The sequence below is a fragment of the Euprymna scolopes genome, chromosome 43 (genome assembly GCF_053919585.1).
Source record: "Euprymna scolopes isolate OS-2025 chromosome 43, ASM5391958v1, whole genome shotgun sequence".
Taxonomy (NCBI): domain Eukaryota; kingdom Metazoa; phylum Mollusca; class Cephalopoda; order Sepiida; family Sepiolidae; genus Euprymna; species Euprymna scolopes.
In genome coordinates, this window is record NC_136524.1 from 21,775,625 (window position 1) to 22,043,903 (window position 268,279).

Below are 268,279 nucleotides of genomic sequence, written 5' to 3' on the forward strand. Positions count from 1 at the left end.
TTATATGTTTTTCTCTTTCCTTCTAACTTTAAAACAATTTGATGACAAGTTGTGAAAAATAATAAGCTCAATCAAACGAGAAACAACTGTTTATAATTAATAAACAAATAAATATTTCGTGTGAAATGAGCATTGAATCATGAAATGTGGAGGTTGAATTAAATTATCATGAGAACCATGACAAAGCTGTTAAGAGTCAGCAGGTGCAATAAAGATATATTGATTACATATGAATCAGCAGTGTTCAACTTTTTTGACCAACTCAATTCTGTTGTTAGCATTAGTTTTCCTGAATCTTTCTAGAATCAGATACTTCCACGAAATGTGCTCCGATGAACGTATACTATCACTGCCACTCTAGATGCATCCCTTTGCTTATTTTATAAGTGCTCCAATGAACTTTAATGTCCTCATTCGACTAACAGCAAAATCACACTCCTTCATTTGAAGAGTATCCTAAATGCGGGAAGATTTTCTACTTTGATAGCTTTTTTCCTTGGACCATTTGACTTTGGAATTTCTTTCTATGCTCTCTTTCTCCCACCTTATCAGAAACAGAAAGTTTAATCTAATGTGAACAAACATCTTGTTGTCTAATAAGATTCTTTTAGAATTAGCTAAAAAGCTATATGTATACAAAACACTAGTGACTGTAGGTATAAACGAATAATTATTATTTAATTATAATTATCAAGCTCCTTAAAGAAAGGATTGACACTATATGTGGAATCTAAGGCAATAACTAACTAAAGCAATCAACTAGGGTCTATGCAACGTTCATGATTTCCGCTCACGCGGACACTCTAAGACTGTCAAATGTACTCGCCCAAATTCGCCGTTTAATAGCTCTTAATTCCCTTTATTCCTGTGGCAATTGTTTGGTAGCTCTGAGGTAGAGGCCCAGCAAATGGAGCAAAAGGTGACTTTATGGCTGCGTTTGAATCTCATGACTGGCAGGAATTGTTACCCTACACTGATGATTGCATAAGCATGAAACACTAGTGTCTGCAGGTATAAATGAATAATTATTTTTTACTTATATATATATATATATATATATATATATATATATATATATATATATATATATATATACTAGCAGTTCTGCCCGGCTTTGCTCGGGCCCTATGTACTGTTCATAACTTTATGTGCATATATATATATATATACATATATATATATATATATATATATATATATATATATATATATACATATATATATATATATATATATATATATATATATATATATTAAAAAGTTTGGCACATGTCCAGGTAACCTACATCTAAAATTTCAAGTGTTGAGACCCAAAATTGACGGAGGAGATTGATAAAGTCTGCAAAGGTCAACTCTTTCAACTTTGACCTCTTGGCAAACAATTTTTGGATCAACAACTGATTAAAAAGCTTGCTGCACTGTACTGTACACTCTTTAACCCTTATCTTCAAGTGGCCTCTGGGCCTTGATAAGTGGTGATTCCTTTGGGAAAAAAGACGTGCAGCAAGCTTTTTAATCAGTTGTTGAGCAAAATATTTTTGCCAAGAGGTCAAAGTTGAAAGAGTTGACCTTTTCAGACTTTACCAAACTCCTCTGTCAATTTTGGGTCTCAACACTTGAAATTTTAGATGTAGGTTACCTGGACAGGAGTCAAACTTTTGAATATATATATATTTATACATATGCACATAAAGTTATAAACAGTACATAGGGCCCGAGCAAAGCCGGGCTGAATTTCTCCCTTTATGTAAAATATCAAATGTTTAAACCTAAAATTAGCTGAATAGTTTGCTAGAGACCGCAACGGTTAAATCTTTTGAACTTTGACCTCTTGGCAGCCAAATTTTCGACCAAAAACCTATTAAAAAGCTTGCTTTATATCTGAATACACTTAATGTAAAATTTCAAATGTTTAAAACTAAAAATTGGCTAAGAGTTCAATTTTTTAAACTTTGACCCCAATTTTGACCTCTTAACATTTATTTTTTTTGGGCTCAAATCAAATTATAAGGTTTGATCCATGTCCAAGTAACCTACATTTAAAATTTCAAGTGTTTAGATCCAAAATTGGCGGAGGATTTTGGGAGAGTTTTCAAAGGTCAAATAGTTGAACTTTGATCCCTTGACAGCCAAATTTCTGGCCAAAAACCAATTAAAAAGATTTTCCAAATCTTAATATCCCTTATGTCAAATCTCGAGTCTCTAGACAGAAAATTGACAGAGTTATGGAAACGTGTACACACACACATTTTCACTTTTATATATATACTAGCAGTTCAGCATAACTTTGCTCGGGCCCTATGTACTGTTCATAACTTGCTCTACATGTGAATACACTTTATGTAAGATTTCAAATGTTTACACCAAAATTTGTAATGAGTAATTTCGTAGAGACTGCAGAGGTCAATTTTTTAAACTTTGACCTCAATTTTAACCCTTGAACCTTTATAATTTTGGTTTCAAATCCAAATAAAAAGTTTTACCTATGTCCAAGTTACCTACATCTAAAATTTCAAGTCTTTAGACCGGAAATTGGCGGAAGAATTTGGTAGAATCTGCAAAGGTCAACTCTTTTAACTTTGACCTTTCAGCAGCCAAATTTTAGCCCCAAAACTGATTAAAATGCTTGCCGCATGTCTGAATACCCGTTAAATTTCAAATGTTTAGGCCCAAAATTGGCTGAGTAGTTTGCTAGAAACTGCAAGAGTCAAATCTTTAACCCCTTAACATTTATTGTTTTGGGCTCAAATCAAATTATAAAGTCTGATCCATGTCCAAGTAACCTACATTTAAAATTTCAAGTGTTTAGATCCAAAATTGGTGGACGAGTTTGGTAGAATTCTCAAAGGTCAAATAGTTGAACTTTGATCCCTTGACAGCTAAATTTCTGGCCGCAAACTGATTAAAAAGATTTTCCAAGTCTTAATATTCCTTATGTCAAATCCCGAGTCTCTAAACCGAAAATTGACAGAGTTATTTAGTAGGCAAATGTACACAGACACACACACACACACACACACACACACACTTTTTCACTTTTATATATATACTAGCATTTCAGCCCGGCGTTGCCCGGGTGTTTGGAGGTGTATGTTGAGCAAAAATAAATAAATAAATAAATAATAAAAAAAGCGGTGAATTTTTTTAACTTTGACCCCTATTATGAGCCATAACATTTATTATTTTGGGATCAAATCAAGTTATTAAGATTTTCCCACATCTCAGTACCCTGTATATCAAATTTCGAGTTTGTAAACTGAAAATTGACAGAGTTAATGCGTAGGAAAATGTACACAGACACACACACACACACACAGAGACACATTCACTTTTATATATATAATAGATAATAGGCTAGCATTTTAGCCCGGCGTTGCCTGAGGTGTTTGGAGATGTATGTTGAGCAAAAAAACAAAACAAAAAGGCGGTCAATTTTTTAACTTTGACCCCTATTATGACCCTAAACATTTATTGTTTGGGGCTCAAATCAAGTTATTAAGTTAGATCCATGTCCAAGGAACCTATATCTAAAATTTCAAGTGTTTAGACCCACAATTGTTGGAGGAGTTTGGTAGAGTTCTCAAAGTTCAAATCGTTGATGTTTGACCCCTTACCAGCCAAATTTCTGGCCGAAAACTGATCACATCGATTTTCCCAAATCTCAGTACCTACCCTGTATGTCAAATTTCGAGTCTGCAGACTTAAAATCGATAGAGTTATCGCGTAGGGAAATGCACACACACACACACACACACACACACACACACACACACACACACACACACACACACACACACAGACATGTTCACTTTTATAGATATATAGATATATACTAGCAGTTCTGCCCGGCTTTGCTCGGGCCTTATGTACTCTTCATAAGGTTATGTGCATATATATATATATTAAAAAGTGTGAATATGTAAAGTAATACCTTCCTGTATAATAGTCTTCCTTAACTACCATAGAGAAAAGACAGACAGATATTTTCACTTTTGTATATATATATATATATATATATATATATATATATATATATAGATAGATAGATAGATAGATAGATAGATTGGAGACAATAATGATTTAAAAAGTATTAAAAAAAAAGACCCATGCACCACTAGTGAGAATCAAAACCAAAACGTTCAGCTCACGATTTATTTTGCCTCTACCGTCAATGACTGGGCTATGAAAACATGTTTACTGCAAGGCTAAAAATTAAAACATGAACCAATAGCTACTACGTTATGCATTTGTAATGCCGGCGTTCGACCTTCGCCTGACAAATTTCATTTTTTTAATTTTCACACTTTTGCACCGATTTTTCCGGGCTAAAACCTAAATATAAAGTTTTGCATGGATTCAAATATCTTATATATGAAGTTTCATGTTTGTAGACCAAAAACTCTAGGAGGAGTTTGGTAGGCAAAATTTGTCAAACAAAAATATATACGTATACATAAATATATATGGAAACAATTTTATGTTTACTATAAACTTTTTACACAAATATTATGCAAGTATAAATCATGTAGAATATATGCATTAATATAATTGTACGCAATAGTTAACTAAAGATGATCATCCCATAAGAAAACCGAAGCAACTAATAGGGAATTAATTAAAATGAATGTTTAAAAGAATATGCAAATTAGCTAGATCTTCTACTAGTGAATGCAATTCCACGACTCATACAGAAGAAAATTGTATTTTCTTTTTAAATAAATAGACAAGAGCGTTGAGTTCGGTTGTCTTTTCTGTTTGCTGCTGTCCAAAGACCGGCTGCCGGTCCCTGTTGGGCGGGTGAGCCTTGTTTTTATTTTTCTGCCTCCCCACGAGGCCATTAACTGTCTTGTTTTCAAATTATTTCAGGTTGTCTCTTTTCCCGACTCGACCGGTCTGCGTCTGAGGTGGTTGTTCGAAGTCATATCCAACGGAAGCTTCAGCCAGGCCAACCGGAAGAAGACGCAGAGGAGGAGGGTAGCTGATCCGGGCTCCAGTGCAGACATGCCTAGCCCGGGGTCCGGTTCCCAGAGACACCGGGTTAGGCCTTGGAAAAATTCTACCGCCACGTGGTCCGGGTTCTGCCCCCCCTGCCTAACCCGGGTTCTGGCGTTCGTGTCCCCGACACGCCCACCGGTTCAGGCCCAGTAGACAGACCACTAGGATGGATTAGTGTTGACCCCCGCACAAAACTCGGTGTTGTCCCCCGCACCGCTAATCTAGGGGAATCGTTTGCGTTAGGCAGCGACTCTCACGTAACTAGTCGTACTGCTGTTCCCGGCAGTAATAGTAGTAGCAGTAGATTTAGGCCAGCTGAAAGAGGTGTTCCGACTCGGTGGAATCACCAGAGGAAGAGGGCTTTAACTGTCAGCCCTCCCGCCCATAGGAGAATGGACCCCCTAGGGTCGGGAATTAAACCAGCAACCTCTGGAGATATCTCAATATTGAGGAACACCGAGTCGGAGCAGACGTTTTCGAACGGATTGCCGGACGACAGGGAAGAGGCTATTAATATGTTAACGCTTCTAGATGAACAGTTGAACGCTGCGAGGCAAGCCGACTTAGAATTTAGTAGCAGCGACAGTAGCGCAGATGAATGCAACACGCGGCGACCGCTGCTACGACAAGCGAGAAAGTCGCGTCAACGAGAAAGAAAGGGGGCTGCTCAGACTGAAAACAAGAATGGGACAGCTGGTACCACAGCCACAAAAGAACCGGCACTGACCCCTAAACCGTCGTCCCCAAAGGAGAAACCAGGAGAGTGGTCGACGTTGCCAGGGAGTTCACAAACAATAGACTCGTCCGGCTCTATTATTCCCCCGGGACAGAAATCACCGCCGTTAACAGTGTTACCGACGATAATATCAACACCGCAGACGGCCGCGGCGGCAGTGGTCAAAGAATGGGGCCCCCAGTCGCAACTAACTCCCGGGGATTATCGCCGGTTATTCGATACAAAATACAAGGATTTGACCGACGGTAATGTTATTAGAGTAGAACCGAAAACTATGGAAGAACTTTCGAAGAGAATAATATCGTTAGTCTCCATAGACACAAAGAAACGAGCGTTAACCGGTGTGCCGAAAGACGACATGGCGAAAATTCTGGGGGAATTAAATATCCCCGCAACCTATATCTGCCGTAGAAGCTATGCAGTGTGGGATTTACTACTGCCCAAAGAAGAAGACGCCGTCAATATGTTCAAATCGGAACACATGTGGCGACATATTCGACTTAAGCCGGAATATTTAAGTAAGACGCGGACGAACGTGTCTATTTTGGGAGTCCCCTGTATTCTCGGCCCTGAGCAATTAGGGGCCTTTATGAGTCAATATGGGGACGTAGAGTCCGTCATTCCTGTCCGTGGTCCCCGTGACCTTATGGTAGGGGACTACAACCTAAAAATGCGTGTTGACAAGGAAGGATTACAAAACATCCCCCCCATGCTCAGGTGCGACATATGGTCGATGAGCATTATAGTAGAAGGTCGCAGGCCCCACTGTTGGAATTGTCAACAGCAGGGCCATATGGCACGGGAATGTCCGAAAAGAAACCCGCAGACAGTAGTAGTAGTAGCAAAACCGGCGGCAGTGGTACCAGCAGCCCCTGAGAAGCTAACCGGAGGGGGCAAAGAAGCAACAACGTCGGACGGCTGGACTACAGTGGTAAAGAAGAATGGCAGAACCACCAAGACCCCCTCCACAAGGGAGCAGCCCCCTGAGGTACAAGGTCGGCCGGTTCCCACAGTGTCGTCAACGGTCTCTTCCACCAACGTTACCACTAAAGAAGTTGTTAGCGGCCAGAAAAGAATGCATCTGGTCTCCTCGTCTGACTCAGAAGGGGAGCACGATAAGGAAATGGCTACTGTGTTAGAGTACCAAGTGCCGAAAAAGGAAACTAAAAAGAAGGCGAGAAAAAACAAGGAGGCAGGGTCCCGTTCCCCGTCCCCTATGAATGTAGAGAAGACTGTCTCTACGGTGCAGCCACCCAAAACCCCTACCCTAACCCCATCGGCTGAACCAAAATCCCCATCCCTTTTTGATACCCCCCCCAACCGGTGCCCGCTCGTTGTCCCGGGAGAAGCCGGCGACAAAAACCAACAGCGGTAGAAGAGCCGCCTCTGTATCTCCTGTAAGGAATGAAAAGACGAAAAAGCTCCCCTACCTTCCTGGAGACCGGATTTGCGAAGTAGACCCCCTTCACGCTGACACGTATATAACGCAGCGCCATAGGGGTCTGATTAAGCCGCTTAGAGAAATGAAAATAATCGACGGGAAAAGTGTTACCAACCCTAAAAACTTCCCAGACGCCCCCCTAGTCATGACCTTTGTGCGCCACACAAAAACTGGACGCACGAAGGCCATGTGGAATATGATCGACGACGCCAGGGGGGCGATTCCAGATTTAAAGTTGGTGGAAGAGAGGCATGACTCCCTCAATCAGCTGGCGCCGAGATGTGAAGGTAGGGTTCCTATTTACGTCCACCCTTGTTTGTATAGGGCCCTTAAATTAACGTTTCCCCTGGATGTCGGAGGTATTGCGCGAGACGGACGAGTAACATCCGAGTTGCTTTCGGGCAACCTCGCCCAGTCCTGCGGCACCCTTTCTAGCAAAGACTTTAGGTCGGTGGTTGCGGATATCTAGACACAATGGCCACGTCCTTGAGCTTGTGTAGTTTGAACGTTAGGGGCATGAGGTGCCGAAGCAAAGCCGCTAGGGTACTGAGGGACCTCATGTCGATGAATATAGATGTGGTTGCGTTACAGGAGACTCACTACGATTGCGTTGACGATCATCGGGTGCTGGAGGGGCATTATGATGTCTTTTCAACATACGGTGATAGTCAAAGTAGGGGGGTTTCTTTGTTAGTTAGGCGCACCCTTTCTGCAATGGTTAGCGTTGTTCATGCGGATACTGATAGTAGACTGATCGTGGCCGATGTTGCCGTGGCAAATAGAGCGTTTCGAGTCGTCGTGGTGTATGCGCCCAATTGCGTACGGGAGCGGGTTTCCTTTTTCCGGCGGTTGGAGGTGTTTCTCGGGGGTTCGGAACGGTTAATACTAGTGGGTGATTGGAATGCCATCCTTGACCCCAGGGCAGATAAGGTGGGCGGGACTAGCGGGACGGATGGGTGTGAAACCAGTCTGTCGGACCTGATGGCTAGATGCGATCTGGTAGACAGGTATCGGGTGGATCACCCGGGGCGGGAGACGTGGACGTGGCTCTCTAGCAGGCCTTCCGCTTCAAGTACTTACTTGGATCGGTTGTTAGTTAGAAGAGGCAACATAAAATACATATCTTGTCCCATGTTCCACTGGTTAGGCCATTCTGACCACAAACTACTTGTGGCCAGGTTAGACTTAGATAGCAACCCCAAGTTAGCTGGGTACTGGAAGTTAAATACCTCCCTACTGGAGATAGGTGACTTTCGGGAAAGGCTAACTAAACACATACAGAAGGGACTAGTGGGGGCGGTTACCGGGAGTAAGTGATGGGTAAACGCCAAATCTAGAATTAGAGACTTCTCTGTCAAATATGGCCAACGCCTCGCGCTAGATAGGGCCAAGGCAGAGAAGCGTCTAGAGGATAGACTATCCCGGGCTGTGGCTGGGGGGGATTCCTTAGAAATAGGGTTAGCTAAGGCGGACCTGAGTCGTTTGACTAGCGAGCGATATCAGGAACAGGTAGTTAGGGCTAGAATTAAAAAGATGCCCAACGAAGCTGTGAATGTTGACAAAGCCGAACGAGTCTATTCGCTCGGGCGCAAATCGGATAACTACATTTGTAAAATTCAGAGCCCGGAAGGGGACTCCTTAGTGTCGGCTCGGGGGATTTGCGAGCGGTTTCGAGTGCACTTTGAAGATCTCTTTGCGCAGCTGTCCAGGCTCCGCGTCCAGGAGTTTGGCAACTATTTGGCTGGCTCGCCCCGCCTGGAGGCGGCCCGAGCGGCTGGTTGCGATGGTCGGGTTACAGAGTGTGAGGTCATAGCTGCTATGAAGCAGGTCGCCTATAACAGATCACCAGGACTGGATGGACTACCCTACGAACTTTACTTGAGGATGTCGCACATGTTTGTTCCGATTCTGACGGGTGTGTTTAACCACTGGTTTGACATGGGATCTATCCCGAGTCAGGTTACCAAAGGAGTGGTCACACTTCTGAAGAAGAACGACACACATGTTGGGGGGATAGATGATTTTAGGCCAATCACGTTGCTGAATACGGATTTAAAAATCCTGGCCCGAGTGCTGGCGAATCGTTTGCAGATTGTTATCGCTGACGTGGTCGAACCGGATCAGAATTACGCTGTGAAGGGAAGATCAATTCAAAATAATTTGCATTTGATACGTACAGTCATAGAAAATTTAGAAGACGACACTGAAGCCGCGCTGATTAATTTGGATCAGTCCAAGGCGTTTGATAGGGTGGATCATCGTTTCCTGATGGCTGTTTTAGAGACCGCCGGATTTGGATCCGGCTTCTGCAGATGGATTTCCATTTTGTACGCTCGGCCGACGGCAGTTGTGCAGGTCAACGGGGTGCGGTCGGCGCCGTTCGCGGTTTCTCGGTCGGTGCGACAGGGGTGTCCGTTGTCGCCCTTGCTGTATGTCCTCGCGCTGGAACCATTCCTTAGGAAAGTGAGGACCAGGGTGGCTGGACCGGCCCTGCGCGGAATTGCTCTTCCTGGCAGTGCGCGAGCCAGGGTTTCCGCGTTTGCCGATGATGTCACCGTATTTGTTTCGAGCGTCGTTGATATTATTACGGTGATTAAGGCTCTCAAGCGTTATGAACAAGTTACAGGGGCCGTAGTCAATCTCAGCAAATCCGTTGGCCTGAGGTTGGCCGCTTGGCGGGGCTCGAATGCTTTGCCTGGCGCATTTGTCTGGACGGATGGCCCGGTCCATATTCTGGGTGTTTGGTTTGGACCCGGTCTATGTCTAGATAAGAACTGGTCGGAAGTACAGAGCAAGGTCGAAGCGTCTGTGAGGGTTTGGCTTCGAAGGGGATTGTCCCTTAAAGGTAGGGCGGAAGCATGCGCCACTTATGTGTTTCCGCTGATCTTTTACCGATTGGCTGTACTTCCTCTGCCTGCGGTCTGCATGGCGGCCTTAATGCGTGCGCTCTTCTTACTGTTGTGGAATGAGCGACGGCCGCTTGTCCGTAGACAGGTCTGCACTCAACGTCTTGAAGATGGGGGCCTGGGGATGCCAGACCTGGCTAGCCACAAAAATGCCGAAAGGTTGGCGTTCCTGGGTAGAACTCTGATTGAGGAGTCTGACTGGGGTCCCACGGTCGGTGCAGCTTTTCCCGACCTTATCCCCAATCATTTAATTGAATGCCAAAGAAGGCCGAGAGGGCAATCAAGATTCTTCAACGAATGCCGAAATGCGCTTAGAGCGATGCCAGGGTCCTTGGACCTTGCACAGCCTAGAAGGGCATTATATCGGGGATTAGTGGTGGGGACCGCTTCGGACCCGCTTGGGGAGCGGCTGCAGCTGTCGGAGGGGGAGGTTCGCTCTCTGTGGAATTGGGCGCCAGGCCGGGGATACCTTAACAATTCCGAATTTTCCCTGACCTGGCGATTGGTTAGAAACGCTCTACCCTTCAATGACATATTGTTTAGAATTGGTATGGTATTTAGTCCCTTTTGTCCACAGTGCGACAAAGATAGCTTAGAAACCGTAGAACATGCTTTTTATACTTGTTCCAAGCTCCGTGAATTCTGGGAGTATGTCAGTGAGGTCACGGCTCGCATCGTCCCCGATCAGGTGACGATCCTGGATTTAGCATCCGTTGTCTACAACGCAGATCCCTTGTGGCCTAGGGAGGAACGAATGGTGTTCCTAGCGACCTTGGCCATAGCTAGACTGGTAGTGTGGGTTTCACGCATAGAGATAGGGTGTGGGGGGGAGCCGTCTTCTCATCGGGATCTGATTTTGTATTTTAAACACCAACTTAAAATCAAAATCAGATGCGATAGAAGGAGGTTATCTCGCTCACAGTTTAGTAGGAGGTGGATTCACACCGCTAGTTTATGTGCGTTTGTACGAAACAGGCTTGAGTACGTGTTCCCTGCCTAGGCATGGCACACGCCGACCGTAAAAGCAACCCCCAGACCAGATCAAGATAATCCCGTAGTGGATCAGTCCCTTAGCTAGTTGGTATAAATGAGTTCCATGTCCCCAATTTTTATTTTTAGGTGTTAGGATACCTCCAAAGAAGCCCAGTCCTGATTAATTTATTTTAGTCCAAACCCGTCCCGATGTTATTTTTCTTGGAGGTCACCGAATATCCCTCCCCCCCCTTTATTTTGTCTGGAGCTGTGCCCACTCCCTCTTAGGAAGTGCTCCCTTGTTTTCGGCCGATACCGGAAAACAGGAAGCATTTCAAAATTAAATAGGTAAGGGTGGGTCAGTACTAACACATTCACCGTTTAACGTTTTATTTGGTTCATTTATTTTTTATTACTGTTATTTTTCTTTATTTTGGGGTGTTTTTAAGGCTCTCATTTTCCCCGCCCATCATCCGCATATATCATACACATCACAATTTCATCCGCATATATCATACACATCACAATTTCCATTTTGTCATTATTTCATTGTAAATATAAAGTCATTATATATTTTATTGTTAAAAAAAAAAAAAAAAAAAAAAAAAATTGTACATATTGTCATCTGGGGCTTTAAGTAGATCCAACTCCTAGAGTGAATGCGGTATTGTGGTGATTGCAACTAGTGATAGGGAATAGACAAGTGGACGACCCCCGACACCCATCTTCCCCCCCACACCCTTTCTGGCCTCATGCCACATTTAAAAAGAATTAGTTGCCTGTTTTATATAATTTTAACCCTAAAATTCTGTAAAATTTGTGATTTTTCTTCTTAAATAAATATTTAAATAAATAGAAAAGAGGTTTTTAATATGAATATCAATACACACAAAAGAAAAACGAATTTATAGGAGTATATATATATATTTTCAGAACGTGAGAGATTATATATAACTTAGACTTCCGGTTCGTTGGCTGGCATAGCTCTTGTGGGCTGCAGTATTCTTTGGGCTGTGGAAATAATTATATATAATCTCTCACGTTCTGAAAATTCTATAACAAAAAATGGCTCATTAGGTTAGCTCTGCTGGATGGTGTCGTCCTTCCGAGTTCAAAAATTCCTACTTATGAGACATCGGCTTGGGGTTCAGCTGGTTGGATGATCATGTCCCTTGTCGAGATGATGTAGCTTGATTTCGTTGTGGTTTGCTTGATCTGTGTTGATTAATAGAATGTCTTGTGTGCGGGGCGTTTGCTCAGTTGGTAGAGTGCTTGGCTCGCATGCAGGAGGCTCGGGTTTCAAATTCCAGGCGCGGATATGTCTGACTGATGAGCCCGAATGAGGGCGAAACTCGAGTCTTAGACTTCCAGTTCATTGGCTGGCATGGCTCTTGTCGGCTGCAGCGTTCTTTAGGCTGTGGAAATAATTATATATATAATGACAAGAGCCATTGCCAGCTAACGAACCGGAAGTCTAAGACTCGAGTCTTAGACTTCCGGTTCATATATATATATATATATATATATAAAATGAAAATTACAATTGAAATTACCAAAATGATCCAAGATGGTAAAATTAAAGTAAATTATAAATATTAAAGAATTAATATTTATAAAATTATCTCAGCCAGATATAAAAGCTCGATAATACCAAATAAGAAATAGAGCTTATAATATGAGCAAATTTATTTTATTTTATATTTTATATTTAACTTTATCATTTTTTTTTTTTTCTCTCTCCTTTCTCTTCCCAGATTTTTTTATTTATAGTTATGTCTCGGAAGTAGAGTGAAAAGCACATCTTATTTTTCTTTTATTAATATTATTTTTTCCTTGTACACATTTTTGTGAATTATTCCATGGATTTCTGCCTTTGGATTATTATGGACCATCTTCTTCCAATTACGGGATTTCCTTGGATTTTACTTGTACAAGTGGAAATTCTTTTAACTTTCTTGAAGTTATATATTTGGATTTTACTTGTATAAATGGAAATTCTTTTAACTTTCTTGAAGTTTTACATTTGGATTTTACCGTCACTGGATTTTTTATCTTCCACCAGACTATCCATTCATGTGTAATCACCTTTTTCTTTACCATATTCCCTCTGCTTAACTTATTTTGTTTTCAAGTAAGATCTTTGACTTATTTATTGTTTCATCAAATACTTCTGCATGCAAAATCCGATCCCACATTTTGCTAATTCCTACCCTCTGATGAGAAGGAGAGTATTTCTTCGAAACTCCGCGGATTAAGGACTATCCATTTATCTAGTGTTTCCTTTTCAGATTAAATATGTTTTTAACTCATTTCAAAGTGTTTTTTAACATATTTCATTAACTGTTTGCTCATATATATATATATATATATATATATATATATATATATATATATATACAGAGAGAGAGAGAGAGAGAGAGAGAGAGAGAGAGAGAGAAAGAGAGAGAGAGTAAGTTATGAAAATATATATGGCAATTAAGCTACACAGAATATTCCGCATTTCATTCTTGTGAAAATTCGTCAGGCTTATGCTTTCTTTAAGATTACTTTTTGAGAATTCGTCAAGCTTATACCTGACGAATTCTCATGAGAATGAAACGAGGAATATTCTGTGTAGCTTAATGACCATATGTATTCTCATAACTTACTACCTAGCTCTAGCTCTACCTATGTATTTGTATTGAGCACTGCTGAAGTAAATACTGAAAAATTTACACATAAAATTATATCTTCATATATTAATTTATGTGATTAGATGAAGTAATCATATATATATATATATATATATATATATATATATATATGAAAAGATAAAGAGATAAGGATAGAGGTTACATAATAGAAACTATTACATTATCATGTTAATAAGGTTAAAAACGGTTAAAATCATATATCTTGTTCCTCTTAATCGGGTAGAGCTTATTTCTATTTACATAGGTTTGTCTTTTTGTTGAAAACTTACCTTTTCAGGTAAATTTTATCTTTATGACTATATAACATTATATCTACATTATAAATTCCAAATATTTAGTTTTTTACCAAACAGTTCTTTCAACATATCAAAAATTCGGTACATTTTTTACACTTTTTTTTTTGTATGGAGAAACAATCAATTATTATTATATCAATATCGAATCTTTTCATGCGTAGAAAACAGAAATTTTTGTTTAGAAAGAAAAAACATGATAATACAATATATATATATGAGGGGTGTGCAATAAGTAATGCCCCTGACCCACTTCCCATAGCAGTAGACCAACGAAACTTGGCACTGTTATTAGTCTTTCTCTATATAGGAACCACCAAGAGTTATGCATTTCTCCCATCGTTTGATGCAGCTCTGCGTTTTTGTAGAACACCCCAGGTTGGTCCTCCAACCATGTCGTGACTTCAGAAATCAAGGCTGCATCATCTGGGAAACGCTTTCCTTTCAAAAACAACTTCATGGCTGGGAAGAGGTGAAAGTCAGAGGGTGCAAGGTCAGGAGAGTAGGGAGGATGGGGAAGAATTTCATAACCACACGCCCCGTGCTTTTGATCTGGTGACATGCGAGTTGTGGACCGGAGCGTTGTCCTGCAGGAGGAGGGTACCTTTGCTAATCTTGCCCCACCTCTTGATTTTGATAGCTCCCCTTAATTTCCTCAAAAGTGAAGTATAATAGGCTCCTATAATTGTGGTACACTTTGCCAGGAAATCTGTCATCACTACTCCATCCTGGTCCCAGAAGACTGTGAGCATGACCTTGCCAATGGAGGACTGCACCCTTGCCTTCTTTGGAGGTGGTGAGTCCAAGTGCTTCCATTGCATTGGCTGGGCTTTGGTCTCTGGATCATAGTGATGGACCCAGGTTTCCTCCTGTGTAATCAGTCTTTTGAAAAACTTTGACTCATCTTCTTGGCACATCAAATTCATCCTCGAGCACTCAACGCGTTCTCGCTTCTGGAATGGTGTGAGCAACCTGGGAATCCATCTGGCAGACACTTTATGCATATGCAAATGGTCATGAATGATAATTTCCACAGACCCTGTACTAATCTTGACATCTTGGGCTATTTGGCGAATAGTAATGTGCCGATCTTCCAAAATGGCAGCCTCAACTTGATGGACAGATGCCTCATTAAATGCAGAAAGGGGGGGGGGCGACCAGGTCTGGGAGCTGTTTCCACAGACTTCCGGCCATGTTTGAATTCATGATGCCAGTGCGTTTTACAAGGTCATATGATGGGGCATTATCACCATAAGTTACTTTCATTTCATGAAAAGTCTCCTTTTGTATGCATCCTTTTAAATACAAAAACCGGATCACTGTTCGACAATCAACAGGCTCCATTTCACACCTGACTCAGTTCAAACACCTGTAAAATAGAAACCACAATTAGTTCAGAGCTGTAATTTGCCACATAACCCGTAGAGATATAAATCATTGCACATGCAAAATTTCAGGTAGATCAGACAACTGGAAGTGGGTCAGGGGCATTACTTATTGCACGCCCCTTGCATATATATATTTATTATTTATGATATTTATTTATGCATCAACTAGTTTTTGCTAAAAATAACACAGCTATTACGAAATTATATATAATCTCCTAAACTAATGAATGGATTATTATTAATTTTGAAATATATATATTCTAAGCAACGTAGTGAGCAACAAAGGCACATTTATTTTTTTAGCTTTAACATTTAGAGGGTGCATTATATAAGTTTAGTTATGTGTTTGTGAGTGTATATATATATATATATATGTATGTTGCAGAGGGGTAAAAGACGTGAACATGCCAATCAACTGTACAACTAATAAAGTAAACACAAGGTAAAGAGGTAAAAGCAATAACAAGGAAGGATAACAAACAGATGATCGGTTAAAGACGATGTGTATCATGTTTTATTTTTAAAATGGTAAAATATATGACAATGGATTCAGGATCAGCCGTGAGGTTGAGATTTTTTGGTCCTTGAGGTAGGAACTGGTACCCAGATATGAGTGTGTAATGGAACAGGTAGCTGGACGTCAGTGGGCACTGGTATGGATGGCTGATATCAGTAGGTGCTAGTACAAGTAGCTGGACATCAGTGAGCACTGGAGCAGGTAGCCGGATGTCAGTGTTCACTAGCACGGGCAGCTGGACATCAGTGGGTGCTGGTATGGGCAGCTGGACATGTGCCATGGGTCCTATATGGCGCAGTAGTTAGAGCACTTGGGAAAATTCAATTGTAAAAATAATATTCTCCTGAAAGTTGAGGGTTTAATTCTCAATGTGAGCGAATAAAAAATATAAATGCGAATTACTTAGGACTTCTATCCGGTCATGGCTGACTGAACAAGAGCATACTACCTCTGTAAAGTAAATAAAAGGTTCCGTCCTAAATTCCGTTGAGATTCCAGAGTTCAGCAAGCTACACCTGAAGAATGTCAGAAGTTACATCGCCCGAAATGTGAAAATGACGCTAAAGATGAGAACAGTAGTCGGTTGAATCCAAATAATATGAATAACTAATCCTCATCTCAAAAAATCAGAAACATGAAGGAAAATTATGTTCTCAAGATGTAAATAACTTTAATGGAATATTCAAATATTTATGTATCTCATATATAGATCAAGTGTTAGTCCAGGAAGAGGGCCTTTGATTTCTGAAAACTTTGACTGAAGTAAGATGAAATACATAAACAGCAGGTAAAATTTCTTCCATTTCAATATCTTAACATCAAGAATTTCTCGAATTAACTTTCATTTCAAACTGCAAATCCTGCCTATCTGTTCATTTCTTTACCACAATAGGACACAGTGTTTACTTCTTTGTTTGTTCTTTAATTTTTACAATAAAAAAAAACAATTATTAATGTTACTGTTTTATTGATTCTAATAATATGTATGCTTAATCTTTTCTCTCAAACTTTAACCAAATCTTTTTAGATTGGGGCAATTTTTATTTTTGTTCCAATTCATTTTTTTTTTCTAAGAATATACAAATTAAAAAATACAAATACAAATGCAAGCCTACCTAAATCTGCAAGGTTTCTTTTTTTTTTTAAAAAACAAACTACGAAGAAGTACGATTAAAGAATGTTTACATATTTCTTGAAAAAAGTAAAATTTTTCAGAGAGAGAAGATAGACTTTCACTAACGATTCAGAGTTACATAACATGAATTATTACTGCAATTGTAGACATCCATACCAAACAAATATGGATAAAGGCAGCCAGTTTGCTTACATTATGAACAAAGTATTTTCATAACTTACGATTCTTTTTAGGATTATTAAAAAACTCTAACAAACAGAAAAATTTGTCTTTTTCAGTATATCAACACTGTAGCGACTCGCTACAAACATTAAATGATTGTACAAGCAACATTTTACTTCCGCATACATCTGTGGTTTACACACACGGAATTTTCGCGATCGTAAAAACTTGTAGCAGCTGACAGCCTTTACTAACAAGCAGAGCTACATCTCACAACTTTGAGATTTGAAATTCATTTCCGCCTGTCTTGTCCAATCACAAGCCAGCTCTCTATCATGTGACAGAGTATATAAAAAGCAAAACCTGAAACCATTAACTCTCTATCTAGCTGATCTGCCCAACAGCAAATATCGCTGGGGGGGGGGGGGGGCTTTGGCCCCCAGGCCTAACGTGAGTACAAAACAAACTTCTAGTTCTAACTACTATTTGTTTCCACGTGTGGTACCCTAAAGCGAACATTCTTTATCACGCTAAATACAACTCATTATCAATACAACTCATACTCGCCCATGTCAACACCCTGGGGACTTTACCTCTTCTTTCTCTTTTGTTCTGACGATTACCTGGCTGTAAACACAGCAAGCATGAACACGGAACTATCGTCTCCTTCAGCCGCTGGCAATGTGTCAATTTTATTTTTAAATACATGGAACACTTTTCTCTCTATCAACAAACTCTTCACGAAACCTATCAGACTAAATACAAATACATATATAGAGTCCTAGCGACCATACAAGAAGTTACAAACATTAACTTTATTGCCAAAATACTCCTTTCGTGAACATTTTAGCTTTATCACTTTCATAACTCTCGTGCTAAACCAGCACATGACGCACACATAAAAATACATCAACACAATAACATCATTCGCCTTTCTTATATTGTTAAAAAAAAATCATATTGAATTTTTAAAATTTGCCTTTGTCTTAATCCCATTTCTGACAACCTTCTATTTTTATATTTTTGTTGGGGATTGGGAAACGTTTATCTATGCTCACAACACGACTGTGATACAAGGCATCGGTGAATGTCGACCAAGCTCCTCACAACACTTTTATATTCATCTTTTAAATCACCCCTAAAACTGACATTTTAGTTCCATTTATTAGATTTTCTAATACCTATATGTGTATAACACTATTTTCAAGGATCCGGACAGAAATGATAAAGTATGTTTTTGTTGAGATATCACGGAGAAAAATTAATTTCTCAATGAAGTAAAATAAGCATTTCAATGCCACAGTGTCTGGATTGAAATACTCAAAAATATCGTAGGCAGCAATGTGACTTATATCAAGAGCAGGCCTCCCACACGAAGACTTGATAAATAGATTTTCTTTAGAATAAGGAAAATAAAGAAAAAGGGGAAAAAGATTCAGAAGAGAAAGGAGAAAAAGAGGGTTGGCTCTGCATTTCAAGAATTCAAACTTTGGGCTTGAAGGTGGGTTCGTAGATCATGAAGAAGGTTCAATCTTCAGGTGTCACTAAGATATTTTTTATAGGCTTGTCAATATTAGTGAAAAAAATGCTTTACAAAACAGAGGATGGATACCCATGCATATTTTTTTTTAAACACAAAGCAAGGGGGGGGGAGGCAACTCTAAGAAAAAAAGCGTTTTTGTTTTTGTGAAGTTACCTCCCTTGGCGGGGCATATGTCTCATGTTTTCTTTATCTGTGATTAGGGGCATCCAAATGCAGTTTAGTTCTATGCTGGGATGACTAATGATGTTATTATTTTCTATCATATGTACTGTCTCTTTGAGTTTTCTAATCTGCCATCTTTCTTCTGTATCCAGTATTCTTGTAATGCAGAGCCAACCCTCTTTTCCTTAGCAGAGAAAAAGAAGCATGTTTTCAACACCTGAAGAAGGTCGCAGGTTGCAGCAACCAAAACGCTGTGCTAATAACATCCAAAATGAAAATAATAGTCCGATTAGTCAACATAACGCAAGCAACTTATTTTTTGTTACAAAATTTCCTTCCATCCGTAAACAGCCACAAAAAAATAAGAACTAACAAAACCATTTCAATGATTTCTTGTTACACTGGGGGCGGGGTGGGGGTGGGGGTGGGTCACTTTCATATAAAAATTTAATGGAGTCTGAGCACACTCCCCCAAAACAGTTACTGTTAACTCAACACTTTTAATTGAATGGTTTCTCAATTTCCAAAGGGTAAATTGAAGTTTTATTTTAAGCTAGTATGATGAGGTGGGGAAGAAAAACATATATCGTAAAGCATTAAATATAGTTTTCGCATTTTATTGTAAACATTTTATTTTGTTTTATTTTGCTAAGAAATTCCTTTTTGCAAATATTTTTTTAATAGTTATGTTTCTTTTATATTCCACCGGGTCTGGCTAGTTTATATGAAATATATACACACATGAATAGATACATATATAAATACATACATTATATAATTTTATTTTGTGATATTAATCCTGACATTGCATAATTTTAAACTTAAATTGTTAACATTTTTCCTGGAATAGTGTGAAAACTCTTGACAGCCGACTTCATATGCCCGTTTCTCAACTGCATTTTGAAATTTTCTGCTTTTCTATATTTTTTTTGCTCATATGCTTTTTCACCTGATGATTCGACAAAGAATTGAAAACGTTTGTGATACATATGGAACTTATATTAATCCTTTAAAAAAAAAAAAAGAAAGATTTCTGGTTTTTGCACAAAAGGATTAGAAGTAGCATTAGAAAAAAAAAATATTCAGGAAAAACAGAAAACAGTTGACATGTTTTTAAAACAAATCAATGTATTTGTGTAGAAATTGAAAAAAAATGCTGAGTCATTTTACCGGAAATGACGCCATTTCTCTTTAGCTAAGCTGGCTATTTATATCAGTCTACTATTTTTTATTCGATTATCAAACCTTCATTTTTAGGCAGAGGTGGGGAGGGAATAGTGTCCGTTTTGTTGTCACGAGGCAATTCTCCCAAGCATTACCACCACTTTTTTTTGTTTAGTATTAGTTAAAATATGATATCTGTCCTTTGCGTATGGGGAGGGGAAATCATTTCCGGAAATGACGCCATTTCTCTTTAAATCATAGTGATAGCGGGGGGGGGGGCACAATTATGTTGCTTTGTGCTCTGGAGGCCTATAGGGTTTACCAAACTTTTTAGGGGGAGGATAAGTAGTGTTTGTTTTGTTGTAATAAGGCAATTCTCCCAAGCATTATCTCCCCCTATTTTGATTTAATTCATACTACATTCATGACAAAATATCAAAACTTTATGAGGGGAAATGAGTTCGCTAGAATGCCGAGAACAGATACTACACTTTGATTTTAGTCAAAAAGTCAAATAGATCCCTCCCATGCATTATCACCATTTTTGTTTACTATTAGTTAACATTAAGTATCCGTTTCTCAATCTAATTTCTTGATTAGTGTACAGTAAAACAAGTGTTCCTAATCATTAACTGCACTTTGAAACATTTATTTGTTGAGTAGTATGACTTTTAAATAAGGTGCTTCTACAGTATAGTGCTAACATAAAAAATACTAATAATTGATAAAACAATATATTTTTTAATATTTTTAGTCGCGTGCAAACGACTCAATAAGTCACTCCGTCGGTCCGTCAGCTGGAAGGATGGACCGGTTTGGATACTAGGCATGTGGTTTGGACTGGGTCGCCAGCTTGACAAAAATTGGTTGTAGGTACGGTCAAAGGTGGAGGCTGCAGTCAATTCGTGGCTTCCTAGGAAACTTTCCTTAAAGGGTAGAGCTGAGGCGTGCACCACTTACATCTTTCCTCTCATCATTTACCGACTGGCCATACTTCCTCTGCCTGCACAACACCTAACAGCTCTCATCAAAACTCTTATCCTCGCTTCTTTGGGACAGAGGAAGACACTGGGTGAGCAGACAGGTCTGTATTCAACGTCCGTGTGAGGGAGACTTGGGAATGCTGGACTTGAAGTGTCATCAAGATGCTGAAAGACTGGCCTTCCTGAGCCACTATATGCAAGATGACCAATCATGGCACCTCGTGGTTACTGCCTTCTTCCCCGATCTTGTTCTTGACCCTTCTATCGAGAGCCGTCGCAGGCCGCGGGGAAAATCTGCCTACATGAAAGAGTGCCGAGCCACGTTAAAACGACTACCAAGGTCCAGTGACCTTGTGACTGCTACCCGTAGAGAACTCCACAGCGATCTAGTGAAGGGGGTCGCTGACGACCTGCTATGTGCACATTTAGGTTGGCAGCAGAGTGAGATCTGCTCCGCATGGAGCTGGGTGCCAGGTTCGAGTCATCTGAACAATTTGGAGTTCTCTCTGACCTGGCGATTGGCCCGAAATGCACTTCCACTCAACAACATACAATGCAGTTCCGGGTTTTTGGAGTCACCTGATTGTCCCCATTGTGGGACAACGGCCGTAGAAACTACGGATCACGCTTTCTTCGATTGCCGCAAACTCCGCCGCTACTGGTCGTATGTCAGCGAGGTGACGACTCACATCGATCCTGAGCATCCTCGCCCAATTACCATATCCAATGTCGTGGACAACGTGAGGCCGTCGTGGGACCGGGAAAGACAAATGGTCTAGGTTACAATCCTGGCTGTGGCGAGAATGCTGATTTGGACGTCGCGTCTCAAGGTTACCGGGGGGGGGGGGTTGTCTTTTTCTGATCAGGATCTGATCGCTTTCTTTAAACACCAACTACGGGTGAAGATCTGATGTGATAGAAGAAGGCTGCATCGTGCGGCATTTAACAGAAGATGGATACATGTAGCAAGTCTGTGTGTACGAAGAGGAGCCAAATTTGAATACGTGTTTCCCGCTTAGGTGTGGGACGCGCAGTTCCGTAAAGTAAAATTAAACAAGTAGCCTCTCAGCTAGCTGAGTGCGTGTTCCATTCCTCCCCGATTAGGAAGCCTCCAAGATCCCCATCCCCTCTTACTTGCAATTTTTGTTTTAACCCCTTCCTCTAAATTTCACCCATTTTGGAGAGAAAGAAATACAAACTAACCCCCATGCCTTACCCACAAAATTTTCTTTTCTCCATTCACCCCCATCTAGAGGGCATCCCCACTTAGAGACTGACCCGCAGAAGCGAGGTTCCTTTTACAAACCTAGTCGAACGGGCAATCTATCAACTAGACGGGGTTGGGAGGGCCCTACTAATCACCTTTTGTTTTTCTTCCCCCGCCCTCGACACAAATGAATTATTGTACCATTTTTATTGTTATCATTTTTGTTTTTACACGTCAATAAAAAAGAGTTTTAAAAATTGGGATTTAAGTAGGACGTCCCCCAGTATGAAAGGGTGAATGCGGTGTTATGGTGAAAGAAGATACTAGCTGGGAGAAACTTTTTATTTTGTTTAGTTCTGGAGTGACAAGAATGGCCAACAACCCCCACAATCCCCCCTTTTGAGTTGGCCATGTGCCTAAGTTTTTTGTTCATTGTTGATTTTCACTGTATTTTTAACATGAATAAAGGATTTAATATCTCAAAGTGTAGTATCTGTTCTTACTACATGCTGTAATTGTGATATAAAGTGGGGGATCACTTTTCTGTATTAATTTAATGTAAAATGATTACCCACTTTACAACCAGTCAGTCTCAAAGCCATTCAAGTCATTAAGCATTCAATTCATCCTTAAGTTCATTAAAGTCATTCTGAGTCATTTACTTTTTATTTAAGTCATTTCAGCCCATTTTTCGGTCATTTTAGTTTATCTTTAAGAATTTCATGTCAATCCTACATTCACACATTCATTCATTACACGAGAGCACGCGACTAATGGCTATCGGCCTTGTTTTAGTTCCATTTTCACCCCCAACAAGGCACAGTACCACTTTGATGTAGAGGACTGCTATCAGGGATATAAGTTGCAGAAATACTATGTGGGGAGATGAGCAGCAAGATGTCACATTACACTTGAACTTCTGCATGTCAGTACAATTGGGAAAGCAGAGTCCTGGAAGGGAGTTCCAAAGTTTAGCAGTTCTGGGGAAGAAACTATTAGAGTAGAAAGCTCTCCTACATTTAGGGATCTCTACTGTGTAGGGGTGGGATTTAGCAGCTTGTCGGATTTGTTGGAGGTATTTATGTCAAGGAGGTACAAGGGCTTGTAGTTCATCAGTATTCACCATTAAAATACTTATAGAACAGGCAGAGGGATGCAACATTTCGTCGATGGGACAAAGGTTGAAGCTTAGATGACAGTTCAGGACTTATCAGGCTGGTGACTCTTTTGAACCCTGTCCAGGAGCAAGAGACTAGTAGCAGATGCACCAGCCCAAATGTAACAATACTCCATACATGGGTGATTGGTAGCCTTATAGAGGTACAGGATACTTTCAGGTGTAAGTAGCTTTCTAGCACAGTAGAGAGAGCCCACCTTCACAGTGGCCTGGGCAATGTTCTCAATGTATCTGTTCCAACTCATGTTCCCTGTGAACATTAGGCTGAGGAGTTTAAAAGTCTTTTCAGGTAATGTGTCTTTGGCCATTGCTATTGGTGGTAGAGAAGGTTTCTTGTAATTATTGCAGAAAACAAGCTTAGTCTTGGCAGTATTGAATGTGACCATCCATTTATGTTCCCATTCCACTACAGATTGGAGGTTTTTCTCTAGTGTTTCTGCCATTTCCTTAGACATTTATATCATATTGTTTAGATGTACGATTATTGAGGACAACCTGGATTCTTCTCTTAAGGATTTAATAATGATAAGTATTTGTCCAGTGATACCATATGATCTGATTTTCCAAGAAAACCATTGTGTCACACCCTGTCAAAAGCCTTAGATATATTTAGGGCTACCGCTCTACCCTCCCCTTTGTCTAGTGAATGGTATATACATTCAGTGTTTACAGTTAGGATATGTGCTGTGGAACAGGTTTGCCTAAATTCATATTATTGGTCAGTTAGAAGCAGCTGTAAGATGATGGACTAGAGCTTGGTTAATTATAGACTCAAATATTTTGACAAAAAGTGGGAGGAAGCTAATGGGTCGGGGCCAGTTCTGTCGCCAGAATTCTTGAAAGCTGGTATCACAGAAACAATTTTCCAGCAGTCAGGAAAGCAAGATTCGTTAAGGCATCTTCAGTGGAGCACTTTTTTTTTTCTCTCTCTCTAATCGCACAGCCGGGATGAGATTGGGTCCACATGCTTTTGAGGTGTCAAGGTATTTTATGATATCATACACCTGAGAAGGGGTGATTTTCAGATCATCTACTGTGGAGTCTACCTGCAAAGGAAAGTCAGGGAGAGAGTGATTTGAGGCAAACTGACTGGCAAGCATGTTAGCCTTCTTGGTTGCCGTGCAAACAACCTCATGATCGATAGTGGGGGAATTGTTGGTTGCTATTATTTACTACACTGTTGTAGATTTTCCAAAAATCCCAATTCCAGTACTTAGATGCATTTCTGGTGGTTCTAGTATAATCTCTCTTAGCTGTCACTATTTCTCTCTTACAATTACTTATGTCAATTAAATCTGTGGTACATATACTGCCTTTGAGCAATGGCAGCTGCACAAGTAGAAGGAAACCATCGGGGAGATGGAACTTGCTATAGAACTTCCACATGGAACCATGTGCTTCAATTGCCATTTTGAACCATTCAGCGGTAAGAGAAAAGATATTTCCCCATGAGACATCTCTGATGAGATCTGTGGTGGCTTTCCAGTCAGCCTCATTGTTTTCAGCAATGTGTCTTTAGTTTTAGGTCGAGAATTTATTATCTCAGCATGATCAGCATTCTCGGCTCTAGGTCTCTTCAGATGTTCTTTCATCGGCCTCTTTTCCTCTTCCCCTGAGGGTTCCAGGTCAGGGCCTGGAATGTGATTTGATCATACATTCTATAGTGGGGGGAAGTAGTGTCTGTTTTGGTGTCACTAATCTCCCAAGCATTAATTACTTATATATATTTTAAGAGAGGGGGTATATGGAGTCAGTCCCCAAAATGGCTGAAACAGTTTACAATCTCCAATTTATTTTGTATATATTTTTAAGAGAGTGGGGGGAGAAGTATATGGAGTCAGTCCCCTAAATGACTAGAGCAGTTTAGGAATTTATTTCATATTTTGTAAAAGAACAGTAAGGTATATGAAGTCAGTCCTGGAAATGGCTGAAGCAGTTTACGATCTCAAAATTACCTTATTCCATATATATTTTATGAGAGGAGCCGTATGGAGTCAGTCTCGGAAATGTCTAAAGAAGTTTACAATCTGAAAATTACTTTAATACATAATTTAAGAGGGGTGTATATAGAATCAGTCCCGGAAACAGCTGAAGCAGTTTACGATCTCAAAATTACATTATTTCATATATATTTTTAAGAGAGGGGTATATGGACTCAGTCCCAGAAATTCCCGAAGCTGATGACGGTCTGAAAATTACTTCATTACATATTTTTAAGAGAGGGGAGGGAAATAGCTGAAGCAGTTCACGATCTTAAAATTACTTTATATTGTATATAATTTTAAGACCTTTTATTCTTTTCTTTTCATATTATTGTGAAAGCGGGTGGAGGGAACAGAATTATCTTTATTCAAGAAAATCATTGTTTTGTTCTATTTGGAATACATTTGAAAACGGTAGCTCCAGCATATGAATTACCTTTTTGTAGCACAGTAAAAGAAATGAGAGGAATGGGCAAAGCAAAAGATAAAAAATGTTTGCGGATAAAATAAAATCAGTATAAAAAAAAAAAATTAAAAAAAAAATAAATAAAAAAAGAGAGAGAAACAGACGACTTGAGAGACAGAAATTTTAATATTAAGATATTACATATAATTTCACTCCTGTATAAATTTATAAGACTCCAAGCAATGCTTGGTACCCATGCTAGTCTATTATATAAAGGGAACCTATCTTTGCATTTTTTTGTGTGTGTGTTTGTCTGCTAAAACCTTTTCTCATTACACATGGTACATGCACTCAACTCAGCATTTTTAGAAAGACCAATCTATCAGACAAATTATGTAAAAATTGGTCAATTTTTTCATAGAAAAAAAAGTTTTCTATTAAGCCGGGAAGGGTCACATAAAATTGTTTCTTTCCAAATGATTAAACAGCTGCGCATGCATCAACCAATGTCCTCTGAATTTGTTTAACTACAAGAATTTTCAACGTGGTTTCATTATCAGTGCTGTAACCAAGTGGTTATCTCATAAGCATAATTTCGGCGGCTAATTATATTAAAACAAAAAACAATTTCCTTATTTCAATTTTATAAGAGGTTTAAATCAACTGAGGGTTAAAGTTTTATTTGAAAGAAAAAAAATCCAATCCAATTATGATTCTTTAATCACCCCCCCACTTTTTTTTTTAAATAGTTTAAAACTTCTTTAACTCATAAGACAATTTTGGATACTAAAACCAACACAAAAAATAAAAAGTTAATGATATATTTTTACAATTTTTTATGAAACTAAGTTTATAACATTAACCACACATGCGCGAATCCTTGATAACTTTTTTCGTTTGAAATAACTATAATTTGCGATTTTGTAGCATCTACGTAACTGTGGCAATATTGTCAAAAGGGTTTGGTTACTAACTTCAGTTATGTGAGTTTGTTCCCGGCATGCTTCATTATTATTATTTTTTTTCTTTTTAAACAAAATTTTGCTTTCGGTCTCATTTCTGACTAATGGCACCTTTTTTTCTTTTTTGATCTGAGAAGTTATTTGCAAAGACATGTGTAAAAAGGTGTATGTGCATTATTATAATAAAAATAAAACAAAAAACATTTAATTTTTAAATCAATTTATTAACATTAGATTCAATCAACATAAAAAAAATATAACAGCCAGAGTAGACACTTATGTAAAAATAAAATAGCCAATTTACAAGTGAACGCCTGGGAAGCTTTGGCAAAATCCAAAAGGAAATAGATTCGAAATGTTCTAAATGGTAATCAGGAGCTGCTAGAAAATTTGAGAGATGAGGAGAGAGGGAAAGAGGTTAAAAAAAAAAAAAAATACCAGCAGAAGAAAGCTGGTAGCTATGAATACATAATGCATGCATGTGTGTATACACACATCTCTGCATTAATCATGTATGTTTGTGTGTATATATACACACACAAACATACAATTAATGTAGGAATTACTTTAGTAAAGTCATCATTTACAAGAACACACACAAACTGGAAATGGAGATGTTTTTGTAATTCTGTATACTTTGTGTAATTATATATATTTAGAGCTGTTGTGTGTTCTTGTAAATAATGACTTTACTAAAATTATTCCTACATTGATCATGTATGGTATTTGTATGTGGTGATCATTTATGTATATCCCAGAAATTTACTCAAGAAAGAAAGATATGGAGGTGGGAAACGGATGGATGTTTTCTATCACAAAATAGAAATAAAAAAAAAAAAAAAAAGCTCTCTCACACACATAGATCAGAAAAATTGTTACACCTTAAAGAGTAACAACTAACAAAAATAAAAAGAAAAGTACAAGAATCTCATACAGAATTGTAAGAAAAATATTTCAAAATCATTTCCTTCGTTGAAATCGTTTACGCTGTAGTCATCTTACAAGTGATTTTTCAATTTTTACAAAAAAAAAGAAGCTTATGTACAGATTCATAAATGATGTGTTATCAATTTGCATACTCATCTTTATTTATAGGCACAAATATTTGAATACTTCATGAAATGGCTTCAATAGGAAATGTAAAGTCTCCAATTAGATTTGAATATCTGACAACATTGCATAGATGAAGTCTCACTTAAGAAAACAAAAACAAATTACTTTTGAATTGTTCTTCTTGATGTTTATGGGTGAAGAAACGGATTAAACAACAAAAAAGTTCTTTGCAGAAATGTCATCAATTGTCTCCAAGGAGAAATTCCTATGAACAAATCTCTTCACATAATTCCTGTCTGTAGCATTGTATCAAAGCTTGGAAATCTTGCATCATGTAGTCCTCAGGCATTTCAAGGTTGCATATATGTGATGCAAGGATACTGTAAAAATGAAAGCAACAAAGGATATTCAGGTTTAGAAATTTTTCAACCACAGAAAAAACAACTTATTTCTATTTGCACCATTTTTCTCATATTGATTATTATATTCAGAATGTTTTGCTTCACAGACATTATTTAACAGTTAATAGCATTGTTATTTGAATAGTTGGTTACTTTTGTTTTATTGCATAGCAAACATTTGGGTTATGCAAGACCAAATTAAGTCATTTTGGAAAAAAGTTTTTATGCCCAAGTTCTTTATATCTTCAGGTACTTATTCATAGTGTTTGATTTGATCGTTTTGTAGAATAAAATTATTTTTTTACTTTGCAGAACATAATTGAGTTTTACAAAAAAGGAAAAACATCAATGTTTGTTGCAAGAAGTCAGTATCTTCAGACAGCCTGATCTGGTAATAAAAAATGCCTTAACAGGTTTCACCATTTCAGGTCAAAGTGTACCGGGGAACAATGGTAACTAGGGAGCCACTCCACATTCTTTAGTTCCCACCACTGGATGTCTTAAGGTCATACCCTGGACCCTAGTGAATTATATCAAAGTTGAGGGTTCAATCCTTACTCCAGAATAACAAATTAAATCTTGCCCAATCATAACTGAGCGAACAATAACAAAGGTTCAGTGTTACATATCAGGGGCCCTGCATCAATAGTAGTTAGCTAGTGTGAATTTTGACATGGGTCACATTGCTGTGTGTCCTGAAATGCACTCAAACAGGTGATGTGAAGTTAAGGCAGGGGCAAAGGTCAAACGATGACGGATGATGTCACATTTTCAAGCAAGAGAAACGTGTTTTCAGCCAGTTTCTCCAGGGAGCCATACAAACTGGCATGGCCAAATTATGTATTAAAAAAACAAAACAAACTAATAATCCCAGCAAAGGTTACTGATGTCTGTCCGTCACTCATGTTACTTAGTCTCTCAGGTCCATCCTCTCCACTAAAATCTTGAAGAAACTCAGAAAACATCTTGTGTCTTTCTTACATGAGAAGTTTTGTCTTAGTTAAATAGATAGAGACAATCATGACCACACATGAAACGCAGCAATGCAGAGAATAAAAAGTATGTATAAACACATGTATATAAAGACATTTTGCTTGATTGAACCATTGTTGAAAGCATCACATTAGTTCCAGATTTTCTCTGCATTACAAAATTCAAAGATGCATCTGAAGAAGGTTGGGTGTTACATTAACTAAAACGTTGCAAATATAACAATCAAAATGAGAGAAGTTGTTCAAATATCATTTATATAACAGAAATCTAATTTAGAAAAAGAAAAAAAAAAGAGACATTGAATAATACTTTAAATTACTTTAAATTATTTAATTTTGAGAATTATAAAAAACAAACTTTTTTATATGCAAAATAGCAATTCTCCACAAATAGAATAGGAAATTTCAAACTAGGATTTGTGTTTTGTATTTTTGTTTTAAAATTTTTTAGATATTCTGTCAAAATTTAAATAGTTTTTTTTTTATATTACAAATAGTTATTTTTTTATATTACAAATAGTTATTTTTTTATATTACAAATAGTTATTTTTTTATATTACAAATAGTTATTTTTTTATATTACAAATAGTTATTTTTTTATATTACAAATAGTTATTTTTTTATATTACAAATAGTTATTTTTTTATATTACAAATAGTTATTTTTTTATATTACAAATAGTTATTTTTTATTTTTCCTTTTCAAAAACATTCCTTGCTCTCATAACTGAATTCTTTTATACAAATGTTATTTAGTTTGTTTTTAAATATTTTTCTTCTAAAAATCTAGTAAATCAGATGAAATCATGGTTCTCGGATCACTGCTAGAACAGGAAATGGTAGATGCCGACATAGATATAAGCAGGAAATGGGATGATACAGAGATCAAAATGTGGTTGACAAAATAATTGTCAAGTCAAAAGGTCTATGGGGAAAATATTCACTTAAATTTAAACTAATGAACCACCTTTTTTAAAATGTTATTTTACATTTTATGAAAGGAACAAGCCTCAATCAGAATACAATAGCAGAGAAGAAACATATGTAAATAAATTTTTATATTTTAATAAAAAATGTAGCATTTCTATATTTTTTCAAGAGAACTAACCAAGCTACAAAATGAAAACTTACCATCAGACCAAAAGTTTTTTATAATACAAAATTTTCCAATAGCTCGAAAATTTTGGTTTTAGTAGTGCTTTGAAGGTCTCCTTAATTTTATTTACTAATTTCAGTAGCACTCTAGAGCCCTCCTGACTTTATTTTTTTATTTTTTTTTTACACTGTTTATTTATGGTACTCGTTTTATTCATTACACTAGTCAACAAATTTGTTTGCTTTTTTTTTTCCAGCTGATTTAGGATTGACCTCATGCACTGAATCCAAAAATCACATTGATTTTGATTGATCAGGTCAAGTTTTTAAGCTATGGCCATATATCATTTTCTACATTTTTGTTGACATGTACATGTGTGGAACATTTTAAAGTTGTTGGAGGCAAAACATCATGGTGTGTAATTGTTTTGATTACTTTCATGACAAGATGTAAGCAGGTCCAGCGATTCTGGGTGATTATCTCAAAAAGGGATGAGTTTCAAGTCAGAACTTCAAAATCTTCCAAAAGTTGGTGCTCAGCATGCACAAAATATTATTTATTATAAGTATTTAGTATGACTGGCCTGTGTGGGAGGAATTGGTGCCTTGCAAAGAAAGGAATGTTACTGCACATCAAGCTCAGACTAAGCAGTTCACCAAGGCTCTAGACAAGTATAGTGACTGCTTCAATTGTGCCAGGATTCTCCAGGATTAACCACGGAGAAGTTTAAAGATGGCATTTTTGATGGTCCTCAGATCCAGCAGCTCATGAGAGATCCAGAGTTCAAAAACTCAATGAATGAAGTGGAGCTGGAAGCATGGAAGGCATTTGTTCTGGGAGGAATTCTTGGCAACAGGTACATGCAATAATGCAGGAGGTCACTTGGAACGTGGTTGATGTTGAATCCAAATGTACTCAAGACTTAATAAAATTATATAACATTAGCTATATTTAGAGCATTATGCTGAATTGAACAATGCTTAATGTCTTAGAATATATATGAGAGAGTAGGAAAATAGAGATACAAAGAAATAGAAGAAAAGAGGAGGAGAAGGATTTAATTGTTGGTGCTTTTCTTTTATTTTTTACGTTTTAAATCAGATTTTAATAATTTTTTTTATTTTTATTTTTTATTTTTTTATTACAAATAACGACTTCACCCAAGTAGAATATTGAAAAGAAAAATAATTTAAACTTGGTTACAGACATGCAAAAGTATATTCATTATTTTAAATTCAATTAAAAAATTATAATATAAAAAAGCATTTCTTGCAAAATTTACCTTGGATTTATTTTATGTTATGTACGTTTTGCTGCACTTTAAAAAAATTTTTAGTTGAAAATTAATTATATCCTATAGTAGAACCCCGCAATACGGTGGCCCTAGGATACGTTTTTTTCATGTTACAATGTAGAATACAATTTTCTTTTTTCCAGTCCCCGGTTACAGTATTCGCCCCGCCATACGGTGTTATTGTTACTAATTTTTTGATGCCGTATCCCTGGGGTTTTGCTGTATTTTATTAATTGCTAAATAAGACATTTTGTTTAAAGTGCAACAAAATGTACATAACATAAAATAAATCCACTTTTTTAGATTTAATTTTGAATTTTTATACCTTACTTTAAGTTTATGAAAATGCACTTTGAAAAATTAATTTCAAATTAAATCCAGTATCTTAATACAGTAAAGTTTATAAAAAAACATTTAACCATTTTCACGCCTTGCAAGAAATGTTTTTTTTTTAATCTGTAAAAATAGAGTATTTAGCATCAGACATTGTCAACTCTATGTGAGCACTCTTCATATGAAATGGAATTGTCTTTAACAAAGAGGAAACAGTTTCATAGAGTAAGAAACAACACTAGGAATAGATTTGCCATTGTCTTTTCTGTGATAAAGCCCATACCTTCCCCTTTCCCCATAATAGAATCTGTTGGAATTACTTTTCTTTGAAAACCTGACCCGATTTTCCACTGAGGCCATTAAGTAATGATGTATGAATTTAAATTATGAAAAATTCAAGAAAATATAATTTGTTTCTTTAAATTAATTTTTTAGTATAACATGTTATTATCAAACAAAAAACTATTACACCCTGGAGTTTTTTCTTTCTAAACTGACCTTTAAATTAAGTCTAAGGCGGTGGTCAAGATGTTGGGATCAAGTCCTAAATTAAGCTTCACCTTATTTTATAGAGGTAAAGCTTTAAATGATTTTAAAGTGTGGGCGGGAGGGCATTTTTGATAACATGGATTTTAGTGCTGGGTACAAAAGAAAGCATTCCTCATTTATTCCTGAACAATGATATTTCTGCTAAAGTATAAAATTAACATTCAAAAAATTAATATAAAAATAAAAAAAATCATCTACCTTGTTATTTCAGAGTTGTCATTTTGGGCTTTCAGCATTAGAAGAGTTCTTAAAATATTAGCAGTCTTCTTGGACATTTCACTTTGACATAGCCTAGGAAAAAAATTAAAGTTTTATTAAATCAAAAATAATTTCAAGCCTAAGACAAATTTTTTTTTTTTTCATTTTCAGATTGAACAGAAACGTGAAGATAAAAAATCTGAGCCTAGTTTTATTCAGCTCAAAATATATTAGATTTAATATTTAACTTTAAACTGTAGATAGCATTAACAATATTTCTAAATATATTTTGGGCATAACTGAAAAGAATTTGCAATGTAAAAATGCTGTTAAACGTTTAGTAATGTGCATCTGTAGTAGAGCACGATGATTGATCATTCAGTTCATCTATCACATTCAACACCTGAAAAGCAGCATCTGAAAGGCTAAAAACGTCCTTTTCCTAAATAACCCCAGTTTCAACTAACAGTCCAAATTAAGAAAAAAGCACAAAGTATACAAGCAAAACATATGGGGCTGTATAACGACAATGGCAGGAAATCATTTTGAGAGGAAGGAAACAAATGGCAGCTAACTTACTTACCTCCTTCAGGAATTGTTCACGGGGGGGGGGGGGGAGAGAATGGTCAAAGTGAGAAAAGGAAGACAAGACAGATATAAAACAAGAAAAGAGGAAGAAAATGAAGAGCAATAAAACCAAAAATAAAGTGTGAAGCTGATGCAAAAAAAAAAAAAGAGGTAAGGCTCTAAGCAATTTGGCAGAAATTATCTAAGCAATTTGGCAGAAATTAATCTTCTCATGAAAAACAAGGACAGAATTCTGCTACAAAGTGGAGAACTTACATCTTTGCTATAAGAAGTTCTGTTCATTGGGTTGTCACAATTATACTTTAAAAAATCACTAACTTAAATACTGACCTGAAATTGGTTTCTTTTACTTCCAGTTGAATTATAAACAAAATAAACTTGCATATTCTTGCCAGCACAGATTTAAAAAAGAAAAAAAAAATTGCTTTGTAAACTTTAGAGATTTATATTATAGAAGTTACAAACTTATTACCCAAAACCAAAGTATCGAAATAATTAGATGCTGTGCAGATTTATTTACAAACATAAAATATTTAAAACAAGCCGCTTGCGTAGTCCCCCTCTTGTGCTGCATGTGAGATGATGTCACAAAAAAATAGTGAAGAAATGATGAATGGGAGAAGAGTGAAGGGCCAACGTTGCCTTCACATTTTTGCCAAGTTTACGATAAATCTAATGGATGAAGCACAAGTTATGGGGTAAAAAGTGTCATTTTTTGCAATTTTGCGACATTTGTGACCCCTTTTGAGCCCCTAGGAATGCCGAATCCCAGTGAAAATGAACAAATGTTGCAGTTTCATGCCTTAAAACATGTATATTTGAATTGAACACCATGGAAAACCACTATATAGACATACATAAAGTTCTAAAGTAATATTAAGAGCTCCAAAAAGGCATGTTTTTTTAGCCCTAAAAGTCCCAGAGGGATGTGAACCAGAATTTTGCCAGAGTCACCCATACTGAATTAATATTAAGAATAATGGCCTCCACATTTTGGCCAAGTTTCAGGAAAATCTAATGTATGAATCAAACGCTATAGGGCAAAAAGTGTCATTTTTTACCATTTTGGAGCATTTTTGACTTCTTTTGAGCCCCTGGGGACGTTGAATCCCAGTGTAAATGAATAACGGTGCAGTTTCAGGCCTTAACACATGTATATTTAAGTTGACCACCATGAAAAACCACTAAAGAGTCAGATATATCAAGTTTTTGTTGAGAAATATGAAAAAAGAGCCACAAAAAGAGGCATTTTTAGCACTGAAAGTTCCTGGGGATGCAAACCAGAATTTTGCGAGGGTTACCCATACTGGATTTATATTAAGAACAATGGGCTCCACATTTTGGCCAAGTAATAAAAAAAAAAAAAAAAAAAAAAAAAAAAAAATCTAATCGATGGGTCAAATGTCATGGAGCAAAATGTAATTTTTGGCCATTTTTGGGACATTTCTTTCTGACCTCTTGAGCTCCAGGGGGCGCAATGGGAATTTTTGTTAAAAAAAAAAAAAAAAAAAAAAAAAAAAAAAAATTTCACTGTGCACATCTATTTAATGAAATAGAATTTGTGGCAAAATTTCAGGAAAAACTAATGGATGGTTATCTGGCAATAGTCCGGACTAACGGACACATGTACACCACTGAAAACATCGGTCCTTCTCCAATAAATCGGGGGGACCAAAAACTACTGTAATGAGTTATATCCCTTTTCTTTTTTCAGACTGTTTTCAAAACGGCAAGAAAATCTCATGTTAATCATAAAGGATATTTTTATAAAACAAAATTCAATTAATTTACATGATTTTTGGAATACAATATTCTTTCGATCATGACTACATACATGCTAGATTTTTTTTTTTTTTTTTTAATATAGGAATTCTGGATAAGAAGTTTTGGTACTCTTACAGTTTGATCAAGACATTAAAAAAATGCAAATATCGAAAAAAGCTATATTGTATGTATCTGTTATGGAATGAAGTTCTTCAAAAAAAAAATTTCATTTAATTTCACTTAGTTTTTTTTTTTTTTTTTTTTTTTTTACAGCGAAAAACAATTTATGATACCGAGCAAAAGGTTTGATTTTTAGGAAGAAAAGCCAGTAATAAAGATTGAGGGGGGAGGGGAGTCTTGGCACTTTAGATTGAGTTATCTCCCCGTTTTTTTTTTTTTCAATATTTTCATTTTGTCTTGATTAAACTGTACAAGTACCGAAGTTTTATTTACAAAATGAATAAAACTAAGATCTTTTTATATTACACAAGATGTATAAATAACAAGGCCGATAGCCATTGAACGAATGCGTGAATGTAGGATTGACATGAAATTCTTAAAAATAAACTAAAATGACCGAAAAATGGGCTGAAATGACTTAAATAAATAAAAAGTAAATGACTTAGAATGACTTTAATGAACTTAAGGATGAATTGAATGACCTTAAGAATGACTTGAATGCTTAAAAAATAACTGGAATCCTTCAAAAACAACTTGAATGGCTTTGAGACTGACTGGTTGTAAAGTGGGTGATCATTTTACATTAAATTAATACAGAAAAGTGATCCCCCACTTTATATCACAATAAGTACAGCATGTAGTAAGAACAGATACTATACTTTGATCTTGACCAAAAGGCCAAGAAAAGCTTAAAAAGCTAAGAACAGCATCTATTAACAACAGACCTTTGATCTTAACCAAAAAGGCCAAGCATAAAAGTGTTACGGACGGATGGACAGACCGACCGACGGAGTGACTTATAGAGTCACTTGCACGCGAGTAAAAATTTTAGTGCAGTTAAGAAAGATAGAAGGAAGGAAGAGAGGAACCAAAAGAGGAGGGATAAGGACGATTGATGCTATAGATGCTGGAATTTATTTATTGGACATTCTATCCTTTTATTTAAACTTTGAGCAGAAAATAAATGAAACGTTTTCTTGCACAATTACCCATATTCACTAATTAGAATTAACAGATATATATATATATATATATATATATATATATATATATATATATATTAGACACTTAAATGTTTAATATCTGAATGGTCTTTTATGATTATCATTATTTTTTAATTTTAAATAATTTATTTATCCTTTTTGTCATGAGTAGCCTTGTAACAATGATTGTGCTTATATGTAGGCTTGGCATATTTTATTTTAGGCTTGTTTATTAATTAATTGTTATCGATTTATTTGTTTTTTTTTAATATTTCTGAATGGGGGGGGGGTCATGTAGTGTAAACCTTATGTTTATAGTGAGAGTGTTTCTGTAATCTGTTTAGTGGTGGTGTCAGTTATGATTATGTAGGTTTTTTTTAGCTGTCAATCTAGTCATTATCTAATTTTGGTTTTATTAACTCATTTAATTTTATTTATATATTTTTATTTAGCATTTAAGTCTATTATTATTTGAATAAATTGTCATTTGATTTATTATTTAAATGTCATTTAGATATTTTCTTAATGGGAAGTGTAATCGAGCATATTGTGTTTATTAGTGGCTGGCTTGATTTGATTAGGTATTTCAGCTTAAATTTAAGATTCTCTTTTTTTTTTATTAGTTTATTTTTTGGAGGGGGGTCTTGTAGTAAGGCCATATAGCCTTCTAAACGTATTTATATACGTAATTCTTATTTTCAATATATATGCAATGCTTTAAATGCAGGTTACAATTTTCATTAATTCAATTTGCTCAGCTAACGCAATACCCTGCTGCCGACTTTTTTTTTTTTTTTTTTTTTTTTTTAAATATCAAGACCCACGGACTAACACTTGCTTGCAGAATTACACCATGCTGACTAGGAGAAAAAAAAATAAACAAAACTCTTGACAAGGATGTACAGCATTGAAATATATCTGATTTGATTTAAGCAAATAAATTTGTTTTGCCTTCTAAACATATTCATTTATATATGTAATTCTTGTTTTAAATTAAATGTTTATTGACCAATTAGGATTCAAAACCTCACAAAAATTCAATATGAATAGAAAAAATTCAGATCTAACCAGTTTGTACTAGATCGACTTCTGCACACTAAACAAACAGATCATAAATGGTATTTGATTTTTTTCAATTTTTAGATAAATATTTCCCTAATATTAAAAAAAAATATTTACTATAAAAGATAAGAGAAGGGGGCATATATATATATATACATACATACATACATACATACACATATATATATATATATATATATATATATTACACAGACACACACTTTATTTACAAAACAGTTTCATAACCAAATGAAACATTATGTCTCTATTTGTCGAAACAATGTTTTTCTGGTTTAGTATGCTTTTAACATACCAAATTCTTGTTTGCAATTTTTTTTTTTTTTTTTTTTTTTTTTTTTTTAAATCAAAAAAAATTATTTCATAAATTTCTGAAGTCTGTTTTTAATGTCAGCTGCTGCCAAAAAGGGGTACTCTGGATTCAGGCAAAAATAAAAATTGCGTTTATTAAAATGTTTTTGTACACATACACGGATTATCTGCGATTGTAAAAAAAAACAAAAAAAAAACAACATTTCCCTCCCTGTTTTTTGTTTTTCTTTCTTAAAATACATTTTTCACTATATTAAAAATCCAAAAAATAAACACCTCAGGTTTATCATTTTATTTACAGCATGTGAAAGTCAACCCAGAAGAAACCGTGTAGACCCAAATTTGACATTTTCATATCAGAGTTGTTCCGATTGCATAAAAAAAAAAAAAAAAAAAAAAAATACATAAGATACCTTTTTCAAAACATCTCTTTGGCTAGAAAAAAAGTAGCATTATTCTGATATTCTACATCTTTCCTGTCCTCAATCAATGAAGGAGAAATTACTCTAGACTGAGGTAATTCTTATTTTACATGAAAAACTGACCTTGTATCTAATGCTGCCCCGTTAGGGAGGCAAGTCAATAGAGACTCCCAAATTTATACAAAAAATGTGTAAACCATCTCTGCACAACATCCACTTATTTCAATGTCTTTAAAAATTTCTTTTCAGTTTATACATTTTGTTTAAAATGTACAAAAATTACAGGTCCACCCTCCTTTTGTCAGGGGACCAAAAATCTTTTTGCTAAACCTTTTTTAAAAATATCTGCTATGGCAATAATATGTTGTTTATGAAAGTAAAAAGAAACCGGTTATTTCTAGTTTAGGGATACCTCAAGTATAATTGATCTATTAAAAAATAATTTTCATGACTGAACAGATCAAATGGCTGCATTCATTTTTGTTGGCACTAGGATATACTACTATAAGGAGGTTTCTTGATTCAGGAAAATACCAAATGCAACATTCAGAATTGTAAGATTTCATACAAAAAAGATAATTTACCTATCTTTGGGATTACGGGAAGGAAGATGGGCTATTTTGGAAGATAGATTTGTGACTTCTGGCCATAACTTTTCAAGCTGTGAAATCGTGGCTTCTTGCTAAAAAAAAAAACAAAACAAAAAAACTGCTTTTAAATTCAAGAAATTTAATAGCAATTAAGAATTTTGTTTGATATAGTATCAATAATTAAAAAATTTATATTTACCGTTACTTATTTTTGAAGAGAAACTAAAAAAAAAAAAAATGTACAAACCTTTTTAATTTCCTGTAATGTTCTGCATAAGTTTATGTAGTTTAGATACACGGCACCTCCTGTTGACCAATCTAAGATTGTACTGTTTCTTTCAGTTGGAGTCAGTTCTAGCAAGTATTTTTCCAAATAACTATGATTATCTGAGAAGAAAGAATATTTTGAAATAATTTAATAATATAGACAGAAAGGATTTGTTTTGAAGAGAATTACTTTAGGAGAGAGAGAGAGAGACTAACATTATCTTACTTAATTTAAGTCTTTAATTCACTGAGGGACACACTTATCAAAATTTCCCACATTGTACAACCCATGGGAGACTCACATTGGTGGCCCCTGTTGTACAGATTCAAAAACCTTTATTTTCTTTTAGCTCGAAAAAAAAGGTCAGTTGTCATCTTGATCATACCTGTTTTGCCCAACTTATTTAACTTCGCTTTGACCTTACATGTTAGCCTTGACTCAACCTTGGCAATGATTCTATTTTTGCAGATTTGGGTCAGGACATGCACTAAGTGTGACTCCTGTCAAAATTCATATTATCTAACTTAATATTGATATAAGGTCTTTAATATATAACAATAATCTACCTTTGAATTCTAGATTTGGGGGGAAAAAAAAACAAAAAAAAAAAAACTAATTTCTTTTTATTTGAACACAAAATTGATTGTTTGACATCCAAACTTTTAGATCAAATATCTGCACACACACACAACCTTAATTACAAAAAATACCAAAACCTATTAATAATTACCATTAATGATTGCATCTGCAGCCAAAGAGCGAAGAATAACTTTGTGCGCTTTGTTCCAATTGTGCGATTTGAGTAAATGCCAAGCTTCTTCGGCTGGCATAACCAGATAACCAGCTTTGATTGCCTACAAACGACAAAAGTTTGTTTTTTTTAGATAACATTTTGGTGTCAATATATAAGAAAGGGTGGATCAGATCCATGAAAATGAGAAATGCATAAAAAATTTTTTTTTTTAAATTAATGCATTTTGGAAAACATTAAGCAAATTATAATGTAATATATAGGAAAATAGAAATTTTGCAATTTGCTTAAAATTTTAATGTAAGCCGGAAAAAAAAAAAAAAAAAAAAAAATACCTGGAAGATTTTTTAGTTTCTGTCATTAACTCCTTAATCCAAGCCAGAATGCAGCCTTCAGATCAAATACACATTGTGAGCAGAAGAGCAGACTAACCAGTAGAACATTTTTGGCACCTCAGGTCTTGCTTGAAGGGCAAATTTATTCAGACTCTTATATAGAGATTACAACAGCAAAGAAGCAGAGTATTGGAGTAATGCCAACTACTTTGAATAGTGACGACTTCATTATGAAGCTCCCAAATTGGGCCCTTACCACGAAATGTAGTTTAGGTTGATTTTTATTGATCCCCACACCAATTGGATTAGTTGGGGTTTCATATATGAGAGTAGATTTGATTATGAGATGCAGCCATAATTTTTTAAAGTAAAAAAAAACAGTCAATATGCAGGAGTCTTCAGATAGATGTCGGTTTAAAATCTCTGGTGATCTCTAGAGGAAAGTTAGAGAAATCTTAAAAATATATCCCTGTTTTCTTTTAAAATTGCAGTCATTCTATTGTATTAAAACAATTTTTTATAATATTTTTGTCTACATGTACAAATTTATTTACAAATTTAAGAGTAACATCAAAAATATACAAAATTAAATCTAATTTATTGATTTTAAGTGGGATCCAACAGAACATTGTTATGATTTTTATTGCTTTAAAAGAAAAAAAATACAAATCACAATCCAACATTTCTCGATTTTGTATTCGATGTGTAAAAAAAAACAAAAAACACCAAAAAAAAAAAAAACTTACTTTTGCATGATGTACCCATTTTGGTGGAATGCATAAACGGTTTTGAATAAAGTGTTCACATGCAAGATAATCTTCATTGGTGGAAATACAAATGTGTCGACCAAGACAATCTTTTATAGCAGCTTCTCGTCTGAAATTGAAATAAAATATAATTGTAAATTTTTTTTTATAGTTTTTGTAAAAATGTGTGCAGACTTGAGAAAAAAAAAAAAAAAAAAAAAAAATTATATATATATACACGCACAAAAACATACATGAAAGAAATGTCTTCTATCTTCTTTATTCCAACTGAAAGGATCAGAGAGGATTGATTGCAAATTGCATTACTATTAGTAGTAAACTTATGCATTCATGATCTGAAGGTTTTATCTCTCCGTTGCAGATATTGAGAGTGTGAAACTACGAAAGCCACCTGTCATGGATATGCATCAAAATCAAAAATACGTTTTTTGAATTCCTGACAAAAAAGTGCATTGAAAATGGTGATTGTGTAGAAAAAAAAAAAATGTAGTGCTCAGTGGACTCCTGTTGCTATGCATTATATTGTTTCCTCTCGCTTTTGTTTTATTCTACACTCGTCACAATCCCCACATTACAACAAGCAAAGAATCACTGAGGTACTGGAAACCTGTTATACAATATATGCTACAGTGCATTCAACAACAGCTGAACTACCAACTTGACATTTTGTGTCGAACACTAAACATTTACAAAATCTATTATATAAAAGGAACTGTGTGTGTTCCCTATGGACTCTGAAATGAGCTAGGCCAATTTTTATAAAATTTCACACAAAGATACTTTATATATCTGGCAGTGTTCTCAGATTGGTTTTGTATCGGAATGTCTTTGATAAGTATCGATAATCAAAAAAAAATCCAATGGAAAAATTAACAGGTGATTTTGACCACAGTTAACACCTTACACAGCCTAACATCACAAGTACATTTGAGAAGTTTTATTACCACACAATCAGAAAAACCCAGCATATAAAATCAACAGTAGGTTCTTTGATAGGACAACAGTGCTTTCAAAATTGAACCACGATACTTGACTTCTGCATTTTAAAATTTAATTTAAGCCATTATATATCAAAAAATAATTTTATAAAATCAACAGGTTCTGTAATATGCAATGCAGACTACAATGTATTGTGGACTAAGTCACTGCGGGGAGGCATATGAAGCTTCTTCCCAGTGCACCACGATGGGTCTCCAATTAGAGCAATCAATCAATTTGACTGAAAAACGGGCGATATCACAGATTCTGATGACAAAAATATGAGTGTGAAACATTTGTTAATCATCATTCAACCCCTGGCAACATTGGGTCTCCCTGCTAGTTGATAGTTCCAATTTTGATGAATAAAACATTTAATTTTTTGAATAACTTGTACATCTTGTTAATTATTCACATCTAAAATGATGTTAATTCTTTGGAGATGCCCTTTATAGCGATGTGAATGGCTAATAGCAAACCAAAAGAAAATATGAAATCGAGATGACCAAAACTTTGAGGTAACTACTATCTCCGTTCTGTCCCATATCACCGCAAGGTTTCTTTGTTTTCTAAATATGTAGATGTAGGGATTGCCTAGTTATGGTGGATGGTGCATGATTTATGTATTTTCACTTTACTTAAGTCTCAGAAATCCAGGGGGAGGGACATTCCTGGTGTTAACACTTGATCTTTATAAGAGATAGATATCAGGGTGCTTCATCAAAATGCTACGTAACTTCTTAGATATTAATTAAGTGAAGAACAATTATTTTCCTCTCACCAATTGACCAGTTAACTATGTTTTATAGGTTTTAGTAGTTTTTCTTAGTCTTACCAAATTTCAGGACAATTCATCATTTTGTGGAGCATCCAGCTAAGTTCTGTTATTTGAGGTAACATCACTAAGAGCTGTACCATCCCTCATATAAACTAGTGTGTAACGATACTGAGGGGATTTAATTTGAGCTTCGAATACTATGTTATTTTGATTATTTGATCAGGGTTCATTTGCAGGACGAAGTATCATCATACCAGGTTATCCTAGCAAATTCCCATGAAGAGAAACCCAAAAAATACTGAAGGATAGTGTCTAGTACGCATTCAAATTCGGTCTTCAAATTATGTCACTCATAATTTTCTCAGGTAGAGTCGAGATTTTTTTTTTTTTTCACAAATACCTCTGGATAAGGCAAAATGATGTATGGAGATGTCAGCAGTGATCAGAGTACAGTCTAAGAAGAGCAGGCAGTGTATTTTGCTAATTTTATCTAAGTTATTTGGATCAACTTCAGAGGATTCAAACATTATTGCACGTCACCTATTGCTTGGTATTGGTGAATTTCATTTAAAGGAAAATAATTTTCACACTTTGTTAGAAAAATAAATGGATTACCAACCTTTTTGCATCTTCAATATGAGCCAGGACAAAAATGGCCCAATGCCATAATCCAAGTGATTCAAGTTGTGCAGCAAAACTGATATGAATGCATTCTTTCTGATAGAGAGACAAATGCTGATAGCCAAGACTTTTGAGAACTTGAGATAAATGCCAACTGACAAAAAAAAAAAAAAATAAATAAAAATAAATAAATAAAAAGTAATTTAGTTAAAAAAAAAGAAAAAAAAAGAAAAGAAATTCAACACGTATACACACACACACACACATATATATATACACATACATACATACGAGAGAGAGAGAGAGAGAGAGAGAGAGAGAGAGAGAGAGAGACTGACAAACAGAAAAGGGACAACAGATGGACAGGGAGGGAGAGTTAGAGGGCATGGAAGGAATATGAGAAAAAGATGGTAGATGAATGGAGCGTTAAAGTGATGATGTCAGGTAGGTTGTGTTGAGAGTTCAGATGAGAGAGGAGACATACATACCTAAGTCTATAATCAAGATGATTGACTGTAGATGTTGTGGGAGACAAAGTCTGTTCGAGACTGTAAGCATTATTTGCATACAACTTCAGAAGATGGTAACATGTGTCATAAATTTTGGAAGGTTCTTCAAGATCATCAGGCTGTTCATTTTCTAAATATCCTGGGACGGGAGGTTTTGCATATTTACCATGGAAATTGTTTCCATTTTGGGCATCGTCATATTTCTGAACTGCTTCGATAATTAGAGATGTTGGTTCACATTGATACCTTAAAATTGAAAATAAATTTGGAATCATCAATTCATATTAATATTTTGTTAATGAAAAAAATTCAAAATGAAAAAATATTAGAAACAAAAAAGCAAAGTGCAAGCCAATTAAAAAGTCAATGCTCAATTTATGTATTTTTGTATGCACATTTTAATTATGGAATCAAATTTAACACATTAATTTGCAACAATACAATTACAATTAATTTACAACACATTAATAACACGTTAAATCAACTCGAGAAATTCAACAAAACAGATTAAAAGGTACAATTATTTCTGGGACAAGTTTTTATTGATATAAAGTTGTCTCCAGTACAAATTTCAGACCAGCAGAATTAGGTCGAACAAAACACAAAAACTCAGTATTATTCTGCATTAAATGAATTATATTTAGAGAAAAAGTGGGACTGGAGTGTGGGGGATATTACAGTTTGTATCTTCTGTAATAATAAAAAAAAATATTTAAAAAAAAAATAACAAAAAATTCATAGCAATAACATATGAAAGATTGTAAAAAGTAATAAAAGCAAAGGAAAAAAAAAATAAAAATAAATAAACACACACACGACAGAAAAAAAGACACCAAGATAAATATTTTCCTAAGATTAATACATGCTTATTTATATTTACAGATAAGAATAGTGCTGAAATAACTTCGAGTATCTCATTAAAATTGCATTTAACAACATTGAAGCATGCCACAATCCTAACGAACACCAGATCTATCAGAATTTCTGCGGGGAGAAATTGTAGGTCAATGCAAAATAGCATGAAATCTTTCCATTGTTAATAGAATATTCATACAACTCACACGAGATTACAAAGAGTGCACAAAACCTCATTCAGGTCGACCAGAGCCCTCTAATAGAACCTTATGTCTCCTAAAAAGAACTATTGAAGAGGATCCTTGGTACAAAGCCTCTGCAATGCAAGCTGGTGTCACTCTCAGAACATCAGGTATCTTCACAAGCTGGGCTACTATGGCAGAGCTATGAGAAGGAAACCTCTTTGTCCTGTCAATATCAAGTGCAGAAAAGATTGTACTCGTGAGATGGAGAGACCGATGACCTTTTGGACCAATGTAATTTTTTCTGATGAGTCACAATTTGTATTATTTCCTGTCAGTGGAAGGGTATAGGTATTAAGGCTCCCTCAACAAGAGTTTAACTTTAAAAGACTGCAGCCAAAACCGAAACATGGGGTGTGTGTGGGGGGGGTTCTCAATTATATTATGGGATGCAATTTAGAGTAATGGTTGCTCAGAAAAGGAAACATCAATTCTGCTAAATATGAATCTCTATAACATGAAGGACCCCTACTACCAATATTCTCAAATGATAAAATGAACCAAGTTAACTCCCTATTCATGGAAGATTGAGCTCTGTCACTCTGTTAAGGTGACACAACATTGGTTGAACCAAAATGGGATTAATAAACTTCTATGGCCAAGTCAGTCCCTGGATATGAACCCAATTGAAAACCTCTGGGGTATATTAGATGGGAGCCTTTGCAAAATGAAAAGAAAGCCTTCTTCTAAGCCTGAACTTTTAGAATCATTGTGTTGGGCATGGCAAAAAATTCTTAAAGATGATATTACGATCAATACGATGCCTAAAAGGGTCCTAGCATTAAAAACAGCAAAAGGAATGTCAACTAAATATTAGTTATTAAATTTGTGACCATTTATTTTTGATTTTGTTCTATAAATGATATGTTTATTGAAATACATTATTTCTATGGGTGTCGATTCTTTTTTGTTATGTCTGTGTGCATGCATATATATATATATATATATATATATATATATATATATATATATATATATATATAAGATTGTACATGGATAACCAAGCAATATCGAAATGTGTTCAGTGGGGAAAAAGAGCTGTCAAATCAAAACGAAGAAATAGCATCTTTAATGAGGTTAACTTTTCAGCTGCCATTTTTTTTTGTTAAAACTTTTGGAAATTTTTATTTTTTGATTGCAAAATTCACTTTAAAACTCTGATGAGTTAACATCTAAAATGTTGATAGATTCATACAGGTTCTTCCTAATGTTTATATAATTTTATTCATAAAACCTCTATTAGTTAATGCTATCAATATGCTTAAACTTGTATGTGTGTATACATATGACAACTTAGAAATATACAAAAGAATGACATTAAGCATACAAGTTAAATCAAGTTAATGTGAAAGTTTTAGTTAATAAATGGTAATTTGAGAGACAAACTCTTCAATTTATCTACACAAATTAAAAGGAAAAATCATTTTCATGGCTTTATACCTAAGAATGATTTTCATTTTTATTATCACTTGTTACTACTTTCACACATTTAAAAATTTTGAAATACTTGAAGTTAGCCGGTATTTTAAAGAGATCAATTGGGAAACAATTGTTTTTAGTTTATTAACCACTAACAATGCAACACAGATAAACAGGTAGTTTGAAAAAGCATTACAAAACAATAGATATGTTACAAGGAATATTTCTTTCAGTAAAAATATACATTTTCTTTGCTACTTTAATTGTATGATTATATTTATACATTTTTTTTAAATAAGCATATTTCAGAACAGTTATTTTTTACAGGATTTCAAAGATTTTTTTATATAGAATTTAAAATGTTTATTCTATTACATTTTTGATTTAAATAAATATTCGATTAATTGTAAATATAAAAAGAATATCTAAGGTATGTAGAAACAAAAAATATGTGATAGTTACAATTTTTATTAATATAGTGATTAAATGAAATGATTATAGAGATAACGTTTTATCTTTTTTTAAAGTGTAAGTATTAATTTCATAGTAAAATGATACAAATATAAATCAGTTGTTCTCATAAGAAAACAAATTACAGCTATGAAGTAAATTAACTGTTGGGGAGTTGTATACAAAACATTAAAAAATATATCTTCAGCAGAGTGAGTGTTATTATAATAATTACCAAAGATGAAGTCCAAGTGCTCTTCTCCAATTCATATCTTCACAGACATTTATGGTTTGTTTACCAACTTTAAGAACCATCTTTCCTGCCAATAAGCTAAGAATTTTTAAACGTTCGGGTGCTATAAATTCACCAACCTGGGGGGAAAAACAAAGACAAAAAAACATTTAGGATTTTATACGAACTGAAAACTTGCTTCAAAACTTAAATAACTTAGAAAATTAGTTATATAAAAAGATATCACTTAATAAATTTACTTCACGATAAAATAATCATATTTTATATATATATATATATATATATGAATATGAGAAATATGGATATATCAGCAACAACTCTTTAGGACTTTTCAAAATGAAATATCAAAATATTTAGTGAAACATTTTCTAATGATAATTTATAAAAATAAAATTTTTAAACAATATTTGCCTGACAAACATTTACGACCTATAATTGACACGGATTTAACACACAAAACTCAATGTCTGTATGTATAATGTTTGTGCATTTTCTGTAGAAAAAGGGGTTATGTAGATACATAAAATCCTAAAGTATATTCCCATGTAAAATTTGTGGAAGACAATGGAAGTGTTCCAGAATCTCTAAGTGCACTTACAAAGACGTGAGCTCTCACCTCTTTAAAACTTCAAATATATTTTAATTTTACAAAATTTAAATCATATGTATAAAATCTTAAGACAATCAAAGAGGTTCTGAATTTCTGAATGCCCTTCTAGTCTTAAGAACCTATATGGATCTCTAAACCTTTAAATATATTCCATTTTGAGATATATATAATTCTCTGAAAAAAAGTTCTCAAATTTTTATGTGCTTGTAAGTGGCCTATAAAGATAGAAACCTTAAAACTTCAAATATGTATATAAGATTTTTCTTGAGTCCCATTTTTAAAAGTTGACTGAAATGTTTCGTTTAGTTAGAAAAGTATTAGATTAAAAGCATTTAGTGAATGGTTTCAATTCTACCTCTAGATTTAAAAAAAAATAAATAAATAAATAAAATATGAAATCAAAGAATTGTTTTTTTTAACATTTTATATAATGTAAATGAATTTTGGTATATTTAGAACAAACACCTATCTTTATATACCTAAATCTATCTATCTAACACATGTGTTGTGTATGTGCGTGTCACAAGGAGCTGGTACTCACATTTAAAAGCCTTTCTGCACTTGCGGCGAGATGAGCATAGTTTGAAACTCATTAAAATCATGAAGACTTCAGAACATGCTCTAAAATCATATTCGATTAGCTCAGATGTTTATAAAATCCCAACCATGTCAAAGCAATCAAGGTTTACAGGTGAACAAGGTAGGTGAACAAGGTCAGATTTAGTTAGCCAACATCAACATTTGTAAAACTTAATGACAATACTTCAATCTCTTTGTCTTTTAATACTCTTTTTTATTTTTATCATCACAAGAGATTCATTAAGTTGGAACTCAAATCCAAGTTGGCAGTAGTCACAAAATGTTTTAAAAGTGGAACTCATCAAGGTCTGTCTCATGCTAGCTCAACTCATGTTCTTAAAATGCTTCTTCAAATGGTGAAGTAAAAAAATATTTTATATAAAAATGCTTTGTTTGCATATTTTATACAGAATACATTTTCCCAGCCAAAATAGATAATTCTCAGGAGAGAATTAATGACAAAAAAAAAAAAAAAAAAAAAAAAAAAAAAAAAAACTACCATGACACTGAGAACTCTGCAATACTCATCAAGCAGAAGTTTTCTTGATTTAAAGGGGCCTATGCATTTTATTTTCCAATCGAGGAGCTAATGTGCTATACCAGGATGCAACAGCCCTTCCAAAGAAGTTCCCACAGTGCAGGCAAACCAAGTTACTCTCTTCGTAAATGATAGAGTTGCATATCTCTACTTATATATATAAAACATACTTTGTGTGTAGGAGAGTTAATTCCCTATGGACTATGAAACGACACAGATGCTTTTTGTATGTATTTTATGTGTATGGGTGGGTTCTTAAGTTTTGTATCAGAATACCTACCATAAGTATCGAAAATTGAAAAAATCCAATTAAAGAAGGAACAATCCGATTTTGACCAAAGTTAACAGCCTTATATAGCCTAACATCAGAAGTACATTTGAGAAGTTTTATCACTGCACAAGTAGAATGGCTCGGCATATAAAATCAACAGTAGGTTCTTTGTTAAGACAAGGGCGTGTTCGAAATGAATGTTTTTATTTAGAGCACAACTGACTCATGATACTTGACTCTTGCATTTTCAACTAATTCAAGCCATTATATAAAAATTTTATAAAATCAACAGTAGGTTCTTTACAGTGCAATGTAAACTACAATATATTGTAGACTAAGTCACTGTGGGGAGGTATGTCAAACTTCCTCCAGATACATCGCAGTGGGTCTCTAACTAGTGCAGGCAATCAATCAATTCGAAATCAATTGATTTCACGGATTTTGATGACAAAAATATGGGAGTGTGAAAAATTTGTTAATCATCATTCAATCCTGGACAATGTCGGGTCTCCCTGCTTGTTTATATATCTGTTCTTAAAAATGAAAACATACTAATGTACTTCAAATATAAATGTACTCATGTGTACAATTTACATGTGAACATAATAGAAAAAGTTCTGCATCTAAAGCCACCCCCTTAACAGAGTTAATATCACTTTTCGAAAGTGTTGCACAATAAAATTTATCTATTTATAAGCATTAGTTCAAAAGTATTAATATATATCTAAATAGCTGAGTAAGATATACAGCTATCTCACACTAACACAAGCAAAGCCAGATAATCCTGCTAGTATATACATATTATGGACCACTCTTAGCCATAATTGACATAATGACAACTTCAGATGAACAACAATGATGCCTCAACTTAAAAATTGTCTCGGTTAGGTCCTAGATTATACACTGGAACTTAGCGCTGAAGGGCCCTTTTTGTGACAGTGTCACACAGACACTCACAGCACAACTGGCATACACAAGATATCAAAGTTTATATTTTTTCTTGGAAGTTTGTGTTGCTTTTGTGAACCAGCATACACTCTTGGTTGTCAAGACAACACAGCCAGATCAAGATGAACCACAGCCCAAACATGTGACTATCAGAGATCAGCATATGATTTTACATACACACACATTTATATAACAGATTTAGTAAGTTCCAGTTATGAGCTGAAGTAAAACTATAGACACCAACAAATACATTTGCAGATTTCTGAATTTTTCATGAATTAAAATTTTGTTATCCACAATCAATTCAGAGCAGTACATGTATACATACACTAATGTACAATATTCAAACAGGTTACGGGCTTGAGACTTATTTCTACTTGTCAAAGTTAAAATTTAAACAAAGATAACATACACATGAAGCAATACCATTTTCTATGATATCAAGGTGGGGAAAAATTAATTAACATGGAATGCTATTAACAACCAAAAGTACACCCATTTTATTTGAATATGAAACTGCAAAGAGAATAACATGCTTTATAATAATCTTTATGTTGACAAGATTTGCAGTTGTGACAGGATATCAGCACCATTTTAAGGCACAGAAACAGTTGCCATCACCTACATGGCAGTAAGTGAGGACAGCATATCACACGTAATATCAGATTATTACTGTATAAATGACAAAACCCAGTTTGAACATCAGCCATATGTAACTTGATAAACTAAGAGAAGTTAGTTCTTATTCTTAATTTTCAGATCAAAGAATTTTTGCCTTTCTTTCTCTTACGGATGAATTTCTGATCATTTGTGAATTTATTAATCACGTTAAAATTACAAAGTTTCAAATTTTACATCAGATTTATTTTATTTGTAACCCAGGCCTGATTTTATTATCATTATTGTTAACTGGATCCCTACTACCTGTTATTTGGATTTATCATTTCAAGAATTACTGTCAGTGTTGAGATATACATACTATGAGCGGGCATTCTAAAAGTAATACCTCCTTTTTTTTTATTCCACATGATTGCAAATTTCATTGTTATGATGACTGAACTTGTGTATTCATGAACAGAAAGTTTCATCTCTGTTGCAGATATTCACGGTATGAGATTCTAAGAAAACAACCTGTCACGGACGAATGACAAGTAGAAATGAGTCCCTGAATTCCTGGCAAAAGTGGTGACTATATAGAAAAAATAATTCTGGAGCACAAAAGGTTGCTCGTTTTAATGGTACCACTCCAGTTTTTGTAGCACTTACATTTTGAGTAAAAAAAAAAAAAAAAAAAAAAAAAAAATAGGTTTTACTTTTGAAACAACCCTCATAGCAATACCTTGTTTTAATTTCTTCACATTGGATATTTTGATTTTGCATAAAATTATCTTCTCTTCCATAAGCATAAAATTCTATTAAAAATAAATAAAAGCTACTTACACCATACTTATTGAAATTGTCCAGCTGTTGTTCAATATGTTGTTTACAGAATTTGTTAACACCTCCTGCTTGGGCAAGTAACAGCGCTAAATAATCGTCATCCGCTTTCTGTGCGGCAGCACAAGCTTCTGGAACTTGCCGTCCACTTAGGTAACTCATTATATTCTTCAAATGACCATTTACCTGAAAAGAAAAAGACAAATTAATGTTATATGAATTCATGAATAATCTGGTTATAAAAATGGTTTTATAAAAGCATAAATCTAACACAAAAAAAGTATTCAATTGTTTAGTTAATTATAATCATTAAAAAATAATTTTCTCCCTATTTCAATTAGTTTTCTTATAAAAACTTGCAGATACAATTATCTAGGCCCACATTTTATGCATATTTTTGGAAAATATATATTTCTTTCATTTGCTTTTTGAATTATTTTTTTTGTTACCATCTGGACTTATGAAGGATAAGTACTTTTTTCTTCTTTTTTTTTTTAAATCTTCATTCTTATTCCATATTACTCCTAGTGCTTGTGCATGAATACAATACCCCCCCCCCCCCAATCCTTGCAGCAATATACATATGTACATTGCTGTAAGGATGCCCTTTCATAGTTATGTGCAAACCTTACAATGTTTATACTGGTTTCATGTAGGAGAAATTTGGATTAAAAAAAAAATTGAAAAATCCTGCATTGTGTTATCTGGTTTCTTAAAAGATTTTAAAATTTCTTATACCGATGCTTCTACTACAGTAAAATTGATCTCAATATTAAGTTTTTTTTTTATTACTTATTTACAGAACACTACAATTAATATAGCTAAGTTACAGATATTGATTGAAATTACTCGTGTTCAGATTATATGCGAGACATACTCACATTGCATTATATTTTAAAGCGCACCATTTCAGTAAAAAGAAAAAGCTTTAAATAAAAGTGACAAAGTACATCAGAATTTGGCTAATGTAATTCTATTATTTAGACTGATAAATACATATTTATAAATGGAGAATCACATTTTTGAAAACATTTATTTATATAAATTTAAACGAGAACATTTGAAAACCTGAAAATGTTATGAAATGATAAAATCATTTTTTTAATTTACTTTTTTTGTTGCACGATACAAGACGTTTTTTTCTCTTTGGGAGGCGTTGACCTCTTAACATTAAGAAAATAAAAAAGCAAACTACATCGGACTATCCTTTCCTTGATAAAGCTTTGATATTGGCAAAAATTTGGAATTTACCATTAAAAAAAAGAAAAAAAAAAGTAAATAAAAATGATAAAATCATTTCATAAAATTTTCAGGTTTCAAATGTTCTCATTTAAATATATCTATTTATGTATCATTAATTCATTATAACAGAAGATTCATAATTTTATTTTTCTTAATCTCTTCATAATAAATGTCAGCTACAAATTATTAAAGATAAGTCTTCAAAAGTAAACAGAATAATGCCAAGATCTCGCCACCTACACAAAACTTTTTTGATGTAAACATACCAAATCTTCTCATACTGGACTTAAACATGAATTCAAAGTTATCACACATTTAAAAAAATCTTAAACTAGATGAGGTCAAAGCAATAATTTAGAGACATTTTGGAGCACTTCATGATTTTTTTTTTTTTTTTCTGGAAGCTGCATTTTACCCTAGACATTTATAATTAATTTTCAACGGATTCATCTTGGATTTTTATTGTTTTGGATTTTAGTCTTTCTCACTGGATTTTTACCCCCCCCCCCCCCGTTTCTTACTTTCTTAATCTCATTGAATCCCTATAAACCGTCTGTTAAATAACTTTTTCATGCAAATATGATTAATTTCATGTTTTTTTCCTTTAATGCATTAACCTGCAAAATTTATTGTATATTTTGCAAACTTCTTGGATAAGAATTGCATTCTTCAAAACTCCATGGATTAAGGTTTTTTTATTTGTACTTGTCGAATAATTAAAAATTTGTATACTTTCCTTACAAGTTTTTTTTTTTTTTTTTAAATTTGAATGAATTTTCATTAAGATTTTTATTTTATATATAACTTTGAAATTCTTACTTCCTACACCAATATACAGGAATTTAAAAGTAATTGCTGCACAATTCCCTATGGATATGGGGACTTAATTCATAACAGACCCTTACATCTGTGGCAATAGAGGGTTTAGATGTGGTGAAGGGAGTTAAAAAAGGTGCCTAAATAATCAAATAAAATTTAAAAAAAAGAAATTATATACAAAAGAATCCAAAACAAACTAACCTGATAAGAGTTCTTTTCAATTTCGGAGTTGATTGCATTAGCTTCTGTTTCAGATATCCAACGAGAGATGGCTTCTCGTCTCATCTGATGATACTCATAACTTGTTTTGTCATTTGCTGAAGCAAGTACAAAAATTTATGGTTAAACAAAAAAAAAAAAAAAAAACAAGCTTTTTTGTTAAAAACATGGTTACATTATTGATTACATTTACAACCCAGCAAAATTAAACAAAAATAAAATTACTATAAAAATCGATAAAAGAAATTTGAATACAAGATAGAGATTAGACAAAAAAAATTTAAAATAAACAAACCTTGACTATGAAGCTCAATAGGATTTCCCCAAAGGGCCACACAAATATCCCAACATGTCCGCATATGATGAACTTGTTCATAATCTGGTAAGGAAACTGAAACAAAACAAAAGATGAAAACAAATCAAATGAAGTATAAGAAAAATGTTCTAAAATAATTTAAGTTAAACATAAAATACTTTGCAAACATCTGGAGCAACTTACTCATATTTTCTACATCCTGTTCTGCCATGGCAGCATATATGTTCAAAGATTTTGTTCCAGTCGCTGGAGAGAAATAAGGACAATCATTTTCTATAGTACTATAGGAATGGTCAAGTTGGTTTTCCAACATCCATTTGTGTTGATTCTACAAAAGTAAAAAAAAAAAAATTAAAAAAAGAAAAATCATTAAAGAATTTTAGAATTATTTTATTTTATTTTTTTCAAGACAAAATATTTGATGAGAAATATACTTACAATGACAGCAGGATTTTTACTTGTCAAAAAATGAGATACATTTAATTTTTCCAAGTTTACTTTCCAGTCTGTATTAGAAACTTTTTTTTCATTTCTAGTCAGAATGGAAAATTTTTCTAGAGTAGGATCTGAAAAATAAAATAAATTTCAAGTTATAAAAATTAATTTCAATAGATTATTTCTTTTTGATGTAATAAATTCAAATAAGATTAAAAGCATGTGAATATTTTTTTTTTTGTAATAAAAAACAAAAACAAAAAGAAAACCCCTAAAAATATCAAAATTGTCTATTCATAAACAAAAAAAGAAAATGTTTGGATGGATGCATGGGGAGGTCATGGGGAAGCTTCATGCAGAACGTTTTGGGCAAGAATAGCCTGGTGACTCCCATCCCTCTCCAGAACACATACAGCACCTGGTATTACAAAACAATCACGCATTTAACACACTCAACATCACTTAACTTTAGTGATCTAACAAGAACCAGCATGTCAATGTGATTATGCGGTATATAAAAAAATGTTTACATCTTTAAAAAGTACGTTTGCTCATACAGTTCTTAAATAGAGTTTGTGCAGGTTTTCAATGTCCATTTTCAAGGCCTTCTCCAGATAAAATTTGAGTTTTCAAAAAAATGATATAAATCAAAAAAATTGACAACAGGAAAAGTCATTTTCATTTATATCTTTATTTCATAAAGTAGCTTTAAAAGGTCAGTTATTTACATGCAGTTCTCTCACGCACAACAAAACTGATCAACTATTTACAGCTTTCGTTCATTTTATGTTTAAGGCCAGCCATGTGAGATTTAAAAGCACTTTCACCCATTTTGCTCAAAACAAATGTCTTTTTACATACACAACAATATGCCCGTCAACAATCAAATTTACATTCCTGCCCCACTTACATTTGGCCAACCAAGCGTGATTAAATGTTATTTTTACCCCATTGTAGATTAACCTATGCTCTGTTCATTTTATCTTTAAACTTTTAATTTCTAATATTCTGGATACAAAAGTTATGTCCCTTTATCACAAACCTATCCAATGTTATATGGAAAACATCAGATGGTTTTATGATAAAGGGACATAACTCTTATATCCACAATAATACAATGCAAGTTCGGAACATGTATTTTGAGTTTTACTTTCAATATTTTAAAAAATATTTCAATGGTATTTTTATAAATTTAACAGTATTCATTTTGATTATATTTTTAATATTTCAGCACAAACTTTTACTGGACATAATACGATTTTTTTCATATTTTTCAAGATAGAAATAAGACCTTTTTAAAACAAAAGCCAAAATTCAAGAATTTTTCAAGCCTGTGTGATCCCTGTTAAAAAAGATTTTTTTCTGGAATACATCATGATGTACTAAAATATTTGAAAGCTGGAACAATTCACATAAAATAACTGGGTACTTGTACAGTTTAATCAAGACATTAAAAAATGAAAATATTAAAAAATTATATTGTACGTACTCGTTATGGAATAAAGTTTTCATACAAACAAAATCATTTAATTTGATCAAGCAGATCTTTTTTTAGAGAGGGAAATTAAATTTTAATGAGATTGATCAGGTAATGTCCATCTTGTTTTTCTTTTTTTTTTTGCTAAAAAAGGAGGGAGTACCAGGGGAGATAACTCCAGTCATTGCTTAATTTGTCAAAATTTGACAAGATCATTTTGAAACACGGGCAGAAAAAAAATACCTAGATAAATATTTTAGTTTTTTTCACTGATTTTACAGAGTTTGTATGTCCTTTTTACTCTTTTTTCATTTTACTCTTTCGTTTAAAAGGCACCCTCTCATCATGTCCGTAAATAGGTAAATTGCAACAATATGATAAATCTCATTAAAAATTTGGTTTTCCTCTGTAGAAAAAAAAAAAAAAAAAAAAAAACTTGATCAAATTAAGTGATATTTTTTTTGAGAACTTCGTTCCATAATGGGTACGTACAATATAACTTTTCAATATTTTTATTTTTTAATGTCTTGATTAAACTGTATAAGTACCAATGACTGATGTTTCAATAAGAAAATCTCTCCAATTTTGAATAAACAATTGTGATTGAAGAGACCTTTTAAATTTTTTTTTCTGCACATTGTAATTAGAGTTCCAGTCCTGGCCACACTATCAAGTTTCTTAGGTAGACAAAATTTTCCCTTTTCCAGTAATTGTAACAGATTACTATGCATAAAAATGAGAACATCATTTTCTTACAGGCTTGCGTACAATATAGAAACTCATTAGAAAGCCTAGGCATGCAAAGCTATCACACTCACCATTTCCAGCAAGCACTGCAGCATGTTTTCAAGTAAGAATGCATACACTTAGTCACCATCTTACAAATATTATAATTTACCCTCCTTGCCTCACTTTCAGATATTTAATCCATGTAATCCCACATAAGTAGTAGAAAATATATTCCCCTTTTTTACTCCTCCCATGGAACCCGAAATCATTGAGTCTTTTTTTTCATAGCCATACATAGCTACATGTCACCGGTGAATTATTTCCCTTCTTAAATACATTCATTTTGTAACATGTTACAGATTACTAAAAATTTGAAATAACATTTTTTTCTGTGTTTTTGGTTTTAAATATTAGAGAGAATTCTGGACAAGAATAGATTTTTTTTTCGGTCACTAGAAAGATCAAGCAAAGCAAACAAAGCTTGCAGCTCAATAAGCTGATTCAACCCAGCTAAATAAATCTTATCAATATCGTCAGATAGTTGTTCATAATATCAGCAGGTCATCTTGTAGATTGTGAAGTAATGGTCACGTTTTATTCTAGCTAGTTTTTTATTTTTTCAAAAAGACATTCTCAAAATATCAAAGACACTTCCCATCTCCGTTGAATTAAACAGTAAGTTCATATTTACTACAATACAGATGTGATCAATTTTGAAAAATAAAGATACACAAAGATTTATCTGCATATATAAAAGTGACCTTGTCTGTCAGAAATGGTCTACCAAACTACTGTCAATATTTGGCATAAAGATTTGAAACATGATATATAGGGAATTTGAACATATAGTACAAATTCGATTTGGTTTTTAGCCGGTAAAAATACCTGCTAAGTTGTCAAAATTGATATAATTGAAACTTGACAAATGTAAGTTGACTTAAAGTGATTCTCTATGCATGTACAAAAATACATGCAGATGTTAATGTTGGTTAATTTTTAGGATTTTGATATCCATCTGTTAGTGGATCTTATAGTAATGAATAACACTGGAGTGCTAGCTGGTTTCAATTGTAGCTGATAGCAATAAATTCATTTTTTTAGAAAAACTTGAAATCACTACTATATATTAAGTACAATACAATAATCGATAATAATACTGGCTCTATAATAATAATAATAAATATTAAATCTGCATAAATTAAAGTATCATATTTAAGCATGTTTTATGACTGGGCAATGCTGAACAGTCCACTAGTAAAATCAATAAAACCATTTGTTTTTGTTCATATGTCACATCACTTCAATACCTGGAAAATTATGACAGTTTTCTTATACACTTACATCTTTTTTTGTTTTTTGTTTTTTTTTTACATTATGAAACATGCAGGCTGATCTATTCTTGTTCATGGAACAAATTTATGGAGAATGAGTTAATTTTCTCAATACAATTTACAAGAAGAAGGTCATAAAAATGTGAAAGAAATGTAAATGTTACTTTCACAAGATATAACTTACTTGTTGCATTCCCAACAGACATTCCACTGTGTACAAAAGTCCAGTTAGGTCCCCATCCCACACGGAATGAGTGACCCATGAAAAATGAGGCATCAACAAGAGACTTTACTTTGTACATACAAGAGTCTTTTATGTTTGGGATCGGCCTTTTAATACGCATCCCAACAACTTTAGGGTATGTATTTTTAGGCTGCACTCTTAAAATTTGTATCACATCTGAATGGGGTCTTTTAAGTTTATCTGTAACAAAAGAACATAAAAATACAAAATTAGAACATTGAAAAAATACTTGGCAAACTAAATTTTTTCATTTTGGTATTCTTCTGCTTAGTTGCCTTAAATAATATATAACTTTCCAAACTTTTTTATACAGATATCTAAAATTGTCGCAGATTCTCAAAAATTTTGTATGTATACTATGCTATAGTATTAGCAATACACATGAAAAAATTGAAATAGCTTGAAATATTTCAATATTGGTATGCATAGAAAGAGCTTGATGAGCTAAGAAAGAATCTTTTTAAATTTTTAAAATCTGATTAAAATTAAGGAAGTTATGGCTATTTTTGTGCCTCACACATTTGGATATTTTTCCCTCTTTAAGACCATATGCGTTTCGTCACATTTTTTACACTACTTTTTCAGTAAAAATGTCATATCTTTGTTAAAGCACAAGACTAAGAAATGAAATTTACCATATAAGTGTATTTTTGTACAAGGAATCAGAATATGCAACTGAAAATCTCCCAAAGTTTATGGTTTCAAAATAATCTGCAGTAAATGTGCATAAATATGCAGCAATTCCTTAAAAATGCCATGTATCCATAAACAGAAAAGAAGTTGGAGAACTCAAAGTTGAATTGTAATGTGCTTTATGTGCAAAAAACTTAAATCTAAACATAAGACCATTTAAAAATGAATATATTGCAATATTTCTTTGGTATTATTGTACACCTTCTGTTTAACCCCACTCAACTCCTTCTGACCACCCCTCCAAAATGGGATTCTACCTTTTTAGGAAATTATGTATAAAATGCCATGAAAAACTTTGATGAAAGATAAACAAATTATTTTAGAATTGAATGTAAAATAATTTCCTATTACAGGTCATTCTAGCATTTTAGGGCAGTTAACTTTTTTTTTCTATGGGAAAATATGCATGCTTTTTTTTTTTTTTTAAAGATGATTATGTGTAGTTTTAAGAGGGTTTCTATGCAATGAGAATATGGGGAGGGTTGCCATTCGGACTTTGAATTAATTGTAGGGCTAAGGAAAATTATGTGTGAACATACTGAAAACTTGACAGAGACAAAGCTAACAAAAACAATATTAGAGGGGGGAGCGGTTAGTTTCACAAAAATTTAATGTAAAATAATTCACCATTTCCTGGCCATTCTAGCATTGTTAACCAATTTATTTTTATGTGTATTTTTCTTTAAGGAAGGATCTATTTTTTGTTGGTTTGTTTTAGATGCTTGTATGTGGCTTACAGAGGTATTTTGTTGGGGGGGGGGGCTTGCCACTCGAACTTAGTGTTAGGGTTAAAGAGTGTTTTAGGAGGAGACTTGCCACACATAATTTGGATTAGAGGTGAAGTTAAGAGAGCTTTTTTTCAAAGAGAGCGTTCAAAAATTTGTTGATTTCTATTTTCAAAGTTGAAGGTGTTAATTCCATAGGCCGTTTATACTATGCTGGAGCAGGTTGTAAAAATATCTTTCGCTTAATAAGTAGAAAAAAAAAAAAAAATAACGAAATAAAAAGCTTCCTAATTGTAGTTTGATGTGTTTTCTAACTGCTTTTAAAATTTCAAGAATATTGATATAGATTTTGAGGGTTTGTATTACTATACACAGATTTGAAAAAGTTGTCAAAAAAACAAATATATAACAAATAAATGTTATCAAAAGCAAGTTACTTTTCTACCTAACTGGATAATTTTTTAGTGTTTTTATTTAATGTAACATGTTTATTCAGCTTGAAAACAGTGTTTACCGATGTTTTGGAAAATTTAAAATGGCGCCCGACTCTCTTGAAACGGTAAGTTTGGGGAAAAGAGTTAAAACCGTGACATAGGCTGACATATATTCGGTGAGTTTTTAAAAGTATTTTGTATAGTTTTTTTTTATTTTTAACTCCTTTTCTCAAACTTACCGTGTCAAAGAGAGTCGGGCGCCATTTTTAATTTTCCAATACATCGGTAAACACTGTACGTTTTTCGAGCTGAATAAACATGTTACATTAAATAAAAACACTAGAAAATTATCCAGTTAGGTAGAAAAGTAACTTATCTTGCCTTTGATAAAATTTATTTGTTATATATTTGTTTTTTGACAACTTTTTCGAATATGTATAAACGAGATTTTGATACTTATTTTGATTTTGAAAAAAAACATTTGTGGCTGTTCGCAGTAAAACATTGTTTTAATTCGTTGTTCAAAACTAATTTAAAGAATGAAAGTGCATGCAAGCTATATATTTACAAAAGTTTATTTTGTTTTTTTTAACCATGTTTTTAAATTTGACGAGCAATGTGAGAAATTGCAACAGATTCATAATGCCAAATTGGTTGGGATTGTTGTTATTATACATTCTGAAAACCGAATAGTTCTAAACTAATGTTATTCTGATAACAAAATAGCTTTCATTAAACATATAAGAACATTTATATTCATATTTTCATGTTTTTCTTAATTCGTTCTTGAATAAAAATTAAAGAACGCGTGTTGTTTATACACTGTGCTATCGCTGATTCTACAGGCTGGAGCTGCTGCTGCTTCTAGTAATACTAACTTCATTTGACCAAATTCGAGAAATAGAAACAATTTTTTTTTCGGGTAGGTCCTTTTAAATTATCAATTACCGCAGTCCTACTCAACATAAAATAATACTTTTAATTGATAAAGATAGTAAAAAGATTGATTTACTTACTACTGGATGTCTGAAGAATTTTTTTTTCAAAATGTTCGATACTCGTCATATTAAAGTCTTATTTTTAACACGACAAAAAAAGAAAGGGTCAAAAATATTTCGGACACTTGACAGTATTAAGATTAACACCTCTTCTGATTTGTTCCCAAATTTCATGATGAAATTCTTCATACAATCACGGTATGGACCTTTAGAAAACAGGGGGGGGGGGGTCATTACAAAACCTTACCGAAAACGCCATTTTATGACGTTCACATTTTTATCACTTTATTTGCTTAAAACATATAATGTACATTCATATTTATTAATTCATTTGAAAGTATATTCATTTCCGAACAAGACAGTAGTAATTTGAAGACTTGAAGTGCTTTGGTTTAAAAAATATGGCTATTTTAATAGAACTACCTTGAAATCTGTGATTATCCAAAGCGTTTTTTTCGTCTGTGTGTATTACTAATAGTATACATATGTACTATGTTTAGTATCCTATACATTTTATAAAATGACTGACCAATTTTTATGATTACAGGTTCAAATGAACTACAGCAAGAATTGGAATACACCTTACTAAAGCCCGATTGCCAGCTGGCGAATTTCAATCTAGACGTGAGGACACTGTAGAAGAATGATATGCAGTAAAATTCTATTTTAAACTTGGAAAAAATGCCACAAACATATGCCATGCTTCAAACTGTTTTTGCGCCATCTTGCTTGAATCAAGCATCAGTTTTTGAATAGCATCAGAGATTCAAAGAAAGCTGGGAGTCTGTGAGGGATGATGAGGTGTGGGAATAGTAAGGAAGTCAGAACACAGTTAATTGGCCAAATAAAGAATTGCACAGTTTGATGTCAGTGTGAGAACTGTACACACAATTATTCGAAGAACTGAAGATGTAAAATATTCTCAGTGGAAGCATGTTAGCTCTCCCAGACCCAAGAAGGCCAAATAGAGTAAATCTACCAAGAAACCAAGCTTTTTTTTGACAGCACAGGCACGATCTACATGCACTGGTTTCCTACTGGATAAACACTCAACAAGGAATATCATGAGTTTTAAGGGAGTTCAGGAAGAGATTTCATCGGAAGAGGCAAGCACTTTTCATATCAAGTCACTTTCATTTCCATCAGGACAATGCACCAGTCCATAACTCCATTCTTGTCACAGACTATTTAACCGAAATTGGCCATCAAGACAGTTCCTCACCCTCCCTATAGTCCAGACCTTGCTCTATGTGACTTTTGGTTATTACCTAAGCTCAAGGAAAACCTAAGAGGCTGTCGTTATGAGACAATTGAGGAGATGAAAGAGGCTTTGATGAGAGTCATTGATACACTCCCACAAGAGGACTTTCAGAAGTTGTTGGAATGGCACAACAAGAGCATTGCAGTCGGAGGAGATTACTTTGAAGGGGACTAGAATTTCATGTGTGTACTATCAATAAATGCCCATACGAATAGTTTGGAAATTTGATTGCAGGCACCTCGTATCTTGGAGAAATTCGGGACTAATTTCAAACTTACCACCGTAATTTAATAATCACACGGTTAGTTAATTGAATGACAAAGAGGAAAAGTTTTATAATGAATTTACATTTTTATCTGAATTTATAGTTAGGATTAAAATGTATCCATTGACCTCAGTCTGAGGAAGAATAACTCCTAAATGTAGTCATTTTAAAAATATTTGTTCTCATTCTTTTGAAGAATTAGATTTTCTCTGTATTAAAAAAAAACAAAAGTTTAATTTTATCTTATTGTTCAGTGTATTTAGTATGAAATAAAAATCTGATAGGTTTTATCCTTCCTTTATTTATATATATATATATATATATATATATATATATATATGAGAGAGAGAGAGAGAAGGGGGAAACAGAGGCAGAAAGAGATAGAGACACACACAAAGAGAAAGCAAGACAAAACAGATATTGTTGAGAAAATGCTGTACCAAATGTAGTTTCTGTTGTTAGTCGACAATGCTTGACAGATTTTCCAGGTGTTGACAGTGATGTCCGAGTGGATTTATTTAAAAGTTGAAGCATGTGACTACCTTCATTTCGTTTCATTTCCATTCTTTTTTCAAGATCCGTCTCCATTAACTCATCTACATTTATAGAAAAGAAAAATATTAAAAAACTGAAAATCATCTAACCAGCTTCAATACTTAAATTTACTCATTAAAAGTCAAATTTTATTTATTTTTTTTTTTTTTTTTACTCTGGTGTATGAATAACAAGATTTTAAAAAGCATAATATACCTAGCTAATAAAACCATTCGTCCTGATAAGGAAAAAATGAACCCGCAACAAAAACCTGAATTGCAACTGTTTAATAATACTTTAAATTGAATTCATGAGCAATATTGTGTAAAATAATATGGCAAGAAAATAATAAACAATAAAAAAGTGATGTTGGTTTTATTTGTCCTTTAAATAATTTTTGAAACGTGTAAGCAACAATAGTGTTCAGATACATAAAAAAATGGAATTAACTTAATAAAAGAGTATTCACACAACAACTTAAAAGTAAGCCTTTCAAAATATTGTATTTTAACACTATTCAATTTATAAGCAAGACTATTTTCTACAATATTTCTTTCACCTCAAACAAGCATAAAAGATAGTATTGTATTTACATAACGGAGAGTTTGAATTATCTACCAAACACTTTCATTGAGTGTCTTGGGACTTTTTGTACAAGGGTTTGTCAGAACAGCCTAACATGAAGATAATTAACTGTACAAGTTCACATCTCAAATAGACTCCATCATGCACATAAATTAAAAAGTAAACCTTTCCAAATGTTTTATTTTAAAATGTATTTTTAGATCAGTTTACTATGCAAGTTTGATGTAAAATAATGCTATTGAATTTTCCATAGGATACATATAGGATATTTTTGGTAAAGAAAAAAAAATAAAAGGAAATTGGAGTATTAGATGAATCCAAAAGTATTTTATTTATTAAATATTATTACTCACAGAAACTATACACTCATTTAATGTGACAATAGAAATTAATTTGCATTACTTTTTCCTTATTTGTAATGAGTCTGACACAGAGAATTATTTAAGGCTCTTAATCCACAATATGGTGTAAAAATGACTAGATTTATTTCCTTAGCCCACCTTTTAGTTCTTCCTAGTTATTATAGTAAAATTCAAAAATCAAGATATTGTATTTCAAGTGAAACCAATGGCATCTACTGAATGTCACAGTAATAAAAATATTAAAAAGTTACAAAACACACTTAATGAAAACAATTAGTGTTGTAGACCGGTGCTAGGGGTCCCAAATGAAAGAAACCACAAGTAGTGCAAAGTGTATAAATATAATACGTATTTATCATAAAGAATACAGGAGCCACTAAAGTGGTAAGAGAGGAATGTATTCGCAGCATGCGGTTAAACTTGGTATGAATGTCTCCATTTAGTTTTTGAAACCAGTGGTATTCATAGGATTGGTTGATTCCACTTAGTATTCAAATAGGGGTGATTTGTACCCCACAACAATTAGCTAAAATTAAGTTCCACTAAATTGACCAAAAGTTTTCAGTTTTCAGAAAATATTTACCTACTTTTGTTACAACTTTTTTTTTTTTTTTTTGCAGAACTCTATTTTCGCTATTTGTTTTCAAAATCTATTTTTATTAATAATTTTCTATCTTGTTACAGGAAAGGGCTGTCCCCTTATGTAAGTAAGAAGACATACTAGATAAGTGAGAATGATATTAGGATTACGGTTAGAATCGAACCTTGTAGGCAAGTGTTAAAGATAATGGAATGTTAGAAATTAAGTCTATTGTTACTTCTATTAGAAATAGTTAAATATTGTTGATGTCGGAAAAAGAGTCGATTGTCTATTCTTTTAGAAATCTGGTTATTAAATATGTCAGTTAAATGAAGGCAGAATGCGAGTTAAAATATATTGTTTAAAAATAGGTTAGAATTAGAATTGAGGATTCTTTTGTTTGCCAAAAGTGTGTTTCGACAAACATATGTCAAGCTACGTGAAAATTAATCACATTTGAAAACACAGTTCTGACTTCATAAACAAATGGGATTTCTCAATAGGAATCTGAGCGTTTGGAGTTAGAAGTCAGTTGATCAGACAGAGTTGAAAGTCAACAGTTGATGAGAGATAGATAAATAAAAATGATATTAGGATAAGGTTAGAATCGAACCCTATAGGCAAGTGTTAAAGATAATAGAGATTGGAATGTTAGAAATTATATTGTTTAAAATAGGTTAGAATTGAGGATTCTTTTGTTTGCCAAAAGTGTGTTTGGACAAACATATGTAAAGCCACATGAAAATTAGTCCTGTTTGAAAAGCACACTTCTGACATCATAAACAAAGGAGATTTCTCAATATAGGATTCTGTGGGTTCGGAGTTAGAAGTCAGTTGTCAGTCAGGAATTGATGGGCTAGAGTTGATGAGTTAGAGTCAGTTGGAGAGGAGAGCCCCTTGAAGTTAAGGGTTGAAAATAGACCATGTAAATCAAAGTTTGAATTCCTGACAGCACCGATCAGCTGATTGAAGAATAAAGAAACCAACTATGTAACTGTTTGTCTCGTGTCGTCATTCCTTACAACAAAATAGTAAATGCGTTTTATCATCAAAGTGAAGTATCGCCACCCTTCTATATGTGTATAAGAACTGTTGCATCATATTATGCAGTCAGTATTATTAATATGAAATCTCCAAGAATTGTCACAGTTGTCATGATGTAATATATATAAATGTTTTCCCATCAGAATTGTCATCAGTTATATACGTCCAATATGAGTCCCTGTTAATGTACTACACAACATTGTTTTTCATAATTTTTGGATATGTTCATTACTGTGACATGACAATTCAATAGATACGTTTCATTTGAAATTCAATATTTCATTTTTCAAATTTTGTGACAATAATAAAGCAGAACCCACTTTTCTAAACAGAGATCACATTTTTTTGGTGGGATTTCTGCTCTGAAGTTTTTGTGCCAGAATAATGTTGTGCTATGTTTGTATTTTTTCTAATTACATGTGTGTAAACCCAATGTTTCTAAGCGCCTGCTGTCACTCTGGCCTATACTTATTTTTAGTGTGTTAGCATACTATATTTGTAGGTATTTTCTGTGTAAATTAAAAATTTAATAGCAGATTCACGGAAAAATTACCCTCTTTACATATGTCACAATCGTAATAGAAATAGAAACGATTTGGTTTAATCCATCATTCGACAAAAATGTAAAAGCAAATGAAGAAAACATTTCTTAAACAAATAAGCACTTTCCAAAATTGAGCAACACAACATTTAACAGAAACACTCAAAGTTATAGTTGCATAGAAAAATATACTACAAATAAAAAGCACACATGACTGTATTACATCAGAGCAATCCATATACATTTATAAAATAAAATCTAAGTGAAATTTAAAATAGAAAATACCTACAATATACCAAGACACTGTAACATACATCAGAGTGAAAAAGGATAGTTGAAAACAGAGATGTTGCACAAACACTCATTTATTAACAAATATATATCCAGCTAAGTGCCAGAAATATGACACCCTTATAAAAAAAAAAAAAAAACACTAAATTCTGCTTAGAAGAAAAAACATCAATTAGATTCCCATTAAATTTGACTGGAAAAAAAAAAAAAAAGCAGGGGGGGGGGAGGTTCATTTGTATCTCTCAGAGAAAGACCACAAATAAAGAAATATGTTCATATGAAGGTCTATAATAAAACAATCAAGTTGCTTAAATGTTTGTGGTCTATTTTATTTCCAGAAAATGCTGAGTGCTTCTGCTTATATACAGTAGACAAAATTTGTGGAAATTTCAAGAGTTTTACCTGATTCTGCTGCGAAGAATGAAGCTTTCATCATTTGCATATTACTGCTGTTCACTTCCAACCCAACAGCCAGGCTATGAGAAAGTGATTCTGAACCAAGATCAGTTTTATTTTGTGAAACTAGAAAAAAAAAAAAATTTAAAAAAAAGTCATGATTTTTTTTCGGTGTTATAAAATATTTTAAATTAATTTGCATTACTATTAACTTGTATAAAAAGGTTGTTTGATTGATTGATTGGTTTTACGGCATATCAACCTATGTGGTCATTTAATGCCGGAGTCCTTTTTTTTTTTTTTTTTTTTTTAACTTTTTTTATTGGGAGGGGGGGGGGAATGACTTTTTCAGCCTTTCCTCCCTTTTTTTATAAAATTGAACTAAGAGATTAAATGTTGTATTTATACATGGATGTGTATATTTGGATGACTTTAAATTTCCTTAAATTTTCTTATATAAATTTACTTTCCTTAGGTATGCTAGAATATTTGCTGAGTTGATCTTTTCAAAAAGGTCTTCCATATTGCTTTCTGTATAATATAATTTTCTAGTTGGGGCAAGGTCATCACACCCAACTAGGATATGTTTTACTGTGAGTGTCTCCTGGCATGGGATGCACTCTGGCGCAGATTCTCCATTTAGTATATAAGAATGAGTAAAGTTGGTGTGCCCTATGCGCAGCCGAGTCAGTATCACATCTTCTCGACGTGATCTCTTGATGTCCGGACATCGTTCCTTAAGTTCAGGTTTGATTGAGTATAATTTGTTGCCCTCTTGCTGACTCCACCGCAGTTGCCATTTTTCCTGTATGTATGCTTTTATCTGGGGTCTAAGATCAGTATGTGGAATCTTAAAATTGTCAGTTGGAAGGTGAGAAGATCTTTTTGCAGCTGTATCTGCCCTGTCATTGCCTTTGATCCCCACATGGCTGGGGATCCAGACAAGAATAATGTTTTTAGTAGTTGAAAGGATATTGATTTTTTCTATTAATTTTGTTGTTAGTGGATTTTCTTGTTTTTGATTTTGTATAGATAATAGGACTGATAGAGAATCTGTGAGAATGATGAAGTTTTTGGTGGTTTCCTCTGAAATTATGTTGAGTGCTAGATCGATAGCTATAGTCTCTGCAGTGAATACAGATGCTTCATTTTGAAGATTTCTCTTCATTGTGGTTTTATGGTACGTTGCTGCACATCCAGTGTGATTGTTGCTTTTAGACCCGTCTGTGTAGATAAAGGTGTAGTCTGAATATTGTAATTTTAAATGTTGAAGTTCGTCGTGGTATTCAATAGGGGTTGTGGTAGATTTGGACTTTTTGTTTAGGTTGAGTTTTATTTCAACTTGTTTCATGGTCCATGGGGGTGTTTTAGGCAGTATGAAGTTGTGAATGCGGGAGATTGGAATTTTCGATTCTTCAATGCTTTCCTTCATTCGGAGCCCGAACGTTTTGATAGTTTTTCTTCTCATGTTAAAGAGTTCTTCATATTTAGGATAGAAGGTACATTGGTATGCAAGGTTGTTTGGGCAAGACTTCAGTTTCAGTAAATATTGAAGGGCTAACTTTTCTCGCCTTAGATCTAGTGGGGGTTCGTGTGCTTCCGTGTATAGACTGTTCACGGGGGAGGTTCTGTATGCTCCTAGGGCCAATCTTAGGCCAGTATGGTGAATAGGGTCTAGGCTTTTTATATATGATGTTCGGGTTGATCCATATATGAAACAACCGTAGTCTAGCTTTGAGCGGACTAGTGCTCTGTAAAGTTTAAGGAGTGTTTCCCTGTCTGCACCCCAATCGGTATGTGCTACCACTCTCAAAAGATTTACAGCTTTGTTACATTTTTTTTTCAGATAGTTTATGTGTGGGATGAATGTTAACTTTTTGTCAAATAAAATCCCTAAGAATTTGTACTGGTCAGTAACTGGTATGGGCATTCCTTCCATGGTTAGGACAGGATCATTATGCATGTTCTTTAGTTTGCAGAAATGCATGCATTTCGTTTTTCTTTTGGAGAATCTAAATCCATTCTCTTCCGTCCATCTCATTACTTTGTTTAAGCACAATTGAAGCTTCCTTTCTATTATAGATATATATCTAGATCTACAGCATATTAGGAAGTCATCCACATATAGGGAGCAATCTACCCCAGGGTTAAGATTTTTTACAATGTTGTTAATTCGGATACTGAACAGGGTCACTGACAGTATACTCCCTTGAGGTACTCCATTCTCTTGTTCTTTCAAGTCCAAGAGAGCTGTGCCAACCTTTATTCTGAACCGTCTATTTTTTAAAAAATTTTCAATAAAAATTGGCATTCTGCCTTTTAGTCCAAGCGCCTTCAGATCCCTTGTAACACCGTACTTCCACACAGTATCGTAGGCTTTTTCCATGTCAAAAAACACTGCTGTTAAATGTTCTTTCCTTACAAAGGCTTCTCTGATGAAGGTTTCAAGTCTGACTATGTGGTCTATTGAACTTCGGTTTTTCCTGAATCCTGTTTGAAATTCTGTAATAAGATTCTCTGTTTCCAGAAACCAGATTAGTCTTTTGTTTATAATCCTTTCCATGGTCTTACAAATGCAGCTTGTTAGAGCTATTGGCCTGAAATTCAATGGATCTGAGACGTTACTTGATTGGGATTGGATGTTTGAGTTTTCAGATTTGGGGATTGGTATTATTGTGGCCTCTTTCCAGGTCTCGGGTACGTTTCCACTGGACCATATAATATTGAAAATTTCAAGTAGGTATTTCATTGAGGCTTCTGGAAGTTTTTTGAGGATTTCATATGGAATTTCATCGGGCCCTGTAGCTGTGTCATGGGATTTGGTTAGCGATTCTTTTAATTCAGGCAAGGTAAGAGGTTGGTTGTATTTTTCAGTATTTTGTGATTTAAATAGAATTTTCTTTTTCTCTTCCTTTTCTCTAATCTTTTTGAATTTCTCTGTTTGTCTGTCACATGATGAAATTTTTGATAAATTATCTGCCAGGTTATTGGAAATGTCTTTTTGATCGGTGTATATTTTGTTGCCTTTAGAGATGTGGGATATTGGTGTACTACTACACTTTCCTTCTATATTCCTCATCATGTTCCAAACTGTTTTCGCCTTGGTATTCACATTAATTTTGGATATATAATTTCTCCAGGTTGTTCTTTTGGATTCCTTTATGATTCGTCTGGCTTTTGCTCTGTTGTTTTTGAAGAAATCCAGATTTTCGCTTGTTGGATACTTTTCGAATTTTCTCAAGGCAGCTCGTCGAGCTCTGATGGCTTTTCTGCATTCTTTTGTGAACCAAGGTTTGTTGTGATTGTTGGTTTTGGTTATTTTCGGTATGGTATTATTTGCTATGTTTGTGAGTGTTTTAATGAAGTAGTTCAAATGGTCATCTTCATCATTCTTTTCGATAATTAATTGGTTTTTGCACTGTTCCTGGAAGTCTTCCCAATCCGCTTTATGTAGGTTCCATTTGGGTGTTTTTTGTTCAGTGCTAGTACTTAGACTTTCCAGAATGATTGGGAAATGATCACTCCCACAGGTGTCATTGTGTACTTTCCAGTCATAGTCCATATATATGGAAGGATCACATAAGGTAAGGTCAATGGCGGTGAAAGTACCTGTTGCTGGGTACATATAGGTGTAGTTTTGATTATTAAGGAGGCATAGATTATTTTTATTTATTATGTTTTCTATTTCTTTTCCTTTTTTATTTGTTTCTTTACTTCCCCATATTACATTGTGACTGTTGAGATCTCCTAGTAGAAAAAAGGGTTTAGGGAGTTATTTTATTAATTGAGTTATCTCAGTTTCGTTGATTGTATCTTTTGGAGGGATGTATATTGAGCAAAGTGTTATAGTTCTATGTAGAGTCACTGAAACTGCAATTGCTTGCAAGTTTGTGTTTATATTTATTTGTCTTTGAGGGACTTCATTCTTCACAAGTATTGATGTGCCTCCAGAAGCTCTGTCCGTATCTTTATTTATGTAGTTGTAAGATGTGTAGTGTTTTATGTTGATGGTATTATTTTCTTTCAGAAAGGTCTCCTGTAGACAGACAAGTGCTGGGTTCATATTTGTTATTAATAATGTGAGTTCATTTTGGTTTGCTTTTATCCCTCTGATATTCCATTGTAATATTTTGTTCATCATTTGGAATTGTGTTTAACTTCCATCGTCTCCAATCCCTCAAATCTATTTTCTGTCGGAGTCCCTGTTCGAGATATAGATCGGGATCTTTCTTTTCCTGTTTTTGTTTGTTTTTTTTTGTCTGGGGGGATTTTTGATTCTTTTCTGGCTTGTGATGTGTTTGATGGTTGTTCGGTTGTTTTTGTAGAAATGGTTTGTGGTTTTGTTTCTTTTTGTGGTTCAGTAGTGTCTTTACTTAATATTATCCTTGGATTGGTTGCAGACATTGCACTATTCATTTTCCTCATTTCTTCTAATAGTTCTTTCATTTCCTTTATTAGTTTGCTTAGGACATCAATTTTCTTGTCAGTTGTATCCGTTACATGTATATGACCATTTTGATTGTTGATTGGATTAGTTTTTTTTGTTGCATCTGCATATGTTTTAGTTTCGATGATTTTCCTGGCCTCTGGGTAGGATATATTCTTTATATGTTTTAGTTTGGTCACTTCTTTTTCTCTTTTCCATATTTCGCAATATCTAGAGCCAGCGCCATGGTTTCCCAGGCAGTTGGCACACTTGAAATCTTTTCTGCAGTCAATGTGTGGGCCACTTTCTCCACATCTTCCACACACTGGTAATCGTGTGCACCGATCTTGATGGTGTCCAAACTTCTGGCACTTGAAGCATTGGAGGGGGTTTGGAATATAAATTTCTACATTTATTTTCATATATCCGACTTTCACTTCTTTGGGTATGGTGAGGGAATCGAAAGTTAGTATATATGTATTGGTATCGATTTTCTCACCGTTTTTTTTTTAATTTGAACTCTGCGAACATCTAACACATTCTGTTTCTGTAAGTTTGTCCGGATTATCTCCAAGGGACAAAGTGCAAGTTCGTGGCTTTTCACTACTCCTTTGCAGGTATTTAGGGTTGGATGTCTGTAGCATTTGACTTTGATGTTTTCAAATAATTTTAGTTTCAATATTTCTTTAGTTTGTTCTTCGTTATGGGTTTCTATTAGTAGGCTGCCGTTAAATTGTTTTTTAATAGACTTTGGTTTTAGAGTTTGAAGATTTTTTTCAATTTTAAAAGGTGATAGTTTGCTCAAAGGAGTTTCCTCCATTGATTCTATTACTACGAATGTTGAGTTCCTTGGTTTTATCGTCTCTTCGTCAGAGCTACTGATGTCAGAGACATCAGAGTGGGTTCTCTTTGAGTGGTTGGGTGGTTTTTGGGAGGAATAAGCCATATATTTTGTTTTCTTTTTTCGTCATCTTTGTTCCCCACCCACCTCGGAGTCCTATTTGGGAAGAGCCTGGGGGGAAACCCATTCGTCCAGCCTCTACAGGGATACAATGATGATATAACCGACTTTGGTGGTATCATAATGATTATCTGTTCTCTCTTGATATTGCTATGGGATCTGTAGCAATCCTGAGGGGTTTACAGCCTCGTCATCGATATTCACACCTAATCGATTGACCCTCAGCCACCGCTTTCCATCATATATTAGGGAGTAGGGTTATTTGTGGGAGAGGGGGGATGTGTTGTATTAGTAGTGGGTTTTTGGAATGGGCAATATATGGTGGGGCTTGGCGTGACTGGCCGATTGGTCGGATCGGGCCTCTCCGACCGCCCGTCTAATCGAAGTAAGGGCCAAAGTAATGTGTTGCGGTGCCTAAACTTCTATGTATCCTGGTTTAGGTTCGCTCAATCACCAGGATCACGTCCTAAGACTTTACGGGTAGCAACCCACGGCTAACTGGTTGCCCCATTGAGGGATTTTTACCCTCTGCAGGGGGACAGTCGGTTTGTTCTCATGCCCTACCGACAGGGCAAAAAAATAAATAAATAAATAGATAATTTAATAGAATATATTTGTTTTCTTTTTCTTTCTTTTTTTGTTGTTTCTTTTCCTTTTTAAAATCTGTTTCTATTTAACCCATAGTTGGGACCCTAACAGGTACTACCACTCCGGGTCAGGGTGGACCTGGGAGCAATGGCAATTAAGAGGTGGCTCCACACTCCCCAAGCCCGTAAGCTGGACCTCACCATCGGATGTAGTTTAAGGTCATATCCAGGACCGGGAGTAAGGTAGGAAAAAATAAAATAAAAAGGGGGGGGGGGATAGGCTGTTGTTTTTGTTTTTGGTTTTGCAGAACATAATTAAGTTTTACAAAAAAGATCAGAAAACAAAAAAAACGTCAATGTAGGTGCATTTTGTCTCCGGAAGCCACAGGGCAGCCTGATCTGGTAGCACCAGTGTATAAAAAGGAGTTTGATTTATGGTTTTAAAAATTGTGAATTCAAAAAACATTCCAATTGTCAGAGACTTAAAATCTTAGTGCATTTCCATAAAAATTAAGTCAAATTTTAAAATTACAAAAATTTATGGAAATGCACTAAGATGTTAAGTTTCTGGCAATTGGAATATGACAATTATGATGTTGTGATTGCATTAAGCTACAGCAACACAAAGCACTCATTTTGATGTTTAGGTCAGAAATGAACCTTATTTTTGATTTATAACACTGCAGTAATAATCAAATTTAAGTTTTGATTATATATATTTATATATATATATTGCACAAACATATAAAAAGAGAAAGTAATATATATATAAACTATTTATGTAAATTATATAGCAACATTCTCATGACCATGCCTCTGCTAATTAGACAATTCTTTGCACAGTTACTGGTAAATTCCCAAAAATAAACAAGTAGATACCATAACAGATAAGATAAATAGCTAAAATATGAAATAGATAAAATAAAGAAAATAAAAATTGATAAAATGAAGATAAAATATGAAATAAATAGATTAATAAAATAAGAAAAAAAAAGAAATAAAAACTTAACTAAAAGAAAATTAATAAAACATTATATATCAATATATACATAAAAATACAAGATCACCCAGACAAAATCTTAATAGAAAGATCAAAATATTTCTTGCTTAGCACTGTTTCCATGACAACACATAGGTGAGTTTAATTATCAACTGTTGCCCATCATTACTTCCTGGCACAATTTAAAATATTGATTTTTTTCCATTTGCAAAAATTGAACCAAATAAATAAATTAAACGCACAAAATAAGAGTGAAATGACAATAATGATTATAAATAAGAAAATATTATGATTAGAAATTAAGCTTTAAAAAAAAAGTCTAATTTTCTACTTGATAGCTCGACTAATCCCACTTTCGTTTTTTTTTTTTTTTTTTTTTTTACAACATTTTCGTTTAACATACTTTCTGAAAAAGATATATTCTCAAAATATTAAGACTTCCACCACCCTGGTTATTTCAAACCTGGGCCGCAGTGAATAGAAGCATCGAGTCTCTACAGTTCCAGGAATGTATTGTTCGAAGATAGTGGTTTCAATCCTATCCAAAGCAGGCCAGAGGGTTAATTGGCGAAAAAACGTGGTGAGGGACTGTATTCTTATTCCGCCACAGTTTATCACCTGAAGAATGCTAGAGGATGAGTTGGCCGAAATGTGATGAAACAACTATAAAGAGGATAACAGTCCACAAATAAATATGTAAATTACTCATGACAAAAGATTCCAATAAAAAATATATAAGAAATAACCTATTCATCAGATTAAATGCTTCAAAATTATTTCTTTGTTTGAAGGGGAGGGTCATCAAGTAATTTTTTTTCTTTTCAACTATTAATAAAAGTGGCAAACTTTATTTCAATAACTATTTGATTAATAGTAAAAAAAAAAAAAAAAAAAAAAAATTGTGTAGATAACAGATTAATCCTTTTTGCAAATAAAGATATTAACTGAATCAAACATCTTTGTTCCTTGTCTCCTCAGGAACATACAAATATATAAGGCCAGCTTATAATGCGAAAAAGTGCACTGCATTAGAAGATTTATAAAAAAAATTGCTCCTGTCTAGAAGGATTTCTTCGGATCAAAAATTAATTTTTTGTTCATGATTTCAGGCTTTTATGCTGTTTTAGTTTTAAAATTAGACACTGAATGGCAGAAACCAATTAAGTTATATGAAAATATGTTGTCTACATAAATATACTGATAAGTTTGAAATATAAAAATAATATAAATTAAAAGCTTTTACAACAGAGGTTGGCAATCTCTGGCCTGCAGATCAGATCCAATCCTTGGTTTACTTTTGCTTAATCAGTTCAGATTTTTGGTGAAATAGGTAATTTTACTTTTTTTTTTTTTTAAATTCTTGTAAAATAAGAGATATCATATTTTTAATACTTGTTTTCTTGAGACACACAGAAAATTTATTTACATATTTAATAACATTCGTCTTCCATTAACATGTTTGACCCTCCTAGTGTAACCAGCATAACTTCACGCTCTAAAAGGTTGCCAACACCCGCTTTACAATGCAAAATTTAAAAAAAATTTTATTGTTAAATATAAACTTAAAACATGATATTCTGATTATCTTGGAAGAAAAAAAATCGTATTATGAAACTTTTACGCTCAAGTAAAACAATGTTTTCATTATGCATTGTAAGATTATTTTAATATATGTAAAATGAAAAACATTCTGTACTATAATAAAGAGCAATTTGTATTTATTTGTAATTCATCTCATCAAATATCTGGCCCGTGAAGGGGGTGGTGTGTAAATCTATTTACAGAGGGAGGGGGGGGGGGTTAGATCAAAACAACCTTGTTTAAAAAAAAAAAAAAAAGTTGGCCAGGTGTTGGGGGTCTAAAAGCAAAAAAAAAAAAAAAAAAAAATTTTAGTAGAAAGGTAGGCTTGAACCCTGAACCTTTGACGCGGAGGTGGAAAGGAAATGGGGAAAAAACCTGCGACTTTACCATCTTGACCACTGGAATAGATGAATTGTTAAGTGTGTTAAGTTGCCGTTTATAAAGCGAAATTAACAGGTGCGAGAACGTCAAGTCGCGTGATGTTTGACCTAGTTTTGCGCTGGAAGCCAGTTTCTGTTTTCCCCCGCTACGCAGCGATAAAAAAAAAAAAATCTCGAAAATAGCTTGTAAAAGTCGGGTAAATTAAAGATAGCTGCGACCAGATTTCCTTAGATATTATTATTTAGACAGCATATAAAAAGTTTTAAGGAGCGAGCCAACCGAGAATCATGGCCAAAAAAGCCTTTTGTAGACATACACAAAAAGTGAACACGCATACATACATTTTCACATAAATATATATATATATATATATGAGATGAAATCCCGTACTATAATAAAAAGCCAATGGCGGGCATTTTTCAAAAATAATTTCTACATGAGAATTTAATTGGCAGGCATAATTCTATGATTCTTATAAACATACCATTAAAAACTTCAGTATAGTCTTGAGAGAAAATATCCGGCATTTCAGCATCATCTTCTGTTGTCAATTCATCCCTTGATTGGATAATTTCAGAGGAAGGTTTTAAGTTTTCATCACCATTTGTCATTTCCGATTGTTTTGAGTCAGAACTATGCTCATTGCCAACTTCCTTACTGTGTGAACCAGTGGAATTGGCTGTAGGAAGTTTTTGTTTCTGTTGAATAATAGAAAGGAAGAGATTTAATAGAAATTTAAAACAAATTTTAATAAGCTTTTATAAGTCTGAGAAACTTGATTGATAAAATAATGACAAATTTCAGTTCAAAGATGCATTGTTTGAAAGAGATAAAAATTAAAAACAAAAAAAGATCTTTAGTGTTTAGAAATCTTTATTTTATTTATTTGGTGCTTGTGTAGTATAATTCAATTTTAAATGCATTTTAAGTAAAACATTCATGTACTTGTGTGTCATGTTGAAATTAGTAAACATTCCAAATTTTACGAAAAATGATTGCTTAGATCAGCTAGAACTTTTTTTTTTTTTTTTTTTTTTTTTTAAATACAAAAAACATTAGTGATCTGCCATTTTTTTTTATTTTTAAATTGTAGATTTAAATTGAAAGCAAGGGAGAATTACTTAGTTACAATCAGACTAAATACCTCCACTGGATGTTAAGAAAAAATGAACAATTATGTATAATTCGATAAATTTTATTTTTACTCTTAATTATTTTTCTTTCAATCATTTTTTAGAATTTTTACATGACACAGGTACATAAGTGTTTTTACTTAAAATGCATTTACTTGAAATTGAATTATAATGCACAAGCACCAAAAAAGTGATAATAGCCCCCCTCCCTCCATCCCATTAACCAAATAAATTGTTTATTCATTTTTAATTTAAATTCCCAGTTATCCTCATTCAAGCTATTTAAAATTACAGACCTGGGCAGAAAGATTTTGTTGCTGTAGAAGTTTAAATTTTTTTTCATTAGCAATAATTTCTTCATCATCAGAGTCATCTTGCATTCCGTATTTGGAAAAGTGTTTCACCTATAGAAAAAAATCCAAAAAAACAATATATATAAAAAATGGTAACGTTAAAGAAATTTATTATATAAGTCCAATTCCTTCATTATTATACTTGAAAAATAAAACTAGTGAAACGAGTTATGTCCCCTGTGATTATTTGAATAAATGTGAACAACCATGAATCATAGTTTTTGTGAAAAAGTGCAAGGCAATTTGGAAAGGATTTTTCAGTTCTCGTCAGGAGAGTAAAACAGGGTTTTCATGGAATTATGTAAATAAGAATCTCTACTTAATAATTTTGGGATAAAACAAATTTTAGAATTTTAGCCCTGTGAAGCATATTAAGGACAAATTAGGAGTTTTCACAATAACTATATTTGTTTTTTTTTCCCGTTCATTCATCATAAATTTATAGAAAATTTTGTGAAAAACTAATGAGAAAATCAGAATAACAACAAAAACATACCTGCCCCCTCATATATATAAATTGACATCAATTGAAGGAACATTATCATACTAGACTTTTTAGCTAATTAGAAACGGGGAAAGTCATATTCCGTTATAAATATAAATGCTTTATGCCAAATTGATGGCGGAATATGGTAAAATTGTGTTATTTTTTGCATTTCATACTAATCCCTGTGAATCAAATGGATACCATAGTTCTCGGCACATTATCATAAAGGTTCATATAAAATTTCAGCCAGATTGGCCCAATAGTTTCAAAGAAAAAATAGAATGGAAAAACAGAAATTAAGAGAAATATAATATTTAAGTCAATGCACATTCACTTTATTTTCAGTTATTACAGTGCAGATAGCTACTTCAACTGGAAACGAATAAATTCACTAGATGACCAAGAGCTGCTCTTTAAATTAATGAATTAAAAATACTAAATTGTATTAAATTTTTCTTCAAAAGATAACACATAAAAATAGAAATAATAGTTACTTCAAACACCCATGATCCTGTTTCTGGACGGTAATCTAAGAAAGTGCCACCAATTCTTGCAGTTGTACTCTCCAGTTTCTCTTCATATTTCATCATATGGAGCCTTTCAGCACTCTAAAAAGATACCAAGAAAAATATTTAAAATACAAATATAAAAATTAACAAAAATAAAAAAATATACCAAAAGTAATATTTAAAGTTATAAATTCCTAAAAAAAAATTTGAATTTCTTTGAATGTCACATTTTATATTTTACTAAATGAAGACCTATTGTTTGGTGTAGATCTAGAGAAAACTCTAGAAAAATATATGCTTAGAATATTTAAATTTGTGAAATTTCAGCAATATTCAACCAAATTTGAATAAAGTATGCATTTCATTCAAAATGTAACTCATGCAATCTAAAAATTCAAGCTGTCTCCTTTTGTTGTCAGTTTTTTGTTTCATTTTTAATCAATTACAAAAATAATCAGTGCATAAAAACACTTTAAAATAATACCATTTAAATAATTATTTTATTCACTTTCCATGGTTTTAAAATGATTTTAAAAATGGACACACATAAGATATAGCTTGTTTAGGCAATTTACAGAGGAAATTTTGTTGACCTCCATTCGAAAAAAGTTATCAGCTTTTAATTAAAAACTGACTTGAGATTATATGAGACTACTAGAATTCATTTATTGGACATTGTGGTAAGAATGAGCAATTCACCAATTTTTATGAATTAAAAAAAGTATTTTAGTTTACTTTAATGGTGGATTTGTACCTAAACATTTGGGTATATTTGACACCAGAACAATTCCGGGTAAATCAGCTATAAAATTATTTATATACTTACTTTTATTGGACTTCTGCTGGTTTTATCAATTGGCCAAACACAATCTAATGTAATTTCAGCCTTCTTGTTTAAACCAAGGCCAACATCTGGCTTTTTAGAGTCGTCAGGATAAACGATCACTTCTTTTTTACGGAAATGAACTGAAAATATATAAATTATAATATAAAAAAATCTTTATAATCTAAAATAAACATCCCTATCTGCCAAAGCTGGGCAGAATTATATAAAAAATTTAATATAGGTAAACTCAGTTCCTCAAAAAGGGGGCACTCTGGATTATCCACACAAAAATTGTCTCCAGTTTAGAAAGATTACTTTTATTGATCAAGGACTAAAAAAAAAATTTTAAATAAAATTAACACTTAATTTTCATAAACCGAACTGCCATAAAAAGTGAAAGACAAAAGGAATAAAAAATTAGGAAAAGAAAAAGATAATGGGGAAAGAAAAAGTGAAAGAAAATCCATTTAAATAAAAAATAAAATAAGTGGGGCTCTAACACTTTGGTAGAAAGAAAAAAAAATAAAAAAAATAAACAATTCTATTAAAATGTAAAAAATTATAATTTGGTTAAATAATTTAATGACAAAAAAAAAAAAAAAAAAAAAAAAAAAAAAATGAAAGGAAAGAGACTTGTGAGACCACAAGATAGAGCTAATTTTATCAAATATTGAATAGTTGTTCTAAAGTTATACCAAATCATTCCAACTCTAAAAAAATCTATTTGAAATATTTTTAAAGTCTTTGTGAATCAATAAAATTCCTTTAGTATTAGATTTATGTAGATACACACACAAAAAAAAAAAAAAAAAAAGAAAAAAAAAAGTATAGCTAGACTGTCTACCTGACGTTACCCTAGGGCATGGATAACAAAATAGAAGAGTAGAAAAGTGTGCAACATCTTTGTTTTAACACCCTTAACTCCAACTCCCCTCTTCCTGGCAACTTGTTCAATATGATATAAAGTCAAAGGAAAAAATTTTATCCCATCTTTCCCACCCATACACTAATTTGGTCCTTGGTGTCACCAAGAGAATAAATATTAGAGTATTTTTGGTGCTTGTGCATTATAGGTGCATATTTAAGAGAAAAGTATTTTAAGTAAAAATACTAATATGTACTTGGGTACGTGTTAAAATAGAGTTGACTGATTGATCTTTTAAATGTGTGGTTTTAAGCAACAACAGTACTTGTCATGTCGAACTAGTAAAATGTCTAAAAATTATGAAAATTCATGGAGTAGAACAGTTACTATTGTGTTTTTAGTAAAAAGAAAAAAAAAAAAAAGAAAAGAAAAAAAGTCTATCGCTATAGACAACAACTATCAGAAGCCATTACAGTGTTCACCTCTAAGAAAAACACAATTTTCCACCAAAATTACTTTTAACTATAAATAATTTCCTACTCGAATTTTTGGATGTATTACTATTTTTGACATTAAGTATTGTTTTTCTTAAAACCACATGTTTTAAAAAAATTGATCTGTTGACTATCTCAACAAGTACCTGTATTTGTGTGTCATGTTGAAATTAGTTAAAATTTCAAAACTCATGAAAAAATAAAAAAAAATAAAATAAAATAAATAAATAAAAAATAATTACAAGTAAAAAATCATTATCAATTCGCCATTTTCTAATTTAAAAATCCTTGGAAATAAGGAAGATAAGTCTGTCACTTATTTGTAATTTTTCTACTTATTTTGGATTTTTACTAATTTCAATAGAACATGTAAATACTTAATGTTTTTACTTAATGCATTATTTTGATTCTTTTATAAGCCTACTTATAATGCACACACACACACCATATTTTTTACCATAACCAGCTCAGAGTTATACTGAATCTGTTGATTTAAAATTTGTAAGTGTAGATTTTAATTTTCAGCTGGATCGACACATGATTTTCATGTCTATGCCAAAATTAAACATGTCCAATAATTGTGTAAAATTCTAATGTGATTAAACTTTGAAAATGTCAATTTGCAAGTAATTTCTAGAATTAAAGTTAACAAGCCACAGTAGAATGTTACAGTTCATTTGTGCTGTTAAACTGCATTTCATAAAGGGAACATTATAAAAGAACCAATACCATTATTTAAAAAACTATTTAAATATACATCAAGGTTGTTTTGGTCAAGATCAAAGTGTAGTATCTGTTCTCCAAATGCTGCACTTCATTTCTTGTTCTCTTTCGGTGGAGGATCAGTCCTTCACGACTGAGACAATTTTTTATTTTTGTACCTTTTCTCCACATTAAAAAACGACCCTAGTGTCTAACTCTGTCCCGTGGGGAGGCATAGTAAATAGGTACATCAAGGTTGATATCAATAAATCTGTTCTCATCACAAAAGCTTTTTATGCTTCAGTGGCAATATGCCTTGTTTTGAGGGGAACATTGAAAATTCTTTTTAATAAATTAAAAAAAAAAAATAAATAAAAAAAAAAAAAAAAAAAATATAAACTTACCAATTTCATCAAAATTTATGCCAGCAATATTGGTAGTACCTGGAAAAAATACACTTCCATATCCTTCACGGCCAATTGTAAAGTCGTTTATAAAGCAGTTACCATTTTCATCAACAAGATCTGCAAGTTCATCCAAACTAGGTAGGGTATAGTAGCCAGGCCGTGTTAATACAATGTTGGCTGGATGAGGAGTTTCTGCTACAGGAGGTCCCTGTAATATTTAGCAATAGTTTAATTTCTTTCAAAAACTTGAACAGAAAGTGTATTTAGTAGTGAAAATGGACAAAATGTAATCTTTACAGTGATAAAAAATGTAGAGAAATTTACAAAAATACCTTTCATCAAAAATATTGCTAGAGATAAATTTATTACACCATTAGATAAATTCCTCAAAGTTTTGTTTGCCCCTTATCAATAGGTAAGCAAGTAATACAGCAGCTGAAAACATGTCCTGGATTTAGTTTATTCACTCAAAGCACAATAAAACAGAACAAAGAATAGAAGAATATATTAATAGTAATGTAATTATTCAGTTTATTCACTTTCATTGAAACTGTTACACATCGAGAAGATCTGAATGAAGGATATTTTCTTACACAAAAGTTTGTGAAACTGCTTTTGGGATTGTGTGATGACCTTATGACCGACTATGTGATATTGGCTGTGTTACTTGTGAGGGAGTTATTTTTAGAACTTGTGCATAGAAACAAGTTTGATAGACATTGCACAAATTATTTTTTAAAATTACGAATAGCCACAAATAAAATCTGGTTGGTCGGCTTATTTGAAATCAACAAGAAGATGCAACGAAGTGCTTACAGAGTTGAGAAAAAGATCAGTACCAGTCAGTCTTTGCTAGGAACAAGTGGATTGGATTTTACTTCAGGTGACATTCGTCAATTGCATAAAATAAAATGCAGATTTTTTTCCTAATCGTCTTAGCAATACTTTAAACCAATTATTTGAATAAGAAAATGGATGGCATAAAGCCATCATTTTTTTAATAAATCAACTGGAGAAAGAAAACCATTTTTCTATTTGTTTTGAGACATTAAAAACAGTTATATTATAACAAAAATGAAGATTCTTTTCGTGTTAAATAAAAAAAAAAACATGAATAGCATAAGGCTATCATTTTTTCATTGATCATCCTAGAAGCAAGGAAGTACGATATGTATATCTGTACACACAAGGAATGATTAGTAGATTTGTTTTGTGCTTTCTTCATTCTAAGACTGAGGAAAGATTATAGGAGTAATATTTTATTCTTGTATATAAAAAAGGAAAAAGAAAAAAAAAAAAAAGAAAGTTTCTCCCTTAAAAGTTTAATATACGTTATTTGTTTGGAGTAACTTGCTTTCTTGCTAATTCTAATGTTTTCAATTCGGAATTTCCGATAAATTCTTGGTTATTATTCAGTTAATAAATAAATAAAGGATGCATGTGGCCATTTTAACTGTTATATCCCTGGGAATTCTGCTTGGCACACTGTCCTTCCACTAAAAATGGTGTTGGTCTTATTTCCATTTTTCTTCACTGCCTTATTCTAAAAATAAAAACATTTTTCCATGTCATCTTTCCATTGCCTCTGATACATGCTTTGTTTTGTTTTTAACCCGCCGAACATATTCGGTTAATAGCATTTTTGGATTACACAAAGAATATAAGAAAACGAACCTATACAGTTTGTTTAAGTGGGGCTGAATCTACCATTGATTTTCACTTGATAAGGGCAGGGGGTTGTGTGTGGCGCACCTTTGCTGGTGAACAACCTGCAACCTCACTCTTCATTTTTATTTGTTCCTTTACTGTTACTACTTATTGGTAAGTATCAAACCACACTAATATTTCATAATTGAATGCAAAAGCTTGCAAACACATTTTATATTGTTGGAATTCAGTTTTACTCCTTTTTAATAAGATATAAAAAATGAAATTGTATTTTATTAAAATAATTCTTTCAATAAAAATTTTTTTTTTGGTATTTTTACACTATCAGAACAAAATTTTGTAGCTGATAAATGGAGATTTCAGATAACAAAAACAATGGTTTCTACTAATTTTTTTTTTGTCAATTCTAATAAATTACAATGTTAGCCTCCAAATCATGAAGTTGAAATTACCTGAATATTACTGAATTATTAAAAAAACAAAAACTTTAATCATGTTAGCAGATGAAAAATTTCGGCCATCTTGTTTAAATTGAAATGGAAAATTACCTCCCTTTTACACTCTTCTGAGTAAATACACTCATTTTCAAATTCTATTTTCTTTAATAAATAATTTTCTACCTTGTTGACCTTCGTAATTTTTGGAAATAATCATCTTAAAAATACAAGGAATACATAGATACCATTGTTTTCATGTGAAATTCAGTTTTACAATTTCCGAAAAGTGCCTAAATTTCAAATACAAATCAAGCATTTTTGTATTGTTTTATTTTATTCCAAAAACCAAATTTTCTAAAATTGATTTTTGTCCAGAATTTCCCTATATTAAAAAATAAATCTGTATGATATCTACACCTATGATGAAATGAAAATATATTTAAAAAGAAAGTCACATAAAAGTAAAACTACTTTAAGATTTAAGATTGGCTGAAAAGTGACTCACCTACCATTGAAAAATATCAAGGAACCAAGGGAGATAATTCAAACGTGCGAGATTTTAATGCCCAATAATCACTTTAAAATGTTCTTTATTATTTTATCAAATGTTTTAAAATTTCAAGTAACAAAGATTTATCTAGCAAATTTATCTTGTGCGATTTTAAAAATTGGACCTAATTAATATTTAAGCTGCTGATATGAAACTGATTCTAACAAGTCAATTTACATTGTTTATGATAATGTATTATTCTTTATAGTTTATTAAAAAAAATATGTAATCCCACTTGGACAACTGATATATAAACACTTCAATTATGATTAAAAAATCAGAATCCATAAGTTAAGTACAGTTAATTCATATTGAATGTTAGGCATGCACTAATATATATATATATATATATATATATACACATATATATATATATATATATATATATATATGGAGTAATATGGATTCAATACAACAGCCCAGCTGAGAAGCACAACTGGAGGCCCATTTACAATTGCTTTTGTATCAGGTATGAATAAGAATGTTGTATATATTTTAAAATATAATCAATGTGATTTCCTTAAAATACCAGGAAAATTTTTTTTTTTTTAAAATCAAAGATTAGTATAGAACACCATGGCACAAGCCGTATATATATATATATATATATATATATATATATATATATATATATATGGCATAATATGGCTTCGATACTACAGACTAGCTGAGAAGCATGGCTGGATGCTCATTATTGACAATTGTTTGATTTTCTATCAGGTACGAGTCAGAATGTCATTTTATGTATTTTTCCTTAAAAAAATTCCCAGAAAAAAAAAAAGTTTGTTAATAGGTCTCCAGTTGTGTTTGACCATGAAGTGGTCTTTAGTATAGAATCGCCATGGTACAAACTCTGTACATATATAATGATATGGAATCAATATCAATAAAATTTTGTACCAATTCAAAGGCTGATGTTTTAGATTAAAAAATGTTACGTTCAGTACGCAACATTACGGAATCATGAAACTTTTTTCAATGTCAATATAGCTAAAGAGTTAAAATTTGTTACAAAAATGTTATTTTTGTCCTCCCTTTGTATTAAAAAACAGAAGTAAAGGAAAATCTATTATTTATTTATTTTTATTTTTTTTTTTATTCAATTTTCACCCCAAACAAGGCACAGTGCCACTTTGAAGCAGGGGGCTACTATTAGGGAATTAATTAGCGGGGTCATTATGAAGGGAGAAGAGTAGAAAGATGTTTGTTAACATTACACTTGAACTTCTGCATATCATTGCAGTTGGGAAAGCAGAATCCCGGAAGGGAGTTCCAAAGACCCGCAGTTCTGGGGAAGAAACTATTGGAGTAAAAGGCTTTCTTGCACCTAGGGATCTCCACTGAAAAGGGATGAGACTTAGTAGCTTGTCGGGTTTGTCGGGGGTAGTTACGTCGGGGAGGTACAAGTGTTTGCAGTTCGTCAGAGCATTCACCATTAAAGTATTTGTAGAACAGGCAGAGGGATGCAACATCTCGTCGATGGGACAGAGGTTGAAGCCTAGATGACAGTTCAGGACCTATCAGGTTGGCGACTCTTTTTTGAACCCTGTCCAGGAGCGAGAGACAAGCAGCAGATGCACCAGCCCAGATGTGACAACAGTACTCCATACATGGGCGAATGGTTGCCTTATAGAGGTATAGGATACTGGCAGGCGTAAGTAGTTTTCTAGCACGGTAGAGGGAGCCAACCTTCCTTGCAGCAGCCTTGGCAATGCTCTCAATGTATCTATTCCAGTTCATATTCCCTGTAAACGTTAGGCCGAGGAGTTTAAAAGAAGTACTCTCAGGCAATGTGTTCTTGGCCATTGCTATTGGTGGTAGAGAAGGTTTCTTGTAGTTATTGAAGGAAACAAGCTTAGTCTTAGCAGCATTGAATGAGACCAACCATTTTTGTCCCCATTCCACTACGGATTGGAGGTCATCCTCTAGTGTTTCTGCCATTTTCTTGGATATGTGTTCATTTGTTTTCCCCTCATATCTGTTATAGAGAGTGGTGTCATCGGCAAATATACCCATCTCCGAAACAATATTATCAGGGAGGTTGTTTATGAATATCAGGAACACTAGAGGTCCCAGGATAGACCCCTGAGGCACTCCCGCATTTATGTCATATTGTTTGGATGTACGTCCGTCGAGGACAACTTTGATTTTTCTATTACTTAAGAAGGATTTAATTACGTTATGAATTCTTCCAGTGATTCCATATGATCTAATTTTCCTTAGAAGACCATCGTGCCATACCCTGTCAAAAGCCTTAGATATATCAAGGGCCACCGCTCTACCCTCCCCTGTTTTATCCAATGAACGGTATATACGTTCAGAAACTACAGTTAAGATATCTGCTGTTGAACGGGCTTGCCTGAATCCATATTGTTTGTCAGTCAGGAGTTTAGCAGCTGTTAGGTGCTGGACTAGGACTTGATTAACTAAGGACTCAAATATTTTGGCGAAAAGCGGGAGGAGGCTAATGGGGCAATAATTTAGTGGGTCAGTTCTTTCACCAGAATTCTTGAAGACTGGTACCACAGAGGCGGTTTTCCAGCAGTCGGGAAAACAAGATTCGTTAAGGCATTTATTGTAAAGTTTGGACAGAACTGGAGCAACCTCGGCAGAGCATTTTTTTAATAGCACAGCCGGGATGAGATCTGGTCCACATGCTTTAGAGATGTCTAGGTTTTTTATAATAGCATGTACCTGAGAAGGGGTGATTTTCAAATCGTCAAGTGTGGCGTCTGTTCGCAGAGGAAAATCAGGGAGGGAGTGGTGTACCGAGTTCAGTGTGGAGTTTGAGGCAAACCGACTGGCAAGCAGATTAGCCTTGTCAGTTGCCGTGCAAGCAACCTCATGATTGTTTGTTAGTGGGGGAATAATTGACTGTCCATTATTAACTACGCTGTTGTAGATTTTCCAAAAATCCCGGGTTCCTAATTTCTGTGCTTCGATGCGCTTTCTGGTGGTTTCAGAGTAATCTGACTTAGCTGTGTCTATCACTCTCTTACAATTATTTCTAGCTTCTATAAACTTCTGTTTATTTGAGCTGGACTTATGTCGGTTGAATCTGCGGAACGCATGCTGCCTTTGACAAATGGCAGCTGCACAAGCAGAAGTAAACCATTGGGGGGAGTGGGGCTTGCTATAGTATTTCCGTGCGGGAACATGTGCTTCAATAGCAGTTTTGAACCATTCAGTTGTCTCATTTGCACACTGTTCCGCTGGAAGAGTAAAGATATTTTGCCATGGGGCATCTCTGATGAGCTCCCTGATGGCTTCCCAATCAGCCTTTTTGTAATACCTCGTTGTTTTGAGTAGTGGGTCTTCAGTTTTAGGGCGAGAATTTAGGCTGATTTCTACCATTATCACAGCGTGATCAGCATTCCCGAGTGGGCTATGGGCATTTGTTGTACAGTCATTAGGAACCGTTGTCAGAAAGAGATCTAGAAGTGAGGCATGTTGATCTTGCTGGTCTGGGAAACGTGTCAGAAATGTAACCATCTGAGATAGGGAATGAGATATAGAGAAGCTATATGTGGCGCTACCAGCTATGTCTGTGTGATTTGAGAATCCTAGCCAGTTACTATGGTGGACATTGAAGTCACCAAATACATGTATTTGTGTGCTAGTATCAAGGGAGAGTGCTATATCTATGCTGTCTGAGACTTTGTTTATTAGGGTACAGTCTTGGTTTGAGGGAGAGCGGTAGAGAAAATATAAGTAGCTAATATTGTGTTGCATATTTAGTCTGAAGCACATAAAGGCCTGGCCCTCTGATTCTAGTTTTATTTCTCTAGTTAGGGGGAGGGTGTTTCGAATATAGACTCCAAGTCCATGCATATGTCTGTCCGAGTCCTTACGGTAGAGTGGGAGATAACCAGGCATGTTAAAGTGGTTAGAGGGAATGGAGGAGTGAAGGTTAGTTTCACTTAATGCTAAGATATCCGGGGTGTTTACAATATATATATATATATACCCATGTTTACAATATATATATATATATATACCCATGTTTATATATATATATACCCATGATGAAATATAAAAATCACGTAAACTGATCAAGTAGTTTTATTTTTAATATAATTTTTAGGTGATTAATGGAAATTTGTAGGCATTGCAACATAATTCAAGCTTGAGAGATCTGAGTTATCTCCCTGCATATTTTTAATAGATAGTTCTCAAAATGGCGGACAAGACATCAACTCTTATCATAAAATTTAATTTTCTTAATTAAAAATAGAACGATTTATGTGAATTTTGGAATATGATACTTTATTTCATCACAGGTATGTACATAATAAATTTTTCTTTTTTCATAAAGGGTGAATTCTCCACAACCATCAAAGATTAAACATTTACTTTTGTAAATGTAGATAAAACAAAGAGTTGACGTGTGAAAGCAAATTCAAAAATACATGTTTTAAAACAAAACCTAGATTACGTAGCATGTATTTTTGAATTTGCTTTCACACGTCAACTCTTTGATGAATCCAACAATTTTAGTAAAAGTTCTGCATATTTAAAAATATTTATACATGCGGTTTCAAAATTAATTTCATGCAGTTATTTTAAAATATTAACTTATTTAGTTTATACTTTGTAGTGAACTCACAGTCACACACATACAACCTAAGACCCAGACCTCAGTTCAAGCCATATGGATTATACAAAAATGGATTTGCAAGTATATAAATTTGGTTTTTAAAATACACTTACTTCCGATTCTCCATCAGGCTTCTGTGAGGTATCTTGAGTTTCATCAGTAGAGCAGCCTACAGTTCTTGAAGGCATTTTCATACTCTTTACCCTGAGAAAATTGAAAATGAAATTTTAAAATGAATTAATGCAATAGAAATAAAATCCGAATTAAGAATGTACGCTGGAACAATGAAAAACATTTACTTACGGAGTTGTACAGTCATTGAATAATTCTACAAAATTCTGCTGCTCATCTTTTCCATTGTTTATCCTATAAAGACAATAATTCACCTTAGTTAACATTAAAATACATTCTGAAATCAATTTAAACAAATTAAAAATACTTGAAACTATGTTTATTAAAACCCAATAACCTCCAATTATTAAAATTACATATGAAACCAGGGTACTTGTACAGTTTAATGATGACATCAAAAATGAATATATATATATATATATATATATATATATATATATATAAAATGTATGTTATGGAATGAAGTTTTCAAAAAAATTCACTTCATTTGATCAAATAGTTTTTTTTACAGCGGAAAAAAAAAAAAAAAAAAAAGAAAGAAAAAGCGGACTAAAGCAGCCATGTTTGAATTTTTAGACCACAGAGAGATAACTCAGTTACCCACTCCCCATGTTAAATAATTGCTTCTCTTCCTTCTGTATTCAAACATGGTTACTCTCGGCTCACTGTCATAAAGAAAAAAAACCTTACTTGATTAAATTAAGTAAAAAATGGTTTTTGGAGAACTTCATTCCATAACGGATATGTACAATATAACTTTTTTTCAATATTTTCATTTTTTTTAAATTAATTGATTAAACTGTACAAGTACCGAAACCAGTAATGAAAGTAAAAATTTTTAAAAATGATAAAATCACTTAAGGAATTAAGCAGGAAGTTTATAGAAAACATGTCAACACTAACATACACGGCTGACAGCAGTCGATAACAAGCTAAACTTTGTTCCTATAACAAGAACGCCTGTTCATGAAACAACTCGTTCGCATAGTCTGCAACACGGCTACTAGGCTCTCCAAACTTTGTTTACATCCAAGTATTCCATGGCTCATGCAAATTTTGCTCGTTTTGGGAAACCCACAGTTCAATATACAAGAAAGCAAAATTTCATCTGACAAGGACAACTATAAGCGATAGTAAAAGTAATAGGTAATTCAGGTTACCTATTACTTTTACTACATGCCCTATTATTTCATTGACAGCTGAATAAAAGATGAATATACTACAGTTCACTTCATGTGAATGCTAAATATTCAGAAAACTTTATTACTTACGCAAACGTCTCACTGCATGATGGACTTTGGAAGCTACTGAAAAATAGAAAATAAAAAAAGCTTTATTTTTACTAGTAAAAAATTTACATGAAATAAAAGATACTTTTATTCTATTCATTAATAACACTGAAAAGTTTAAAAAAAAAAAAATTCCAAATAACATAACTGAAAAGTTAAAACTTTCTCAAGTGTAAATTAACCCTTTATGACCTGAATTATGTTGTAGATGATTTAAAAAAAAAAAATTATAATTTTAGATGGTGGCATACTGAATGTAAGCAATGGACAGTTGCAAACTGATGGTATCTGGCATCTACCCAGATACTGAATTAATATGTACAATGCATGTTTGAATCAATTCCCACTTTATTTATGCCGTTATATTCATTTATGACTAAACGAATTAGTTCAACCAGGTCATTAAGGGTTATAGCCAATATTCATGTACACTAAAGCCATGGGAAGTTCTTTACTCATAGAAGTTTTTACTAACATAGCACAATTTAAAAAATTTGTCTCATATAAAAGGTATCATAAATACCATCTATCTTACTGACAAAGTTTCTGTTAATAAAACAAAATGTTAGTCTACTAATGTTTTTCATGCGATTGTCATATTTTATCCATGAATGCATACACTCGTGAGCAAAAAAATGGGCCAAACAAATTTTATACATTTTATTGCACTAAACGCTATATTGAACAAAGAACAATTGAACAAGGAAACTTAAACAAAACTAATAACACAGAACAAGACATTTACTTTAATAAATGCTTATGACGGAATCGCATTCCCTTTTGATTTCTTTAAAAGATCAATCCTTTTAGACATGCTCTCAACCAAAGTGGAACACTGAAGAGGAGATGCTATTCCATTTGCTTTGCACAGCTTCCCACAGTTTGTCATTGTTTAAAAAGTTATTCCAGCCAATGCACCAAATATTCTCGATTGGATTTAAAATCTGGGCTTTGAACTGCCCAAAATATCACATCAATTGAATTATCAGAAAACCATTTTTTGTGACTTTAGCAGTGTGTGCAGGGGCATTATTATGTTGAAAAATAATTTCTAGGATATTCCCAACTTCTGGATACTTAGTAATAGTCCTGTTTCTAATATTGGAATATATTCTTTTGCATTGATTGACTTCTCACATCTAAAAAGTTCCCCAACTTTTGCTGCAGTAAAAGTTCCCCATACAATTGTCCCTCCATTCCCGTGTTTAACTGTCGATTTTATGCAACTTGGCGAAAATCTTTCTCCAGTTCTTTGATTGCACCGTTCGGGAGCATCACTAACAAGACAAACTCATGATTCATCTAACCAGAAAACATTCCTGAACCAGTCTGTATCTTTCTTGCCATAACACGAGAAAAATCTCTTATCATTGATGTTCTTAGATAAAAATGGCTTCTTTGCACACCTTTTAGAAGAAAATCCCATTTTTTTCATTCATCTATATATTGTATATTTAGAAAGAATTTCCAGCCAGTTTTGAATTCTTTGCTATGGTTAACATGTCTTTCGATCCTTTAAAACAGTTAATTTAAACCTGTGGTCGTCTTTCAAAGTGGATGTTCTAGGGCAACCAGATTTCCCTTTTACCAAGTGTTTGACTTTAAACCTTTGACCAATTCGCTTCACTATAGAAAGATGTTTTCACATTTTCTTTTCTTAAAATATCAAAAATCTGCTTGTAAGTCATTCTGGACTGCCTTAATCCTGCAATTCGGTTTTTTATATCCATGTGGTCCTAGTATTTTTAGGATTAAGTTTTTTCACTTATTATTATATGCTATAATAATAATGATCTACAAAATAGAAATTTTCAGTTAAAATTAACAAAAATTCATGGAAAAATATTGAAAAATCGATTTCTTCCTTCTTTCACTCTTGGCCAATTTTTTTTTTTTTTTGCTCATGAGTATATAAGCACACAAACATGCACATAGTAACTGCAAACTCTTATTTAAGCATTGCCATTGATCAACTATTTGCCACTGTATATTATGGAAATACAGCAAGTTCTTGAAACTTTCAAGCAATGTCTGAACAAAGATTTTTTAAAAGTTGAGACTTTGCATAGAACTAATTCTTAGTTAAGTGATTGCCAAACTAAACCAAACAAAAGAGCAAGTTTACACAGTGATAAGCAACAATTGCCACAGATTTTAGAGTTTTCCTTTGACCTTAAAATGGAAGCTGAAAAGAATATCTAACCTGGCAGCTTTACTGCATCCTAATCATTCAACTCAACACACAAAATTCAAATCTAAGATTCAATGTTTTAAAAACAAAACTTCATTACAAGAATATATAAAAAATATATAGAATGCAAATTACCCATCATTATTGTTGTTATTATTGTTGACCATAGGACCTTTATCATCTGGCACTTTTGAGGTTGATCCAGTGTTTTTGATGACAAGTTTTTTAATATTTTTCTTTGGAATAAAATCATTACTATTGAATCCAAAGTCATCTTCATCGTCTAAGCCATCAAACATCTGTGTCTGCAGAATACAAAATTAAAAATAATTGAATCCAAATAACTTTGTATAATTTGAAAAATAAAAAAGTTAAAGCCAACTAATCATATAAGTCATTTGAAATTTATTTTACTTTCAAGATACGTGTCCTACAACTATACATTAAAATTTGTTTTTTTAAACAAATTTTTGTTGATTGGTATGAAGTCATTTCAATAAATATTCAACCCAATTATACTTTTATTTCAACTCTACACTGGCGATTAATGCTCTTAATTCACCACGTGGCTATATCATATCACAAGGACCAAATAAATTTGTTTTGGTTAGCCAGTTAAGAGTAAAGTTCAAATAAAAAATAAGACTATAAAAATGAGTATATGCATTTAAACTTTATCAAAATAATTTTGCAATATTTGCTGAGAATTCAGAGTAAATAAATTGCTTTTTATACACACAAAAAAAAAAAAAAAAAAAAAAAACTAACCTTTTTTCCAGATATTAATGGCAGCAGGGATTTTGGTTTGACTTTTGTCATTGGTCTGGCGCTTACTTTATATTGAAGAACAGCCTTTTGTGCAATGGGATTAGTTGGTTTCAAAATATCTTCTGTCTTTACTTTGCTCTAAAAAAGGACAAAGAAATAATTTATATTTTCATTAATCTTCCTATTTTATTTCTTTTTCAATCTTAAGTTTTACTCCAATGATTAAAAATAAAAAAGCATGATCACAGCTTACATATAAAAAAAAGAAAAATAGAATTAATACCAAACTTTCGATAAACACTAAAGTGTGAAAATTTAAATACTTGCAAATTTTTATTAAAACTATTTGAAGGTTATTTTCAAAATGTATATAATTTATAATCATAACTTTTTGATGTACTGAGTAAAATTTAATTACGGTATTTTCAATATCCAATTTGGTAGGATTTCCATTTTCAAGGGGGGGGGGATTGGAAGGTATTCATTTCAGAATCATTAAAAAAATAACTTTTTATTGATAAAAAGCAAAAACCATAAAAGCTAGAATGCAAGTAGATTGGTTGGTCAATGACATATCAATCATTATGGTTGTATTTAGTACCGGATCCAGTAATTTTAGAAAAAGTTACTATACTTCAAATTCTTTATAACTTAAAATATTTATTCATATTTGGTTTGATTGTGTTGAAGAAAATTATTTTTGACTTTGAAAAACTCAATCATGCAAAGGGGAAAAAAAAAAAAAAAAAAAATATTTTGAATTTTTGATCAGGAATCCAGTATCTCTAGACAGATCGGCCTGATAGCACCAAATACTTTAACAAATATTCCAACCTCAAGCCAAAGTGGACTTTAGAACAATGGTGTCTAATGGGCAAATCCATATTCATAACAGTCCCCAAATGAAACTTCACCACTGGATGCTTAAAAGGTCATATCCAGAACGCCAAGCAAGTAAATCAAGTAATTAACAAATCAAATTGTTTAACTTACATCAGTTAAATTCATAAACAAAGAAGAATCACCATATGGATTGTGAGTCAGTAATTTCAAGTGTTGCTGAATGTTAGCAAAATCAGATGTGGCTCCAGACAATGACATTGTATTACTGGAAGAAAAAAAATAAATAAAAAAGTAAATAAATAAAAGTAAAAATTTAAAAACCCAGTAAATTGGAAAATTATGAAAATAAATTTATGAAGAATAAAAAATAAATATCACCTTCCAAGTGTAGAAGTATTGCCACCAAGATTAAACATATTGTTGGCACCAGTTCCAAGGTTTGGTCCAAAAGCTGTAAAACAGGAACATAGGGACTTGAAATAAAAATGATTTAAAAAGTACACTAAAACAAAAAATTACAAACATTGTACCATAACAAATTGGATATTTATAAAATAGTAATTAACAATATAAAAAAAGATTTATTAAATAATAAAACCCATGCAATTCAACATGTGTAACATTTTCTTAAAAACAAAAATTGATATTTTATCCAAAATTTAATATAGATATTAAAATACAAAACTTAAGATATCAAATTAAAAAAAAAAAAAAAAAAAAAAAAAAAATTATGATGTATGTACTCGTGACAGAATGAAAATGTCATTCCAAAAATCACAAATTGATTGAGTAATTTTATTTTAAACCACGAAAATAAAATTTTCTGCATCAGTGAGGAGGGACTGTCTCGTGTGGCCTGTCACAATAATTCAAACTTATGAGATCAGCCTGGTAATACCTGCAATTTCCTATAAATCACTTAAAATTGTTTAATTTTCTTCATAAAAATAAAACTACTTGATTTTATTTTTATTTATTTTTTTCAAACCATGGAAGGACTTAGCACTATTTTAAACTATATCACCACAAGAATGGTCCTAAAATCTCTTTTCAATTGATATTTATTCCTTGATTGTCCACTTTTCCTACCTAGTAAAATTGCCCTTTTTCTGAGCAATAAATATGCTAATTTTTAAAATTTTTTTCTCAAGTATGGTTTTGACATTTTATGTGTTTATTGCATAGTATTTTATACTACAAAGTACTTCAAAATGAAATTTTGAGTGAATATTTGAAAACGGCTTTTTATCATAAAATTCTATGAAAAATTAATTTGTTTAAATTAAGCTGATATTTTCAGTACTTATTAATTGAATAAACAAAATTTGTATAAAAGCTCAGTACAAATGGGAAACTAATCTGAAATATTTTATAGAATTTGCATATTTTAAATATTTTTACAATTTTTGTTGTTGAACAGGGTAAAATATCGCCCAATTAGGTTAATTTTATGTTCAAACGATAATAGCCAGCATTAAAATAAATGAATTTATTTTCTTAATTCTTATTTAAGCATTTCTCATTTGGACACGCATAATTATAAAACTGGACCTTGTTTGCATCTTCTTTGACATTCAGGCAATTCCATCTTTTAAAAGAGGGATGACAGATGAATTATATATGCTTATGGGCGTGGTTTAGAGGATAAGGAATAAGGATAGAGAGTTGTATGTTTTTGCCTTCAATTCTAGCTGATGGCACCAAAGTCATATATATATATATATATATATATTTTTAGTTTTGATCTCACTACAATATATTAGGATCAATATAATAACTGATAGAGAATTGTCTCTAATAATAAATATGTAATCTGCAGGAATTATGCTAATATATTTAAGCATATCTTATGACCGGGCAAAACCAGACGGCTTGCTTGTGTGTGTTACTGAGTGAGAGAGTGATAAAATCACTTTTTATAAATGAATGTATCAAAATACAAAACCTGAGCCGAGATATATTTATTACATAATCATTGTATCAGTTTTCAAATGGATTTGTAAAGATACAAATGTGTACAAGTCTTTCTATTCAAATTATTACCACCCCCTACACTTTGGTAGAATTTAATGAAAATATTTTTCAATATTGAAAAAGGTTTTTTTTTTTTTCTAAAACATTTCTCAAGCACTCCAAGATATAAAATGTATAGAAATTAAATTTTTGGTTGACATTTGAAAATTCATACTCAAACTTTACCATTATTGAAAATGTCAGACAATTTTCATAATTATTTTTGCAGTGCTTAACAAAAAAAAAAAAAAAAAAAAAAAATCCTTTGTTAGCTTTTGGCATAAGAGATTAAGTGCTTTGGAATAATCACAGATTTCAGTGGGCTTCTGCTAAAATAGTCATATTTTACAAACCAAAGCACTTTAAGTCTTCAAAATACCACCGTTTTATTCGGAAGGGAATATACTTTTAAACGAATTAATAAATAACATACATTAAAAACTCTAAAAGATATAAAGTGATTAAAATGTGAACATGATAAAACAGCGTTTTCAGTAAAATTTTCTAACAACCCCACCTGATTTGTAAATGCTCATACATGCTTGTATTAAGAATCTTTTCATGAAATTTGGAAACAATTCAGAAGAGAGATTACTTTTAATAGTTCCGGGTGTCTGGAACACATTTGACTACTCGTTTTTTTGTTGTGCTAAAAGATTTCAATATGACAAGTATTGAAAATTTTGAAAAAAAAATTTCTCTGGACACTTGCTGTTGAATAAAACAAATCTTTTTACTGTTTTTATTCGTTAAAAGAATAATTGTATGTGGGTTTTATTTTGTGGTAATAGCAATTTAAAAACATATCTGGAAAAAAAAAAAAAGTTTTGATTTTGAATGTACACTGTAGTATTAGTAGTAGCATCATCAGCAACAAAAGCAGCAGCGATAACATGGCCGTTGTAAATGGATGTTTTTTGTTTTGTTTTTCCCAGATCGAATTCTTTTTTAAATTGAAAATCTGATAAAAATTTTATTACATGTTTAGTTAGAGCTATTTATTTTGTTATCAACCATATAAATATTTTTAAAAATTTGACAATTCGTCAAATTTTTTTTAAATGTTGTGCTGTTTGCTTTGAATAACCGAAAATGATTTTTTTTTGTTCACATGTACGAGTGGTACAACCCCTCTATATTTTTTTAATTTTAGTCTTTTTTTTTTTTTTTTTTTTTTTTATAATGTTTTCAGCAGGTTATTATTGAATGCAAACTAATCTACCTGATTATAAAGAAAAAAAAAATGCAAAAATCGATATATTTGTAGGAGGTGCTCAGTTAAGAAATGAAAATGGTAGAAAAAGACATGAAATGTAATTAAAAAATCAAAATCAAATTAATTCAAAACTTGAGAACAATGTCAGCTTTAGCTAAGTTTTTTTGTTTTTTTTTCAAATATTTAAATAGGTGGGACAAAAATACTCAATACTATTCCAAACATTACATTTTCTGTTAAAGTGACATCACTTGTTTTAAATAACATTTATTTTTGTCTGCTTGCCGTAATTCTTGTAAAGTTTCACAATGGGTGTCAAACGCCCTAAAAAAAAAAAAAAAAAAAAAAAAAAAAAAAAAAAAAAAAAAAAACACTCCCATAATCCTAACTCTAGTCTTAACAAGGACGCTAAGTCCATGTGGCAGAGCTCCTCACTAAAGAAAATTAGTAAGCTTAAAAAAAAAAAAAAAAAAAAACTTTCCTTAAAAACTTTCCTTAAAGAAAAGTGCACATAACACATGATTTATTTCCCATAAAAAAATAAATTGGTCAACTGTCCTAGAATGGTCTTGAAATGGTGAATTATTTTACATTAAATTTATGTGAAATCAACCCTCACTCTAGTTTTGTTTCTATCAAGTTTTCAGGATGTTCACATAATTTCCTTTAGCCCTATCATTAACTTTAAATCAGAGTAGCACCCTCCCACCTTCTCATAATTGCACAAAGACCCTCTTAAAACCACACATAAGCACCTTTTCGAAAAGACGCCAAGGATTTATCTACCATAGAAAAATAGTTAACTGCCCTAAAATGCTGGAATGGTTCAAAATGGGAAATTATTTTAAATTCTAAAATAATTTTTGTTTATCTTTCATTGAAGTTTTTCAAGGTGGTCACACAATCTATAATATAAAAGCGAAAATGTGTGTTAGTGTGTGTATATTTTTTGTATGTCCAACAAAGGCTTTTTTTCAGAGGCGGCGAGGGGGGGGGGCACAACTTTTTATATACTGCCTAGATTATAATATCTTTGATTTATGAAAGGAGGTCACTTTTGTTTAAGTGGCTTTTTACATGCTTTTTCTTCTTCTCCACGTGTTTCTTTGGCTTTTTGAAGGCAATCAGCTTTGATCACTGTGGGGAATACCCCTTCATATCTGACATCTGCTATTCATAAGGACACTGCTAGAGTTCCCCCCTCTTGGGGGAGCTTATTTCTTCCACCACAGCGAAAAGAACCGGCTTCCAGCCAAACTGAAGTGCGTGATTTCATTTCTCCTGTGTGAACTCATCTCACTTTCAGCATGTCAACTTTTTAATCTTTAAATTAGAACATTTCACTTCCTGCCCTGTCGTGGCTGAGCAGTAAGATGTCAGTTTTTTTTTTTTCACTTTCTTTTCTAACTTCCTGTCAAGGCTTTGGGTTCGAGCCTACCTGCCTACTACAACTATTTTTTTTCCTCAGCACACCTACAAATACCCGGGCACCCACACTAGTTGTCTTTAATGGTAGAAGCAAATTTTGGAGAGGTAGTCAGATGGGGAGGGGTAACAATAATACCAAAGAAATATTGCAATATATTCATTTTTAAACAGTCCTAGATTTAGATTTCAGTTTTTTTTTGTGCATAAAATGCATTACAATTCAGTTTTTGAGTTCTAACTTTTTTTCTTTTAATGGATACATGGAATTTTTATGGTATTGCAGCATATTTATGTGCATTTATTGCAGATTTGGAAACCATTAATTTCTGGAGATTTTCAGTAGCATATTGTGATTCCTTGCACAAAACACTTATATGGTAAATTTCATTGCTTTTAAAGATATATTTTTACTGAAAAAGTAGTATAAGAAATGTGACAACGCATATGGTCTTCAAGAAGGGAAAATATCCAAACGAGCAAGGCACAAAAATAGTCATTAGTTACTAAATTTTAATTGGATTAAAAAAATTTTTTTTTTAAATTCTTAGCTTATCAAGCTCTTTCTTTGTATGCCATTATTGAAATATGGCAAGCTATTTCAATTTTTTTCATGTGTATTGCAACTTCAAAATGACTGACCAAGTTGGCAATGCAGTTTTCTCATACATGACCACCAGTAATAAATCATAAATAACTTGAGTACAAATGTTGAATTTTGAGCAAAAACATGCAATTTTAGATATTTACAAAATACTACAATTTTGGGGCAATTTAGCCTCCTGTGTGTGTGTGTGGGGGGGTATAGTTTCCCCTCAGAATTCTAGATGGGTCACTTTTCTGCATTTATGGTAAGAAAATCGTTAAATTCTGAGAAAATCAACGACAAAAATATAATTCCTCAAAATGGTTTTATAATATATATATATATATATATATATATATATATATATGAAAAAAAAAAGTGTTGGATTTCTATACTAATTGGTGATAGAGGCTTACACAGAAAGCCTTAATGGCATCACTTGTAGCATCACCCCTTGTTTTTAAGCTTCGCAAGATTCTTTGTTTTTTTTTTTTGTTTTTTTTTACTATCGAGTATAAAAAAAAATCTCTTTAATATATTCTAAGCTGATATTTAATATTTTTTCTGTATTCAATTGGAGGAAAGATTAAAACTTGATATCACCCCCCAAAAATATATTTTTAATAACTTTTACATATACAGTTTTTGATCTGTGGGAAGAAGCCATGTAGGAAAAATATGAAAAGAAATTTAAGAATAATTTTTTTGCAGTGTGATTTAAAAATTGAAAAAGTTTACACAAAACTGATATTTGCCTTTCCAGTTAATGTTAAAAACAAAATAAATTTTTCTTTAAGACAGTATGTGAGTTGCTTAAAAAAAAAAGTGTGGAGATATCTTAACTTACAAGAATTAGCAGCTGAATTCAGATTAAATGCACCAAACGATTTCTGGTTCCCAAAGAGATTTGATGTATTAGTTGGATTAAAATTAAATGTTGATGAGTTATTTCCAAGGGCAGTATTTGTGTTGAAAGTTTTGTTGAATAGACCAGTTCCAGTGTTGGCACCTGAAATTAGAGAAAATTTAAAATTAATGTAAAAATAAAAAAAGCATAAAACCAAAATTACTAAAGGCGGATACAGAATTAAGAAGAATTGGAAAAAGAATTAAAGAAAATTAATAGTTAATGCAGAATTTATTGATATATATGTAAATTTGTGGCGCCCGGAAACCTCGTTCATTTTTGCTAGGTAGAAAAACTGGTCCATTATTGAATAAATATCGATTGAAGACATTTTACGACCATTCTTGAAGGAGTATATTGTTTTTAAAAAGGAGAGTACGCACTCCCATGAACTTTATAAAAAAGTTTTTTCCTTGTTTACTCTTGTTAAGTAAAAAAAGAAAACTTGATCGCGGAATCAAGACACGAAAAACGAAACCATATATTTTAAAAAATAAATTAGTTTTAATTACCACTGTTATTATGGAACAAAAACAAAAAACTTTTGCATTATCAAAGAAAGCAAATATTTTATTCAGAAGAATTAATTTAGTTTAAACAATTCTTGTGTTATGAAACAAAAAAAAAAAAAACAATACTTATGTATTTTTGATACCGCACTGAAATAATATTTCGAAAGCCATTCTTAACATGGGTAGGGTAAGGTGTTTTGTAACTATTTTGTGCTTCCACTTAACAATTTAAGAAAAAGATACTGCGAAATTTGAATTTAGTCTTAAGAAAAAAAGAAAGAAAAAAAAAAAAAAAAAAAAAAAGTGCAGTACCAAAAATACATAAGCACCAAAAACACTTGTATTATTTGATAATATAGGAATTCTTTTTGTTTAAAAGTTATTGGGGGAGGGCACTTCTGCAGTATGCAGATGGCCGCTATTGTTGGAGAGGCGATAACTCAAATTTCTTCTTGATCAAACGGAAACATTTATTGTATAAAAATATATAATCGTAAAAACATTTAAAAGTCTGCGTAAAAAAATATAATTTTAATAAAACAATTTTGTAATGAAAGCAACATTGGATTTTTATAAAGTAAAATAACTTATTTTTTTTTCGAACAAATAACTTAAATGAAATATTTTTTTGAATTAAAGCAACTTTGAAGGATCAACAACAAATTAATAATTTAAGTTTTTTGACCGAGAAGTGTCACCTAGCAACACTTTAGTAAAACGCACCAAGAAAAGATGGCCGCTGTCTGCATACTGCACAAGTGCCTTTTGTTGTTTTGTGAACATACATTAATCATTTTTTTTTTAAATATTTGTTTTATTATTTGATAATACAAATGCTTAATTTTTTGTGTTGTAATAACACAAGAAGTGTTAAAAACTAAATTTTTTAAAATAAATATATGGTTTTGTTTTTCATATCTTCCATTCGGTTTTGTTACATATTAAACCGTATCCATTTCCAGTAGCTGGATTTTTTTCCCCGAGCAGTGATCTTTGACATTACCTAAAAATATATAAATTTATTTTCTTTTGGAGGGGGTGGGGCTCATTTTAAAACTATATCTACCTCAATATTTTCTTTAATTTTCTATTTTGCGAGCGATTATTGAGACTTTCAAGATGTGATCCTCTCATGTCGGCCATTTTTTGTTCAAAAGTAACACTCTACATTGCTTTTTTTTTTTTTTTAAACAAAATAAACTCTTTAAAATAAGATGAACCTTAAAAACTTACAAAGCTACTTTGAAAAATCGATTTTATTTTGTTAAAACAGTAAACATGTAAAAATATTAAAAAGAAAATATTATGCGATGTGTATTCTCTTAAAAACAATATCTCCTTCAATAATGGACCAGTTTTCCTACCTAGCAAACATGAACGAGTTTTCTGGGTACAAGTTTTCCAAATTCAAATTCGTACATTGTATAAAAAATGAGAAGCAATTGCTGTTTAAAATATTAGCTTATATATACAACAATTGTAGAAAAATATAAGATTAATGAGAAAATTAAAATCAATAAATAAATGAAATTACTTAAAAATACTTTGCAAAAGAATAAGAAATCGTAAAATTACAAAACTAAAGTTCTTTAAAATAGGTCATGTTGACCTAGATTCATAATACATATTTGAAAAAAAAAAAAAAAAATTTTTTTTTTTATTATTTGTGCCTTCTGCAGCCGTTTTCATTTTTAAAATCAAAATTACCGTGTAAACTTCACTTGAAGTGTAAATTTTCATGATAAAAATTTAACTGAAAAAACTATTTGTTCAAGAAATAAACATTTTTATATACCTTATAGTGCTCAGTAAAAATGGCACAAGTAAATAAAGAAAAAATGATTAAAAGGAATGAACTGTTTAATAAAAAAAACTGATCATTCAAGTGAGGTGAGCTAGGCTTCCTCCCTTTAATTTTTAATTGTTTTTTTTTTATTTATTCTTGTGTCATCGGCAATCTACGATTCAGTCTTTAATGCTCTATGCCATTATTTTCAAAGATTGGACAACCCTCCTTCACATGCCTTAAAGTAAATTTTTCCCATATATATATATATATATATATATATATATATACATACATACACCAGTCATAAAATAATGCTTAAATAAAACGGAACAAACACTAACAACAATTCGCCTCCCCCGTCGAGGCTTGCATTTACAAATATCCATGGACTTAGAACTAACCTAGATGTAGCATCATTTCTCCTAGCAAACTCCCCAGATATCTTAGCACTAAGTGAAACTAACTTCCACTCCTCCATCCTCTTAACTCTCTCTCTCTGGTTATCTTCCATGTTGCCGTGAGGACTGACAGATACATACACGGACTTGGAGGCTATATTCGTAACACCCTCCTCATGACTAGGAAATCTAAACTAGAAACAGATGGTCAGGCATGTGCTTTAAACTAACTTTACAACATAGTATTAACTACTTATAGTCTCCCTCGACCAGGACTGTACTCTAATCAATTATATCTGACAGCATAGATGTAGCACTCTCCCTTAACACTAGCGCCCAAATACATGTATTTGGTGACTAATGTCCACCACAATAATAATTGGCTTGGCTTCTGTCTGTAGACAGTTGGGAGCATCATCCATAACTTTTCTATATCTCATTCTTTGACACAGACAGTAACATTCCTGACCAGTTTCCTAGATCATCAGGACCAGCAAGCCTCACTTCTGACAACAGTTCCTGAGAATTGTGTAACAAGTGCCCACTCAGGAATGCTGTGATAATGATAGATATCACTAAACTCTTGACCTCAAGTTGAAGAGCCATTGCTCAAAACGACAAGGTACTACAATAAGGCTGACTGGGATATCATCACATAAGAGATGCCCATGAGGAAAAATCTTTTCTCTACCCGCGGAACAGTGCACAAATGAGACCACTAAACATGGAGGTGGAACAGATACATCAAGGGCATTGCCAAAGCTGCTGCAAGAAAGGTGGGCTCTCTCTACTGTGCTAGAAAATTACTTACACTTGAAAGTATCTTATACCTCTACAAGGAGGAGTATGGAGTATTGTTATCACATTTGGGCTGGAGTATCTACTAGTAGTCTTTTGCTCCTGGACAGGGTTCAAAAGAGAATCGCCAACCTGATAGGTCCTGAACTGTCATTTAAGTTTCAACCTCTGTCCCATCAACAAACTGTTGCATCCCTCTGCCTGTTTTACAAGTATTTTAATCGTGAATGCTCCAACGAACTATAAGCCCTTGTACCCCCTCATGTAAGAAAATCTTCTACTCTAATAGTTTCTTTCCTATAACTGCTAGACTTTGGAATTCCCTTCTGGGTTCCTGCTTCCTCAACTGTACTGACATGCTGAAGTTCAAGTGTAATGTAAACAGACATCTTGCTGCTCAACTCCCTACATAGTATCTCTGCAACTTATAACCCTAATAGTAGCCCTTTATATCAAAGTGGCACTGTGCTTTGTTTGGGGTGAAAACGTAATGAAAAGTATTTTTTTTTTAAATTTATGCGGATTTTGTATTAATATATCTTTATTATATTGTACCCAATATATTATAGTGATAAAAAAGACAATTTTTTAAAAATCAACTAGAATCAAAACTGAAACATGTAGTTGTCCAGCTTTATCAGTTACTGTCTGATTTAAGTTTATGCACATTAAAAAAACGTTCAAGATCTAAATATATATTTGCAAATGTGTAGAAATAACATGCTTAGTTGACTTATGCCTACCAAGTTCCAATTTTCACCCCATAGCATATACTTTTACTAGCTAAAAACCAAATTGAATTTACTGAATAAATCCAAATTTCCTATATATTATGTTTCAACTCCCTAGACCAAAAATTAACAGGAGTTTGGTAGAGACCATTCCTCATACAGGCAGACAAGGTCACCTTTATACATATGTAATATATTAATGTATAACATAACTGTAATTTGGTTATTTGTGAGGATGTTATCACAACAGAACTGGTACTACACTACCCACATTCATTAAAAGAGAATACAATAATCAGGGATTTTTTCCCCATTCATTTCAAAATACCTAAGTTATGAACATTTACAAACCACCCACTGTTTTCCAGGTCAACTAAAAACAAGCCATTTTCAATAGGAGTAAAAAGATCGAGATGGAATATGGGGATAGATGGTGTCCTATCTTGAAGGATACCATCGATCTCCATATTCTATGCCAATCTTATTTTTTTGTCCCCATCTAACTCCCACTCCTATTTAAAGATTGAACTGCTTGTTTTCGGTTGATCCAGAAAACAATGAGCAGACTGACACTGTTCCATTAGCATTTTGTATTTTTCATTCTTTTTGGGTGTTTACATTACTTATGTATATATTTATTTGTAAGTAAAATTTTATTGAAACCATTGGATATTTTAAGTTTAAAGCTATGGAGTGATGGCAGTACTTTGGTGAAAGAATCTAGCTAAGTGTAAACAAAAGTTTTGGTTGTAAAAAAGAATGACACTACTTTCCCCCCAAATCAAACTGAGTGTAATGCCTAAGTAGAATGAAAATTTTGCAATTTTTTTTTTTTAATTTGATCTATTGACTAAGATCAAAGTGTCATCTGTTCTCAGTATCCAAGTGACATACGTTTTACTATAAATGAAACTAATGCATATATAAATAAGAAAACATAACAAAGCAAAGTACAAAAAAATTAAATGAGAAACTGAAATAAATATACAAATAAATACCAATAAGTGTGTGTAGGTATTTACTGATTACTATATATACAATATTTCAAAATGAAAAGTTCCATCATAAAATTAAATAAGCATAAGCTGTTTTGATGCTAATATAGTAAGGACTGATAGAAGAAAAAAAAACTTCTTGTATTTATTCAGTTAACTTACCAAAACCAGGTGTGGTAGTGCTTGTTCCAAATGAGAATGGCGTTGAAGTTTGTGGTTTTGTAAAAAGACTGTTTCCTGAGTTTTGACCAAAAGAAAAGGAATTTGTACTGGGTGTATTAAAGTTCATGGTTTTACTTCCAAACAATCCTGGCGTCTAAAATAGGAAAAAAAGGAAATTTTGTAAATTTAAAGAATTTGGAAAAGATATAAATTTTAAAATTATTTTTTAATAATTTTCTTTTTAAATTTATAGCATTAACCGTGTTTGTACAGATGAAGAATTAAGAGAAAAATAATTCAAAATATATTAAGTCACATTTATTTCTGAATACCCACCACTTATTTCTTAACCCTATCATCACTTCAGAGAAAATGCTTTCTGGTAGATTATGTAATTAAATCTTGTTTTATTTTATTCTACTACCTTTTCATAATGTGTGTGTGTGTGTATATATATATATATATATATATATACACACACACACACACATTTTTTACTTATTTTTGACATTAAATTGTAACATGTCTTAAGGAGTTCCAAGCACGACTGTCAAAAGTATGAATTAAGAAAAAAAAAAAAAAAAAAAATTATAGTTTGTTAGATAACTGTTTCTCCTTTTTAATGTTATTCTCAAGTTTTGGACAAAGCAACATCAGACCATCTTCAAATTCCTGACTTGTTAAACTCAGGAATCTGTATGAAATTTTGAACAGAACCCTTTATATCATCCATGGGGATAAAATTATAATTGTATGCTCAGTGTCATCTGTAGCAAGGATTGAACCTTCAACCTCCAGAAAACTGTTACTTAGAACTAATTATTCCTTTGCACTTTTATCTGTTGTACTACAGGTCTTTGGGAACAATTCAGAAACAACATTGTATACATTCGATAACAAAGATAAATAGTTTTCTAATCTTTCGTTCTATTTTAGTTGTATACTTATTCAAGTGCCCATAGATCCCGTAGACTCCTCCCCACAACCACAGGATTTTCTAATTAGCTGTTGACATAGTATCCCCTCCCCCGCCTTTATTGTACACATTCCACTTTTGATTCTAATTGCAACATTCATCTACAGCACTCATCACATTCTCGTCTCCTAGCTTTGTTTTTAAACAGTCCATGATATGTCGTTTACTTGAAAGTTTTACATTTTCTCTTCATAATATCAAGAGAATATTTTTCTTTTTTAACAGCAATCTCATGCTACTTCAAACATCGCAACACAATATTGACACTTTCTTTTAATCATCCCTTGACAGAGAAACATGAACCATGGTAATTTGCCATTACTATGTTCTATAAACTTCCTAAACTAAACTCAACACATCCACTTTTGTTGCCAGGGAAAAAGAAACCTACCTGTTTCACGTGATGTATACGTGAGAAGTATTCTTCCCTGGTAGTATCTTGATATACAACACTTATATCTAAATTTAAATGGTGTTGTGACCAATTTAGCTCCTAGTTTAATTTAAGGATAAACAATAGATGTGCAATAGGTTACACAGAGACTATAATATTTAATATTTCCACTCAACAGTTGACATTTATAAAAGATGTGTAAAAGCAAATATAAATTTATATGAAGTTAAAAATTACTGTAGAATTTGCGCCAAAGCCAGTTGTACTTGTGCCGAATGTTGCTGTATTTGTGGTCCCAAATAAGTTTGCTTGAGATGTAGTTGTGCCAAATAACCCCTACAAAATAAAACATTCAACAATAAACAAATTTTTACATTTATAAAACCCATATGAATTACAAGATTATTATTGTCAACAGTGAAAACATTCAGCCAAAGAGTATTTAGAAGTAGAGTTGGTCGTGCGTTTAGCTCTACCATTAAGGTAAAACCAGCATAGCCAAGTTCAGCAAACTGTTGCGAATTCTGACACCGCAAGATATTTCTCTCACTATCAGAAAGGAGGGTATATAGCAGCTGTATTAACTGAATGATGGTGTATAGAGTTGAGTGCTGGGTTCACATAGTCTGTCTTAATGATGGAACAATAACCAAATAATTATCCAATGTCTGGATAAATTAGATCCAGCAGATCAACTCTGATGGCTCTTTTGGTCAGGCTGAATTGACTAAAGTTTGATGAACTGATAGTTAGTCGGCTATGCAAGTTTTGACGCATTGCGATAAGCAATTCTTGGATGAGAAAATGCAGATCCTTTGTGATCAAAGACCAGACAGAAGTGGCATAGCCCAAGAGAACTTGGTTGTAAACCAACAACTACCTTAGACAATGGAATTTGAATCGCTTTCAGGAAAAGCATCTGGCTAATAAAATATTTTTTTTATCAATGAATTTGATGAGGAATTTTCTTGGTAACTTTTTTCAGAGGAATATCAAATATATTGTATTGTGTGATTGTTAGCACTTTTAAAAACATTGGATTAATCAGAATATTCTCATCTTGGATGTTATTCTTACGATAAATTGATGCAAATTAAATAAAAGGTTCAGTTTGAAATTTTATATTTGACAAGATGCACTTGAAATTCAGAGGTTACATCGGCTGAAACAGTTATGAGAATAGTAGTCCAAATAATAGAAATTATCAATCTTCATCTATATTCTGAAACAAGTATCAACTTCTGAAATAATTGGTGTGAAACAAAATTTTAGTCATTTCAGACAATGACTTATGTTTTGTAAAGATTTATAACTTGCATTATTTGGAATACTATTCTAATCTAAATTTTTTAAGATTTTGGCCAGTATAAATGCATAACTTTTAAAACTTGGGAAACATGGTTGAAAAAAAAAAATAAATAAAATAAACAAAATATCCTGAAACATTATGAAAATATCAGGATGAGAATGGTAGATCTAATGACCCAAAGAATGATTTAAAAAAGCCTCAGTCAAGATATTTTTTATTGAATTTTGAATGGTAACATAATATCATTTCACATGACTTCATATCTATCCATTCAACCACAAATTAAGCAATTGAGGATTTTTTTTAGATTTTTTTTTGGGGGGGGGGGGTACTAAAAAGCCTATTATTGAATTGCTACCATTTTTATTAAGTTGTTTGTCAGGTTGAGTCAACTCCTTCCCTGGTCTGCAAATCCCAAATCATGGCAGTTCATGAACAGCAATTATAAATAAGGTCACATGAAGACCAACAACCTGTTGACCTTTAGCGCTCAGCCTATTTCTCCCTAATAGTTGGTCATGATCTAAGCTGCCCACCGATACACTTGTGCCACCCAAGTAATTTTACCATAGCAGTGAGATGGTATACTCTTACCTATGAACAAACCCATAATCATTCAGTGATGGGAGTACTTCAAACAATTTGCTTCAAGATTTTTGAAAAGTAAATTCCAACAAAAACCGACTGAAATGAAAGCAATTTAGCAATGGCTATAAGTCCCTCACCTTGTTCTGTTGTTGCTGTTGCTGCTGTTGGTTTGCCCCAAACAAAGTATTAGTATTTGCAGTTGTACCAAAAGTAAAACTTGAGGAATCTGATGGGTTTGCAAATAAGGGTTTACTTGGTTGGCCAAATAAACCAGAACTGGTCAATGGGGCTCGTGGTTGACCAAATATGCTGGTATTAGTGCGTGCATTTCCGAAGCCAGCTGGAATAAGAAAAATTTAAATAATGATCAAGATAATCTCCAAAATATTTCTGAAAACTCAATACCATGGGATTGAAACCAAATATGCCTGCAACTTGCAATCTAAACATGCTATGTAGCTCCTTTGAATGAGACAGATCAATTTAAAACAATTATAGACACTTAAATACTTTTAAGTAAATATAACCCAATACATATCAGCACATATTACTTCTACTCTTCCAAATCTAAGATTATTCAGCCTTGACAGGTATTATCCACCCCAAAGCGTCCACCTCCTCTTATGCACATGAAAACAGAACATTTTAGTATAATATATATATATATATATAAGATGTGTATAAAATATGTTTATAAGCCAAATTACAACGCAATATTATGCAAACAAACATTTGTTTGAAATTAATATTTTGCGATAGAAACCATCTTCAGAATTTTATACTTTTAAAAATTTTTTTGCTATGATGTTAAATTGCAAAAAACAGTAAAGAGTCAGAGTGTTGGTCCGTCTACTGAAGAAAGTTATAACATGCGGCGAGATGGGTTTGGCACTATGAGCCAGAGTCCAAACGTCAGTCCATGGAGTGGAAGCTTGTAGGCTCTCCAGTGAAAAAGTTCAAGTTCCAGCAAGACACGAAGAAAGTATGCTCATGGTTTTTTGGGACATGCAAGGCTCAATTGCTATTTCATTCCTCAAGAAAGGAAGCACTGAATAGTGCCAACTACTGAACTGCTGAGGCAGGTCAAGAAAGACAAAGAACAAACACAGAGGTCATCAGTCCGGAGTCATCTTTGCAATGTGAAGGCTGACAAAGGTGCAGACCATCAACGAGTTGAGCTGGAACTGCTCCCCCATCCCTCTTATAGCCCAGACCTTGCCAGTTTGGACTTTCACCTGCTTGGTTACTTGAAAGTATTTAAGAAAGGTACAAAGTCAAGTGTTGTGAACGACTGGCTGAGATGTCAAACCAAAAATTAAAGATTTTTACGCTGAAGCTGAAGCCTGTATACAGATGTGTAAAGTGTGTGACATTGCTAGGAGACTACATTGAAGAAAAAAAAAAAAAGTAAACTTCTTTCTGTATTGCAAGTCTTTATACTGAAAAATTCCCCTTTCATATTGAATGACCTTCATATATACAAATATCAGAAGAGGAGAAAAGCCGGCATTATATAAATGTAAAAGGTAAAAAGACAACACTGACTTTGTAAACATTCAGATTAGAAGTGGAAATATTTTGTTCTATAAAGGATGGGGGATAATAGAGAAAAAAACAAAAAACAATAAAGGCTAAAAATTATATACAAGAAAATAAAATTTTTAACTGAAATTTTTTTTTAAATTTCTGATTTTTTTTTTTTTTTTTTTTTTTTACAAAGTCATCACTTATCAAGGTCAGGAGGCCACGCGAGGATAAGGGTTACTGAGTGTTAATGGAACAATATTATAGTAATCATTAGTAGTGGAAATTTGGTAAATTGGATTATTTAAGGGGATGGGTCAAGAACTTGTTTATGTTGGACTTGAAGACGAACATATTGTAGTCAGCTGGAAAGCAGGGAAACAGAACAGAGTTCCACAGGCGGCAATTTTAAGAAAGAAGCTTTGTTCATAAAATGTACATTTAGGTTTAGACACAGATAAAGAGTGGGGGAATTATTGATAGTGGTTTCAGATAGAGTGTTTTTCGTGAAAGTTTGGCGAGGGAGGCAACCATAGATTGGAGTTCAGATGAGCACTTGCCATGAAAATAACAATAAAGCAGAGACAGGCTCGCAACGTCTCGTGTGAGAAAGAGGTTGCAGGAAAGAGAAAAGGGCATTCTCCACTAGGTTATGAAGTCTATTTTGAACTGTTTCTAGTAGCAACAGTACTCCATCCTTGGACGTACCTGGCTTGTAAAAAATGGCATCAGCAGTGAGATATCTACTGGAGTGTGTCAGAAACTGACCTTACGAATGCATGAAATATATTGAATAATTTGACCCGTCTTTCCAAGCTTATAACTACTCGAAAAATGTAATTCAAACCCTAATTTATTTTTTCAATTAAAAGAGCAAGGACCAAGGTTTCATTAAAAAAAAAAGAAAAAAAAAAAAAAAAAAAAATTTGTTTTAATTTGAATATATTATTTATTCAATTGGTGATATATAAAACTTTGGTGAGTAAATTAATTATTTACTTTTTAATAGACATTTCAAAATGAGGGGAGAGGCGTGAATTAAAAAAAAAAAAGAAAAAAGTTTGTCTAAAATATATTCGGTTTATTGGAAAGAGCATAAAATTTCACACTGACCCTGAAAATATCGTCAAAATTGAATCAATAGAAAAACTGAAAAATACTGAACTCGTAAAATTCATTTAATTTCATTACTGTTTTTAAAAAAAAAAAAAAAAAAAAAAATATTTCTATTACTTTTTATACAACTTTAATAGTTTATTTTGGAAGTATAATCCATAAAGAAAATAAACAACCCACTTTTAAAAGAGAAATTACGAGTTTTTTTATATTTTATTTGCAGTTTTGTGTTAGGGGTATCAAAAATTCTGATACACCTACTGGAGCGGTAGAATGATCCCACCATTTTGCCAGTGACCCTGGCAACAGATTTGATGTAAGTATTCTATTTTAAATCAGGAGTAAAGGTCAGACCCAAAAATGTCAAAAACTTCTGATATAAAATATCTAAATTATAAAATATAAACAATGCAGGACAATTTAAGTATGAAAAAGAAGAGTAAGAAAAGGAAAAAAAATATGAAAATTAAAATGTAAATCAACCTAAATTCTTGGGAGATAATCCATCAGGAATTAGGTACAATCCAGGATAAAATGAAATTAAAGTTAGTATCCAGTACACTTGTATGCAGAATAATCCAAAAGAAAATTTCAATGTCTGCAATAAATATGAAAATGAACCCTAGTAATCTGAAGTAAACTGAATCTAGAGTCTTGAATAAGGAAATTCTCATGGAGGAAACATATCAGTAGTATTTTTTCAGATATTGAAATCTTTCTTTTGGATTATTCTGCATGCAATTGTATTGGATATTATCTTTCATTTTATCCTGGAGTACACCTAATCCCTGATGGATTACTTCCAAGAACTTTAGTTGATTTACATTTTAATTTATTTTTATTTTTCCTTCTCTTACTTCTTCCATACTTAATTTGTCCTGCTTTATATTTTAATTTTTTATCAGAACTTTATTGTAATTTGAAAAAAAAAATTTTTTTTATTAATATTTTTATAATTTAAAAATCTTTTATATTTTTTAGCCTTTGTTTTTTTTTTCTTTTATCCCCATCATATTAATCCTCTCCCTCCTAAATTTTTTTCCAATTCTAATCTGAATGTTTTCAAAATCAATGTTGTCTTTTTAACATTACATTTGTATTATACCAGCTTTTTGTCTTCTAACAAGAAACATTCAGTTTTGCAATGCCATGGCCTAAAGAGGTTTCTCCCTTATTCCTCTTTTTGTAACTCTTATTTACTTGATAATGTAATAAAGTTCCTATGTAACTATGCTTTACCCTCTTAACTGGGTAGACTTTTTATCCAGATACGTTTAAAAATTTTCAGCTTAATGATATCTCACACACACACACACACACACACACACACACACACTTAATCCTTACTTGTATTTCCAAAACCAGTGGATTTATTCTGTCCAAAACCAAACCCTAACCCAGCTGTGGCCTGGCTGGTTGGGGTGCCAAACAAACTTGTGCTTGGTGCTGCTGGTTGCTGTTGTGGTTGTACTAATTGCTGTTGCTGTTGCTGCTTTCCCTTATGGCCAGCCACATAATCTTCTAAACGGAGTTCCTGTAATGAAAGCCATTTTTCTTTTATGTTGAAAGACATACCAAAAGAAGTAAATCAAATACTTACAATCATAACCATTATCATGGACATTTATCTTGATGTCTGTGTATAAAACTTTAAAGTTTAGAGTTCTTTTTGGGCAGTTAATTACCTAAGAAACACCTTTTTAAATGTCAACATTTCTTAGCAGATCTCATGAAAGTGACAATCTTTCCGAATTATCATTAGAGTTTTCTATTATATTAATTTGCAAACATTTTGTAAAATCCAATTTTCTTTTATTTTTTATAATGTTTTTACAAACAACCAATTCTGAAGGCCAGACATAGTGTACAGTATGTTGTCCTCAGACAAAGGAGAAATCGATCTAGACAGGTTATTGTAATTCTCATTCAGGGGACATTAGAACTGAGTTTTCTCCACTGCAACTCTTATCCAAGTTCACACTCAAGTAAATAGAGACAAATGAACTTACCTCAAGACTTTTGTCTTCATAGTCTTTCATAGCAGAGATACATTGATGCCGTGTGCTTATGGTATTTGTACTGCCTCCTTTGACCATTGTATCTTGACCGACAGGGGCTTGAAATTTGGTTGTGGTACCTGTCCCAGTTGATCCACTAAACACTAAAAAATTTAAAATAAATATATACTTTTTTTTTTTTTTTTTTTTTTTTTTTACAAATGACTAACCATAAACTTTTACACAGAAGGATGAATGGATCTTAAGCTCCATTTATTTAATCTGCACAGTCAGTGATCAAAATGCTATTTCAAAATTAAGGAGATGATAGGTAGAGCCTCAATTTTTCGATGCTTTGGTATATCTTAAAATGCTATTTTCAATTAACATGGTAGACATAATGCACAGAATGAGTGATTTCGCAATAGTGACTGCAACTTAAGTTTGGAAGATAATTTTAATTAAAAAAATCTACAGAAAATGAGGAAATGCATTTGATCAGTGTTATTTAACGTTATATACATAAAGATGTGACACAAGCTGGAAGGTGTGGAGAAAGTAAAGCCAGCGCCTCTAAAGGGAGGAACACTCTGGCCTATTAAAAATTTCTTACCCCCCCATTCCTCAGCAGGAGAATCTCATGCAGTAAGCGATAAACTTACTTCCCCTGAAAGATGGGTGACAATGGTCTCCTAGAGCTCCACAAAGCATCAGCCATTCCTCAGCCAACAGGGAAAAGGCTATTTTAAAATGGCTTAAATTCTGTTGGTTTTGGAGCTCCCCAGCTGCATCTGATTGGGTAGTTTATGTAACATAAAAATCATAAAAAAATCCAAGTTCAAATGGATTCTAAGTAGGAGTTTAGAATTTCATGAAGAAGCACACGCAGAAAGTTAAAGGCACATAAGGGATGCCACAGAATGTTCTGTAAATTTCTAAAAAAAAATTTTTTTTTCATAATATCAGCAGCTTTAGAAGAATTTAACTGGAATTTTCTAAAAATTAGTTTGGTAGATTTAAGTTTTAAAGTGCACTTCTTACTAGAAAGCATGTGGCACTATTTCTAGTACCACTGGTCGGGTGGTTCCCACCACCATAGCTGGGGTGTGAATTAGTCATGCGGAGTGATATACTGAAGGGAAACCACAAGGCATATTCATGATTCCCTTATTGTTCCTGGCAGCCATGGAGTAAGGAGATATTTTTTTGGCTTTCTGGAAATGAGGAGGGGGGGGCACCACGTCCCTCAGCACTAGTTAGGACTATCTAGGTAGCTAGCCCAGTCTAATAATTTGAAAAGATTAAGCATTAGTGGTTTTTGACTTTTTTTTTTTTTTTTTTTTAAAACACAATATAAAATATAATACATTTATGTATAGAAATAAAATATAATACATTTATGTATAGAAATAAAATATAATACATTTATGTATAGAAATAAAATATAATACATTTATGTATAGAAATAAAATAAAATTTCTCATATTACAATCGTGTTGCGCATTGTTTTGTTTTGCCTTAAATGTCGAAATGGTGTCTGAAGACGATCCCGGTCAAAGAAACTCCAACCTCACAAAGATTCCAGCGGGAAGACCACCAGAATAAAATGTCATCCCGAGAGAAGGAAAGAGCCAACCACACTCAAAATCCTAAGGAATGCCTTTACTCTTCAACTCCGACAAAAAGACGTCTAACCGACTGATCTTCATATTTCTTACCAATTGTGTTACAGTCTGGTGCCACTTCCTGGACATTTATGTAACATGCGGGTTGGTCAGGCTATTGACCAACCCATAGCGTTACATGCAAACTCATCGAACAACATGCAGTCCTCTGTGGGTTAAACAAAAGTTATGGTAACTTCAAGCATAAGTTATCTGTAGAGAAATCAAGTTTTTAAACCAATAGCATCCTATTAGAAAAAAATAAAAATTTTTTTTTTTTTTTTTTTTTAGAATATTTTGTACGCAAATCATTTAGTATTTCAGTTGTAATATATTAAAACAAAATAAAATAAAAAGAATTTGTTACTAACTTGTATTGGTCTGTCCAAAAATAGTTCCAGTAGGTTGGTTTCTAACAAAGAGACTGGAATTTTGGTTATTGGCTCCAAATGCTGAAACAAAACATTTATTTTTTTTTAATGTACTTTAGAGTACACATACATATAGAAGTAAATGGACTCACGAAAAGAATTTGAAAAACTACACACTTGTATAAATTACATTTCAGTAATTAATAAGGAAGTTACTTTCCAATAAAACTTTATATTAAGATAGTAGATTCAGGAGGAATGGTAAAAGAATGAATTTACAAATATATTTTAGGGTCTATCTGATAAAATATTTAGAATATTTAAAATTTCATCTGTACATTAGATTTTTCATTAAAAGTTGAAATTAGATGGGTTGAATAAAAAAAAAAAAAAATAAAAGACACTCAGAGGCAAATTAGTTTGGTCACTAAAATTGACATTTTTTTTTTTAAATATAGGGGAGGTTGGAGTAAGTTGGGCATTGAGGTAAGATGGGCACCCCGTTGAAAATGATATCAGCTGTGTTGCTTGTGGAAAACTCTTGCTTTACCCTAGTTTAATTGCCCTAAAATATTTTTGATGAATGTTCACCATGGTTAAAATAAATGGAAAAATCCAATTTTGCACATTAAAAGTAAATATATTTCCATGTGAACAAATTTTTTCCCACAAGCCACCATTGTGTTCCTAGCAGAAAGGTTCAGGCATTCTTCTGACCTTTTCTACTTGCACTATCTTCATGCAAAGTGAAAAACCTCTTAATCTACCACTGTCTAGGAAAAAATTGGTTGGCACTCAAAAGTTTGATTTGGGGTAAGATGGGCATCTTCATTTGGAGAAAGATGGGCATGTGACCAACTTATCCCAACTGCCATTGGAACAAGTTTGGTTAATTTTAAAATTAAAAACCACAAGCAACGGATAATTAAATTTGATGACCTCCCAGGCATTACTTTAACACTTGATGGCACATAGGCAAGTATGTAGGCCAACACATGATGGATGATTTCTCAATAATTCTTGGAAAACTCCTTTGGGTGGGGCACATAGATAGGGTTGTTGTAACATCATTGAGACCTTTTTGGCATGACACTGCTGCTATGAGGTAATAGCATAGTCATGGCATGCTATTAAGCTTAAGTTTTAGGAAGTTAGCTTTCTTTTGCTTATGGTCATGTCATGAAATCAAAATGTATAAAAATTATGTATTTTGTAAAGTAGTCAAAGTTTCTCAATATCAAAGTGTTAGTTCTGTTTTTCACAAAATGTGTTGCTATGTCCATCGCATGCTAGATATGACTGTTTGAATGGATTACCCTGCCCTTTGAAGATTTCTCTGATAATGATTTTTCTCTTATGCAGCTACAAGCAAAAAGCAATTTCCCTGACAATGCCACACAATTACAAACGCAAGACAGACCGTGGAAAGACTTCAGAAGATGTGATGAGGCGTGCATGTCGTGCGGTCATGGAGGGAGGAAAAGTTTCAACAGTGGCAAAACAATTTGCTGTGCCAAGAATGACACTTAAAAGATATTCTATGAAATATCAGGAAGGCAACAATGTTGATTACAGCTACGATGCACTAAAAAAGAACAAGATGTTTTTTTTCTCATGAAATGGAAGATCTGGCTGCGCATATCAAGTTATTGGCAAATATGTTTCATGGCTTAAGTGTCACTAAGTGTCAGAAACTGGCTTATGAGTATATATATTAGAATTATCTTCAAATGCTTTTGAAACTGAGGGAGAAAAAGAAAGCTAGTTGGGACTGGTGGCTAAGTTTTAGTGATTGCAATCAGCTGTCTATCCGAAAGCTTGAAGCTACATCATTTGCACGTACATCTGCCTTTAACAAACCTGTTGTCAACATGTTTTTTGATAATTGGGCCAACCTAATGGACAAGTACAACTTTAGCCCTTGTCAATTGTGGATGAGACTTGGTGCACAACTGTCCAAACACTCAAAGCAGTTGTCGCAACTAAGGGACAGAAGCAGGTTGGCAGCATAATGTCCGCTGAGAAAGGTTGCCTTGAGATAGTTGTTTCTACCATTTCTGCAACAGGACAATGTGTCTCGCCTATGTTTTTTTTTTCCACAAGTGAATTATAAGGACAATGTGTCTTGCCTATGTTTTTTTTTTCCACAAGTGAATTATAAGGACAATGTGTCTCGCCTATGTTTTTTTTTTTTCCACAAGTGAATTAAAAGGACAATGTGTCTCGCCTACGTTTTTTTTTTTCCACAAGTGAATTATAAGGACAATGTATCTTGCCTACGTTTTTTTTTTCCACAAGTGAATTATAAGGACAATGTATCTTGCCTATGTTTTTTTTTTCCACAAGTGAATTATAAGGACAATGTATCTTGCCTATGTTTTTTTTTCCACAAGTGAATTATAAGAACAATGTGCTTGCCTATGTTTTTTTTTTCCACAAGTGAATTATAAGGACAATGTGTCTTGCCTATGTTTTTTTTTTCCACAAGTGAATTATAAGGACAATGTGTCTTGCCTATGTTTTTTTTTTCCACAAGTGAATTATAAGGACAATGTGTCTCGCCTATGTTTTTTTTTTTTTTCCACAAGTGAATTATAAGGACAATGTGTCTCGCCTATGTTTTTTTTTTTTTCCACAAGTGAATTATAAGGACAATGTATCTTGCCTATGTTTTTTTTTTCCACAAGTGAATTTTAAGGACAATGTATCTTGCCTATGTTTTTTTTTTCCACAAGTGAATTATAAGGACAATGTGTCTTGCCTATGTTTTTTTTTTCCACAAGTGAATTATAAGGACAATGTGTCTCGCCTATGTTTTTTTTTTTTTTCCACAAGTGAATTATAAGGACAATGTGTCTCGCCTATGTTTTTTTTTTTTTCCACAAGTGAATTATAAGGACAATGTGTCTCGCCTATGTTTTTTTTTTTTTCCACAAGTGAATTATAAGGACAATGTATCTTGCCTATGTTTTTTTTTTCCACAAGTGAATTATAAGGACAATGTGTCTTGCCTATGTTTTTTTTTTCCACAAGTGAATTATAAGGACAATGTGTCTTGCCTATGTTTTTTTTTTCCACAAGTGAATTATAAGGACAATGTGTCTCGCCTATGTTTTTTTTTTTTTTCCACAAGTGAATTATAAGGACAATGTGTCTCGCCTATGTTTTTTTTTTTTTCCACAAGTGAATTATAAGGACAATGTATCTTGCCTATGTTTTTTTTTTCCACAAGTGAATTATAAGGACAATGTGTCTTGCCTATGTTTTTTTTTTCCACAAGTGAATTATAAGGACAATGTGTCTTGCCTATGTTTTTTTTTTTCCACAAGTGAATTATAAGGACAATGTGTCTCGCCTATGTTTTTTTTTTTTTTCCACAAGTGAATTATAAGGACAATGTGTCTCGCCTATGTTTTTTTTTTTTTCCACAAGTGAATTATAAGGACAATGTATCTTGCCTATGTTTTTTTTTTCCACAAGTGAATTTTAAGGACAATGTATCTTGCCTATGTTTTTTTTTTCCACAAGTGAATTATAAGGACAATGTGTCTTGCCTATGTTTTTTTTTCCACAAGTGAATTATAAGGAACACTTCATAAATGGAGCAGCATCTGGTTCTTTTGGTACAACTAGACAGTCAGGGTGGATTGATGAATCTGCCTTCATCCAGTACATGCACCATTTCATCAAGCATGTACATTGCACAAAATCAGAACCTGTTCTGACGATTCTGGACAATCATGGCTTTCATTGCAATTTGGAGGCTATTGATTTGCCCCAGGAGCCTGGGATTGTTATGCTAACTATTCCACCCCACACTTCACATTATCTGCAGCCTCTTGATAGATCCGTATTTGCTCCTTTCAAAACTGCATTCAACCTCACAATGGATGCGTGGCTACGTTCGAACCCGGGAAGAACTGTTACAATTTATGACCTTCCCCAACTTGTCTGCCAGCCACAGATGATTGCTGTGACATCAGCAAATGCAATTGCTGGCTTCAGTAAAACTGGCATTTATTCGTACAACAGGCACGCATTTACAGACTTGGATTTTGCTGCTGCCAAAACAACAAATCAACCAATGATCAATGTTTCGAATTGACTTCTTAGATTCTGAAGAAGATTCATATAGGGCCTTATTCCTGAAAAAAGTCAGTGGAGATGTCAGTCAAGGCACAGCTGTGTTTGTTGCAGACCATGATTACGAAAATGTTCAGAAAGATGACATTCTTCGGAAATTACCACTTCTTACTGTCTTGGGAGGATCAGAGAGACGCTGTGCACAGCTGTCTTTCTTGTGCAAGTTAAATAGGAACTCAATTACGAGTAGAATGGACAGGGATTCATCTGCACATTGTTCACATTTTCAATGACATTCTGTTATTGTTACTGCTGTGTTGCTAACCTATTCAATGATATTCTGTTGTTGCTACTTTATCTTGTTTTGATTGATTTCATTAAGGAACTCGTTTGGTGCTATTGTTAGTTTGAAGCTTGTCTGACTCTTGAAGCTTGATCATATTAGTTGGGTTTAATTTGCCAACTAGAATTTTATTCACATACCCAATTTTTTGTTTGTGAACTTGAAAAATTCTCAGGATCAAAGTTTGACATCTAAACATGGACACTACTGTGCATTGTTAACCATTTCAATGACACTCTTGATGTTATTGTTGTGCTGCTTAACTATTCAATGATACTGTTGACACTACTGATGGGTTGCTTACTTTTTCAAGGACATTCTGTTAGTGTCACTTTACCTTGTTTTGTTAGACTACATGTATGAAGCATGTTTGATGGTATTGTTGGTTTCAACTTGCAAGTTGGGCACTTCATGCTTGTCAGTTTATTGATTGTGATGAATTTACAAAGAAAGGAGAGGGGGTCTATGTAATTTTAAAATTTGTCAGGATGATGAAACTGGTTATAGAGTTTGAATTATTTTACACTTATAAAAAAATTGTAAAACAAGCAAATACATGTTAGACAGCTACATGAATACAAGTGTTATCATAAACAAAATGTGGCGCAAATTGTTTACTTTTATCCTTAGTCCAGGTTCATGCTATTAGCTGTGGTAATTCCCTACATCACATAAACACATGCAACTGAACTACTGAAAATGTATCAAATGTAAGAGAACACTGCATTTCAAGATGTGTTGCTGCTCTAGAAGCGAAACTTTCTAGCCAAGTGATGGTTAAGATGATATTTGCTTTAAACAATTTTGTAACCAAGTGATGGTTAAGATGATATTTGCTCTTAACAATTTTGTAGCAAGTGATGGTTAAGATGATATTTGCTCTTAACAATTTTGTAGCAAGTGATGGTTAAGATGATATTTGCTCTTAACAATTTTGTAGCAAGTGATGGTTAAGATGATATTTGCTCTTAACAATTTTGTAGCAAGTGATGGTTAAGATGATATTTGCTCTTAACAATTTTGTAGCAAGTGATGGTTAAGATGATATTTGCTTTAAACAGAGTTCAAGTTTGCTTCCTTTCTAGGAGTTTGCAGCATGCTAGCTTGAAGATAGTAGAATGTCCATCTTATATCCAAATAGCGTGACCATCTTATTCCAAGCTTGGGGTAAGTTGGGCACTTCTACCAATGATTTTCAAATCAAAATTTTTATAAGAATAGCTGCTATGAGAAAGAAAGACCCTGCAAAGGTATTTGCAGGGATATGAAATGTTACTTTGGTCTAACTTTTTACCATGAATATTTCAGAGATTGTTAATAAATACAAAAAATGTAAAAAAAAAAAAAAAAATGTGCCCATTTTACCCCAACCTCCCTTAATCTTAAATACATTTTACTTTTCAACATGTAATGAAGAAAAACTCATTAGAATTTACTAACATCCAAATGATGAAATTGTAGTTTTAGCAAAAGCATTGTTGGCCGGTTGTGAAAATAAGCTGTTTCCTTGTGTTTGCTGTTGTCCAAATAGACCACCTGATGTACTTGGGGTATTACTAAAAGCTGAAAAATACCAAGATACATATTAAAATATATATATATATATATATATATATATATATATATATATATATATAAACATTGAAATATACAAATAGGAAAAGAAAAAGCCAAAGAAAAAGTATCCAATTATCAATAAAACAACAAAAAAAAAAAAAATTACAAATGTACAATTTTAGTATTCAAAGATGAAAATTAAAAAAAAATAATTACGATTTTTTAAATTTTTTTAAAATGAAAATTAAAAAAAAAAAAATAAGCTACCTCATCTCAGGTTGTGTGTTTCGTGAATTTAGGTAAAAATAGCACAACAAAAAATACAGATGAAAATTTTTCCATGAGTTTATCAAAATCTAAAATACAACAAATTTAGTTTGTCAAATTAGCAATACACACAGATGATAAAATGCTTTGGATGATCAGAGTTGAAGGGGCTCCTCTAAAAATCGTCAAATTTTAAAAATTAAAGCACTTAAAGTCCTCAAAATACCACCGATTTGTTCAGAAATGAATATACTTTCAAATGAATTAATAAATAATGTACATTATAAATTTTAAGAGTTTAAAGCAAATAAAGTGATAAAAAGGTTATAAAACATTTTCACTAATGTTTTGTAAAGACTCGCTGTGATTTGTAAATACTTGTATGCGTTTGTATTAATTTTGCCATGAAATTTGTAAACTAATAATAGATGTTGCTTTTAATAGTTTGGGGTGTCTAAAATACTTTTAGCCATTTGTTTTTTGTTTTTTTTAACAAAAAAAAGAAAAAGAAAAAAAAAATTAATAAAGACTTCAACATGACTAGCATTGAAAATTTTGAAAAAAAATCTTTGGGCACTCACTGTTAAATAAATCATTTCTATTTTTGAAAAACTATCCGTAGCAGCAATACTATTAAACAGTTTTTGTTAACTTTATTCCAGAACAAATTATTAAAAAAAAAAAAAATTAAAAAAAAAGAAAATGCACAGGATTTATCTCCCATGGAAAAAAAAATGGTGCCTGAAAATGCTAGAATGGCTCAAAATGGGGAATCATTTTACACTAAATTCTAAAATAATTTTGTTTATTTTTCATTAAAGTTTTTCAGGGTGTTCATATGTAATTGTCTAAAAAGGTAGAATCACATTTTGGAGAGGTGGTCAGATGGGAGACGCAGTAACTGAAGGTATTAATCTACAATAATACCAAAGAAATATTGCAATGTTTTATTTTTAAACAATTCTGGGTTTAGATTTCAGTTTTTTGTACATAAAATGTATTACAATTCAACTTTGAGTTCTCTAACTTCTTTTCTTTCAATAAATACACGGCATTTTTAAGGAATTGCAGCATGTTTATGTGCATTTACTGCAGATTATTTGAAAACCATTAATTTCTGTAGATTTTCAGGAGCATATTCTGATTCCTTGCACAAAAATACACTTATATGGCAAATTTCGTTACTTAATCTAATGTTTTAACAAAAGGTATAACATTTTTACTGAAAAAGTGTAAAAAATGTGATGAAATGCATATGATCTTGAGAGAGAAAAACATCCAAACATGTGAAGCACAAAAATAGTCATAACTTCCTTAATTTTAAATCGGATTGTAAAAAATTTAAAGATTCATTATCTCAACAAGCTCTTTCCATATGCATGCTATTATTGAAATATTTTAAGCCATTTCAATTTTTTTTTTTTAATGTGCATTACTAGTCAAATTAAAATAATCCCTCATTTGCAAGCCATTCTAGGGCAGTTAACTAAATGTTAGGCAAAGTTCTAAGGTCACTTAATCATCTTAAGTAAAAAGGCACAAAATTTATTTTCCATAAAGAGAGAGAAAAATGAAAAGGTTAATTGCTCTAATCATTAGAACGGCTTGGAAAACTGGCTCATTTTATGTTCTGGAACTAGCCCCCCCCCCTCCCCCTGCAAGTTTTTCAGGATGTTCACATGTAATCATCTAAGAAAAATAGAATCTCATTTCACAGAGAGGGTATGTACAATACTGTAAGTTTTTCTACTCCTGGACTTGTCCTTTTTATGCCAATATCATTTTTATTCACAAATAGTTATAATTTAGTGTGCAGAAAGCCACAGAAAAACTAAAAATCAATAAATTACTGAAAGAGAAATGATTTATTTAAAATAAAGAAATAAAACAAATTTTGCTCTATTTAAAAGAACTACTTCAACTTTAGAAAAGTATTTTATTTGGTTGAAAACAATAGGGGTAAATATATATTTATAAGTAATGATCTTTAAATATGAAGAGGAGTGAGCTACATCCCATCTTTTAAGACTAGTAGGCAGAAATTTTCTATTAACAAGTTGCCCTTGATTTGTACCATTTTTTCCTATTTATCCACTTGTGCCATTTTTGCAGTCCACTGTATTTATTTATTCTTTTACATTTTGAAAATTTACTATATAACTCAAATATCAAAATAAAATTGCAGTAGCATAATGTACCGAGAAACTTTAAAATCCTCATTTTTTTAAAACTTATGAAGTTAATCGTATTAGAATGGGTTTTCAGTTTCCTTAAAAAAAAAAATTTCCAGTGTTTTAAAGCAAATAAATGAATTCATTTTTCTGAGCGAACTTTAAGAAAAATATTAAATATTTACTTGCCTTTCTAAGAAGGCAGAATTAAAAAAAAGGTTGGTTTTTGATAAAGCAGGACATTCTGGATTGAGACAAAAATTAAAATTGTTTCTATCTAGGACTTCTTCATTTTAGTGTTAATCAAAATCTGAATACTTAAAAAAAAAAATCGATTTGTGGTGGGCATGAAAAGGACTGCCTTAATTTAACAAAATGATCCCTCATTTCTCTTTTCTTTGTTTAAGGACTTAGGACAAATAACCATTATTGAGGTAGGGGTAGCTCAATTTAAAACTATAGGAGAAAACTAAAGATAAAAAAGTAAAAAACTTCAAAGGATTGTCAGGTAAGTACAATTAGTAAAAATAAAATTTTTCGTGTAAAATAAAGACAAGGTCAATGCGACCCATTTTAATAGAAAAAAAAAAAAAAAAAATGAGAACTTACAGAATGCAGAACTGGGTTGTCCAAATGTTGGTTGTGTACCAAATAACCCTCCAGAAGTTGTTGTGGCTGGAGATCCGAATAAACCTCCAGTAGCTGTGTTTTGGCTACCAAAAGCTGGAGTTCCAAAGCCTTTTCAAAAAGAAAAACAACATAAAATAACCGTTTGAAAAAAAAAAAAAAAAAAAAAAAAAAAAAAGAAAAGAAAAAGAAATTGAAAAGAATGGCACAAGTGAATAAATAGAAACAAAACAAACATTACAGACGGGGCTAGGCTTCTTTCCTTTTACTTAAGCCTCAATTCCTCATCCATTTTAAAAACAAGTATTTACTTTTGTTTTCAACACATTAAAATATTTTCACTATATTTTTAAAGAGACTACCCCCCCCTCTCCATGTGTGCTGCGTTTATTTGAATTTAGGAAAACTCGTCCCCTTTTGCTAGGTAGGAAAACTAGTCCCTTATTGAATAAATATCGATTGAAAACATTTTATAACAGTTATTGAAGATATTGTCTTTAAAAGAGAATACACATCCCATAATATTTAAAAAAAAAAAAAAAATATTTTTATTTGTTTACTATTGTTTTAAAAAAATTAAATTAATTTTGCTAAGTTTTAGTTTTCTACCTAGCTTTGAAAGTTTTTGGTCTTTCAACTTATTTAAAAGAGTTTATTTAGTTTAAAAAAAAAAAAAAAAAAAAAAAAAAAAAAAGTAATGTCGAGTGTTACTTATGATGAACAAAAAATGTCTGACATAAGAGGATCACGTCCTGGGAGGATAATTGCTCAAAAATAGAAAATTAAAGAAAATATTAAGGTAGATATAGTTTTAAAACGAGCCCCCCCCCTCCTCCAAAAGAAAATAAATTTGTATATTTTTAGGTAATAATGCACATCCCATAATATTTTTAATATTTTTACATGTTTATTGTTTTAAAAAAATTAAATTGATTTTTCTAAGCTTTCGTTTTCTACCTAGCTTTATAAGATTTTGGTGTTTAAACTTATTTTAAAGAGTTTATTTAGTTAAAAAGAAATAACAAGTAATGTCACACTCGACATTACTTAGTAAATAATTTTTAACAAAAAATGTCCAAAAATTAAAGAAAATACTGAGGTAGATATAGTTTTAAAACGAGCCTCCCCCACCTCCAAAACAAAATAAATTTGTATATTTTTAAGTACTGCACAAGTGCCCCCGAAATGATTTTTAAACGATACCATCCCCTCCCGATGTTAAGAATGGCTTTCAAAATAATATTATTTCAGCACGGTACCAAAATTATATAAGACCGTGTTTTCTTTTGTTGTTTTGTAATAACATAAAAATTATTTAAGCTGAATTAATTCTTCTAAATAAAATAATTGCTTTCTTTGATAATACGTGTTTTCTTTCTTTATTTTTGTTTTGTAATAACACAAAAAATTGTTAAAATTAGAGCATTTTTTTAAATAAATTTGTTTTTCGTATCTTGACTCCGTGATAAAGCTTATTTTTTTAAGGAAGAGTTAAAAATAATTTTTAAAAATATTATAGGGGTGCATAGTCTCTTTTAAAAACAATATCTCCTTCAAGAACAGTAATAAAATGTGTTAAGAGCAACTTTCTAAAAAACACCCGATTACCAAGGTGGAGACGCTAACAATAATATCGTAAAAAAAAAAAAAAAAAAAAAAAAAAAAAAAAAAAAAAAATTTTATATATATATATATATATATATATATACTAGACCACCCGTAACCCGTTGGGTCAGTACGTTATATTAGCTATGGAATTCATGTATGAGCGTGACACTTGTGGCATAAAGAAAATAGTTTTTTTTTACATAACAGAAGCATTTCTATGAAAGTATATTAAAATGAAAAAAGAATATAGATAGATTTCTATGAGTCGTTCTGTTTATTATAATTGTTATTTTTTTTTTAATTACAGTCACTGAATTATAAGTGGTTGGTCATACTTATGCACTGAACAGGTATCATAATCCTTATTATAGTTAAATTCAAATTTTGATATATCATCTTTTAAATGAAATTGTTAGTTGAAAGTACAGAATAATAAAAAAAACACTCTCCACATGTTAATAATGGCTTTTTAAATAGAAAATGAAAATAAAATGTAACTTTTTTCATTTAATTTAAGCAAACATTCAGTACCCATTGTGTAAAGGAAAACACTATTTAATGTAATAGAAATGTGTGCATTTACCGATTCAGCTTTCCGTTTGGAAATGTAAGCAGACGACTTTAAAAAACATGGGAAGAAGAAAAAGAAATATTTTTGTAATAACGCCCTCTAGTAAAAAGGTCTGCATTAGTTAAGGGGGATAACTCTATCCAGTTTTACATCGGTTACCTTTTTCTCTCTCTCACACATACACGTAACTATTTCTCGCGTACGTAACGAAAACAGAGGGAGTAGGAGTGTTGAAATCTATGAGAGTGAAAGTGAGAGGTGTTTTCTTTGAAACTGCGACAGACTTCACGAAGTTGAATGTTTTTAGCCGTTAAAAAAAAACAAAAAAACTACGGTTGATTTTATAAAATTATTTATTTATAATGACATGAATTAAAGATTTCTCGCGTACGTAACGAAAACAGAGGGAGTAGGAGTGTTGAAAAAAAAACAAAAAACTATTTGATCAAATTAAATGAAATTGTTTGTATTAAAAGCGATATAAAAATTCCGGAATTGGAATAACGGATTGAAGACGTTGCTATTTACGCATGCGCAACCGGATGTTGAAAACCGGAAATCTGATTGCAAACATAGACTTTTAGTATTATATAGATATATATAAATGATAAAAACTAAACAGTAAATTGTGGTCTGGCATCATAGCGTAATGGATTAAGACGCTGGACTGAAATACATAAGGTCCGGAGGTTCCTAATAACAGTCAAGCTACGCTGAAGAGGGGTAGGGCCCCGAAACATGCATGTATATAGATTACTGTTTTAAAAAAAAAAATAAAAATAAAAAAAAATAATATATATATATATATATATATATATATATATAAAGAATGCCATCTTCAATCACCCGTTTCAAAATACTCACTTTGTAAAAGGCAGGGAACACATACTCTAACTAGCAATACACATGAAAAAATTGAAATAGCTTGAAATATTTCAATATTGGTATGCATAGAAAGAGCTTGATGAGCTAAGAAAGAATCTTTTTAAATTTTTAAAATCTGATTAAAATTAAGGAAGTTATGGCTATTTTTGTGCCTCACACGTTTGGATATTTTTCCCTCTTTAAGACCATATGCGTTTCGTCACATTTTTTACACTACTTTTTCAGTAAAAATGTCATATCTTTGTTAAAACACAAGACTAAGAAATGAAATTTACCATATAAGTGTATTTTTGTACAAGGAATCAGAATATGCAACTGAAAATCTCCCAAAGTTTATGGTTTCCAAATAATCTGCAGTAAATGTGCATAAATATGCAGCAATTCCTTAAAAATGCCATGTATCCATAAACAGAAAAGAAGTTGGAGAACTCAAAGTTGAATTGTAATGTGCTTTATGTACAAAAAACTTAAATCTAAACATAAGACCATTTAAAAATGAATATATTGCAATATTTCTTTGGTATTATTGTAGATTAACACCTTCTGTTTAACCCCACTCAACTCCTTCTGACCACCCCTCCAAAATGTGATTCTACCTTTTTAGGAAATTATGTATAAAATGCCATGAAAAACTTTAATGAAAGATAAACAAATTATTTTAGAATTGAATGTAAAATAATTTCCTATTACAGGTCATTCTAGCATTTTAGGGCAGTTAACTGTTTTTTTTTTCTATGGGAAAATATGCATGCTTTTTTTTTTTTTTTTAAGATGATTATGTGTAGTTTTAAGAGGGTTTCTATGCAATGAGAATATGGGGAGGGTTGCCATTCGGACTTTGAATTAATTGTAGGGCTAAGGAAAATTATGTGTGAACATACTGAAAACTTGACAGAGACAAAGCTAACAAAAACAATATTAGAGGGGGGAGCGGTTAGTTTCACAAAAATTTAATGTAAAATAATTCATCATTTCCTGGCCGTTCTAGCATTTTAGGACAGTTAACCAATTTATTTTTATGTGTATTTTTCTTTAAGGAAGGATCTATTTTTTGTTTGTTTGTTTTAGATGCTTGTATGTGGCTTACAGAGGTATTTTGTTGGGGGGGGGGGCTTGCCACTCGAACTTAGTGTTATTGTTAGGGTTAAAGAGTGTTTTAGGAGGAGACTTGCCACACATAATTTGTATTAGAGGTGAAGTTAAGAGCTTTTTTTTCAAAAAGAGCGTTCAAAAATTTGTTGATTTCTATTTTCGAGGTTGAAGGTGTTAATTCCATAGGCCGTTTATACTACGCTGGAGCAGGTTGTAAAAATATCTTTCGCTTAATAAGTAGAAAAAAAATAACGAAATAAAAAGCTTCCTAATTGTAGTTTGATGTGTTTTCTAACTGCTTTTAAAATTTCAAGAATATTGATATAGATTTTGAGGGTTTGTATTACTATACACATAGATTCAAAAAAGTTGTCAAAAAAACAAATATATAACAAATAAATGTTATCAAAAGCAAGTTACTTTTCTACCTAACTGGATAATTTTTTAGTGTTTTTATTTAATGTAACATGTTTATTCAGCTTGAAAACAGTGTTTATCGATGTTTTGGAAAATTTAAAATGGCGCCCGACTCTCTTGAAACGGTAAGTTTGGGGAAAAGAGTTAAAAATAAAAAAGTAAACAAAATACTGCTAGAAACTCGCTCAATATATGTTACCGTGACATAGGCTGACATATATTCGGTGAGTTTTTAACAGTATTTTGTATAGTTTTTTTTTATTTTTAACTCCTTTTCTACAAACTTACCGTGTCAAAGAGAGTCGGGCCGGGCGCCATTTTTAATTTTCTACGGTAAACACTGTATTTTTTTCGAGCTGAATAAACATGTTACATTGAATAAAAACACAAAAAATATATCCAGTTTGGTAGAAAAGTAACTTATCTTGCCTTTGATAACATTTATTTGTTATATATTTGTTTTTTGACAACTTTTTCGAATCTATGTATAAACGAGATTTTGATACTTATTTTGATTTTGAAAAAAAAACATTTGTGGCTGTTCGCAGTAAAACATTGTTTTAATTCGCTGTTCAAAACTAATTTAAAGAATAAAAGTGCATGCAAGCTATATATCTACAAAAGTTTTTGTTTTTTTAACCATGTTTTTAAATTTGACGAGATTTGTGAGAAATTGCAACAGATTTATAATGCCGAATTGGTTAGGATTGTTGTTATTATATATTCTGAAAACCGAATAGTTCTAAACTAATGTTATTCTGATAACAAAATAGCTCTAATTAAACATAATAACATTTATATTCATATTTTCATGTTTTTCTTAATTCGTTCTTGAATAAAAATTAAAGAACGCGTGTTTGTTTATAACTGTGCTATCGCTGATTCTACAGGCTGGAGCTGCTGCTGCTGCTGCTGCTGCTTAAACTTCATTTGACCAAATTCGATAATTAGAAACAATTTTTTTTTCGGGTAGGTCCTTTTAAATTATCAATTACCGCGGTCCTACTCAACATAAAACAATACTTTTAATTGATAAAGATAGTAAAAAGATTGATTTACTTACTACTGGGTGTCCGAAGAATTTTTTTTTCAAAATGTTCAATACTCGTCATATTAAAGTCTTATTTTTAACACGACAAAAAAAGAAATGGTCAAAAATATTTCGGACACTTGACAGTATTAAGATTAACACCTCTTCTAATTGGTTCCCAAATTTCATGACGAAATTCTTCATACAATCACGGTACGGACCTTTAGAAAACAGGGGGGGTCATTACAAAACCTTACCGAAAACGCCATTTTATGACGTTCACATTTTTATCACTTTATTTGCTTAAAACTCTTAAAATATATAATGTACATTCATATTTATTAATTCATTTGAAAGTATATTCATTTCCGAACAAAACAGTAGTAATTTGAAGACTTGAAGTGCTTTGGTTTAAAAAATATGGCTATTTTAGTAGAACTACCTTGAAATCTGTGATTATCCAAAGCGTTTTTTCGTCCGTGTGTATTACTACTCTAACTAGGCTCCTCTTCGTACACACAAACTCGCTGCCTTAATCCATCATCTTTCGAAAGCTACAAGATGTAATCTCTTATCAGTTTCAATCCTGACCTTCAGTTGGTGTTTGAAGAAAGCGATCAGATCCTGACTTGCCCAAGATTCAACCCCTGCTTCTCATTTAGTCTCAACATCCATACAACCATTCTGGCTATGGCCAGAATTGCAAGAAACACCATCTGTTTCTCCTGTTCCATGGTGGCCTGGCATTGTGCACAACCATGGAAACGTTCAGGGGTGAGGATGTTCAGGATCGATGCATGCCGTCACCTTGTTGACATACTGCCAGTACAGACCGAGTTCGTTACAGTGGAAGAAACCATGTTCCGGTGTTCCTTCTGCTAATGTCCGACAGTCGGCCACTCAGGTGAATTCACTAATTTGGCACCATTTTGTATGGCGTTTAAGGTCAAGGCATTTCGGAATAGTCGCCAGGTCAGAGAGATTTCAGAATTCTTCATTATTCCGGTGTCTGGCACCAAGCTCCACTGGGAACAGATCTCCTCCATTGACAGCCCCAGATGCTTGATAAGTGGGTCTTTGGCAGCCCCTCAGACTAATTTCTTATATAACAGCTTTTTCAAAGTTTCTGTCAAGGTTTAACTCAGGAAAGTCAGTCTTTCAGCATCACGCTGAAACTTCGAGCAATAAACAAAGCCCTTTTCAAAGAGTTCTCTCTTTGAGAAGGGCTTTGTTTATTGCTAATCTCCTGAATGGCCTGGGAAGATAGAATCGCACAGAACCAGTAACATACTGCAGTCAACAGGAAAAAAAAAAAAAAAAAAAAAATCGTTTTTGAGGTGTCTTCTATGATCCTTTTGCGCAACAAAAACGACCCATTTCTTGAACGGATTGAGACGCGTGATGAGAAGTGGATTCTCTACGACAACCGGGGACATTCGGCACAGTAGTTGGATGCAGAAGCTCTGCAACTCTTCCTGAAGCCTTGAATTGGTGTGAAACGATTACGGCGAAGAAGTACTACCAACAAATTGACAAAATGCACCAGAAGCTCCAACGATTGGTCAATATGAAGCGACCAATTCTCCTCCATGATAACACTTGCATAAATGTTGTTCAACTGATCCTGTAGAAGCTGAATGAATTGGGCTACAATACTGCCACATTCACCGGACTTCTCACCCACTGATTATCACTTTTACGAGCATCTCGACAACTTTCTGTGTGAAAAATGCTTCAAAACCCGAGATGATGCCAAATTGGCCTTCAGTAACTTCATTGCTTCCAGAACTACGGATTTTTATATTAACAGAATAAATAAACTTGTTTCTCGTTGGCAAAAATGAGTTGATTCTAATGGTTCTTATTTCAATTAATAAAGTTTATTATGAAAGGAGTTATGATCTTTTGAAGCTGAACAAACATTTTTGCACAACTTCATATATATATATAAATACAAAAGGAGGAAATGAATTGATGTTGGACAGTTAATAAATTATCTTTAACTATAAGATTGAATTATCAACTGAATGAAATAATTGAAAAGAGGATTTAAAAATATTGGAAAGTGACCCATTTGATTAGTGAATGCATAGAAATTCAATTTATTTGATGAATTAGTAGATACGTATTTGGCTAATCTTCATAATTTACAGATATCTTTGTCAAATGAACCTTCATTATATGCATAGCACATATCGCACCCCATGGCTATCTTCTCATATTCTCAGTTTGTTACACACACACACTATATATATATATATATATATATATATATATATATATATATATATATATATATATGTTACATGATAAGGGCTGTCCCCTTTTCATGTAAGTATAAAAATAGAGAGATTACTTAAAATGAAAATAAAATGAGAGAAAGCAGAAATCGAACCTTGGATATAAGTTTTAAAGAACAATAGGTTTAAATGGAATGTCCAGTAAATTGTTAATTCTGATGAAATAAATAATAAATAAACTATTCAATTGTTAGAAAGAATATGGATAATAAAAATAGGTTAAATAAATTAGATATGTAGGTTGAATTCCTTTGTAAAAACATCAAAGAAAAAATAGGTTATTGGGAAATCATAATGTCGGAAACGTGCAAAGTCGCGCATGTTGAAACACGTGAATTTTGCTCACGAGGCCGGACATGCATGGATTTCTCAATATAGGAAGTGAGTTAGTTAGAGAGACAGTCAGTGAGAAAGTCAGAGAGGGTCTGGGAATTCGAACGTCTAGGAAGCGAGACGTCACTTTGAAACTAAAATGTGAAGCTTTGAATTCTTGATGAGAAAACCACGGCCGGTCGTGAAGAAGTAAACCCATCATGTGTTTTGATAAAAGCTCGTCTTTGTGTTTGTGATTCTTACAAAAAGGTAAAGTGAATTGTTATTATATGTCTGTGTTATAAAATGTCGTGACATACACATCTCATATCCACAATGTGAATCTACATCTCATATCTACACTAAGACTGTCTGAGAGCTTCACATAGCAACACATCTATTAACCTAAGAATGAACATATTTTTAATATATATGAATCGTCATAACACGAACACGGAATGAACAATCTCTCTCACAACAATCTCTCTAAGTCTCTCAACATCTCTCCCTTACAGCATCACTTGTAATAAAACTCTCTCTGAATAAGACCCCTATATAACATATCTATATATATATATATATATATATATATATATATATATATATATGTATGTGTGTGTGTGTGTGTGTGAAAGTATGCATGTTTTTTTTATTTGTTTTAAAATATTTTAAATTGTTATTAAAAAAAAAATTTAAAAAGGAGGGGGGGGATATTTTATTTCAAACTATCAATAAAAGTAAAATCTACAGATCACTTTCCCCACAAGTATATTCTTACATTAGTTCAAATATATGCATATATATCATAGGGCACTCACTACAATTTATTCATCAAGAAGTACAGGTATATAGGTTGTTATGGAATAAAGTTTTCATACAAAAAAAAAAAAAAAAAAAAAAAAAATCACCCTAAAAGACGGTGTTATCGAACCCTCTCGCTCTCCCTGGAGAGCACAGGTACTAGTAACCACTAATGACTGACACAAGAAGCGCCTTGTCATTGATTACAGCCGGACCATCAATCGATTCACTTACCTTGATGCTTACACTTCACCAAGAATTGATGATCTAGTTCACAAAATTGCTCGTTATTCCGTCTTTACTACCCTTGACTTACGGAATGCGTACCATCAAATACAGATACTAGAGAAGAAATTCACAGCCTTTGAAGCCCGTGGGAACCTATACCAATTCTGCTACATTCCATTCGGTGTAACAAACGGCGTATCATGCTTCCAACGGTCTATAGACAACCTAATACAATGGGAGAAGATCACCGACACTTTTGCATATGTCGATAACATCACTATATGTGGTCGTACTATGAAAGAACGTGATGAAAATCTTAATCACTTCTTAGATGTTGCTAGGAAACACAATAAGTTTCAACGAGAACAAAAGCATTATACGAACAGAGAAAATCACCCTTTTAGGGTATGAAGTGTCATTGGGAGTTGTAAAGCCAGACCCTGAACGCTTCTGGGCTTTAAGACATCTACCTCAAGATGCAAAATCACAGCAGCGAGTCATCATAGGTTTTCATATTATGCTCAATGGATTCCTCGCTCCTCTGACAAAATTCGACATCTAGCACAAAATCGAGTCTTCCCTCTACCAGAATCCTGCTCAACCGATTTCTCCAACCTTAAAGAAGAACTCCCTTACAATAATCGATCACAGCATATCCCTTACTGTAGAAACCAATGCCTCTGACATTACTCTGATTGCCACTCTCAATCAGAATGGGCATCCAGTTGCTTTCTTTTCTCGATCACTTTCAGTCAGTGAACAACACTACTCTTCTGTTAAGCACATGCCATCATCGAGGCAGTGCGTAAATGGCATCACTACCTTACTGGTTCCAACTTTAAGCTTATTACAGACCAACGTTCCGTGGCATTCATGTACGACCTGAAACATTCAAGCAAAATAAAAAATGAAAAGGTGGAACGCTGGAGAATAGAACTATCGGTACTCACATTTGACGTAATCTATCGCCCTGGGAAAAAGAATGCAGCCGCGGACACACTTTCTCGAATGGTTCGCTCCTCGACTAACTCAACAGGCCTTTAAGACCTATACGTTTCATTGTGTCATCCAGGTATAACACGAAGGTCTCATTTTGTACACCTGCGTAATCTTCCTTATTCCATCGATGATATTCGAACTATTGGAAATTGTGCAGTTTGTGCAGAATTAAATCCAAGATTTTTCCATCCCACTAATTTCAAGCTTATCAAAGCCACTCAACCATTCGAACACTTAAGTGTTGATTTTAAGGGCCCATTGACATCTAACGGTCGAAATAAATATCTATTGACAATCATCAACGAATATTCAAGCTTCCTCTTTGCCTTTCCTTGTCGAGATATAACCTCACAAACAATCATAAATTGTTTGTCAACTATTTTCACTGTTTGGCATGCCTTCCCTCATTCACTGATAGAGGTCCATCATTCCTCTCAACAGAACTAACAGACTTTCTGCATAAGAAGAGAGTAGCAACAAGCCGCACAACTGCCTATAACCCACAGGGAAATGGCCAGGTGGAACGACTCAACGCGACCCTATGGAAAACAATATCGCTAGCATTGAGGTCGAAAAAGTTGCCAATCTCATTAGGAAACAGTTTACACAATGCCTTACACTCCATCCGTTCCTTACTGTATACTGCTATTAACGCTACATCTCACGAGAGGATATTCCAGTTCAACCGTAAATCAACATCTGGCATCTCTCTTCCCAGTTGGCTTTTAAATCCAGGTTCGGTTCTGATGAAACGTAACCTATGGTTATCTAAATACGAGCCATTTGTCGACGAAGTCGAGTTGCTGGAATGCAACCCTCAATATGCCCATGTTAGACTCCCAACTGGAAGAGAGGAAACAGTGTCGCTGCGACAACTTGTCCCAAAACTGCAAGATACACTGCCACACACTAATGACGGTACTATCTCACAGGAAGCTGAACCTCTACACCCAGATACCTCGTTAGAACCTTGTATATCTGAAGAATCCCGGGAAATTTCATCCGCCGATATAGCATGCGATAAAAATCCATTAGAACTTATTCATAAGCAACAATGTGTTCACCCCTACCACCTAAGAAATAGAGATACTTGAACTTTTGCGTATCATTCCATAATCCTACTCTGAACATTTTCCACACGGGGTGAATGTCACATTAACATCGTTGATTGTTTTGCATGCTTTTAACAATTCTTTCCTTTTGTTACTGCCCATATACCTGTACTTCTTGATGAAGTAAGTATCACAGGTTATCATTCGCCTTCTGTGTTGTTCTCACTACATTAACAGTTACCACTTATATATATATATATACATATATATGTGCGTGTGTGGGGAATAAATCTGATAACTATTCCACTGTTTACTATACAATGATTCTAATACAGACACAGGAAATGGAAATCCTTCATCATATCTTCCAGAGCTTGTCTTATTTGGCATTATAAAAGGCACAAAATATACAAATATTTTAGTGATCAGTAAAAAAAAGAAAACAAACTTACTTTGTCCAAAGGGTGTAGAGGTCCCAAAGTTGGCTGAAAAATAGCAAAGTTTTAGAGATCAAGAAAACGAGTTTATTAAATTATAATTCATTGATAATAAAAATTTAATACTAAAAAATAAATGAATGCTAACCGATTGTATTGTACATTTTTGAAGGGGATCATGTTCAAGTAAGTAGGTTTTATGCTATTTTTTTTATATTACAGATGTTAGAAGACATCAAACTTTAAACAGACACATTTCAGCTTTGTCTATCATATTCAACATCCTTTTCTGAAGAATTACATTTTTTTCTTTTTATTTCTCCAATTTTGATTATAGCATCCAATATTTCCAAAATTTTCAAGAGAATGATGTAAACTTTTAGTTGTTCTTAGCAGTACATAAGATAAGCAGAAATTAAATAGGGTTTAGTTTTATGCCTGACAGAAGTACCACTGGTGCTATAAGAAAAATATCTAAGAACCTGTATTTTGATTTTGTGGATTTGGTTGGTTGTTTTTGTTTTATGGCATATCATAAAATGCCATTTTCGGGTTATTTAATACCGAATCCAGTTATTTTGAAGAAAAAGTTTTTAATAGAATATACATATATTTTTTTTTCAAGTCGGTTTCTACTTAACCCATAATTGGGACCCTAACAGATACTACCACTCCGGGTCAGTGGACCTGCGAGCAAAGGCAATTAAAGGGTAACTACACACTCCCCAAAGCCCGCAAGCTGGAGCCTCATCATCGGTGATAGTTTAAGGTCATATCCAGTACCTTGTGGATTTGGAGAAAGCGTTGGAGAAAATGCTAAAAGAGGTTGTCTCATGGGCTTTGTGTAAAGTAGTTGAAGGTTGTTCAAACAATGTATAGAAATGTGCAAAATAATGTTAGAATTAACAGCACATTTAGTGACAGTTAAAGTATCTAAAAAGCCCAATGTTATTTAAATACTACGTGTGTATATACATGCATTGTTTTAATGAAAATACTCTTGTAAAAAACAAAAACAAAAAAAGCCACTAATATTTATTCTCTAAATAATGGTTTACAATAATTTGAATGCAGGAAAAAACATTAAGTTTTATCAAATTGTTCCAGAAATAAACGGTGACAAAATTACTGAATTGTTGTCAATTAGTTAAGGATTTCAGGATTTGCATAAAATGTTAATTTTGAACCCCAAATTTCAGAGCTTTAAGTTTTCATAACATTTGAATCACTAAAAATAATTGCATAATTCAAACCATTTTGAACTTCATTTACTGAGCTGTTTACAAGTTACATGATTAAATAAATTAAAATAAAATATCAACTGAGCATGCTATTTAAAAGGTGACAGAACAAGAGACAAGAAATATTAGGGAAAGGGGGGGAGTGGCAAGAGAAAGACTGAAATTTGAGAGAAATGGGAGACTTGTTCTATTAATTATAAATTACTCAAAATTACAATAATCAAACTCAATCCCAGAACAAAATTACAATTTAGCATGTATTTCCCGTTTATTAAGTACATAGGAAAAAAGTATTCTAAATAAATGTTGTAGCTCACATATAATAAATACAATATGTAGCATGTTTGTCATGCCAAATGCTCAACCATTGACCTGTCAAAGTTATGCTTTAAAGGTATGTTAGAAGGAAAAAGAAGTAGAGGAAAACCAAAGAGAAGGTGGAAAGAAAATGCTTTTGATTGGACATCTCTTTACAGTTGGACGTCCATCAACCAACTTGCCCTGGATTGGAAGGAATGGCCAAAATTAAGTCATGAGTTCGCAATCCGCACCAAGCGGAAGATGCGGTTCATGATGATTGTTATGTGAAAAATATGTCTCCAGTTTCTTAAAACCAATCATCTTGAGAAAGTCTTAAATATAATTTTGCTTTTTTTGTATTTCATCACAGAATATTGTGCTTTTATTGATTAAGAATAAGTTAGTTCTTCAGTCTTCATATTTGAAAAATAAAACTAGCATTATGAAAACAGAAGGATATAAATTCTATGTGTTAATATGATTCAATAGATTATTAGTCTTTTCTCAAAATAAGTATTATTTTTTAAAAATCAAAATGGCACTTCATTGCTTACATGTGCTTGTTGACTCCATGTAAAATTATGTACTGCAATGCTAATATCTAGTCTTTAACATACATGTATCTTCCAAGCACAAATAATTTGTTTAAAACAAGATCTTTGTTAGCCTGTAAAAAAAAAAAAAAAAAAAAAAAAAAAAAAAAAAAAAAAAAAATTTTTTTTTTTTTTTTTACATATTAATACTATTCTATTTTGGAGTTCAGACTCCGTTATCAGTGTAGTTTTAATATTCATTTTGTTTTCGTTTTTTCTTGGTTCGTATGTATGTATGTATATCTATGTGCTTCATAGAATTTTATATTGCAAAGAGCATTACTCCTACCTTAGTTGATAGATTTAAAAATGATAAAACTACAAAAACTATTCATCAATGATAATTTGATAAAGTAAAGAAAACAATTGGAATTATTATTGAGATGAGTAATTTGTATTATCCATTTATTTAATGCAGATAATAGTCTACAATAAATACAACCAAATTTGTAAATGTTAATTATATACTTACAGGTATCACCAAACCCAAAAGTGGTCGGTTTTGAACCAAACATAATTTCTCTGAAAAAGAAAAAGAAAATTATTAAAAAAAAAATAAACAGAACCCTATTTTATTTATTTTTAACTCAATGTATCGACATAGAAAAGGTAATTTTATAATCAAGTTTACACTCAGACACAGATGCCAAACAATAATTTAGACATTTCTCAAGAAATAAGTTATTGCATTTGAGAGTTATTTAGTAGACTCGTCTAGCTGTGATAGCTTGGTTATGGAGCGCAAGATAATTACTAGGTTGAAGCAGGTCGGTTATAACAAGTCTCCAGAATTTTATGGTTTGCCCTACGAATTCTACTTGAGGCTGTTGCCAATGTTGGTATCTTATTCTGAAGGATATGTTTAACAACTGGTTTGCTCAGGACTCCATCCCTGGACAAATTACAGAGGATCAGAATCGTGAGGCAGGAAGATGTAGACAACTATAGATTCATAACTCTGCTAAACACAGTTAAATATTCTGGCAAGACTTTTTGCAAATCATTTGCAGGTTGTTGCCAGCAATCATAAACGGAACAGAAAATGACACTGAACCTGTACTGATCAACTTAGATCAGTCCAAGGTTTTCGATAGGGTCAACCATCACTTCCTATGATCTGTTCTAGAGGCCACCAGTTTTAATTTGAACTTCTGCAAGTTGGCCCCATTCTGTATTGTATGCCAACGGTAACTCTGCAGGTAAATGGTAGGCTTTTGGAGTCGTTTCTGGTTTCTTGGTCGGTACATCAGTTTTATGCTGTTGTCTCTTCATTACATACCGATATTGGAGAAACAGCTGGGATGGTCAGGTGACACAATCTACTCAGTGATATTGGTTACCAGAGCAAGGTTTTCTCACCAACTTTGAATATTCTCTAACCTGATGACTTGTCCGGAATGCACTACTCCTCTTTGCCAAATTGTGCAGAGAAGGCTTAAGAGTTGAGCTCTTTTTGCTTGCACTGTAAGAACAGAAAAAAACAAACAAAAAAAAAAAAACAGCCAAGCTTCCTTTGCAAAGTTCAGCAAGTCTGGGAGTATGTTAGAGCTAACAGCTCACATCAATGCCGAGCATCGAGTGTTCTTTGATTTAGCATATGTTATTGACAACATCGTCACACCGCTGTCTAGAGAGACAATGTTTTTTCTAGCTAACCCAGTCGTAGCGAGAATAGTGACATGGATCACAAGTGTCATGAAAGTTTATCTTCAATCATGATCTGGTTGTTTACTTTAAACATCAACTTAAAGTGAAAATCAGATGTGATTCGAGGAGATTGCCTTGCATAGAATTCAATAGATGGATGCATGATACTAACTTATACATCTGTCAAGGAGCCAGGTATGTCAACATCTTCCTCCCTAAGCATGGTACACACAGTCCAGAGTTCAACAGAACCCATCCCTTAGAAGTTAGTTAATGAATTAAAGAAACTGGTGAAACAAATAAGATTGTAGTCCTGTTTTGTTTCTGGATACCAGTCTTCGAAGATGCCCATTCCCCATATTTATTTTGTCCTCGGCCATCCCCAAATGTCGTATCCATTTTCAATTTTCCATGCTTTATCATGGTTTCAAAATTATAGAGACATTTCTTCAGTATGGGGAGGATGTTTGTACCTGCCTTATCTTCACCTTTTGCCTTTACTCCTGCCCCAGGTTGGTTTAGCCAAGGGAAAATTATTTTATGGCCATGTTTGTTTTTAGGGTTTTTTTTTTGGGGGGGGGGGATCTCACATTCCTACATTTTTGTAAAGGCTTTCATAGAGCATTTCCATCCTCCAATAATAGAGAGGACTTGTAAAGAATGGATGAGTTTTGATCAACTGGCATCACTTATCACACTTCAATTTTGCTATAGCAAAAAAAAATAAAAATAAAATAAAATGTAACTGAAAGCAACACCTTATGTCAATACAGAAGTGTTGTCTTACCCCTGTAAATCTCAGCTCCACCCTTGACCCAGTGATCCTAAGTATTTTAATGGAATTATGCCCCTAACAACTATAGATAAAATTACTTTGATGAAGGGGGGGGGGACATTAAAAATAAGCTAACCTAGGGCACAGATTGACACGAAATATACAGGATACAGTGGGGAAAATAAACCCAAAACAACTCAGCAAGCACACCAACACAAAGCATGTTCAAACACAAGACTGTAACGAAACAAAGTAAACATAGCAAACTAAACTAAGGATACAAACTAAACTAAGGATACAAACTAAACTAAGGATACAAACTAAACTAAGGATACAAACTAAACTAAGGATACAAACTAAACTAAGGATACAAACTAAACTAAGGATACAAACTAAACTAAGGATACAAACTAAACTAAGGATACAAACTAAACTAAGGATACAAACTAAACTAAGGATACAAACTAAACTAAGGATACAAACTAAACTAAGGATACAAACTAAACTAAGGATACAAACTAAACTAAGGATACAAACTAAACTAAGGATACAAACTAAACTAAGGATACAAACTAAAACTAAGGATACAAACTAAAACTAAGGATACAAACTAAACTAAGGATACAAACTAAACTAAGGATACAAACTAAACTAAGGATACAAACTAAACTAAGGATACAAACTAAACTAAGGATACAAACTAAACTAAGGACACAAACTAAACTAAGGACACAAACTAAACTAAGGACACAAACTAAACTAAGGACACAAACTAAACTAAGGACACAAACTAAACTAAGGATACAAACTAAACTAAGGATACAAACTAAACTAAGGATACAAACTAAACTAAGGATAAAAACTAAACTAAGGATACAAACTAAACTAAGGATACATACTAAACTAAGGATACATACTAAAGGATACAAACTAAACTAAGGATACAGAAACAGATAACTAAGACAAACAAAATATTGTTAGATTTTCATTTTTTGGTCATACAAAATTGTTAGAGTGAAAACTTGTTCAATTTAAAACTGGCTGCCATTTCTGGGAATGAATATGAAGAATCCCGTTGTTATTCCTGACCCATTACCATTTTTTTTTTTTTACTTTTTTTTTTTACTATCTATAATTTAAGCTCTTTTATTTATAATTGGTCCAATGGAAATGGTTTTAACTGTTTATAGAATTAGTTCCCTTGATTTCTTGAATTTTTTAAAAATAAATACTCAAATGAATATTACAATTACTTTTACTAAAATCCACCTTACTTGATTCTATAGCAAAATATTCTTGGTTTGTGATTATATCTTTGATAGTTTCAGATTTTTAGCTGGATACACACCTACCCGTTATACAATAAATGGTCAAATTTTATTTACTTTTAGACAAATCTATAAAAAGTAGACACTTTGAGTAGAAAATATTGACACTGACTTTAAAACAGTAACAGGAAAATTTTTTTGACAATGCTGTCATTAACGTTTACTCTCAATATTATTTGGAGACACTACAGTTCTCTTATTTGATATCGTAATAAGCAGGACTTTAAATGTTAAAGGATTCAACTACCCCAAAATTCTACCTTCAATAATTTATATATACAGTTATTTATAACATTTTGATTTTAAAGATATCTATTTTTTAATTCAACCTCAATGCTGATGGATATTTTGCAAATCTTAATCTTTTCCTGACAAATGGTTCTAAATCATGTACATTTACTGATCACTACCTCAGTTGCTTCAAACTGAAGTTCTGAAATAACAGAGGTTTCTTTTCATTAAAGAATGTACCGATTTTTTATTTCAAATTCCTCTGCAACCTACTTTCAGGAAAAAGTGTCCTGTGTTACCTGTGGTATTGAATTTTATACCTTCCAAAAAATTCCAATGGACCAAACAGTCAGCCATGATATACTTTAAATGTGCCACTGTTATTACTTGTAGAAATCACTATTTACATTATTTTCAATGAAATAGATGTCCTAAAATTGCAACTGGTGTAAAAAGGTTATAGAAAACAGGAGTCCTATGCTTAAACTTAAATTCATAGTAGTTGAGCAAGATACTGAACATAAGGTCTATATTCTAACCCTCACTAATGATCTCAGTATTTGATGGCTAAAATCTCACCCTTTGCAATCAGGGTTAGACTTAAAATAGTCTAAGCAACATCCATATAGTGCTTGGAATGTTGCCAAACTCATCAAGAACCATGATGCCAATAAGGCAACTGGTCCTAGCAACTTAGTCATTTTGACTAAGAATCTACGACCAGTGCTTAAAAGTAAAATGCATTCCATCTTGGTTAAACCTTGTTAATCTGGTCATTATCTTAAAATACTGAAAATAGGTCTCCAGCATTTCAATACAGAGTAGTCTCCTGAGCAAGTTGTTTGATAAATCAAGCAATTGTCAACCACCTCAGCAAAAGCAATGTTTAGTGACAAACAATATGGATTTCATTCTGCAAGATCAACTGCTGACATACTGACTGTAATATCACAGAATTAATGTTTGGGCATCTTTGATAAGATCTTAGATGTGAATTTCACTTGAAATTAGAAGACTTACATGAAATCTGTTGTTGAAATTATTAGAAAAATCAATCTTTTCATCACTCGAGAAAGTACCAAACTCCTGATGTAATCTACCTAGATAAGTGTCAGACATGTTCTAAGATGGAGTACAGCTAACACATCCGAGGAATACTATTCAGATCATTCTTTCCTGCCTTAACCTATGGAATCTGTAATCATATCTAAATGTTTGGGCATCTTTGACTCTAGGTTCATCACCATACACATGTATATCTATGACAATAAATGTGGTTTTTCAATTTACTGCAATTTCATAGAACATCCCATTCGATGTATACTACAGATATTTATACATTTTAATACAAATTCAAATTTTGTAATATGATTTCTGATCAGTGGACCCTAGTATCCCTAAATGATATAGAGGATCACTTCTGATGACAGCAATAGCTTCCTTATCAAATGTTATCTCATCCTCTACCTCCGGTTTACCCAATTATATTGTACACTAGCTGAGCTGCTGTTTTTTTTATTTTATGATTTTACCAAAATATTACTTTTAAAAGATGCTAATATACATGTCCTGCATATGAAACGACTATTTTTATGCACTCTACATGTTTAAAGGGGGGGTAACGTCTTCATTTTAAAGATCATACCTTTTAAAAGAATATATTTTAAATTGTGTAAAACTAAACATATAGGATATAATCTGTTAATTTCTAGTTATTTATGTAAACTGTTTAGCGTGAAAATAATTTTTTTTTTTAACTGTTCATTCACTTTAGCATAAATAATTTAGAAAATTATAAGTGGTTTGATAGTAAACCCTCTAAATTATTAATTTTAATACAGGAAATGGTAATTAAAAAAAAAAAAAAAAAAAAAAAAAAAGAAAAAGTGGCCAAAGAAACAGAAAAAGTTGATCAAATTTTAATAAAATTTAATTTTATTAACACTTATACTATTTAAAAAAAGATTGATCAAAAATCATACCTTTGATAACTATTCTTTATTAGGTAGTACTAAATTAGCAAAATTTATCCTGTGTAAAGTTTAAATGTGTACCAACATAGCACTCACCTTTCAAAAGTTGATTTTTAGGGTATTTGGGGTTGTTTTGAACGAATATCAAATTAATATCTCCTATTTAATAATTTTATGTCACTTCCAGAGTTTTCAATTGAAAAATTATTAGTTTCTTTAACAATTTTAAATGAACAAGACAAGACAGACCCGAATAACCCTAAAAAGTCAACTTTGGAAAGGTGAGTGTGTAGTTGGTACACATCAGCAATTTAACCGCATTTTCTTTACATTTTCACATATATAAAAAAAAAAAAAACTACAAGAAGCGACAGATGAAAAGAGTTTCAACTTTGCAGCATTTACAAAGATTGAAATGAACACATACATAATTTTTAAACACGCCTTCAGGCCTATGTCCAACTGAAGTATTAATTTATTAAAATTTCAGTTGTATTTAATAAAATTAAAACTTAATAACAAACGTCAATGATTTGCTACCCTATTTACTCATTAAATGAGGGAGGGGGCGTCAGCAGAAGAAAAGTAGAGCATTTTTTCACACGATCCGTTGGATCATTATTACTATTTTACCTAGATTTCAAAAATTTACAAAATGTGGACAAATTTAAGACATTCTTCTTGCATAATTAAGAATGGTACTCTTGCATAATTTGATCTGGATTTTCAGAATTTCCTGTTAATCATGGATCAGGTGCGATTGGCAATCATCAGATTAAGCCAAACATTGTTCAAATGTTGAAATAAAAAATTTGTTGTTTTTTTAATTATTTTGGCTGATGGCAGGAGTATTTTTTTCTGTTTATTTTTTTTTATACTTCAATGACCGAGTGTTTGATCAGCCAATGAAAAAGCAGTATTGAAATCAAAGCAGACTACTTTGAAATTGGAAAGAATTTGAACAAAAATAAAAAATAAGTAAAAAAAAGATTTAGTTTCAAATTCGCAAAAAAAGATAATGGCAGGCACGGGAATGAATTTATACTCATTTGATAAAGCAATGACAAAACATCAGAGCAGAAAATCTCATTGTCTGAAAAAACTGCTCTCAAAACAAATGAGGTGCAAGACTTGTATACACAAATGCTTACTGAAACAAAGATTGCGTGTTAAGGATGGTTTTCTGTGGAGATGAACAAATGCGCCGGGCAGACAGTGGGTCTCCTTGCACATAGGATCACCCCCCCCTCCTCCCCAACTTGGAGACTCCTACAATCATTTATGGACAAACGAAATGGCTACCCTGAAGAATACGGAATGCAGTCTTGTTTCAGAGCACATATACAGACTGGAAGAACTTTCTCAGAAATTTGCCAGCAATATTTTCAGAGAAATCCCCAGCAGATCAGAGGTCCAGGGTACACAGTCGAAATAGACAAGTCGCTCTTCAACAGAAGAAAACAAGGTTAGGAGAATCCTCAAACCGGTCTGGGTCTACGGCGGCTATAACACCACTGACAAGGAGGGTTTCTTGGTGACTGTACCAAACCGAAATGCTGAAACCCTCCTTCCAATAATAAACAAATATATTCTGCTGGGGACCACAGTTGTATCCAACTGTTGGAAGGCCTATAACAAAGTTGGAGAAGGATTCCACTATTTTTAATCTTAATACCCCACCCCGGACTAGAGAAACAAACCTAGCTTTAGACTTAACATGCAACATAACATTAGCTACTTTTATTTTCTCTACTGCTCTCCCTCAACCCAGGACTGTACCCTAATAAACAAAGTCTCTGACAGCATAGATACAGCACTCTTCCTCGACACTAGTGCACAAGTACATGTATTTGGTGACTTAAATGTCAACCACAGAAACAGGCTTGGATTCTCTACTTAGACGCAGCTGGTAGCACAATGCATAGCTTCTCTATATCTCACTCCCTATCACAGATGGTTACGTTTCCAACCTGTTTCCCAAACCAGCAAGAACATGCGTCACTTCTAGATATGTTTCTGATCACAATCCCCGATAATTGTATAACGAATGCCCACGGTCCACTTGGGAACGCTGATCATGCAGTGATAATGGTCGAAATCGCCCTAAACTCTAGAGCCAAAACTGAAGAGCCATTGCTCAAAATGACAAAATATTATAAAAAGGCTGACTGGGAAGCCATCAGAGATCTCATCAGAGATGCCCTAGGTGAATCAGAAAGTGGCCATTAAAAATGATGATCAGAACTTTAATAATTCAACTTACTATTTTTCAAAGCTTATAACTACTTGAAAAATGTAATTCAAACTAATTTTTTTCAATTAAAGGAGCAAAGACCAAATTAAAAAAAAAATAAATAACAGGTTTAATAGCAAATTATGCAATATTTGTTTTTTTAAGCGGTTTTCTTTAAAAAAATATAAAGAAAATCAACATATTTTGACTTGCTTATAAATATATGTATATATATAAATGCCAAAAAATCACTTTAAAAAATATATTATTAAATGGGTAGTTCCATTCTTCATTGTTAAGAATTTATCCATATTTATGTTTTAAATTCCATGTATTTTTTAAATAAAAGGATTTTTTAAAGCGAGGGTCCTAGAAAATCGCATTTTCACAACGTATTTTGCGAAGCTGTAAAGAGTTGCTGCTGCTGCTAAAATGAAATTTATGAAACACGGATTCGTCCAAGGGACATAAATAATGTCTCTTTTATCGCGTGTGTTAACCAAAATTAGTATTTTTCATCTTCCATAGTTAAAAAGGAAACGCACATTCACTTAAGTTTTTCCCCTAGAACAAAAAATCCGCTTCATCGCTTTTTTTTTTTTTAATTCTTATAATGAAATAAGAGTTTTTGATTGATATATTTTAATACTTCTTTAATTTTAATTTAATACTTCTAAATTTTTTTTTAAATATCTAAAAAAAACATTCAATGAAATAGAAATATTTGCCGTCAGCGTCTGGTATTTACTTGACGATGTAAGCATAACATGAGCTTCCATTTAAATAAAAAGGTTTTACACTTTGGACTTTACAGGTAAATTTCCAAAATACTATTTTTTTTTTTTTTGCTTTAAATTAGAATATTTTATTTATTGATCTTTTATCTTCAATTTGTGATATATAAAACTTTGGCACATAAATTATTAAAATTTTCATAGACATTTCAAAATGGGGGAGGGGTGAATTTGAAAAAAACAAAAACAAAAAAAAAAAAGAACGTTTCTCTAAAATATTATATTTGGTTTATTGGAAAGAGCATAAAATTTCACATTGACCCTGAAAATATCGTAAAAATTGATAAGATAAAAATCCAGGTTGTACATTTAAACAATGATATAAATGCGGGAGTGCCTCAGGGGTTTATCCTGTGACCTTTATTATTCCTAATATTCATAAATGACAGGAAAACAAATGAACACATATCTAAGGAAATGGCAAAAACACTAGAGGATGACCTCCAATCTTACTAGAATGGGGACAAAAATTGATGGTCATATCCAATGCTGCCAAGACTAAGCTTGTTTTCTTCAATAATTACAAGAAACCTTCTCTACCACCAATAGCAATGGCCAAGAACAAATTACCCGAAAGTACTTGTAAACTCCTCGGCCTAATGTTCACAGGAAACAGGAGTTGGAACAATTATATTGAGAGCATTGCCAGGACCGCCACAAAGGTAGGCTTTCTCTACCATGCTAGAAAGCTACTAACACGCAAAAGTATCCTGTACCTCTATAAGGCCACTATTCGCCCATGTATGGAATATTGTTGTCATATTTGGGCTGGTGCATCTGCTACTAGTCTCTCGCTCCTAGACAAGGTCCAAAAGAGAGCCTCCAACCTGATAGGTCCTGAACTGGCATCTAAGCTGCAGCCTCTGTTCCATCGATGAAATGTTGCATCCCTCTGCTTGTTCTACAAGTATTTTAATGGTGAATGTTCTGACGAACTGCAAGTACTTGTGCCCCCCCCCCGACGTCTGATAAGCAGCTAAATCCCACCCCTATACAGTGGAGATCTCTAGATGTAGGAGAGCTTTCTACTTCAGTAGTTTTTTCTTCAGAACTGCTAGACTTTGGAATTCCATTCCGCCTCCCTGCTTCCAACTGTACTGACATGCAGAAGTTCAAGTGTAATGTGAATCGACATCTTACTACCTAACTCCCTACATAGTACCCCAGTAGCTTATGTCCCTGATAGTAGCCCCCTACACCAAAGTGCCTTGTTTAGGGTGAAAATGTAAGAAAAAAAAAAAAAAAAATTTGACTGTGAATCACAGTTTGCATTTTGTAGACCCTGCGACCAACACAATGAACCATGTTGAAAGGATGTGGAAAGAAGCGAAACAGCAAAACAAGCAAGAATGCAGAATCAACTGGGAGCTTCTAGGTACATGTTTACTTGAATTTATCTGGAGTCAAAAATTTAAAACTATCCTTTTGTCATCATTATGAATCACATTTCTGAAAGCTTCCCGGTTGGGGAGATTCCTTCCATTTCCTCTAACCCCCCCCCCCCCTCTCTTTGCCATAGATAGCTGTTCACAAGTCGAACAAAGGAAAAGATTTCTAAGGAATCTCTAGATCTCAATGCACAGCCGTAAGAAAAAACTTTTTCCTGTACTTTCACCTAACAATTTACGATTTTTTGTAAAAGATTTTCAGCTTTTATTTTATACTAGCGAGGGTGCCCGGCGTTGCCTGGGTGTTTGTAGGTGTGTGTGGTGTTAAATAAAAAAGAACCCGGGGGGAGGGAGGGATCGAACCGGAAGCCCTGAGGCGAAGTTTGAAAATAAAATCGGCCAGCCAGAATGAATTAGTGAAAGATGTTTGAATTTATTTAAGAACCGAATTGACAGGTGCGCAGCCGGAAGTCGCCGAGCGTTACGACGACGACGTAGGTTTGTTTGTTATAAGCGAAGTAAAAAAAAAAAAAAAAAAAAAAAAAAAACGTTAACACTTAAGTGGGAAAAAAAACAACAAAAAAAAAAACTAACGTAAGGCAAACGATGAAAACAGAAAAACGAACACGTGAAAAATGGCTTAAATAAGCCTGTTTCGATATTAAAATTTAAAAAAAAAAAAAAAAAAAAAAAAAAAAAAAAAAACGGTGGGTACCCGGGTGTTTTTGGGTGTGTGGTCAGGGGTGGATAAGCGAAGTAAAAAAAAACGAACGTTACGTGAAAAATGGCTTAAATAACACTAGTTCAATATTTAAATTTAAAAAAAAAAATCGGGGGGGGGGGGGGGGGAAAGAAAAAGAAAGACATCTCACACCACGATTCGAACCCAAAACGTTTAGATAATGAACCAACGCGCTAATAAACTGACCTAACGGGATGTACATGTTTTTCCACTATTTAAAGTAAATCAGGTCATGACGTCATCTGACGCATGTGTAGAACCGGTCGAGAGGGCCGTTTTTGTTGACCCTACCCATGTCGAAAATTGTCGATTTCGGGGTGAAAAAAAAAAAAAAAAAGAACTTTTTTGGCCAATTTTTCGATATTTTTTGAGCGAAGGATGGAGCTTGATACCGAGTTTGTGAATTTTTGCAGACACACAAACATATATATATATATATATATATATATATATATATATATATATATATATATATATATATATATATATAAAAATAAATACTGTACTTACATATAACAATTTACGGTTAAAAATAAAATATTCATCTTTTCTTGAAAAAAAAATTATATTCAGTCACTTTACGTTTTTGTTATTTTTATTTAGTGTATTTCTATTTTTTCTGGTTGGTTTGTTTTGAAATTAGTCCGTATGTTACTGCGCTTGGCTTAATCTGATGATTGCCAGTCACACCCGATCCTAGATTGCTGGGAAATCATGAGAATCCGGGTTAAATTCTGCAAGAGTACCCTAAAATAAGGTTTCTTAATTTTTCTGTTAGCATTATTTATAGAAAAGTATTCTTATATAGATAATATTTATTTTTTCATCTAAAATACAAGTGTTTGTAGTTTGTACAAATATGTAAATTAGATATGTTAAAAATACAAAAAAATTTTGTAAATTTCTCTAAATGCTTAAAGTGACATAATTAGAATGATTGCATCAACGTAGAGGAGAGAAAGAAGAAAGATAGGCAATTTTAGTTAATAGTCTAAAACAAATTCTAACAAATGTAACAATGCCAGAACTAAGTGATTTTTTTTTTTTTTTTTGTGATGTGTATTTTATGTTATTAAAGTATGTAGGATAAAAAGCTTTAGGGAAAAATTATAGAACTCACATTTAGTATAATAATACATACCTTGTTTATGTTAGTATTTATCAGTTTGGAAGATTTTTCTTATAAACAATGCACTGTATTCGGTAATTAACAGAATTACTTTTTAGAAACAATCTAGTTTTTCCAGACTTTGTATGTTTGAAAAAAGTTTCATTGATGTTAATGAAATTTCCACATGATGTCATAATGGTTGAATGGTAGCTATATGATGAAATGCAGCTCTCTTTATGATGTCATTGACAGTACATGGTAACAAGATTAAAAAATAAATAAAATCCAGTTTTAGTAGTACCTATTTACAATGCCTCCCCACAGGACAGAATCCAATAGATTCTGTGCTGTTTGACAAACTCCCCGTGCTGGTTTTACAAGTACTTCTACGGAATGGGATGAACATACTCCACATGTATACCATCCCTGAACGAAAATACTGAATTAACCCACAGCAAAATCCAACCCCTTCATTGTAGGAGTTCATCGGTACCAGAAAATTTTCTAGTCTATTAGTTTTTCCTCAAGTCATTTGTTTTTGAAATTGTCCCCCTGCTCCTGACCATGCCAATATGCAATAATTGAAACATGAACAACTTCTCATCTGGGTTGCCTCTTCATAAATCTTGCCCCTAATACAGTAGCTTCTTCCGTTTCAGTGGCAATATGCCTTGGTTGGGTGAAAACAAAAACAATTTATAAATTGCTAATATAATACACTAGTAGGGAAATCTGACGCCTTTTGTCTTGTTTGAATATATTGCAAGATTTATTTGGTTTAACAACTGCTAAATCGCCCCCACCTGCCTCTCCAAAATATGATTCTCTTTTTAGGATATTACATATGAACGCACTGAAAAACTTGGCAGAAATAAAATATATACATTTTTTTTCCCCATAGGCATCAATCACCACTTATCAAGGCTCAGAGGCCACTCGAGGATTAGGGTTAAAGAGTGTACAGTAGTCAATTGGACAATATAGTAATCGATAGTAATGGAAATTCGGTAAATTTGTTAACTTAAGTGGAACGGCTCATCAAGAACCTGTTTACGTTGGACTTGAAGACAACCGTATTGTAGTAAGCTGGAAAGCAGAAGACAGTTCCACAGGCGTGCAGTTCTAAGAAAGCAGCTTTGTTCATGGAATCTACGCTTAGGTTTAGGCATAGATAAAGAGGGGGGGATTATTGATAGTGTTTTCAGGTAGACGAGTGTTTCTTGTGAAAGTTTAGCGAGGGAGGACCATAGATTGAAGTTCAGTCGAGCACTTGCCACAAAAATAACGATAAAACGAAGACAGATTCGCAAACATCTCTTCTGTGAGATAGAGGTTGCAGGGAAGAGAAAAGGACATTTCCTACAAGGCTACAAAGTCTATTTTGAACTCTTTCAAGGCAGGATAAGTCCTTTCTAGCAGCTCTTGCCCAGATGTGGCAACAGTACTCCATCCTTGGACATACCTGGCTCTTATACAGGTAGAGAATTGCATCAGTAGTGAGATATCTACTGGAGCGATAGAATAATCCCACCATTTTTCCAACAACCTTGGCAACAGATTTGATATACGTGTTCCATTTCAGATCAGGAGTAAAGGTCAGACCCAAGAAGCTTGTCAAAATAGGAGCTTCCGCAAGATGAGAGTCATTCATTTCAATTGATGCCAGAGGGGGATCAGAGCGTTGGTGTAAATATAGCAGCTTGGTTTTATATGCATTAAAAGTAACCAGCCACCTCTTTCCCCATTGTACCACGTGCTCAAAATCAGGAGAGAGAATCGAAGAGAACTTTGTTGTTTATGGCCTTAGATGTGCTACCATAGATGGTAGTGTCATCAGCATAAATGTCTACGAATGATGTAAGGATGTGATTTGGAAGATCATTAATGTAGATCAGGATGGACCCCTGAGGGACTCCAGCATTAATACTGTGAGCTTCTGATTTTTGCCCATCAACTACTACTCTTATGAACCTATCAGAAAGAAATGATTTAATAATTAAGACATTTCCAGCTTTACCATAGCTAGAGATCTTGTGAAGTAAACCTTTATGTCATACCCTATCAAAGGCCTTTGATATATCAAGGGGCAACTGCTCCAGAAAGGTTGCCTTCGTCGAGAGATTCGCTAATCCTAAGAGATAACTGTAAGCTCATCTGTTGTAGATCTAGCAGAACGGAAACTATATTGTGTGTCACTAAGAAGGTTATTTTTGCTGAGATGGTTGATTACTTTTCTATTTAACAGATTCCAGCAACTTACTCATGACGCACAGGAGACTTATTGGCCTGTACTGAGAGGGGGATGATTCTTAAATACAGGGCATACTGATGAGATTTTCCAGGGTGATTGGAAGCTATTCTCCTTAAGACAATGTTTAAACAGTTTTGTAAGTATGGGCACTAATTCTGGTTGAAGTTTTTTTGAGTACTATAATTGGAATACTGTCAGGGCTGGTTGCTTTACTGGAATCAAGGTTTTTGATTAGCTTGGCAACATCACATACAGATATTTGTACATCACATAACATGTTTTCTGATACAGGAGGAAATATTAGGGGTTGGCAGCCCTGATCGCAAAGGGTAGAATTAGCTGCAAAGTTCTTTGCAAAGAGTTTGGCTTTGTCTGATGCTGACGAGATTACCTCAGGTCCATTGATGATAGTTGGGATAGAGCACACACATACTTCTGTTCAGGATTCGGTTTGCTATTTGCCAAAACTGGTGGGAACCAAGCCACTGCTCAGCTACTTTGGACTTGTGTTCTTTATTAATTTTTTTACAGTGGTTGCTGGCAGTCCTGAAACCAGTTTTAGTCTCAGTACATCTGTTACGTTGGAAGCAATGGAAAAAGTGATTTCTGTGCACAATGGCAGCAACACATTCTGGAGAGAACCACGGCTGGCTGTTGGATTTTTGTTGGAACATTTTTGAGGGTGTGAAACGGTCTATACCTACAATTAATCATTAGGTCAGGTCTGATACTATAGAGGACACATCCTTTTTAAACATGGAATGAAGAGGTAGATCTGATATAAATATACGGAAGCTATCCCAGTTAGCCATAGAGTATCTATATACTGTATGATGAAGAGGTACATCTGATGACCTGTTACATTTCATTTTTATCTTAATTTATACAACAGAGTGGTCGGAAGATCCAAGTAGAGACAGAATGGAAACTGAACACAGTTCAGGGCAAGTTGTGAGAAAAAGATCTAAGAGACTCGCATACTGGCCATCAGTGTCGGGCACACGGGTGGATTCGTGAACAATCTGAGTGAGGTCATAAGCAATGGAGAAATCGTGACAGAACCTCCCCTCAGTCTTGTTTGAGTGAAATAGTCTGTCCAATGCCAGTTTCGCTTAGGAATAATATTAGGTCTGGTTTAGTCTCCTGTAATTGGTTTTCAACCTCTGGAAGGTTAGAATGTAGACCCCTGATGTTGAAGGAGACATGGTAGTGGGAGTCTATGTCGGAAGTTGGAGATCCGAGTTTAATCATGTGTTTTTTATTGACACTTTTCATGATGGAGTTTTAGAATTTGTGGACTAGGTCAACAGACTTGCAGAGAGGGAAAATAAAAGAAATTTTTTTTTTGTAGCACATAAGGCAAAGCCAAACAATTACCCACTAATATGGCATTGAGAGGGTCCCCACCAGAAGCTACTGCATGGTCCAGAATCCATTCACCAAATGGCAATACAGCAGCCCCAGTACTTTGCACCTGCTGATAGGAAAGCCTCCAAGGTTCGGGTCCCTGACTATACATAAATAGAATATAAAATAATCTTAGGTTTTTTTTCATTCTAATATTTTAGGGCAGTCAACCAATTTTTTTTTTTTTTTACAGGAAATAAATCCTGCGGGTTTATTTTATTTTAATTTTATTTATTTTTTTTATTTCATTTTATATTGTTTTTTTTTTTGTTTTGTTTTTTTTAGATAATTATGTGTTTTTAAGATCTTATAGGAGGAGGAGGTGGCGGCAGCTTTCTACTTAGACTTCAGGTTAATGGTAGGATACTCTTAAACAATAGAATTATCTTAATGCGTAAAATAAAAACATGTTTGGTACTTTAGGTACAGAAAAATATTCAAATTTTCAAAATTTCATGACAAAATTCCACATAGGGGATTGATACCAAGCTTTTAAGCACTGTGGGGGAATCAAAAAATCTGCCACAAGTGGCCGTTTCATAGCATTAACCTTTTTATCATTACTTTCCTAAAAAGTCTTTAAATATATCATGCAAATTATTATTTATTAAAGCATGTGAAAAGATTCATTTCCGAACAAAATGGTGTTAGTTTGAGAACTTAAAGCGCTTTGGTTTTTTAAATATGACTACATCAATAGAATCAGTAATGTCCAAGGGATATTTCAAGGTAATTGTATTAAAATAAGTATTTTATTGTAAAATATGACTTCACAGAATATTAGCTCTACAATAAAAAAAAACAAAATTTACATGAATTAAAGTGTACTTTACAACTGGGCCATGCTACAGAGGGACCTGCTCATATATTATATAGACACACTTTATTTTTACATAGGCAGTAATATGTTACTAAACAGTCCTGAGCATGTTTCAGTCAACTAGTTTTTAGTAACTAGAGACCTCTTCAGATGATACAGCTTATACAGAAGCAGTTGGCCAACCAAAACATGCCCATGACCGTGTCGCAACATATTACTGCTTATGTAAAAACTAGTAAAAAAAGTATATCTTGCTCTACTTTGGTATTGAGCACTATTGTATCAACCTCGTTAAACTCCATTGCTTACTTTACCTCTGGAAAATAATAACCTTAAATTTATATTATATATATATATATATATATATACCCACACACACACACCACTTGGCAAACCTATCATAAAATATGCTCAAATATATTTTAATTTATGAATATTTAGTACTTACAGAGCCAATATTCTAATTGATTATTTTCTACTCAATCTATTATGCAGTGATTTCAAGTTAAAGAGAAAAAAAAAAGACCTGGGTGCCATCAGCTAGAATTGAAACCTAAACACAGCTCTAGCTTTATTCATTACTGTTTGACAGTATTTTAATTGCATACAAAACAAAACAAAAAACTTATAAAAAATGTTTTTAAATATATAAATGTTTATTTGCACATGCGTAAAAATAACGTCTAGTCGCCTTATGCCTACCAAGTTTCAATTGTTTTTCGATATTTACCCCATAGCAACTATTTTTACTGATTAAAAACCAAATGGGATTTCTTCCATAGGTTCAAATCCCCTGTATATCAAGTTTTTAAGTCTTGAGACTAAAAAAAGTATGGAGTATGGTAGATACCATTTCTCACACAGATAAGGTCACTTCTCTAATATATATATATATATTAGATTAATAATGCAATTTCTACCAGTAACAGGGTTCTTGGCTCAGTTAGTAATATACAGGACATTAGCAGAGTTCCAGTGTTTCAAAACTAACTAGGTATAGCCACACTGATGAATCACAGATAAAACATTTGGAGATTATCTATCTGTCTATACACACACACACAATAGCTGAAGTACCCAGTGTTGCCAGGTCGCATATGATATATTTGAATATTTTTTCCTTGTACATTATAATAAAATAGATTAAACAAAATTCATAATAGTGATATTTTTTTGCTTTTGCTGATATATATATATATATATATATATATATATATATATATATATATATATATATATATCTATATATATTCACGAAAATTAATTATTCTACTGTAAGCAAAGTATTGTAAAAATAATGGGCAACAGAACTGAGAATTTGTCCCCTGTCATTCAAGATTTCCTTAAAAGTATGAACTGTATTTGTCTTTGGGCTTGATGGATTTCATTCATTGCAATGAATTTTGAACTTTGTTACAAAAACTGCATAATGTGAAGAAAGGAATTTTATTCAAAATCTAATGATTATAATTTATCAGTTACGAAGAAAACTGAATGCAGTAAATGTTTCAAGAAATTTTTTTAACAACAGAACTACAAACACGCATACGAAAATTTGTAAGGAAATTTGCATCAGAAAAATACAAAATAATGCAAGCAGTCAGAAAATTTATAGTTTTTGTTAGAAATTAATATTTGTTTATCTAATCGATAAATGAATATAAAATACATAGGCATGTTTTCATATACGTAATGCAATGTTTAAAATTTTTCTGAAAAAAAAAAAAAAAAAAAAAGCACGCTTTCGGAAACATTAGAATTTTTGTATGAAATTATTTTTTATCTAATCAGTTAAAGAATAAAGATGCATATATATTCATATATTTGAGTTAATGTCAGAAATTCTTGTTTTTATAAATAAAGGAAAAATAACATCTGAAATTCTTATTCTAAAAATAAAAAAATGCATGCATTTGGAAACGTAAGATTTTCTGGTACTTGTGCAGTGTACGAACCATGCTGTAATAGCACTTAGAAAGTCATTCTTAACATGAGAGGGGGCTTGTTAACTATTCTGCACTTTCACTTAACAATTTAATGATAAAAAGATACCATAAAATTGTAATTCAACTTTGAAATCCAATCTGGAATTTGACACTGTGCATACACTGCAAAAACACCAAATTTTTCTTTGAAATTAGTATTTGTTTATCTAATCAGTTAAAGAATAATAAAAAAAAAAAAAAAAAAATTAGATATGTCGGCATATATTTGAATTAATGTAAATGCCTATTTCTTTAAAAATAAATTAAAAAAAACAAGCATTTGGAAACGTTAGAATATGTTTGTATGAAAACGAGGTGGATACGTTTTCTTATGAAAATCATATTCACGGAAATTAATTATTCTACTGTAAGCAAAGTGTCAAAGGTAACAGTCCATGTATTGTTATCATAAATGTAAAATATAAAGTACATGAGATATTTTATCTGATTAGGGATTAAAAAATTTTTTTTTTAAATCAACCTGTATTTTGTGTTGTCGTATTGTTCTGCGTAAGAAAGCTCTATTAGAAAAAGTTAAAGTAATAACAACGCACGCATTCATAAAAATTTGGAGTTTTTTGGTATTAATATTTGTTTATCTAATTGATGTATAAATATAAATAAAAAAAATGATATGTTTTCGTAAATGTAAAGTAAAAAAAAAAAAAAAAAAAATCCACGCATTTGGAACGTTAGAATTTTTTATACTTGTGCAGTATACAAATTATGCTGAAAAAGTGTCATTTAGAAAGTCATTCTTAACATGAAGAGGGAGGCTTTTTAACAGTTCTGCACTTCCACCTAACAATTTAACTTTGAAATCCTATCTGAAATGTAACACTGTGCATATACTGAAAAAACACTGAATATTTCTTTGAGATTCATAATTGTTAATCTAATCAGTCAAGGAATAATAAAGATATATAGGTCAGGGTTCATATATTTGAACTGGCTCATGATTTTTATAAAAATAAAAAACATGCTTGCATTCAGAAGCATTAGAATTTTTGATTCTAAAATATTTGTCTAGTTGATAAATGAATAATAAACATATAAAAGTTTTTCTTCGTATTTACAAATTCAAAACAAGTAAAATTTGTGCATTATTTCATTTTTATTATTATTACATTATTATTTTAATACAAAGACATGAAAAAAATGAGTTAGTGTCATCAGCTAGAATTGAAATCAAAACATCTAGTGTTCCAGTCTGATGTTTTCTAAACAACTTGAAGGAATGAAGCGAATATGCACATGCACATAAGAAACAAACATGTTGGCTTGTGGAAATGGACGTTTTGCATGTAAATTTGCCAATGTCTGTATGCGATATACATGATATACATGCATGTAAACAAGGATATTATTCGCTATAAACCATCTTTGTTGCATGAATATTATTTCCTAAGAACTTTAGTGTTATGTGACCTATAGTTTAATTGTTGGATATTCACACACACAAACTGTTTAAATATATATATATATATATATATATATATATATATATATATATATATATACATACACACTGTTTTATGTATCTACATAAAATTTTATGCAAATATTTTCAGTATTTATTTTGACAGTGCTCGATACGCAAGAGAATTAGGTAATAAGTTTTGGAAATATATATATGGCATTTGAACTACACAAAATTTTCCGCACATCATCCTTGTGAGGATCCTACTATTGCATGGAATTGATGTTGCTTTGTGTTTTTACACATCTCCATGGTACTGCAATAACCTAACGAATACTCAAAGATGAAATTCTCTAGCTTAATCGCCAGTTACATTTTCAAAACTGGCTAATATATAATATAATTATATTTTCGATAAAGGAAATAGCGATTTCCACTTTGCATTGAGATAATACACTGTCCTAAAAATAATTCAATGCCTTTCCAATTATAAGTACCCCCACCCCCCCAAAAAAAATGAAAAACATTTATAATGCAACACAATTCCTTCTCTTTGACCACTAGAAGGTTCTGGATTCAACTGGTAGAGCACTGGAATCAGTCACTGGGGTCCCAGTTTAGAATCTTACCAGGTTTGAACACACATTGATAACGGTTTTTATAGATGACATCCTTTTGTTACTTAAAAATTTATGACACCAAAAAGGATTTTTCCAGATGCTGAGGTTATCTGTTGTGCTTGAAGACAAGCATATAAAACAGCAAGTAATGGTCAGAGTTTTAGTATATGAACATATATACTATGTAATGTTTATCCATTGCAGAATTTCTTAAATGTAACAAATGACTGAATTTTGTGATTTGGCTCGATCTCAAATAATTTTTTCAGGCATATCTGAAGTTACAGTTCGAGTTATTCTAGATTATATGTCATTTGTCAAAAATATGAAAAAATATAAATTTGATTTTAAGTTCAAATACTGAAATCATAATATCACTAGAAAAGTATTAAAAGCACATGTTACAAGAATAAAAGTATAAAATCATATAAAAATGTAAAATTTAATCGTCATAAATCCTACAAAAAGAAATATAAAAAAATCTGATTTTCTATGTAACAATCTTCAAGAGGTGAACATTGGTGCTTTTCATGATAGTGCCAATATTTACTGTTTGACATCACATTCACAGTGCCACTCATAACACCCATAAAATTGAAATCCAGTTTAGTTTAAGCATATGCATATATCTTTTTATCCATCATTTATGACTTAATATTTTACCCCAATGATTTACAAGAAAATTCAATAAGTTTGTAAATTAACTTAATTTGCTTATCCTGGAACCAATTACTGACATATTGCAAGATATACTGCCATATGATAATGCCAATTTTGAAGTTCAAATCTCATAACTTTTGAAAAATTAGGAATATTTACAGAATTAAGTTTTTGAACTACATGTAAAAAACTCTTTTCAAGGAATGTAATTAAATAATGATAACTTAGGAGGAAAAAGAAAACAGACTATTTTCTTTATTTCATAAAATATATAAAGAAAACCATCTACTTAAAGATCGATTTGGTGGTATTCTCTTTATTTGTCACTCAGTCCTCATTTTTTTTAATGAGTGACTTTTCTGAAAAAGGGAGAAGAAAAAGCTGTATTCTAGGTTGGCAGTATTTTGCGTGAACAGTCGACAGAGATGGCGGAAATTTTCTGTTCTATGTCTATCATTGTAGCCATGTCATTAGTAAGGGTGCTGGAGGCAAACGTTTTATCTGGGCTGACATTATCCGCCTGATAATCAGGGACCCGAACCTTGGATTAACCACTAAGGAGGCTGTCCTATCAGCAGGTGCAAAGTACTGGGGCTGCTGTATTGCTATTTGGTGAATGGATTCTGGACCATGCAGTAGTCTCTGGTGGGGCCTCTCGATGCCATACTAGTGGGTAATTGTTACGGCTTTACCTTATGTGCTACAAGAAAAAAAAAAAAATTCTTTGTTATTTTTCTCTCTTTGTTTCCCCTCTCTGTCCTGCTCTAAGCAAGTCTGACGACCTAGTCCACAAACTCCAAAATTTCATCATGACAAGTTTCAATAAAAAATACACAAACCCGGATCTGAAACTTCCAACGTAGGCCCCACTACCATGTCTCCTTCTCCAACATCAGGGGTCTACGTTCTAACCTTCCAGAGGTTGAAGCCCAATTACAGGAGACTAAACCAGACCTTTTATTTTTAAGCGAAACTGGAATTGGACAGACTATTTCCCTAAATGAGTTCGTAATTAAAGGATACTCTAACCTAACTTCCAAATCTGACCCCCAAGATCGCCATGGGCATGGAATATGTGCCTATATAAAAGATGGCTTTCCATGTGATAGGGACATCTCCAGAGAAGATCCTAACTTACCCTATATGTGCTTTAGCTCACACTACGGCATTTATATTTACTCTCTATCGCCCCCATAACAGCGGAGTTACTATCTTTAAAAGCATATCTGAGAAAATTGACCAAGTTCTATCAGCATATCCTTCAGCTAACATTCACGTATGTGGAGACTTCAATGTTCACAATGTGGAATGGTTGACCCACTCAAACAAGACTGATGATGAAGGGAGATTCTGTCATGATTTCTCCATTGCTTATGACCTCACATGAACCCACCCGTGTGCCCGACAATGACGGCCAGTATGCAAGTCTCCTTGACCTTTTTCTCACAACTTGCCCTGAACTATGTTCAGTTTCCTTTCTGTCTCCTCTTGGATCTTCCGACCACTCAGTTGTATCAATTAAGATAAAAATGAAATGTAATAAGTCCTCAGACGTACCTCTCCATCGTACAGTATATTGATACACTATGGCTGACTGGGATAGTTTCCGTACATTCATATCGGATCTTCCTCTGCGTTCCATGTTTAAAAAGGATGTGTCGTCTATAGTACAAGACCTGACCTAATGATTAATTGTAGGTATAGACAATTTCATACCCTCGAAAAGTTCCAGCAAAAACCTAACAGCCAGCCGTGGTTTTCTCCAGAATGTGCTGCTGCTATTGCGCACAGAAATCACTTTTTCCACTGCTTCCAACGTAATAGATGTATGGAAACTAAAGGTGCTTTCAGGACTGCCAGCAACCATTGTAAGAAAGTAATGAAGAACGCAAGAGAGTTGTATGCTCAGTCTGTAAAGTCCAAAGTAGTTGAGCAGTGGCTTGGTTCCCACCAGTTTTGGCAAATTGCAAACAGAATCCTGAACAGAAGCGTGTGCTCTATCCCAACTATCATCAATGGACCTGAGGTAATCTCGTCAGCATCAGACAAAGCCAAACTCTTTGCAAAGAACTTTGCAGCTAATTCTACCCTTTGCGACCAAGGCCGCCAACCCCTAATATTTCCTCCTGTATCAGAAAACACACTATGTGATATACAAATATCTGTATGTGATGTTGCCAAGCTAATCAAAAACCTTGATTCCAGTAAAGCAACCAGCCCTGACAGTATTCCAATTATAGTACTCAAAAAACTTCAACCAAAACTAGCACCCATACTTACAAAACTGTTTAAAAGTTGTCTTAAGGAAAATTGCTTCCCATCACCCTGGAAAATCTCATCAGTAGGCCCTGTATTTAAGAATTCAGGTGATCGCTCATCCCCCTCTCAGTACAGGCCAATAAGTCTCCTGTGCGTCATGAGTAAGTTGCTGGAATCTGTTAAATAGAGAAGTAATCAACCATCTCAGCAAAAATAACCTTCTTAGGGACACACAATATGGTTTCCGTTCTGCTAGATCTACAGCAGATGTGCCTACAGTTATATCTCATAGGATTAGCGAATCTCTCGACAGAAGCAACCTTTCTAGGGCAATTGCTCTTGACATATCAAAGGCCTTTGATAGGGTATGGCATAAAGGTTTACTTCACAAGATATCCAGCTATGGTATAGCTGGAAATGTCTTCTCAATTATTAAATCATTTCTCTCTGATAGGTTCATAAGAGTAGTAGTTGATGGGCAAAAATCAGAAGCTCACAGTATAAATGCTGGAGTCCCTCAGGGGTCCATCCTGGGCCCAACTCTTTTCCTGATCTACATTAATGATCTTCCAAATCACATCCTTACATCATTCATAGACATTTTTGCTGATGACACTACCATCTATGGTAGCACATCTAAGACAGTAAACGACCAAGTTCTCTCCGATTCTCTCTCCTCTGATCTTGATCACGTTGTACAATGGGGAAAGGAGTGGCTGGTTACTTTTAATGCATCTAAAACCAAGCTTCTATCTTTACATCATCAATGTTCTGAGGAGTGGCTGGTTACTTTTAATGCATCTAAAACCAAGCTTCTATCTTTACATCATCAATGTTCTGATCCCCATCTGGCATCAATTAAAATGAATGGCTCTCGTCTTGGGGAGGCCTCAAGTTTTGACAGGCTTCTGGGCTTGACCTTTACTCCTGATCTTAAATGGAATACGTACATCAAATCTGTTGCCAAGGCCGCTGGAAAAATGGTGGGATCCTTCTATCGATCCAGTAGATATCTCACTGCTGATGCAATTCTCTATCTATATAAGAGCCAGATACGTCCAAGGATGGAATACTGTTGCCACATATGGGTAGGAGCTGCTAGAAAAGACTTGTCCTGCCTTGATAGGGTTCAAAATAGACTTTGTGGCCTGGTGGGAGATGTCCTTTTCTCTTCGCTGCAACCTCTATCTCACAGAAGAGATGTTGCAAGTTTGTCTCTGTTGTCTCTGCTTTATCATTATTTTCATGGAAAGTGTTCGACTGAGCTTCAATCTATGGTCCCCTCCCTCGCCAAACTTTCACAAGAAACACTAGACTAGCTGAAAACATTATCAATAATTTTCCCCACTCTTTATCTGTGCCTAAACGTAAACATAGATTCCATGATCAAAGCTTCTTTCTTAGAACTGCATGCCTGTGGAATTGTCTTCCGTTTTCCTGCTTTCCAGCTGTCTATAATATGGTTGTCTTCAAGTCCAACGTGAACAAGTTTCTGATGAGCCGTTCCACTTAAGTTAACAAATTTACCGAACTTCCATTACTATTGATTACTATATTGTCCTTTTGACTACTCTACACTCTTTAACCCTTATCCTTGAGTGGCCGATCGGTCTTGATAAGTGGTGACGCCTATGTAAAAAAAAAAAATTAAAAAAAAAAAAAAAACTATATAATAGTATACCAGCAAGTGGTATTGTCAATAATCTGCAAACAACATCTAGACTGGCTCAGACAATTTTGAAAGATTTTCAACATAATACTAAAACTGATAATCTTGTTTCGTCGATATATTAGAAGATAGTAAATAGGTGAGAAGGGAATGAGTTGAAGTAGGACATAAAAAAATAAAGTCTCATAATCTAAAGAGACAGAGTTCAATCCCTGTACAGATAATACACTTATCTTCAATTTTACTATCACAAATTAAGGCAGCAAAACGTTAAAACTTAATATACTGGGAACAAAAAAAAATGGAAATAAAAATGTTTCGTAAATAGTTGTTAACTACCAATAAGTCAATGTACTTTCAAAATATCTAATTTACCTTTACAAAATGTAAACGTTCATGTACAATGTATCAATATTGACCCAACAAGTCAAGGTCATCTAGTTTAGCATTAGTCAACAAAATTGTGGTGTATCACAGAAGTGTAGTCTCTAAACTTGAGTAACATTACTTTCAGAATAGAAATTGTTTTTTTTTCGTAAGGTTCATATGGTTTCTATTTGTAAAAAATATTTCATAGTTTATTTTCTAACTTCAGAAAAGTTTTTAAAAAATCTCAATTTTCTTTATTCTGTGAGCAAACAATCATACTGCAATACTTTCTAGAAGAAAAGAACAGATGCATTTGGAAAATACGTCTATAAAATCTGCACATTTAGCAACAAAAATAGTATTTCAAACTAAAGCATAGCAAACCAATAGACAGCCATTGATGAACTTACCTATATGGTGTAGCAGCTTATGGCTACACAGTCATTTTTTAAATATACTTCATTTCTACATCATAATCTACAAAAACAAAATTCAATCTTTTACAAACATAGAATGCATTTTTAAAGTATTGCTATGTTTGATCATTAAACTTTTCAGCAGAACTTTTCCAAATAAAAAAAATAAAAAATATAAATGGACCATGAAATAAAAAAGTGGAGATTAAATGGACACTGTATACATAGAGAATGAACACTTATGCCTCAGTCAATGTAATTAAATGATTCTATGATGAAAAGTTCAGATTTTTCCCCCATTTAACAAAATATTACTACCCACAGCAACAAGTGGTTTACTTATAAATGCCATTGCAAACTGCCCTACATATGTGAATCATAGCACAAACTTTACCGAGCCTCACAAAATCCATATTAATACTTTTTATAATAAATTAATCAAGAATTTTAATTTTACAACAATTTTTTTAAGAACCACTAAATATCAATTTCATCAGCATTTATTCAGAATAGGTTGAGCCTCTCATACAACAGACAGCATTTCAGATGAAGATAAACCACATAACAGTCTACAATGGTCAAGATAGTTATGGGCAGCCAGTTTCAGGACCAGTGGCAAACATCGTCAACCTGTGTACCATAGGTAGATGTAACGTTGGCTTTGATGGTGCTTAACCACGCCTTTTAACTGGCCTCCTGGGCATATTCGCTAATCTTTAAATAGTTCTGGAGTTATTGCAATGTGAAACATCAATTTCACTGATGGCAACTATTTTACCAGATGGCTTTTCATGACAGCATTTCACATGCATGATTAAACTTTGCAGGGGTAAAAACAAATTTATTAACTACTAAAAACGGTTAACATAAATTGTTTCAAAATAATGCCAAAACGAATTCCATAAAGTAATTTATGTAACCAAAATAGAAATTACCCCTCAGTCCATTGATTATTCTATGTTAAATTTATATAGCAACATGATCTACTTTAAAATTTAGATCATGTTTTTTTTTTATTTCCATTTTGCAGATATTTTAGATCAAAAGGTTTTTAAAATTTCAAGTGAAAAAGTCTTAATTTAGAGAAAAATTCTCAAAACAAATTTCCAAAATAATGTCAGCACATGATATAGTTGTTATAAGTAAAAATCTTTTTGAAGAATTTAATCGGAACTGTTAGTAAATAAAATAGTTTGATGCAATCTCACCATCAAAAGTTATCAAGTATTTACTATTTTAAACAGAATCCTAGTGGATTTTCTAAATTTAAAAATGTGACCTATTACTTAAAGGATACTATTACAAGTCCATGTTTGTTTCTATAGTAAATTATGAAAGTACAAAGCCGTCACATCATATACAAGGTTTAGATGAAGCCTTAAAAATAAGGTTCACAAATGACCAAAACCCTAATCCTCTAATAGCCATCTGCAAAATGACTGGCCAATCCCCAAAATTTATGATTTTGACATTTCCTTCACTTAAAAATTTAAGAAAATCAACCAATTTTAATGAAATCATCAGTATTTATCAAACAATCAGAATAAACCCATTGTTTTTTTTGTTTTTTTAATCTTAGTGAAAATGTATTTTATGTAAACAAAAAAATACCTTTAAAGTTTTAAGTACTAAAGAAATATAAAAAAAAAAAAACAAAGAATTTTTTTTTTATATGAAAATAAAGCATCGTAAAGCAATTTAAATTTTTTTATGAACATAAAAAATAATGAAATCAATATACCTTTAAGAAAAATTAATTTCTTAAACTAATGATATTATCATTGAATTTAGCATTGTTTATTCAATATTTAAAAATAATATACAGTAGAACCCTAGACTACGGTGGCCCTAGGATATCGTTTTTTTCAGGTTACAATGTGGAATACAATGTTTTCCCAGTCCTTGGTTACGGTATTTGCCCCGCCATATGGTGTTATTTATAACGTTATTTGATTATATACATATGTATTGTATACAGTACTGTATTTTGTTACTAATTTTTGATGTGGAATCCTGAGGTTCTATTGTAATTGCAAAAATATTTTGTGATTTTAACAATTCTTGTATAAATTTCAAATGTAATATATTTTCCTTGCGCGCATGATGGCGTAAACACCAGTGTAAAAAAAAAAAATTTCTTACAATCTGGAAAACAGAAATAAAATTGAAAAAAATTGGAATCCAAGATCATTAAAAAAAAAAAATAAAAAAATAATAATAATAAAAATAAAAACATTCTCAGTTTGTATCATTGAATCCCTTCTAAAAGAATTGTCAATTTTATGTAGAGATGGCGGTGGGAGAAAGGCACAGAAGAACAGCCTCCCACAAGGTTCAGTTCTGGCCCCCTCACTCTTTGGTATATATAACATTCTGTCCGCAGGTTTATGCTGATGACATGTGCCTTGCAACCCAATCAAATACCAAGTCATAAAAGATGGATTGATACAAGTGCTCATGCAGCTGTAAACATACTATGATAAGTGCCATCTCAACTCAAACTCAGGTAAACCTAAGGCGTGTTCATTCCATTTTAAGAACCACCTAGTCCAAAGGAAGCTCAATATCACCAGGAGAGGTAAAGTCTTGAAAAACACAGCATACCCAACTTATCTCAGCATGACACTCGACAGGACACTTATACAGAACCCACCTAGAGAAACTACACAAGCTATCGCTGCGCATCAGGTTGCTCGCGACTCACTAACAGTTCTGGAGGAGCTGAGGCACAGACATTATGGCTGCCAACTTTAGCGCTGTGCTACTCGATTGCAGAATATTGTGCCACAGCATGAATTCATTCTGCTCATGCTGCAGAAGTCGATGTCAAGCTCAACAAGGCATGCAGGGCGATTACCAGCAACCTGAAATTGACTAACCTGCCAACTGTCTATAGGATGTTTGGAATTGCTCTGCCGCAGATCTATCAGATGATAGCATAAGCAGAGCATGACAATTGCCATCCCCTATTTGAACACCAAGAGGTGCTGCAGAGACTACCATCTCACAAGCCTCTGACAAACAACACTGGTATCCTTACTCCTGCGTTGATGGAATGAATCAGTCAAAGACAACAACAAGACTCTTCTGCCAGGCTCTGAACTCCCTTGGAAAAAGGGACGCTCAATCAGGCTCTGAGTGAAGGTTGCCAAAACACTGAGCAACCTGCACAAGTGGGGCTATGTACAGGATGCTTGGTGTCCCTGCAGCACCGATGCACAGACTATTGCACACATCCTTACAGATTGTCCTCTAAGAAAGGTATGCTCCATTGTGGAGCTGAGAGATGCATCAGACATTGACTGATGATGGATCTCAAGATGGAGTGAGAAGTTATGATGATGATTAAAAGAGAAAAAAAAAAAAAACTTGTAAATGGTATTATTTTTAATAACCATTCATTTAGATAGGCATGTGAACAGGCAACAGTGTAAAAGACAAACAGACAGGATTTACATCCCACCCACCATATTTTATTTAATCTCTATAATAAAAAGATATTTTTTCCTCTATAACTATTGAACCTATAAGAAATCAAAGAGGTCATTCTTTCGCAAATATTGTGCACTTACAGTTCACAATTCAAACATAATACCGTAGTGTCTTCAAGCTAAAATGCGCACATTTCATCTTAATTCTAAAAAAAAAAAAAAAATAAAAAAAAAAATAAAAAAAAAATAAATAAATAAATTAGCCCTCCATGCCTCACTTTCTCAGCTACGTAATCCCATGTAGGTAATACCAAATAGTTTCCCCCTCTTTAGATTTCTCTCACAAACCGCAAAATTACCGGGTCTTATAGTTGTACTTAGCCTTATGACATTGGGTAGCAGTCACATATATGGAAGCCCAGACTAGCAACATTACACGGTGCTGTCTCTAGATGTTTTCCTCATCAGACAGACCGGTGTAACAAAGTTTTTTATAACTTTTCTGCCTTCGTACCGACAAAGCGCTTACATTGCTAAATATTACTACCACTGTATATACTTGTGCAGAAGTCGAATTTCTGAAAAACGACTTTAAGGTTATATTTGGGAGGGGGGGGGGTCGACTTATACATAGGTAATGTTTTTGGAAATGTTAATGAGTAACTTGGCGCTCGATCATAACATAGAAAACGCCATTTTGTTTGTGCACTCTATACATACCGGTAATCCTAGTAATTAATCGCACTCCTTCTGAACCCCACTGCAATGTTTGCCAGCATGTAAGCACATGCTCAGTTTTTCAGTGGGAGGCTTCATGATTATTGGATTAGCTCTCGCAATGTTCACTTTCTAGACATGGCTATAGGTCTAAGTTTGATATGATGTATTCGGTAATGATATGACGGTTTTTTCTTAGTAGGTAAGGAAATGTGTTTATGATATGTCAGTCTCCCCTAAGTTCAACAAGTTTTAACAATTTAATAAAACCATTTAATGGCACTTAACATATGCGTTCACATTACAGTATACTACGGTTCGTGCAATGTATGCGTTTAAGTTATTACGGTATGCAACATAAATTATGTCTAAAAACAGTAACTGCACCTGGCATGTCATACAGCATGTCATTGATCAGAATGTCTGATTAACAACATTTGCGTTGCATGTAAGTGTGCAACATGTCGGTTCTATATATGAAAATCGAATAGATCACACTTGCGTAAATGCATTCATTATTCTTGCAGATACTGAGAAACAATTTATAATATGACTTACAAAAAAAAAAAAAAAGAAAGTATCTGTGCAAGAAAGAGCCATAAGACAGACCATTTAACTTATCTAGAATCTACAGTCGACTTATACACAGGTAATACCTAAAATGACATACTTCCACTGTTATTCTTATTGCTTCTATTACTAACAATTTCGTTTTCTGTTCTGTGCTTACTTGCATACCTACATCTGTTTTTTATGGCTATTCGATAAATTCACAGAATAGATATTTCGGAATTCTTCTTATTATTATTAAATTATTATAAACCAATACCTCACCATATAAAGTCCTGATATTGATGAACTACTTTTAATGCTATTACTTATCAGAACTACCATTATTGTATTACTATTATTACATCTATTTGTTTTAATCAGTATTTAGCAAGTAAGCATGTTCCTCTTAGCGAACCAGAGTTTTGTTAATAATTGTTGGCAGTCATGTTTACAGGTTTTCTTTATTTGCACCAGTGGTTTTGTGGCTTTAATTATTTTAACGTAAAAAGGAAATGTTCATGCACAAGTATTATACAGTTTATACTAACAGCATAGATTTTCAAAATATTAAAAACATTTAACGGTAAGTTTCATTTTTTAAAAAAATTTTTATTATTTACACAAATACAGTATTGTTTAATTGTGTACATAACATTTTTTTAATGCCAATTTGATTTGGTGTTAAAAAAAAAAAAAAAAAAAAAGATTCTACTTGGTTCAAAATGGGTTTATATGGAATATGGACAAGAACTTTTATGACTACTGGGTACTTTCACCTAACAATTTACGATAAACATAACATTATTATTTATAGACCATATAAAGTTACATTTAATGGGAACTTCAATAAGAAAAAAAAAAAAAAAAAAAGCACAGGATATTTTTTTTTTATTATTACATTTTCACCCCAAACAAGGCACATTGCCACTTTGATGTAGGGGGCTACTATCAGGGACCTAAGCTATAGTGGTACTATGTAGGGAGTTGGGCAGCAAGATGTCGGTTTACATTATACTTGAACTTCTGCATGTCAGTACAGTTGGGGAAGCAGGGGCCTGGAAGGGAATTCCAAAGTCTTGCAGTTTTGGGGAAGAAATTACTGGAGTATGGAGTAGAAAGCTCTCTTACATCTAGAGATCTCTTGTGTAGGGGTGGGACTCGGCTGCTTGTCGGGGGGGGGGGTATTTACATTGAGGGTACAAGTGCTTGCAGTTCGGAGCATTCACCATTAAAATGCTTGTAGAACAGGCAGAGGGATGCAACATTTCGTCAATGGGACAGAGGCTGAAGTTTAGATGACAGTTCAGGACCTATCAGGTTGACGACTCTTTTGAATCTTGTCTAGGAGCGAGAGACTAGTAGCAGATGCACCAGCCCAAATATGACAACAATACTCCATACATGGGTGAATGGTGGCCTTATAGGATAGGATAAGTATAGAATACTTTCAGGCATTAGTAGCTTTCTAGCATGGTAGAGAGAGCACACCTTCACGGCGGTCCTGGCAATGCTCTCAATGTAATTGTTCCAACTATGTTTTCTGTGTTAGGCCGAGGAGTTTAAAAGAAATACTTTCAGATAATGAATCTTTGGCCATTGCTATTGGTGGTAGAGAAGGTTTCTTGTAATTATTGAAGGAACAAGCTTAGTCTTGGCAGCATTGATTGTGACCATCAATTTTTGTCCCCATTCCACTACAGATTGGAGGTCATCCTCTAGTGTTTCTGCCATTTCCTTAGATATGTGTTCATTTGTTTTCCTGTCGTGCCTGTTATAGAGTGTGGTGTCATCAGCATATATATACTCATCTCACAGACAATTTTGTCAGGGAGGTCATTTACGAATATTAGGAATAATAAAGGCCTAAGGATAGACCCCGGAGGCACTCCCGCATTTATATCATATTGTTTAGATGCACGACTGTCGAGGACAACCTGGATTTTTCTCTTATCTAAGAAGGATTTAATTATGTTGAGTATTCGTCCAGTGATACCGTATGATCTAATTTTTCTGAGAAGACCTTCATGCCATACCCGGTCAAAAGCATTAGATATATCTAGAGCTATCGTTTTACAACCCCCCCCCCTGCTTTGTCCAGTGAATGGTATAAATGTTGAGAGATTATAGTTAGGATATCTGTGTGGAACGGGCTTGCCTAAATCTATATTGTTGGTCAGTCAGAAGTTTAGCATCTGTAAGGTGATGGACTAGAGCTTGGTTAATTATAAACTCAAATATTTTGGCGAAAAGTGGGAGGAATGTAATGGGGCAATAATTTAATGGGCCAGTTCTTTCGCCAAAGTTCTTGAAAACTGGTACCACAGAAGCATTTTTCCAGCAGGCAGGAAAGCAAGATTCATTAAGGCATTTGTTGTAAAGTTTGGAGAGAACTAGAGCTACTTCGGTGGAGCATTTTTTTAATAGTACAGCCAGGATGAGATCAGGTCCACATGCTTTTGAAGTGTCAAGGTTTTTTTTATGTTAGCATGCATCTGAGAAGGGGTGCTTTTCAGATAGTCTAGCATGGCGTCTGTTCACAAAGGAAAGTCAGGGAGGGGGTGGTTAGCCGGGTCCAGTGTGGAGTTGGAGGCAAACCGACTGGCAAGCATGTTAGCCTTCTCGGTTGCTGTGCAAACAACCTCATGGTTGTTGGATAGTAGGGGAATTGTTGACTGTCCATTATTTACTACACTATTGTAGAGTTTCCAGAAATTTAATAAATTAATAAAAGTCTAAAACAACAGTGCCTGACAGTGACTGCCACTATCATAAAATGACACTAACCACCTTAAAAGAGCAACATGACTCAAGACAGATTTTATTTCAGAGCAGTCTAATGAGGCACAACATTGTCTGCAATTATTAATCATGGCCAAAGTCAGTGTTACGCAATTAATGAAAATTGGCCACCTCAATTTCATTTCGAAGCAGTCTAATGGAGGCTACACCGTGAACCGACAGTGACATTTGTAAAGGCACCCAAGGTCCACCAGTAAACGCCTTAATACAGCACTAACTACCAGTGATTACTCCTTGACACAGGCATTCAGTGACAGCTAGTGGATACCAGTGCCCGACTGTTGAAGACAGATCATTTCAGGTAGGATCTTTGTACATGGGTTCTGCTAGTTAAATTGTTTTAGCCTATTTTTTCAATGAATAAATTGGCAGTATAATCAGGGATTTTAATTGTTTTCACTTAAAATGCGCTTTTACTTTTATTTAAAAAGGATTAATTTAATTTTCATTACATTAAACATGTAACATGGGAAATAAATATTTTAATTCCCTTTTTATTACAAATAGGATTAACTAAATTAATGAATACTTTTAATAATCTTTAAACATACAGTAGTTACAGTATAAAATGTTTCAATTCCTCTATAAATTTAAAAATAAAATTTGATCTTTTGAGCTTCCATAGAACTTGTGCATCACCATTTTATTTGTTTTGATTGTGGGAGACCAAATCAGTTACTAAACTTTTGCATCTTGGGGCTAATTAAGCAAGTGTGTAGAAAATTGAGGATTTACTTAATCTTTGAAATAGTCTCAGAAAACTAATATTTATCTTTCAAGGAATTTTTTAAATTAATTTACTTTCAAATTTTGCTGAACTTTGAAGTTTTTGAAACCATTGTGAAAACATTTTTCATTATAACTTTTTTGCATGTGTAAAAATATTTTTCCTTTTAGAGATTAACTTTAGGATTTAATTTTTCAAACAATCAATAATTGGAAACTTACAAAAATAATTATAATCTGGCTTTCAAAATCATGGACTATCACTTTTTACCATTAAATTGCACAGATTTAGCCACCACTATCAATTGTAAACTATAAACATTGTAAAGGCAAAGTCAGTTTAAGAGTTGAAGTAAAATACTCCCTTCCCCAATACTTTTTATCTTCCTCTAAACTGGTTGGTAGATATTGGGTTTTAGTAGTTGTTATTCTGAAGATATTGGCTATTTTCATAACTATTCATTAAAAAAGTTATCACAATAAATGAAATTATCAATGGACTTATTGAGCAGCATGACAAAATTAATTTTGGAATGAATTATCTCCCTTGTTAATACAAATTGTTTTAGTATCATTGTGCCTAGGTATTTATTTCTTCACGGTAAGAGGTGATGGAAAGTGGAGTCAAACATGAAACACTCTAGCCTACAAAAATGCCTGGGCAGTCCCCAGTAGTCACACCAGGAAAATAGCAATAAACCCCTTCTCAAAGAGAGAGACAAAGCCTGGGTGGGTGCACCTCCTAAAACTGCAGAGGATTAGCAACAATACTGCAGTCCACAGAGAAAAGGTAATTTCAGAAATGACAAACTTGATTTTGGTACTAAGGGAAAAAGTCCCAACTGTTTTTCAAACATCACTCCTTGTTAAAATAAATAAATTTGTAAAATGCAAGTCCGATTACATTTTAAGTTCTGTAATCATTGGTTATGAGAACAGTAATAAAGGATCCAGTACCTGACTTCCTGTTAATAAGCAAAAAGTCTGACCGTATACAAGACTAATTATAATCAATAATTGTAGAACTTAAAATGCTTGCAACTTGTTAGATACTACCAGATGTCACACGAGTTTGGGTTATGCAATATAAGAGTTTATGTTAACAGCAACATTGAGTTAATCAGCTAGATATCTTGCCCACTCAGCTTTTCAGCTATATGTTAATACTCTTAACACAACATTTATAAATAGATTAAATTCATTATATTTAACATATTAGAAAACTGTCATTAGCTTCTTTGAAGGTAGTAAAGACAGAAGTCCTTTTGGCTGGATTTAACAAAGAATGCAGTCATCAACAGCACATATTCCTCCACTAATCACTTCAAGTCAAGACAGTGTCAAATGAGCATCTCACTTTGGCTCGTAACCTGGCTCTGCTGATAAGAATAGCTAAGATTCAAGCAGAATCAGTAATCTAGTGCAAGTGAGGATTGCCAAGTTTATTCCTTTAATAATGGCATTAAGTTCTGCAAGGTTAATATGTCGGGAATTTTTTCTGAACAACCAGCAAGCATCCTCTACCATAGCCCCATCATATACCAACTGGTAGTGAGAGAGCTTGCGTTGACCCATATGCTAAGGCCTTGACTGTCGACGCACCATTTGCCCTGTGCCAGGTCTTTGTGCACTAATGAGAACCTTCTTAATCATGATGTTAAGAGCATCATTCACCACGTCATCCCACCAAGTGGTGACATATGCTCTCCACTTGATGACTGTCATCTATAAATATAAAAGCGAAAATGTATGTTTGTTTGTGTTCGCTTTTTCTATATGTCTACAAAAGGCTTTTTTCAGAGAAGCGGTCGCTCGCTTCACAACTTTTTAAAACTTTTTATATCACATATAAATCGTAATATCTCACAGTTAACAACAAAGCTCGCCTGTCTATTCAATTTGCTTGATTTCGGGAAGATAAATATTCAACATTTGTCGCTCGCCGCATGTGGGTTAGTCTTTTTCCTATAACATCTTGGGGGAAAAAAAAAGCGTTCAGCAGTAAATGAAATCCCGCAGTCAAACTTGACCTCATTAACACGGGCACCTGCTACATCCAAGTAATTAAATAAATTCAAATGTGTTTCCGTTAGCATGTTGTGGTGGGGCAACGGTTAACGTCGCACTTTTTTTTTTTCACACTTTAATTTCCAACTTTGCCTCAAGGGTTTGGGTTCGATCCTCATACTTACTTTTTTTTTTAACCCAACCCCCCAGAGCTTCCACACACACCTCCAAACACCCGGGCAACCCACGCTAGTCTATATATATAAAAGCGAAAATGTATGTTCACTTTTTTGTGTATGTCCAAGAAAGGCTTTTCTCAGAGAAGCAGTCAGTCGCCTAACAACTTTTTAAAACTTTATATCACATGTAAATCGTAATATCTCAGATTTAACAACGGAGCTCGCCTGTCTATTTAATTTGCTCGACTTCGGGAAGATAAATATTCAACAGTTTTCGCTCACCATATGTAGGTTAGGCCTTTTCCTATAATGTTTCCCCCTACCCCCAATGTCTTGGGGGAGGGGGGGGGAGCATTCCCGCACTAAATGAAATGCTACCCCGCAGTCAGAAGTTGACCTCATTAAGTCATTAAAACGTGCACCTGCTAATTTAAGTAATTAAATAAATTCAAACGTGTTTCTGTTAGCATCTCGCGGTGGCGCAACGGTTAACGTTGCACTTTTTTTTTTTTCACACTTTAATTTCCAACTTTGCCTCAAGAGTTCGGGTTCGATCCTCATACTTACCTACCAAAACAATTTTTTTTTAATTTTAACCCCCCCCTCCCCCGGAGTTTTAATTTACCTAAAACCACACACACCTACAAACACCCGGGCAACGCCGGGTACCCCTCGCTAGTCTATATATATATATAAAAGTGAAAATGTATGTATGTATGTTTGTGTGTATGTTTGGATGTCTGCTAAAAACTTTCGACAGACAACGAAAATTCAAACTCAGTATCACATCGAAGCTCCAAAAATATCAAAAAATTGGCCAAAAACGTTAACTTTTTCACCCCGAAATCGACAATTTTTGACAAGGGGGGGGGGGGTCAACAAAAACGGTCCTCTCGTGACAATGACCGATTCTACGTATGCGTCAAATGACGTCGTGACCTGATTTACTTTAAATAGTTGAAAAACCGAACAAATTTCATGTAAGTCGCGTTAGCTCAGTTGCTTAAGGCCTTGGTTCATTATGTAAACGTTTTGGGTTCGAATCGTGGTGCGAGATGTTTTTTTGGGTTTTTTTCTTCGAGTTTTTAAATTTTAATATTCAACCAGTGTTTCATTTTCCTGCTTTTTTTTTTTTTTTTTTTTTTTTTTTTACTTCGCTTATTATTAGTGACACCCAAGAACACCCGGGTACCCACCGATTTTTTAAATTTTAATATCGAAACAGGCTTATTGAAGCCATTTTTCACATGTTCGTTTTTCTGTTTTCATCGTTCGTTTTCCTTACGTTAGTTTTGTGTTTTTTTCCTGCTTAAGTGTTAACGTTGTTTTCTTTTTTTTTTTTTTACTTCGCTTATAACAAACAAACCTACGCCGTCTTCGTTGTAACGCTCGACGACTTCTGGCCGCGCACCTGTCAATTTCGTTCTTAAATAAATTCAAACATCTTTCACTAACTCATTCTGGCTGGCCGATTTTATTTTCAAACTTCGCTCAGGGCTTCAGGTTCGATCTAAGGCCCCCCCCCCCCGAGTTCTTTTCTATTTAACACCACAAACACCTAGGCAACGCCGGGTACCCCCACTAGTCTATATATATAAAAGCGAAAATGTATGCATGTATGTATGTGTGTATGTTTGTGTGTCTGCTAAAAACTTTCGACAGACACAACGAAAATTCACAAACTCAGTATCATATTGATATCGAAAAATTGGCCAAAAATGTTCATTTTTTCACCCCGAAATCGACAATTTTCAACAGGGGGGGGGGTCAACAAAAACGGTCTTCTAGTGACGACGAGCGGTTCTACGCATGCGTCAGATGACGTCATGACCTGATTTACTTTAAATAGTTGAAAAACTGAACAAATTTCATGTACGTCGCGTTAGGTCAGTTGATTAGCGCGTTGGTTCATTATCTAAACGTTTTGGGTTTGAATCGTGTGTGAGATGTCTTTTTTTTCTTCGATTTTTTAAATTTAAATATTGAACCAGTGTTATTTAAGCCATTTTTCACGTAACGTTCGTTTTTGTTTTTTACTTCGCTTATCCACCCCCGACCACACACCCAAAAACACCCGGGTACCCACCGACTTTTTAAATCTTAATATCGAAACAGGCTTATTCAAGCCATTTTTCACGTGTTCGTTTTTCTGTTTTCATCGTTTGTTTGCCTTACATTATTTTTTTTTAATTTTTTTTTTCAATGTTTTGATTTATACTATAAAGTTTCTAATCTTAATTTTTAAAAAAATTATCATCTTGAACTTTTCAGCTTTAAGATGGCTGCTATCAAAATAGTTAATATTAATAAAATTCTAATGTTTAAATTATTGTAGTAGTAGTAGTAGTAGTTTGTAGTATTCCGTTGGTTATTGACACAGCTGAGCCGGAGCTCCACTGCACACAGGCTCTCCACTTCCTAGAGAGGTCCAGCCCACTAAACCACTGAGGTTTGGACTAGGGTAGCCTGGTGTTGGTTGATGGTCAGGTATTGTTTTATAGTTTATTATAATTAACAGACTAATTTATTTCACGCGGTAAGAGATGGCTACTATGGAAATATTAAGATATTCATCAAAACCAGCGGGGCCTATGAAAATTTCACAGGGAACTCATTCATTGATGTTCAGCGTAAATAGAGACGCTCTTATATTATTGTAGATCTTTTGTTAAAACTGCAAAAGTATTTATCTAAGCTAGCAGGGATGCTCGGCGTAGCCCAGTAGTAAAGTACGCTTAAATATGATACTTTAATTCTTGCAGATTTCGTATATATTATACAGTTAATGTTCTATCGATTTTTATATACAGGGTGGGGCGCAAGTCCTGTAATAAAATTTCGGAACTATTTTTTATGATAATATTAAAATAAATTTACTATTAATTAATAATTAATTAGAACGATAGAACTTGACTTCACATATCTAAAACGCACCTGCCAAAAGCAAATCACAACGCAAGTTTACGTAACGCTTTACTTCTGCATTTTATATGTACCGTTATTCATGTGTATATACGCTGGGTCGCCGGGCTGAAATGCTAGTGGCAATATAAAACTTTTTTTTTTTTTTTTTACTCAACTAGGATACAAATGAGTAGGTAATCAAAGGAAACTATTTTTTTTTATCTAATTTCCCAACTATTTCCTTTAAAATAATTTTTGTCGCCACGTTAAAGTAAACATTCACCCAATATTTTAAGTGAAAATTTAGGAAATAAAAGTATTGCATAAGTTTTAATGTTTACAACTTCTGTGGTTATTGGACCTGCATTTTACAGATTTCGTTTTGTTTAAAAAAAAAAGTAAAAACAAGTATTTAAAATATGGTAATCAAAGGTGTTATTGATTTCTTAAATGATTGATACATTTCCTCCTTGGCAACAAGGGAGATAATTCATTACAAATTCAGAATCTTAATTTGGAGTGCTTTCAGCACTTAATAAAAAAAAAAAAAAAAAAAAAAAAATGTTTTTTTCTCGAATTAAGAACAAATTTAGCTTTTTCTTAATACGAATCCGAAAAATAACATACAACAAAAATCAAACGTACTAAATAGATATTACAACAGCACAAATATTTTAAATCTAAACCGCTTTCCAAAATGCTTAATTTAAAAAAAAAAAAAAAATTATATATATTCACACCAATTTAAATTTAATTATGAATTAACTAGAATAACCGCCCAAGACTGGTAAAAAATAAATTTAACGAAAAAAAGAAAAAGTGGAAGGTTCAAAGAAAAAAAAAAAAAAAAAAAACTTGAAAAATTTGTTTTTAGCAAAGTTCCCGAAAAACAGTTTTTCTTTGGTTTCTGAACAAGCACAAATAAGCCATAAATATACTTTTCTACCTAAAATCTGAATCCTAACGAGAAATACAATTCCGAACTGACAGTTTAACGGTTGACTTTATCTGAGATCAAAGTGTAGTATCTGTTCTGAAAGTTCATCTTTCCTTCGAAGAGTGAAGGCGAAATACTAAGAATTAGGTAATTTTTCTTATGGCTCAATTCACAGTGCTATTTCCCTTTATTTTGGAGGGAGCTGGATTTTCCTCGTATTTAAAACAGATCTTATGTTCACATCTGCCCTCGTGGGAAGGCAAGTAAATAAATATAGGACAGTTTCAAGATTTCAAAAATCACTTTCAAATTTTTCAGGTAATTTCTACGGACGCGCAGAAAGTAATGAATTTTATTTATAATTTATTGTACCTATTTACTATGCCTCCCCACGGGACAGAGTTAGACACCAGGGTCGTTTTTTAACGTGGAGAAAAGGTACAAAAATAAAAATTGTCTCAGTCGTGAAGGATTTCTCCTCCACCGAAAGAGAAGAAAATGAAGTGCAGCAGCATCTGAAAAACAGATACTACACTTTGATCTTTCAGAAAAAGATATTGCATTATAATGTTGAAATTTAAATGGCTTCAACCCTTAAAATTGGCAAAGAGGAAATAATTTTGAGCTATAATCAAAGCTATAAAAAAGAAAATTATTAAGAGGAATTTTTCATGGTAATTCTGAAATTCTTCGTTTAACTTTAAAATATAGTGAAAAAAAAAAGAAGACATTACCTTCTGTAAAATATCCAAGTTTAAAAGTAAATTTAAAACGTGCATATTTTCCGGAAATATTTTCTTAGAAAATTTTGTGTCTACGTTACTTTCATTTTATTAATTTTACTATTGATCGCGTAGCTAAGTTAGCCATTAACCAAATAAATGAGAAAAAAAAAAAGAAAAAAAAAGCGTAAATTACTGACAATTTAAAGTTCGATTTAGGTAATCATCATGTAGTTTCCCGACCCAGATAATTTTATTGGAAAGACGATAAGCAATAGTTCAATTCATTAATACATAATGAGGACCTATTGATGTTAAAATCAATTTCATCAGTAAATGTTGTCCATTTCATACTAACAGAATTTTGGTGCTAATGCACTTACTGATCCGCGCTATTTTTTAAATCGTATTTCGAAGTTTAATTAAAGTTTTTCTTTTTTTTTAATTTTTTTAAATTTTTTTTTTTATTCAGTTGTAAGGTTAAAGTACAGAATAGGTACAAAACACCCTCCCCATGTTAAGAATGGCCTTTTAAATAATGTTATTATTTCAGCACGGATCAATAAGTGCACTAGTACCAGAATTTTTTTTACGCCAATATGGTCGGCATGATAATCTTCAAAGCAAAATACAGTTAAAGGCACAGAAGTAGGGGAGAAGAAATAACTACATAACCCATATTTAAAAAAATTACACAAACTAAACCTATCAAAATAGGTTTCTGTTTCTTCGTCTATAAGTCAAATATTTAATCTGGTTAATAATTTGAAAACAAATGAATTACTTTGTGATCCTTCGGACTTTTTCTAAAGGAATTTAGAAGTCATTAAACTGTTGAAAGTAATTTAAAATCCTTAACAAACCCTCTTGTATATAAAGATTTAAAGTTTTCGAAGCTATTTAGATGAAATAGTTTTATAAATATATCAAAACAATATACATACCTTTAAGTTATAGTTTTACAACAGTTTGATTAAAGTAAACTAACAAAACGCTACAGTAATTACATTTGAGCCTAACAAATGTTAGTTTCATAAATAGTTTTTAAAACGGGAAACGGAAACGCCGAACAAGTAAAATACGTTTTCAAAACTAAAGGAAGGGTTGCTTTCTTTTCATTTTTGAATACCTGAAAAGTGTACAAACTTCCCATTTATCAAACAAACAAAAATCATATGTAAATATATAACACAACGGATTAAAACAATAAGGAATTGAAAAATAAATATCTCCAACAACAACAACAACAACAACAACAAAGAGTGTCGTAAGAATTCACGTTGTGAAACGAAACAGTTCAATAAAAAATAAATAAAACATTCCAACAATAACTGAAAGATTACATATATATTATACATTGATTATGAGAAAAATAATTAACCAAAAGCAGGCGAGAGAGAGAATTTACTTACTCTATGAAGCTTTAAAACTCATAAACATTGATTCAACAGAAAATGGCGGCAAGTCTTTTTCTTTTAATAATCTGGATAGGAATTTATTTCCGGTTTAGACTGGCACATGGCTGGCTCCAACGGGATAATTCCGGATTCGAAACTCACACGCGAATAAAATAAAGAAATAAAAAATAAAAAAGATATATAAAACCTTACAATTTTTACTATTCTTAAAAAAAAAAAAAAAAAATGTTTTTCTTTTTACATAAGAAACACTTATTATTATTTTTTGCAATTGCGTATCTTTGTATTCTATTTCCTACTTTTATAAACACGTGGTTGAAAATGGAAATATTTACTGCGTACTACTGTTGTAGAGAAGATTTTCAGTTATAAACTTATTAGCGCTTAATTATTTAAATGTTATTAGAGATCCTTCCCTCGGCGTTCTCTTATTTGTATTTATTTTGGAAAGAAATCACCTATTCTCCAAACTTTGTTTTTCTTTCTTTTCCTATTTCGAGTTGCGCCTATTTGTTTTCGTTTCTGAAAAAAAAAAAAAAGAACTGAACCCACAAAACAAAAAAAAAAAAGTGGCGGAAAAAAAATATATACAACGAATAAATGTTACCAAAGGCAATATAAATTACTCTTCTACCTACCTCGATAAGTTTATTTGTGTTTTACCTTATTTTGGAGCGTTTATTTACTTCGAAACAAAACTAGTGTTAGGTCTGTTGAGTTAGAACGAAAAGCAATGGCCGTTTCCTTAAAGCTATTTGGACCCTCTATAATTGCTGAAAAATCGAAAAGGAAACAAAATACCGGTAGATTATTGCATTATCGCACGATTGGTGACATTCATTGGATAGGCTAATGCACTTACTGATCCGGATCCGCCCTATTTTTTAAATCGTATTTCCAAGTTTAATTAAAGTTTTATATGTTGTTTTTTTTTTTCAATTGTAAGGTTAAGGTACAGAATAGGTACAAAACACCCACCCCTCCCCATGTTAAGAATGGCTTTTTAAATAATAACATTATTTCAGCAGGGATCAATAAGTGCATGCATGAGTGCCTATGTTTCTACCGATATTTTCTTTAATTTTCCATTTTTGCACCATTATCAAGGGTCCAAACAAACTCACCATTTTTTGTTCTAACTCAACAGACCTCATACGACTTTTGTTTCGAAGTAAATAAACGCTTTAAAATAAGTTAACACACACAAAAGTATCTAAACGTATAAAATAGAAGAGCAATTTATCTTGGCTTTGATAACATGCATTTGGTGTTGGGCAAGAGTATTATTAACCGTTTTATTTTCTCCCCAGTCCCCATTTTATTCCAATGAATTGCTATAAATAACTTAAGTACTATGGTTCTCTCAGAGTAAATGTGGTATTATTTGTAATGAATTATCTCCCTTGTTGCCAAGGAGGAAATGTGGTATTATGGTGATTCTAGTTAAGAGTAGGATAGACATTTTTATCAATTTTGACCAACGATTCCCATCTCACCACATTTTTTATGACCTTGTGGTTAACTTGTTCCAAATATAAATTCTTATATTTTGTGCAAACAAATAATTCAAAGTACTTGTATGTTCGGTCCTAGAAGCCATTTTCCCAGACAATATCTCCTCAATTTTGATGTGGTGAAGGGTTTTTAATTTTGTAAGAGAATGCGCTTGAAGAATCTCAGGACAAAACCATTTGGTTAAATCATCTGTGTCTAGATGACTCTGACGAAGTAAATATTGAATAAGAAAAGGGTCATCGTCTTCCAGAGAAAACGTCAGCATCTCCACTAAGGAATAAAGCAAGCATTTAGTCAAAGAGACCATTGGAATATAAACAGTTTTTGCAGGCTGATTTTCATTGAAAACAGGGTGTAGTATTCTAGTGTTCCATCTTGTTTTGCTGCTTAAAGTGAAGAACAACAAGAAAAGTGTAGTACCTGTTCTGATACTACACTTCATCTTTTCTATCCTCGATCATTGGAAGAGAAATCCTTCTAGACTGAGGCAATTTTAATTTTTGCTCCTATCCAGAGTGCCCTTTTTTGGGGGAGCTGGACTTTCCCTACATTAAAAACCGACCTTGTGTCTAACCCTGCACGTCATGGGGAGGCAAGTAAATAGGAACAATAGGTTACAACATCTTCTTGTCACAGCATATTATCAGAAACTGAATGTTTTGGTGCTAAATCGAGGTGACCAAGAGCTTGGTGGCTTCGGCTAAACTCTCGGAAAAAAAGCTAAAGTTGAGTCTGCAAAGAAGTGTACTCAGTCAGGGAGGACACAGTATACTTGACTGTAACCTCCCCCCTTCCCTCCAAAACATGCAGCCACCTGTTGGCTGCGGATGCTGAACCTTGATGCCTTAGGATGAAATCTTGGTGGCTGTACCATTTTTCCATTTTGGCTAGATAGAAGGTCAGAGGTTCTTGATCTGATCAATTAGCTGGTGACGTAGAGCCCTTTTATCTACAAGTTCATCCCCAACCATATTATTCGATCTGGCTTTTTCAAAAATTCAAAATCTTATTTCTACTTTTTATTTTCCTCCTTCAAAAAAAAAATCTAGAAGGTGGCAGCTGAGGATCAGTTATGCTAAAAACAAAGGAGCTTACCAATACTAAGGAGTAATGATTCCAAAAAAATAATTTTTACTTAGAGTGGTGTTTTCTGAAAGTAATACCTCTCTTTCTTTTAATAGAATACTCTTCTAAGTGTAATGTTTTCTAAGATTAACGTTTTCTGGGATTAATCTTCTTACTCTCACTCTATGAAATTTCCTTCTACAAGTAATGTTATCTCAGCAATGTATTCTGGGAGTAGTGTTATGTTTAAAGTAATGAAAGTTTCCTTTCTGTAAAATTTCCTTCTATGAGTAATGGTCAATATGCAAGTCTCCAAGACCTTTTTCTCACAACTTGCCTGAGCTATGTTCATCTTCCGTTCTGTCGTCACTGGGATCTTCCGACCACTCAGTTATCTCTGTTAAGATAAAAACGAAATGTAATAATTCCTTCGACATACTTCTCCATCATACAGTATATCGATACTTTATGACTGACTGAGATAGCTTTCGTACATTTATATCAGATCTACCTATTCATTTCATGTTTAAAAAAGAATGTGTCCTCCATAGTATCAGACCTGATGGAATGGTTAATTGTAGATATAGACCGTTTCATACCCTTCAAAAAATTCCAGCAAAAACCTAACAGCCAGCCGTGGTTCTCTCCAGAATGTGCTGCTGCCATTGCGCACAGAAATCACTATTTCCATTGCTTCCAACGTAATAGATGCACTGAGACTAAAGCCGCCTTCAAGACTTTCAGCAATCACTGTAAAAGAGTAATAAAGAATGCAAGAGAGTCTGTCAAGTCCAAAGTAGCTGAGCAGCAGCAGCTTGGTTCCCACCATTTTTGCCAAATAACAAACAGGGTCCTGAATAGAAGCATGTGCTGTATCCTAACCATCATCAATGGATCTGAAGTAATCTCGTCAGCATCAGACAAAGTCAAACTCTTTGCCAAAACTTTTGCAGCTAATTCTAACTCTATGCGATCAGCCCCCCCTCCTATATTTCCTCCTGTGTCTGAAAACACACTATGCAACTTACAAATATCTGTGCATGATGTTGCCAAGCTAATCAAAAATCTCGATTCCAATAAAGAAACTATTATCATGCTCAAAAAGCTTCAACCAGAACTAGCTCCATACTTACATAGCTATCTGATCTGAAATGGAACACGTACATCAAATCCATTGTCAGGGCTGCTAGGAAAATGGTAGGATCATTGTACTGTTCCTGTAGATATCTCACTGCTGATGCAATTCTCTACCTGTATAAGAGCCAAGTACATCCTAGGATGGAGTACTGTTGCCACATCTGGGCAGGAGCTGCTAGAAGCAGCTTATCTTGCCTTGACAGAGTTCAAAATAGACTTTGTAGCCTAGTGGGAGATGCCTTGTTCTCTTCCCTGCAACCTCTTTCCCATAGAAGAGACGTTGCAAGCCTGTCTCCACTTTATCATTATTTTCATGGCAAGTGCTTATCTGAACTCCAATTTATGGTCCCTCCTGTCCTGACTTTAATGAAAAACACTTAGCTGAAACCACTATCAATAATTTCCCCTACTCTTCACCTGTGCCTAACTGCATGCCTGTCTAACTCTGTTCCACTTTTCTGCTTTCAAACTGACTATAATATGGTCGTCTTCAAGTCCAACATAAAAAAATTCTTGATGAGCCATCCCCCTTAAGTAATCCAATTTACCAAATTTCCACTACTAATGCTTACTACGATATTTTCCCATTGACTACCGTACACTCATTAACCCTTATGCTTGAGTGGCCTCCGGGCCTTGGTAAGTGGTGACTCCTTTATAAAAAAAAAATCACACAAAGATACTCAATGTGTCCTTGAGTGTTTTTACATAGGTTTTGTATCAGAATGCGTCCGATAAGTATCCACAATCAAAAAAAAAATTTGATTAAAGAAAGAAGTTTGATTTTAACCAAAGTTAACACTTTTATACAACCTAACATCACGAGAAATTTTATCACCGCACAAAAGCAGAAAGGTCACACCTATAAAATCAACTGTTGATACTTTTATAAAACAGGAGCACATTCAAAATAAATGTTTCTTTTTAGAGCATAATTGAACCATGGTGCTTGATTTTTGTACATTAAATTTTAACTATGTAAAGAGAATTTCATAAAATCAACATTGGTTTTTCGATAACACTGAGGTGTGTTTGAAATTAATGTTTCTGTTTAGAGCATTTAACCATGATACTTGACTTTTGCATTTTAAACATTAAATGAAGCCATTATTTACAGATAATTTTATAAAATTAACAGTAGATTCTCTACAGTGCAATGTAGACTACAATGTGTTGTGGACTAAGTCACTGTGGGGAGGCATGTGGGAGTCCCTAACTAGAGTAGGCAATTAATCAATTTGATTAAAATATGGGCGATTTCACCGATTTCAATAAAAATATGAGAGAGTGGAACATCTGTTGACCATCATTCAATACCAACCAATGTCACATCTCCCTGCTAGTATTTTCATAACTAAGAAATCGCACATATATGAGCAGTCAAGTTTCCAAATACATCCACTGATTAAAAGTATTATTCACACATGCATGTGTTCCTGCGTGCTGATCTTTCTTACATAGTTGCTTGTAGTTTTCTTTACCATTTCATGGATGGCTGTGATTATCTTTTTAACTTGGCCAAAATAAACTTTTCATCTATGAGATGACACAAGAGACTTTGTTGAGTTTTCAAGGTTTATTTGGAAAGAGAATTTATTCATGGAGAGAGAGCAGTGAGAGTGATAAGTGGTAATTTGACGGAATGGGACCCTTTGACATCTGAGGTTTTCATCAGAGTGACAACCTTTTTGAAAGCAGGTACCAAGTGGCCACCCGGGACACATTGATTTGGTTGGACCCTAGCCGATCAGCCTCTTTACTTTCTCTTAGTGATGGCCCTGATTTTGGCGTTGGTCATCAGAGTTATACCACTAAAGAGCAAAGGTCACTTTCAAGCACATGAAAAAAAAAAAAAAATAATTCGATGATTGTCATTTTTTTGTAAAAATAATATTATTGCGAGTAAAAGTTACAGTGTTACAGTAAACTTCTAAGTGCACTTTCTAATTAAAGTGTTTTTGGTTCAGTTATCGACTTCTGTGCAATTTTGGTTTGGCAATAACAACCCTAAATCTGGAGTCTGTCTATTTAGAATGTGGATTCCAGTGGGTGGGTAGAAATGGAGTCTTTTGGCCACCAAATGCAGCCAATTATATCATGTCAAGAATTTAGCAAGTTAATCCGGTACTGTCCAGTCCTTTCAAAATTCACTCTTTCTGTTACCTTAGCAGAGGGAAGTTTTCCTCTCTCATTGTACATTGTATCCCAAGATGGGGAGGTTCTCTCCTCTTACTGTATCGATTGCATCATCTCTCTCTCTCTCTCTCTCTCTCTCTCTCTCTCTCTCTCTCACACACACACACACACACATACACACACACACACATGCACACTCCCATCTCAGGAGGGGAGAAAACTCTTCTCTCACTGTATTAGATTATTACCTATTTCTTGTTACTACAACTGGAGGAAGAGAGATTCTGTTTTACCCCCCCCCCCCATCACTCACAGGCGATCATTACACAAACAACACACCCTTCAAAAATAGAATTTATTTCACTTTTCCCAAAGTCTGGAATGTCTCTCATCACTGGTTGCTGACTCAACATGACATATGCCAGTTACAAGGTCTGTTAACTGGATTCATGACTCACACAACTCAATTTTGTGTTTCAATGCTTAAGATTAGTGCAAATATAAGTGAACAATAATCCGTGTAAATACCAAATTCAATACAATGACTAGAATGTTTATTAGCTAAGCAAATAGACAAGAGTTCATTAGAGTGACTTTTGTAGGCATCAATCGAGAGAAGTTGGACAAAAGTTTAATCTGCTGCTGATGCTGATGGCTTTCTGTTGTTCAAAAGATCCATTAGAAGAGCATGTATATTTGCAGAATAAATGGTTTGTAGTAGCAGCATATGAAAATAATTAATCGTCCAAGAAAGTGCTGTAATTGACGAATAGAAATTTATGAACTCAGATCAAGCTAAGTTTCAAACTTTTCAGTAAGGAGGGAAATACTCTCCGAACTAATGATGTTAACTAGGGATACATGACTTTCAGATCTAAAGGTACATTTAACAAGGTTTATCCTTATATGATAATGCTTCAAAAGTTAAAAAAGATTGTGAAGATGTTTTAAATCTTCTTCTGGTGATAAACTAGTTGACGATCTATTAGGACCTCGTCAATATAGTTGTATATGAAGACCAAGTCACAAACGACTTTGTTGATAAAATGTTGAAAGTTTTTAACTGCATTACATAAATTGTTAAAAATTGAATGCTCTAGAAGGAATGGCGACAGCAGTCTTAGGAATGTCTGCAAGATTAACTGATATTTGGTCGTAAGATTTTATGAGATGTAATTTTGAAAAAAACTCTTGTGCAAATATAAAGCAAAATATTTACTATAAGGATGACATAACGATCAAGAACAGTGCTTAGGGAATGCTTCTAAGCACCCCCTAATTAAATAAGTAATTGTTAAACACAAAACACTGAATAAAAAAGTAAAACCTTTTTTATAAACAAAACAGAATTTATTCAAACCAGTAACAGGTTAGAATGTTTGAGAGAATAGAAGATTTAGCTGTGTGAAGTCAAGCATGGAGTTCCCTTGTGGACTTCTGTCAGTTACTTTGTGGACTTCTGTCAGTTCCCTTGTGGCGTCAATCGGCAGAGAGAGAGAGAGAGAGAGAGAGAGAGAGAGAGAGAAAGTGTGTCCATCTTTGCTGGTGGTTGGTTTCTCTCTCTTAGTCGAACCCTGAACCTGAAAGCCAGGTGAGTTCTGTTGAGTATCAGTTCCACATAAAGTTATTGTCATTCAAGATCCGGGAAAAAGAGAGAGTGCATTGCCGGTTCAACCTTTTATAAACAGAGTCATATGACTGAGAGCTGCCTTCTGATTGGACAATCCAGGAAAGAAGTGTATTTAAAATCTCCAGTCGCAAGAATTCGCTCCTGCTTGTGATTTTTGCAATTTCGCCTGCTACAAGTAGTTGAGTTCAGCCGACGGAAATTGCCTGTAAGACACAAATGCTTCAGAACCATATGTAAAGGAGATGTCCAAGGGCTAGATGAAGGACAAATAATATTTAGGTGAAGTATGTGATTAAATTCATCTTCAGCCACCTTTAAGTTTGGGGAGAAGCTATGAAGGCATAGAAAAAAAAAAGAGGGTAGCAATTGTTTCCATGAAACTATGGCTAAAAATACATAGTAAAAGTCACCATTCACTCATGTATGGAGTATTGTTGTTACATTTGGGCTGGCACATCTGCTACTAGTCTCTCACTCCTGGACAGGGTTCAAAAGAGAGTCGCTCACCTGATAGGTCTTGAACTGTCATCTAAGCTTCATACTCTGTCCCATCAACAAAATGTTGCATCCCTCTGCCTGTTCTGTAAGTATTTTAATGATGTATGCTCTGACAAACTATAAGCCTTTGTACCCCCTCGACATAAATACTCATAACAAACCCGACATGCAGCAAAATCCCACCCCTACACAGTAGAGATCCCTAGATGTAAGAAAACCTTTTACTCTAATATTTTTTTCCCCAGAACTGCTAAACTTTGGAACTCCCTTCTGGGTTCCTGCTTTCCTAACTGTACTGACATGCAGAAGTTGAAGTGTAATGTGAACCGACATCTTTCTGCTCAAATCCCTACATAGTGCCCCTGCAATTTATGTCCCAGGTAGTATCCTCTTACATCAAAGTGGCACAGTGCCTGGTTTGGGGTGAAAATTGTAATTAAAAAAAAAAATGGTCAATAGAATGAGCAGGTTTATTTATTTGATATTTAAAATTTGTTAGAACAGATACTACACTTTGCTTTTAGCCAAAGTTTGTGAGATCAGGCAAAGAATCTAATAACAAAGAGTTTTGAGCAGAAACCACAAAAAAATACAGGACTAGTAAGCTGCTCAGAAATTTTACTATCAGATAATGATAGACAAGTATTAGAATCTATTTTTTTATTTAAAGTCTCTTATCATTTTGTTCTAATTGTGGATGAGGCATCCTACCAGATGCCAGAAATTCATCTGCTAACTCATACATTCCAACTGAGAGATTTTTTTAAAGATATTAACCGTCACTTTAAGTGCAATTGTTTGGATCATTTGCACTTAGTTCACGGGATATATTTGCCTGGTAGATTTTGAATTCATGAGTCACATTGTTTCTATAATTATTAAAATGATGGAGATTTTCCTAAGATTTCAGTTTGTTTTCATATCATACATAAGATCGTATTATTCTGTTACTTCCTCTTTCTCTCTCAGCTCTATTTAGCCCAGCATCAGTCGGGACACGGACTTCCACTAAGGATGCTTTCCTCTCATTCTTATCTTATATCATGTCAGGTCTAATAGCTTCAATCTCCAGGTACACCGTTGCAAAAACCGTACAGTCACAGTGGAGTATGTATAACACATTTCAAGTTTGTGTCTCCACATGCCCATTATCAAGTGAAAATTGTGTAAGTATTAAATAATTTCACTCAGACAACCTGCACTGATGTCAGTAGGGGAGTCTACTAGCAAAAATGTACCACCCAGCTCTGTCTGTATCACCTAAAAACCTATGGGTGGAAGGAATCTCCTAATGACATCAAACTGTGTATGGACTATTGAAACTATATTCTCTAAGTCATGACCGTAAATGTTAATGGCAGGTTAATATAGGTATATACAAATATAAGGCGGAGGCAAATGGAATAATAGCACAGATCTGGAGACAATCATATATTTTATAATTATTTTTGTTGGATTTAATTTTTTATTTGTAAATGATATAATGGACTGATCCAACACCCCTCAAATGAATGGACTGTTACGTCTATAAAAAGACAAGCAAACTCTCCTCACGTGGGAGACAGAATTTAGTACTAATCTGTCAATGGACGCTTAGAAATGTGTGTACCTTTTTACCTAAATAAACCTTTTCTGTACAACCACAGTTATGACTTGTTATTCATATAATCTACGACAACTGGCGAAGAAGAATTCGAACGAAACTCACTAAAAAAACAAAGTGAAGGAAAAAGCACACAAGAAGATTAACGAGCAGAAAACAAAAGAAATCCAAAGAAGGAAGAAGAAAAAAAAAAAAACTTTGACAGAGCCAACATTTAAAAAGTAAGTGTTTCAGTCTGATACGGTCCTAAAAAAAAAAAAAGAGAAATTGACATTTTGAAGCAAACATTTTTTTTTGAAAAGAACATTTAAAAAAAAAAAAGAAGTGTCCATTTCAAGTTTTATTCGGCTGGAAGTGTTTTTTTTTTCTCTTCGGAAGGAAATTGTGCTTTTAATTCATTGAATTTATAGGACATTTGATTGAATCTTTTGTTTAATTGTGTGGTTTTGTAAAAAAAAAAAAAAATTTTTTTTTTAACATGGAGCAATTAGCGGAATTCACTAGAACTATGCAATCGGCATTGTTTGCACAACAAAAGCAAATGGAATTACTTCAGCAACAACAATTGAAGCAAAGCGAAATACTACAGAGTATTTTAACGCAGCAGAAAGACTGTCGTTTCACTCCTGAAGGAATAGCAAATTCTTTATCCGTATTTGTATAGGAGCCAACAAATGGGTTAACTTTTCCGGCATATTTTCGGAGATACGAAAATATTTTTGCTAATAGATGTCAGTCTTGGACAGACGAAGAGAAGATTATCCTTCTTCTTCAAAAACTTGGATCTCAGGAAAATACAAAGTATACGAATTTTATCCTGCCAAAGAAACCTGAAGAGATTTCTTTTAGTGAAACAATAAAAATATTGTCAAACATTTTCAGTGAACGAGATAGTCTATTCTATACACGTTATAAATGTTTAAATATCATGAAGCAGGAGGACGAAGATTTTATTACTTATGCAGGGAAAGTGAATGCTCATTGTGAATCCTTTAAATTAAAAGACCTCAAAGAGGATATGTTTAAAAGTCTAATCTTTGTGCAAGGTTTAACAGCCTCTAAAGATAAGGATATTCGTTCAAGGATATTATCCATTATGAACCAAGACACAGAAATAACGTTACAAAAAGTTACGGAAGAGTGTCAGAAACTGTTAAATTTAAAGCAGGACAATACAAGCATCGAAGGAAAACATTTTGAAGAAAAAAATATGGGGAAAAAAAAATGGAAAGGGTGATGAAATGTGCACATGAAAAATCCTGTAAGACATGTGGGGGAAAAAACCACTTCACTAAAGATTGTTACTTTAAATACAAAATATGTAACAAATGTAATAAAAAAGGCCATAAATCAACGGTATGCAGGAAAGGAAAATACCGAAAAGCAGAAATAAAGACCATTGGTTCTAAAAATGAGTCTAGGTGTGATAAAAGAAAATATATTGAAATTAAAATTAATGGCTGTAATGTGAACTGTCTTCTAGATACGGGAAGCGACATAAGTATAATTGACAAAGTAACTTGGAAGAAAATTGGGTTTCCAAAGTTACAAAATACAAAAAAAATTGCCAGAAGTGTGTCTGGAAATAAACTAAAATTTAAGGGTGAATTTTTTACCAATGTGTCTCTAAAGGAGAATGCTGTGAAAACCAAGTTATATGTCGTACCGGGGAAAAATTCTAATTTGTTTGGTATAGACTTAATGATTCTTTTTAATTTATGGGGGAAACCCATAAGCTCATTTTGCAATAAAGTAAGTCTGGCGGGTTTAGAAAATTCTAAACTACCAGGAAAGTTTATTGACGAATTAAAAAAAGACTTTAAAGAGGTATTCTTTGAAGGTTTGGGTTGCTGCACGAAAACGGAGGTGAAATTTGAACTAAAGGAAGAAGCTAAACCAGTTTTCAAACCCAAAAGAAAGGTTCCATATTCAGCATTAGAAACTATAGAGAAAGAATTAAAGAGACTTCAAGATATTGGAGTAATAGAAAAAGTGGACTACTCTGAATGGGCTTCATCCACAGTTTACGTTAAGAAGAAAAATAATAAAATCAGGGTATGCGTGGACTTTTCGACAGGTCTAAATGATTGTCATAACTACCCGCTTCCTACCCCAGAGGAAATTTTTTCGAAGTTAAGCGGAGGAAAAATTTTTACAAAAATTGATTTGTCTGAAGCGTATTGGCAAGTAAAAGTCCAGGAAGATTGTGCTAAGTACTTGACATTAAATACCCATAAGGGACTATTTTCACTAAAACGTTTGCCTTTTGGTTTAAAAGTAGCCCCAAATTTGTTCCAGCAAATTATGGATACAATGCTAGCAGGTTTGGATTTTGCTATGGCTTATCTAGATGACATCCTTATAAGAAGTAAAAATGTAGAAGAGCATAAAATCCACATTGGCAACATGAACTAAGAGCACCTTTAAACGAATTATTGAAAAAGAATAAAAAATGGCTCTGGACAAAAGAATATGATGAAGCATTCCTAAAGATTAAAAAATGTCTGTTATCGGATTTAGCACTAGCTCACTACGATCCGAAAAAAGAATTAATTGTAGCAGCAGATGCGAGCGAATACGGTTTAGGTGCTGTGCTACTACACAGACTCAAAGATGGATCGACTAAACCAATTATTCATGCCTCAAGGGTTTTGCTACCCACAGAAAAAAATTATAGTCAGATAGAAAAAGAAGGTCTGGCAATTGTATACGCCATGAGGAAATTTCATAGGTTCATCCATGGAAAATTTTTTATCTTGGAAACGGACCACAAACCTTTGTTATCGATTTTTGGTTCCAAAAATGGAGTTCCTACTCATACGGCTAATAGGTTACAAAGATGGAGCATGATTCTGTTAAACTACAATTTTAAAATGAAACACCTAGCATCCAGCAAAATTGCACACGCAGATGGTTTGTCCAGGTTGATCCCAAATAAAACTGAATTACTTGAAGAAACTGTTATAGCTGCACTAAAAGAAGAAAATGAACTAACAGATATATTAATAAATACTGTTAGGGAACTTCCGGTAACACTTGAGGAAATAAAGAAAGCAGCAAGAACAGATGAATACATTAACAAGATAAAAAACAAGTGGGACAAAAAGAAAAGAAGAGGAAAGGATTAACAGTTTTTCCATTTTCAAAGTGCGATGAAACTCTAATGTATGCAGATAGAGTGGTAATACCTCAAGTATTACAGAAGAGAATTTTAAAAGAATTCCACATGGAACATCCTGGAATCTCCAGAATGAAAGCACTAATGAGAGCATATACGTACTGGCCTGGAATGGATCAGGACATAGAAAAAATGATAAAATTATGTAAGCGTTGCCAACTAGCAGCAAAAGCGCCGCCCACTAAGACGCAACCTTGGCCTAAAACAGATATACCATGGATGCGGATCCATATAGATTACGCAGGACCTCTAAAAGGATATTATTACCTGGTAATAGTAGATAGCATGTCGAAATGGCCAGAAATTTTTAAATTCAAACATCCTACAGCGGCAAACACAATAAAGGTGTTGGACGAGGTATTTGGGTGTTTTGGCGTACCAAAAACAATTGTTAGTGATAATGGCACCATGTTCAAAGGTCAAGAATTTAAGATCTACTGTGTGTCACTGGCCATAGAGCATATCACAACACCAACTTTTAGCCCTCGATCTAACGGACAAGCTGAAAGATTTGTCGATACTTTTAAACGAGCGTTAAAAAAGAACGATAACATCGACACTGAAGAAAAAAGTCTTCAGAAATTTTTAGCAGTGTACAGGATAACACCTAATCCGAATACAAATGCAAATTTATCCCCAGCGGAAATAATGTTTGCCAGAAAAGTGCGCTCTGTGTTCGACCAGTTAATTCCGAGTAAAAAAGTAAAAAAAAGTGGAAAAGATAATGTACGATACAAGATATATAAGGACGGGGATAAAGTTTTTTTTCAACAATTATCGGGCAGGGAAGAGTTTTTGGGAAGAAGGCATAATCTCAGAAAGAATTGGAAGAATGGTCTACATTATAAAAGGTCAGACATTTTCCCACAAAAAACATATAAACCAACTCAGACTCCGATATATTGAAATAGTTAAAAACAATGAAGTACCGATGGAAGTACTGTATGACATTTTTCACATAGAGCCTCCAAAAAAGGAAGCACCAGTAACTGAAAATACAAGTCACTCTCCAAAATCAAAAAATTCACAAACGCAAATTTTAAGGAGAAGTGAAAGAAAAAGAAAAAGAACTGAATTTTTTGGACAAAGTCAAAAAAGAAAAAAATGGTGAAGCGAAATTCTAGGGAAGAATTTAGCTTGGGAGGAAGGTGATATAATGGACTGATCCAACACCCCTCAAATGAATGGACTGTTAAGTCTATAAAAAGACAAGCAAACTCTCCTCACGTGGGAGACAGAATTTAGTACTAAGCTGTCAATGGACGCTTAGAAATGTGTGTACCTTTTTACCTAAATAAACCTTTTCTGTACAACCCCAGTTATGACTTGTTATTCATATAATCTACGATATAACAGTAAAATAAATCAAATAACGAACAAGAGGAAAAAGAGAAATAATGAAGTCCCAATGGTGATGAGAAAGGAAGGTCAATCAAAGTTCAGGATTATTATTAGTTACCCTGGTATTCTTGCTTCTATTTTGTTTGTAGTTGCCCAGTTAGATTTGCTTCCATTTTATTTTTAGTTGCCTGGTAGCTTTGCTTCTATTTCGTTTTTAGGTGTCCGAGTATCCCTGATTCTATTTTGTCTTTAGTTACCAGGTAGCCTTGCTTCTATTTTGTTAAGTTGCCCCAGTTAGCCTTGTTTCTCTTTGTTTTTTTTGTTTTTTTTTTAGTTGTCCAGGTAGTTTGCTTCTATTTTGGTTTTAGTTGCCCTGATTAACCTTACTTCTATTTTGTTATTAGTTACCCCGGTTAGCGTTGCTTCTATTTAGTGTTCCCGAGTAGTATTGCTTCTATTTTGCTTTTAGTTGAGCCAATAAACTTTGTTTCTATTTTGTTATTAGTTGCCTGGGTAGCTTTACTTTTATGTTGTTTTTAGTTGCCGGGATAGCTTTGCTTATATTTTGTTTTTATTTCCCCAAGTTAGCCTTGCTTCTATTTTGTTTTTAGTAGTCCTGGGTAGTGTTGTTTCTATTTTGTTTTTAGTTGAGTCGGTGTTATATAATAACACGAGCGTATGGAAGCAAGGAGAACAAACGAAGTAATTCAGTTCAAACCTTTATTGAGGGTCAAGGTGAATTGGTATACACGGTCAGCTAGGCGTTAGGAGGGCCGGAATAGGGATCCAGGTGTTATGGTAGGTAGGAGTCCTGGCCTGATCAGAATCTGACAGGTACAAGGGCCTAGATGCTGGTACGGTCTGGTGATGACGACCCGGACTGGAATAGGTGGGGTATCGCCACCGCTGTTGCCACTAAGGAGTCGCTGGGACGAGTTGGGGTTCACTTGTGGTATTCCTCAAGGGAACGAGCAGTGATAGGTGACTAGGCACTTTTGAATCAACTGCTGTCGCTGAGAGGAGAGCTGCTAAAGAGAGGTGGAATCCTCTAGTGGTAGGCCTCAGGGAACAAACAGTGATAGGTGACTAAGCACTTTTGAATCAACTGCTGTCGCCGAGAGGGGAGCTGCTGCTGCTGCTGGAAAGAGTTGAGGGGAACGGCTGTGGCTGCTGCTGCTGCAAAGAGTTGAGGGGATCAGCTGTGGCTGCTACTGCTGCTGCTGGAAGGAGCTGAGAGGAACGGCTGTGGCTGCTGCTGCTGCTGCTGGAAAGAGCTGAGGGGGACGGCTGTGGCTGCTGCTGCTGCTGGAAAGAGCTGAAGAGAACTGGCGTGGGTGCTGCTGCTGCTGATACCGTCAGCGAGGCGATCCGCTCTGGTTGGCAATCTGCCGGTAACTGCTGTTTTCTCTGACAGTCGGCTTATTTATACAGCGAGTGCGGATGTAGTAGGGGCATAGAATTCCTATTTTATATTATTATATAGTACAAGCAGGACCCGTGGAAATTCCACGGAATCAGAAATATATTGAATCAACAAATGTTTTAATGAAGCTAATATTTTTCTGGATTCTCCTTCAAGCGTCCGGTCTGATTTAGCAGACACTGACTATCATGGCTCTCCATTCTTCCCTGTTCTCGGTCTTTCTCATGAGTTCATTGTTGGTGCCCTTTTTATTTGTTGCAAATTTATTTAAATTGTCTGTGAATTTTGTGCATTGTCTTCCTATGCTCTTGTTTCCACGTTTTTTGCCACTCCATAACAGTTTTTCTAGTCCGTCAGCCCTGATTATATGGTCAACAAATTTTAGCTGTCTTTCAATGATGGTATTGAGAAGGGATTTCTTGTATCCAGTCATGTCCATTACTTCTGCATTTGTTTGTTTTTGTTTTTTTTTGTTCATGAGACTTTCATGATTCTCTGGATAAACAACATCTCCATTGCTTCTAGTCGCTGTTCACTCTCCTTGGTTAGGGTCCAGCACTTGCATCTGTATAGAAGAATGGACCATCTTGATTTCTATGTCACACTTGCCATCCGAGATGATGATACAACCAAGGTATTTAAAAGGTGTTTACTTGTCTGATTCTGTCTCTCTTACGGGCTATGTTGCATTGTGGTATAACAGCTTTCTTTAAGATTACCATGCATTCCGTTTTGTTTGCATTGAGCTGTAATCTTTTCTTTTCACTTTCGTCTGTTACTGTTGTTGAAATCTTTTGCAGTTTTTCTTCCGAGTCAGCAATAAGGACTGTGTCATCTGCATACCTTAGGTTGTTGATATTGTGGCCACCTACCCTAATTCCTTCATGATTCGCAATATTTCATAGAATTATTTCACTATATACATCAAGTATATCAAGTAAGAACATACAGTCCTGCCTCACACCCCTGCAGATTGGTCTATATCAATTGATATCATTGTCTACTCTAATGGCTGCCACCTGTTTCCAATATATGTTTCTGAGGACTTGAAGATCTTTTCTGTCAATGTATAATCCTGCCAGAATATTAAGCAAGTCAGAGTGTTGTACAAGTCTTTCTAAATTTTGGATCTTTCCATGAGAGTTTCCAATGTAAAGATTGCATTGCTGCTGCCTTTGTTTGCCATGAATCTAAATTGCATTTCTGATATTTCTGGGAGTATTTTATTCCTCATTCTCTTCATGAATATTCGTAAAAGAACCTTGGTAATGCGACTCATCAGGCTGATTGTACAATTTTGGACACATTCAGCTGTGCCTGGTTTCTTAGGAATCACAATGTAGATGGACTTCTTCACATCTAATAGATATTGTTCAGTAATTTTGTGACTGCCTTAATTCCTGCTTCATCTAGGACTGTTATCAATTCAAATGGAATATCATCAGGTCCTGGCGCCTGACCACTTTTCATCTTGGTGAGTGCATGTCTCACTTCTTCTCCCATGATTATATAACCATCTTTGTTGCTAATATGAGGAAGCGGACCTCTGTCAGTGTGGTATAACTCTTTGATGTATTCTGACCACCTGTTAAGAGTATCTTCTTTTTCCATGTGTATTTCTCCATCTTTCGATTTTATGCTACCTGTTTTGCAGATGTTTTCTTCCATGTCACGCCTTTTATTTTTTCATGCATACGTTTGCTACCAAAATTTGCATTCGTTTCAATTTCCTTGCACTGCATATTTATCCATTCCTCCTTGGCTTCATTACATTTTTTCTTAACCAGTTTGTCGAGTTCTTTATACATTTTTTTTATCAACTTTTGCCTTTCTCCTGCTTTCCATTCAGTCCAAAATCTTGTTGCTCATCCACTTCATGTGTTCTTTTCTATTTGTGATCGGTATGCATTCTTTTGCTGCCTCGCTGGTGCTATCTTTTATCATCTGCCATTTTCCCTCTGTAGTGGTAAGCTGATCTAGGCCATCGAATTTATTTCCAACTTTGATCTTGTATTTTTTTTTTTCATTTCTTCATCAGTTTGTAGCACGTTTACTTGTAGTTTCAGTGTTCTTTTTGCCTTTGACAACTTTTTCAATTTTAGTCACATTGTCCTGACAACTGGGACATGATCACTTCCACAGTCTGCACCTGCCATGGATTTACAAGATGTTATAGAGTTATGGAAGCGTTCTTGAATCAGAATATAATCTCTTTGATTCCTGGTTGTATCATCAGGGCTTTTCCACATCCATCCAGCATCTTCTTGGATAGTCTTCAAACCCCTAGCTTGTTATTCTGTGAGGCGCTTACCTCTTTTATTTCTCACTATTATTCCAAATGGGCCAACCATAGTTTCATCTTTCCCTTTCCTACTTTTGAATTGAAGTCACCCACTATTATTCTGATATCTTGAAACTTCAGTTGCTTCATTGCCTTTTCAATATTTTCATAAAACTATTCAATTTCTGTGTCATCTTTATCAGTTTCTAGCAGTTCAGCCTGGTTTTGCTCGGGCCCAATGTACTGTTCATAACCTTATGTGCATATGTATATATATATATATTAAAAAGTTTGACTCATGTTTAGGTAGCCTACATCTAAAATTTCAAGTATTTAGACCCAAAATTGGCAGAGGAGTTTGGTAGAGTCTGCAAAGGTTTACTCTTTCAACTTTGACCTCTTGAAAGCTGATTAAAAAGCTTACTGCATCTCTGAATACTTGTTATGTAAAAAAATTCCAATGTTTAGACCCAAAATTGGCTGATTACTTTGTTAGAGGAAGAAAAGAGAATATCTTTTGAACTTTGACCCCTTGGCAGTTAAATTTTCGGCCACAAACTAATTAAAAAGCTTGCCCTATGTCTGAATACACTTTATGTAAAATGTCAAATGTTTAGACCAAAAAGTGAATGAGTAATTTGGTAGAGACCGCAGAGGTCAAATTTTTAAAAACTTTGACTCCAATTTTAACCCCTTACCATTTATTGTTTTGGGCTCAAATCAAATTAAAAAGTTGGATCCATGTCCGAGTAACCTACATCTAAAATTTCAAGTGTTTAGACCCAAAATTGGCGAAGGAATTTGGTAGAGTTTTCAAAGGTCTAATCGTTGAACTTTGACTCCTTGACAGCCCAATTTTGGCAGAAAATCAATAAAAAAAGTTTTCCCAAATCTCAGTACCTCTTATGTCAAATTTCGAGTGTGTAGACAAATTATTTGGTAAGGAAGTGTACACACACACACACACACACACACACACACACACACACACACACACACACACACACGCACACATTTTCACTTTTATAGATATATAGATAGATTGGTGCATATACTTGTACTATTCCAATGTTTAAAGGTGTACCTTTAAGTCTTATTATCAAGACTCTGCCATTGACAGTTCAGAAACCTTTGATGGCCTTTGAGGTTTCTTGATCTAGAATCAAGCCAACTCCTTTCTGGTGTTGATCTCCTCCAGAGTAAAGGAATGGTGTAGCTGTCGGATGTTATGCAGCCTGCTCCTTTCTTTCTTTCTTTTTTCTCTTTTTACATGGAGGTCACCACTTATCAAGGCCCGGAAGCCACTTGGGGATAAGGGTTATTGCGTGTACAGTAATCAATGGGATAGTAAGGTAGTAATCATTAGTATGTGAGATTTGATAAAGTGTCTTACTTAAGGGGGCGATTCATCAGGAATTTGTTTATGTTGGACTTGAAGACATCCAAGTTGTAGTCAGGTGGGAAATAGGCAAATGGAAGAGAATTTCACAGGCGTGCACTTCTAAGAAAGAAGCTTTGTTCATAGAATCAACATTTTGATTTAGGCACAGATAAAGTGTGGGGAAAATTACTGACAGTGGTTTCAGCTAGACAGGTGTTTTTCATGAAAGATTGGTGAGGGGGAACAAGAGATTGGAGCTCGGACGAGCACTTGCCATGGAAATAATGATAAAATAAGGACAGGCTCGCAACGTCTCTTCTGTGGGAGAGAGGTTGCAGGGAAGAGAAAAGGGCATCCCCACTAAGCCACAAAGTCTATTTTGTACTCTGTCAAGGCAGGATAGGCTGTTTTTAGCAGCTACAGCTCAGATGTGGCAGCAGTACTCCATCCTTGGATGTACTTGGCTTTTATACAGATAGAGAATTGCATCAGTAGTGAGATATCTTCTGGAGAGGTAGAGGGATCCCACCATTTTCCCAGCGACCTGGGCAACAGACTTGATGTACGTGCTCCATTTCAGATCAGGAGTAAAGGTCAAACCCAGAAGCTTGTCAAAACATGGAGCCTCCCCAAGATGAAAGCCATCCATTTCAATTGATGCCAGATGGGGAGCAGAGCGTTGATGATATAAAGATAGGAGCTTGGTTTTAAATGCAATAAAAGTAACCAGCCACCTCTTCCCCACTGTACCATGCGCTCAAGATCAAAGGAGAGAATCGGAGAGAACTTAGTCATTTACAGCCTTTAATGTGTTGTCATAGATGGTCGTGTCATCAGCATAGATGTCAATGAATGATTTAAGCATGTGTTTTGGGAGATCATTGATGTAGATCAGGAAGAGAGTTGGGCCCAGGATGGACCCCTGAGGGACTCCAGCATTAATACTGTGGGTGTCTGATTTCTGCCCATCAACCACTACTCTTATGAGCATATCAGAGAAAAATGATTTCATAATTGAGAAAACATTTCCAGTTATACCGTAGCTGGAAATCTTGTGAAGTAGGCTCTTATGCCATATCTTATCGAAGGCTTTTGACACGTCAAGAGCAATTACCCTAGAAAGGAAGCCTTTGTCGAGAGATTCGCTAATCCTATGAGATATAACTGCTAGCACATCTACTGGAGATCTAGCTGAACGGAAACCATATTGCATGTCACGAAGAAGGTTATTTCTGCTGAGATGGTTGACTACTTCTTTATTTAATATGGATTCCAGCAGCTTACTCATGACACACAGGAGACTTATGGGTCTGTACTGAGAGGGAGATGACTTATCACCTGAATTCTTAAATACAGGGCATACTGATAAGGTTTTCCAGAGTGTTGGAAAGCACTTCTCCTTAAGGTAATGCTTAAACAGTTTTGGGGTCAAGTTCTGGTTGAAGCTTTTTCAACACTATAATTGGAATGGCATCTGGGCAGTTGCTTTACTGGAATTAAGGTTCTTGATTAGCTTGGCGACTTCCATAGTGTGTTGTCTGTTCTAGGTAGAAATATAGGGAGTTAATGGCCTTTCTGACAGTTCTACTATATTGATGTTCGTTCTTTTCATTTCCTGTTTGAGATATTGTCCAAAGGTATAGTTGGCCAAAACGTTGTGAAACAACAACTAAAACAGATGAGGATAATTGTCCGCAATAAATAAATTAACAAGTTTTGATGTTGTTTGCTGATCACCTGTGAGAATAAACATGATCCTGCAATTGTTCTGCAGGTCCATAGATGGCTTATCAGTATCTCCAGCATGTGAGACACCTGTGGGATGATTCTGTTGCAGAATGTATGTTTTCTCTTGCGTTCTTCAATGCATGCAGATTCACCAATTGGAGGTGTTTTGCGGCTTTTTTAATTACTAGCATTTCAGCCCGGCGTTGTCCGGGTGTTTGGAGGTGTATGTTGAGCAAAAAAATAAAAATAGAAAAAAGCAGTCAATTTTTTTTAACTTTGACCCCTGTTATGACATTTATTATTTTGGGCTCAAATCAAGTTAAGTTAGATCCATGTCCAAGTAACTTATATCTAAAATTTCAAGTGTGTAGAGCCAAAATTGGCGGAGGAGTTTGGTAGAGTTCTCAACGGTCAAATCGTTGAACATTGACCCCTTAACAGCCAAATTTCTGGCCGAAAACGGATTACAAAGATTTTCTGAAATCTCAGTACCCTGTGTATCAAATTTCGAGTCTGTAGATTGAAAATTGACAGAGTTATTGTGTAGGAAAATGTACACACACACACACACACACACACACACACACACACACACACACACACACACACACGTTCATTTTAGTATATATACTAGCAGTTCCACCCGGCTTTGCTTGGGCCCTATGTACTGTCATGTGCATATGTATATATTAAAAACTGTGAATATGTAAAGTAATGCCTTTCTGTATAATAGTCTTCTTTGACTACCATAAAGAAAAGACAGACAGACATTTTCACTTATATATATATACTAGCATTTCAGTCCCGCGTTGCCCGGGTGTTTGGATGTGTATGTTGAGCAAAAATAAAAAAAAAGTGGTAGTAGGAAGGCAAGCTAAAACCCGTACCACAAAGGAGGAAAAGAATGGTGTAAAACCTGACGTTTATGCTGTTACGACCACTGCCAAACCGGAAGCGACATTTTTTTTAAATTAAGGCTAGACAATCTAAAGGAGAGGATAATTTAAAAAAATATAGGCGAAAAAAGTGACCCCTCCCTGTAGAAAAGTGCCTAGTTGAAGGGGAAGATATTAATGTTTTGAGCCAATTTTTCGATATTTGTCGTATGAAAGGTCGACCTTTAAAACGATACTGATCTTGGTAAAATCCGTTGCCTCTATTGAAAGTTTAAGGCAGACATGCAAACAGACATACATACATACATTTATATATTGGTAACTAAAAATTTTCGACCCAAACTGATGAAAAAGCTTGCCCTATCTCTGAATACCCTTTATGTAAAATTTCAAATATTTACACCAGAAATTGTCTGAGTAACTTGGAAGAGACCGCAGAAGTCAATTGTTTTTAACTTTGACCCCTATTATGACCCCCTTAAAATTTATTGTTTGGGGCTCAAATCAAGTTATTTAGTAAGATCCATGTCCAAAGAACTTATATCTAAAATTTCAAGTGCGTAGACCCAAAGTTGTCAGAGGAGTTTGGTAGAGTTCTCAAAGGTCAAATCGTTGAACTTTGACCCCTTAATCGCAAAATTTCTGGCTAAAAACCGATCACATCGATTTTTCCAAATCTCAGTACTCTGTATATCAAATTTCGAGTCTGTAGATTGTAAATTGACAGTTATTGCATAGGGAAATGTACACACACACACACACACACACACACACACACACACACACACACACACATGTTCACTTTTATCTTCTTCTTCTATCTATATATATAAAAGCGAAAATGTATGTATGTATGTATGTATGTGTGTATGTTTGGATGTTTACTAAAAACTTTCGATAGACGGGACGAAAATTCACAAACTCGGTATCACATCAAAGCTCCATCCTTTGCTCGAAAAATATCGAAAAATTGGCCAAAAACGTTAACTTTTTCACCCCGAAATCGACAATTTTCGACAGAGGGGGGGGTCAACAAAAACGGTCCTCTTGTGACAATGACCGATTCTACGCATGCGTCAGATGACGTCGTGACCTAATTTACTTTAAATAGCTGAAAAACCGAATAAATTTCATGTACGTCATGTTAGCTCAGTTGGTTAAGGCCTTTTTTTTTGATACAGACATCACCACATTATCAAGGCCAAGAGGTCACTCAAGGATAAGGGTTAAAGAGTGTACAGTAGAAATTGGACAATATAGTAATCATTAGTTATGAAAATTTGGTAAATTTGATAACTTATATGGAATGGTTCATCAAGAACTTATTTACTTTAGACTTGAAGACAACCATATTGTAGTCAGCCGGAAAGCAGGAAAACGGAAGACAATTCCACAGGCATGCAGTTCTAAGAAAGAAGCTTTGTTCATGGAATCTACGTTTAGGTTTAGGCACAGATAAAGAGTGGGCGGAATTATTGATAGTGTTTTCAGCTAGATGAGTGTTTCTTGTGAAAGTTTGGCGAGGGGGGACCATAGACTGAAGCTCACTTCGAACACTTTCCATGAAAATAACGATACATCAGAGACAAACTCGCAACATCTCTTCTGTGAGATAGAGGTTGCAGGGAAGAGAAAAGGACATCTCCTATGAGGCTACAAAGTCTATTTTGAACTCTATCAAGACAGGACAAGTCCTTTCTAGCAGCTCCTGCCCAGATGTGGCAACAGTATTCCATCCTTGGATGTACCTGGCTCTTATATAGATAGAGAATTGCATCAGCAGTGAGATATCTACCGGATTGATAGAAAGATCCCACCATTTTTCCAGCGGCCTTGGCAACAGATTTGATGTACGTGTTCCATTTAAGATCAGGAGTAATGGTCAAGCCTAGAAGCTTGTCAAAACTTGAGGCCTCCTGAAGACGAGAGCCATTCATTTCAATTGATGGCAGATGTGGATCAGAACGTTGATGTAAAGATAGAAGCTTGGTTTTAGATGCATTAAATGTAACCAGCCATTCCTTTCCCCATTGTACTACGTGCTCAAGATCAGAGGAGAGAGAATCGGAGAGAACTTGGTCGTTTGCTGTCTTAGATGTGCTACCATAAATGGTAGTGTCGTCAGCATAAATGTCTACGAATGATGTAAGGATGTGATTTGGAAGATCATTAATGTAGATCAGGAAAAGAGTTGGGCCCAGGATGGACCCCTGAGGGACACCAGCATTAATACTGTGAGCTTCTGATTTTTGCCCCTCAACTACTACTCTTATGAACCTATCAGAAAGAAATGATTTAATAATTGAGAAGACATTTCCAGCTATACCATAGCTGAAGATCTTGTGAAGTAAACCTTTATGCCATACCCTATCAAAGGCCTTAGATATGTCAAGAGCAATTGCCCTAGAAAGGTTGCCTCTTTCGAGAGATTTGCTAATCCTATGAGATATAACTGTAAGCACATCTGCTGTAGATCTAGTAGAACGGAAACCATATTGAGTGTCACTAAGAAGGTTATTTTTGCTGAGATGGTTGATTACTTATGTATTTAACACAGATTCCAGCAACTTACTCATGACGCACAGGAGACATTGGCCTGTACTGAGATGGGGATGAGGTTTTTGATTAGCTTGGCAACATCACATACAGATATATGTATATCACATAGCATGTTTTCTGATACAGGCGGAAATATTAGGGGTTGGCGGCCCTGATCGCAAAGGGTAGAATTAGCTGCAAAGTTCTTTGCAAAGAGTTTGGCTTTGTCTGATGCTGACGAGATTACCTCAGGTCCATTGATGATAGTTGGGAAAGAGCACACGCTTCTGTTCAGGATTCTGTTTGCTATTTGCCAAAACTGGTGGGAACCAAGCCGCTGCTCAGCTACTTTAGACTTGACGGACTGAGCATACAACTCTCTTGCGTTCTTCATTACTTTCTTACAATGGTTGCTGGCAGTCCTGAAAGCGGCTTTAGTTTCCATATATCTATTACTTTGGAAGCAGTGGAAAAAGTGATTTCTGTGCGCAATGGCAGCAGCACATTCTGGAGAGAACCATGGCTGGCTGTTAGGTTTCTGCTGGAACTTTTTCGAGGGTATGAAACGGTCTATACCTACAATTAACCATTCCGTCAGGTCTGATACTAAAGAGGACACATCCTTTTTAAACATGGAACGCAGAGGTAGATCTGATATAAATGTACGGAAGCTATCCCAGTCAGCCTTAGTGTATCGATATACTGTACGATGGAGATGTACGTCTGGGGACTTATTACATTTCATTTTTATCTTAATTGATACATTGTGGTTCATTATCTAAACGTTTTGGGTTCGAATCCTGGTGTGAGATGCTTTTTTTTGTTTGTTTTTTTTTCGATTTTTTAAATTTAAATATTGAACCAGTGTTATTTAAGCCATTTTTCACGTAACGTTCGTTTTTCTGCTTTTTTTTTTTTACTTCGTTTATTCTTAGCAATACCCAAAAACACCCGGGTACCCACCGATTTTTTAAATTTTAATATCGAAACAGGCTTATTTAAGCCATTTTTCACATGTTCGTTTTTCTGTTTTCATCGTTCATTTGCCTTACATTAGTTTTTTTTGTGTTTTTTTTATTGTTTGATCGCCACGTAGCGGGGAAAACAGAAACTGGCTTCCGCAACTTGATGTCATCGCACCTGCTAATTTCAGCTTATAAACGTCAACTTAACACACTTATCAATTCATCGGTTCCCGTGGTCGAGATGGTTAGGTCGCAGGGTTTTTTTTTCCATTTCCTTTCCACCTCCGCGTCAAACATTCCTACCTTTATACTAAAACTACTTTTTTTCTTTTACACCTCCAACTAACCGCCCAACGTTTTTTTTTTAACAGGGTTGTTTAAATCTACCCCCCACCCCCACCAACACATACCTCCAAACACCCGGGCAACGCCAGGTACCCCCACTAGTCTATATATATAAAAGGCAAAATGTGTGTGACCATTTTGTGTATGTCTCGCAAAGGCTTTTCTTGCACATGCTCCCTGTGGGGTTACGATCGCTTACAACTGTTTATATAGGCCATAGATAATAATATCTAGGATTTGAGAATGCGAATCGCGTCTACATTTATTTACGTCGACTTTTACAAAATTATTGCTATTTTGGCTTCTCACGTGTTGATTCGGCTTTTTTGTATAAAAAGCGAAACTAATTCAAATACACATTGTTCTCGGCATCGCGTCGGGCAACCTTCAGAAGCAATCAGGTTTGATCAATCTTGTATATCAGACAATTGTTATTCAATCTGGACAATTGGGAGCTGGTTTCCCTCTCCCTAACATCTGTTGGGGAAAAAAAACAGTCAAATTTGGGTAAACAAACCCAAACGCTGCCTCGGAGCAAAAGTTAACTGCATGACTTCTATTTGACCTTCTTAATTAGGTCAAAGGGAAGCAGCAGGGTTAACTTTTATTGCGGACACATGTTTTTAATAGTTAATTTCCAACTTTGCCTCCAGGGTTCGGGTTCGATCCTCATACTCACCTACCAAAACATTTTTTTATTTTTATTTTAGTTTAATTTGATTTACCCAAAACCACACACACCTCCAAACACCCAGGCCCCCCCACCCCCCGCTAGTCTATATATATAAAAAGCAAAATGTCTGTGATCATTTCGTGTATGTCTCGCAAAGGCTTTTCTCGCACACGGTCTCGGGGGGGGGGGGTTACTATTGCTTAGAACTGTTTATATAGGCCGTAGATAATAATATGTAGGATTTGAGAACGCATGTAGCGTCTAGATTTATTTACGTCGATTTTTACAAAATTATTGCTATTTTGGCTTCTCACGTGTTGATTGGGCTTTTTAGTATAGATAAAGTGAAACTAAATTCAAACGGATGTGTTTTTCGGCATTGCGCTGGGAAACGTCCAGAAGCAATCAGCTTTGATCAATCTTGTATATCAGACAATTGCTATTCAATCTGGACAATTGGGAGCTGGTTTCCCCCTCCCCAACATCTGTTGGGGGAAAAACAGTCAAATTTGGGTAAACAAACCCAACCGCTGACTCGCAGCAAAAGTTAACTGCGTGACTTCTATTTGACCTTCTTAATTAGGTCAAATGGAAACTTTTATTGCAGACACGTGTTTTTAATAGTTAAATAAATAAATTCAAACATGTCTCTGTTGTATGTCGCAGTGGCCCAATGATTAACGTCGCAGGTTTTTTTTTCACACTTTAATTTCCAACTTTGCCTCAAGGGTTTGGGTTCGATCCTCATACTCACCTACCAAAACATTTTTTTAAATCATTTTACCCCCCCCCCCCCGGAGTTTTGATTTACCTCAAAACACCTGGGAATCGCCGGGTATCCTCCGCTAGTATATATATATATATATATATATATATATATATATATATAGAGAGAGAGAGAGAGAGAGAGATAGATAGATAGATTAAACAAAAATATATATGTATACATAAATATATATAGAAACAATTTTGTGTTTACTATAAACTTTTTTACGCAAATATTATGCAAGTATAAATCATGTAGAATATCTGCATGAATATAATTACACGTAATAGTTTACTAAAGATGATCATCCCATAAGAAAACCGAAAAAACTAATAGAGAATTAATTAAAATGAATGTTTAAAAGAATACGCACATTAGCTAGATCTTTTGCTAGTGAATGCAATCCCACAACCCATATATAAGAAAATAAATTAAAAAATAAATAGAAAAGAGGAGTTTAATATGAATATCAATACATACAAAAGAAAAACGAATTTATAGGAGTATATATATATATATATATATATATATATATATATATATATATATATATATATATATATATATATATATAACTTTATTCGATTGGCAAAATTTTAGAATAATTATAAAAAAGTGAACCATCGCGTAAATTCAATCAACTAAAAAAAATGGAAACCGGGGTGAGGAAAAGAAAAAAATGTATATATATATATATAATGGGGCAAGTTATATGTACAATTCAATAAAATAAATAAGTCGATTAAAAAGCGATCGTTAAAATATACCCAAAGCGCTTTTCGTTCAGACAAACATTTTCAAAATATTCTAAAAAATAATAATTTTCAGACTTATGACCCTTGAAAATGTTTGTCTGAACGAAAAGCGTTTTAGGTATATTTTAACGATCGTTTTTTAATCGACTTATTTATTTTATTGAATTGTACATATAACTTGCCCCATTATATATATATATATATATATATATATATATATATATATATATATATATATATATATATATATATATATATATATATATATATATATATATATTTTCTTTTCCTCACCCCGGTTTCCATTTTTTTTAGTTGATTGAATTTACGCGATGGTTCACTTTTTTATAATATATATATATATATATATATATATATATATATATATATATATATATATATATATATATATATATATATATATATATATATATATATATATATATATATATATATATATATATTAAATAGATAGATAGATAGATAGATAGATAGATAGATAGATTGGATGCAATATACAGTAATGATTTAAAAAGTATTAAAAAAAAAGACTCATGCGTCACCACCGAGAATCGAAACCAAAACGTTCAGCTCACAATTTATTTTGCCTCTGCCGTCAATGACTGGGCTATAAAAATATGATTACTGCGCGCCTAAAAATTAAAACATGAACCAATAGCTACTACATGATGCATTCGTAATGCCAGCATTTGACCTTCACCTGGCAAATTTCATTTTTTTAATTTTCACTTTTGCACCGATTATTCCAGGCTAAAACCCAAAGATAAACTTTTGCATGGATTCAAATACCTTATATATGAAGTTTCATGTCTGTAGATCAAAAACTCTAGGAAGAGTTTGGTAGGTAATATTTGTTAAACAAAAATATATACGTATACATAAATATATATGGAAACAATTTTATGTTTATTATAAACTTTTTTACGCAAATATTATGTAAGTATAAATCATGTAGAATATCTGCATGAATATAAAATTACATGTAATAGTTTACTACTAAAGATGATCATGTCAAAAGAAAACCGACAAAACTAACAGGGAATTAATTAAAATGAATGTTTAAAAGAATATGCAAATTAGCTAGATCTTTTGCTAGTGAATGCTATTCCACAACCCATATATAATAAAATTGTATTTTCCTTTTAAATAAATAGAAAAGGGTTTTTAATATGAATATCAATACACACAAAAGGAAAACGAATTTATAGGAGTATAGATAGATTACAGTTTCACTCCAAACAAAGCACAGTTGTATGGATACTATGTAGAGAGTTGAGCAGCAAGGTGTCTGTTCACATTACACTTGATCTTCTGCATGTCAGTACAGTTGGAGAAGCAGGAGTCTGGACGGAAAATTCCAGAGTAGAAAATATTAGAGTAGAAGGCTTTTTTTACATGCATCTAGGGATCTGTACTGTGTAGGGGTGAGACTTTGCTGGTTGTCGGGTTTGACAGGGGTATTTACATCGAGGGGGTAGAAGGGCTTGTAGTTCGTCGGAGCATCCACCATTAAAATACTTGTAAAACAGGCAGAGGGATGCAACATTTCGTCGGTGGGACAGAGGTTGAAGCTTAGATGACAGTTCAGGACCTATCAGGTTGGTGACTCTTTTGAACCCTGTCCAGGAGTGAGAGACTAGTAACAGATGCACTAGCCCAAATGTGACAACAATACTCCATACATGGGTGAATGCTGGCCTTATAGAGGTACAGGATACTTTCAGGCATAAGTAACTTTCTAGCACGTTAGAGAGAGCCCACCTTCTTCGCAGCAGCCTTAGCAATGCTCTCAATGTATCTGTTCCAACTCATGTCCCCTGTGAGGAGTTCGAAAGAAGTACTTCCAGGTAATTTATCTTTAGCCATAACTATTGGTTGTTGAAAAGGTTTCTTGTAACTATTGAAGGAAACAAGTTTAGTCTTGGCAGTATTGAATGTGACCATCTATTTTTGTCTCCATTCCTCTACAGATTGGAGGTCTTTCCCTAATGTTTCTGCTATTGTCTTAGATATGTGTTCATTCATTTTCCCCCTCATGCCTATAACAGAGCGTGGTGTCATCAGCAAATATATTCATCTCAGAGACAAGTTTATCAGGGAGGTCATTTATGAATATTAGGAATAATAAAGGTCCAAGGATCGACCCCTGAGGCTACATCATATTGTTTAGATGTATGACCATCGAGGACAACCTGGATTCTTCTCTTATTTAAGAAAGATTTAATTATGTTAAGTATTCGTCCAGTGATATTGTATGATCTGATTTTCCTGGGAAGACCATCATGCCATACCCTGTCAAAAGCCTTAGATCTATCTAGGGCTACTACCCTACTCTCCCTTGCTTTGTCCAGTGTATAGTATATATGCTTGGAGATTACAGTTAGGATATCTGCTGTAGAACAGGCTTGCCTAAATCCAATAATAAAATATAGTTTTTTCTTAATCAAATTTTCTAGCAATTAACTTTTCACTAAAAATATTCATTTGAATTAAAAATCAAAGTCAAATTCCATATTTATTTAAATTAAAGAAAAAAAATAGGAGGTTTGTTTAAATAAAAAATATTATCTAAAAAAAAAAGGAAAAAAAATTTCTATTCTGTTGTAATTTGATTCTGTAACAAAATTAAAAGAATTTTTAATAAAATTGCAATATAGTTAACAGCCAAGAAATGGAATATATATATATATATATATATATATATATATATATATATATATATAAGTAAGTAAAGTAGTAAAGGGCTCTCCTCCCCCTATTACAGATAACAACGAATTCTTCGATTTACTATACAGACCGGGAGAATATGTCTCAGCGTTTTTCACAGGTTATGCACAAGCTACGCATTCATGGCAGTCGGACTGACGTATAACCACACCTTTTATTTGTTGTATTGCTTTTTTTTGTTAAATATATTAAATGTTAAACATCATTATAAGAATTCTTTTTTATAGTCTTGAAAAGATAAAAATAAAAATGAAAAGCCACTAAAAAATAATTTAAAAAATAAGATAATTTCTACTAACAATTAATTTGAAAAAAGAAGTACAGGTGGACAGAATGGTAAAAAAAAATAATAAAATGTAAGTTTTTACTTTTAATTAATATTTATTCTTTCAAATTTGAACTCTATTTAATCATAATAAAGAATTATTTTAGTTGAATTTTTTAAAAATAAACAATAAAATTTAAGAATAAATCGAGTAATGTAATCGCTAAAATTGACACAGTATGCAGTTTATACAAAAAAAAAAAGTTTTCAACAACATCTTACAAAAGTTTTATTTCAAAATCTAAGGAAAAACATTTAATAAGCAGACGTTATCAATAATTTTCGATTATTATTGAATAAAAAAACTTATACCAAGTTAAATATGAATCATTTTTAGATGAAAATAAATAATTTCTTACAGGTGTACATTAAAAAATACTACGTGTCGTAAATGTTATCTTACGCCACAACAGAATGCTGACCACTCTAATTTGGGTTTTTAGGGGTATTCGAGGTCACTGACAATGAATCTGATGATCAAACTCGCCGCAAATTTACCGTTTGCATGGTATGAACCCCTACACCTTGGGACTATTTTGTGCCATTTCACCACCTTCGGTAGTGTTTTTCTTACATAATACGTTTGCGTGCGAACGGACGTAGTGGGGTGCCGTATTACATCGCGTACGGATCTTTCAAATCAGAAAGTTAAAAAAAAAAAAAAAAAAAGTGTTTTTTTAATTTATCAAAAAATAAAGTTTTCACGGGTGGTTTGCAAAAGCATAACCATCAAACATATTTCTATGTTTTTCGTTGTTTTTAGGGGGGGGGGTATTCCATTAACAAGTGCTTCTGCAGTTTAATTAACCGTCTTTCCATAAGTAATGTGCTGACATTTACCATTTCACAAAAATTCTGTTTACATTTTTTTTAAAACTTTACTTTAAATGACCACTTAAAGATTTCTATGCAATATGATAAGACACCCCACTACGCCCGTTCGCACGTGAACATATCATGTAAGAAAAACACTACCGAAGGCGGTGAAATGGCACAAAATACTCCCAAGGTCTAGGGGTTCATACCATGCAAACGGTAAATTTGCGGCGGGTTTGATTATCAAATTCGTTGTCAGCGACCTCGAATACACCTAAAAAAAAACAAATTAGAGTGGTCGGTGTTCTGTTATAGCGTAAGGTAACATTTACTAAATATTATAATTAAATAAACATTTCCCTTTTTTATTAAACAAAATTATTACAGTAAGCGTGTTCAATACTTTTTTGAAAGTCAGCGGGCATTTTCTATTTACATTTGGCTGCAGATATTTTTTGGAGTATAACTCGCTTTTTTTTTCTTTTTTTTTTTAAATATAATTTTGCAATTTTTAGTAAAAAGAATATGTACATTTGTTCAATTTTACATATTTTAAAACTTTAATTTACTAATTATCGTTGAAATAGTTTAAGAAAACTGATACTTATTTTTCCAGAGATTTTTAAAGTTAATTTACTCAAACTCAGAATTTCAATGAATTTTTTAATCGTAGTGACAACATTTTTCACTGTAAATGAAAATAAATAAAATAAAATGTAAAATAAATAAATATATCATTTTTTTTTTTTTTGCTTTTAGAAACCAAATTTGTTTTTTTATATTTCAAACACAATCAAAATTCAAACGTAAACGAAAAAACAAAAAGCAAAGTCACTAAACCTAGGTGTGACTTTATTGCAAGAAACCAAAATTCTGTGCAGCCATTAAATTTTTTTTTTTTTAATGTTATTACGTGATGAATCATTTTGAGATAGCATCTACTGGGAAATAGACATTTTTAGTGAGAATTACACACTTTAAATAGGTGATGAATAATACGTTTTGGACTTATGTTGTAGTGGAACAAGATAAAAATGTAAATAAGATTTAGAAACAATGATCACTACATTTCGATTACAAATTATCATTTTTTTGTGTTGATTTCACTTATGGATGAAGTGTACAGTTTGTAAATGTTTGAATATCAAACATGAATTAATTAGTAATTCCTTCAGCTCATACCATTGCAACCTGTTGATCTTGGAGAATGTATTTTGGTGACAACAGTGGTAAGATGCCCAAGGAATCGATCAGAATAGTTTGAGAAACAAAGAGATCAAGTTTGGGGTTTGATTTTTTTTAACGTTTCAGACAAACGGAAGTTAGTCATACCACATAAGAATTAGCAGCAGTTATAAGAACTAACCAAGGGTGGCAATTCACCATATGGTTATTATCAAACTGGAACTTTCTAGTCAAAATTTGGTTATTATTAAATTGGAAGTTGCTAGTTTGTATGCATGAGCTTCTGTAGCTGCAAGAAATTTATGAATCTGTTTCCTGCAATATTCTCCCTCCACATAGTCAGAAGTAAAAAAAAAAAAAAAAAGATGAACAATTACATATGACGTAGCATGTTTTTTTGTTTTTTTTTTACAAAGAAAAGATGAAAAATTAGGAAATATGTAAGTCTAGATATTTGCCAGGCCAATGTACACAATGGGCACTATGAGTCATGATAGGAGCAGGTTCCGATGAAGGAGCAGATTCAGATTCAGGATTGGATGTGATGATGGATTCTGAATAAAATACTGGTTTTCATTAAGTGCAAAATCTGATGAGCTTTCAAGGAAGGCTGGTTTGACATGGTCTATTGTAACCAAGTCTCATTTTCCATTGCAGTCGAGAAAGTATTTATCGGAGCATTTCAACACTAAGTATAGTCCGTCATAAAGAGGCTGAAGAGATCTGCGTACAGTCATTACAGACAAAAACAAACTTTGCGGGTGGAAAGTCAGGCAGATAATAAGGCTTGGAATAGCAGTGTAAGGTGGGATATACAGTATTTGTGACGTTGCAAGTTTTAGACAGGCTGTATAGCCGGAAATGGTGGCAGGTATGGATCAATCTTCAGTGAAAAACTCACTGGGTAGACTAAGGGAAATTACACCTTGATGATGTAAAAAGCAAAATGCCATGATTCAAAAATTAACTGGAAAACGAAATGAGCACTTTTGCCATTTCATTTTCTGTTTCGGATCACAGCTTTTCGCTTTTTACATCAACAAAACGTAAGCCCAAAAACGTGTTATTCATTATATAATGTATAGGTATTTAAAGTGAGTATTTTTCAATACAAAATGTGAATTTCTCAATAGATTTTAACTTAAAAATATTCCTCATGTAAATATAAAAAAAAGCAACAAAAACATTTTTAAGGCTACACAGAATTTTCTCACAAGAAAGTCACGCTGCAATTTAGTGACTATGCCCCACCTCCCAGAATTTATAAGCCTCTTTGACGAACTATAGTCATGTTTTTATTGTTATTATTATTTTTTTTATTTTTTTGCCCATATATAAGATTTTCTATCGTTGCTTTGCATGTAAATCTTTTTTCTTCTAAAAAAGTAAACTCTAATTCTTATTGTTTGATGAACTAGCCAGAGCTAGAGACTTAAAAAATATCCTCCCAAAACTGAATCCTAAAACATTCTACTCAACATTATATCGGGGTTTGTATTACTAAACACATAGATTCGAAAAAGTTGTCAAATAACAAATATATAACAAATAATGTTATCAAAGGCAAGATTACTTTTCTATCTAACTAAATAATTTTTTAGTGTTTTTATTTAATGTAACATGTTTATTCGGCTCGAAAAACATACAGTTTTTACCCATGTATTTGAAAATTACAAATGACGTCAGACTTTCTGTTAAACACGGTAAGTTTGGGAGAAGGAGTTTAAAAAAAAAACAAAAAAAAACAAACTATGCAATTAAAAACCCACCACCACCACATATATAACAGCTTATGTCACAGTAACATATATTGAGCGAGTTTCTAACAGTATTTTGTATATGTATTTTTTATTTTGAACTCCTTTTCCCAAACTTACCGTGTTCAACAGAGTCTGGCGTCATTTGTAATTTCCAAATACATCGGTAATCACTGTATGTTTTTCGAGCTGAATATTTTTACATTAAATAAAAACACTAAAAAATTATCCAATTAAGTAGAAAAGTACTTTATCTTGCCCTTGATAATATTTATTTGTTATATATTTGGGTTTTTTTTACAACTTTTTCGAATCTATGTGTATAGTAATACTGATATATCCTGCGGTGGGTGGCCGTAATAAAAGGATATTCAAGAAAGGTATTCCACCAGGGAAATAAATGGATAAAGAGGTTCTGAAGTAATAAAGAAATAGATAAGTTTATTGAGAATATTTACAGAGACAGCATGTTACGTTTTTAAGTGTTCCCGCCCAGGGAAAGCTCTCACAACCGGTGACCGGTGATAACGTTCTTTCGATAAAAAGTTCCGGCGGTGAATTGCTCATCTCACCATAACACCTCCCCCTAAGACAATTTCTCCCAAGAGAATTTGGCTTAATATCGTTTGCTTTTTGGCTTGGGGCTCAGCCGGTTAACTTTTCTTTTCACCCTTGTACTTTTACTCCTCAATATCGTTTGAGTGGGTGGAGTTGGTGGAGAAGCTGGAACTCTCAAATCTGGAGTAAGTTCTGTTAAGGGTTGGGGAATATTAAAAGAATCATACATAACCTCTAGGGGCAGGTCATTTTCTTCTGCCTGTTTGTAGTCATCAGTGTGTCGAGGTCTTAGCTGATTTATATGCCTGCAACAGTCGAATTTATTACTTCTTACAGAATATAGCATGTGTCCGATTCTTTTCATGATAATCTCCTCCTCCCAAAAATTTTTTCCACTCCTGTAATTCAGGAAGAATATTCTGTCACCAGGTTTGTAAAACCTTGTTGGAAAATTTTCTTTTGTTGTTGTTACTCTGGTTGCACTTGGTAAAATTCTGTCAAATACAGATCTGATTTTCCGTGCAAACATCAGTTCGGCTGGTGACGAACCGGTATCAGTGTTTGGGTTCGGAGTTATCCTGTACACAGATAAAAATTGTTCAAGACTCTTCTCGTCAGTGTCCATACCTTGGTTTTTCTTCAAGACTCTTTTGAATGTATCGACGAACCTCTCTGCTAGGCCATTTGACCTTTGGTGGTAGATTGCTGTTGTTAAATGTTCATTGGCTAGAGCCTTGCAGAATTCTTCAAATTCTTTGCTGGTAAGTTGGGTGCCGTTGTCGCTGACAATAGTTTTAGGCACTCCAAAACGACTGAAGAGAACTCTTAGTGCATCTATTGTACTCATCGAAGTAGGGTGGTTGTATTTAAACACTTCTGGCCATTTTGTGAAACTGTCGACGACCACTAAGAAATAATGTCCATTTAAAGGACCTGCATAATCGATATGTAACCGAGTCCACGGTGTATCAGTCTTTGGCCACGGTTGTATCTGCACAGGTGGTGCCTTTGCTGCTAGCTGACACCCTTGACACTCTCTTACGAGTTTTCCAATGTCCTGGTCCATCCTAGGCCAATACGTATATCCACGCATTAAAGCTTTCATTCTCGACATGCCTGGATGACCACTATGAAATTCTTTTAAAATTCTTCTCTGAAGTGTAGTCGGTATGACGACTCTGTCTGCGTACATCAAGGTTTGAGCACAAATGGAAAATGGTAAAATTTTAGGGTCTTTCTTTGATTTTCCATTTAGTTGCACCAACTTTTTCATTTTCACAATATAATCATCCTTTTCTGCTGCCTTATTTATTTCGTCTAGAGTCACTGGTAACTCTCTGATTGTGTTGCACAGTAATCCGGAGAGTTCTTTTTCCTCTGTCAATGCAGCTATTACTGTGTCTTCCAAAGGTTCAGCACACTTTTGGATGAGCCTGGACAGTCCATCTGCATGTCCGATATTTTTGGATGAAATGTACTCCATTTTAAAGTTATAATTTAGTAGAATTATGCTCCATCATTGGAGTCTGTTCACAGTGTGCGTAGGTATACCTTTTTTAGAGCCAAAAATAGTCATTAAGGGTTTGTGGTCGGTTTGCAAAGTAAACATCCTTCCATGAATAAATCTATGGAATTTTTTAATGGCATAAATAATCGCCAAGCTTTCTTTTTCAATTTGAGAATAGTTTCTTTCAGCCGGCAAAAGTGATCTGGATGCATGGGTTATTGGCTTTGTTGATCCATCTTCAAGTTTATGGAGAAGAACTGCTCCTACTCCGTAGTCACTTGCATCTGATGCAACAATCAATTCTTTCTGTGGATCAAAATGTGCTAGAGCTAAATCTGATAGCAGGCATTTCTTAATATCTTCAAACGCATTTTGGCATTCTTTTGACCAAATCCACTTTTGTCCTTTTTTTAACAAATCATTCAATGGTGCTCTCAGCTTATGCATGTTTGGAATATAAATAGCATAATATTGAGCCAAACCCCAAAAAGATTGTAACTGGGCAACATTATTGGGTGCTGGCATCCCCTCGATTGCTTCTGTTCTCTTAGGATCCGGTCTTCTGCCTTGGCTGTCGATAATTTGACCAAGATATTTAACTGTTTTAAAAAGAATTCACATTTTTCGGCACTTAACTTGAAACAAAATTCCTCAATTCTTTGGAAAACTGCTCTGATGTGTTCCTTATGTTCCTGTACATTTTTACTTTTGACAAGGATGTCATCCAAATATGCGATTGCAACATCTAAATCAGCAAGCATCATATCCATTATTTGCTGAAATAGTGCTGGGGCCACTTTTAATCCAAAAGGAAGTCTTTTTAGTCGGAAAAGTCCTAGATGTGTATTGATACACAAATACTTAGAACATTCTTCACTGACTTTTACCTGAAGGTAAGCTTCCGATAAGTCGATTTTGGAGAAAATTCTACCTCCATTCAGCTTTGTAAAAATGTCTTCAGGAGATGGAAGTGGATAACTATGATCCATCAGACAGTCATTAAGGCCTGTAGAAAAATCGGCACATACCCGAATCTTCTTATTTTTCTTTTTAACATGCACAGTGGGGCTCGCCTACTCAGAATAGTCAACTTTTTCAACTACACCATTCTTCTGTAGTCTTTTTAGTTCAATTTCAATATCTTCTTTTGAAGAAAAAGGCACATTTCTTTTTGGTCTAAAAACAGGCTTCACATTCTGTTTTGATTCAAAATTTACTTCAGTTTTGGTGCACACTCCTAATCCCTCTGAAAAAAAACTTTGGGGAATTCACTTTTTAACACTGCCAGAAAATGGTCATTTTGTTTGGAATTTTTCTTTTCCAACGCTCTTACATTATTGCAAAATGAATTTATGGGTAGCTCCCATAAATCAAATAAACAATCCAATCAATTCCAAAAAGGCAAGAATTTATTCCTGGAACAACTGAAAGGTTTGAGGAAGAAGTTTTCGATCCAAGAGAAACACTGCAATTAAATTCTCCCATGAATTTTAATCGCTCTCCGGAAACACCTTTTGCAATTTTTTGTGTTTTTCTCAGTTTTGGACCACCAATTCTCTTCTAGGTCACTTCGTTGATAGTTGATATGTCGCTACCTGTGTCTAAAAGTAGCTTCACTGAGTGACCATTTATTTGTGTGTGAACGAATTTCCGTTTCCCTCCTTGTTTTATTTCTTCTTTGGACAAGACCACATTTACTTTTGGCTTCCATTTCCGTCTTTTGTCTTGCTTAGTTCGGCAGTGGGATGCCCGGTGTCCCACTAGGCCACATTTGGTACAATGTTGGTCTTTATAAGGGCAGTTTTTTCTTAAGTGTGGACTCGCACAACTCCAACATTCAAAACTTTTCCCTTTGTCTTTTGGAAATGTCTTCTGTTTTACTACCTGGACTTGGGATGTGACTTTTCTCTCTAGCCTCGTAGTGTCCCTTTTTACATTTATCAATTTTTGATATTCTTCTGTCACTTTTTGCAAGTTCATTTCCGGGTCTTGTTCCATGATTGATAATATCCTTGACCTTAAATCCTTGTCCTTCGGTGCTGTCATTCCCTAGACAAATATGTAGCACTTAAACATGTCCACTGATAAATCCTTTAATTTAAACAGTTCACACTGGGTGTTGACTTTGCTCGCATATGTGACAATGTCATCAGTTTCGTCTTTTGACATATTTAAACACCTATACCGTGTATGAAAAAGACTATCTCTTTCACCGAATATAACACACAAAATTTTCACCGTTTCAGAAAAAGAGATCTCTCCTGGTTTTTTAGGCAATATCAAATTCGTGAATTTAGTATTTTCTTCTGTGCCCATTTTTTGGAGTAATAGTGTTATTTTTGACTCATCCGACCACTTCTCGCATCGTTTTGTAAATATCGTTTCAAACCTACGATAATAGGCTGGAAAAGTGTCACCTTTTTCTGGGTCATATTTAAACTCTGAAAGCGAGTTCGCTATACCCTCAGCCGAAAAAAATCTGGATGCACCCTCCTTAGATTTTTCTGACAAAATCGTTTCACAAAATAAGCGATTATCTGTCGTTTGTTGTATTACTAGAGTTTCGAAACGTTCTTGTTGAATTAGCATTTGTTTTTGAAAATCCATTTGGGCTTTTTGTTGAGCGATTAAACTCTCAGTTAACGTTTTCGTCAACGTCGCTATTTGTTCTGATGTCATTTTCTATTTAAATGTATCAATAGCAAGTTAACGTATACCACAGAGAAAAAAAAAAAATATTGTTCAAAAACAAGATGCTTATTTTCACAGAAAATTGTCAACACATAGGAAAGTTCCGAAAAAAAAAAAAAAATCACCGTTAAAATAACACTTGACAAAATTTCAAGAGACTCTTTTTTCATCTACTTCAGCAGACACACGTAAACTTCTTTTAAAAATCTTCTTTATTAAATAAACACAGATTCCTCAGTATTGTTCATTTGTTGGTTTTTTATCGTATTAACCAAATACAAAAAACACGTCCGTTAATCATGAAGAAAGTCAGAATTTACACACACACACACACACACACACACACACACACACACACACACACGTTATATAACGTCAACTCTTTGGGAGTTTAAAAAGAGAAAAACGGAGTTTAACTCGCCAATAATATAAAAATTATTTTTTACTTGCATAAATTTGTGGCAGACACCAGTCTTTCGCTTTCTAAGAAGCTTTTTCTTCAATTAAAAGTGAACTTTGTGAACAACAATTTTCAGAATGTTCTCGGTTACCACATGTTTTTTTTTTAATTTTTTTTTTTTAGATGAATTTACAGTTCGTATCTCATCTTCGCCGCCAGTTGATATATCCTGCGGTGGGTGGCCGTAATAAAAGGATATTCAAGAAAGGTATTCCACCAGGGAAATAAATGGATAAAGAGGTTCTGAAGTAATAAAGAAATAGATAAGTTTATTGAGAATATTTACAGAGACAGCATGTTATGTTTTTAAGTGTTCCCGCCCAGGGAAGGCTCTGACAACTGGTGACCGGTGATAACGTTTTTTCGATAAAAAGTTCCGGCGGTGAATTGCTCATCTCGCCATAACAAATACAAACCCCTATATCGTATAACAATTAAAATGATTTTAGTTGATTTTTTTAAACAAAATCAAAATTAAATCAAAGCAAGTTAAATCGTAAACATTAATAACATTGAAAAGAATATATATATATATATATATATATATATATATATATATATATAATATCAAGTAAAATTGTAAATGAATACAAATAAAGATGTAAAGGGAAATAAATGCGCTTGTATTATGCAACAAGGGAGATTACTCAGTAGATTCACTTATTCACTTACAAACACAAATTATTTGGCTTTATGGGCAAGATCAAAGTGTAGTATCTGTTTCGGCAGATGCTGCACTTAAGATAATTTGTACCAGTCAATGGAGGGGAAACCCTCTATACTGGGACAATTATTATTTTTGGTAACCAGAGTGACCCCTTTTAGGGGAGCTGGTTTTTACCTCACATTAAAAACGGCCTTGTGCCTAATTTGCTCAGTGGGGGAGCAAATAAATACCATCTGTTCCGGCAGATACTGCACTTAAGATAATTTGTACCAGTCAATGGAGGGGAAACCCTCTATACTGGAACAATTATTATTTTTGGTAACCAGAGTGCCCCCTTTTTGCCTACTTTTAGGGGAGCTGGTTTTTACCTCACATTAAAAACGGCCTTGTGCCTAATTTGCTCAGTGGGGGAGCAAATAAATACCATCTGTTCCGGCAGATACTGCACTTAAGATAATTTGTACCAGTCAATGGAGGGGAAACCCTCTATACTGGGACAATTATTATTTTTGGTAACCAGAGTGACCCCTTTTAGGGGAGCTGGTTTTTACCTCACATTAAAAACGGCCTTGTGCCTAATTTGCTCAGTGGGGGAGCAAATAAATACCATCTGTTCTTCAGATGCTGCTGCACTTCCATTTCTTGTTTTCTTTCGGTGGAGGAGCAGTCCTTCACGACTGAGACAATTTTTTTTTTTTTTATTGCGAGAAAATTCCATGTAGCCTTTTCTCCATGTTAAAAAACGACCTTGGTGTCTAACTCTGTCCCGTGGGGAGGTATTGTAAATAGGTACAATTGGAAAATTAGTCAAAACACTTTATTGTATATCACCAACTCATTTGTGACCTATAAAAACAAACAAACAAACAAACAAACAGGCTTTCTTCAAGCAGTTTCAGAATTTTCTTTTTAATAGCTTTATATCATTTAAAATAAAATCTCAAGATAAAATAAATTTTGTAAAATTGTTTTTTCCTTTTAATAGTTTCAATATTTTATTGAATTTCGTTTTAAAATAATGGTACTATAATCAAGACATTAAAAAAAATGAAAATATCGAAAAAAGGTTATATTGTACGTATCCGTTTTGAACCGGAGATCTCCGAAAAAAAAAAAAAATTCACTTAATTAGATTGGGTATTTTTTTTTTTTTACAACAGAAAAACACGTTTTTATGGTAGCACGTTGAAGGCAGGCATCTTGGAATGTTAAAAATTTTTGTTTGGAGTTTAGAAACGTCACGGGGAGATAACTCAATTCAAAGCGCCGACACTCCCTCCCCATCTTTAATACTAGCTTTTCTTCCTATAAACCGAATCTTTTGTTTGGTATCATAACAAATTGTTTTTCACTGTAAAAAAAAAAAAAAAAAAAAAAAAAAAAAACTACTTGATGAAATTAAGTGAAATTTTTTTTCCAGAGAACTTCATTCTATAACGGATACATACAATTTAAACTTGTTTTATTTTTTTCTCGATATTTTCAGTTTTTAATGTCTTGATTAAACTGTACAAATATCAAAATCTTATTTCGACATTCGAAAGGCGTGCTCACTTTTTAGTTATAACATTCTGGTAAATCGGTCACCCATTTTTTTTTCCTAAACACAAAAGTGAATTATTGTTCAAACACGGAAGTTAATAATTGCCATCTTTTTTTATTGCCTCTTTTTGTTTTTATTCTTGATTGCTTTTTCCGTTGTGAACACGTGCTAATAAAGAAATTATGGCTACTTCCGGAAATCCAAGATGAGAATTAATGAAGAAACTGAATGAAACACCAATAGAATATGCCCAGGAGAAACATTTAATAACCCAAGGCAAGGTTTGCTTATGTGGCCATAACATGACCCTGTAGACATATACACGAGCAAAACTTGACAACCTTTGCTGAAGATGCTGCAGTTGCAAAAGTATTATATCTTTACGGAGTGGTACATTTTTCGAACACGCAAAATTGACAATTTCAACAATTTTGCAAATAATGTTCGACTTTGTCAGAGAAACTCCTATTAGAGGCTTGGCAAATGCCATTGGTATTACCAAAAAAACGTGTGTTCAGTGGTATGAATATTGCTGGGATGTATGCTGTATTGCTGGGATGTATGATGAAAGACAAGGAAATGCTAGGTGGTCCGGAACATGTTGTGAAAGTCTATTATTTAAACGAAAAAATAATGTCGGCCAAATGACCAGTCAGATATGGGTTTGTAGGCTTTTATGACCAAACTCAAGAAAAAGGATTCCTGCAGCGAATCCCAGATTGCTCGGCAAAAACATTGGAGCAGATAATTTCAAAATGAGTTGCTGTCGGTTCAACAATTTACACGGACCAGTGGCGGAGCTACTCCAATTGTCAACCATTCTGAAAATTTTGTTGACCCTGTAACCGGAGTCTGCACAAACAGCATCGAAGCATACTGGCCCAGAATTAAAAGGTGAATCAAGTATGTCTATGGGTCTTCGGGAGATATGAATGGTCCCATGTTGATGAGGCTATGTATCGGGAGGTGTACGATATGGAGATTTACAATAGAATGGAAAAATACTAAACGTTTCTACAGCATTTTACTGAAATTTATAATACATAAAAAAAATTTTTTTTTAAGTTTTGAAAAAAGAACCTTCATCTTTCATAAAAACAGATAAATTATTGTAAAGAAACACCCACAAACTCACCTTGCATAAAACAAATAAATTATTTTTAAAAATACACCCGCAAATTCACTTTGCATCAAGCAAACACTAAGTTAAAAAAAACTCCAGAAAATAATTTCATAAAAAAAAAAAGAATTAAAAAAAAAAATTCTTTTTAATCATTTTCATTTTTTTTTTTTTTTTTGATCTTTGAGAAACAAAATAAATATTTTTGACTTACAAATGCGGTAGGTTCATATCATTTTTACTTTCTATGGTTTTGAAATTTCCGCGTTTTATTGGTTACAAAATGGGTGACCGATTTACCAGAACGTTGTAAGTAAGAAGTGAACACCCCTTTCAAATGTCGAAATAATGATTTTTTTTTTTTTTTTTTCAAATTTGTTTCATAATCTGGTTAATTAGTATCCAATCAATAATAATCCAGAGAAAAAATTTCCAAAACCTATTAGTATAAAATTATGCACGGGGTGATGCTTGTACAACTCCTCTGAGTTCCTTTCAAAATTACTTGTTTGCCAATGAGAACTTTGAACAAAATTCAAAACAAAAAAAAAAGCAAAGCACAAAATTATGTTATTGTAAAGTTTGAACGGTGAGTATTATGTTACCGGTTTTCTTTTTACAAATGACATGACAAGTCTGCATTGCCCATCTCTTTTCTTTCTTTATTTTAAATAAATTTCTAGTTCTTTGTACAAACTATTTTGCCATTGATTTTATTTTAAGTTTATTACAGAGAAAAGAGCTTACAGACAGACACGTCTTATTGTTGCAAAACAGCAAAATATTTTTTCTCAACCAAGTCCCCCTGATGCTTGCTGTGGGTCTGTCAGACTAACCAGTGAAGACTAGTGAATAATCCTTTTTGTTTTTATTATTATAAAGTATTTTCATCACAAAATAATCCAAAGTATTTTTGCTTGGAGAGATTTATAAAACTAAAAAAAAAAAAAAAAAAAAATAGCAACAAATATACTTTTACTTTTTCAAAATCAAATGTAAAAAGTCTTCTTTTTAATAAAAAAAATAGTTTCATAAATATATTTTTGGTACTTGTACAGTTTAATCAAGACATAAAAAAAATGAAAATATCGAACAAAAAGTTATATTGTACGTATCCATTATGGAAAGAAGTTCTCCAAAAAAAAAAAAAAAAAAAAAAATTCACTTTATTTCATCAAGTAGTTTTTTTTTTTTTGGGGGGGGGGGGGGGCAAAAAAACAATTTATGATACCGAGAAAAAGGTTCGATTTTTAGGAAGAAAAGCTAGTATTAAAGATGGGGAGGGAGTGTCGGCACTTTAAATTAAGTTATCTCCCCGTGGCGTGTTAAAAAAATTCCAAGATGGCTGACTTCAACACGCTCTCATAAAAACGTGTTTTTCTGCTGTAAAAAAAAAACAAAAAAAAAAACTACTCAATCAAATTAAGTGAAATTTTTTTTTTGGAGATCTTCAGTCCAAAACGGATACGTACAATATAACCTTTTTTCGATATTTTCATTGATTAATGCCTTAAATTGTACAAGTACCATATTTTTATTATAAAAAAAATCAATGATCTTTTATAATAAAACTATTTAAAAACAAAAATCAAACATCATTAAAAAAAACAAAAAAACTGGCAAGATTGGAGATTGAATGATAAAATATTTTCGAACCCTTTATCACATACAAGGAACCAAGTTCTCCTAATCATCGCTACCTTACTATGTAAACAATATGTAAACAATGATATCGGTTTTTCAGAAGTTAACAGTTTTTAAATAAGCAAACTTCTTTTTTCAAAAATAAACAATATAAACAGAACTTTCTTCAAATAATAAACACTTTTTATTTATTTTAAACAATATATACAGAACTTTTTTTTTTAATTTTAAACAATATAAATAGAATTTTTTATCATTTTAAACAATATAAAAAAAATTTGTTTTTAAACAAATATTGTTCTTGAATACTTTTGATTATACGGGGAAAGACTTCTCCCCTTTTCCCATCTTTGTCACATGAATTCCATCATATGTGTTCCAAAAGTTTCTGTTTTCAACTTTCTCATCTTTTTTTGTTTTTTTGTTTTCCCCCATAATGGGACCACAAACCTTCTATAGTTTGCGTGTGTATCGAGGGGTCCATTGGGTCAACAAAGTTTTTTCATGAATAATTTCTTCATCGAAAGTAAATACATGATCCACAATCGTCTTCTTGTTGGCATAATACATTATAAGAAAAAAATTAAGAAATTGAAAACATTTTTCAAAAAATTGAAAAAGAGAATACATGAGTTTAATTTTAATTTAAAGGCGGAGTTGTACAACCCCACCCCCTGCATAATTTCTATACTCATAGGTTTTTTGAAATTTTTAACTGGATTATTATTGATTGGACACTAATTAACCAGATTATGAAAAAAAATAAATAAATACATTTTTTTAAATCATTATTTCGACATTTGAAAGGGGTGCTCACTTTTTAGTTACAATGTTCTGGTAAATCAGTCACACATTTTGTAACCAATAAAAACGCAGGTATATCAAAACCATAAAAAGTAAAAATGACACAAGCCTACCGCATTTGTAAGACAGAAATAATTTTGTTTCTCAAAGAAAAAAAAAGATAGAATGAACATAACTTTTTTTGTTATTGTTTTTTTTATGAAAATAAAGTTTCGAGGTTTTTTGTTTAACAGTTTTGGGGGTTTGTATTACTGTACACATAGATTCGAAAAATTGTCAAAAAACAAATATATAACAAATAAATGTTATGAAAGGCAAGATAAGTTACTTTTCTACCTAACTGGATATATTTTTCGTGTTTTTATTCAATGTAACATGTTTATTCAGCTCGAAAAAGATACAGTGTTTACCGACGTATTGGAAAACTTAAAATGGCGCCTGACTCTCTCTTTGACACGGTAAGTTTGGGAAAACGAGTTAAAAATAAAAAATACTGTTAAAAACACACCAAATATATGTCAGTCTATGTCACGGTAACATATATTGAGCGAGTTTTTAACAGTATTTTGTCTAGTTTTTTATTTTTAAGTCTTTTTCCCAAACTTACCGTGTCAAAGAGAGAGTCGGGCGCCATTTTAAGTTTTCCAATACGTCGGTAAACACTATGTTTTTTGAGCTGAATAAACATGTTACATTAAATAAAAACACTAAAAACATATCCAGTTAGGTAGAAAAGTAACTTATCTTACCTTTGATAATATTTATTTGTTATATATTTGTTTTTTTGACAACTTTTTCGAATCTATGTGTACAGTAGTAATATAACCCCCCTCCCTTTTTACAATTTTTTTAAAGTATAAATTTCACTAACATGCTGGAGTAATGTTTCATAATTTTCCATCCCGTTGTCAATTTTCATATCGTACGCCTCCCGATATATTGCTTCGTCAACATGGGACTATTTCATATCTCCCGAAGACACTTCTATGTTTAGAAAGAGAAAAAAATGGGTGACCGATTTACCAGAACATTGTAACTAAAAAGTGAGCACCCTTTTCAAATGTCGAAATGATATATATTTTTTTTCAATTTTTTTTCATAATCTGGTTAATTAGTGTCCAATCAATAATAATCCACTGAAAACATTTTTAAAAACCTATCAGTACAAAAATTACGTAGGGGGGGGGGGGGGTAATGATTGTACAACTCTGCCAATTTAAATCGGTTATAAATAATCACGTGATTCAATTTTCAATAATCACGTGATTAAATTTTGATCGGTGATTAGGGGAATTTGGTTCCTTTTATGTGATATAGTGATCAAGAGTATTTTGCCACTCAATCTTACAAAAAAAAAAAGAAAAGAAAAAAAGAAACCTATCCAATACAGAATATTTCAAAAACAGTGTTTTTTTTGTGTGTGTGTGTGTGTGTGTGTGTGTGTGTGTGTGTGTGTGTGTGTGTGTGTGTGTGTGTTTTTTTTTTTTTTTTTTTTTTTTTTTTAAATTTCAATAAATCTTAATAGTAAATAAGAAAATCGCGCCAGTCATGCAGAGGTGAGAAACAAACAGAAAGGACTATTCAGAGTCTTCACCAGTTAGTCTGACAGGCCCGTAGCAAGCGAAGCGCTGGGAGAATTTGCCAATAAACATTTAATAGAAGTTATCAGTTTGTAAAAATTGCTCAGAAACTAATGTAAACAAAATAGCTGCTTTGCTCAGAATAAGTTACACAAACTTTGCTTGTTAAGATAGAGTCAACAAATTATTTTAATGTCGTTTTAAGCAAAATCAATATTACGTACTTAATTGTCATGTGGAAAATAGTAATACGAAAAATCTGAAAATTACGAAAATTCATTGAGTAGAACAACCAATAGCAGTTTTTAGTAAAATAAAGTCTATCGCTAGACAACAATTCTTAAATATTCGTTTCAAAATATGCCCCCTGTATGTAGACTCTTACTGTATACTTTATGATACCTAAGAAAAATGCAATTTTACCCAATTTTCCATTAAAAAATTACCATTATGGTAAAGGCGCAATCCACCCGAAAAAAATCTTTTAAAATTACCAATCTCAAAAGGTTTTCGGGGGTGCTGAAAACAAAAATAGCATTTAAAATTCCAGGAAACAAGTAGTTTCCAAGATGTGAAGAAATTATAGTTTCAAAAAAGTGGGGGATCACTTTTGTATATTAATTTAACATAAAATGAGCACCTAATTTATGGCCACCTTTTTGTTGGGGGGAGGGAGCAACGTAAAATGAACACAATTTAACGGTAATTGTGGCCTGCCTTAAAAGCTCTACCTTAAAAAACTTGTTTTCTAGAGGTTTTTGGATGCACATGCCAAAAATATGTGTGCGCTTGCATGTACAACAATGGCCACCACTTATAACATAAACATTACATTGCTTAATATTTGGAAAAATATTTATTTGTGGAAAATTTAGATGCGATATTTTATGTTATAAGTTTATAAGTGGTGGTCATTGTTATACACACAATAGGGCAGGTCGATTTTGGAACCCCGGCGAGGCAATGGTGATGATAGTTAGGATTTAACATAGAAAAGACCTACACGAAATATTTTTTCTCAAAATCGTTACCTTTGCTTGAGGAAATGATTTTAAAAGTTGAAAAATTGAAGCGATTGAAAGTTTTTCGGTGAATTGTTAAGAACGTCCCGTCATCCAAACAATCCGTACTGTTAAGAAAATGGAATCATTATTTAGAATATGTTTTAAACTACATTTTTAAATAAAATGAGTGAGGATAATGAATTAATAAAATAAATATTAAGTGTAAAGGCAAAATTATGTTTTTTAAATAATAACGACCAAAGTTTGCTTTTTCATTTCAGGAACTTTTTTGGGGTGTAAACATTTTAGATTTCACCGTCGAAAAACACGCTCGTTATTGATATTGAAAATTAACTTTTGTTTATTATTTAATTTGAAAACATTACGATTTAGGCTTAATTGTTTCGAAAGGAAAAACGAAAAAGATTTGTTTAAAATATATATAGGGTTTGTATTACTGTACACATAGATTCGAAAAAGTTGTCAAAAAACAAATACATAACAAATAAATGTTATGAAAGGTAAGATAAGTTACTTTTCTACCAAACTGGATATATTTTTCGTGTTTTTATTCAATGTAACATGTTTATTCAGCTCGAAAAACATACAGTGTTTACCGATGTATTGGAAAATTTAAGATGGCGTCTGACTTCCTCTTTAACACGGTAAGTTTGGGAAAAGGTGTTATAAATAAAAAAACTGGATAAAGTACTGTTAAAAACTCGCTCAATATATGTTACCATGACATAGCTTGACATATATTCGGCGGGTTTTTAATAGTATTTTTTCTAGTTTTTTATTTATAACACCTTTTCCCAAACTTACTGTGTTAAAGAGGGAGTCAGACGCCATCTTGAATTTTCCAATACATCGGTAAACACTGTATGTTTTTCGAGCTGAATAAACATGTTACATTGAATAAAAACACGAAAAATATATCCAGTTTGGTAGAAAAGTAACTTATCTTGCCTTTCATAACATTTATTTGTTATATATTTGTTTTTTGACAACTTTTTCGAATCTATGTGTACAGTAATACAAACCCTATATATTATTATATTTCACGTGTCTGCAGTGAATTTAAACATATTCATTTTATCTTTTTAAATTTGTTTTTCTATTAGGTTGGTGCAAAAATAATAGCATTTTTGGACGTCTAAATGAACGTCAAAAACATTATTTTTGCACCAACCTAATATTTCACATCAAATTCTATTTGAAATTTTAATTAAAATATGGTAATACTCCAGTTTTATATAAAAAAAAAAGTCCATACAATTTTATTCTACACATTCTTTACGAAACATAACCACGTAAATTTTCAAGTTTTTCTACTTAATAAAAAATACTTTGCAGAAAATTAGTGTCAAATTTTAATTTCTTTTATTTTTAGCGAGTAATTGCTTTTAAGCAGTGTTTTTCTTCTAAAATTATAGTTTTAAAATCAGATAATCTACAAAGATTAATACGAGTAAATAAGGAAACTTCTTTAAAGCTTTTTCATTATTTGTGCATCTATGTTATTGTGCTAAAATAAATTTGTTATTTAGAAAGCCATTCTTAATATGGGAAGAAGGTTGCATTGTAACTATTCTGTACTTTCACCTAAAAATTTAATAAACAGAAATTTCATAAAAATTAAATTTAACTTGAAAATACTATTAAAAATAGCATAGTAACATAGAGGCACAACCACTGGTTTTTCAAACTCTAAACACTAAACGTTCGTTTAAAATGGCACAGCTGCATCAAGAATGAATCTATTTATGGATAAATTCATGTTATCGAAGGAGGAGCTAAAATCTGTATAAACTACTAATGCGTCTGATTTGGTTTGGTCCTCTCTCTTCAATACATCTAATTCAACTCTACAAAGGTTTTCATTATTTCTTATAACTAGCACTAATTTTTTCAAATATGAAACTGGAAGATAGCCTAATACAGTTTCCTTCAGTTATAATCTATTTATTTTTTACTTTTCAGATTAGAATGTCAGAAAAAGCACAACGTTCAGTTTTAACCCGTGGTTCACAAAATTTGCTGGTCCACTTTGTCATTTGGATGAAACAGCACTCCCAACTTCATGACAAGCCATCCAGTTTAGTTATTTCCTCAAGAACAGTTATCGCCACTTAAAAAATAGTGAGATTTCTAAGTTAATTGCCAAGGAAATAATTAGTATTTGGCAAGCAGTCAATCCACAATTGCCCTTGTTAAGGTAATATTATATAGGACAGAAGGTCAATATATTTTGCTATAAGAGGACCAAACAGATTGACAGGAATTCTCTTGCAGTAACCAAAGTGAAAAAAATGAAGGAACAGCTAGACAGACTGTTTGATATATCTTCTTATAGCTGTAAACTTTCTGCCTTGAGATGTGATGACTTTGCAGTAAAGTGCAAGACTGAAAATCGTTAAACAAGGCACATAATCTGCACTTGTCCTCTTAACAAGGAGGTAAAATTAATTCTATAGATTCACCTGCAATTATGTTTCTTTTTTTGTGGAAAATAAAATAATATATTGGTATTTATTATGTAATCTAGCTCTATTATTAAACATGCAATTTTTCCAATTTTCAGGTTCCACTAGAAGAACTGCCATTTACAGCAATTTTGTAATTGATGGAACAACAAAAAGCCTAACAACATTTACTGGTCCTTTGGGGAAACTTTGTATCAAGATTTGCCTAAAGTAGAATTCTAAAAAATTAGTGTTCCTCCTCATCATCAATGTCTGACAGCAGAAAAAAATAAATAATTTAAGTGTGAAGACCAAAGGCTACTTTTTTAGTATGCTGTTGGCATTTTTTGTGGAGAAGTTAACTTAGAAAATTGAGCCCTTGAATCAAGGAAGATGGCTAACATAAGCCACAAGGTTAATGTGTTTATGGACCAGAGGTTTCTATCCTCAAACACTATGATAAATTAAACATTTTGGTCAAATTTATCATCCAAGTGTGTGCAGTTAGTTGGTTTGAGATCCAAACCAACAATATTTTTTTTAACCAACAGCAGTATATTTTAGTTAACTGAAATCCAAATCACTGTTTTAAACTGTTCAAAATATAGTGCTTTTGCACTACTTCCGGAAAATATAATATCGATAATAAACTCAGATGAATTGGATATGAGAGAAGAGCGCATCCAAACGATTTTGTCCATTTGTGTGTGTGTGTGTGTGTGTGTGTGTGTGTGTGTGTGTGTGTTGTTTTTTCCAGAAATAGTGAACAACTCAAAAAAAAAAAAAAAAAAAAAAATGAAAAAGATTACTGCTATCAATTTTGCAGCCACACACTGGTCAAATTTGATTGATTTTTTTCTCGAAAAGTTGTATATGGGCAGGAAGCAAGTCATAGACACATTATTACAAAGTCATCATGCCAGCAAATTAGACCTTCATTTTCCTCAAAAGGAAATTATACAGAACAATTTAGTTCTATTATAAGTTTATATTATTGGCTCTAATAAAAAATTGAAATACATGGTTCTGTAACTTGTATCAAGTTGTTATATTGTGTAATACATCTCCACATATCTTTTTGAATTGTGAAATTTAAAAGACTTAGTTGTTAATTAGCTTTTTTTGCAATTTTTGTTTAATCAATGCAGTAAAAGTTGATATTTTGCTAGTTGTGATTCATAATGAAAATTATAATTCATGTATTTATTTTTCTTTCAATGTATTTCATATAAATATATCAATTTTAATTGGATTTTTTATAAAAATAGTGAAATTTCAAAGTCAGTGTTGTGAAAAATGCTATGAAAATGAAGGATTTTTCAGCATTTTTCTACACGATTTTTAAAATTAAATGCTCAATTTTCTGTTCAAGATGGGAATCTAATTTTTGGTATATGTTCTTATCACATCAAATCCCAACTATCATCACCAGTGCCATGTTGATTTCTTGAAAAAAGTTACAAATCGACCTGCCCTAATGCACAAGTGCGCATATATATTTTTTTATTACTTGAAACCTGTGGAAAAGTATCTGTAGCAGCCGACACTCACTACATCACAGGCAGAAGCTAATTCTCATGACTTCGAGATTTGAAATCCATTTCTTCCTGGCTTGTCTAATCATAAGCCAGCTCTTTATCATGCAACAGAGTATATAAAAAGCGAAATCCAAAACTCTCAACCTCTTTCTCGCTGCTTTGTTCAGGCAGAACGTGAGTACAACAAGCTAACAATGGCTCTCTTCTGCCATTTATTTCCACGTGCGGTACTCACACGAACTTTATCATTCTACAGGACTACTCTCGTCGATATAACTCACTCACCCATGACAACACGCAAACACACTGAAGACTTTGCCCTTTCTTTCTCTTTTAACTGATGTTCTTCATACCAACAACTACTAGCTATAAACACGCGTAAACAGAACTGAACTGTTCTCTCTTCAACAAGCCGGCAATATATTAATCCTATCTTTACACAAGAACACTTCAACCTACTAACCCGTTTCTCTCTTGCACTCTTCTACTAAATGCTACTAACGAAAATAACAAATAAAGTTTGTTTATTACATGTTAAAATGAGACTTCCTTCCGTTGTCTTCATTTTTAACTAAACATATTAACTACATATCTTTTCAGCATTGTGAAAACTAGTTGCCGGTCCCAATTTTAAATACGATATTCATTTTAAGCACATCTGAAAACCCCTAATTTTAGGTTAAATTAATACAGAAAAGTGATCACTGATCGATCACCCACTTTTTGAAACTATAATTTCTTCACATCTTGGAAGCTACTTGTTTCCTGGAATTTTAAACGAAAACCTAAAATAGTTGTCATTTTAAAAGGATTTTTTGAAGGTGGAAAGATGCTGAACTTTTACCTAGTAATGATTACATGTAAAAAAATATCAGGAGATAAGATTTTTTTTTTTTTTTTTTTTTTTATTGAACATATTTCCCTTTGCATCTTATTTGATTTATTCATGTTGGCCGTATTAAATTTCAAAATTATGAGGTATTTGTCAATGTTTGTAATTCAAGTTATTATAATTTACCATTTATTTAAAATTAAATATAATGGTTTCATGAAATATCGCTTTGGGCTTTGGGTTATAATCAACTAAAGTCTTCCCTTGTTTTTCACGTGTCTGTTACCGGAACAGGTGATGATTCAAAGTAGTCCTTTCGCTTATTTTTTCTTCTTTTTTTTTTTCTCACGTCTATACCTCTCTTGTGCATATCTTTTTTTTTAATTATTATTATTATTGGCTCACATGGAGTTTTCACACAAGTCAACAAAAGATCTGATTGGAGACCTGTGGTGTTCTCTGGAAGCTGAGTGACAACAAGTCTCTTCAGACGTCCTGCTCTCTCCACCTCCTTCGATAGCATTTGTGAATAAATTTGCGTCATTGCAACAGCCTTTTACCATTGATTTCTCGCTGGCAGTGGCCATTGGTCTATGCTGGAATTTGCGTGCCACTAAGCCTCCCCAAGGTCCCAGTTCTCTTCGCGCTTGTCCAGCGGAGCTCTGGTCAGCACTCTCTCCTTAGTCTTTCCATCCTTCTTGACCCTTCTCGGCTCTTTGGTATCATTTTTCTTTGGGGGTGGGGACCAATAATGAGACAATGGGAGGGGGTGCGTGATGGGGTTGTAGAACTTGTAGATATGCAGCTTTGGTGTTCTTCATTCCCCTATAACGCTTCTTCGTTATATTGTATACTTGTATTATTCTCCGCATTCAAGGGTTTTCCTTAATATTTCAGCTGTTTTCATTATCGTTGATCGTTGTATTTTTGTAGCTATTCCTCTGATTTCAATTTCTAACATTCATTTTGCAAAGTTTTTCGGAATTGTTCCTAGTGCTCCTACTATTATCGGTACTATTTGGATTTTCTTCATCATCCAAATCCCTTTTAACTCTCTGGCTAGCTCTGTGTATTTGCTTTGTTTCTCCTTTTCTTTCATACTCACCTTGTGGTCAGCTGGGGTAGCAAAGTCTACGATCTGATAGGATTTTTCTTTCTTGTTAATTATTACAATATCTGGTCTTCTTGCTTGGATGGGTTTGTCTATCTGTATGTCCATGTCTCATAGGATTTAATGGTTCTCGTTTTCGAGTGTTGTTGTGGGTTTATGCTTGTACCATTTGTCTGTACATTCAAAATGCAGCTGTTTGCACAATTTCCAGTACATCGCCCTCCCCACTTGGTCATGCCTGTTTTTTTGGGTTAGTTTGCTGCATTCACTTACTATATGGTTTATCGTTTTGTCTCTTTGTCCACAGAGTCTGCATTTGCTGTTTTCTTGTGTTTTATCAATCTTTGTTTTGATATTATCGAGTTATCTTGTGCTGCAGTTATTAGAGATTCAGTTTCTCGGTTTATATGTCCTTTTTGCAGTCATGTCCAGGTGTTTTCGTTATTCTCATCTTTTGTCATTCTTATGAATCTTCCGTGGAGTTGTTTCTCTTCCCATTTCTCTTTTCTCATTTTGTCATTTATCTTTCTGTTTTCTGTTTTCTTCAGTGTCTTCCGCTGCCATAATTATCCTTTCAGTATTTTGTATTACGTATTTTTCTAGTTCTTTTTTTGTGTCATTCACACAGTCTTCTGTACAGATCAGTCCTCTCTCGCTGTCTTTCCTTTTCACGTAGTCTGTCAATATCGTCCTTTGGGTGTAGTGTATGCATGGTCATGAGTTTTCTGGTCTTCTGGTCGAGCTGTCTCAGTTCTTCTTTTGTCCACCCTATAAACGGTCCAGAGTATCTTACTAGTGATACTGCCCATGTATTTATACCTTTTATTAGGTTTCTGCAATATAATTTAGTTTCCAGGAGTTTTCTTGTTCTCCTGAAGTATTCCTTTCCAATTCTCTGTTTCATTTCTGTTGCTTTGATGGTGTCTGCTTCCAGAATTCTCAAGTATTTATAGTAGTCTTGTTCCCCTAGTGCCCTCATCTCCGTTTGGTTGGGTAGTTCCATGCCTTCTGTCATTTCAAATTTTCCCTTTCTTATAACTAGTAGTGCACACTTTTCCATTCCAAATTCCATTTGGATATCCTTGCTGCTGCTGATTAATATTATTATTATTATTGTATGTTTTATCGAAAATGCTGCTTGCAATATTTTTTTGGCGGACCTGTAGGAGAGTGCGCACCCTCTAAGAATGCATGTTTATCACCTTTTCTTTAAACTTTTTCCCGACCATTATCATTGATTACAGACGTAAGTATCATATTAGCAGGAAAAAAAGTTAATAACTTTTTAGAAGGGGGTTCACTTTCTCCTTATAAAGTTCTATTTCATTGCTTACTGGCGATTTCTTTACCGATATATCATGTGATATTACGTGATCATTGAGATTTCCTTAAATTCCCTTTCACTACGGTGGTATTTGTGGCCTGGTAGACCAACACAAATCCTACTTTAAAAAACTTGTTTTCGGGTGTGCTGAAAACGAATATCGATTAAAAATTGGGGTTGGCAACTAGTTTTTGCGATGCTGAAAAAAAAGATACTTTTCCACATGTTGCATGTAGTAATGCAACGTGGTGGCCATATTTGTAAAATTTTACTTGCTTTTCACCTTAATATTTTCCTTTAAAATGACGAGGGTTTTCGGGTATGCTGAAAACGAATATCGCATTTAAATTTTCTACAAGTAAGTAGTTTTCTGGATATTAAGCAATGTCATTCTTTGTTATAAGTGGTTGCCGTTGTTGTAATGTGTAAGTGTGTGCATATTTTTTGCCGATATTTTTTACTAATCACGTGACACGTCGGTAAAGAAATGAGCAGTAAGTCAGGTAGCAATGAAGTAGGATATCATAATGAGAAAGTGAACCCCTTTCTTAAAAGTCATTAAATTAGAAAAAAAAAAAAATTTTTTTTTTGCTAATATGATACTTAAGTCTGTAATAATCTATGATAATCGTCGGAAAAAAAATAATAAAAAAAGGCAAACACACATTTTAGGGGGTGAGCACTGTCGTACAGGTCTGCCCTTATTATTATTATTATTATTATTAGGTTATAAAGTAATGCCAGCGACGGAACTATAAATTACCAAAACAGTAATGAAATACTTCGGATACGTTTAGTAAAATGCGAGGGTTGGCAAGGTGTGGCCTAATCGCTAACAAACAAATCTGGCCAAAGTTAATTTTGTTATTTCTTAAACATATATTTATTATAAAATTTTAAATAAATTTGATTTTGTTATAAAAAAAACTGCAATTAAAAGACTAATTGTTATTTTTATCTCCATAATTTTGTTATTTTTTTTTATTTGTATACTTTTCAATAATGTGTTGTAGAATTTTTTTTCAATAAATCACTTCAAAGTACAAATACTGAATAAAAAAGACAACATAAGGAACTATTTTGAGTTGTCACCGGTTCCAGTAACAGTCACGAGGAAAACAAGGAAAGACTTTAGCTGACTATAATGTCGCTTTTGAAATAGTTCCAAGCAGCATTTTTGTTTTTAGGATTTACCTAAAAGTGAATTTCAATCGCAACTTTCTTAGCATCTCATTTTGAAGGTGGCTAATTTTATTCAAAGTCGTTTTAGTTCAATAGAATGCCAGTGAATCTTGTCTTATACAATCAGAAGCATATTTTTTTTTTGAGAAAAATAGCACTAAAGCACAAATAAAAATATAACTGAAAAATAAAAAAAGATAACTACAGAAAGAAGGCACTAAGTAATATTGCATATTTTTTTATTAGTTTAAAAAATTTATTTTCTTTAAAACATACACACATATATGCATGTAATTACACACACACACACATATGTATGTATGTATATGTGTGTACACATGCACATTATAACATCTTTATATTATGCATATATATTATATACATATCCACATGCATACCCAACTGCATTTATACAAATCTCATTTTTCCCCCCTTAAGCCGTGATAGCATGTTTAACAATTAATTGTTCAACATATAAATACTGATAAATATATACATTTGTTCATTTATTACTTAGAGGTCAATTTATTTTCATATTGCCTTCTTGCATGAAACAGGGACGAAGGTGTCCGCAGTAGACATCAACATATATATATATATATATATATATATATATATAAAATACACAAATCATACCGTATACACAAAAAATGTTTCGATGCATGTGCTTATAGTCATAAGTATAAATGTGAAAATGTGCTAATACATTAAGTTATATATATGCATTGTGTGTGTGTGTGTGTGTGTGTGTGTGTGTGTGTGTGTGTGTGTGTGAAAAGATAAAAAGAAAAACAATTAAACACAGAATGAAATAAAAATCAAACGAGAGATTGGCTGGTTTCGTTCAGATCAACAAACGTCTTCAGAAAAAAAATGAAGAAAAAAGATTTTAAATTCATTGAAAAATGGTAAAACATAATGAATAAGTGTCCTGAGAAGATGTGTAGGAACAGGATTTGGTGTGGAGTATATATATCCTTAATTGTTCTGGATTTTAAAGTCAGGTTTGAATTGTTTCTGTCCCACTCACTCTCCAAGAATATTTCTTCCTTAGCCAGCTTATGTAAAATAAAATGTGCTGCATGTCCAATATTTTATATCAATGAGATAGCCAGCAATATCAAATCTCATATGTTTTTTTTTGCTTTTTTTTTTTACATAGGCATCACCACTTATCAAGGCCTTGAGGCCACTTGAGGATAAGCGTTAAAGAGTGTACAGTAGAAATTGGACAATATAGTAATCGTTAGTAATGGAAATTCGGTAAATTTGTTAACTTATATGGAACGGCGCAGCAAGAACTTGTTTATGTTAGACTTGAAGACAACCATATTGCAGTCAGCTGGAAAGCAGGAAAACGGAAGACAATTATGTACAAACATAAACAGCACCTGAAGCACGAGTCATACACAGAAACACTTTTATCTAGAATTCTGAATTTTGCAAACTGCAACCTCTTTTAAGACTGAATCTTCTCTCCCATGCTGCAAGTGTATCAATAGCACTCTAATTCTTGTCCCAATAGCCATCTAATAATTAACCTGAGACTTAGCTCTTACTCCTTAACCAAATATTTTGCAAAAAATCGCACTCAAATACTGCAAAATACCTCACCACTGCATAAGAAACGCCAATCCCAATTAAGTACTATTTATTTTATTGAATTTCATCAAGTTTATTTTTTTTCTTTTTTCCAATCATCATCTTTTTCCCCATGAGCTACATAATTTTTCTAAATAGTTAGGGGTGTGCAAAAAAACAAAAACAAAACATCCTGTGATGCGTCTTCTTTCCTATCTTTTGCCATCTATAATATAAATGTCAGCCGTCTGTTTAAATGTATGTATGTCTCGCAAAAACTTTCAACAGAGGCGATGGATTTTCACGACAAATATCGAAAAATTGGCTAAAAACATTAATTCCTTCACTCTCAACTGATCACTTTTCTGCAGGGAGGAGTAGCAAAAAATTGTTCCTTCATAACAATTTAGTTAAACATGCATGCGCAAAAAAACGTTCTTTCTTGAATTAGTTTAAATATAAAAAAAAGAAACAACCTAATTTCGCTCACGTGGTCATCCAGTCAGTATAGTAGCAGCATAGTTATCTTAAGATTGCATGTTTGAGCTGAGATAGATATATATTTTTTTTCGCTTTTTAAAGTTTTAATATTGAAACAGGGTTATTTATGCCATTTTTCGTTCATTTTTTTTCCATCACGTTTGCTGTTTTTTTTTTGTTTTTGCTATTCCGATTTTTTTTAAGAAGTTTTAACATTTAAACGGTTCATTCGCTTATTCTTTATTTTACATCACGTTCACTGATTTTTTTTTCTTCCTGATTTTAAATAAAAGTTCTAATATTTAAACAGTGTTATTACGTTCGCTTATTCTGTTTTTTCCATTTTGTTTTGATTTACCCCTCCACACACACACACACACACACACACACACACACATTTCTCACCACACCCGGGCAATGCCGAGTACCCCCGCTAGTCTTTCAATAACTGTCAAATATTCATTTTTTCCGAAGATGTTTGTTAATCCAAACAAAACCAGTCAATTGTCTGTATTTTTGAGATGAGGTGTTTTCATTTATTGAGATTGTCGGACGGACTTTCTCATCTTGGTTGTTATAGTCACAACGTTTTGGCCATTTTGCCCTCCGGCCTTCATCAAGTGTTTTAGCTGGAGTCCGAACACGGTACCCCCGTAATAATAATACAGGGTTGGGTTCAAGACTCCTAACAGTTCCCCAGTTCGATACAAAAACCTGATGAGGGCCGGAGGGCAAAACGGCCGAAATGTTGTGACTATAACAACCAAGATGAGGAAGTCAGTCCAACAATCTCAATAAATGAAAACAGTCAATCTGACGCTTAATTTTTGATTCTTCTTGTGTCTGTTTTTGCCTTTTCATACATCCTGTCTCCACGGCATTTCATTTTATGATATATTGTGTATATATATTGTGTATATATATTGTGTATTTTATTCTCACAAACACACACACAAACACACGCATACATAAATGTTTGTTTATTTTTAGAATAAAATCTGCAAATCGGCTTTCTAAACTTATGAATTTCAATATATATACATATAGATATATTATATAATATTTTTATTATTTATATAGACAAATATTACATAGTCGCTACACTGGACATGCTAATGTTTCAGACAAGTAGTCAATCCAGACCACAAGTCTTTTTCAGGCGACGTAATAAAGCCTGTGTTCCCGTGAAGAATCAAACTTCTTTACTGGAATACAGGCTTTATTACACCTGAAGAAGGCTTGTGGTTTGGGCCAACCACTTATCTGAAACATTAGCATGTTCAATGTAGCGACTATGTAATATTTGTCTATATAAATAATAAAAATATTATATTTGCTCTTGTTATTGAGCACTCTTAATAACCTCGTTTTAATTCACGAGTTTTCCCTCCTGAATACCGTTACCTTGGTGTGTATGTATGTATGTGTGTGTGTGTGTGTGTGTGTGTGTATAAGAAATGCCATTAGATATGCAGGTGACATCTCTAATGTATAAAAATCAAATAGGACATTAAAATTCTTAGCTATACATCCCGAGGATATATCTACATTTCCCCATGAAAAGTAATACATTTTCACAATTTTATCTAAAAATATTTTCCAAAAAAGTTACTTTTTAATAAGCTGCAAATTTCTAATCTTTAATGGAAATTAGTTAAATATTTTTTTAACTTTAAAGACAAAAAATGGCACACTCACCAAACCATTATTATAAGATGCATCAGAGCAGGTGGGGTGGGGGGTGGGGTTAAACACAGACAAGCAGTACACAGTTTGTACAGATTATGGAGAGAGGACATGAGTAAAATTGTAAACATACTTTTACGCAAACTTGAAATCTATGAAAATGTAAAGTAATTTGTTTCCAACTTTTTTTCCAACAGATTTTCAGTAAAAAATAAATAGTAAAGTAATTACAAACAAATCCGTAATGTCACTAAATAGTGTTCGTGGTTGTTATGAGAAAATAAGTCTCTGTAGGCATTCAAAATGGTTTTTACCTTAAACATTATTACATGAGGAGTCATTTTAAGAAATTAAAAAGGAAAATAATTTAAACAATTTTTATTTTTACTTATGCAGAATAAATGCATGAAAAAAAAAAATGAAAAATAATTTGAACAACTTTTAAACAATTTTTATTTTAAATTAATTTTTTTTATACTTTAGAATAACAAATAATTTAAACAAATTTTATTATTAAGTATTTTTTTAAAATTTAGAATTAAAAATAATTTATGTAGCATAAATGCACACGATGCAGCAAAGTATTTCACCAAATTTATTTATGCTCACTTGCTCTCTTTATATAAATTCATAGAGATACAACTAAATAGATTCGCCAAAGTCCCGTTGGTTCGCTTCATTTTATTTGATCTTAGTTTTTGATCGCAAGGTCAAGGCTGCTACTTGCTCTATGAAACTGCAGATGGCAGCCATCTTGATTTTTAGTCATTCAATGTTTACACATTTTAATCGTACATTTCTCGAGTTTTGGTGGGTAAAATAAATTAACCTTTTACTCAAAATGACTCGTCATGTAATAATGTTTAATATAAGAAAGATTTTTAATGCTTACACAGACTTATTTTTCTCATATCAGCCACAAACCCTATTTAATAACATTACCAACAAATCTTAATTACTTTTTATTGACCTGTCCGGGCTTAATCTTCTTATAAATATGTAAAATCCTATCAAGAGTCATTAACTGCTTTGTTCAATTTTACAATAGTAGCATGGTCAAAAAAATATAGATTTTTTTTTGTGGAGGGGGGTGGGGTGAAAAAACTCTACTTTACACTCTTTAATTCAAACCAGAATTACTTCTTTCTAATCAACAATTTAAAGGCTTCAAAATCACTTTCGAAAAAGAATCACAAATCCTATCACAAGGATGTCTATTTTAATTCATTATTTACAAAAAAAAATTATGTGCTTATATTTTTCTGTCCCTTTGAAAGTGATGTTTATATTAAAAAGTAATGTCAAGTTAGAAGTAAAGTTTGTAAGCAAAGGTCATATATAATTGTTTTCTTGGGAAAAAAATTCAATGAAAACAGTATTTCTTGACTTTGTATCTTTTGCAAAATTTAACCGTCTTTTTTTTTCTTTTTTTCTTTTTTTTAACATTTAATCATTTGTAGATTTTTTTCAAATACACAGAGCTAATTATTGGCATAAGTTTAATACAATCTCAAATTCTAATATCAGCTAAACCAGAGATTCTGAACATGACCACTACCACATCCAGGTAGACACTGGAGAAACACTTCAACGGCCAGGTAGAATTACAATGCCAACACGGCCATAAAAATAAAGAAGGGGGAGTAATGTTTATTATTTTTTAAATTTTTTTCGTCATTTTGCTTAGTTCATTAACAACTTTTCTTTTGTGTAAAAATGTCAAAATTATATATATATATATATATATATATATATATATATATATATATATATATGTATATATTAGGTTGTTGTAAAAATAATGTCGTTTTTGACATTCAACTATATATATATATATATATATATATATATATATATATATGAGAGAAAGTTTGAGTTCAGATTATTTGAATTCTTCGAAGACGTGCCCTTTAAAAGAATTATAATTAAGCTGTCAAAGTTTCATGCAAACAGGTCATTGAATGATCTTTATATCAGCCTTCTAGACATGTTCGCTTTCATAGACATAAGTAGACCTTAATTCTCTTCCTTTCACCATGATTGTTGTGTTAGGCGCATGATCTTAGGCATTTATAGACAAGAATTAAAATGTTGACTTGGGTATGGCATTCTGAATCATGTGGCTGACAGAACAATCATCATCCACACTGATGATTCCTGGAAAAGTATGAAACATGTGTATGTGGATAAGAATTTAAAAATATTTCTTGTGTGTGTGTTATTAGTAGGACTATAACAACAGCATATTCTTTCCATTGTTTTGACTCTCAAGTATATACCTGACACAGTTCGACACAGTTTATCAACAAAGAACCACATCACTCTATATAAAAACATATAAGATATCAATGGATACACACTCGAGAGTCAAAACAATGAAAAGAATATGCTGTTGTCCTAGCCCTAGTTATTAGTAATTTTATTCACTCCAAACAAGGTATATTGCTAATGAGATGTAAAGGTTTACTATGATTAAGGTCAGATTTATAGGAGGTGTACCTAAGTGGGGAGTTAAGAAGCAAGATTTTTGTTCACATTATATTTAAATTTTTCCATATTGATGATTCTTGGAAAACATGAAACATGTGGATTAGAATTTAAAAATATTTCTCATATATGTATATAACTCCAGGTTAATAATATTCAAAGATAACAACCAATGAACTTAATGAGATTTTATATAATAGTGCTCAATAATGCAGAGCAAGGTGTATCTTTACTTATATTCAAATAAACATTATTTAAGTGTCACTACATAATTAAAATAATTTTTCAATCTAATCGGTTATAATAATAACCAACCGACTCATCAGACGACAGGAAAAAGGTTTTATCCTTCTTTTAAAAAGTCATATTCTCAAATGAAAGACAAAAAAAACTAATCACACAAAACATTGAAGTTGAGAAAATCACGTTTTGAAACTATGAAGAAGATAAAGAGAAAAAAAGGGAGAGAAAGAAAGTGGGTCCGCAGACGTGATTTCTTTTTTTAGATTAAAAAGTCAAACATTTCTAGATAAAACGATTGAGAGAAGCGATTTGTTAATTTGTTTTTCTGTCTGGTTAAATATTTAATGTGCTACATCTTATTTTATTGTATTTCAATCACCTTAATTTATTTTTCAATCAACTTTATTATTATGTAAACATTTTTTTTTTTTATGAAAAAAGTACATTTAAAAGCTAATTACATTTAGGAAGTCTCAAAAGTTATAGAGATTAAAAACAAAATAAGCTAAATCGAAATCATATAAATTATTATACATAAAAGGAATTAATATTAATTTTAACTTTAATCAAAACTGTAAATAGTGATAATAAATCTATTGGTTCAACGTGCTAGGAGGTTAATAATGTGCTAATCTATTAATAATAATATAATAGTAATAATGTTTTGAATAGTAAATAAGTAGATATATAAATAAATAGTAAATAAGCAAGAGATAATAAATAAAATATAAAAATTAAATACAGATAAAAATAATTTTCTCAGAAATATATAAAAAAATGAATACTGGAAAAATTAAATAATTACAATAGATGAGTAATATATAAAAGGAAAAAGTAGGAATAGAGTAGCGATATAAGTGTCGATTTCTATAGTAAAAACGAAGAAGTGTTATATTAATATAGCATTAAGTTAGCAGTATACAAATTAGTGGAAGAGATGAAAATAGAAATATTAGCAATAAGATAAAAAATAAAGTATAAGGTAAAAATAAAAGAAGATAAAAAAGATGAAAATAAAAAATATGATAAATAATAAGATAAAAATAAGAATAAAAATGAAAATAAGATAAAATATAACATTGATTAAATATTAAAAAAAGCAAAAACATAAGAACTCATGAAACAGTAAAATACAAAATGAAATAAACATAGATTATTAAAACCGTAAACTCACAGACTACCATAATCTCTATATTAATACAATAGCATGTGTGCTATTTTCTATGTTACACTTCCATCTGGGCCGTTTAATTGTTATGTACTTCCATTTCTTGTAATAAATAATTTTACCAAGAATTCTTCATAAGTTTTGGTTTCGATTTCGATTATAGCTGATGGTACTTAAGCGATCCAATTTTTTTTATAAATAATTTTATTAAGAATTCTTCATTAGTTTGCTTTTGGTTTCAATTATAACTGATGGCACTCCAGTAATCTACTTTTTTTATAAATAATTTTATCAAGAATTCTTCATAAGTTTTGGTTTCGATTATGGTTGAAGGAACTCAAGTTATATATATATATATATATATATATATATATATATAAAAATATATAACACAGAAATTACATAATTGTCGATGCAATAATTTATTTCAACCTTATGGTATTTTCAAGCATCTAAACTCGACAATTACATTTTTGATACTGTATCAAAAATGTAATTGTCTAGTTTAGATGCTTGAAAATACCATAAGGTTGAAATAAATTATTGCATCGACAATTATGTAATTTCCGTGTTATATTTTTATGTTATTGCTCTGTTTACCGGATTTCCTCTGGAATTATTCCATTATAACACACACACACACACACATATATATATATATATATATATATATATATATATATATATTCATGAGTTTTTATTTCGGTTTCGATTCAAGCTAATGCACTTAAGTCATATGGCTATATTTTTTTTCATTTTTGCAAACACAACTTTATAATATATAAAAATCGATAGAACATTAACTCTATGATAATATATACAAAATCTGAAAGAATTAAAATTTCACATTTAAGAGTACTTTACAACCGAGCTTTGCCGGTCGTTTGTGCTGGCTTAGATAAATACTTTTGCAGTTTTAACAAAAAAGCTACAATAATATCAGAGCGTCTCCATTTACACTGAACATCTACAGAATGACAAAATCAATATATTACATATGAATGAGTCCCTGTGGAATTTCCACAGGTCCCGTTAGTGATTATTAAGGTAATTAAGTGGCTAGGAGCTATAAAGAAGTTTGGTACATAAAAATTTAATATCTGATTAATACAGGGTTTAGTAAAGGTAATTATAAAAGAGGTAAAAGAATGTAGTGGTATTCCTGATATTAATATTAAAAACAGACACAGTGGAAATACAGATCACTAAAACGAAGTGTGATAACAAAGTGTAAATCTTAAAAACTAAAGTAAACAAAAAACAAAAAAATTTTTAACTTTTAAAATATATAGAGTTTGCAGAGAAAACAAGAGGGTAAAACTGAGATGTTTGATATTAATATTTAGAATTTAGGGGAAGTATACAAACTGCAAAGAATGTGTGATTAATAATGCATGCAATTTATTGATATTTCATGATTTTTATTGAGGAGCTTGAATCTAGTAATATATAATTTTTCATTGAGACATAAGTAACAAGTAAGTGAATTTAAGGATTTACAAGTGCTGGTTTTATATAGAATATACCATTTCACGATTGGTGTTAGTAATATTAAGAATAGACATAGTGGAAGTACAGATTACCAAAATGAAGTGTGGGTGTAAATCTTTAAAACTAAAGTAAACAAAAATAAAGAAAAATACAAACTTTTAAAATATATAGAAGTAGCAGAGAAAACAAAAGGGTAAAAACTGAAATATTTGATATTCATATTTGGAATTTCGGGGTGGGGTGGGGGGTATAAAAATTGCTAAAAAGGTGTGATTTATAATGCCTGCCATTTATTGGTGCTTTTTAGGTGCTTATCTGTCTTTAAATCTAGTAATATATAATTTTTCACTGAGGCATAAGTAACATGGTGAATTTAAGAATTTACAATCACTAGTTTTTGTTTGTTTTCTTTTTAGAATATCCCATGTCACAACTGGGATTAAATTTTTATTGATTAATTTTCGATAGTATATAGAAGGTGATGTTTTGATCATGTAGTTATGATTATTGAAAGTGCATTTATGGCCGGTATATCTTTACTTAAAAGTATTACCTGCAATACCAATATAGAATTTATTTATAAAAGGGTTTTCTCTAGTTGTAATTTTTGCTGGATACACTAGGGATGTTCTTAAACATTCTTGTTTGAGGGGGCATTCTAATTGATTCATACAACTAGACGTTTTATTGTATTTTGATTTATTTTAGTCGGGATCAATTTTATGTTTTTTAATAATTTTTTCTAAATTTTCACTTCAGCTATAACTTATGTTTATGGAATATTTTATGGAGAATAATCTAAGGCAGGAAATGTAATCTAATAAGAAATATTTTTCCAATATTGATTTTAACCATCAAATTAAAAGGAGGTATAAACCAAATTATTTTTGCTTTTTCTTCAGGTGTATTAGTAAAAGGTGTAGGTATAGTGTAACTATGTTGTGTGTTTCTGTAACAACTGTCTTTTAGAGCTTTATTGTAAAATGTTTTGTGAGAATATATATATATATATATATATACTAGCAAAAGTACCCGTTGTTGACTGGGTTAAAAAACAGCTTACAGAAAATGGACTCTGATTTATGAAAGTATGATAGGTTATGAAAAGGAAGGGTTGTAAAGAGATAGCTTCGAATTCAGGGGTATCAAAACCAAAGCAAAATATGAGAAAAGTAAAAATAAAATAGATAAACCCCATAAGTTATTATACCATACCTGTTCACACTGAAACACTTATCACAATATTCTGTGGATCTAAATTAAAAAACCTTGTTAAACTTTGTGACATATTTCCATTCTATGGAGGTCAGGCATGAACGAACACACCATAATTTTATCATACCATATTTCTTCAAACTGAAACATAATTATCAAAGTATACTTACGCAGATAGATATGAAAAGTCTTTATTAAAGTTTGTGCCTATTTTCATTCTATGGAGGCCAGGCGCGAACGCAGACCCCACAATTTTATTATACCATTCCTATTTAAGTTAAAACATACTTATCAAAGTATTATTATGTACATCTATATCAAAAACTTGTAAACGTTCTTTTTTAACTTTTAAATTTTTTATTTCCATACTTTGTGGACCAGGCGCGTACGCAGACCCCACAATTTTAATGAACCATCATTATGCCAGATCAAACATACCCACTCCTGTGTCTCGATACATCTTCTATCATTATATGTGATCAGCTTTCGATAATAGTCAACCATATAGGAGCCTATTCATGATCAGACACACATGAGACGTTCAGCTTATATATATATATATATATATATATATGGCTGGTGCTACTAGATCAGGCTGTCTGAAGATATCGGCTAATTCAAATTCACCATGCATTAAATTCTTTTTTTATCTCTTTGTGAAACTCAATCATGTTCTGCAAAGCCAAAAAACAAAAACAACAGAATCCTCCACAAAACTACAAAACCAAACATTATGAATTAATATTTTAAGATATAAGGAACTTTTTTCCAAAATCGTTGATATACTGTGAAACAAAATAACCAAACTATATAATTACTTTTATTTACACCAAACAAGGCATATTGTAAGATGTAAGGGGTTAATGTAATTAGGGGCCACATTTATAGTGGGGAGTTGGGTAGCAAGGTTTTTTTTTCACATTGCAATTTCTGCATACTGGTAGAGTTAGAGAAACAAGGAGGAACTTCTAAAAGCAAGCAATCCAAAGAATTAAACTATTAGAGTAGAAAATTTCCTGCATCTGGAGACTTCTACAGTGTAAGGGTGGGATTTTGCTCCCTGTCCAGTTTGTTGAGGGTATTCACATTGAGGGGCTATAAATGCAGTTTGTCGCAGCATATTTCATGGAATTACTTGTAAAACAAACACAAGGATGCAACACTGCAATGATGCGACAGAGGTTAGAGCTTGGTAGACAATGTGGGAACTTTTAGATTAAAGACTCTCCTTTTAGATTCTGTCTAATAGAGAGAGGGACTAATGATTAGTAAACCAGCCCAGATGTGGCAACAATACTCCATGTGTCACTTTCAAATCCAACACAGAGGGGACCAGTTTTTGGACATTTATATTAGACACTCTTCAGTCTTCATTTATATTTTTGTAACATATATATAAATAAATATTATGCTCTTATAATCGAGCACCTTGCTGGTTCTCTCTCACAGACACTACACGGAAATATATTAGGAAATAGTGAAAATAACCTAGTTACAGATAATTGCAATTCATCTTTTTGTTTATTAAATCGATCCAGTATTTTGTGACTTTTTTAAAACGTAGTATGGTTAATATAGTTAAATAGCTTGTTCTTTATTTATTAAAAAAACCCAAATCAAGACATCAGGGTTACACACACACACACACACACACACGCGAGTGTCATATCACCATAACATCGAAAAATGGATTAATTTGTTATCTTAAAAATATATATGCTCTTACACATGTAATTGAAAACTCTGGTCACTTCTCTTCTAATAAAAACATATATATATATATTTATTAGAATATTGTGTTCACATTTGCTTCAAATATAGATGTATACGGATGTAATCAGTTAATTGGTGAAAAATCACAAGAACATTCTTTATTAAAGGCTTGAAGAAGAGAAAGGTTCCTGAAAATTTCCCGCTTTTAAAATCATCTAATACACTCAGCACACAATAATAAATGATGTTTATTTATTATTTTTAAAACATTAATTTTTTTCACCCACTTATGTGCTTTTGATTTTCCGTCAACTAATTACACCCATATGCATATATATATATATTCATTCATGTGCTGTCCTTCGTGTCTGAAGACGACTTCCTGTGAACCATCATTCTCCACTTGTCACGGTCACGACTGAGGGTCTGCCAGCTTCCAGTAGGGATCAACCTGTCATTTAGATTTCGTTTGATGGTGTCACGAAACCTGATATATATATATATATATATATATATATATATATATACATACATACATACACACACACACACACACATTACCATTTTTGTTTTTGGCCTAAGGATCCATAACAAATGTATATTTCTTAAGTAGAAAGGAGGGATGGGGAACATGTTAAGATCCACTGGTTTAAACTCTCTACAAAGAAAATTTTTTAACACTTTTTAAAAATGATTTCTTTTTTTTTTTTTTTGCCCAGAAATAATGTACACATAAAAGTTTACATTAAAAAACAATCAGAATTCTAATAGCAACTTTTGTAATAAAATCTAAGCACAAAATCTACGTTGCACAGTTGTGAGTTTATCATGAGATTTTGCTGCGATTTCATTCAATTGCATAAAAATAAACATTGCTCCGAGAGACGATGAATACAATTTTGATTGCTACAGAGAACTGTGCACACAAAAATACAAGATAGACTGTTGCATAGTGTTATTTCAAATCCACTTTGAGTTCATATATATATATATATATATATATTAAGAGAGCCAAGTCAGTAGATTTTCTTCCAAGCACTTGATCAATAATCTGACCAAAAGGTCAACAGAATCACAATTGATCGAAAAATTCTTTAGGAGATACGCTTTTACAAGCAAAGGATCTATTCAAATATTCAAATGAAATAATTTAACCCACTTGTATATATGATTTTCAGAGAAAGAAAAAAAACAACAACAAAAGAATTAAATAATTAACTTTTTGGGGTTCTGAACGGACCAAAGATGAAAACAAATTGGATCTGTACATGTCATATGATATATTAGTGATGGGACGATTCCAATATTTTTCTCGATTCTGATACAATTCCAGATTCCGATTTTTTAATAAATTTCTAAATATTTCATGGTATTTTTTTTAGTTTATCGACCCCTCGGCATTCACCTTTAATTTGTCGACGTTTATAGGTTTTCGGGTATGTTGAGAACGAATATCGCATTCATTTTTTACACAAGCAAGTTGTTATCTATATTTGAAGACATTTAGTATCCAACATAATCACTATTGTTTTTGCTGGCGGCCATCTTGTTTCCCATTTAGGAAAAACGCCAGAAAGAGCCAAACGGAGCCAAAAGGGCCAAAACATGACCCAAAAAACATTTTTCGGTTTCAAGGCCAAAATGATCACCCACTCATCCTTCCGGATATTTTTCCGCTTCCCGATATTGAAACGGACAATCTTTTTTTCACTTTCTTAATTACATTAATTTTTTCACTTAATTATATTCATTTTTCTCACTTTCTTACTAAAATGCGTGCAAGTGCGTAGTCACTTGACGTTTCACAAGGTGCATGAATACATGGCGGACATTTTAAATGACAAATATTTTTCATAAAATAAAGTTTTCACCTCATTTAATAGTAAAAATATTGCTGTCAGTAAGTTTTCACGAGCGGTTTACAAAAGCATATTTTATGTTTTTCGTTCTTTTTTTGGGGGGAGGGAGGTATTCAATTAAAGAACTTGAGTAGTTTAGCAGGTGCTTCTGCAGTTTAATTAACCGTTTTTCCATAAGTAACGTGAGTAGAATACTGTTTAACATTTCACAGAAATTCCGTGTTTACATTTGGTGGAAGTGGTGGGGAGCAGGGGTGTGTGTGCTGTGGCGGATGTGTTTGTTTTAGATCAATTAAAAGGGGTTAATACCATGCAAACCGTAAATTTGCAATGGATTTGATCATCAGATTTGTGGCCAGCAACATCAAATATCCCTTAAACAAACAAACAAAAAATTAGTGGTCGGTGTTCTGTTGTAGTTGATGAAAGGTAATATTTACCTTTTAATTCATTTTAATAAATATTACTCTAAATACTGCTTTTAATTTGTGATCTTGTCTTTACGTTCTTTCCTTTCGCTTAAGATTAGAAAACAAGATGGCCGCCATTAAAAATGATAGAGATTACGTTGGATACTGAATGTCTTCAAATACAGATAACTGCGTGTTTGCGCAAAAATTAAATGTGATATTCGTCCTCAGCATACCCGAAAACCTTTAAAAGTCAACAAATTAAAGGTGACTGCCGAGGGGTCGGTAAACTAAAAATTTACCTATTTTCCTATAAAGTTGTTATTTTTTCACAATTACCGCAAAAAGCTCATTAAATGTGCAGATATTTTCTTAAACATAAAAATGCACTTACAGGGGGATGATCTATCGATTTTAGTTTTACTAGTAATTTAAAATCAATAAATATTAATTATTTTATCATTATTACCAGCAGTAGAAGATTTTGCTTTAAACAAAATCAAATAAAAAAAGATAATTAAAAGAATCGTTTTTGGCATCGGAAAACAGGCACAGATTTTTCTGACTCAGATACCCACAAATGTTCTGATTTTTTTTGATTTCTGATTCCGATTAATCATCCCAACACTAACATATATATGTGTGTGTGGGATGACAAAAAAATATTCTTACTTTCGTAACAACCAGATTTAATATTTTTGGGTGCAAGTGTTTGTTTTAAAGAATTCAAAAGAAAAAAAATAAATAAATGGGCAGGGGCGGGATCGTTTTTTTTTTTTTTTCATTTTATTTAATTTCAGAAAATAAAATTGTTGAAATTATATTGGGCTTTAATCATGTTGACTATTTTCCAAATTTAAGAGGAAAAGCATAAAATTTCGACATGGTGAAAAGACATTTCCCATGCGTGCTTGGAATTCAATTATTTTAAGAGGAGGGAGTGCTTATAAACACCAATAAATAAACATTTTTTTAATTTATGTTTTTGCAGAATTTAAATATTTCCACTTCCTCTTATCTTTTTTCTTCAAATCTTTTTTCATTCCATATAATAAATTTTCCAACTTTCCAGTTATTTAGAGGAGAATACATTTGAGGAGCTGTTTAGTGATCTTCTGTTATTAAACAAATCATGTGTAAAACGTACTATGAAAAAAAAAAAAAACTTATGAGTGTAAATTGACTACATCTCTTTTGGTTTTGGAATGATAACTAATTATGTTATTATTGTAATAAAAAACGTAAAACAAGTCACAGATAGCTGTAACTTATGTTGATTATTAAATCCCTCAGGTTTGATTGGATTCCTTTTTTTTATGAAGTATAATAGATATATAGTATTCTTTTCTTTTTATTTTAATGAGAAAAGAAATAATACTATATATTTAAAAAAAAAATCAATTAAAAAAGAAAAAAAAAAAAAAAAAGTTATTCTATTTCACTATGTTCATAAATGATGTTTTTACCGCTATTCGAAGTGTGAGTATATTTTTAAAAGCTCCCCTGAATACACACACACACAAACTAGATACCTGTTATTGTATGGGATTCAATTCACGTTAACCCCCCCCCCATAACTACATCTTTTTATATTCCATTTTTTTCTCTTTTTTTAATACAATGAGATTCTAAATATTTTCAGTTACAATATTTTTCAAATATTACCGAGCAGATTAATATTAAATCTAATCATATACTCACGGATAATATTGGCTATGCTCATTTAGTGTAATGTAAACGTAATTGTAACTTATAAGTGGCCTGTTTGTAATATATGTCTTTAGGTATCGCAATCATGCAAGTGACCCTTCCTCCTTCTCCTCAAGTACTAAAAAATATACATATTACAAAATGTATTTGCAACCTCCTCCCCAAATAAAATGATGTTTCATATTTTATTTCTTGGGGGTAATAATGAGTAATCATTTATTTTCAAGTATTAATAGTTGTTTTTGTTTTTTTATGGAAATCACCCCCCCCCCCAGACAAGACATGAAGCCACTTAATGTAAGGAGTTAAAAAGAAAATAAATGAATAAATAAGGCAACGATAAGTGATGGCAGATTTCAGCTTAAAAAACAGCAATTCTTCCCCCTTTGTTAGAAACATCGTTCATGGAACGTGAAGACTAAGAGACAAAATAAGTGAAGTGAGAGTTACGAAGTTGTCAAAAGTAAACCTAGGGTCTACTTTCTACTAAAAGATTGTTTCTAATATCCATCTATTCATGGACAACAAGTTTGAGGACGAGACGAATTTATTTTTCATATAGCAACAGAACTGTAAATTCCGACTTACAAATAACACAAAGTTCATATTGTTTAGATTAATCAGACAATTGTTCGCATCTCAAGTGTTTTCTGCACAACATTTCGGTCGATGTAACCTCCAACCTTTGTCAGGTGTACAAGTCACCATGTTTTGGCAAGAAAAAAAAAACATGCCGACTTTTACACCTGATGACGATTGGTAGTTACATTGACCGAAATGTTGTGCAGATTACACTGAAGATGAGAACAATTGTTTGATTAATTAAAATGCAAACATTCATACTCCATCTCAAAAATTCAGAATTGTGAAACAAAGCAATGTTTAATATTTCATTTCTTGCAAATAATTTATAATCGTTAGTAAACATGTTTGAAAATAAAAAAAAATTTGTTTTTTGCCTTTTTTTCAACATTTTTTGTTTTGTTTAAATAGTTGTATTTTGCTCTTATATGGCATCAAATAAAATCTATGCATAAACAGAAATTTAACACCTGGTAAACTTAAAATTATCCTAAGGTTACATAAATACTGGCAACTTATTTTGAACAATCCAGCATGTTAACATACATGCATAAGTAAAAAATTACGTCGTTGCAGTCTTGATAGTTGCTCAAAATTTAAACATTAAATACTGGAACCCTAACAATTTTGCTACGGTGAGCTCTAATAAAATATTTAGGAATTATTGGCATTTTGACAAGCATTGATAACACTTTTTTTTTTTTTAGAACTGATTAAACATTTGAAAAGAAGTCAAAACACAAAATTATTATGCAGGTAGGTTGCAACCAGTACTGGCAGGTTATCACCCCAAACCAACACTGATCACCAACAGTACTAACAATCACAGACATTGGTTCCACTAGCTGCCATTGGGAAAATGCCTGACAGTGGAAGCCAGATTATTTCATTTGGGCCACAGCTGCCAGTATCTGCTAATTTCTAGGGGCACCAGTGGCCAATTACAACAACCATAGTTTAATTTGTTTTCGGGAAGGGGGGGGGGGGGGGCGTCCTTTACCAATTTGGTTCTGGATCTGTCATGTTTTCACCGGGCAACGCCAGTTAATGTGTCATGGTAGTTTTGAATTAAATTGTTGCCTTTGAATTTTGTCAAAATTTAATACTAATTTAATATCTGCTCCTGGCCTCCTACTTGCTTCCTCATAAAATTTGATTTTCTAAATAAAAAAACATACTTGATCAATTCATGTGATTTTTGGAATATGACATTTTCATTCTGTAATGAGTACATACATCATAAAAATTTTTTCCGCATTTTTGTTTTTTTAAATAAGTAATTCTAAATAAGCACCCTGCCTTATTTTATGCTGCTTTCCATTAAATCGTATTATCTGATTTTTGCTTCAGTGGAAACTAAAAATGTTTGTTTGAAAAGCATGAAGAACACTGGTAGTGATGCATCATTTTAACTACGTCACATTGGTATGTACAGTGGTTGCATAGCAATAGCAACACCTGCAATGAAGTCACTGCATGCATCAATTTATCCTAATTGCATTGTTCACACACAAGAAACCATCAACTAATGTGGTTATCCATCATATTAAACAGTATCAGAAAGATCCTCTCAATAGTAATACAGCACCACAACAACATATACAACATACTAGTTCTCATTACATCACCAAAGTTAAACAATGTTGAGCCTAGTCAGTACCAAATTGGTGACTATTTGAGAATACCAATTACTTTATGTAGGAGGACACCAATAGCTTCTTGCAAAAAACGAATGTCCGTCATCTCTAATGGGATATACATATGAGTGGGAATTGAGTGTGGTTTTGATATTTTGATGAAACTTCCTCCTTTGGAGGAAACTGGTTCAACCTGCCTAGAACGAGTGCCCCTTTGGTTTGGGTAAATAGTGCACCAGTATCTTATTCTGTGATCACTTAAAGTCAAAGATCTATCAAACTATTAACAGAATTGTTACTTTGTACAATTTCAAGTGATTACCGATAATGAGGGCAGCTGGAGTGAATATTCACCGTCATAGAAACTAAAGCACTTTACTAGATGTTGGAATTAATACTGTTTGACTAGATCACCTCTAATGACATTCAAAGGCACATAGCATCCCACCAATTGAACGGCAATTCATATGCCTTCATCTGGATCAAGCCCATAATTGTGCCAAGTAAAGGCAATATATATGACTACTTCATTTAATCACATAAATTAATATACAAAAGTATGAATTTATGCGTAAAACTTTAAGTATACTTCAACAATGCTCAATAGCTAGATAGTAATAGTAATTGTCTGTATTTTTGAGATGAGGTGTTTTCATTGATTGAGATTGTCGGACTGACTTCCTCATCTTGGTTGTTTTTGTCACAACGTTTCGGCCGTTTTGCCCTCCGGCCTTCGTCAGGTGTTTTGTATCGAACTGGGGAACCGTTTGTTAGGAGTCTTGAACCAAACCCTTTATTATTATTACGGGGGTACCGTGTTCGGACTCCAGCTAGGCTTTGGGACATAGTTGCTGATTCTCTGTTTTGAATGTTACTTTTTCACTGCCTTTTTCTTTCTCCATTGTGAACTGTATTGATGGTCTTATTGAGTTCACATGGTCTAGGAGAGCCTGGATGTCTTCCTGATGGGGCCAGAGTAAGACCATCGATACAGTTCACAATGGAGAAAGAAAAAGATAACCAACTGGCCTTCCTTGATATACTCATATCATGCACAGAGCATGGGTTTAAGACATCCGTATATCGCAAGCCTACCTTCACCGGACAATACCTAAACTTCAACTCCCATCACCCATACAGTATCAAACATGGAATCGCACGCTGTTTACAACATCGAGCAGAGACAATAAGTAGCGACACCATTACATACCACCAAGAAATGGTCAGGTTGAAGAATACTCTCCGTCGTAACAACTACCCCGATAGCATACTATCCACCAGACGTGTTAATAGTATAAGAGAGGAGAATGAAACCCAAAAACCTCCAACGGTCTGCCTACCATACATACGAGGCATCTCCGAAAAGATTCAGAGAATATGTGCCCCCTACAACATCAGGATGGTATTCAAGAGCGAGTCAACACTCAGACGACACCTGGTATGAGTGAAGCCCTGCATGGAGGAGAACATGACCAAAAACTGCATATACTCCATCCCATGCAGTTGCAGAAAGGTTTACAAGGGTGAAACATGCCGCCCCCTTAAAGTAAGGTTGGAAGAACACAGAAAAGCGGTAACTAAAGGGGAGACGGAAAAATCGGGTATAGCCAACCATGTCTGGATGGAGAGGGGGGACCATCACCCCCTATGGGATGAAGTAAAAATAATAAACAGAGAGACCCACTGAAAAGTGAGAAAACTTAAAGAAACAGCTCACATGCTCAGACATAACAACCTACTGAGCAAACCAAGCATAGAGCTGAATGCAATTTGGACACCTCTGATAGAGAGAGAAAACCTTGAATAACAACATAGGTTTAATATTAAAAACCAACTAAGAATTGTCCTAGTGACATATGGCCAAGTGGTCCTAGACGTTGTATCAAAGTTTACAGTTACCCAAGCACTGCCTTTGTTCAATCCTGAACAAAGGCAGTGAAAAAGTAACATTCAAAACAGAGAATCAGCAACTATGGAGTCCGAACACGGTACCCCCGTAATAATAATAAAGGGTTGGGTTCGAGACTCCTAACAAACGGTTCCCCAGTTCGATACAAAACACCTGACGAAGGCTGGAGGGCAAAACGGCCGAAACGTTGTGACAAAAACAACCAAGATGAGGAAGTCAGTCCGACAATCTCAATCAAAGCTAGATAGTAAGCTATAAAATATATATGGCAATTAAGCTACATAGAATATTCTGTGTTTCATCCATGCTAGGAGGTATAAGCCTGATGAATCCTAGCGTGGATGAAACGCGGAATATTCTGTGTAGCTTAATTGCCACATATATTTTATAACTTACTATATATATATATATATATATATATGATTTTTCAATTTTTCTTACATTTTTAGAACAAATTTGTATGAGCATTGTAAAATTAGTTTCTGAAATAGAATTTAAGGTCACTACTCTGAGCTCGGTTCTTCTTCATTATTGTAGCGAAATTTCAAAATTAAAATATTGAATTCCAAGTGAAATCAATGGCTTCTACTGAATTGTCATGTCACAGTAATGAAAATATCCAAACATTACAAAAACAGATGAAGTAGAAAACTAATTATTAATTAAAACAGTTTCTGAATACAATTAGTAAAAATTAAGATTTGCTAAATTGGCCAAAGACTTTCAGTTTTCAGAAAATATTTACCTCCCTTTTGTAACAATTAGAACTGGTTTCTTTTTTTCGTAAAACTCAATTTTTTTTAATTGTCTTTGAAAACTATTTTCATTAAGAATTAATTTTTTACCTTATAGTTTTTCGTAATTTTTGGATATTTTTTTTGGATATACTGTAACATGGCAATTCAGTAGATACCATTGGTTTCACCTGATATTCAATATTTCAATTTTTGAATTTTGCCACAATATTGAAGACCCCTGAACAAAGTATTCTTAATGGCCATCCTGATTAGGATTAACAAAGGGCATAATAATCTTCTTTTTTTTTTCTTGTAACTTTATAAAAAAAAATAAAAAATAAAAAAATCGTTTAGATTGTATTTCAAATCAAAATGTCTTATCTTTTTCAATCACATACAACAGAATAGATTCTTTTATGCTTTGCCATAAATATTTTTTTTTTTTTTTTTTTACATACAGCATGTGAAAACTAAGTCACTTTAGGTTTGAATAATCCATTAAGACCAAGGAAAAACAATTTTCAACATAAAAAAAATAAACTTTGGCTGCTAGCTTTAAACTCCAAGTAAATCTTTCTTTCAGAAACTGTAAACAATATTAAACAATGTTTTCATTGTCATAAAAAATTATAATCCAAAATTGCCTTTGATATGCGGACGTATCATAGGAGTTAGTGTTGTGATTAATTGAGAATTTGAATAAATCAGAACTTTTTGAGGTATCGGAATCTGAAAAATTTGAGTCTATTTTCCAATGCCAAAAACGATGCTTTTAACTGTCTTTTTTTTTTTTTTGCTTGTTTTTATTTAAAGCTTAATTTTCCATTGCCAATAACAAAATGATAACTATTTAATGATTTTAAATTACCAGTAAAATGAAAATCTATGGATCACCCCTCACCCATGCATACAAATGTATTTTTGCATTGGGGAAAATTTGCGCATGTAATATATGGATTTTAAAATATGAAAATTTACCCCCCCCCCAAAAAAAAACTTTATCGCAATATATTTAGAGGTTTAAAAAGAATCAAATTCGGAAATTATATCGGAATCAGGAATTTAGAAGAGAATTGATAACTGTATTGGAGGGGTGGGTGAATCTTAGAATCGTCCCATCACTAATAGGAGTACAACCAAAATATGTTTTTTAAGTAGATTTACATTAAAGATACATCAGGTTTGTGTAAACCAGTGGCTCTCAACCATTTTTTTTACTCATGGACCCCTTTTCCCTTCTTTTTATCCTGGTGGACCCCTTCATAACTATTGGTCTTAAGACAATCTTCTATTTTTCACTAATATAAATTTTGAGGTTTTAATAATCAAAGAAATATTATATAATTAAGCTTTATTTTTAAATGAAAACTAATTTAATGCAAATAAAGTATTCTACAACAACTATAATAATTATGATAATAATGATAATAAGTAATAATAATAATAATAATCTAAATTAGAGTGATAATAATTCTTTACCAATACATGTATATATTATATATATACACAGCTGGTAATACAATTACTGCAGTTCATAATATCTAACTATATATATTGCCATTCATTTTTATAAAATTTTCAACAAATAAAACACATGTTTAGAAACAGAGTGCAAGGTAAATGTTTGAGGTAAACCTGCTAAATAGAAATATTATAGTTAAAATAACTTGAAACTATACAAAATTACAGTAGAAATCAAAGTTTTAATAATAAAAACTATTCTGAGTTGGTTTTCTTCATGGACCACCAAAATATTGCTGTGGACCCCCATTTTGCTATGTTTTGTCTGTGGACCCCCAGAAATATTCCATGGACCCATGTGGACCCCGGTTGAGAACCTTTGGTGTAAACAAACAAAATTTGTGTTCATAAACAAGTTGTTCACTAGAACAATGATAAAATTCAGTTACTCTATAACTTAATTTTACCATTTCTAGTTTAACCTTTCAAATTTTTTCTGCCATATTCCCCTGAAAAGTTATCAGATGACAATAGTTACTCAAGAATTAAAGAAAATTTGTCTTCTAATTAAATGATATTTGCATTTAACTCACATAAAGGCAATAACATTTTGTTCGACTGAAAACACTTGAGATAATCCAAAGGCTGGCACTTACTTTTAGAATTACAGTTAGTTAAAAACCAAAATACAAAAAAATCTTTATGATGTACGTACTCATCAAGGAACAAAAATGTCATATTCTAAAAATCACCTAAATTGATCAAGTATTTTTTTCTTTTTTTAAATAAGAAAATCAAATTTATGAGAAAGCGAAGAGGGGGCCAGAAGCAACCTTATTGTTTTAAACTTTGCCAAAATTCAAGGACGACTATTCAATTTAACTACAAAGATTTTGTTAGTATTAAAAAAATAATTTAAGCTTTTTAAATCACTAAAAATCGTAAAATTTGATTTTCTTTATTAATAAAATAAAAAAAAACAATACTTGATCAATTTATATGATTTTTAGAATACGACATCTTTGTTCCGTGACGAGTATGTACATCTTGAAAATTTTCCTGTTTTTTTTGTTTTTTTTTAAATGTAATTTTAAATAAGCACCAGATTTTTCTTTTTTGTTAATTTAAAATTATATCAAAATGTATTTTCTTGCACATTAATATATATATATATATATATATATATATATATATACACACACACACATATGTGTGTGTGTATAAATGGACTATCTTCTGTAGCCCAATTTATTTCTGAACTGAGGCCAGATATGACTTGGAAATAAATAAACAAAACAAAAAAAAAAAAAAAAAATGCCACATTTTACTTTATTATATATATATATATATATATATATATATATATATATAATTATCGATTATATACATATATTACATGCATGTATATACAAATATGAAATAAAAAAGGTAAAGAAAAACAAAATAAACGAAGAGGAAATCAACTAAAAATGTATAATTTTGTTTTTATTTTACTTTTTTTGCATATCAACCAAATGGTTCAACAAAATTCCCAGATTTATTTTATCCCCATAATTTAAAAATTCTTCTTTTTTTTTTTTTTGCAAACTGGAAATCAAGAAAAAAAAAATTTTTTTAAATAAGACAAATCAGAATAATTAAAAAACAAAGCAAAAAAACATAAAATAAATGCAAAACAAAAAATATACATATATATTTATGAAATGAATATTTCAATGTCTCATGGTGGGAAAAAAATTTGTTACCCCGTTAATGTGCGCTTTCAATTAACACTGAAAAATTTTCATTAGAATTTAGCAAACATACATATATATATATATATATATATATATATATATATATATATACACATGTGTGTGTGTGTATAAATGAACTATCTTCTGTAGCCCAATTTAAATTATTTTTCAAACGATAACATTGTGACAAATAAACATGTAAATGAACTAAAAGTATAAAGCTTTTTTAGTATTGAGGAATTGACTGAACCTTTTTCTTCAACAGTAAATGATCATCTTTATCATATCCGAACCCTGTAGGTCAATTGTCTTTTGTGCATTACCCTTCAAAATAGTTTAATTCAATGCTTGTTCAGTATTCCTCCTATATTATAAAGCAAAAATAAAGAAAAGCCTTTATAATGTACATACGTGTGACAAAAAAAAAAAATCATATTCCAAAAATCACATAAAATGATCAAGTAGATTTATTTTTAAACAAGAAAATCAAACCTTATGAGTATTTGAGGAGTCATTGTCTCACCCGCCATTTTGGGGAAAAAAATAAAACAAATAAATCTAAAATAAAAGGAGATAATTCGACAATAATTCATACTTAGTAGATTTATGCTGTAATGCCTACAAATTCCTATTCATCCCTTAAAAGGATTTTCTTTATGAAAATAAAATTACTTAATCAATGTAGGTGATTTTTGTAATATGACACTTTCATTTCGCCATGGGTACATACATCATACAAATTCTTCCTTATTTTTGTTTTTTTATAAAGGGGGAATTCTAGACAAGAACCTCTAATTCTACTAGATTTTTCTTCTAGAATTTACACAAGCAAGTTTAATTTTTCAGTGTTTCTTGAGATAACAGTTCTTAATATTTATTATTAAATATGACTCAAGTGCTATGAAGACTTGTTATAGTGATATAGAGTATAAGGAAGCAAATCTGGCAGTATATTTATAAGAAAGCTAGAATGGAACAAGAAATAAAAAAAAATCTAAATATGAGACTCATAGAATCATACCCTGCATGTACTGTATGATTCTTATATAAGACAAAAACTTACAACAAGCAAAACACTTGGAAAGAATTGATAAATGATCTTTAGTTTATCCAATAGTGAAGAAGCTTCCAATAAACTTGGTGAAATATCAATTCTTCCCAGATGGCTTATTTGTTGCAAGTTCTTTTGTTTTATATTTAGTTTTTATTTTCCTTATATACTTGTTATGTTATAAACGTAATAAAGCTTTAGTGAAAATAAGTATTTTTTTTCCAATTTTTTTTTTTTTATATTCAAGATTTTCAGTTTTGTCATTTTGGAAAAGATTTTGTACATATTACCTGTTTACACAAGTGAAAATCAAATTTAAAATGTAATCGGCAAGAGAAGTTAATTTGATAAATTTAATCACTGAAAAAAAACAAACAAAAAAAAAAACCCTGAATTCTGAATACTTGTTTGCTTTTTGCTAAAACTTGGAACACACAATAACAAGTCTGCTTGAAATTAAATTAGAATCATAATTATTCTAGTTACTGAGAATTGTTATCTCAAGGTGCATTCTTTTTTCTTTAATAAATAATAATATTTTGAAATTATAGTTAACATTCAGTTTAGGGGAATTCAAATGAATCACACTGGGCATTATTACACAACAACTCATTACAACTTCATATCACTACTTATATTTTTCTGATTACATACATACATTATATATATATATATATATATATATATATATATATATATATATATATATATGTTTCCCTATTAACAACCATGCTTGAAAAATAAACAGAGCAACTTTTTATACACTGTTTTGTCATATCAAAATGTTATAAAATGGTGAATTTTTCAGCAAGTGCATTACGAGAAAATATTTTAATTAGTATTTAATTGACAAAATCATTTTTTTTTAATAAATGCAGCATAAAAATAACATGATATAAATTAAAATAAAATATTAATTTGTATTAAAAAAATCTTTCAACAACATTTAGAAAGAAAATGAAAAAGGTCGCCACACTTATTTTTCAAGTAACATGGAAATTATTTTTATTTTAAATAATTTTTAATTTCAATAAAAAAGAATCAGAAATAATGATTATAATCAATAGTACTTTTTTTGGTTATAGTCAACTAACACACTTCTTAACTTCTGAAAGTGCTATCGGGAGCAGTGACAAAGCAAATCAGTTCCTTGACTTTTATTGTTCTTCAGTATTTCTATTTTGAGGCGATTTATTGAAATAAAATAGAAGAAAAGGACATTATTGAAAAATAAAGAATAAAACTTACAAAATTATACAGATTAAAATAACACAACTAGTCTTTATTCAATAGTTCATTATTTAAAAAGATTTTAAAAAAGTGTTTTCAATAATTCTTAAAAAAAAAAAGAGTACAAAAAATGTTTTCAGTAATTCTTAAAAAATAAAACTAATTTTAATAATTCTTAATTAAAATAAGACTGAAAAAAAAAATCAAATGATTATTAAATAAAAAAACAAAAGCTCAGAAAAATGTAATAAAAAAAAAAGAGTAAATGCACAGGGGACATATAGCCGTGTGAGAAAAAAAAGCGAAGGAACTGATCTGCCTTCTCACCACTTCCAATAGTGCTACGCCAGAAGTTAGGAAGTATATTAGCTGACTATAACCGTTTTTTTTTTTTTTTTACATAATGCTCAACATCACCTTTTAGGAGTCCCCTAAAATTAATATTAACTGAAATGAGAATAATTTAGAGTAGATGAAATTTGTTCAGAAATTAACAATTTTTTCAAATTATTTTTCTCATCTATTCATACAATGCTTTGATTGATGTAACCTCTGACCTTCTTCAGGTGTTTTTTTTTTTTTTTTTTTTTTACACACAGGCATCACCACTTATCAAGGCCAAGAGGCCACTTAAGGATAAGGGTTAAAGAGTGTACAGTAGAAATTGGACAATATAGTAATTAGTAATGAAAATTCGGTAAATTTGATAACTTATATGGAACGGCTCAGCAAGAACTTATTTACGTTAGACTTGAACACAACCATATTGTAGTCAGCCGGAAAGCAGGAAAACGGAAGACAATTCCACAGGCATGCAGTTCTAAGAAGCTTTGTTCATGGAATCTACGTTTAGGTTTAGGCACAGATAAAGAGTGGGGGGAATTATTGATAGTGTTTTCAGCTAGATGAGTGTTTCTTGTGAAAGTTTGGCGAGGGGGGACCATAGACTGAAGCTCAGTCGAACACTTTCCATGAAAATAACGATACATCAGAGACAAACTCGCAACATCTCTTCTGTGAGATAGAGGCTGCAGGGAAGAGAAAAGGACATCTCCTACGAGGCTACGAAGTCTATTTTGAACTCTTGTCGAACTCTGTAAATCTTTCTGTCAAACTCAGAAATTAGCACAGAATTTTTAATCAGACCCTTTATTTAATCCATGGGCGTAGGATACTTTTGTTCCAGTAGCCATGACTGAGTAGAAGTCCGAAGTTCTTCACAATTGTATTTTTGTAGTGTCACCTGCACTGAGGATTGAACCTTCAACATCCAGAAGAGTGTAACTTTACAACTGAATTTTACTAAGTACTTTATCCACTGTGCCACTATTGCTAGTGGATCTGTTTGAAATTCCATGAAAATTCAAGAGTATGACAGAAAGATTTCCCCAAGTTCAACAACACATTCGCCTTGCCAAAACCACTATCAATAATTTCCCACACTCTTTATCTGTCCCTAAACCTAAATGTACATTCCATGAACAAAGTTTCTTTTTTAGAACTGCATGCCTGTGGAATTCTCTTCTGATTGCCTGCTTTCCAGCTGACTACAATTTGTTTGTCTTCAAGTCCAACGTAAACAAGTTCTTGATGAACCATCCCCATAAGTAATCCAATTTACAAAATTCCCACCACTTATGTTTAATATGCTATAATCACATTGACTAATGTATACCCTTTAACCCTTATCCTCGAGTGACCTCCAGGCTTGATAAGTAGTGATTCCTATGTAAAAAAAAACAAAAAAAAAAAACACATACACCAGAAGGTCAGAGGTTTACATCAGCTGAATAATTGAGAATAACACTCAAGATGAGAACAGTAATCCGAATAATAGGAATTCCCAATCCTCATTGCAAAAATTTAGAAATAAGATTTTTTGTTTTGTTTTAAAATCGAGCATGAAACTTACCCCCACCCATTAATTTAAGTATTGATTATGAGTTTTTTAAAAGTCTACAAAGAAGATTTAATAACCTGAATACGTTTCAAGAAATTTTAGTTTTCATTATGCATAGATTTTTGTCTTAGTGAAAATTCAACGACATAAGATGCGTGAATGATTAAGCAAATGAAATCAAACACGTTCTATTGTGTGTGCATAGATGCAGTCATTTTAATTTTCAACTGAAGATTTCCAATTCAATCTTAGTCGAAAGGAGTCATTTTTGTATCGATTGCTATGCAGATTCCTTTAAAATATTCAATTATGCTTAATTGCATTTTTAATTTTTGGAGGCAATTTCCTGTACACATTTTGTAAACAGGAGATTTTTTTTTGTATCTGTAAATTCTTTTATATACATAATAAGGAGTATACAATATTTTTGTTATTAAAAATCCTTTGAATTTTAACGATACTCCTCTGATAAATGTTAGTAAATTCGCATGAATCAGCATTGTAAGACCCCCGTCTTTTTTTTTTTTTTTTGATTGGCTTGATTCTTTTGGGATTTCCAATTCTTTTCAGAATCTGGTACTTACAGGAGGAACAACATGAAGGTTGCCAACATTCATAAGTAAAAAAAATGGAGCTATGGAACTGGCAGGATTTGAACTTGGCACACCATTGCAGTCAGTCAATGTCAGTATCCACTTCACCATATTGGTATTGGTTCCTCCATTTTTCTTTGAATCAGGTACTTACAGGATGAACCTCATGAAGGTTGCCAACATTCATAAGTGAAGGAAGTGGTGCTATGGAAGTGACAGGATTCGAACTTGGCACACCATGGTCGTCAGTCCACTCCACTCCACACCACTGCCATCTGTTAGTTGAAAGAAAATCTTGGGACGAGACAGAGTTATTAAATAGAAGCCAAGGATTTTATTATTAGTTTCTTTTTATGGAAGAAAAAAAATTGCAAATAAACAGAAAGAAGGAGAAAGACAGCGAGTTTTGATGATTTTTTTTTTTTATTCTTGACCAGAATTCTCCCTATATTAAAAAACAAAAAATAAAGAAATATCTGTATGATGTCATGATGAAATGAAAATATCATATTCCAAAAATCGTATCAATCAACCAAGTAATTTTATTTTTATAAAGATAACAATTTTTTTGAATATCCGAGGAGTGATTGTTTGGCCGGCTATTTTGAAAAAAATTCAAAAACAAAGATAACAACAATAATTCATATTAGATTTATGTTGCAATACCTACAAGCCCCATTAATAGCTTAAAAATGATTATCTTTATATCATAATTAAACTAATTAATTAAATTATGTGACTTTTGGAATTTGATACTTTTGTTTCGTTACACGTACATAGATCATAGATTTTTATTTTACTTGTATTTTTTAATAATGGGGGATTCTCGACAAGAAATTTTTGTTCTAGAAAAAAAAATTGATAGGAATGTGTACAAGATGAATTCAATTTAAACTGACCTAATATACAACAGGATTAAGCCTTGCTTGAAAAAAAAAAACAATTGAGTGTTAACAAGATTTTTAAAACAAATTATTTCAATGATAAACATGGAAAAAAAAAACATTTTTCAATATGCAAAGGGAATTCATGCTAATAAATTAGACTTGAAAACACAATATTTCAAACTGTTAGAAATATTTGAATGTTTCATATTGCAAATAAAAATATTAGATAAGATTCTTGTTGTATACTGGATTTTCTGCAGTGAACAAATCAGAATATTGCATCCATGTGCATAATACAGAATTTTATTGTGTATAACATAAGAAAAATTAAAATTGGAAATTATAGAACAAAAAGAACGGGTGGGGAGTGGTTAATATACTTTTTAAAACATATTGAAATAAACACACCATTATTAGCTTTTGTGAAAGACAATGAACTGGACTTGCAATACATGGAATAAACACTTTAAAACATGACATACTGTTGTTTTGTTTATTTAAACATTGACAATAGAAAGTTATTTTATATATTTGTTTTCCTATAAAAGATTTATATATATATATATATATATATATATATATGAGGTACCCTTCCACTATGGACCCATTGCGTACCTTTGATAATGCATTGTTATCATAAACAAACAAAAATTGTAAAAAAATATAAAGAGCCATTTCCCAATGTGGTTACAATCAAACAATATATATATATATATATATATATATATATATATTATTCTAGGTTAATATAATTCAGAGGTAGAACATCCAATGAATTTAACAAGGGTTATACAAGCGTGCTCAATACTGAAGTAGAGCAAGATATATTTTTTATTTATTTTTACATAAACATTTTAGTATCACAACACATTCATGAGTATGTTATGTTTCAGTCCACCAGTTATAATTAGCGACATCATCAGGCGATGTTGCTTAATTAACTGAAAC

The 268,279-nt window shown here is 33.0% G+C and overlaps 2 protein-coding genes and 1 pseudogene across 5 annotated transcripts; all 3 read right to left on the bottom strand.

Annotated features, from left to right (window-relative positions):
• Positions 1-27,027: 27,027 nt before the first annotated feature.
• Positions 27,028-180,982, bottom strand: LOC145268230 (nuclear pore complex protein Nup98-Nup96-like). Of its 4 annotated transcripts, XM_080123550.1 has the most exons (42): positions 180,845-180,890; positions 164,453-164,519; positions 138,833-138,882; positions 136,242-136,274; positions 124,477-124,605; positions 121,313-121,435; positions 115,447-115,527; positions 113,424-113,575; positions 112,762-112,948; positions 108,912-109,114; positions 107,115-107,213; positions 105,508-105,661; positions 100,063-100,224; positions 94,354-94,426; positions 94,126-94,240; positions 93,133-93,270; positions 92,500-92,669; positions 90,156-90,191; positions 89,056-89,118; positions 88,866-88,956; positions 81,498-81,708; positions 79,033-79,172; positions 78,192-78,305; positions 77,154-77,261; positions 76,209-76,422; positions 66,795-66,914; positions 62,896-63,051; positions 58,020-58,259; positions 54,302-54,429; positions 54,047-54,191; positions 53,843-53,938; positions 53,530-53,645; positions 51,271-51,453; positions 46,867-47,003; positions 43,645-43,911; positions 43,155-43,310; positions 40,759-40,888; positions 39,657-39,780; positions 38,906-39,045; positions 38,653-38,750; positions 32,740-32,832; positions 27,028-28,257 (listed from the first exon to the last, which is right to left on the bottom strand). In XM_080123550.1, exons 3-42 carry the CDS (start codon positions 138,873-138,875, stop codon positions 28,143-28,145), a joined length of 5,283 nt encoding a protein of 1,760 aa, XP_079979676.1. In that variant the 5' UTR covers positions 138,876-138,882; positions 164,453-164,519; positions 180,845-180,890; the 3' UTR covers positions 27,028-28,142. The 4 variants fall into 4 exon arrangements, with proteins under 4 accessions (XP_079979676.1, XP_079979674.1, XP_079979677.1 ...); XM_080123548.1 differs by lacking the exon at positions 164,453-164,519 and having other exon boundaries at positions 180,845-180,982; XM_080123551.1 differs by lacking the exons at positions 164,453-164,519; positions 180,845-180,890 and adding an exon at positions 180,377-180,665.
• LOC145268520 (U2 spliceosomal RNA) lies at positions 35,836-35,961 on the bottom strand (annotated as a pseudogene).
• A 16,753-nt stretch (positions 180,983-197,735) lies between the features above and the next one.
• LOC145268398 (uncharacterized) lies at positions 197,736-198,044 on the bottom strand. Its single transcript, XM_080123958.1, has one exon. It carries the CDS (start codon positions 198,042-198,044, stop codon positions 197,736-197,738), a length of 309 nt encoding a protein of 102 aa, XP_079980084.1.
• Positions 198,045-268,279: the final 70,235 nt, after the last annotated feature.

Coding starts and splice junctions, on each gene's coding strand:
- LOC145268230 (XM_080123548.1), bottom strand. CDS start 138,875: ATGTTTGGTTCAAAACCGACCACTTTTGGGTTTGGTGATACCT. Junction 51,454..53,529: donor TTGAAAAGAACTCTTATCAG/GTTAGTTTGTTT, acceptor TTTTCTTTTCAG/GTAAATGGTCATTTGAAGAA. Junction 43,311..43,644: donor CATCTTGATTATAGACTTAG/GTATGTATGTCT, acceptor TTTTTTTGTCAG/TTGGCATTTATCTCAAGTTC.
- LOC145268398 (XM_080123958.1), bottom strand. CDS start 198,044: ATGGAAGAAAACATCTGCAAAACAGGTAGCATAAAATCGAAAGATGGA.